The sequence below is a fragment of the Gopherus evgoodei genome, chromosome 1 (genome assembly GCF_007399415.2).
Source record: "Gopherus evgoodei ecotype Sinaloan lineage chromosome 1, rGopEvg1_v1.p, whole genome shotgun sequence".
Taxonomy (NCBI): Eukaryota; Metazoa; Chordata; order Testudines; family Testudinidae; genus Gopherus; species Gopherus evgoodei.
In genome coordinates this window covers 189,205,078-189,493,435 of record NC_044322.1, presented here as the reverse complement: position 1 = coordinate 189,493,435, position 288,358 = coordinate 189,205,078, and the positions used below count along the sequence as shown (strand labels likewise).

The following is a 288,358-nucleotide window of genomic DNA, read 5'->3' as shown; positions in this document are numbered from 1 at the left end:
CTCCCCCCTCTGCCGTTGCCCCCCCGCTCCCCTAGTGCAACTGGAGGAGCCGGAACCCCCCTCTGCGTTGGTGCCCTGCACCAATCCCACCCGTAGTCCTTGCTTGCTCCCTACGCCCCTTTAGCCTTCCCCTTCTGGCGCCCTCCTCCCCTGCCTGTAGCCTAGCGGGGAGGGGTGGCCGCCTCCTCTCCTTCCCCTCCCCTCGCTGTTTGTCCCCCTCCCCGCTCTCGTTATGGCGGGGGACGCGGCGGGGGAGACCCCTCGCGATGCTCCCACTACCCCTCCTCCACCTGCCCCCGTGTCCACTGCCCAAGCCTCTACCTCAACCGCCGCTGCCGATCCACCTACCACCGCCCCTGCTGGGGCACCGGCGGCGGCGAGTACTGGGGAGACCTCCGTTGCTGCCACGTCTCTTGCCCCTTCTGATTCGGGGGGAGCCCCCCCAGCCGGTGGGAAGGGTCGGGGTGGGAAGAAGGGTAAGGGCCCCGCTAGAAAGGCCAGGCCCTCCATGGCGGAGACTGCCCCCGTTGCCGCAGCCCCACTACCGGCTGCGGCGTCCCTCCCCGCTGTTCCCTCCACCAACTCTGCAGGTGTCCCTCCCCCGGCCCCCAGGGCTTACGCCCAGGTGGCGGCGGCCCCCCCGCCTGCCGCTGCTCCTCCGCCCGCTGCTTCTGCCACCATCTACAGCGGCCGGGGCCCCTTTCCCACTTTGACCAGGAAGCACGGCGTCCGTTGCCTCCTGGTGCCCGCCTCGCCCCACGTGGAGACCTACGTGCGGGCGTTGGCCAGGGTAGTGGGGCCCACGGCCATCGTGGCGGCCTCCAAAATGTACGGGAAGGTGGTCTTCTTCCTGGCATCGGAGGCTGCCGCCCAGGAGGCGGTAGAGACGGGCCTGGCGGTGGGGGGCGTGTTCGTCCCCCTGGAGCCGTTAGAAGACCTGGGGGTCCGCTTGATCTTGACCTCCGTCCCTCCCTTCCTGCCCAATGCCGCCCTGCTGCCCGCCCTTTCTGCCCTGGGACGCCCCATCTCTGTCATCAGCCCTCTCCCCTTGGGCTGCAAGGACCCCGCCCTCCGTCATGTTCTCTCGTTCCGCCGGCAAGTGCAGCTTCAACTGCCGCCGGCGGCGCGTGGCGGAGAGGCGCTCGAGGGGTCCTTTCTGGTCCCTTACCAGGGAGCCCACTACCGGGTGCATTACTCGACGGGGGAGGCCCGGTGCTACCTCTGCCGGGCGATGGGGCACGTCCGGAGGGACTGTCCCTTGGCCCAGCACGGAGGAGTGTCCGGGACCCCCGAGCCCCGGCAAGGCGCCAGCCCTGTCATCGCCGGTGCCCCTGGCTGCCCAGCACCCGAAGCTGCCCCTCCTCCTCCTTCTCGATCCACCTCTGTGGAGGAGGGTGTGGCGGGGCTACCGCCGGACGTGGGAGAGGGCTCATCCCAGGGGGAATCCTCTCTGGTTTCTGCTGTCCCACCACTGCCTCCCCGAGTCCCTGAGCCATTGCCCTTGCCCCCCGAGCCAACCCCTGTTAGCCGGCCCCCGGATGATGCCATGGAGGGCTGGTCCTTAGTGCAGGGGAAGCGGGGCAAGCGGAAGACTCGAGTTTCTTTACATCCTTCGGATTCGGAAGCCCCCCGGAAGAGCAGGAAGGGGGGCACCGATGACGAGTCTTCTGCCTTGCCCCCTGATGACTCCCGTTGTGTGGAGCTGGCTGGGGATGCTGTGGCAGCACCGGAAGGTAACACCGCCCCTCCTCCGGGGTCCCTTCCCGTGGAAGCCCCCGAGGGAGCCTCTCTCGCCCCCTTCCCACTTGACACCTCTGAGAGCGCCGCGGTGGGTATTGCCTCGGGTGCTGGCAGGGAGGGCCCTGGGGTGGTGGACTGTGATCTCCCTCCCATCTACGCAGAAATCGAGGCCCTGGGTTTGACCCCGGTCACGCAGGGGGAGGACGACCCTCTGCCGGCGGGCCTCGATCTGGGCGACCTCGCTACATCCCCCCTGTCCCCGGGTTCCCTTCCCCTACCCGCTGTTTCTGCTCCCACCTCTGAGGGTCCCCTGGAATCTTCCCTCGACTCGGCTGTGGGTGGCACTCTGTTGACGGCCGCCGAGCCCCTTGGAGCGATGGCCAGTGCCTCGCTGCCGGGACCCGCTTCCCAGGGGGTGTCCCTCTTGGGTGTGGAGGACCCGCCCTCCTTCCCCAGCGGGGACCCCATTGACCACCATCTCTCTCTGAATGCCGAGGCTGCCGCACGTGCCACAGTGGCTGAGCCCGGCATCGTTAGGGGTCCCCTGCCCACTTCCCAGATCCTTGAGCCTGGCCGGGAGGAGCCACCTTCCGGCGTCTCACCTATGGGGGCTCCGGATCCTGCCTCTACCTCCTTCCCGGATTCTCTCCCTGTTCCCCGCCCTACTCCTGTTGGCTCTGTCCTTGTCCCCCGCACTTCCTGTGATGCCAGTGCCGCCCCTGGCAATCCTTCCCAGGGAGCGGGTTCACTAGTTCTTTCCTGTCCCGACCCCCCAGGGGCTGCTGTTCCCCTTCCACCGCCCCTTCTTGATTCTGGGAGCGGGGCGGGTCGTGTGGCGTCGGTCCATCTGCTGCCACGTTGGGGATCTGCCCCCTGCCTACCCGCCTCAGTGGGCCACGGGGTTGTGACGTGGGCCCCACTGGGGGCCAGTCATCGATCAGTGACCCCACCCCCCCATGCGCTGAGGGAGGAGCTGCGGGAGTTCCTCGAGGACGTCCGTGGCTCCCGGAACAAAGTCCATCTTGCGCTCCAGCGGTGGGGGGATTTTCATCAGGTCCTCCGGGCCGCAAGGGCCCTCATGGGGGAGGGTAAGAGGACCGGGAAGCAGACCGCCGCGGCCTACCGGCGGGTCCGTGTCTTCCGTGACTCCTTACTCACCTTCGGGGTTGGTCACGGATTGCTGCACGGCCTGCCGGAGGCCGTGGGCGTGTCTGCCAGCGAGGATCACCCCCAGCTCTCCTCATGGCGCCGATCGTCCTTGCCACCTTAAACACCCGAGGCTGTAGGATGGGTCTCCGCAGGAGCCAGGTGCTCTCCTTCCTCCGGGAGGGGGGGTACTCTGTGGTTTTCCTGCAGGAGACCCATACGGATCCTGCCGCTGAAGCTAGCTGGCGGCTGGAGTGGGGGGACGGGGCCTACTTTAGCCACTTCTCTGTCTGCGCGGCTGGAGTGGCGACCCTGTTCTCCCCCGACCTACGGCCCAAGGTGCTAGGGGTCGCGGAGGCTGTGCCGGGTTGCCTGCTGCACCTCCGGGTCCGTGTGGAGGGGCTTGTGGTTAATCTCGTCAACGTTTACGCCCCGACATCGGCCCCGGAGAGGCTACGTTTTTATCAGCAGGCGTCCGCCTTCCGTGGCTCCCTGGATCCTCGTGAGTGCCTGGTCCTGGGAGGGGATTTTAACACCACTCTCGAGGAACGGGACCGCTCGGGGACCGAGCAGTGCCCGGCGGCTGCGGACGTCCTCCGGGAGATTGTCGACCGCCACTCCCTGGTGGACGTCTGGCGCGACCACCACCCGGACGACATCTCGACGTTCACCTTCGTCCGGGTGGAGGCCCATCGGTCGTGCCACTCCCGGCTGGACCGTATTTACCTGTCACGTTTCCACCTTTCACGGGCCCACTCCTCCAGCGTTCGGCCGGCCCCCTTTTCGGATCACCACCTTGCCACCGTGACGGCCTCTCTCTGCGCGGAGAGGCCGGGGCCGGCCTATTGGCACTTTAATAATAGTTTGCTGGAGGATGCGGGCTTTGTGGCGTCCTTCCGGGAGTTCTGGCTGGCCTGGCGAGGGCAGAGGCACGCCTTTTCCTCGGCGCGGCGGTGGTGGGATTTGGGGAAGGTGCGAGCCCGGCTCTTCTGCCGGGACTACACTCGGGGTGCCAGCCGACGGAGGGATGCGGCGATAGGGCAGTTGGAGCGGGAGGTCTTGGAGCTGGAGAGGCGTCTGGCCGTCAACCCCGAGGATCCATCCCTCTGCGGAGCATGCCGGGAGAAGCGGGAGGAGCTCCGAGCCCTCGAAGACCATCGGGCCCGGGGTGCTTTTGTTCGATCCCGCATCCACCTCCTTCGGGAGATGGATCACGGCTCCCGCTTCTTCTACGCCCTGGAGAAAAGGAGGGGGGCCAAGAAGCACGTCACCTGCCTCCTGGCGGAGGACGGCACCCCCCTCACGGATCCAGCGGAGATGTGCCAGAGGGCCAGGGCCTTCTACGCCACTCTTTTCTCCCCGGATCCGACCGATCCTAACGCTTGCAGAGTGCTCTGGGACGGGCTCCCGACGGTCAGCACGGGCGACCGGGACCGGCTAGAGCTGCCTCTCACTCTGGCCGAGTTCTCGGAGGCCCTCCGTCACATGCCCACCAATAAATCTCCGGGCTTGGACGGGCTGACCATGGAGTTCTACTGCGTGTTCTGGGACGTCCTCGGCCCAGGCTTGGTCACCGTCTGGGCCGAGGCTTTGCAGAGCGGGGTCCTCCCTCTCTCGTGCAGGCGAGCCGTGCTGGCCTTATTGCCGAAGAGGGGGGACCTCCGCGACTTACGGAATTGGCGTCCCGTCTCGCTCCTCAGCACGGACTACAAAATTGTTGCGAAGGCCATCTCGATGCGGCTAGGGTCCGTGCTGGCGGACGTGGTCCATCCAGACCAGACCTACACCGTCCCGGGCCGCACCATTTTTGATAACTTGTCTCTGGTCCGGGACCTTCTGGAATTGGGGTGTAGGGATGGTCTGTCGTTCGCCCTCTTGTCCCTGGATCAGGAGAAGGCGTTCGACCGGATGGATCACGGGTATCTCCTGGGCACTCTGCGAGCGTTCGGCTTCGGACCCCTGTTTGTGGGTTTTCTCCAGGTGCTGTACGCTTCTGCGGAGTGTCTGGTCAGGCTCAACTGGACCCTGACCGAGCCGGTCAGCTTCGGGCGGGGAGTGCGGCAGGGGTGCCCCCTCTCGGGCCAGCTGTACACTCTGGCGATCGAGCCCTTCCTCTGTCTCCTCCGCAAGAGGTTGACGGGGTTGGTGCTTCGGGAGCTGGGGCTGCGGCTGGTCCTGTCGGCATACGCTGACGATGTGCTCCTCGTGGTCCAGGACCCGGGCGACTTGGCGTGGGTGGAGGCTTGCCAGGCTGTGTACTCGGCGGCCTCCTCCGCCCGGGTCAACTGGGTCAAGAGCTCTGGCCTGGTGGTCGAGGACGGGTGGCAGGCGAGCTCCCTCCCACCTGCGCTTCAGGCCATCAGGTGGAGCGCGGGTCCGCTGCTCTATCTCGGCGTTTACCTTTCTGCCACGCATCCGTCTCCGCCGGAGAACTGGCAGGATTTGCAGGGCAGGGTGACGGAGCGGCTCCGGAAATGGACAGGACTACTCCGGTGCCTCTCCCTTCGGGGGAGGGCGCTAGTGCTTAATCAACTGGTCCTGTCCATGCTCTGGTACCGACTCAACACCCTGGTCCCGGCCCCGGGTTTCCTGGCCAACCTCCGGACTGTGATTCTGGAGTTCTTTTGGCCAGGGACGCACTGGGTCTCTGCAGGGGTCCTCCACCTGCCCCTGGAGGAGGGGGGACAGGGCCTGAAGTGCTTACACGCTCAGGTCCATGTCTTCCGCCTCCAGGCCCTGCAGAGGCTCCTGTTTGGTGCGGGTAGTCCGGCGTGGAGCGTATTGGCGCACGCCTTCCTCCGCCGCTTTCGAGGGCTCCGATACGACCGGCAGCTCTTTTACCTCCATCCGAGAGGTCTTCCGCGAGACCTCTCCGGGCTGCCGGTCTTCTACCAAGACCTCCTCCGGACCTGGAAGCTCTTTTCAACGACCAGGTCCGTGGCGGCCACCGTGGGGGTTGACCTCCTCGCGGAGCCCCTGCTACACAATCCCCAGCTTCGTGTGCAGGTGGCGGAGTCCCCCACGGTGTGCCAGAGGTTGGTCTCGGCGGGAGTCACCAGGGTCGGAGACCTCCTGGACTACGACCGGGGAGACTGGCTGGATCCCCTGATGCTCGCTCAGCGCATGGGGCTCTCCAGACCTCGTACTCCCCAGCGCGTACTTCAGGAGGTGAAGGCCGCTTTACTGCCCGCTGCTCGGGCTTACCTCGACCGGGTCCTGCGAGAGGGCACGCCCCGCCCACCCTCCACCCCAGGCCCCGTGGACATTTTTATCGGGCCCCTGCCCCATGGACCCAATCGGCCCCCTCACCCTTTCACTGCCAGCCGGCTGCATGATCTACAGCCGGTTTTGTTCCAGACCGCGCCACGGAAACATCTGTACTCGCTCGTGCTCCATACCCTTCACTACCTCACCCTCGCATCCCGCCCCGATACCAAATGGCGGGACCTCCTGCCGCCTCTCGAGGGTGAGGAGCCCCGGTGGGCCAGCTTGTACTCTGCCCTGGTCCCGAGGCCCGCCGGGGATATCAGTTGGAGGCTCCTTCACGGAGCCGTGAGCACGGGCGTGTACTTGGCGCGGTTCACATCTGTCCCTAGCACCTGCCCTTTCTGTGGTGAGAAGGAGACCTTGGCGCACGTTTATTTGGAGTGTGCCAGGTTGCAGCCCCTGTTCCGGCTCCTCCTGAATATTTTCCTGCGTTTTTGGTTGCACTTTTCCCCTCACCTTTTTATCTACACGCTCCCCATCCATGGCCCCACGAAGTCGCGGGATCTCCTTCTCAACCTCCTCTTGGCCCTGGCCAAACTGACCATCTACAACACCAGGGAGAGGAGGTTGGCCGACGGGATTTCCTGCGACTGTAGGGCCTATTTCCGTTCCTCCGTCTGCTCACGCATCCGGGCAGAGTTCCTCTGGGCGGCGTCCACTGGCTCCCTTGACGTCTTTGAGGAGCAGTGGGCGTTGTCCGGGGTTCTCTGCTCGGTGTCCCCATCGGGTTCCCTTCGTTTAGCCCTATGACCTCACTCCCGATCCTATTTTTTTCATTAGTTGTCCCCCGTAATTATTTGGTGTCCCAGACCTGTGGGTCCTCCCCTTAGGCTGGGGGGAGGCCCTTTAGAAGTGGGCGGGCTTCGCCCGCCCACCCCCGCTGGATGCCAATAGGACCAGTATGTTTGCCCCCTCCCAGACTCCTGCACCCCACTGGCCTGTGTCTGTCACATATCCCTCCCCCCTGCTCAACACCAAGGGGTTGGGCAGCTTGGGATGCCAGACAGTGCACATGTGACAAGCCATCAGCATTGCCGTGACAGCTCCCTGCTCTGTGTTGCACACGGAACTGGAAAGGTTGGAAGGATAAGAACCACCTGGTTACCCTTGTATTCCTCTCCTTGTTCCCCTGCATCCATTGAAGAGGGGCATGGTCGATCACGAGGACAAATCTGGTCTGAGCAAGTAGTAACGCAATGCTTCCATGGCCCATTTTACGGCGAGGCACTCTCTCTCCACCACTGCATATTTTTGTTCCCTCGGAAGGAGTTTCCTACTGAGGTAGAGAATCAGGTGTTCCTCCTCCCTGATCATCTGTGATAGAAAGGCCCCCAACCCTACTTCCCATGCATCCGTCTGCAGGTTAAATTCCTTGGTGAAATCAGGGGCTATCAGTACAGGGTTACTGCAGAGGGCGGTCCTTAGGTCTGTGAATGCTTCCTCTGCTGTGTCAGACCATCTTATCAGATCAGGTCCACAGGCTTTTACTAGGTCTGTCAGGGGGCTTGCCCTTGTGGCAAAGTGGGGGATAAATCGTCGGTAACACTCCACTACACCTAAGAATGCCCGGACTTGTTTCTAACGACATGGTCGGGGCCAATTTTGGATGGCTTCCAACTTGTTCACTTGAGGTTTTACCAGACGTTTTCCCACAATGTAGCCAAGATATTTGGTCTCCGTAAACCCCACGGCGCACTTGGCAGGGTTTGCTGTAAGGCCAGCTTGCCTGAAAGTATCAAGGACTGCTTCCACCTTCTCTAGGTGGGTTTCCCAGTCTGGGGTATGAATGACCACATCGTCCAAGTAGGCAGCAGCATAACTGTTATGAGGGCGTAATAGCTTGTCCATGAGGCGCTGGAAAGTAGCTGAGGCCCTATGTAGTCCAAAAGGGAGGACAGTATATTGAAAAAGATCCTCTGGTGTAGAGAAACAGTCTTTTCCTTTGCGTCTTCAGCAAGGGGAATCTGCCAGTACCCCTTTGTCAAGTCTAGGGTAGTCAAGTACTGGGCATTCCCCAGACGGTCCACTAGCTCATCTATGCGAGGTATGGAGTATGCATCAAACCTAGATACTTCGTTTAGTCACCAGAAGTTGTTGCAAAACCTTGTGGTGCCATCAGGTTTGGGCACCATCACAATTGGGCTGGACCACTGACTGTGGGATTCTTCGATGATCCCCAACTCCAGCATTTTTTTTACTTCTGCTTTTATTTCCTCCCTTTTGGCTGCTGGTACCCGATAGGGCCTCATTGTTATTCTGGCCCCAGGGTTCGTGACGATGTGGTGATATGCCTCGGTTGTTCGACCTGGTTTTGTCGAAAACACATCTTGGTTCCAGAAGATCATCTCAGACACCTCATTCTTCTGGTCTGGTGTTAAATCGAGAGACACTCTCACCTGTTTGGAAGGCTTGTTTTCCTGGCTTAGGTCTTTTTGGACAGTTATGCATGCCTCTTGTGCATGCCAGGGTTTCAGAAGGTTGATATGATAAATCTGTTCTTGTTTTCAGCGTCCTGGCTGCCGCACCTTGTAGGTTACTTCCCCCACGGGTTCAACCACCTCATAGGGCCCCTGCCATTGGGCCAGAAGCTTGCTTTCTGCTGTAGGTACCAACACCATCACCCAATCCCCTGGTTGGAACTGTCGGACTTTTGCCTGGCGATTGTAATGGGTTCTCTGGGCCTCTTGTGCCTTTTCCCAATGTTCCTGTACAACAGGGGTGACCCGGGCTATCCGGTCTCGCATCTGTATTACATGTTCTATTACATTCCTCCCCTCATTGGGTTCCTCTTCCCAAATCTCTTTGGCGATATCTAGTATGCCACGGGGGTAACGCCCGTATAATAACTCAAAGGGGGAAAACCCAGTTGAGGCCTGAGGTACCTCCCGGATAGCGAACATAAGATAGGGTAGTAGGGTGTCCCAATCCTTCCCATCCCGACTTACCATCTTCTGTATCATAGCCTTGAGGGTTCGGTTAAACCTTTCTACCAACCCATCAGTCTGCGGATGATAGACTGAAGTTCTCAGGGTATGTATATGAAGCAGCATACAGAGGTCCTTCATTAGCTTTGACATAAATGGGGTTCCTTGGTCTGTTAATATCTACTTTGGTAGCCCCACTTGGGCAAAGATCCCCACCAGCTCTTTGGCTATTGTTTTAAAGGCTGTGTTCCACGGGGGGATGGCTTCTGGGTAGCAAGTAGCATAGTCCAAAACAAGAAGTATGTATTGGTAGCCCTAAGCCGTCTTCTCCAGGGGTCCCACTAGGTCCATGGCTATATGCTCAAAGGGGACCTCTATGATGGGAAGGGGTACTAAAGTTGCCCTCAGGTGGGGATGGGGACGGGGACTGTGCAGCTGACACTCCGGGCAGGACGCACAGTACCTCCGCACTTCTTCATGTACTCTGGGCCAGAAGAACCATCATAGAATTCATGCCAGGGTCTTCTCTACCCCCAAGTGCCACCCAAAAAGATGACTATGAGCAAGACTTAATACAGCGTTCTGGTGTTTTTGAGGTACGAGGATCTGCTGTACCTTCTGCCCCTGTACTGGTGCAACCCGGTATAAGAGATTCTTCTTCATTATGAAGTAGGGTCCTGGTCCCTGGGTTTTCCCTTCCACGGGGACCCCATCTATTTCAGTCACCTTCTTCCTAATGTTGTCATACCTTGGGTCTTCAGCCTGGTCTCATCCAAAATTTCCTCTCCCTAGTGCCCGAGAACTAGGGGCCCAATCTCTGTTGCCTCTACTGGTTCAGAAGCATTAGGGTCGGGGTCAGACTCAGGTGCTTCTCGCTCCTGGGTGGCCTCCTTTTCAGCTGCTTGTGTCCGCCTACCTATGAGAGCGACCCTCTGGCTTTGAGTCTATTTGGTTTCCCAAGGTCTTAGCTGCCCTCCTTTCCCTTTTTGACTTTCTACCCTGTCTGGGTATGGAAAATAAATCTGGGGATATTTCAGAGAAGACTGGGGGTTGACAGTCTACTGTGGATGCCTCACTAATTTCAGGGTTCCCCTCTTTCTCCAATCCTCCTGCTGGGAGTAAGTCCCTCCCTATGAGCACCCGGTATGAGAGTTTAGGAACTACACCTGCTGCTACCTCAGTAGTGTTCCCCTGAATCTCAATTTTTACTGGGATGGTGGGGTAATAACCAACTGTCCCATGGACACATGTTATCCCTGTAGGCTTAGCCCTTAGCAGCTGATTACACTTCACAAGCTTCCCCGAGACAAGTGTGATAGCACTCCCCGAATCAACCAGTGCCGTAGTCTCTAACCCATTTAGCTTTACTGATTTTGTGTACATATGTGCGGTTAGTGATACCCCCACAAGGTGGATTAGGGAGCATGGGTCTGTCCAGTTCCCCAGGTTACACTGCATAGGCTACTCCACATTGGGACACTGTGAAGCTACATGTCCCCACTCTCCACAGGCATAACGTCTGTATGGGGCCCTAGGCATTCCCCGGTCTCTTGGTTTGGGCAGTCTAACATCACGATCCTCTTCTCCCTCAGTGCTCCCACTCTTCGTGGCTTCTCGTGGGCCTTCAGTCCCTCTCTTTTTCCACCTGTGATCTCCTGGTTTCCCAGTCACCTGAGCTCTAGGGCTTGGTGCTGCTAGTTTAACCTGGGGTGTCTCTTCCTTAACTGGTCGGGTCAGCTGCCTTGCTGTCCTTCGCCTCTCAACCAGTGCAACAACCTCATCATAGGTGGAGGGTTCGTTCTGGCTTACCCAGGCACGAAGGTCTAGTGGTAGTCCCCTCATGTATTGGTCAATGACCAGAACCTCTAGTATCTCTTCTGGACTCTGGGACTCCGTTCGCAACCACTTTCATGCGAGATGGATGAGGTCACACAATTGGGACCGCGGGGTTTTGTATTCCTGGTACCTCCACTCGTGATACCGCTGGGCCCGCACTGCAGTTGTTACCACAGATCTGGCCAGGATCTCTGCTTTCAGCTGGGGGTAGTCTGCTGCAGCCTCTTCAGGCAGATCATGGTAGGCCTTCTGGGCCTCCCTACACAGGAATGGGGCAAGGATGCCAGATCACTGATCTCAAGGCCAGGCCTCCCGTAGGGCTGTCCTCTCAAAGGCCAGGAGGTATGCCTCTACATCATCCTCCCATGTCATTTTCTGCAGCCAGTGGCTGGCCCGTATGATCTGCATCCCATCATGGCCACGGTTCAGCTCTATAAGGGTCTTTACCTGGTTTACCAGTTCCTGCAACATAGCTCGGTCTTGAGAAGCCTGGTCCATCAGCAGGTGATTAGTCTCTTGCTGCAGCTGCACTGCCTCCTGTTGGGCAGCTGCCTGGACATGGGTAGCCTCTTGCTGGGCCGCCACAGCTTGTATCAATGCCCACACTAAGTCATCCATTGTGGTGAAAAAAAAATAAACCCTCTATCTTTTATTTTTTTTTAAACACCCTCCTTCTTCTGCTGTGCTGTGCACACCAAATTCCACCCCTGACACCAGTTGTAACAAAGTTCCTCCTCTACCTTGGTGGGTCCTGCACTTATTGGCAGACTTGCTCACCTCACTGATCTTCCCCACAGTCTCAGTCAACTTCTCCTGTGTCTGATCAGGAGTGGGGAGGTTTGGGGGGGAACCCAGGCCCGCCCTCTACTCCGGGTTCCAGCCCAGGGCCCTGTGGATTGCAGCTGTCTATAGTGCCTCCTGTAACAGCTGCATGACAGCTACAACTCCCTGGGCTACTTCCCCATGGCCTCCTCCAAACACCTTCTTTATCCTCACCACAGGACCTTCCTCCTGGTGTCTGATAACGCTTGTACTCCTTAGCCCTCCAGCAGCACACCCTCTCACTCTCAGCTCCTCACACCTTTTGCTTCCAGCTCCTCACACACACTCTCTCTCCTCTGGCTCCCTCTCACCTGACTGGAGTGAGCTCCTTTTTAAACCCAGGTGCCCTGATTAGCCTGCCTTCATTGGCTGCAAGTGTTCTAATCAGCCTGTCTACCTTAATTGGTTCTAGCAGGTTCCTGATTACTCTAGTGCAGCCCCTGCTCTGGTCACTCAGGGAACAGAAAACTACTCATCCAGTGACCAGTATATTTGCCCCCTCCCAGACTCCTGCACCCCACTGGCCTGGGTTTGTCATAGTAGGTTGAGAAAGTTGGAGAAAGGTTTCAGAGAGATATTAATAAGTTAAAAGAATGAATGGCATAAGAAGTAAAATCAATCTGTTCTTACAGTAAATGATAAAGTTGAAAGTTCTAATTTAGGAAAAGTGACCATTTTAGCCTAATTCCAAAAAGTAGTGATACAAATCAAATTAAAGTTTTGTGACCAAATAAAGTATGTCTGCTGAAGAAAACTGTGAGCTCTTACATGACTGGTAAGAATATAAAGATGACGTAGTGGATGAAAATTTCAGTATACAGGAACTCAAAGCTATAGATAAAAGTAAAAATACAGCCCCCAGATAAAGATAGCACATGTAATGCAATGCTTCAGCAGCTACCGGAAGGGAGTTTGAGTTGTATTGAAATTATATCATAATATGTGGGGGGAATGTACTACCACCAGCAGAATGGAAGCAAGTGATGGTTACACCAACAGGAGAACCTGGCAAATTATGTGCAAGATCTGATGCATGTAGATCTTTTGCCCTTACATCGTGTATGGACAAAATTATGAAAAGAATGATAAATGAGAGATTAAAGCATGCTTGGGAACAAATGAAATTGTAAACTATGTACAGAGTGGTTTCAGGAAAGGAAGATGCACAGCTGATCATATTAAAAGATTAGAAACAGAAATACAAAAAGGCCCAGAACATGTGGAAGAGAGATTTTTTGATAGCTGTCTTTTTGGACACTGATAAAGCTTTTGACATGTTAAGGTGAGAAAGCTTTCTGTATAAACTAACCATAGTTGGAATAAGAGGAAAAATATTCTGGTGGACAAGAGACTTTTTAAGTGATTAAAAACATACAAGTCAGGGTGGGGGCGGCTTTGTCATATATTTATAAACTTACTCATGGCACTCCATAAGGGAGTGTTATCAGCCCATTAACATTTTGATTAATGGTCTCTGGGAGAGTGTACAGATAGAAGTAGGTTTTGCTCTAGTTGTGGATGTCTGTGCTATATGGGCCAAACATGCAAGATTTAAGATACCTGTGTCGAGAACCAAGCAGGTGCTCAAGAGGATTTTAGAATGGGGAGGTACTTGAGGATTTACGTTCTCACTTGCTAAAACAAAGAGAATGATCTTCACAAAAAGGAAGATTGGGGAAGAATGGAACCTATATCTCTATACAAAAAAAATACAGGTAGCTCAAAATTTTACATTCTTAGCAGTTATGTTTGATGATAAACTAACTTGGAAGGATCATATAGACCAACATTTCTTAACGACTAGTCCATGGAGTGGTGCTGATCCCTGAGATGTCCCTGACACAGTTTAGGAAAGCAAGCTGGTCCCTGCTATCAAAAAGCTTGAGAAACATTGATATAGATAATATCAAGACCACCTATAAAGATAGGATGCATGTACTTAAGTATTGCTAGGAACAACTAGAGTGCAGATAAGAATATGTTGCTCATGCTGTATAGGGCACTAATAAGACCAGTTATAGATTATGGATGCCAAGTTTTTAATTCAGCTTTTAAATCAACACTTAAAAAATGAGAACCCAAGCTCTGCGATTCACATCTAGTGTGAGTATTATGGGGGTGAGATCTGAGTTACTACAGAGAATTCTTTCCTGGATGCTGGCTGGTGAGCCTTGCCCACATGCTCAGGGTTTAGCTGATTGCAGTGGCAGATTAATGATTTTGCCACCCCTAGGCCCTGAAATAATTGCCACTCCTGGCCCCACATTAACTTGTTTTAGTTTTCTATTAATGTTTAGGATTCTGGCGAGTGTGTTTACTAAATGGCATCGCACTGTCATTGGTGGTTTGAATACGCGCTGTGATTGGTAGAATCGCGGCATCACTGATACCGTGATTTCAAAAATGCTGCTATTACTGTATAAATTTGCCGCCCCTGCAAATTTGCCACCCTAGGCCTAGGCCTTGTTGGCCTAGGCGATAATACGCTGCTGGCTGATTGCCATATTTGGGGTTGGGAAGGAATTTTCCTCCAGGGCAGATTGGCAGAGGCCCTGGAGGTTTTTCGCCTTCCTCTGCAGCATGAGGTCACTTGCTGGAGGATTCTCTGCACCTTGAGGTCTTTAAACCACAATTTAAGGACTTCAACAACTCAGGCATAGGTTAGGGGTTTGTTACAGGAGTGGGCGGGTGAGATTCTGTGGCCTGCATTGTGCAGGAGGTCAGATTAGATGACCATAATGGTCCCTTCTGACCTTAAGTCTGTGAATCTATGAATCTATTACAAGTGCTGCAGGTAGCAACTGGAGAAATGCCAATAAACTAAAGAATGAGATTGTTTAGATTTAGTTTTTGAGCTAAGGTTAATGGAAATAGTGAAGATAAGGGTACTAAACAAATATATGTCAACTGTTGAAAATTAAGTAGACAAGAAGTAACTGGGCGCCGCAAATGCTTACATGCTAATAGAGCCTGTCAAGGTTCCTTCCCCACTCTGAACTCTGGGGTACAGATGTGGGGACCCACATGAAAGATGCCCTAAGCTTATTTTTACCAGCTTAGGTTAAAAACTTCCCCAAGGCACAAATTCCTTCCTTGCCTTCGTGTCGCTGCCACCACCAAGTGATTTAAACAAACACTCAGGGAGGGCCACTTGGGGGGATATTTGCAGAAAGTAGGGCTCCAAGTCCCTACACCCCCTTTCCTGAGGAGGCTTGAGAATAATATCCTCACCAATTGGTACAGGTGAACACAGACCCAAACCCTTGGATCTTAAGAACAATGAAAAATCAATCAGGTTCTTAAAAGAAGAATTTTAATTAAAGAAAAGGTAAAAGAATCACCTCTGTAAAATCAGGATGGTAATACTTTACAGAATAACAAAAGACTCAAGAACACAGAGGATTTCCCCTGTAGGCAAAACTTAAAGTTACAAAAATAGGGATAAACCTCCCTCTTAGCACAGGAAAAATTCACAAGCTAAAACAAAAGATAACCTAACGCATTTCTTTCCTATTGCTTACTATTTCTGCAATACTAGATGCTTAGTTCAGATACGCTTAAGGAGATGTAATTTCCCTGTCCTGTTTCCCGGCTGTCTCCGAGAGACACAAACAGAAAAACTTCCCCCACAAATTTGAAAGCATCTTCTCCCCTTATTGGTCCTTTTGGTCAGGTGCCACTCAGGTTCTCTGAGCTTCTTAACCCTTTACAGGTAAAAGAGGAATTAACCCTTTACAGGGTAAAGAGGGATTTTATGCTACCCTTTGCTGTATGTTTATGACAGGGCCAAAGGTGAGTAAAAGACTTGGGTGAAAATACTTAGTCATTGGAAATCAAACTATAGTTTGATGATTGTCTCTCCAGTTGTGGATTTGGAATGATACAGGAAGAGCAGGACCATCAGATATGGTGACAAAGGTTTATGAGTTTATAAATGGCAAATGAAGTCAGGATTGCTAAATCTATGCTGACTGCTCTAGAGATCACAACAGAGTGGGAATGGCCTTTCATATCCCTGAATTTGGAATTAAGATCTATCAAACTATCCAATTTTGTGGACATTCTGACTGCTGGTTTGATGAGCATGGTGTTGGCACTGACTTGGATAAGAGATGTACATCCAACTATGACCGCTATCCTATCTGACTCTTGATTGAGTATAACAGCAATTAGAAACAGAGCCTCAGAGAGCAGGAATGACTTAATCAATGAAACATTATTTTTCACTATGTGTGTGTGGATTCCAGCACATATCAGAAATGAATGACAATGAATTGGCAGATATAGCAGTGAAAAATACCTCATAGATAAGGAGGTTGACATAAAGATGTCTTGGAGTCAAGTTTGATTAAGAGAGAACATGAGAAGGAATGGCAAGAACTGGACCAAGGAGGAAAAAAGAGCAAAGGTTCTATGAAATATGTCTTAAACTTGAGGATAATGGTATGCTTAATAGCTATGATAGAAGAAGCGAAGTACCCATATGTAGAGGGATAACAGGTCACTGTGACCAGAATGGGGATTCATATTTACTAAACAAGCACAAAGAGGGGTTGTGCAACACATGCAAAGTCCAAGAAACAGTTGAGTATCTGCTGGGGCAATGATGCCTCAAGGAGGCGGTGGTGGTGGGAATGGTCTGAAAGGATGGATGAGAATGCTGGGAAAGCTAGGTACCATTTTAAAAAAAAGCATTACTGTGGCACTTTGTACCTCAAAGCACCACCTTGGAACCCCCATATTCACCACTGTCATGTATTTATGATATGTTTTGTACAAAGTATGCCATGTAAGATATAGGAAAGGTCATGAGCTGCTGAAACCAATTGTTCTGTCGAAATATGTATATCATTAGTGTGTATGAAGTTATGAGATTTTTGTGGTATGGCTGTTATGGAAAAATGTTGTAAAGTTGAGAGTCATCCCTTGCTAGTTCTTCAGTGGCAACAAAGGAGGTGATCCGCACCCGGGCAGGCATTAAATGACCATTAATCAGCAGGGGAGTTATAGACAAGGGATTTATAATGCCGTAAGAGAAGCACCACACAATGGGGATTGCTCAACCCTGTGACTCAGCAAGGCCTGCCAGGCATGCCTGGGCTAGTTTCTTTCCAGGGGCATAGACTAAGAATATAAAATAAGTGACAGTGTCATCATGATTTTGCCTTTCTCCTCCCACACCTGTGCTGGAAGCAACAAGAAAGCTGGGAAGACAGACTTGAAGTGAGGAGACTAGACCCAGGCTTTAAGGGGAAGCCTGTATAGTACGGACTATATTTTACCTGCAACCACCAGTGAGGTGAGAGAAACTGCTTGATCCAAACATTGCATTTAGTTTGGGATCAGTGCACATCTTGGGCAACTGAAGACCCCGGCTTCTGGACTTACAATGCATCCAGGATATGCACCAATAACTAATACAAGTCTTCTTGTGGCTTGTTGCTATGGTAAAGGTAAGTTAGAAAGGGATGCCAACTTAAATCATATTTTAAAACAAATTTTATGGGTCTATTACTTGTAATATCTAAGATTACTAAGATCAGAAAGGGGGGAAAAAACTCTTTATTGTTACTTTCTACTTTGACAACTCTCTCGCTATGGTCAGTTTCACAGTTTTTCCCTGTGTAGAATCAGTTTCCTGAACAGGAAAAGTAGTGGTACAACTACAAACTGGCAATGGGTTGGGGCTAGAACCTCAAGAATTTTAATTTGTTTTTGAAATTGACTAGATTTTGTGTCCCTTTAAGTCATGTAAACTTGGGAAGGCAGAAGCTTCATGTCTCACTGCACCCTGGAGGTGTACAAAGGCCACATTTGCATAACTTCTGAATTCTCTAACTCATTTGCTTTGAGTCTTTCCTTCCTCCCCTTTTCACTTACCCAGCTGCATTTGGTAATGAACATTAAAAAGTCACTAGAAGTAACCCAGCTGCCTTAGTCAGCTCACAGAGAGAATGACTTTGTAGCTCGTCTCAGTCACTCCATTAATTGCACATAATAAGGCATATAATGACAGAAGGATGGTTGATGAGCCATATCTGAAATAGCAAGGGCTTGCCAAGAGCTACATTTTCTTTATCAAGCAAGAACTTGCAGAGTCCTGACAGTGCAGAGGAGAATGGAACCATGAGTAGTACAGTTATCTATCTCCGCAGCATTTGCTGGTCCATAAGCCATTGGTGATAAAACTGTGGCCCATGAGATCCTAGGCCCTGGCCTGCAGGGTGGTCAAGCTGCTCTGACCATGATAGAACACAGTATGTTGGCATGATGAAGGTGGCCACAACCTGCTCCATTTTCTATATGCTAATTGCAGCCCTACTCCTGGCAGTTTGCTAATGTGGTCCTTGGTTGGACAAAGTGGGGATACTCTTGCCATGCAGTCGGACCCACAGTGGTGACTGAGGGACTCAAATGACAGGGGATATAGAGGCTTCCATCCCCAGCAAATCTCCTACTTTTGGCTATTCGCAAACCTATTCTCCAGGGGCTTGATCAAGTCCATTGGATTCACTGGAAAGACAGACAGACAGACACACACACACCTTAACTTCAACAGGTTTTGGATCAAGCCTCAGGGGGATGGTGTTTGTGGCCTGCCCTAAGCAAGCTGGTGTGAGCCAAAAATGGGCAGAGGGTGAGGTGTCTAAGCAGATTGCAATCTCCCTCTCTGCCATCAGTAGGAGCAAGAGGGATCATTGTTCAAGAGAGCAGACTCTGCTGAGCCAAGAGCAGGGAGTGCAGGTAATGAGTATGAGGGCAAGCAGATGGCGCTCGCCATAAAGGCAGAGCTTCACATGCAACAATTTCATTCCCTAGTTCATAAGGAAGCTGTTCCCATAGCAGCACTTCATCCGACACTCCCAATGCCTGCTCTGCAATACTGCTATCCCCACACTGATTTGCCAGCAGAACTCCATAGGGCACCATTTCAAAGTGCTGAATCATAGGGTGACCAGACAGCAAGTGTGAAAAATCAGGACAGGGGCTGGGGGGTAATAGGTGCCTATATCAGACAAAGCCCCAAATATCAGGACTGTCCCTATAAAATCAGGACATCTGGTCACCCTACTGAGTCATGGTTTAGCTGTGCAGGCCCCACAGATTTTAATGTGGGAGAGATGGATAAAACCCAAGGTCTGCTTTGAAAAATTTATCCTTTGGAGTTATTCAGAAGGCTGGAACAGTTCCTGTGTGCAGAGGAACAGCTGGTGGGTGTCTGCAAAGGCAGCTTTTTGCTGCCTTAAGAACTTTTAATGCAGCAGGGGTGGCCAAAAGATGGGAAGATCTTAAACTGTGTACTCCGAATACCTTATTAGCCCTTGGGAGAACAGACACACCTCATCCCACAAGGCCTATGGCCAAGCAATTGTCAGTTTCTGTAAGTCACTCTGTGACAGTGTGTGAGTGGCTGATTCACCACTCCCTGCACTTGGCAAGTGTCCCCACATGACCCAAACTGAGGAGATAATTGGTTAAGGATGGATTAACTAATTCGCAAGGTGATTCATTGCTTCAGCTGTGGATAGTTAAAGACAAAGGAAGAAGGAGAGGAAGGACAGAAGGAAAGGCCAGAGAAGCCCAGGATCTCAGGGAGGGTCTCTCTCCCCCTGTGCCTAGGGAGAAGGTAAAGGGCCTATGCTGTGGGGGAACAAAGATTTTTATAGCACACTGTAAATAAATTAAGCACATGGTGGTGGTGAACCTATGCAGGAATGTGTGAGGACTGTTTGCAACAAGGAATTTAGGGTAAGGGACTCCTGTGGGAACAGTTAGCCTGGTAATTCTGTCCAGTGGATAAGTGGCTGGACATTGCAGGAAATGCTCTGAGGACTTGGGGATTGGTGTGTGCCTATTGCTAACCTGTACAGAGAAAGCAAGGCCTGAAAAGCAGTGCTCATGATTCCAGAGACTGGTGGTTTCAGGGAACTGATGTGCAGCAGGCCAAGAACACCCCTGCAAGCTAAAGGCAGGGAGCGGTGAGGTACCTCTCAACCATAGGTGCTCTTGGGTAGTGTCTCACTGGCTTTTCCCTTGCTTTGCTGTCAGAGCCTAGGCAACTCTTTTAACTTCTTCACCATACCCACTGTAAAGGAAGATGACAATGCTTTGCTGCCTTTGGGAGCACCTTGAGAGCAATGGAGAAGAAATACTACATAAGCACTGATGATGATGATGATGCAGGTGTCATTGAGATAAATGTAGATGCCTTTTCAGCATCCTGTCAAACAGGCACACCCATTCACCTGTCAGAGGATCTGGAATAAGATCTATAATACCAGCAATCACTTGGCTGAACTAACACTGGTAAATGTTCTGTCTTCATCAAATAGGTAGCTACACAATATTTTATGCTTTTGTAACCTCTTTGAATACGTATCATTCTTCTTCCCAGCAACTCTGTGCTTTGTAAAGGAGGGCAAATCTTTATCCATTGTATGAGGGAGGGGGGCTGAAGCCCAGACCAGTTAGGTGATTTACCTAGTGATCACACAGGAAGCCACTCTGAGAAGTCCAAGTATTCTAGTGCCCAGTCCTGTGCTCTTCCTGGTGGACCACAATCCATCTTGAAGCAGTGTCACAAACTACAGAACACTGCTGAAATTCAGCCAGTTCTAGGGAGGAGGGCTGCACTCAGGCAGACCCTGTATTGCACACAAGTGGGAAGAAGAGGGAAGCTTTGGTTTGGATAGAGATACTGTGGCAAACCCCTACTCTTATGAAAAGTTCTCTGGGATCTTTATTTGATCACAGAGGACCTAGTTTTTTTTTTTTTTTTTAGAGTATCCATTAAAAGAACCATATAGAGTGACTTGCATGCAATTGAAGTTATGGTGACAGAAAAGAATCAGCACTACAGGCATTCAAATCTGTGCTTCTGGGAGGTATTTGAAACTTAGGCCACTAAGCTATAGATAGAGTAGACACAATAGCTGAGGAGATACAAGCAACTGAGAAATACAGTGGAGACAGCAGAGAGGTAGGTGGATGAGGGAGAATAGTTGACCCAAATGTTGCTCTGTTGGTGCCCTATTTGCTCTTCCATCTTGATGCTCCCTTTGTCCCCTTCTCCAACACGCAGCTCTGAGCCTTATCTTTGTGGCCTCTTGTGTATAAAATGACTTGATGCTCTTCCTTGAAATTCCTCTGCAAACCACTGCTTTCATCCCGTCCTCTATCAATAGCTTCATCTCCAGATTTTGTCCCCAAGTGTTAATAGATTCATTTGTAAAACATGCACTTAGGACTCCACTTTGTATCTCCTGACCTTCCCTTGTTGTACCCCTGCTCATCCCATACCCATTCCCTTCCTCACAAGGTGTTTATAGTCATCCCTTACTATTTATTCCTAATCCTGCTAAATGCTGAGTACCTGCACAAGGATGCTAATAACTCTGTTTCCATAGAAGTCAATGGAAGTTGAAAGTGCTCAGCATCCTGTAAGATCTGGCCCTTAGAGTGTAAATTCTGTGGGACAGGGACCTGCCCTCTGTCTGTAAATTACTACATGCAATTACGGTGTTGCAGACTGTTCAGCAGTTCTCCTGAACAGAATGAAAAGAAAGAGACATACCATCCTACGTGAACAACAATCTGGATTTAGACAAGGGAGATTGTGCAAAGACACTATTTTCACCCTGAGGCAGGTTACTGAGAACATGATTGAATTCCAAGGCAGTCTTGCCATCATTTTGTGGATTTTCAAAAGGCATTTGATAGTGTAAACAGAGAAACAATGTGGAAAATTGTGAAACAATATGGAATTCCAACAAAATTAATTATCATTATGAAGGTATTCTACACCAACTCAAAATGGTGAACTAAAATGGAAAATTGATTGAGTAAGCCATTCAGCATCAAGACAGGTGTAAGGCAGGGATGCGTCCTGTCTCCTTTTTTTTGTTTATGCTAGTCATTGAGTATGGATTAAAACAATGCGACAGTGATACATATAGCCTAAAATGAAACAATTCAAAGCTATTTGATCTAGACTTCGCTGACGACATCGCTCTTATCAGTGAAGATGCCAAAGGACTACAGAAATGCACAAACCGAGTAAAAGAAGTAATGGAAAAGATAGGTTTGAGATACAATGCAAAGAAATGTAAAGTCATGTTAATGGGGACTATGGGGACAGAATCAAAATTGAAGAGGAGAAACTGGAGAAGGTGGACAATTTTACGTTTCTTGGAAGTCCCATCAGCCAAGATGGTACTAGTTCCGAGGAAATAAGAAGAAGAATTGGGAAGGCAAATGCTGCTTTTGGAAGACTCAAAAACATCTCCTTCAAGACAAAATTGGATGTGTACAAAGCAATTGTTATTTCCATCACAACATATAGCAGTGAGACATGGCAACTTACCAAGAAAGATGCACAAAAGCTGGATGCATTTCATCACAAATGTCTGAGAAGAATATTAGGAATAACATATAGAGATAGGAAGACAAATGAAGAAGTCAGAAAAATTATTGTTATGCTCAAATACATTTGTTAGTCTCTAAGGTGCCACAAGTACTCCTGTTCTTTTTGCAAAAAAATTACTGGACAAGGCACCCTCTCACAAATAATCTACAAAAGAAGACATCAGTGGCTGGGACATATGCTGAGAATGGAAAAAGAATGCTTACCAAATACTGCCCTTGAATGGAAGCTAGAAAATGCAAGAAGAAAGAGAGGAAGACCGCAAATAACATGGAAATGAACAGTTCTGAATGAAGTCAAGCACCTCAACATGAAAGGGGAAGATTTGGAGAAAAGGGCAGTTGACAGACAAGGATGGCAAATGTGGGTAGCCCAATGTGCAGCAAAGCACGGGATGGACTAAGGTCTCAGGTAAGAAATAATAACCCTGGTAGATTTAGACCAGCAAAACAAATGCCAAAATGCAAACTATAGCCTGTATGTGCAGCAGGGAGGATATGCCAGACACAATGTTAAATCAGTCACACTGGAGAAAGAAACCAAAAGGATACAGGACTTGGAAGAAAAAAGGAGACTGGAGACCATTAATATCCATCTGTGCAGTCAGTCCCCAGGGCATGTCCTAGGAGGACCTTGCCACCAAAGCAGCTGTCTGGGGAGCAGAGTCATCTCAATAAATCTGCCAGATGGTGCTGGGTACTTTTGGAATCGGTCTCCTAACTCAGCTCTGCAACTGTTCCACACTGGCCGCTTGATGCCCTGAGGCACATGGGCCGGTGGAGGGCTCCCTAGCTTGCCCTCGAATCCCATGTTTTGAGCTCCAGGCTCGGAGCATGTGTGACTCCTTGTTACCATAATGGAAGGATTATACGCATGCTGTTTAAACTGCTGCTCCTCCCCTTCCTCTGAAGGAACACACCTGAGCTGCATGTGTGAGCTGCATTGGCACTGAACTTGGCATCTCCTACGCATCGGTGCTGGAACCTGGGCTGCTGCCACACCCCTTGGCTGGAAGTTGTGTCCATCCAATATAGGGTTTACAGTTGGATTCAATGGCTCTCAGCACCCCGACTATACAAATTGTTCCAGCACCACCGCTCCTGTGGGTATACAAGGACCTGCTGAGAGTTATAGAGTCCATCTGTCTGCAATGAGCTAAGCAGCAGCTGTGCTGCTCTTGTAGGAAAGAGCTCGTATTGCCTTTTCTCTCTGGCTTGTATGTTTTTTTGTCATTTAAACACTTAATGGTCATGGAGATAAAGTAGCGCATAGAGCATAGCAGTGTGTGAGGCCCTGCCAAAGTATTTGTTTTACAGCTTTTAACTTCATTTTACTCTCCTTTGTCTATAAACTTTTTGAGAAGTTTGGAAAATTGTCTTCCTCCAAATGGCTCCAGCTGTCTCGCTCCCCCTTACGCAGGCCCCCTGGCTGCTTTTCTCACATGGTCCCTATTTCTCAAAAATCTCATTTGATTTTCATTCCTGAGAATGCATGGAGCTGAAATTAACAAATGTGAACTGATTTTTATTAACAACTTCCTGTCACATCTCACCTAATATTTCCCCCAGGCAGTCTGTAGTCATGTTCCGAAGTGCTCCGATGATGGGATGTGTATGTTTTATAGTAGCTGCTGCCGCAGAAGCAACAGGTGTGCTTTAAAACCTTTGTGTTTTGTACAATCTAACATAAGGGCTATATGTCTATATATAGAATTTTTCTTTGGTTTCTTTATGTAATTGGCTAAAATCCAGCCCAGGCAATTTCTAACTGGACAATGGTGGTGGTGTAATGGGGTCAGGTTTCCTCCACCTAGTTCCTAGTGAAAAAGCATCCTCAATCCAAAAAACACCACCCTGCTTACTTGGTGACTGTATGTGCAAAGGGGCCCAGGACAAAATAGGCAACAGGTGGAACTCAGTTCTCACCCCTAGAGATCTGTCCATGTCCCGTTGTGAGCTCCAAGTAATCCAAACCCAGGATGCTAGGGAGGGTCTAGCAGTTGGTTTTTACAAAATGTTTAATCCCATCTCTTAAGAAGCTTTGTCAGCATAAGAGAGATAGAAAGTGTGACTACTCAGGCTTGTCTGCTATTTCATACTGAAGGCTCAGTTATGACACACTGATCTGGAGCCACACTGTGAGGAAGGTAGGGTGACCAGACAGCAAGTGCGAAAAATTGGGATAGGGATGAGGGGTAATAGGCGCTTATATAAGAAAAAGCCCTGACTATCAGGACTGTCACTATAAAGTCAGGACATCTGACCCTAGAGGAGGATAAAGAAGCCTCCTGCCCAAGTAGTGCTGTCTGGAGGTGTTACTCTTGGTGGTAGAGAAGCAGATGTAGCATCTCTAGCCCTAAGTGCTCTCAGCAGTAAGGTGTGCTCCCCCAGCTTCACAGCTGGAAAAGAGAGAGCACTTTCTCTCCCTAGGGCAGACCTTTAGCCAACTTTCTAATATGCTAGATCTCAACCTTTTCCATACCCCTTTCCCCCAGGCTAGCCGAGATCCCTACCACTTACCAACAGAGGGTGTTCACAGCCCCCTGATATCTGAAATTCCTTTTGTGACAGTGACCACCGCTTTCAGTGCTCATGGAGCTCAAGCAGGTACATTCCAGCTGCCACCAGGCCAGGGCTGTTGAAGGGGCTCGCCACATCCTCTCCCCCAGTAGGCATCAATAATTTGGCTAGAGTCACTCCCTTCTCTTGAAGGGAAAGGCTGATGTGATAACCTCTGGCACTGCCTAACCCATGCAAACTTTTTTTTTTTTTTTTAAGGATTTGATTCTTGCTTTGCAGAGACTCTGTTCTCCAGGGCTCTGAAAAGTCTAAGGCAAAACTAAGCATATACAAGGCACCTTGGAGATTACAGATAATCATATCAGGGCTTGTACTTTTTCAGTGGTTTGTGAGTGCAGGTCATCAAGCAGCAGAACTCACCAGGCCTGTTCCATGGATTCCACACCAAACTCACTGCCATGCCAGGGTGGGATAGGGCTAGAGAGCTTCAGTAACAGGGTTACTGACTCCTGATTAGCTTACTAGTTTCACTTACTAGTTCCATCAGCTGTGGCTGCAATGCATCTGATTAGTGACTTGTACATGTTGCTCATTGACTGGAAGCCCCTGGAGGCTAAAAGCCCTAATACATGTGAGCATAATGAGCACAAATGGTAAAGGGTGTGGGGGGTTTAGGAGCAGAAGGTCCCGATTGTTATCCCTGATGCCATATGTATGTGTTCTGATGACTTTGTCTGGCTATATAAAGCCCTCAATGTGCTGCTTTGTCCAATCCAGCTTTGAAATGTCCCAAGTGATAAGGCTATCACCACTTCCCTTGGGAGCGTATTTCACAGCATAAGAGATCTCACTGTGAGGTCTCATTGCATTGCTCCTAGTCATAGGCACTCTGACCAGCAGGTCTAAATCCTCTCACTCTTGGTTTTTATCCTCCATTTGGGAAGGGAAGGCAAAAACTGTTTCACAGGAAGTGAAACACCAAAGCATCAAGCATTAGTCACACTCTTCTATAGGGGATTCATGTGACTCATTACAGAAGGGTAATGGGATGTGATTGAGTGAGGATGAGTTACATCCACAGGGGTACAAGACACAGATGTTGGCATCCCGCCTTTGGAATCCTCAATAAGCGTCTTTGTCATTCCTCCTCCCAACAACAGTCTGTTGTGCTAATAGCTGCCCCTGGGCCTGCGCACCATGTTTCGACTTTCATCTTCTCCCCTTGCTATCAACACACCCCAGACACACAGGACTGGGACACAGCTTTTGTGCCCAGCACTGAATGCAATCTACAGCCAGACCATCGCAAGCTCTGCTGTCACAAGCTGCGCTGGGTCACCCAAGGTGCATCAAGCTCTAGCTCAAGCAGGAACGTGGACAGTTATTTTTAGCACCATAGCACGAGTCTGAATCTGTAGACTCAGGCTCTGAGACTTGCTCCTATGTGGTTTGCTGGCTTGCTGTGTAGGCATATTCCAAGATATCAATACAAACTAAACCCCTGGATCTGAACATCTGAATGTTATGGAAGTTCAGATCCAAACTCTAAAGTTAAGGCCCATTTCTATAGGCACAGATTCTACAGCACTAGATTCAATGTAGACAGATCTCTACTGTATCAGGTTGCTATAGGAAGCAGTGTTAATTCAAAGGTAGCACTCTTACCTCTAGATCAAAACAGGATCAATTTTAGCATTCTAGTGCTAAAGACCACTCTGTGGTTGGAAATGTCATCCTTCAGATGGGAGGTAAAACTGAAGTCCTGACAATCTGTGGTACTGAAAGATGCACTTTCTCAACAGGAAGTGTGGTGATGTTGGTGGCCTGATTCCAACTGGGACAATTCTATCCTGCCTCTGTATGTGCCTCTGTAATTTAATTTAGATGCAGTGTTCTTCCTAATTTATGTCCTAAATGGTGGTTGCTTGGCACTATCTAGTAGTTAAACACTAAGGCCTGTGTTTTTTGGAGGAGCAGTTCACAAAGTCAATCCTCCCTGGTGTCCGTGAGGTTTATGCACACACAGCATGGGAAATAGTTGATGAACATCAAATCCATGCAGTTTTAAGGTGAGGAATAGAAGTAGATGATAAATAGGCAGTGTGTAGCAGCCATGGAATTGCTAGAGCAACTGACTGTTTAGCCTGGCGGAAAAATTCACTCGTGTGTGTGTGTGTGTGTGTGTGCACGCGCGCGCATGTGCTGGGATGTCTTCTTACACTATATAATTGTCTAAAGGGGATGACACAAACCAAGATTTGGTAAGAGACCTTCTCAGACCCCAGGACTATGGGCCTGCAAGTGTGAATGACTGGGAGTTAGCATTTGGTTTTTAAACAGTCATACACATCTGCTCCCTTGAGTCACATCTGCTCAACCCTAATACAGTAACAAGAAGTGAGACAAAATGCTAGAAAATGTACTGCAGGGAACAATGTTGCTCTGACAGGAAGATGAAACTTCAGTTCCCTTGCTAACAATGTAAAGATTTGACTTTTGCTAGCCCTACAGAGCCAATGTGGCTGCGGGAGGGGGAGATGAGCTCTCTCCTGCCTCACATATCACCAGCGGCAGCTCCAGACACCAGCGCTCCAAGCACATGCCTGGGGCAGCAAGCCACGGGGGGCGCCCTGCCAGTTTCTGCGAGGTCAGCAGTCAGGCAGTCTTCTGCAGCTTGCCTGTGGGAGGTCCGCCGGTCCCACGGCTTTGGCAATAATTCGGCGGCGGGGTACGCCGAAGCTGCGGGACCAGTGAACCTCCTGCAGGCAAGCTGCCAAAGGCTGCCTGACTGCTGCCCTCGCAGGGACCAGCAGGGTGCCCCCATGGCTTGGGGTGGCAAAAAGCTAGAGCCTCCCCTGCACATCACCCAAGTGTGAGTTGAGTTCAAGTTATCCAGTTGTGCTCACTTTTCAGACAATAAGTGCACTTTAATGTTCAGATTAATTACAAGGAAGGTCTTATTTTCCCAGAGATGCACTGAAATTTGAAATTACCTTCTGAAATAAGCAATGAAAGAGGTCTATGGATGAGTTTAAGAAAAGGATTAAGGTTCATCTAACTCATAATGGACCTGAGCAATCACTGATGAAAATGAGATTCACCTGCTAGAGGTACTAGTGCGGGCTGGATGGCTTTACTCCATCCTTAATAGTTCTAGATCTTTTCAGCACACTTCCACTCCTCCTCAGCCGAGCATGTAGACACTAGAACTGGATGGATGCAGTATTCCAGTATCAATCTCGCCAATACATTATAAATGGAGGTAAAATAGCCTCCCTACTCATTACTCCCGTTTATTATATCCGCAGATGTAATTAGCTCTTTTTGCCGCAACATCATACAGGGAGCTCATGTTCAATTGCTTGTCCAGTATAGGATCCTCTATGACCCCTAGATCCTTTTCAGAATCACTGTTTTCCAGGACACAGTCTCCCATTCTGTAGGCATAGTCTGCGTTCCTTTTTCTTAGATGTCTAACTTTGCATTTCCCCATGTAAAATACATATTGTTTAAAAAGGCCCAGTTTACCAAGTGATCCAGACCGCTTTGTGTGACTGCCCTAGCCTCATCGTTTATCATGTTGACAAGCTTTATGTCGTCTGTAAACTTTATCAGCAGTGATTTTATATTTACTTCCAGATAACTATGAAAATGTTGTGTAGTTTCAGGGCATATATGGATCGTGCTGGTGGTGAGAGCTGGGCTAAGAAGCCATTCTAGAAAGGCCCCAAGGATGAAGATTCCCTCAACATGGAGGTGGTGCCTTCAGGAAGTATTTCCTGCCTGACCCCACTGCCACCAGTCCTCTTGCCCCAGAGATGGTTCATTTCGCCTCCATCAGTTTATAATCATGTGCGCTGATAAATAGTAAGAGACAGGAGTTGGTCACAGACAAATCATCCTAAATTAACCTCATCTCCTCCTTAGATAGGATAACGAGCTTAGAGGATAAATTCTCCTCTAGTCGAGTTTGCTGCTGGCCACCTCATAAATTATCAAAACCATCCCTCCCCTCTGAGTATCAGGCCTGGTTGCAGCTAAACAAGGCTTGGAGCTACTTTGACAGACTCTCCCCCAGCCTAGTGTAAATCTTCATCTGCTTGGATTCCACTACTCCCCAGCCCATTGCTATCTTCCCCTGGATAGACTCTGTCTTCTTGCTCTCACCTCACCCATCAGCTGTACTCAAGGCTGCTGCTTGCTATTCTGTCTCCCTGCTCCAGCCACAGAGCCTGGATCACAAGGCTCCTGCCTAATCACCTCTGCTGACTCTCCAGCTATATAATGCTTCTTAAAATAGGCCTGTCCAGTGCTGCCTGTAACCAGTGAGTTACCAAGTCGTTCCCTCCACGCTGGCTCTTGCTGGGCACTAAGGAAATGTGCAGAGATATATCCGTGTGCCATGAGACTTCTACTGTGTTCATAAACATGGCAGGAACCCTGGATATTAAACACATGTATGAATGTCCTTAAGTTGCTGTCCAGAGCCAGCTCTGCACTCACAAATTGTTTCATGTGTCACTGAGATGCAGCTGCCTCTGGGTGGAAACCTGGCAGCTGTTCAACAATGCATTAGCATACAGCCATGTTTATAAACAGGAATAAGGAAGGGTGGTCTTGTGGTTAAGGCCTTGGACTGGAATTCAGATGATCTAGGTCTGGTTCCTGGCTCTGTCACCAACTTCCTGTGTAACTTAAGCACATTGCAATAATCTATGCCTTAGTTTCCCTTTCTGTAAAATGGGGGTGGTTTGACTTTTGGATTGCAAACTCTTCAGGGCAGGAACTAACTCTTGTGGCTATGTGCACAATGCATAGCACAATGGCTGGGCCCCAATCTCAGGAATTACTGTAATACAAACAGCAGTTTAGACACGTGCCACTGGTACTTTCCTTATTCACTGGCCCTTCCCCACTCTATTCATGCAACGTTTCCATGCTCTGCTAGTTGACAGTTGTACAGAATAAGCACAAGCCATGGAAGTCATACCTCCTATTATGTTGTCTAATTATCTTCCACTGAAGCATTGTGCTATCCGAGTGCCTTGCAGAGTTATGTAAACCCAGCTGGGTAGGCTAAACATAGATTCTGTCGCTGATTTTTATCCGACCTTTCCAAGAATAGGCAGGGATTTTTGGTGTCTGTTTGAGGGAGTAGGGATCACTCTTTAACAGAGGGGAGGACATGGCAAACAGCTGGGTATTACCTATCATTATGATAACAATAAGGTTTAGGGTCTGTCTTGATTCATATGGAAAGGAGTTGCACAGGCTGTGGGCTATTCTCTGCAAGTTCAGTTTCCTGCTTGTCTCATTCTAGTCCTTGGTAGGTCCATTGTTCCTTAGTAAAGCAGCCACTGTTGTAGATCTTAAGTCCTGGAGGGAAATGTGTTTATCCCAGGCTCTATCTACACCAGGGATTATTTTTTTTCTCAAAAATGTTCGTACTGTGTCTAACAGCAGTAGACATCCTGATGTCTACTGAGACCCTTCCAAGTGAGGGGTCATGTAGGCTTCTGTAAAACAGTGTCAACAGCCAGGGGCCTTCTACTTTAGGGGCCTAATTTGCAAATGTAAAGCTATGCCTTCTTGGTGTGGAATACTGTCTCTCTCTAATGGTGGGTCGGCCAACTAGAGCTGGATGAGCCTGCTGCTTAAGAGTTGGTTCTTTTAGCTCATGCAGCAGAGGCTCATCCATTAAGATCCATGAGTCTCGGGTTCAGTCCCCACAGCAGATGACTCCCCGCCCTCCTGGCGCATCAGTGTTACATTAACACTAGTGGAGCTGAACTGGTGCTAGCAACACTAGGACATTTTCAATTTCCCCAGTGTAGACAGGCCCAGAGCGAATGTAAGACTAACCCACTGAAGGCTTCAAGAATCAAGACCTCTCAACCTTTTCTTCATCTGGTATCAAATGGCGCACCAGCATAGAGATCAGAGCTCTAGAGGGATGAGCTCATGGCAAACTGTGTTGCTTAGTATTTGAGCAGCTGTGTGCTGCACCAGCTGGAGTTGTTTTCAGTGCTTGGAGTTCCATTCCCAGGTAGGCTTTGTTTTGTGGATAGCTGTGGGGAAGCCCGTGTCTTTCAGGGAAAGGTGAGAAAACACTATTTTAGCAGCTGTTGTTAATTGGGGTCCAGTATCAATGAGGAGTCTGGGAAGATCCAGAGGCAGCAGGAAATGCTGCAGATTCCAAATTCTGGGGCAGTATGGTGTAGAGTTCATGCTTTTTGGAAACACTCTGACAAATGAATCAATTTTGGCTGCATCAGCCTGGCCCTAGGATGAGTCTGTGGACTCCACCTTGGCTGGTTATGGCCCAGTCAGGCTGAGTCAGCAGTAGCAAATTTCTCTTGATCTCACCACCATTATGCAATGTGTTTGGAAATTGTCCATTGCTGATGTCAACATCACTTGAAAGTAAATGAGAAAGAGAGAGGGCTAAATTGCTGGGATCTTCACTGCTGTTCAGCAAACCTGATTGCTTTTGCCCATTTTTGACCCAGGAGAACCAGTATGGTCAGTTTGTCAGTACCTGATGCTTTCCCTGATGATCTGAAATCTGGACTACTGTGAAGAGTTCAGTTGCGCTTTGCGGTCTTAGTAAAGATAAAGCTGTTTTTCCCCACAGAAGAGTTCAGCAGACTGCTGAGAGCTCAGTAAAACTCCTACACAGAAATACTTACCTAATGAAGCTATTGCTGCAGAAATCCTGGAGGTGACGCTAGAAAATTGTGGCTTCTACACCCAAGAAAAGTGATTTTAAAAAGTCACAACTTGGACTATAAGATAATTTTGTCCCTTAGAATCTAAAGTGGCCTCTGACAGATGTGATTACACCTTTGGGTGCCCAACTTGAGACACCTTGGGCTTTATTTTTAAAGGTGCTGAGCATCCACGACTCCAGATGAACTCAACAGGTGCTGTGGGTGTTTAGACACATAGGGCCTGATTTTTCAGAGGCGCTGAAGTTGAAGCTACACCACCATCAAATGGGAGTGCTGCAGTGGTTAATCAGATTGCTGAATTCAGAATTGTCTGCTCCAGATATGATTCCCTTTCAGGCACTGGGCCTGGTGCTCTGGCAGTGTAAAAAGTCCTTAGTGTAAATGAGAATTGGGACCTCAGTTTTCTATTGTGCCATATCATTGTGCAGCAGCACATGTTAAAATAGCTTTGGTGCTTTCCCATTATTGAGTAGCAGTCACATCTTTCACAGTTAAGCATGGTGGCATCAAATTGACCCTTTGTCAATCTCTGCCAAATGGCCAAAGTCTGAATAGCAAACTTGAAGGGTGAAATCAACAAAATTTAAAACAAAACAGCTAGTTTTGGAGTTCTTTTAAAAAGTCAAACTTGCCCATGGTTTATCCTGAAGATCTGCTAAGGTGCATGACCTGGGCCTGGATTCAGCCGATACTGGAAAGACTTAAATCTTCTACAAACTCTAACACTTCGGAGGAACCATTTACAACAGGATAGTGACCCCTAACATGGTTGAAACACTTTGGTGCTGCAGTGTAGACTGGCTGAATCCTTTGCTAGAGTCCTGGAGACCTGACTTTCTAGAGGGACTGAATGGTACAGCTCTCACTGACTCATTTGGAGTTGGGGGTGCTCAGCAGTTATGAAAATGAGACCATCATTATGCCTTTGTTTGGGGGGGGGGAAGTGGATGTGTAGGGGAGACGCTTAACAGGTCCATACCCCTATTTAATGAAACTTTCAAACTGGCACTTCAACAGTAGAGATTGGGATCATGGTGTTTTTCACTGAAATTGCAGGAAACTTGCAATTCAGTGTTGGTTTGATTCAAAACCAGGTAAAACTTCAGTTCTAGCTGGGGCTTGCTTTCAGTTAGGCCCAGATCAAAATGCAGGAGGTTGAGAACCCATATGGATCAGAAATGACATTTGGGCAAATCTCTGCTAAATGATTGTTGGAGATTCCCCATGCTCTGTGAACTGACTTTTCAACCCCAGAGGTGACAAGGTACAATGGCAGGACAATGCTTATTTGGAAGCCCTCGCTCCTGCTGCCCATGTGATGCCTCCTCTGTGACTCAACAGGGTGCTCTTCTAGATGCTTTTCACTTGCAGTTTAACAGGAAAAAATCAATAATTCCCTAAAGGAAATACTTTTTAAAAATTGCAGCATATGGGTTTTCTAACACGTAGCTAAAAAGCATGGCACCTGCTATTTATCTCCCCCTGGGGCATGAATATTGAGGCTTAATTTTTAAAATGTAACATTTTAAGGAGATCCCCCTACTTGAGTTTATTATTTGGATTTGCAGTATCATCCAAAATGTGTTAGGCACTTTCCAAGCACAGAGGAAGAACTTGTTCCTGCCACAAGAAGCATACAATCTATCTCTGAAAATAAACACAACTCAAGCAAATCTGAACCGAACTGATTTTCTTTTTCTGTTGCCTGTCTAGGGATTGCTAATGCCTCCAAACAGTGAGTTCTCCCAATAGTTCAAATGGACAACTATCTGACCCTGCTGCGCATCTAGGCAGCATTATCTTTGCAATAACCTAGTCTGGTACCTAAAATAGGCTCAAAGGAGTTTTGCTTCTGATGGTTCATGGTATAGATTGTTGAATGTGGTTGGGCAGATCTCAGCTTGTAGTGATCGCCTCCCTCTACAGAGCAGATCTCACTTTCCCAAAGCTTGTGTGTGTGTGTGTGTGTGCGCGCGCGCGCGCCCGTTCTTTGGTGTGTTTGCCCCAGGCTTACATAGATCACTGAGGCTTTCAGTTGCAAGGGTCAGATTGATTGATTGTTTCTTTGTTTTCAACAGAAGGAACAAATTTGACGCTTTCAAGTGCTCCCTGGGCAGCAGGTAAAGAATGTTTATGGGTGCACGTTAGAGATGATTGACCTTGCCTGGGAGAATCCATTCTGTCCTTGCAAGATGCTGATCTTTTATCTCTGCGTGTAACAGGCACTTGCCTTCAAGGCCCTTCACAAGTGAGCTGCTCCCTATTTATCTGTCCCAGTCTCTTACCACATTGCCCCTCCTGCCCTGTCTGCTTGGCCAGTGGTGCCAGCCTTAGCTACCTGATTCTCCTACAACCATTTCTTGCTGTCTCTTACATAGAGAACACCTCACTGGACTAGACTATAAGGCTCTCCACCCCAATCTCCACCGCTGCTGTGTGCCTACTTAGTTAATGGAAAGGGAAGCACAGCCATCTCCATGAGGAACTTATGTCTCCTGGAGCTCCACCTCCTCCTATCTTCTCACTAACTGAAGAAACTAGGACTCATGATGCAAAAGAATCTGAAGAAGGAACAGGGGCTGGCACCTGGCTATGCTGGTGCTGCCAGTCTTTCTTACCTTTTGGAGGGAGGAGTAACAGTTCTTGCTTAATGGAAAAAGAAGAGGTGTCCCAGCTGGGAGTCACCTTTGCAGGAAGCTATCCCACCCACCACTTCTGCTGCCTCCCCACCACTGCAAATGGGAGAGGGGACGGAAACCTCCCACCCATCCCTACCCCTCCAAACCAAATGATACATGCATGTAGCATATAATCTCTTTTTAAATGTCTTTGCATCTTCTCAAGTACAGGAAATTGTTTGGGGTACTTCAGAAATTTCCACAGAAGTTCATGGATCTACAGAAGACTCCCCATTTGTGTGTTATTTTACATCAGTTCAGGTTCTCCATTCTGGGAGAAATGGAAGTGGGAAGGGCCAGGGCTGAGTGAGCCCCATGTACTGTCTACACACAATTGTTTTCCTACCTACAGGCATTTTTATGGCTATGACCTCACTTCTGGTGCATTGCTGCTCATCCCTCATTCTCTTCCACATGCAATGTCCTGTCTCCACAAGACGATGTAATGCTGCATTAACACATGTCAAAACTTATGACAACAACCAACAAAGTTTCAGAGTGGTCTCTGTGTTAGTCTGCATCGGCAAAAACAATGAGGAGTTCTTGTGGCACCTTAGAGACTAACAAATTTATTTGGGCATAAGCCCACGACAGCTTATGCACAAATAAATGTCTTAAGTCTCTAAGGTGCTACAAGGACTCCTCGTTGTTTTAGCCAACATAGTTGGTAACCTCTCCTGAGCTACTTCAATCACTGGATGCCCAACAGAAATTAGCCAGCTAATAATGGCTGGTTGTCACAGGCAAAACAAAAACAACCCCTGTCTGCCCTCATCTCCCAGTGTTCTTCAGTGATTCAGTACCATCCCGTTCTGCATGTGCTTAGCAAATGTAGCCACATAAGCTTGTTCCTGATAAATTTGTCCTTTCTCCTCCTTTGTCTCACTCGTTTAATTTTATCTTCAATTAGATAGTGAGATCTTTGGGGCAGGAGTCATATTTTACTTTGTATTTGTACATCGCCTAACACAATGGGGCCTCGATCCCAGCATAGGGCCATCGGGAACTGTCACAATAGAAATAGTAGTCATTAATAATAATATAGGGCCACTAATATTCCAAATCATTGCTTAGACTAAAACGGTGGGGTATGGATTTTGGCCAAAACTGTGGGCTGTTGCAGAATGATTCATTACCTTATTTTGTTTTCATCTGTCAGCTGAACTCTGATTTCGAGCACTCTGTGTCGTTCTCACAGCTGGGGGAATTTCCTGCCCTTTGTCTGCTTGTTTTATTTCAATCTAGGCTAAAATCAATACACTTAAATAAAACAATTGCGATTGGGCTGTGTGTACCTCCTGCTGTGTTGTGGCAGGAACTGAAGATGAGTGACCAAAGATTAGCTAAGTCATTTTCTTCTTAAGTAAATTTACTGCTGATGAAACATACCAGATTGACAGTCATGGAGACTGAATTTCTGTAGTTAATCACAGCATGCGAAGCTGCAGGACTAGCAGCCCAAAGCCCAGACCACGCGGTGATCATGTGGCTCAGCCCTGACCCTGCAGCAACAATCTGGAGGAAGATGGCAGAGAGTTCGGACACTGATTCCTCAGCTGAGACTGTCAACGAGGGAGGTGGTTAGTCTCTGCTCTGGTGGTTGTTTTCTGACATGTGCGGGTGTCTACTGGGCAGTGCGTAATTTGTGCCGGAGCTTGCCAGGGCTGAGCCCCGGCACCTCTGGACTTGGCAGTTCATAGCCCTGGCACCTCTGGGCTTGCTGCATCCGTTATGAATGTAAAAAAAAATTGCTTGTGCCCTCGCACCTCTTTCATGGCAAATTAAGCACTGCCACCAGGTAATAGATTGAGACCACCCGCTCAGCTCCATCAGCCCCACTGGACAGCCATTAGATGAGTGACTTTTATATTGGCCCTAGAGAGGGTTGAAAGCAATGACCTCGAGATGAGAGGTCTGTGTCCCATACACCTGCTTTTCCCCAAGCCATCCATTTGCCCAAGTTAAATCACCTTAGTGGGGGAGGGGATTGCCATCATTTTTGTGAGAGTCAAAGATGCTGATCTGAATGCCAGGCACTTGGAAGAAGAGGCGGACTAGCCTGTGCCAGCTTTCCTCCTCCTTAATGGGATTCTGCAGTTCAGTAGAGTTAAACCTGCATGCAGAGCCTTCCCATCAGAGTCCAAGGGAATGGAAGCCACATGGGGACCACTCAGTCTTTAAAGCACTTCCTAGGTGCTAGGGGCACAGCTGCTTTTCCTTCACAGGCATTCCTTAGTTCTGTTTCTCTTTAAACTGCTGTACAAATACATGCACAAAAGCTCCATACTGCAAGAGTTCTCCACCCTGCAAAGTGTGGGGGAGGTGGTGGAGGGGGATGTAGGTACAGCTCCTAGGGCACTCTCTCCTTGGGTTGGTGGAAAGGGTCGCTGTGAGGTGACCTGAGGCACTCCCTTCCTGTCCTCCAACAGTCCTTATTCCACTCAGTCCAGGGAGCACTGGACTGGGAGTTAGGTACATAAATACCTTTGCAGATCTGGGCCCAAGAGACTAGAAGGATTGCTGCAGAGAGGTTCACAGCTTTCACAGGTCCATCTGTCCCTGTGCCCTAGAGATCAAAGAACAGAGGGTTTGGTACAGAGCAACACCAGGTACTCTCTGTCCCTTTCCTTGGGCTCAGAGCACTGTCTTCCATGGCACTCTCAGTTCAGGGAGGGAGACAGCTCCTTGCAGAGTGATGTGAATCCCTCCTTTCCTTTCCTGGGCAAAGAGCTCAACATTTCTGCATCCTCCTTAGTTCGAGAAAAAGAAACAGTAATCTGGGACCTGCAAGAGGTAGCATGCACTGCTGTTGATAGATGGCCAAAAACACCATCCGAAAGCAGTTCCTTCCTAACTGGCCACCTCTTCATTCTCCTGCCTGAATAATTCAATGTTCTCACAGTACAGTATTTGTGATGTCACAATTGGGGCTTGTTGGAAATTTTCCGCAACTTTTTAATGGAAAATTGGTTTTTTTGACGCATGCATACACATTTTGTAGGTGTCTGCTTTCCTCTAACTTTTTTTTTTCATTAGTTTTCACCAGCTTGCTGCATTTTTTTTTTTAAACTGGAAAGTCAAAATTTTGGCACAGGAAAATTTTCCAACCAACTCTAGTCACAATTCATTACGGTAGGAGCAAATATGATGCATCTGTGACATGACAGTTCAGCAGGGAAGAAGTATGATGCCACAATCCAGTGTGGTGTTTCCCTGACAAGAAGGAATTGTGATGCCCTGGACTTGAGAGTAGGGTTGCCAATTTTGGTTGGACATATTCCTGGAGGTTTCATCACCAGACATAATCTTTTAATTAAAGCTTAATCTTTAATTACAGAGACTCCAGGACAGTCCTGGAGGGTTGGCAACTTTACTTGAGAGTGATGTGGCTCATGATGTCATTTCCTCACTCTGGAAGTGTGGTTGTCATACTGTGGCTGTGATGTCAGAGTTCATCATCATGGATGTGATGTCAGAAACTCTGGATTTTGTCATCACTCAATCTCTTGGGACTAACTTGTGATATTCATCCTCATCCTTACTATGCAAGTAGTCCCATTAGTTTCAGCAGGACTGTCCTGAATCATAGTATCACAATCCAGGCCCTAGGCTAGAGGATGCAACTGAGTGGAAACAGACTGTTTACACACAGATACCTTAGCAGTCAGCAGCACCAGGAAAGGAAATGCAGAAAAAGACATGACAGTTACATAGGGGTTTCATAAAATATTAGATGGAGAGACGTTTGCAGGAGTGTAGCAGCACCGCTCTCCTTTTGGCTGTCAGATTCCAACACAAAGATGCCAGTAGCTTAACAAGCTACCTCTGGAGTGGCCGAGGTGAACCCCCTGCAATAAAGGAGGGGATGGTGATGCCTTTGGGTGACCAGGTGAATATTATGCTGCAGAAAGGTTCCAGGCTGACAATCCCGCATGTAGAATCTTCCTAATGTGTCTCTCCCCAGACCTGTACCAAACCACTGGTGAGGGATAGAGATGGGGGAATTCAGTCTCCATGACCCCTTTCTTAGCATTTCTGCTGAGACTTCCAAGGAGGGAGATAATTAGGGCCTTAGTCTCATTTACACTATGACCCTTTTACATGGCAATGGAAAGGGGCCATCAGGTGGGTGTGCACAGCCATTCACGCACTCAAAGGCCCCTTTTACACAGCCAGAGCAGTGTGTGTGTAATGTGATGATTTATCACACACATCATGTTGCCTGGAGCAGAGAGGAGGGGAGAGTCTGTTGCCCCCACCAGAAAGTCTTCCCCCCACAGGGAAGGAATACAAAATCTGGGGTGAAATCCATTCTGTGCTCTTCCATTTCACTAGAGTTCCTGCTGCCTATGGGCAATAGCTTCAGTGCACCCCTGACCTGACCGAGATCATGCCTCATCCATCCCCTGCCTGTGCAGCCATGCACACGCCTGTGCTGGAGCTCAGCAGCATGGTGATAAGAGAATTCATCTAACTTGGGTTGAGTTAATAAATTAAAATGCAGAGACTTAATCCCTGCTGCTAAATTGGAATGTAATTCAGCTTATGACCATGGCCCAATCCATGTGAGTTACAGTCACTTTAAATACCACCAGCACTGGCCTGGATTTCACATTCTCCCAGGCAACTCTAAAAATGGGAAACACTGCAACAGGTGAGCTTAGAGGAAGCTGAGCCGGGAGAGAGGTGGGTTTTTCTCCCTGCTCAGACTGCTCAGATAGTGTTAAAATCTGCTGAAGGGATGCATGGAATTTAGCAGCTCAACATCTATATGGCTCAGGCGAGGATTTATCCTCCAGCGAGGGGGATGCTGCTGGTAAACCCGCCATGCTTTTATCTTTAATTTAGACTGTTTATCCCAAGAGGTTCCCTCAAGCTTTAAAATAAATGTTAGAGAGCTTTGTTTGCCTTGCAGCATCTGGTTTCTGTAAGACACATGTATGGTTCCAAGCAGCAGTGGCATTAGGCGGGGCAGACTGCCTGTGCTTTGTCTCACTGGTTGCTTTAGAGGTTGTGGTTGTGGAGTCCAGTAGCAGCAGCAGAGTTCACCTCCTGCTACCGACCTGGAAAACTCCCCAGGGAAGTCTGCTTTGCTTTCATGAAGATGGTTTGGTGTAGAGGGTGAATTCCAGGGCCTGACTGAATCAGGAAGCAGGTTGGATCCTCCTCCTGGCATTGAACTGGAAAGTCCCCAGGGGAAATTTGACTTTGTTTTGGGGGCCTGAAAAGTGACTGAATTCAAGGGATGTGAAATACTCCATTGGTAAGGGAGAGTAGACCAGTTTTAGGGAAAACAAGACCCTTCCTCCAAACCTTTACATGTATCCGGATCCAAAGAAACCTAGAATTGTCAGGAGGGTTCTGAGATTTTTAGGTCACTTTTATGTTGTGTTTTGGGTTGGTGGGTTTTTTTGGGCAGGGAGGGTCAGGCCACGGCTTGGTTTTTGTATTGTTTTTCCATTTTCACTGATGCCCTGGCACATGGTTGGAAGATGATGCTAGACAAATTCAGACTTGTTATGAGGTATGAGGTTTTAACAGTGAGAGTATTTTAATGTCTGGAACAATTTATAAAGGGTCATGGTAGATTCACCAGTTCTGCAATTTTAAAATTGAGATTGAATATTTTTCTAAGGGCTAGGCACTAGTTCAAACAGGCATTGTTTTGGGGAAGTTCTCTGGCCTGTGCTATGCAGGAGGGCAGACTAAATGATCACAGGGATCCCTTCTGGCCTTAAACTCTATGAATCCTTGTTCCAGAACCTGGAGCGGTGAAATGCTATTTCAAAAGACGAGGTCTTATGGGAATATCTCTACCTTGAGCAGAAAAAGAAACTGTAGAAATCACTGAGACTGATCTGGAGCTATGTCAATTAATGTCTGCTGGGGATCTGGCCCTGAATTTCTAGCTGTCAGGCCTCTGCTCAGACTTGTGTAACCCACTTCTTCCCTGGGCTGGCAGAAGCTTCTGTGGATGTCAAGTCTTAGCACAAACAGGCTTTTATTCTGACTGGGGTCTCTGAACTCTACCTCAATAAGTCCAGCTCTCTGTATCGAGCATGGAAGAGTCTATCCTCTGTTACATGCTCTCTCTGATTTATACAAGGCTGTGAATTCTAGATTTCCAGAGGCTCTACCTGGAGCTGCTCCATCCCATGCTCCCCTAGCTTTAACTGGAATGGCAAAGAAATTGCCTTTGGGTCCCTGGCTGCTGTAGGGATTTTTTTAATGTGTCTGCACTAGGGATGATTGACTTTGGGGTATTGGTAGAGCAATCTGAGAGAGAGGGGGGTTTTTAAGACCGGAATAGCAAAGAGTGTGGCTGGTCAGAATTGAGGTATATTGGCAGGGCTGTGGTGAAGGAATAGCGCAGGAGTGAAGCCTCTTATTTTAATGAGCATACAATATTGGAGGGAAAAAAGAATGGCTGGGAGTAGAATCAGGCATGAAATAGGGAGGGCCACCTCTACTGGGGAGGGCTGTCTATACAGGTGAACTAGGCGTTCGACTAAGGTGCTAAATTAAATGGGGTGCCAAATTTGAGGGAAAAAATCAAATTTAAAAAAATGAAAAAGATTAAAACAAATACAAATAAAATAACGAAGATGTCATTATTTCAATTCCTGTGCGTGTATGGAGGTAATATGAATTATAATTAATTTCTCTACAGTTCTGAGAATTTATTAATATGTCAAATCTATTTACTGCAAAAATACACCTCTACCTCAATATAACGCTGTCCTTGGCAGCCAAAAAATCTTACCGGGTTATAGGTGAAACCGCGGTTATAGGTGAACTTGCTTTGATCTACCGGTGTGCGCAGCCCTGCCCCCCCGGAGCACTGCTTTACCATGTTATATCTAAATTCGTGTTATATCGGGTCATGTTATATTGAGGTAGAGGTGTAAATAATATTTTAGCCAAAAAAAATTTTCAATTTGTGATGTAGGGTCAAGATGACCCACTCCGCAATTTTGATAAGCAATAACTCAGCCACAATGAAACACATCTGCCAGCGGCAAGAGCTCCAACGCTAGTGACACCTAACTCAAATATACATCAAGGTTGCGTAGCCTGAAATTCATGTAGAGGAGCGATATCGCGAGTTGATACATGTCAAATGGTCATTTTAACACAGGTTGCAGGTAGATGGTTAAGAATTGAGTGAATTCTGTGGAAAATTGCGTTTCTTGGTGCCAAAGAATAAAGAATAACATCTTTCAGCATTATAAATCCAAAATGTGAGTATCTTTAAACATTATTAAATGTTGGTGTTATTATTGGGCGGTGTAATTATGAACTATTCTTTGTTATAACTGGTTCACATGTAATAAATAAGGTCTATAAAAGAAAAGTAACACTTAATAGACGAGGAAAGTGATGTCACACTCAAAGCGGGTAACCATGAGGAAGGGGATTACTCTCCAAACAACCAGTGTCGGGTTATAACGTTAAAAAAGGTCACTTTGTTTCAATGTAAACACTGTAACTGCCTGTTCCCATACATAAGTGAGTGTGTGTTACTAATCATTGAACCTTTAAGCAGTGAAAAGACACATTGGGATGGCTGTAATGTGGTTTAAATCACCAACCATATGGTGCGTCAGACATCTTTAATGCTATAATGCTTGCAGTTGGGAGCACAGTACATAACAATATTCAGATGCCCCATGGCAGAAAGAGGAAAAAGAAAACCCTCAGGAGCTGAGTATCGTAAACTAAATGCTGAGAAGGAAAAGGACCAAGCAGAACAGCAGGGATCCTTCCTGAAATATCTTCTCTTTAATCCAAATAAAGACGGAAGCAGTTCCCAGCATCCAGATGAAGGAATTTTACTTGGAGAGGAGGTTAACTCACATCCGCATGGAATCAGTTTGGAACATCAAGATGAAGGTATATTACTTCAAGAGGAGGGTAGCTCGCATCCACAAAAAAAGAAGTTTGGAAACTCAAGATGATGGAAACTTACTTCTAGATGAAGGCAGCTCACAGCATCTGACTGATATGGAAGTGGAGAAAATTTATTCACCTTCAGAGAGACATGCAGAAATTGAAGTAAATGAAGTAGAAGGAAGAAAGGATGAGGAAGTTACAGTATGGGGACCCAGCTTCATGGCCGAGATGTGATGACAGTGTGTGGCAAATTCTCATGGAACATGGACTCCGAACAAGTTCATGAATTTCCCTTCCCTAAGGATGGAAATAAAAGAAAATTCTCTGCTTAGCATTACAAGAGGAAACTCATTAATAGGGAAGAAATTCATCGAAACTGGTTATAATATTTAGTGTCAAAGGACTGTGTTTTGCTTTTGCTGCAAGTTTAGAAATCAAGCAATTGGTTCATCACTTACTGAAAATGGTTTGAAGGACTGGAAAAACATCTCTTCAATTCTCTCTTCACATGCTAGAAGTACGGAACATTTGGAATGTTTTCAAAATCGGAAAGAACTTGAATTATGATTGAAAAAAGGAAAAACTATCAATGAAGAAAATTCACGTGTGATCAAGGAAAAAGAAGAATATTGCCAACAGATATTAGAGCATCTGATTGCTTTAGTGAGAGTTCTCGGTGGGCAAAATTTAGCATTCCACAGCCGCGAAAGAAATGAAAAATTATACACTCGGGGTAATGGAAACTTTTTAAAATTTGTTGGAATATGTAGCCTTTTTTGATCCAATCATGGAAGAGCATCTACATAAAATAACTGATCAAGAAATACAGATTTATTACTTAGGAAAAAATATGTAGAATGAAGTGATTCAAATCCTAGCAAATGCCATTAAAAAGAAAATTGTAGAAGCTGCCCATTCTGCAAAATACTTTTCAATAATACTGGATTGTACACCAGATGTGAGTCATGTTGAACAAATGATGATGATCATTCATTTTGTGGCTATGGAAAAGTCTGCAGATGAAGATTAATGTTGAAGTGCTCATAAAGGAACGTTTTTGGGGTTTCATACCATTGAAGGAGACAGCTGGAGCATTTATGACTGAAACTATTCTACAAGAGCTTGAAACAAAGTCATTATCTGTTGAAAACTTACATGGCCAAGGCTATGATAATGGGAGTAATACAAAGGGTAAAGACAATAGTGTGCAAAGGAGAATGATGGAAATCAATCCTAGGGCCTCTTTTCTTCAGTGCGCATTCTCTGAATTTGGTTGTCAATGATGCTGCTAGATGCTATTTGGGGGCAAGCAGTCTCTTTGAACCGGTGCAATGTGTTTTTCTCAAGCTCAATATGCCATTGGGAGATTCTGACTCGCCATGTGAATTTTCTAACTGGGAAACCACTTAGTCAGACATGAGAGAGTCACACTGATGTTTTGAAGCCTCTTCGCTATGAACTTGAAAACATTTATGATGCCTAATTTAAATTTTCAAAAATATCTTTACTGGATCATCTGGCAATACAGCACGTTCAGATGCAGAAGCTCTTGCAAATGGCCTTTCCAAGTTTAAATTTGTGACTTCATTCATTTTGTGGTATAATATCCTTTTTGAGATTAACCTCACTAGTAAGCAGCTTCAGAAAAAGAACTTGAACATACATTCTGCTATTCAAAAACTACAGTAAACTAAAAATATTCTGGAGGAATTCAGAAGTGATGAAGGGTTTGAAAGAATACTGGTAGATTCTCTCGAGCATGCTGAAGAAATAGACTTTCTGACAGAATTTGAACCAGAGCCAGTTGACATTCAGCAAAAGAAAGAGCAGTTTTTGAATGAAGGATGAGACACACCCATTCAGAACCCAAAACAAAGGTTCAAAGTGAATTTCTACTTCTCGGTTGACGAAAGATTTCAACAGATGCAGCAGCTAGAGTCAGGTTAATGTTCACTGAAGAGTTTTCTTATTTCTTTCTATATTGGATGTGGTGGTAATGGCAGTTAAAGCAGGCTAGCATAATGGATGATTTTGGATTTGTAATAATAAAAATTATAATTAATGTTTTAATGCATTTTTATTTGAAATTGGACTGAAATATCATCTAGCTGTCATGTACAAATCTATTCTGAAAAATTTGTGTCTCTATTTTATCTGATCTTTGAAACATTGGTTGGACAGATGGACAGATGGACAAACCAAATAATTAAGCCTCTATTTAAAAAAAAAAAAAAAAAAGCTTAAAAAACATAAAAAGGTGCAAAATGTTCCCCAGTTTACCAAACACCTCAGCCTAGATCTGCCCTTGGGGTTTGGTGGTGGGGGGCACCGATTGCATGTTCACCTAGGGCTGCTGCTGGCCACTACTGCTTACAGACAGAGAAGCAGGGCAAGGTTACTCCTAAAGCAAAGAAGGGGCATCTCTCTGGTTTAATAACTGGCAGTCCCACATGGCTGCCTTCCCTAGAGAAGACCTGTGAAAGCAAGGAGAGCTTTCTGTGGTAAGCAGTGTTGCGGCCCAAGGAGGAGAACTGAAAAAGCACCTCCTCTAGTGATGGCACTTCCCTTTTTGGTCAGGTGTCCCTGCTTAGCCAGTCGGCCTCAGCTGCTGCTCTCTGCCTTATTTTCTGCTGCGCAGCTCAAGTTTCAGTGTCCTCTCAAGAGACAGGCCCTCAGCTCCCTGTAGCTCTTTTCTGCGCCTGCTCCAACTTAAATTCATCTGTCATGAACATGGGTGACTAGAGTTGTACGCAGCATTCCAGCTGAGGTCTCACCAGTGTCAAGTATGATGGCATTGTTTCTTTGGTAATAGGGGCCATATAGGTTGTATAAAGTGAGACATTTCCATAGTAGCTGAGCGAGCGCCTCCCAGTTTTTAATGTATTTATCCTCACAACACCCCTCTGAGGTGAGGCAGTGCTGTTATCTCCATGTTACAGATATGGACCTGCCCAAGGGCACACAGGGAATTGAACTTGGGTATCCCAAGTCCTAGGCAAGTGCCTTAAGAGAGGAAGGATGAAGTCCGGAGGTTAAGTGACCTATCTAATGCCACACAGCAAATTAGTGACTACTGACTCCTAGACAACTCCTACCTAACATTGTGTGAAACAGCCGTGGCAGGAAGGTAACTGGAGGCTCGGTCGTAGAATAGGGCTCCACCTCTGTCTCACATCCTCCAAAGCTTTAGTGCCTAGGAAGGGACTCTGAGGAATGCTCTCTTCTCCTTCTGAAGGTCTAGGGCAGGGGTGGCCAACCTGTGGTTCTGGAGCTGCATGCGGCTCTTCAGAGGTTAATATGCGGCTCCTTGCATAGACACTGACTCTGAGGCTGGAGCTACAGATGCTAACTTTCCAATGTGCTGTAGGGAGCTCACTGCTCAACCCTCTGCTCTGTCCCAAGTCCTTCCACCCCTTCCCCCAAGGCCCAGGCCCTGCCCCTGCCCCTTCCCCTGAGCCTGCCATGTTCTCACCCCTCCCCGCTTCCCACCAGAGCCTCCTGCACACTGCAAAACAGCTGATTGCGGTGGGCGGGAGGCACGGAGAGGAAGAGTAAGAGCTGATTGGCAGGGCTGTGGGTGGGTGAGAGGTGCTGGAGGCTGGAGCGGGATAGCGGATAGGGGGCTGCTGGCATATTACTGTGGCTCTTTGACAATGTTCATTGGTAAATTCTGGCTCTTTTTCAGGCTCAGGTTGGCCACCCCAGGTCTAGGGCTATAGATGCTTTGCAGTATCACCGGAGCAAACATTGACACCTTCATAAGAGGTTAAGAGCAGAAGGGTGCACCGCTTTGGAGAGCTGCCCAGCCCAGTGAGAATAGGCTAATGTTGTTATGGTCCCTGAGCCAAGGTCCTGTGAAACCCCATCTGCTGGGTAGTGTCTCCAAGTTGGCATATGATTACTCAACCTCCAGGCCCTCTATAGGAAACCAATCAATCCATGGCCTTCTCATATGAGTCATCAGTGAGGGTTGTAGATCCAAACGGGCCTGTGTGGGAGTACTGATCTCTCTAGGGACCAAGTGGTGAACCTAGGGATCAAATGGAGTAGGCCTCAGGACCTTACAGTCAATGAATAAATCAAACTGTTGGTTAAACTGAATCCGTTCCTCTTTCTTAAGCTGTGAGGTTGTGGGATGCAGTGTTAAGAACCCCTCTTTCAAATGTGCCTTGTGAGCAGTGAGAGGAGGGTGTGGATGGAAGGGGTGTATGCTCCAATCAAGGAAGGAGGGGGAAGCAGATGCTGAGAATCTTAAATTTAACCCACTTGGCCATCTAGATAAGAACTGGCAGCAGCAACTGGTTACACATGCTGATGATGGCAGAATCCGCTTTCTATGAGTCTGTAATATTCCTAGCACTAGGTCACTCCTCTGCCTTAAACACCACAGGTGTGCCCACACACCCTAATGAGATAGTGCCATCCTGCAACGCCAGCACAATCAGATTTCCCTTCCCCATGGACGATTAGATCCCAGCCCCGTGATCATCCATGCAGCCACGTAGAAACCCCAGGCCTGTTTGCATCTCCCAAAGTTCTCAGTCCTCCCAGGAGATGGTGATATCTAACTTGGCATGAAACATTTTCTCTTATGAGGGGATACTGTTTGTGCTGAAAGTTAATGCCCCTTCCTAATGCTTTCCAGAGAATGCCAAGGGCTGCACATGCCATTGGCAGAGCCCCAGGCAATTAATTCTTTATGATATTGCTATGAGTACCCAAAGCGTTCAGGATGGAGAACAACCTACAGAGATGGAAGGACAGATATTTGCTGCTGCACTTATCAGGCTGCCCACTTTCAAGGCTTCTCCTTCCTTAGAGATTCGAAAGTGAAGCATTTTCTTTAGCTCGTTGTTGCAAGAAGAAATGTTAAATAAAATCATCAAGCCACCCACCAGGATAGGAGATTATAGACCAGAGCCAGGTGGATCAATAGTATAGACTGTGTGATGTGAAAGTCCCAATATGAAGCTATAAATCAATCCCCACCTCGCACGCTGTATGTAATAGGTGGTTATAATTATAAACCAAGGCCTTTGCGTGCTCCAGTGGGGGATTATAACCTGCTCCCCGCTAATGGACTAGAACTCTATGGTCTCAAGCATGTAGCGATTCTGGCCCCAACTGCAGCTCCTTTTATGCTGACAGAACTGATGTAAAGAGACTGCAGAGCAAGGGGAAGTGGCCCCCTGGGAGGATATCTCCTGCATGACACAGAACTGGCCAAACAGCTCTGTGCTTCCCCCCTCACAACCCTTAATGTAGGGATATGGGGCAGAGCCAGAGCAGCTACTGAGCTTCTGCCATTTTTGTCTGCAAGAATGGCTGTTGGGTGAGTCCTTTCATCAGGGTTCGTACTGGTTCCTGGCCAGCCCCAGAGTAGGTGGGGCACAAAGGGGACAGACACCAGCCTTTATTCCACTCTTTCTATCTTAGCTTGACTGCAGTCCAGGATTGTGGCAAATAACCTGGACCACTCTCATGTTTCTGGAGAGGAGGTTGTAAACTGGGACCTCTGTACAGCTTGGTAGGGGATTATAAACCACTGTCCCATTTGCTGCTCGAAGGCACTGAAATCATTAGCAAACCAAGACCTGGTACACCCCGCTCCACAACAATCCAGAGTGCCCCCTGCCTCAGTGAGAGATTGGTAGCCTACCTCCCCCGCCCATTGTCACATCACACACACCCTAAGAGCAGCTTCAAAATCAGCGTCCCTGCAAGCCCCACTAAGCTCCAGGCTGGGTCCCTGTACTGTGACAGGAGCCATCTTCTGGTAAAGCTCCTAACAAATCTAATTTGAAGTAACCAAATCATTCTGTCAGAGTGGAAGCCTGTCTTGCAAGCTGAGGCTGTATTTGAAGTACAAAGGCAATGTAAGTTTTGCTGAGGAGCATCCCCAGAGACAAATGCTTCCTGAATTATTAAAAGCAGCACTGATAAATCCTTGTTAATAAGACTCACTCACTTATCCAGCCAGCAGGCAGACCGGTAATACCCCTTCTGCTCACAGCTCCAAACTGTGCTTCCTGCATCTGCCAGCGAGTGAAAGAGTCCCAATATTGTACTGTCAGATCTGGCTACTTCCCCTAAAATCTGCTAGCTGCCTGCCAGGTACATGCACAGTCCAGTATCTCACCAGCTAATCATGGAAATCCAGCTCTGGTTTTGCCAGTGATCTTGGCAAATAAAAATAAAATGCTACCTTAATAAAGAGGCGATCAAAGGAGCAGAGAAATGATATTGAGAAAAAGACTTACTAGTTGACATCTAGTCTGCTCCCCAGTTCAGGACAGTTCTCTACAGCACTTTCTGTAATCCAGTTTTACATGTCCTAAGCAGTGGGGCTTCACCCTTTATCTTGGCCTTGGGAGATTATTCCATAGCCTAATAAATCTCATGGTTAGGAAATTCTTCTTAATATTCCTCTTCCATGTTCTGTTACTTGATTTTATCCCATTAGTGCTATCCCCATGGACCATTCTATACCATTCCTCTCCCTCCTTGGCCTTTACATCTTTAAGATGCTTGTAGGCTGGGATCCCATGTCATTTAGCCAAAATGTATACATTTAGTTCTTTTCATCTCAGCCAAATCAAACCCTTCTCTCAGTTCTCCAATGTATTAACATCACTCTGACAATGTGATACACAGACTGTGGGTGGTACCCTATGTACATTCAGAAAGGGATGATCAACCTGTATTCTGTGATATGAAGCCCAAAATTCTACTGACTCTTGTGTTACCACATTGCATTACATGCTCCTTTCCAATTTGCTGTCCACTATCACCCTAGGTTTACTTAAGCATTACTGTTTTCCAAAGGCCTGATTCTCCACTGTCTTGTGTAATCATTTACATCTGTGCAAAGTGCTCCCATGCGGATTCGGTACCATTTTTTACACCCACTTTGCCCTGGTATGAGTGCTACACAGGGCATAAGAGGGGGGAGAATCAAGCACATTCAATAACTATTTTGGGTTATTCTTCCCCAGAACACTAGGGTGGGGTTTATTTTTCACTTCTCGAAGTGGAATCACATTTTGTTATTTATATTACTGTTTGTCTCCCTGGCATTAGCGTCTTCCCCACCTAGTAAAATACTGAGTTACTGCAAAAACTCCAAGAGCATAGTTTTGTTACCTTTTGGCTTCATTAGATGGCACTGCAAAGTTGTTTTGCTTTGGGTTAGTGACAATGGGACTCACCCAAATGTTAAAGGTAGTTATGTTTGTGATGGCACTGTTTTACACAACATGGCTTTGTTACCCTAATGTTCTAGTTCTCTAGTTCTCAATCTGTTGACAGGTTTGCATGTTCTGAGCACAAATGAACTAAAGAGGATTTCTGTGCAAGCGCAGCATAAAAGAAATCCTGCAAGGACCGGAATGACTGTTCAACAGCCCACTAGAGGCCAGGTCTACACTACAGCCTTATATTGGTATAATTATGTCACATCCTTGAGCAACATAGTTATACCAATTTAACCCCCCACATAGACAGCACTATTGTACTGCCCCTCGGGAATTATCTACGCTGAGCGGACAAGCTCTCCCAGTGTGGTAGTATCTTCACTAAAGCGCTACGTCAAGACAAGCCCAGAGTAATTTGAGCGTTTAAAGAGAGGTTCCTGGACACCTCCCTAGCAGTCTGCGGAGTAGAAACATGTTGATTTTACAGAAATGGGATAGTGGGGTGCTGGGAGAGGAAATGGGCCATGAACAGATCTCTCGGTGACCCACAACACAAAACAAAGTAAGAGACCCTCTCATATAAAGGATCTAGGGTTTGGGGCTGAGGGGAGTTAAAGATTCAGCCAGGAATTCTAGAAGAGTCAAGATACAATTTTAGGCAGGCTGACCTATGCAACCGGATCTCTGAACAAACACATTCATTGCTCCCTCTTCAAGGTATTTGGGTAGATTAAAACAAGATGAAACCTACCACTAATCCCAGTGACACCCCATTAAATATCTCCCCTAATATAACGCCTTGCTAATCATCATGATTCTGGCCTTAGGGTCATTCAGCCAGTTTTTTTAATCAGTGTAACAGTTCTCATTGAAAATCCACTTTAAATAAATTTCTCAAGGGCTGTTTCATTAGCAAAAGTGTGCTGTAGGGACTAGGGCATTGGACTAGGAGGTAGGCATGCTGACTAATTCCCAGTTGTGTGACCGTGGCGGGGTGGTCACCTGCTCCAGCCGTAAAGGGCTGTGGCTGGGAGCAAGCAGTTCCCAGGCTGATTGGGGAAGCAGGCTTAGCTGTGGCCTTGTCCCAGTCAGGACTTGGCTGGCCCTTGTAAGAGGGCAGTGGGCCAGGAACAGGGTCACTCTCTCTCTGCCTCTAGAGAGAGAAGGGCCTGGCTGCTTAGGAGCTCACAGGGTACCCAGAGTGGAGCAGGGCTAGGGGGAAGGTCAGAGGAGTTGGGGAGCTCTGGTCTGGAAAACCCCAGGCTGCAGGCCTTGATAAAGGCTAGAAGGGGTACTGGGGTTGCAGAGGGCAGCCCAAGGGTAGGCACAGGCAGCAGGTCCAAACCCCCTTGCCTGTGATGAGTGGCTTGTACACTGCAGTCTGCTTCAGTGAACGGGGCCTAGATGGTGAGTGTCAGTAGCCCACAACTGAGGTGAGGTGGGGATAGTGGGAGCAGGTTCCCCTGGGTGGGGAGACCCAGAAATTGTGAGGGTATTGGCAGGGGGCATCCCCCAAGAGAAAGGGGCACCAGGGTCTGGGAGGGACATGGGGGCCAGCGAAAGGTGAGACACCAGCTGGCAGATGGTGCTCTGGAGGCTGGTGAGCTAATTCCCCGGGAGGCCGGCAGGAGGCGCCACAGAGGTGAGCATTGCCCTGTTACAGTGACCTTTGGCAAGTCTCTTCACCTGTCTCTGCCCTTCTCACTGCTGCCCCTATGCAATGCATATCTTGTCTGTTTAGACTCCAAATGCTTCAGGGTAGGGACTGTCCCTTACTATGCATTTGTATTGGTGACCTGTGTAATGAGGCCATATTTCAGATTATAGTTATCAAATGTTTGGCCATGCTTTCAAGTAGGTGGTGAAATGGCTCAGGTGTTCTCTGACTCCTCCACACAGTAGGTTGTCGGAATGGGCTTTGAGCAACCTTAGCTAGCAGGAACCTGGATGTAGGGCTGGTGGAGACGGGGATCAGAATCCTTCGGAGGAGCTGAAGTGGGAGCAAAGGCTCTAACTTGGAGTGGGAAGAAGGAGCTGGGGGTGAGGGAAGCTGGAAATGGGAAAGTTGTTGTGGGTAGCTATGACAAGACACAGGGCCATGATGTGCAGTGTGACATGGCTGAATTCCAGGCAATGCATGTACCCTACAACTTGAAGCGGGGGACGAGATCATACTAAGAACAACAAGCCAGAGTGATTTGCTGTGCACTGCCACTGCTGGGAATATAGTCCACTTCCTTACCCCAACTCTCCTTGCTCCGCTGTCTTCCTAAGGTGCAGCTGAGTGTCAGGCTTCTCTGCTGTGCCAGCCCACAGTACTAAGCAAAAACAGGTTAGTTTTCACCCTCAGCATTTAGAGTGAGAGACTGAACCATGTTATCAGCTCAAGAGCCAGCTCTGCTGCCCCTCTGAGAGAGGTGGCATCTTGGCTGGAGAGGTGATAAGTCATTTTCATGAGTATATCGATTGGCTTGCCACGATTCGACTGTCTCACCCGGGATGGACCTGATCCTACTGTAGAAGCAAACCTGGCAGTGACGGTCTCAGGGCCCCATTTTCAATTCATGCTACTATTTCTGAAGGGAATATTTATGGAGCACCGAGGTAACCCATGGCAACCATCTGCTAAACTGCAATTCATGCTGCCTGGGCTGATTATGAAGGTGGAGTGGGGGAGAGGTTGCGGGGGACGGTGAGGGGACCTGGCAAACGTTGGAGGGAGACACAGTCAGCGTCTTCTAGCCACTCTGCATCCCATTCAATGGGATAATTTGTAGCCAGCAGCTCACTGTTTCTTTGTTCACAATTTGCCTCTAAATATAGATCCGTTTTTAAAAGGGAAGGTGGCAGCACATTTCCTCCCAGCCCTTCTGATTGTGTATCCCACTCTGTCATGAGGGGATTTTTCTGTGTGGAGTTGAGCAGAATGCATTGTGCAGACACAGTCTGCTCTGCAGTGCCCACGTTGCACCTCCTCCATCCTGCTTCTGTCAGGGCCGCCCAGAGGATTCAGAGGGCCTGGGGCAAAGCAATTTTGGGGGCCCCTTCCATAAAAAAGTTGCAATATTATAGAATACTATATTCTTGTGGGGGCCCCTGTGGGGCCCGGGGCCTGGGGCAAATTGCCCCACTTGCCCCTCCTCTGGGTGGCCCTGCCACCTGTTCCCTGCCTAGCCCCAAAGGGCAGGCTCAGGGGCATAGAGAGCTCAGCATGTTGATAATGAGATTCAGAGCCTTCCCACCCAGGTCAGTGACTACAAGTCCTTTCCGGTGAGATCCATTTGTGTGCTGTTGGCCTGCGTGAAGGGAGTCTGGGATCTCTCTGCAGTACCCAGTAGACCAATGTTCACATAAAAAATAAAACATTGCCATTATTTATCCCTCTTAAAGCCCATCTAGATTAGGATACACTGTGTTTTTTAGGGGAGATAACAGGTTCCACCTAGGGGTCACGTCCACTGGCTACCATATTAAAATACAACTCGTGCTGTCTATGCTAGGGCTAGAAAACCCACCTTTGATCCTAGTCTAGACACACTCTTGTTGTGGAAGCTTCAGCAAGAGAGTTCAGGACTGACTAGGCAATGAAGACTGAACTCCCTTATCCCTAGGCCTGGTCATTGTCAGGTCAGGGTTGAGGCATATTTGGGAGCCAGTGTAGGGAAGCCTGGCTTGCCACTTCCTATACTGTACCTGTTCTGCAGATAAATAGGAGCTTTCATCTCCATGGCAATGGATCCAACATTTCCGTACAGTGGTGGTTAAAATACTGCTGTTGTCTCTGTTCCCATCCTTCCCCCACCTGCTGAGTGGCAAACCCTTCTCTTGCATTACCCCTATCTCTTGGCTCTCCAGATCCCATCTCTCTCTCTCCTTGCCTTTTCTCACCACTATCACAAATGCTCCCTGATCTTGCCTCCAGCCCTCAGTTAATTTCTCTGAAATTTGGCTGTTGCACTCTTCTCTCCGTCTCAGTTCTACCATCTCTGTAGAAAAGCCTGCCTTTGCTGTGATGTACCCTACAGACCTCTGCAAGTATAGACGATAGTCAGCTGGGAAGCCTTATAACACTCTTAGATATACAATGTTAAACACCAATTAACTGACGTGCATGGTACCATCAGAACCACCCAAGGTCATTACCACATAGAATATCCTGCCAATATCCTCCTTCCATCCCAGACCAGTGTTGGTTGCTTCCCAGGAAGGTGACCAACAACAACCAACTATTAACACCTCTGGCCAAGTGAATGTTTGAGTATGTGGGAATTTCCTTCCTGATCCTTCCAGTGATAAATCTACACCCTCACTATTATTCAGCACTACCATTCTATGCAAGATACCAAAGAAGACACCATCCCTGCCCCAAGTTGGTACTGCAGAAATAGACTAAGATCAAACCCAGAAATTCATTGGGATGCTCAGAGGATGATTCTACCTTTGCACCTCCATTTTAAAATGCTAAGTAATGAAGCAGTGACCATGTCTGAGGTAGGTTTGGCATGTTGGGACCTCACAGCAGCTGTCACTTTCAAGGAGGGATCTGAATAAAGAGACGGTAGCTACAGGCTGTGCTGGGGAAGGAGAAGGAGTCCCAGACAATAGGGGATAGCATGAAGAAGTCCTGAAAAATCATAAATTGACTGGATTACCTTTACCCTGCCAGACTACAAACATTAATGCTCCTGATGTTAACCAACTGCAGCTAGGACCTTCTGCGGCACCTCATGCTACCCAATGAACTTCAGACCTTCTCCCCTGTCTGCCATCCCTAGGATGTCAACTGTCCTACTCTTTTCTTGGTACCTGGAGGACTACCCTCTACCACGAAACTCAAAGTTTTGCTCTATACCCTCCTTGTAATCTCTGGAGCCACATGACCCTGTTTGCAGCAGCTGTCAGATATCATTCAACTGAAATATTACCAGCATGCAGGTGCATGCATCCGATGAAGTGGGTATTCACCCACAAAAGCTCATGCTCCAATACGTCTGTTAGTCTATAAGGTGCCACACAACTCTTTGCTACTTTTACAGATCCAGACTAACACGGTTACCCCTCTGATACTTGATTACCAGCATGATGAGTTTATAGAAAGTACTTAAGTAGATTACAAGGGGAGAGGTCATTAAATGCAGTGGGACCCTACTTAACTGAATACCTGTTAGAGGGATAGACTTCGTGTAGGAATGACCTTCCTCTTGCAGGCTGAACCAGGGTGGCAGCATGAGACAGCACTTCTCCTTCAGAGGAATTCAGGCTAAAGTTAAATAGGAGCATCTGTGAGGAGTATAGGAAGGAATCAAGAATATTCAGGTGTCAGTTATGACTAGTACTACAAAGACTGTTTGCTAAATGAAGAAAGCAGAAAGCTAAAATAATAGCCAGGGCTAGTGCTGTGTCCTGTCTGGCTAGAGCACTTTGATGGCTAATATGCTTTTAGTTGCTATTACAAAGCCTTGATTCTGGAGCTGCACAGCCTTGGGTGACTTCCTACAGGTAGAAATCTAAGTGACGTGCTAATGTTTTTAGTGATTCTTAAAAGGGAAAAACAGCAGTTCCTTTTCCATACCAGGACACTCCCCACTCCTCCATTTACACATCCATTTAGCAGGATGGGAAGGGCAGAATCTTTGAAATCCTCTGATATCATTTGTGACCCTCTTGGAGAGGTTTGAGACCCCCAAGTTGAGAACCTATGGGGTAAAGGATTTCTACAATCTTTTTTGCTTTTTGCTTTAAAAAGTACCCACAGCACATAATTAGACGGTAGTGCTCATTGCCACATGCAGTCATTGAGGTAAAGAATTTAGCAAGATTCAAAGAGGAATTGGACTTTTATATGGATATCAAGAATATTCAGAATTTATAATAGTTAATGCTAACAAAGCTTTTGGAAGGGATAAAAAGTCTCATGCTTCAGGGTTTAATTCAGTTTCTAGCTATTAGGGTTTAGGATGAAATCGTTGTACGGGGCAGATTATCCCTCATCTGCCTATTATGGGATTTCTTGCATCTTCCTGTGATACATCTGATGCTGACTGGAGATAGGGAATTGGACTAGATGGACCATGGATCTGATCCAGTGTGGCAATTTCTATGTTCCTACTGTGACGGGTTTGGTCACAGAGACCCCCTTGGGATTGTCACCTGATGTGCTGAGACTACTTCTGAGCCCATTTTCTCTACCACTTTGGGCCTTCAGAACCCTGTGCTGTTGAGCCAGACACACCAGTCTGATCCAGCACAGACCCAGGATCTGAACCATGTGCCCCAAAGCTGAAAACTTAACTGAAAATAGCTTAGGAAGTGCTCCTGTCTCCAGCACCCAGACACCCAGCTCCCAGTGGGATCCAGACCCCAAATAAATCTGTTCTACTCTGTATAAAGCTTTATATAGGGTAAAGTCAAAAATTGTCTGCCCTCTCTAACACTGATAGAGAGAGATGCACAGTTGTTTGCTCCCAGAGGTATTAATTACTTACTCTGGGTTAGTTAATAAGCACAAGTGATTTTATTAAGTATAAAAAGTAGGATTCAAGTGGTTCCAAGTAATAACAGACAGAACAAAGTAAGTTACCAAGCAAAATGAAACAAAACATGCAAGTCTAAGCCTAATCCATTAAGAAAAAGATTACAGATAAAGTCTCACCCTCAGAGATGCTCCAATAAGCTTCTTTCACAGACTGGACTCTTTCCTTGTCTAGGCCCAATCCTTTCCCCAGTACAGTTCTTGTTAGCTCCAGCTCAGGTGGTAACTAGGGGATTTCTCGTGACTGGAACACCCTTTGTTCTGTTCCATCCCCTTATATAGCTTTGGCACAAGGTGGGAATCTTTTGTCTCTCTGGGTCCTTACCCCTCATTCTAAATGGAAAAGCACCAAGTTTAAGATGGATTCCAGTACCAGGTGACATGGTCACATGCACTGTGAGAACCCAAGCCTTCATTCTTTCTGGCCTGACTCACAGGAAGGCGTGCAAGTAAACAGAGCCATTTACAACCAATTGTCCTAGTTCATGGGAGTCATCGAGATTTCCAAACCACCATTAGTGGCCCATGCTTTGCATAACTACAATAGAACCTCAGAGTTATATTCCATATTTCTAGTTTCAGATACAAGAGTGATACATTTATACAAATAGGATGACCACACTCAGTAGATTATAAACTTTATAATGATACCTTACAAGAAACCTGTTGCATGAAGCATATTCCAGTTACATTATATTCACACTCATTAGCATATTTTCATAAAATCATATGGAGTGCAACGTCACACTTACACTCCACATTTTGGCCCTGCTTCTCATCTCACTTGCACCAGTTTTATATTGCATTGACCTCTGCTCCTGATTTTCACATATGTAAGTGAGCTGTGTTATCTTCTTTACCCTCTGTTTGTTTCCTCTGCACTTGAACCTGGATTTGGATCAGGGAGGTAATCGTTAGTGAGTTGCTTCACTGAAGTCTGGTCAGATTAAATGGAGTGAAGCAAATGATGTGAACTAAATTCCTGAATTCAGTGTGCAGTTCTATTGGTCTAGGGTGTGCAGTTAGCTACTTCTTCTCTGAGCGATGACTTCTGACCACTGTCCTCCTCCTACGTCTGCATCTCCCAGTGCAGTCACCCTGCACTGCTTGTCTTCCTGTCTACTCCATCTGTTCCTGACCAGCCAGCATTTTATTTCGAGATGCACATCCTGATTCTTGGGTCCGAGTGAGCTGTGCTCAACAAGTGGAGAGATTCTGATATCACCTCCATGGCTTCCTGATTCAGGGGCCATTGCGGCTGCCAGTGTAAGTCGGAGCAACCAAAAGACCTTGGGGTTGCTTTCAATTATGCCCATTTGCCCACAGTTCCAAGCGGCCATTCTGAACACCATGAATTGTTGCCGTACCCCTATTCCCCAGTCAACAGGGGATGTGAGAGGCTGGGGTGTAGACCCATCACAGCTCTGTGCCACTCGTACATTTCCCTTATGTTGGTATTGATGTACAAACAGAACAAAAGGACAGTCTGTCCCCCAAGGTGTTTACAGTCAATCTAAGCCATACCAGGGAGTTCCTGGGTAGTCCATTAAGATGGCTTTTAGGCCCCTGTGTGGAGACTGAGTGGTGCAAGAAAAATGTAATAGACTCAAGAATTGGGCCCTCAGGGTGATATATTATTACTGTCTGACACCTGCGTTCATTAAACAGCGGCATTCCCTCCTCACAAGTCCTGATTTTGAGTTCCAACGAGATGACACTTTATCCCCGTGACTGCCTTGCCAGGCTGGTGCTATGCCCCCCTAGCCCCATAAGATTTTCCTGCTCTGATTATTTAAATCCTGTCCATGTCTGAGGATACTGATTTCTCTTCCCCTGAGAGGCTGGATTCCATCTTAGTAACACACAAGAGAAGAAAGCTGTTTATACCATCATAGACAGTGAGGGGAGGAGGCAGATCAATGCTGGGGCCCTGGGGACCCCTAGAGCTTCCTGTTAAGGGTGTTAGTGAAAAATAAATGAATAAAACTACTCATACTGGCATTCCCTTTTCACAGCATAGGACAACTACCTCTGGGTTCCTCCTGTGCACACTGTCTGGCCACGTCTGCTGTACCAAAACTGGCTTGGGGAAAGAATGCTGGAGATCCTCTAGTGTTCAGACATCTCTTAGGTGTGCAAAACCCTTTCTTGTTCCAAAGGGCTGGTCACCCTGAGATTTATCATAAGGAGATTTGGGGTTTTAACTTCCTGAAACTCCAAGGGAAGCTTGGAGGGAGGGGACATTGGAGCTGGTGGCTTCCTGTGACATCCGTGGACTGTGCCCCCTTCATCCCTAGTACAAAGCCTTGATTCTCTGTTATGACATGGCTTCTTTTTGACATTCTGGTGCCACAAAGGGGCTACAAAGCCAATTTAGCTAGCTATCTGGGAATTCCATCAGCACAGGGAGAATCCCTAGGTGGCATAGGGTCAGCATTGTAGCTTTATGCTACCCCCTCACGACCCTTGGTGTTAGGAGTTCAGCTAAGGGAGAGGTTGAGTAGTGGCAGAGCCTATGCAATTCAGTTGTTCCTGGTTCCCATAACCGTCTTTCGGAGCTATGGATAGCTGACTGTATGTCAGAGCAGCCCGGAGGTTGCTCTAACTTACACTTGGGACTGACCTAGCTCCAGAACCAGTTGAATTGTCCTGCCGATCTACCTTAGCCAGAGAATCTGGGCTTGCATGTGCAACTTTCTTCCACCTCTCAACTTGCCCCACCCTGCTCTGCTAACAAGCTTGGGTGCAGCAGGGACTATGCCCAGAGCTGGCATGTGCTTTACTGGAAACTGTTTCATGACTGGAGATGGAGGAGAGGGGAGCCTGCAGTATGTCCTAGCCAGGGCCACCATAAAGGATGAAGATGTCCTGATTCTCCACAGGGCTCTAGTATTAGTTGTGAAGAGCTCTTGGTCAGTACGAAGCCGTTCATACTCCACTGTGCTGGAGCAAGGGTACTAAAGTCCAGCCTGTCCCTGGCAAGGTCCCGATTCTCAAGGGTTTCCCTGTGGTTTGGCGGCAGTATTGAAGCTAGCTCTGCATTGGCTGTGTGGTGTAGAAAGCCAGATGGATTGAAATAAATGTCTGTGTTGCAAACTCCTGGGAAGTAAAACCACCAAGAACTGCACATCTTCCCAAATGGTCTACTGGGACAGTAGCAGCTTTCACAGCTGGGGTAGCAGTTAGCTGAAGCAGAAGGCTTGTTTTATGACTCTCTAATTTCCATTATTGGGCTGTTTTAACTGCACAGCTTGGTCCATCAGTGTTATAGATGTAATAAGGCAAAATATCAAGCAGCAGCAGGGGGCAGTGAGTTTACTTCTCCTTTAAATGGTACTGAAGTGAGTAATCCATCCCCAGACCAATCCTGCTGGATGGACTGGACCGATTACGTAGGCCAGGACTATATCTAAGCATAACCACTATTACTTCACCTAACCCAAACAAGGGTTCCTGTTGTTGAATTTTGGAATGTGTATTCTACCAGTCACAGCTGCAGTTGCTGTAGTGAAGGTTGCAAATCAGTTTTGATTTTATCCCTGTGTTTTTACTCACTCGTAGCTTTCTCAATTCTCCTTGGTGGCTTAAATTTCCCATGCATGGGCTCTATGGAAAGGCAACAATTTCTGGAAAGCCAATTGTGTTCAGTCTTTTCTGACTGATGAGATGGTGAGAAACAACCCCAGACCACTTTCTCTTGTGACTAACCTTTGTTTCCTCCCCCCCTCTCCGTAAATAGCTCAAAAATACATTCTGAGTTTGGATGTTGGCATTTGGGTTGAGCTCATCTCTATTATTTAGTGAATAAGAGAAATAGCATTTCAGCCAATGGGAAAGCTGATTACTCTGCTTTTATGAATATACTATTTTAAAAAGTACCCTCTGCTGGACAATCTGGTGTGTAACTGGCTCAGGCAACCAATCAACCTGTTATTTAATCCAACTGGAATGCACACAATAAGGTAAGCACCTGCCACCACTATTGCACATGCATCTAGCTGATAAAATGATGTTAGCACTATTATTGTAATGGAGAAAGTTGTTGGGTCAGAATGCATCATAGGATCAGCGTCTGCTCTTTTGCAAACAACTATTAACACTTGGCCTGTGTGTTGCTGTAGCAGCAGGAGACCATTATCCTGTGACAAGTCTCCAGTATACTGATACAATCTTCTAATGGTATGCTATATGACAGGTAATTATTATAGTCATAACAATAGCAGCGAAAGTTGTCTTTAGTCTGTGCTCGTATCCAGTTTCTTTGAAGGGTTCAGTGCCTGGGGATGTCTGAAGTCTGTCTTGCACCTGCATGAAGCCACACACCCTGAAAAAGCACCATCTGGTACAAAATGTAACAGTCTGTCTGCTCAGAAGCACTGGCCATTGTGAACATGGCATCCCAGTGCTCCGCTATCTGCACAGACTTGTCACTGGCCACCGGGATCAGTTCAAAGCCCCTCATGGAACTGGCCATAGCTATCCAAGTGGTCATCTCTCCATCACCAGCCGTGACTTCCCATGACAACCACATTTCACTGGATAATGAAACCACAGCAGCTGCGTTTAGACTAAAATTTACTCCTGCAAGAAATTAGACTGACCCTGGACCGCACCACACTCAGAACTCCATGTAGAAGTCTTCTGCTTGACTTAACTTTCCCTCAGCAATTTCTTCACACATAGAGACATGCCACACTCCCACTCACTCTCGCACAAACAAACTTACAGAAACACCCACTATGAACTGCTTGAGCTCATTCTCTTACAGGCTGAGATAGAAGGAAAAAAAAGAGATTATGGTTATTTGTAAATACTTGGGAAGGGCTCATACTATGGTGGAGGGGCCATGGGAGTATCTAGCTAGTACAGGAGGAGGGTGAGATCTTCTTCCCCATTCAGGGCTCTGAACTGCTGCTGTATCTTAAATATGAGCTAGAGTTAAAGCCCAGTGAAGTCAATGGAAATAAAACCATTATCTGGCTACATGTGCAGCTGCCATTTTCTGCGTGTAGTGATGTGCCCAACATATTTGAGATCAGGGATTGGAGCTTTCAGGCTCATCCTGAAACCTCATGTTGGGGAATGCATAGCACAGAGGCTTGATAATAGATAAACAGGCTTTCCACTCCAGGTAGCTAATTCATATTCTGACAGAAATGACTAAAAGAAGTTTCCATGGGGTGACTGAGTGATAGTCTATGTCAAAAGTATTGATGGTTCTCTATGTAGTTCAAAATGGACAGATGTCCCCATCACCAAAACCACCATTACAAACTGGTGATAACTGGTCCCGTTGTTGTCCCTCTCACCTGAAAGGCCAATGACTGAATGGGCCTGGATGATAAACTAACTTTTCATCTTTACAGGCTCTCTTCCAAGGGCAATGTGAAGGAAACTTATACTGCTGTTTCTCCTACAGAAACAGAAGACTGCAGGCTCCAGGGCTGTCAGTCCAGCACCATTCTATTTAATTCAGAAGAAAATAAAAGGGCTGTATTTCTAGATAATGCTACTCCCTCTTCACAGATGTGTTGGAGAGGCTTAATTAATGTTTGCACAGTACTTTGAGATCCTCTGACCAAAGGCAGAGAAGTGCTAAGTATTAATTCTAAATGTGTCTTTGCCCACAAGTTTTCCCAGACACATCTCTATTACTCACAGTAACTTTATAAATGAGAACTGGGTACCAGCAATGTCCATCCAAATATCCTCCAGCCTGACTTCACAGCAGCGGTGTCTATGAAGTTGGAGTCATCCTGCGTCCCTTCTCCCTTCGACACTACATAATGCAAACTTCTTCACTAAAATTTGTCGTAACTTCACATTATGCAGATTTGTTTCTGCAAATAGAGATATTAAACTTGTCTGCATCCTGAATCTTTCCCACTGGGGAAGGAGGATAAAACTTGGAGCTGTCAACTCAGGGACCAGTCACAGTGTCTGACAGCGCTACCGAAATGACTAAATTACATTCATAGCAGCATAAAGTATGAAATGAGTTACAGTTATTTATACAAGGGGTGCAGAGAAGCCTCACCTTATAATACAAAAGCAATCAGCTTATTTGTTCCTTGTCTTCCTGTCTATGTAGGATCTTCTTCCTCTCTCCACACACTAGGTTCCATTATCTTGGTATCTGAGGGTACCTCAAAATTATGAAGTGTGCACATATAATTTCCTGTTTCTCAATCCCTCTTCCTTGCATTCTGCACAGGCATTTGTTCTTATTGGTGGTGACAGTGATTGGGCTATTATAGGAAAGGTTAATTTGTAGGATGAGGCTTTGTATTCTGCTCTGTGAAGCTGAGGTTCATGGTCCACCTCATCTGTTCTGGGAGTGAAATGAGTTCCAGATCCACTAGCCAATCACCAAGATTCATTGGCCAATCTTCTGCACACACAAGTTGCATTTTGGAGCTTGACAGTTCCATTGTTCTAGTGAGGCTTCGCTGTCATTGAGGTCATGTTCACATAGGATGATGTGATTCCCCAGGTAACTTGTATCTGCCCATATCATGCTTTGAAGATGAGACCAAACCATTGACTTTGACCTAGTATTCAGTTGGAAGCCAGTGAAGATAATGCAGCATCAAGGTGATATACTTTTGGTGGCTTGTGTTGCAAGCAGATAAGTTGCTGCATGCTGAACCAACTGTAGCTTTTAAAAACAAATAGCGTCAGTTTTATTCCTAGATACAGAGCATTACAATAACAAAGACTGGAGGTGTAAAATGTGTGGATCATGATGGTCAAGGTTATAACAAATTCAAAAGGGTGTAGTCATCTTGTCGTCCATAGAGGGAAAAGAGGCACAGGGTTTTTTGGAAGGGTGTGGGGTTGCGTTTCTTTCCCCCAGTCAGGGCTATTTGGGCACCCAGAAACAGTGAAAGATCAGGAGAACGCTGATGCTGAAGACTATTTGAATATTCTGAGGGCAGATCCCCTTCTTGAAAGATGATGCTGTGGATCTAGACTGTTCTCAGTGGTGGCAGATGACAGAACAAGGAGTAATGGTCTCAAGTTGCACTGGGGGAGGTCTAGGTTGGATATTAGGAAAAAAACTTTTTCGCTAGGAGGAGTGGTGAAGCACTGGAATGGGTTACCTAGGGAGGTGGTAGAATCTCCTTCCTTAGAGGTTTTTTAAGGTCAGGCTTGACAAAGCCCTGTCTGGGATGATTTAGTTGGTGCTTGGTCCTTCTTTGAGCAGGGAGTTGGACTAGATGAACTCCTGATGTCTCTTCCAACCCTGATATTCTATCATTCTATGATATGTAGGGAGAAAGTTTCTGCATTCTACCAGCTTCATGCAGTGATATTTCCTTTCTTTCTTTTGCTTTCTTCCTTGTGTCCCAGTCATCCTGTGATCTTTTTAAAAAAGCTAAGGGCTTTGGTCTTTGAAAATTCTAAATGTAGGTTAATAAAAGGACTGGATGGCTCAGGAGGTTGGGCATAGGATATGGAGCTTTTCAGTTCTAATTCACAAAAGCTAGTCTGGACTAGGGCGTCTGAAAGTTACCACCATCTGGAATAAAAACCTATCTGTATTTCCCCTGCAGGATTAAATATCCATGCCAGGATGGTGTGGAGTTCATGAGGAGAATGTTCAATATAACCTTGTTGGGAAATAACTTTGGACTCATTAATCATCCTCCTGAAATTTGATGGGTCTCAGTCCAGTGCCAAGAGGACAGGTTTCCATATCACAAAAAACACCTCTGAAGTTCAGAGTAATTGCCCCATGCCAAGCCATGTCAAAAGTGGGGCCAAGGACTGACTGGACCATAGATAGTGAGTATCTTTCTCACCTCTAGAGTTGAGCACTCTAAAACAGGACTCAGATACACTGCCAAGGGATAGTACTGGGGAATTTTCCAACATCACTATTCTGTGATTAAATTCTTTAGTGTGGGCAGCCTGGCACTATCACCAGCTCTAACTTCACTTAAAAAAATGATAGTGATTAAATAAACACAACTATAATGGAAATCTTTACTCTGCCTATTACAAAGCACAATGGCCATGAAGGGAGCAATTATAAAATCTCAGGATTGTAGAAAGGGGAGAAATCATTCAAACTGTGCTGTTTGTTTTTGTATACCATTTATTTCCCTGGGGAAACTTAGCTAAGGGTATATCTATACTGCAATAAAACACCTGCGGCTGGCCCAAGTCAACTGACTGAGGCTCACAGGGCATGGGCTGTGGGGCTATAAAACTGCAGTGTAGATATTTGGGCTCAGGCTCTCTGGGACCGTCCCACAACCTGGGGAAATACGACTTTTAATTCACCACTGGTGGAAGCTTTAACAATGTTCTTGCAACTATAGTGCAGAAAGGGCTCAGGAATTTTTGTTTCCCTGTCCTCTAATCCTATATATAGCTCTGATGATCCTACCACCATCGGTCCGACTCCTGGCCCCAGACCCACCCCCAGCTGCAGCTCCAGCCTCTGCCCCTTTACCCCTGTCTGCATCCCCCTTACCCCCAGCTAGCCGCATCCCCGCTCCCAGCCCCAGCTCTGGGGGAGGGGGAGGTGCGGACAGAGGTAAGGGGGGGAGTGACCCTCAAAAGTTTGGGGACCACTTCTATGGAACCTTGCATTACCTTGCTGGCTGACTAGGCTGAGATGACAACTCCCTCTGGCTTGAATAGGTCATCACTGAAACACATCACCCCTGCTGACTAACTTCTACTCCAAGTCCATAAAGCATGCTGTCAGTATGCATACATTATTCCTTAAATACTACCTGTACATTCATCTCACAATGATTATGAGTCTTGTCAAGTAATGAGCTTTCTGTAGATACCATCCATGTAACTCTCTATGGATAGCAATCCTGTAAGAGGGGTCTGGAGTAGTGAGTTTGTGACAGAATTTCATTACCAATCTGCCTGGGCCTCAGCTGATCATGCTGGGCCACAGGATCTTTTCTGGGGAGGAGCTGATGAGGCACACCAAGTGTCTAAATTTTAAAACTTTATTAATAAAATACAGCAGAGAGTGCTGGGAACACTCCCACGTCACACAGGGGAAGAAAGAAAGAATTAGAGTCCCAAGCCCTAACCCACTTTCATACTCTCACACACGCTACCCGAGGCTGGCCAGGCCTGGGTGTAACATAAGAGGGGGAGAGGTGGACAGGAGCACTTGCCTTGGTCCCAGGTCATCCAGGGAATCTGCTGTAATCTCTGAATTGCTCCAGCTCTCGGGAGAGTTTTAAGTCCTGGATTCCTTTGGGAGTGTCGTCATCTAGGGCCCTCTGTGTCTGGTGCTCTTTGTACCAGTCCATACAGGTTTGCTGTCACCTTCCCTGTTTCCCAAAACATCCCGACTCTGGAGACTGTTTTCCCTTCTGTTGGCCTCCACTTTTGCTTTCACTGTTCTCATTGTTATCAATGCAACTCTGCATTTCATTCTCTTCTCATAGCCGGTTGCGGGGGTTGGGCTTCCCCACTTCTGTCTTGGCAGGTAGCAACTGGCTGTGGGTGGGAGTCAGCCTCTTATCTTCAGACTGAACTTGCTACCTACAGTGTTGAGTTAACCCCTTCTTCTTCTTTCCCCCCCCACATCCCCTTCAGCCTCTCGAACTGTGTAAGGAAACTTCCACTCGCCATTCACACACCTTTGACTCTCCCCAAAATGCTTTGCAATGCTTCCAGTGTTAGCAATATACAGTGTTGCTCTGCCTTTCCAGGGGATTCCCGAAGAGGAGAGGGCCATTGGATTGTGACAAGTTTGTCAGGTCTGAGGTGAGAGCTGTTTGCAAAGAACAGGGGACCCTTTGCCAAGGGGTCTCTGTATCACAGTTACAACAGGTGGAGCTGCACTGGTGGTGAATGAGGGGTTCCATTTTTGCCAGTGTGATACAGTCTACAGCAGAGGTGGGCAAACTACAGCCCCCAGGCCACATCCAGCCTGCGGGACCGTCCTGCCCGGCTCCCGAGCTCCTATCCAGGGAGGCTAGGCCCTGGCCCCTCCCCTGCTGTCCCCCCTCCCCCGCAGCCACACCAGCAGCATGGCTGGCTCCAGCCAGGTGGCGTGGCTGAGAGCTCCTGCTGCTCTGAGTGGCATGGTAAGGAGGGGGTGGTGGGTTAGATAAGGGGTAGGGGGTTCCAGGAGGCAGTCAGGGGACAGGGACCAGGGTGGGGCTGGATGGTGCAGAGGTTGGCGGGGCAGTCAAGGGACAGGGAATGGGGGGTTAGATAGGCGTGGGAGTCCCAGGGGTCCTGTCATGGGGTGGGGGTATGAATAGATGTTGGGGCACTCAGGGGACAGGGAGCAGGGGGGGTTGGATAGGGAGTGGAGTCCTTGGGGGGCCTGTTGGAGGCAGAGGTATGGATAGGGAACAGGGAGCAGGGAGGGTTGGATAGGAGGTGGGGTCCTGGGGGGGTGGTTTGGGGTGGGGGGTCCTGGCAGGGGGCAGATGGGGACAAGGAGCAGGGGGGGTTGAATGGGTCCAGGGTTCTGGTGGGGGCGGTCAGGGGGCAGGAAGTGGGAGAGGTGGATAGGGGGCGGAACCAAGGCTGTTGGAGGAGGCACAGCCTTCCATACCCAGCCTTCCATACAGTTTCACACCTTGATGTGGCCCTCAGGCCAAAAAGTATGCCCACTCCTGGTCTAAAGTCACAAGTAAGAAAGACATTCCATGTGGAAAAGACAGGCATGCTATTAACACAAACTGTGAAGGAAGCAGCTCCATGTCTGACAGGGAAAGAGGGGACCTTTCCTGCAGCTAAGGGTATGTCTCCCCAAGAGATTTTTAACTCTAGTTGATTGCTAGTTAACTTGTGTTCTCTAACACATTTGTACATGGTAGTCTGAATATTCCATCAACATCTGTGGCAGGACACCCATGTTTGTGGTTAACGCTAGGTATTTGTGGTGTCCAAACTAGCATGTACAAATGTGTTAGCTAACTCAAATTAATAGGCAATCAATTAATTAGTATTAAAAAGCTCTAGCAGAGACAAGCCTTCTAGAGATGGTGTATTACATTACAGGAAGAGGATGAGAAGATCTAGCCAAGAAAGACTGGCAAAGAAAAGGAAATGTTTATCAGCTAGTACCAGGCAGGTGAAAAACAGATGACACAGGAAGAGAAGCTACCTTGGGTGAAGGCAAGAGAACACTTCAGTGGTGGAGTGGGAGACCCAGATCTCCATATTCTCTGCCTTTCAAGACACAGAAGGAAGTTCTAGCTTATGTTGGATGATGGCCAGTCACTTATGATCATGGACAGAAAAGCCTGTATGGGGCACCCAGAGAACTCACTGGAACAAATTAAGTGGGATTATACAGAGAGAGAGTAGAATTTGGCCCAGTGTGTATAAATCTGGGGCTAAAGCCCAGCTCTACCTGTATCTGCAGCAAGGATCTGCACAGCCATGGGGAGGAATGTGAATCCTGCAGCCCTCCCCTCTGAGGCACTTGTGCAACAGCTACACAGCAGTACAACACACCTGCCTGCTTAGATGTAGAGTCTATCACACACACACCCCACACCCCATTCACATACATTGACGGTCATAATCAGGCCCTTATGCTGTGTCATCCTAGCAGGGGAAGAGGTGGAGTGACAAGGAGACAGAATGGGAGTGTGAGAAACTGATCTTAGCTCTGAAATAATGCTGTTGGGTACAGAGAAAGGATACACCGCTCAGGATCATTCAGAACTGGGAGCGAAACTGGCCAGCCAGTTCCATCTGAAAAAGGTGTAGATTGCTAGAGGAGAAGGAGCTAGGCCTGGGTTGTCAGGAAGGGGAAGTACTTGGTTTTTCAATTGCAGTCCAACCATTCTTACTAGCTAAACAAATCAACTGAGGTGGTGCTATGCATGTGCACACTTGCACTCACACAAGCACCTCCCCCAAAAGCAATCTAATCATTTATTAAACGTGTAGACGTCCGGCGTTGGGGCTCAGCCCTCTCAGGCGCAGCTGCGAGCCAGGGCGCCTTGCTACCAATGGCAAATAGGTCAGGGTTCAGACCCTTCAGCAGGGGCTGAGCAAACAAATAGTCTATAAGCCCACTAGAAAGGCCTCCTCAGGTCAGCGAGAGGGGGAGTCTGCCACCCTTGGCAGGGTGGCAGGGGGAATGCAGGCCTTCCCACTCCGCTGCGTTCCAGCCTGGTGTCCTAGCAGCGGCCAAGACTCACTGCTGTCAATGGGGATCCTGGCCGCAACACACTGACATTGGTTCAAGCTCTCCGGGAGCCAAACCAGGGTCGGCTACCCCAGGGCCACTTCCGACCTCCCCCTCTTTGGGTATCTGTGTCTCGCCAGCATCTTCTGGTGGGTCCCAGACCATGGGTTCCTCAGGATACCAGGCACCAGGGCCGGCACTTCCATTTAGGCGGCCTAGGCAGTCACCTAGGGCGGCAGGATTATTGGGGGGTGGCAGGCGGCGCCGGTGGACCTGCTGCAGTAGTGCCTGCGGAGGGTCCCCTGGTCCCACGGCTCCAGTGGACCTCTCGCAGGCATGGCTGTGGCAGCTCCACTGGAGCCGTGGACCAGCGGACCCTCTCTGTAGGCACGACTGCGGCAGGTCCACTGGAGCCGCGGGAGCAGCACACGGGGCGGTGAAATGGCCATGCGCCTAGGGCGCTAAAAACACTAGTGCCGGTCCTGCCCGGCATGGGGAAGCTCAGGCAGCTCCTCAGGATACCGGGCACGGGGAAGCTTGGCCACCCGCGTCTGTCCTCTTCGGCGGTCGGCCTCCCAGTGAGCGCTGGGGCTGGGTTTTTATACTTCTTGTCCCGCCCCTTGACTTCCAGGGGGTGGGAACTGGCAGCAGTGGCTCCGACCACTTTGGCTGCTGCAGTGGCTCAGCCCTCTCAGGTGCAGCTGCAAGCCAGGGCGCCTCGCTACATGGTCCCCACCTCAAGGCTGGCTCCCATGCAGTGGGGCCAGACCCTTCCGTACCCCCCAGGTGGGAAAGGAAGTCCGTGTTTGCGTGATCCTTCCCGGCCCTATGGCGAACAGTGAAGGCATTGGGCTGCAGTGCCAGGTACCATCGCTGCAGCCACGTTATGGTCCTTCATGCATGCCAACCACTGGAGGGCGACGTGGTCGGTGACCAAGGTGAACAGGGCCCCAAGGAGGTAGTACCGCAGGACATCACAGGCCCACTTCACCATGAGGGCTTCCTTTTCAACCACCGCATAGTTTTCCTCTCAGGGAAACAGCTTCCGGCTGATGTAGAGGACCGGATGCTCTTCCCCGTCCACCTCTTGGGAGAGGACAGCCCCGAGCCCCACCTCCGAGGCATCCGCCTTCAGGATGAATGGCTGGTCAAAATCAGGGCTATACAGGACAGGCTCACGGCAGAGACTTGCCTTAAGCGTTTGAAAGGCCTCGTCACAATCGGGGGTCCATTTCACTTGTTGCGGGCTGTCCTTGGTTAGGAGCCCCGTCAAGGGAGCGGCAATCACTGTGAACTGGGGAATGAACTGTCGAAAATACCCCGCTTGCCCCAAGAACTGACGGGTTTGGCGTTTTGTGGCTGGTAGGGGACAGGCTGCAACGGCCTGAACCATGCCCACTAAGGGTTTCACCTGTCCATTCCCGATGGTGTACCCCAGGTAGGTGGTTTCTTGCCAGCTGATGCGGCACTTCTTAGGGTTGGCTGTTAACCTGGCTGCCCGCAGGGACTTCAGGACGGCTGTGACCTGCTCTAAGTGGCTCTCCCAGTGGCGGCTGTGGATGACCATGTCGTCCAGATAGGCCACAGCGTAGGCCTGATGTGGTTGGAGGAGGCAGTCCATCAGGCGCTGGAATGTAGCCGGGGCCCCATGGAGGCCAAAGGGCATCCAGGTAAATTGATAGAGGCCCATAGGGGTGGCGAAGGCTGTCTTCTCTCTGGAAGCTGGATCCAGGGGGATCTGCAGTACCCCTTGCTTAAATTCAGGGTGGTGATATAATGGGCCTCTCCTAGCCGGGCCAACAGCTCATCTATCTGGGGCATGGGGTATGCATCGAATTTGGAGAGGGCATTGACGCACCTGAAGTCAATGCAGAATCATTGGGAGCCATCGGGCTTCGGGACCAGCACCACAGGGCTACGCCACTCGCTGTGCGAGGGTTCAGTCACCTCCAAGTCTAACATATTTCGTATCTCCTTGTCAACGATACGCCTCCTATGATAGGGCAGAGGCCGGATCGCACCCCACACCACCACTCCAGGCTCCGTCTGAATCCTATGGTGTACCAGTGTGATGTATCCCAGTTGAGCTGTGAAAGTGCGGGAGAAGGCTTGTAGGAGGCACCGGGTTTGCTTAAGCTGTGCCTCCGTCAGTGTCGCCCCAAGATGGGGCCCCTCCAGGTCCTTGATGTAGGTTATCTGGGGTCCTAGCTCAGGCTCTGGTGGGTAGAGGTTAATCAAAAGACCTTCTCGTTCCCTCCAGGGCTTGAGAAGGTTAATGTGGTATCGCTGTAGCTTCTTTTGCTGGTCGCGCTGGTTGATCTCATAGGTGACTGGGCCTACTTTTCTCACCACCTCATACGGTTCTTGCCACCGAGCCAGGAGCTTGGACTCGGAGGGAAGAAGGAGAAGGACCCAGTCGCTGGGTTGAAAGTCCCAGGTCTGTGCGTCCCGATTATAGCTCTGGGCCTGTGTTTCTTGGGCGGCTTTCAAATTCTCTTGGGCCAGGGCCCCCGCCTGTCTAAGTCGCTCCTGCAGCTGGATCACGTACTTCAAAAGGCCTTGGGCAGGGGATGAGGTTTGCTCCCAGGTTTCCCACATTAGGTCCAAGAGGCCCCGGGGCCAGTGGCCGTACAGCAGTTCAAAGGGTGAAAATTTGGTCGACGATTGGGGGACCTCTCATACCGCTAAAAACAAGAGTGGGAGTAGCTGGTCCCGTCGGCGGAGGTCCTGCTGGGGGAATCTGTGCAGCATGTCCTTTAGGGTCCAACTGAACCTTTCAACCAATCCATCAGTCTGGGGGCGATATACCGATGTCTGCTGCTGCTTGATCCCCAGGAGGTCACACACTTGGCCTAGTAATCGCGAGGTAAAATTGGTCCCCTGGTCTGTGAGGATCTCCCAGGGCAGGCCGACGAGGGCCAAGATCTTCACCACCTCGCTTGCGATAGTGCGGGCTGTGATGTTTCACAGGGGAATCGCCTCAGGGAACCAGGTGGCATAGTCCAGCACGACCAGGATGTACTGAAACCCTGCAATGCTCTTGGGGAGAGGCCCTACTAGACCTATAGCCACGCGCTCGAAGGGGGTCTCAATTACAGGCATGGGCACTAGGGGCGCCTTGGGAGTTCTTGCTGGGGCGGCCAGCTGGCACTCGGGGCAGGAGTTGCAGTAGCGTTTTACTTCCTGATATATACCCGGCCAAAAGAAGTGCCTCAGTATCCGGGCCAGTGTCTTTTTGTGGTCTAGGTGTCCGGCTGCTGGGACTTCGTGGGCCAGCTTCAAGACTGCCCGCCGATGACATTGAGGCACAAGGAGCTGGGTCTGGGGCTCCCCGGTGTGTGGGTCCCTCTCGACCCGATACAGGAGTTCTCGTCTCAGCTCAAAATGCGGCCACTGTGCCGCCTGGTCGGGATTGAGGATGGTTCCATCCACGGTGGCCAGTTGTTCGTATGCCGGCTTGAGTGTAGGGTCGGCCTTTTGGTCTCTGCAAAAATCCGTGGGGGCTGAGGGATCCTCCACCGCTCCCGGGGAGATGTCCCCCAACCCTCCTGGCCAGTCGGCAAGGTCAAGTGCTTCCGGCTTGTCTTCCTCGGCTCCTGGGGTCTCCCCTTCCAAGGCTGGCATGGGCTCCGGGCCCTCCCCTGTGTGGCGGCGTAGGACTGCGGGAAAGTCGGGCCAGTCCTGGCTCAGGATCACCAGATATGCCAGCTGCGGTGCTAGCCCCACCACCATCAAGCGGGTGACCCCGTCAATTGTCAGTTGGGTGCGGGTGCTGGGGTAAGGTCGGATGTCCCCGTGGATGCATTGTAGCCGTATTTTTCCCAGACGGGCATCCACTGGTGGACCCAAGCGTTGCCAGATCAACATCTGTCCAAAGCCCGAGTTGAGGAGGGCCGTCTTGGGGTATCCCTTAACCATCACGGGCACGGTGATCTTGGCGGCCTGGGATCGACGGGCACAGGCTTCCCCTGAACAGACCTGGCCAAAGGTGCTCTCGAGTCGGGGGCAGTCCCGCTGTAGATGTCCATACTCCCCGCAGGAAAAACAGGGCTCCAGGTCCACTCATCCGGACCCCAGCTGGGCCCTGGAGTTGTCCCCTGGAGGGTTCTGGCCCCCCCCCCCACGCCATTGGAGTTGGGGTCCAAGCGGGTCGCCCGGGAGCTGTCGTGGTACGGGAACGGGCCTCCGCCCCCCGATATGCAACTCGTCCATCAGCCCAGGAGAGTGCCGTCTTCTTCTCAGAGCTAGGGCGCTCTGCCCCCGGTGGGGCTGCTCGAACTGCCAGGCCCATCAGTACTTCAGCCACGAGGAAGTCCTCCATCTGTGAAATGGCAGTGGCCAGGGTCGCAGGCCGATGGTGGAGGACCCAAGCCCTTCCCCGCGGAGGAAGGATGTGGGTGAATTGTTCAAGCACCACTTACTCCGTTATCTCCTCTGCCGTTTGGCGTTCTGGCTGCAACCAGCACATGCAGGTCTCGCGGAGTTCCTGGGCCACCATACGGGGCCGGGCCCCGATGGGGTAGGCCAGGCTTCTAAATCGCTGTCGGAACGTTTCTGGACTCACATCTAGGGCGTCTAGGACCGCGGCCTTCACTTGGTCGTAATCCTGGGCTGCCTCCGCAGACAGGCCTCGATAGACTGCCTGAGCGGTTCCTGTCAGGTATGAGGCGAGGATGGCACCCCGCTGGTCGCGGGCCCACCCTGCAACGACCGCCATCTGCTCGAATGTGACGAGGAAGGCTTCAGGGTCGTCGCCGGGGCCCACCTTCATCAGCCAGATCAGGGGACTGGGCTGCGGGGCCCCATTCGTGCCCCCTGGCTGGGGCTGCTCTGGGGCGGACCGAGCCGCCGCGAGCTGCTGGATGCATTGGCGGTGGAACTCCTGATGTTGGGCGATCAGCTCTTGGAGCAGTTGGTGCTGCTGGGTTCCCAGCTGCTCGACCAGTTGCTGTTGCTTTGGAGGTGAGCGGCCTGCTGCTGCTGCCGCGACTGGGCCGCCTGCTGTCACTCTTGATTCTCGGTCACGAGGGCAAGAAGCTGCGACAGATCCATCTCCCGGGCGGGGACTTTCTCTCCCCCAGCCCCCTTCTCACCGGAGTTGAGAGCTCGCACCTACATCCTGGGCGGAACTTCTCAGAGAAGGCACCATGTGTAGACGTCCAGCGTTGGGGCTCGGCCCTCTCAGGTGCAGCTGCGAGCCAGGGCGCCTAGCTACTGACGGCAAATAGGTCAGGGTTCAGACCCTTCAGCAGGGGTTGAACAAACAAATAGTCTATAAGCCCAGGCCTTGGGTCAGGGCGGGGCACTAAGCAATTCAGGGTTCAGACCCTTCAGCAGGGGTTGAACAAACAAATAGTCTATAAGCCCAGGCCTTGGGTCAGGGCGGGGCACTAAGCAAAGTCTATAAGCCCACTAGAAAGGCCTCCTCAGGCCAGCGAGAGGGGGAGTCTGCCACCCTTGGCAGGGTGGCAGGGGGAACGCAGGCCCTCCCACTCCGCTGCGTTCCAGCCCGGGGCCCTAGCAGCGGCCAAGACTCACTGCTGTCAGTGGGGATCCTGGCCGCAACACACTGACATTGGTTCAGGCTCTCTGGGAGCCAAACCAGGTCGGCTACCTCTGGGCCACTTCCGATCTCCCCCTCTCCGGGTACCTGCATCTTGCTGGCGTCTTCCGGTGGGTCCCAGACCATGGGTTCCTCAGGATACCAGGCACGGGGAAGCTCAGGCAGCTCCTCAGGGTACCGGGCACGGGGAAGCTCAGGCCAGGCGGGAGCTCAGCCACCCGCTTCTGTCCTCTTCGGCGACCGGCCTCCCAGTGAGCACCAGGTCTGGGCTTTTATACTTCCTGTCCCACCCCTTGACTTCCGGGGTGTGGGAACTGGCGGCAGTGGCTCCGCCCACTTTGCCAGCTGCAGTGGCTTGGCCCTCTCAGGTGCAGCTGCGAGCCAGGGCGCCTCGCTACAAAACGCCAACTCAGAGTGCAACAAAGAGTTCTGTGGCACCTTATAGAGTAACAGATGTATTGTAGCATGAGCTTTCCTGGGTGAATACCCACTTCATCAGACGCAAGTAATGGAAATTTCCAGAGGCAGGTATAAATATGCAGGCCAGATAACGAGGTTAGTTCAATCAGGGAGGCTGAGGCCTTGTTCTGGTAGTTGAGGTGTGAACACCAAGGGAGGAGAAACTGGTTTTGTAGTTGGCAAGCCATTCACAGTCTTTGTTTAATCCTGAGCTGAGGGTGTCAAATTTGCAAATGAACTGAAGTTCAGCAATTTCTCTTTGAAGTCTGGTCCTGAAGTTTTTTTGCTGTAGGATGGCTACCTTAAAATTTGCTCTTCTGTGGCCAGGAAGATTGAAGTGTTCTCCTACAGGTTTTTGTGTATTGCCATTCAGAGAGTTATGCCTACCTAGCTACCTGCTGATTTCTCTGGAACCATCATCTTGTTAGTTACAACTTGTGGAGGGATTACACCTTCCCTTCTCCCTCAAACAAGAGAGCACTTCCCAGAGATGCTGTATGAAATAGAGGATTAACATTAGGAGATCTGTAATGTTTGTCATAACAGCACTAATTGTAATGAATCACACTTGGAGTCCTGTTGATCCTGTATTTTCAAAGAGATGCTGGTTCTTGATCCATTTATTAACATTAATTAGCACGGAGACTTGTTTCACTTACCCATTTATTTGGCTGAACTGCGTTATCCTCATGTAACCCTCTGAAAAGACCCAAACAATCTTTTATGACTGGCATAAAATAATTAGCTAGTAATTAGAAACACACATCTCAAATTAGTTAAATATTTATGTCAGACTTTTTCCATATTGGCTGCCAGCCCTCAGTTGGGGGTCACAGTGCAACTAAGGGAGGACATGAGAAAGATTTCACAGATGTGCTGCAAGCTTGGAATTATACATTTCCATGAGAATGTTTGGTGTCTTACAGATGTCAGGGAGGAATGTTTGCCTTTGTTCTCCAGATCTAAATCATTCACTCTAATTTTGATTTGTGCTGCATAATGAATTGGTCAGACTCCGTTTCTGACTAATATTTTTTGGTCAATCAGAGTTTCCCACTGTGAAACAGTTACAAGTGAAGAAATAATGAAGAGGGATGCAGAGGGTCTGAAGGCATGGTTTGTATCTTCTGAGCCTAATTCTTCTCCAACTGAAGTCAAGGGCAAACTCCCATTGCCTTCAATGGGAAGAATACTGGGACCGCTGTTTTTAATAGTGCATATCCTCTGTGTAGCTTTGATACCTTGCGTGATGTCAGTGACCTTGAGCTTGTGCCCCTGCTACCTATTTTAGAGGGTATCTTCTCATTCTCCTGCTGCCACTAAGCAATACTGGTAAGTGTTTGGTATTGCACCACATGGGTTGCTGGGCAGGAAAGTGCTCTAAATGTAGTCATGGTGAAGAGATCCACTACACTATTGCTGTCAGGCAGAACAGTGAGCTGACATCGCATACTTGTATCATTAGTGTCAATGCCACCAGATGCTCCACTAGAAAAGTAGGGAGCTGGAAAGCCAATTTTAATGCTAAGGCCATACGCATATTTTGCCCCCAGGTCACAAAAGGATCAGTAAGTGTTATTGCTGGCACGTTCCACTTCTGAGGCCCAGATAATTCATTAAAACTCAGAAATGATTGAGTTCTGTTTGTTGGATATACGATTCCAGCAAATCTGTGGCACTAAAAAAATCACCCATTTGTCTGAATGTCCACCATACTATGTGCATAAAAATAACACCTCCGATATAATAGATCCAATCAAAGACATTGTTGCAGCCTTAACAAAATATACCTTTCCAATGCTATGTTGAGTATGACCTTCAACTCCTGATAGTCTAGGAGGTGTTTGCATCTGACTGTTCATAAAGTCAGAACATCCAAATTATCTGTATTAACTTAACCACATAATTATATTTTGCTAATCAGTGTAGTATCTAGGAACCAAATACAGGAACTTCTAACTTCAGTGTGCTTCTGGTCATACTCTGTTCTCTGATCCACCCTTGGTACAGCTGTAGTTCTGTAGGGTTTTTCCCCCTTCTGAGAGATGTTTGGGGGCGTGGGAGGGAGAGGATTCATAGTTATATAAATACAAGATATTTATTTCCTCTAGCTAGAGGAGAGCTAGCACACTTTATCTTCACACAGGTACCAGAGTGCAGGCTGCCTCGTCTAAAGAATGTAAGTAAAATGAATGGACTCAACAGTGTTCTCAGTGATATGAATGCATCAACTCAAGAAATACATGAATTAATACTGTATGGTCTGAATGTTTGGGTCTTGAGAAAGGGCAGTGACTAGTACTTTTTCTATTTCATCTGCAGCCATTCTATTTCTGCCAACGAACTCATCTGATTTCACAAGCAAGCAGATGCAGGATTAGGCTCTAGACGAATGAAAGGACTTCCAAGGAATACACGGGTGCTTCTGGAAGTTAGTTGTTACTCTAGTATGCAGTTCCCAGTGTTGTGCTGCAGGTACTGTCTTTTGGATGAGATATAAAAACACCGTTCTGACTTCTTGTGGTCATTAAAAATTTCCTGGTGTTCTGTCTAAATTCCAAATCGGTGAATTACATTCTGCCTCTCTTTAATTCCACAGGTAGTTTCAGCTGGATATAGTATCTTCACTTCCAGTTCTGCACCACTGTGTAGTGCTGCTATTAAACTGCCACAATGTTCAACCCCAGAGTTGGCTGTTATTGTAATGGTAGAAGTGATTTGAACAGTCTCTGGATGAAAGTTGCTATATAAATACAAGATATTTATTTCCCCCAGAGCTAGAGGAGAGCCATCATATACTTAATCTTCTCACAGGTACAAGCAAGGAGTGTAGATGTGACACTACCATAATTCAGTTGGTTCCTCCTGGGAGATGGCTGTAAATACAGTAGCTTTAACTCATTGTATCTAATATAGATGTAAAAGATGATAAGAAACAAAATGTAACTTGCATCCATAGTTAATGGAAAAGTGAAGGAAGTGAGATAAGTCAACAACATGGAAATGAGGAACACAGTGGTAGCATAGCAGTTAATCCCAAAGGGCAAGCCCTAAACACAAGAACCAGTTTCTATCTTTGGATACACACATGCAGGGCTCCCGGTAACTTCTTCATGCATTCAAGGGCAGAATTGCCCCATGCTTTGCATAAGAATGTGAAAACCACTGAAGGGGGAAGAAGGGGGCTTGGAGGGGCACGTAGTCAAGGCCAAGAGGCCAAATGTGATCAAAAAGTATAGTTCTTTCATGCCAACTGTATCACCTTGGGGACTAGGCTTGCCCTCTATAGTATATTCATCAGTATTTTGTCCAGTCAGTCTCGTTTTAAATGTTCCAAGTGATGGAGCACCAGGATGAGTAGCCAGTGATGAGGAAAACACACAGGAAGGGCTGTTCCAGATGGCAAAAGCTGCAGAAGAGAATACTTGCCCATTAGTAGTGGCTGGGTAGGAGAAAGGATAGAAAGGAGCAAAGCCCAGGAAGGGAAATGAGGAAGATATCTGCTGTTCCACCACTCTGTGAATCCCTAGAAAGTATAAATTACAGTATAAGTGCTGGATTAGCCACACTGACGAGAATATAAGATGCCAGTGGTCTTTTTATGCCACTCTCGTAACATAAAATGGCCTTAAAGTGAGTGGAAATGTTCCCCTGAAAGTACCCTATGTGCAGACAGCCAGGGAAGAACTGGTGTATAAAGGCTCCACATTGGCTCTGTTCCCAGCCACTGGCATATGGAGTGGCTCAGGGGTATGACAGGAGTGCACACTGTGCTATGGCTGCTCTCCGATTTCCAGAGCCTAGAGCAGACCATGGGATACACAGCATAAATTAGAACAGCCCTGAGGCTGGCTTAATTTACACTGAGGTATGGCCTCGTCCCTGCATGGCTCCTCAATCCCTATCCCAAGCTCATGGATGGAATGGACAAGAGAATCACGCCCAAGGTATTGAACGAAGAGTTTGGAGGATGGTTTCATTGGGGCTTACATTTTCCTTTAGCTTCTGAGCTGATTCTTTTTCCATTGTGTTGCAACAAATTGAAAGCAAGCAACCTGCTAAGACAGAACACCAAAAGGGAAGGAAATAGCTCTAAAGTCTGTAAGGAGAGACGGAATCTGCTTTTTTCAATATAGAGAGAGTAACACCTGGAGCTCTAGTTTCTGAGAGTGAAGGAAGCTAGTGAGGCTGCTGGGAGCAAAGTGAAGCAGGCATCATTGCATGGTGGTGATCTACTTTCAAATTATACCAGAAAAACCTATTAAATATATAACCTCAGTCCCCAGGAAATGTCTGAAGAGGTTTATTTATGTAGAAAAAGCTACATCTTATAAATATAGATAAAGGGCTTCTTTTTTCTTCATCTTTCTTGGATTTCCTGTAAAGAAAAATTTATTCTTACCGTACTTTCCTTCTGGGGGTGTCTAACCAGCTATGCTGCTTTCTGTCAGAAAGGGCTGTCTTGTCTGTACTGCAAATGGGAAAATTCTATGCCATGTGTCTTTCTTAATACTCATCTTGCTACTCTCAGGCTACATCATGATCTAGGCCTGATCCTGCCAAGACTTATGCACGTGCTTAACTGTAAGCATACGAATAGTATCAGTGAACTCTTTGGGACTACTCATGTGGTTAAAGGTAAACGTGTGTATGTCTTTGCAGGATCAGGTCCTTAGTTAGGGGTTGTTTCTGAACAGGCTGTTAGAAATTATAAACAGGTTGGGAGAAGGGGAGATGTGAATCGTGCTCTTTTAGGCCATTTCTGTCAATTTTCCTTTTTTCTCTCAAAACAGAAGGTTTCATTTAAAGAAAAATGTTATTTTAAAACTTTTCCAACTCCAAGGAAAGTTCTGATTATAAATGTAAAGGCCTATCCCCTGTCAGAAGATGATTATAATGTGACGATACTTTGACCATGATGTTATAATATGGTTTTGTCTTGATATTCTAAGCAGGATCAAACTAGGTTAGAACCTTGTTACAAAATTATACTTCTGCCCTGATCTGTATAGGGCTGTAGCATAGTTCTGTGACGTGTTGGCAGAAAGTGTATGTTGGTTACACCTGAGTAAATTTTCCGCTTATTTTCTGACACAGAAATACCAAGAATAGCAAGTCTGCTTTTTCCTGGTTTTACTGAAGTACTTCTTAGAATTCATGGAGTAAGCACCTTCTCAGACTTTAATTGAAGACTGATTTGAGTTCTTGTGCAATTAATGAAAATGTGATACCTTCTCTTTTGACAAATCAGAGATGTGAATGCTCTTTAAACATCATATTAGGTATTATTTTACCCACTTTAGAGATGGGTAAACTGAGGCATGGAGAGTCTAATATCTAAGCCAATATCAAAAAACAAGTCAGTGGCAAAACTGGATTTAGAATCCAGGAATCCTGACATCCTGTTGTCACTAGCCAATACCGCTTCCAATCTCATTGTGGTGTTCCTTATTGTTATCTCAGGAATTAGGCACGAGATGAAATGTTTTGTTCAATTCTATCTGCACTACCGCAATGCAAGACTATTTTGAATTGTTTTTCTTCAAATGAGGTTAAAGGGTATTTGCAAAAACTTCTCAAAATAAGTTAGTGCTTCCCAGCTATAGAGCCAGAAGCCATTTTAGGGTGGCAGCTCCCCATCCCTCCTTCTGAAAACCAAGCTCTGTCAAAATTCATCTGTCAAACAGAACTAGAAAGTGAATCTGGCATATGGTTGTACTGAAACATGGGTTAAAAATTGTGTTGTGTGCACGCAAATCATACAACCCAGTTTCAAGCCATATTTAACTGTGAGTGGGAGTATCTGGATTGCTATCGGTGATAGATGGCAAATGTAGTTGGCTCACATTGGTAGTGAATGAAAGCTGTAACCTTCTGATGGCTGTGAAGCAGCTTCTGTGAAAGGAGCTTTGAGTCTTAGGCCTGGATCCATAAAGGGACTTAGGCGTTCTAATGCCTAACTTGTAGGCAGGGCCGTCTCCAGGCACCAGCCCAGCAAACAGTTGCTTGAGGCTGCCAAGGGGAAAGGGTGGCATGTCCAGCTCTTCGGCAGCAGGAAGGAAGAAATTGGTGCGGTGGAGCTGCTTCCTGATCATGATCGTGGCTTTTTTTTTCTCCCCCCACCACTTGGGGCGGCAAAAACCCTGGAGCTGGCCCTGCTTGTAGGCACCTTGAAAAATCACCACAAACCCTGAGAAAGGTACCTAAGAACATAGGGTTGCCAACCCTCCAGGATGTCATGTGATGAAACCTCCAGGAATACATCCAACCAAAACTGGCAGCCCTTCCTATACGCCATATTGGGGGAGAGAGGTACCTGAGACTGGAATCCACAAAACCTAGCATAGCTCCCCACCTAACCTACTCTTGCTTAGGTGCCTTCCCAACTCCATACACAATTTGACAAGGAGGTGGTGGCAGCAATGGCCTCCCATATGGCCTTTAGCCCAACAGTTAAGGTACTTACTGAGAACTGGAGACCCCAGTTCAATTTCTTCCTCTGCCCGATGAGAAGATATTTGAACAGAGGTTTCCATTTCCCACATGAGTGCCCTAGTCACTGGGATGCTCTGATGTGATTCTTGCTTAAGGTGACCAGATGTCCTGATTTTATAGGGACAGTCCCGATATTCGGGCTTTGTCTTATATAGGTGCCTATTACCCTCCACCCCCATCCCAATTTTTCACACTTGCTATCTGGTCATCCTAGTCTTGCTAGTTGACGTTGTTCCACATCGTATTAAATATGAATTGTGGCCAGAGAAAGGGAGCGGGAATCACTTTATAGCCCAGTGGTTAGAGCACTCAGCTGAAAAGGAATTTGAACAGGGGTTCCTCATGTCTCTTCATCTGGGAGAGGGAGAGGGATTCGAAGCAGGATCTCTCACTTTTCAGGTGAGTACCCCAATCACTGGACTAAAGGTTATAAGAGAGGTCACTGCCTCCTCCTTCCCTCCAGCCATTTTGCATGTGTTAGCTGTGCTCTGAGCATGCCTACCAGATCAAGCCCACAAGTGAGATAGGTGTTGCCCTGCCTATCTTCACCTGGTTTGAGGATCCAGCTGGGTCTTAGGCTTGTGATAGGCATCTGGGTACCTCCCTGAGGGAGCAGTGTGCATGCCCAGAGGCAGAAACCTAGGTGTCTAGAGGACTTTTACTGCACAAATATAGGAACTGAGTGAATTAAGGCAACTACAGAATTAGGAGGCAGCTGAGCAGAGGTTTTGGGGCTCACAGTATGCCTAAATTTGGGATTTATGTGTCTTAGTCTCTTTGTAACTGGACTTCAGTCCTGATTCTCCACTACCCTGGCCCCTCGTGTAGTCACTGTGCTAAGTGTATGTAAAATGGCTCTGACTTGGTAGCACTTTTCACAGGTTGGTGTGAATGACAACATGAGGAGCCAGGCAGAGGAGAATCAGACTTGAGGTGTCTGTGTCCCAAATCACCACCTCAGCTGACATTAATTGTCAACTTGCTAGTAGCCTCAGCGGAGACGGTATGGACTGAGTGAGCCTTAGAGAATAAACTTCCCTTTCACCCCATCCACAGTGGTCCTTCCACCTTAGAGGAAGGAGAATGCATGGGAAGGGCAATGTGATAAGGAATCTTTGTGCTGAGTGTGTTCTGTGAGTAAATACAGGGCTTTGTTCTCCAGAACGACTTCTCACCAGCACAGAATTAATGGGAAAAATATATACATCTGCTTTGTAAGGACTGGGCTAAACTGCTCAGCAGTAAAAGACTTGATAGCAATATGCATGTTATCATTAGGTTTCAGAGCTAACACCTCTGTTTTAGTAAATGGGAACAGCTCACACCTCTCGCTGAGCTATTGGATTTTTGCAGACATGGAAACATAGCTCTGCATCAGCTCCCATTCAGAAGGGTTTTTTTTTTTTTTCAAAAAGACTAGAACCTTTTTTTTTTTAATGAAAGCTTAGGCTTAGGAGCAAGAGATGGAATCTGTGACAAAACACAGAAAACTCATAGGGTCTCTTTTTCGATTCTCAGGAGACTGCATTGTTACCTGTGCTGATGAGCTCTGCCTGGTCACCTGTGCTGGTGAGCTCTCCACGCTGACCAAACAGGAAATGAAATTCAAAAGTTCACGGGGCTTTTCCTGTCTACCTGGCCAGTGCATCCCAGTTCAGATGGCTTTCCAGAGCGGTCACAATGGTGCACTGTGGGATACCGTCCAGAGGCCAATACCGTCGAATTGCGGCCACACTAACCCTAATCCGACATGGCAATACCAATTTGCGCGCTACTCCTCTCGTCGGGGAGGAGTACAGAAATCGGTTTTAAGAGCCCTTTATATCGATATAAAGGGCTTTGTTGTGTGGACGGGTGCAGGGTTAAATCGGTTTAACTCTGCTAGATTCGGTATAAACGTGTAGTGTAGACCAGGCCATAGATGCATTTGGGTTATGCTTTTTCTCTCACTGTTTCATCTTTCACTTCTGTCTTGCTATCTAATGCTGAAAGGAGTCTGATGAAATTTAAACAGACATTTGCCAGGTAGTGAAGGTTTTGTTTTTGTTCTTCTGACGTAAAATCTGAGCACGCAGCACAACCTGTTTAAAGTTGTGAGCCAGACAGGCACTGGGTTTTTCTGCTACTCAGTAAGTGACTCATTGTTTCTGACTCTTCTGCTTCTGTGTTCTCTCAAAGGAGGCAACAGGTTTTGTGCATCAGTGCTGCAGCCAGGTATTCCAGATTAGTGCAGCGTTATCTCAAATTCTGCTGTTTTTCATCAGGATGATTCATCAGTAGCCTGTTTAAGCATGCCAGTGCTGATCTTAGGATAGTGAAACAGGCAGGCCTGCTAAGAAACATACACACACACAACAAGATGCAGACAAAAGTCCTATCTGTATAACCAAATGTATATATATTATTTTCTCCATTAAGTTGTGTGCTGGTAAGAAGTTGTTCTGGAAAGCTAAACCCTCTGTTTATCCATAGGACCAAGACATATCACCTTGGCAGTAAGGAAGGAGAGTATCTATCTATCTATCGCATCTCCCTGGCAGATTAGTCCACTCAAACCCTGGATCCTACTGGGTTAGCACTTTAAAAATTGTAATAAATAAACCTTTGTGTTATTCTAATTCCTTTCATGCTTAAGGAATCGAAAGTGCAATCTGAGCTACACACAAGTACCATCTTATCTGCCTCTGGGGTAAAACTCAAAAGTTACATAACAGGTTAATATGGAAAGTGGAGACTATTGTATCCACTTGCAACTGTAGGGAGAACTTAAGGAGACAGAATCTGGGCAGGACATTTTGGTTAACTATCCCATCCTGTGAAAAGTGCCTTCAGAGACTTTGGTTTTACATCTCACATGAAATATGGCACTTGTTCAGTACTGACCAACAGGTGGGAGCACCAGCCATTGATTAGCACTTCCCATGTCACTTAGGAATACCTGGAGGTCTCCCATCTATGTGATACTTCTCAGGGATACCCAGGGTTGTGTGAGGCACCTCACCACCACTTGCCTTTAGTATGAGGAAGCCTTGTCTGTGCCTGCCACAGCTCAGGTCCCTGATTCCATCAGCCACAGGCAGCACAAGCACTCCCCTCTAGGCCTCACAGGCACCACTGTCACTCTACAGGTTAGCAATAGGCACACTTCAACACTCAGGCCCTCCAAGTGTCTCCCTGGAGTACCCAGCCCCTGTTCCAGTGAACACTCACAGTATTCATCCATTTACTGCTTCCAAAGAAACAGTATTCCCCATCTTCCCAATTCCCCTGCAGATCACTGCTCCGCTTCACACACAGCACTTACAGATATTTATAGTGAAATCACATATAAGTTTATTTAACAAAGCATAGAGACTCAATAGTAGCAATTAGAAGAGGTAGAAGCAAAGGGTTACATATTAAATAAAATCACAAAGCAAATTCTAGATCCTAGACTTAATTAACAAGATACTCTTATGTCTGTCTAAGCGTTACTCAACAAAAATCTTTGCACCGATTTACAGCCAGGCTGGCTATGACCCTCTTTCATAATATAGGCATGCTGAGGTAAAGGATTTCAGCGTGTCTCTTTGCTGTCCAGACCAACCCTTTGTCTTTATTCAAAAACAGGACATTCCTTTGCTGTACGTTTCTTCCTGTAGATTTCCTCTCTTGTAGATTTTGCAGTTTCACAATTTACACCCAGCTCAGTATACAAATAGACATACAGTGTGAGGCTAATGGGACATGCCCCCATTCCACTGACAGCAAGTCTAACAAGTGTCCCTGTGCCCAGGCAGTACCTGAAGAGCATGGTCTCCTAGGAGAATGGGGAGCTTAAAAAGGTGAAGCTGGCCACAGATTGGGGGAAAAGTTTACTCAAGAAGAGAGGCTGCTAGAGAGCCCAGCCCAAGGCAATGACTAGTCTTCCCTCTCCCCCACACCCCACTCCCCGCCCCTGATTAGGGCAGACAGATATTGCAGCCCTGAGAGGGGCTCTGGATGTCTGCTGTCAGTCAGTGCCCTGTAGCTGGACCTGAGGAGCAGTGTCAGGGACTGGAGGTAATTAGACTTAGAAAGGACCCTGGAAGGGAGCTCCACTCCTGCAGGGAACCAAGAGCTTACCCAGAAATAGGGTTGCCAGAGAGGACCAAGGGGCAAGAGACTTAGAGATGACGCCTCATCCCAGGCTGAGAGCTGGCCAACTACAGAGGCATATGATCCACGAATGGCCAGACAAGGCGATAGATGTCAGTTACCTCCTGCCTCGAAGGAGTCTCCAAGGCATTAAGAGCATAATTTTCAGTATAGATACATAACTTCTTAAATATGACCTTCACATACATTTTGTAACGATTATGCTGATGAATGGGCAACTGTCTCTCAGGAGATACCTCAGCCATTGATAAACTATTGTAAAGCTATCTGACCCAGAGGATCCCTGTACAATCCTATGCACCCTGTGTCCTCTGCCAGGTGGTATCAAGGAGTCTCTGGATCACACTCACTACCTGTTTAGAGTTTGACTTCTGACTGGCGGAATGCGTAGTCAGGTGGGAGGTTGGTTGAAGAGAAGACACTAGCATTAATTGCTCAAGCAGCCAGCTGAGCCTGAAAATGCTTAGGCTTCTGGAAACCTCTAGTTCACAGTAGCAGAGGCTTAACACAGGCATTTATTCACATATTATCTTTCCATAACATTAGTTTAGCCATTCCTGTGCTAGTAGTGTGATAGCCTTCCTTGCAACCAATTCACAAGCGTAGGTAGAGTATGGCTGTGAGCATGGGAATGATCCGGGGTTTGCACATCCAGTGACACACTTTCCTGTCAAGCAACGGTTAAAAGAAGTTCTGCAAAAGGATTTAGCTGCCTTATTGTGTGGTACTGACAGATGCCCTGAAAATCTGAAAACATTGTTTTATCTTACAATAGTTTCCCTCCCACACACTCCGTCAGTTTGATCCTCTGTTGTGTGGACCAAACTTCTTTGGCATCAACTACGCTGCTGGGGCATCATCTCAGTGCATGCATCTGCCACAGGTTGGCATACTGACCCCAGGGCACACACTAGGCATAAATAAACCTGAACACTTGGACTAATTACAGATGTCAGCTTTCCTGCAATGACAGCATCACTGTTCAAGCCACAGCAGTTAGGGTTATGTCTTGGTTCCCATTACAACCTCTCACTCCCATTTTAAATGGACTTGAACCTTGGCCATAAAAAAATCTCACGGGGTGAAACTAATGTGTAGAAGTTCTCAGCTTAAGAAAAGTCTGTGAATGCTTAAGCAAGAAGTTTGGCCACTCTTCAGTAGCAGGTAGCATAGTAGATCATATCACCCACGTTTTTTGGGAGGATCTCTCTTTTCCATACTGTGAACACTCCCCGCTACCATGTAGCTGTGACCGCTCCTCAGGTTTAGCAATGTGGAAAGAAAAAGCAGAGTGGCTGTGATCCACTGATACCTTTTTGTGACCACCTGGTTGAGAACTTCTGAGTCAGAATAATTTCATACATTCTTAATCTTGCCACTTCTGCTGATTCACTGTGGGTATGGCTTCAGAGCAAAAAACATCCTCAGCAGTGAGTCTCAGAGCCTGGGTCAACTGACTCAAGCTCACATATGGGGCTAAAGATGTAGACGTTTGGGCTTGGGCTGGAGCCTGGGCTCCGAGACCCACCCTACTCACTGGTTTTCAGAGTGTGGGCCTTGCACAATAGAATAACATTTCCAAAAGTGGTCTCTCATGCTGGATGATGCAATTTTTGGTTGCCTGATTTAGAGTACTTATGGTATGGTAAATTGGACACACAAAAACCAAGGCACCCTGAATCAGTGGCATTTATAAAAAATGTGAGTCTTAATCTTTCTGGCACAGATTCAGTTTTGCTGTAAGAGGAAGCAATTTGGTTGATTTCAAGTAGAGCCAAATTTGGCCCCCTTTGTCTGTTTCCCCTCCTGTAAAATAAGGATAATAGTACTTACTTCACATTGTTCTCTGGATTGTTGTGAGGATAATATAACGGGCCTGGTTCTCAGTTATACTGTGGCCCCCATTGCACCTTTGGTGACTTAAAGGGGTGGAAGTAGTGTAAGGGCTTTATGACTATGCATTGTGCTATGGCCATTCTGTGCTTCTCTCCCTCTATAAAGGGAGGTGATGTGTAAGTTTGAGCAGCTCCGAGGCTATTCTAATTTACACCAGGGCTGGGCAGGATTTTGCCTGCTCCAGGATATATGGACAACAGAGCTGGTTTAAGGCCACCTTTGCTCCCTCTCCATTCTGTAACAAGTACAGGAACAGAGTAACTGATGATAATTGGATTCAAGGTTTGTAAAGCACTTTGAAGATGAAATGGCTAAGTAATGTAATTATTATGCCAGAACATAGACGAGATGCATTCAGACGTCTTATCTCAGGACTAGATAGCAGTCTGACATTCTTCTTTCCCTCCATCTGTGGAACACAGGGCCGGCTCCAGGGTTTTTGCTGCCCCAAGTGGCGGGGAAAAAAAAAAAAAGCTGCGATCAGCAGCAGTTCCATCGCGGCGCTTTCCTCTTCAGCGGCAATTCGGTGGCAGGTCCTTCCTCCAAGACAGACCAAGGGACCGGCCGCTGAATTGCCCCCCAAAAGTCCGACATGCCATTCCTTACCCTTGTCCACCCCAAGCACCTGCTTGCTGAGCTGGTGCCTGGAGCCAGCCCTGGAGGAACGCAGGAGGCCTGTGTGTGTAGGAAGAGTAGAATATCAGAGCTGAGATCCACCATGTGTACGCAAGAGGGGATCTCCTGACATCATTGTATAACCCTCTGTGCCTCAGCAAAGTGGCAGATCTTTCTAAGGGCGGGAATAGATTCCTATCTGAGCGGGAGTTCTGGGACATGGTGGGTGTCTCGCTAACATTCTAGGAGTGACATGGCTACAACTACACTGCATACATCACTGAATTTCTGTGTCACTTAGCTCTGCTTTCCTCTGGCAAAGGATGCTGTTTCAGGGAAAACTAGTGGAAGGTGTTTTATTTAAACATAGCCACTCTTTCGAGGGATCCCTGGTAACAGAGCCACTGCTAATAGTCCTAATCCAAGCAGCAACTGCTTTGTCTCATTTCCTTTTCCTGCACAAAGGCTTGGGGGAGCCTGATGCTGAACTCTGCTGAATTGTCTCACAGGTACAATCCCGTTCATTAGGGAAGACATGGGAATTGGTTGGAATAGCTGATTCAGTGCCACAGTTGCTTTTCAGGGGACTGCAGTGAGCTGGATCATTCCCTCTCTCATGCCAGGGGTCCACCAGCACTGTCTCATTTCTGCCTGCTGAGGGCAGAGATGTAGACATGTGGGAAGATCTGGTGAGCAAAATAAAAAGCAGTTCTGAGCAGTGCACCAGCAGTGGCAGAGTGAATCCCCACCTTGTGGGCAGCAGCGTGGGTACCATCAGAGGGACACCCACCAGCCTCCAGCTAATATGGCAACCCCACAACCAAACCATGCAACCAGGTGGTATGAACAAAGTGGTCTGGCAGTTCCTGAAGAAAAGGTAAGTGAATATGGATACGTGGATCTCTGCAGAGCTCCACACAGCCCAGTGCTGGCCTGGCACATTGCACTGACCTGGGGCTTGAGGATATTTTGCCTATGTATGTATTTATTTAAGTCATCATGTAAGTTATGTGAATAAACCATGCCTACAAATATATTTCCGTAGGCAGAGATGTGGCCTAGTTGTCACAGCCCAGAATGTAGCAGTAGGAATCATTGGGTTGTAATCTAGCTGCTGCTTCTTAGTATATGCACAACAGGCCTCAGGCACATGACCAAGATTCATCATCAAATTTAATCTGCTGATTGGATCATTAGCTTCTCCAGACCAGGCCAAGTACTGACGGGGAGTGCACCGTGAATGCTGACCCATGACCCCCGTAATCTAGCTGTAACATCAAATCTCTCTACAGCTTTGGGGAAGTCAATTGACCATTCTTGGCCTCAGTTTCCCCATTTATGAAATGGAGATAATACTCTTGCTATCCTCACAGAATATTTGTTATTAATATTTTTTTATTATTTTTTTTACATTTTTTAAATTTAAGTAAAGCGATCTGAAAGTGAAAAGAGCTATTATGAATGCGAAGCTATTTTTACTATTGGGGTCAAGGAGGAGAACCAAGCACAGAGATAGTGAAACTTTTGAAACATAGGTTCCCATTAATAGTCTTTTGCACACAGTGCTTATTATAACCTAATTTGACTAAAATAGGATTAATCTTATAATGCTGTAATGTCATTTGCATGGTCCCTTTATGTATACTAATGTTACTATGCATTAATGTAATACCTTGAAAGAGCTTTGAGAAAAGGAGGATGTGAAAGCTCAGTGAATCTCTGGTATTTTGCAGTGCACACAATTTTATGCTTCTTTAGACTTCATCTGGTGTCAGGGCCAGCTCTAGGCACCAGCACTCCAAGCATGTGCTTGGGGCAGCACTTTCCAAGGGGCGGCACTCCGGCTCCTTTTTTTTTTTTCTTGGGGCCCAAAAAGCCAGCCCCAGCGGAGGTAAGCTACAGTGGTGGGCGGTGCGGGGAGGGCTGCAGGAAGTAACCTTGGGGGAAGCGGCAGAGGAACTGTTCCCCTCCCTAGGTCACCTCCGTTCCACTGCCACCTGCTCCCCCAAGCACGCTGCCGCTCTGCTTCTCCCCCATCCCTCCCAGGCTTGCCACACGAATCAACTGTTTTGCAGCAAGCCTGGGAGGGAAGGGGGAGAAGCAGAGCAGCAGCGGCGCGCTCAGGGGAGCAGGTGGAGTGGAGGTGAGCTGCGGCGGCGGGGGGCGCAGGGAGGGCTGCAGGAAGTAACTCTGGGGGGGCAGAGGAACCGCTCCCCCCTCAGCTCACCTCCGCCTCCTACCCCGAGTATGCTGCCGCTCCACTTCTCCCCCCTCTCTCCCAAGCTTGCCTGGGAGGAAGGAGTAGGAGGGGAAATGCGGTGTGCCCGGGGGAGGAGGGGGAGCCAGGGATTTGAGGAAGGGGCTGGAATGGGGTGGGGAAGGGGCTGAGTTGGGGCGGGGCTGAGCGGCTGAGTGGGGGGCAGGGAAATTATTTTACTTGGGGAGGTAAAAAACATGGAGCTGGCCCTTTCTGGTGTATATCAATATGGATCTCTACATAGTGAGAATACTCCCAAACCTATCTTAAGGTGCATAGCAGCATGATCTAGTACAGTGGTTCCCAAACTTGTTCCGCTGCTTGTGCGGGGAAAGCCCTTGGCGGGCCAGGCTGGTTTGTGTACCTGCCACATCCTCAGGTTTGACTGAGTGCAGCTCCCAGTGGCTGCGGTTCGCTGTTCCAGGCCAATGGGAGCTGCTGGAAGTGGCACGGGCCGAGGGACATACTGGCCGCATGCTGGACCCCCACTTCCCAGTGTGTGTCTAGCAGTTGTGGGTTTGTAAACAGTGCCCTTGTGCTAGGCTGAGCGGGGGCCACTCCCGCTGCACTGCACCTCATTGCCCCCAACTGGCTCCTTGCTCTGCGGACCACGCCCCATCACATGCCCTATTTCCCAAATGGGGGCCCACAAATATGTTTGGCACTGGGCCCACAAAAAGTTAATCCTGCCCCTTTGGAGACACCTTGATACAATCAAACTCTTAATCCCTAAATTTATAGATTCATAGACTTTAAGACCAGAAGGAACCATTGTGATCATCTAATCTGTGTAGTGTGGGACGACACATATCTGGCAATTTGGCCTTAATAACAAGTATCCAAATCACTTCCCATCCAAGCTGTCTTGATGCCAGATTGCCAGGCACCAATATGTCACAGGGCCATGCTGCCATAACAATAAACATCACAGGGGATGGAACAAGGCCTGCCTTTGTCCCACGAAGACAAAAAGTTTCAGCCTTGATTGTACATACAATCATCACGTGCATGCACAGGTGCTGCAGCCCCCGACTTGAAGTGGTTTCCATCGTATGCAGGGTTTACAGTTTAGTTCAATGGCTCTAAGCACTCCCATTATACAAACTGTTCCTGTACCCCTGCTTGCATGAGTAACAAATAAGCAATAAGGATTTAAAGGAGCCTTAGGAGGGGGAAGCTTCGCTAGCTCTCCAGACCACAGAGCTTGATCTACAGCCTTACGAACTGGAACCAGAGTATCTCAGCCTGGCTGTAATATGAGCCGGCTCTAAAGTGACCAAACAGCAAGTGTGAAAAATGAAAACAGGGGTAGGGGGAACTAGATGGCTATATAAGAAAAAGCTCCCAATATCAGGACTGTCCATATAAAGTCGGGACATCTGGTCATCCTAGCTGGCCCCCGGTTCAAAAAGCAAATGCTGCTGTGTCCAGTTTAACCCTTTGCAGCCTCCCTCCCTCCTGGAGGAGGGCACCCCACCCCTTCCTGCTTCCCCGGGAGCAGGCGCGGCCCCGGGCGGGGCCTCGAGGCCAGCTTGCCCGGGGTAGAGGTGAGGAAGGGAGTGGAGGGGCAGGGCGGGGAGCGGGAGGCCCATGGGGCAGAGGGCGGAGCGCAGGGCGGAGTTTGCCGGCGCAGAGGAAGCGCGTGCCTGCCCCTAGCTTTTTGAGCGGAGAATGGAAGCCAGGCGGTGCGGGCTGGAGGGCGCGGGGCAGGTAGGTTACCCAGGGGGCGGGTGAGCGAGCGGGGAACTGGGGCTCCTGGGACCGATGTGCAGAGGGAGCCCGGACACCTGGAGCCGGGGCGGGGAGGCGCCGTGCGCGGCTGGAGCCGGGCTGCTGTGTGTGGCGGTGCCCGGGGTGCGCCGGCTGCGGGCTCTGCCAGGGCAGGTGGAGCGCTCCCCTGGACCCTCCTCCGCGGGGGACGGGCCGCCCGGCTCGCCCGCTGCTGCAGCCCGCCCCGGGCCAGCGGAGCCGGCAGGGGCTGGCTGCTGCTGCTCGCCCCCTTGAGCCAGGGGGCGCCCCTCAGAGCGCCCCGTCTGAGGCGCCTTCTCCCGTTGCATTAGCCCCGCTGGAGACCCGGACAGCCGCCAGGGTGAGACAATAGCGGGCTGGGCTCGCGGCGCGGGCATCGTGTCTGCCCAGCCCTGGGGCTCGGTTCGCCGGAGCGCTGCCCTCCGCGGGCGCCCGGCTGGGCTGGGGGGCGAGGGGGGCAGGAGGCTGCCTCTCACGCCTTGGTAACTTTGCTCTCAGGGGGAGCGGAAAGCAGCGAGGAGCTGAACGAGGAACCGAGCCCAGGCGGAGCGGGAGCAGCTGCGGAGGGGGAAGGATCCCGGCTCCGGTTGCACTGTCAGAGGCAGCGCACCGTCAGGCAGAGCCCAGCCCAGCCCAGCCCCGCTGGCGGGTGGAGGAGATCGGGACACCGCTCACGCTCATCCCTTCCCAGGGAAGAAAACAGCTGGAGAAGCAAAGACACCGACCCGGACGCTCTCTTGTCATGTAGCAGCCAGGCTTGGGCGCCCGAGGTTTTGAACCCCCATTATATCTTCAGCTGCGGGGCCGGGAACTGACTCTTGGGAACTATTCTGGAGGCACATTTTCGCTGGGAGGAGGATCTAGCATTACCAGACTGAGCAGATGAAAGGATTTCTCTTACTCTTTTTTCTCTCCTCTTCCCTGGAGCACTAATCTAAAAGGAAAGGACACGCAGCCACTGGTGAAACTGGACCTGGAAAAAAAAATCAAAGTAGACATTGAGACACAGTGTGTGTCAGCATCTGGAAAGGCAGTAGCATCAATTTGGGAACATAATTTAGCATTTGAGGACGTTTTCACGCCTCCCACTAAGCCCTTTCCTCACTTTATTTTTCCCTTCTTCCCCCACCCCACCTCCTTCTCTCCACCCCCCTTCCCCTTCCCCAATACTCTATTCTGTACTTCCACTCCCAACAAAATATTTTTCTGGAAATATAAGCCAATTGGTGTCTGACAGCTGAAGATAAAAGAATAGGTGAGGGAGGAAGGGAAGGAGAGCTGCCCCTTTATCTTCACTCTCTTACAAAGATGAGGTGCCCTCTGCAAGAGCTGACATCTCTTCTATTGCTGGGTAAGTGGCTGCCTATCTATATCAATAGTCTATTAAAAGTTTGACGGACCATTTCTCTTTCTAGTAATGCATTTTATATGGAATATGACTGTATCACACCCATTCAGTTTCCAGATAGATTCCAAGTGTCAGATAATACCCTGTGCTCTTCCAAAAGAAATGCAGTAGCAACTGCTATTGCTGGAATTGGAAGGAGAAAAATACCTAAGGTCTTTTCAACACTGAACAGATTCATTATATTATTTACTCATATTACCATAGCACCCAGGAATCCTTGTCGTGGGTGAGGACCCCATGGGGCTAGGCATTGTACAAACACACAACAGGAAGGTGTTCCCTGATGCCTGTGTACTGGGATCCATTCAGAACTTGCAAACTGTGCATGAGAAGGGAAACTATTAATGGTCCTTCTCTGTTGTGCCTACAGCTGTACCGTTTCTGGCTCTGAACTTTGCTTGTCAGATTTCACAAGCTGATTTGAGCCTGGTCAATACTGGACTGAGATACCTTCATGGAAACTTAAGTTTTGGTGAATCAGTAAGGTGGCACTTACTTCTCTTAGTAAGTACAGAAGGGATGTCTTGGCTGTGTTGCTGGATGTAAAAAACATAAAAGCAAAGTCCTCCTCACCTATGGTTCTTATTAATGTAAAGTAATCTCTATTTTTACAAAAGTAGAGGTGGCTTCCTGGTTAAACTTCAACTTGTGTAAGTATACTCTGTCTCCCTGAATTCTTCCTACCATTCCAATTGGGTACAGTGTTCTTCAATTCCTGCCTTAAAGTGTCTTTTAGAAGTGGTGTGTGCAGTTGAACAGCTGTTGTGTTCCATCCCACAAGTGACTGTCTCAGCTCAGTGGATGAATGTACATAGTCTTGTAAAGTGCTTTGGGATCTTTCTGGCAGACAGATGCTGTAGCATGCAAGACCTCTTTACAATTTCAAGAATGGCTGAATACAAGTTAGTTGCAACATCCCATGTGTCTTTGTGATGGCCCATATATCTAACCTAGTGTTACCAAAATGCATTTTGAGTAAACTGGTATCTTTGTGAAAACACAGACTCTGTTTCCACACTAGAAAAATGTGTGAATGGAGATATTTTGCAATGGTGGAAGCGTCCTTTGCTCTTACAGAAGTGAGGATTTTCAGTTAATTTCTAAGCTACTAGAGGAAAAGAAGCAGAGCTAGCAGCATCTTTTGTGTCTAGTCATAAGAACTGGCAAAGAAAGTGCAGGATAGCTTCGAAACAACACTTGTAGAAGCAGGGCTGTGCAAGTCAAGCACATCTCCGATTTCATGTTTCTCACGCTATCTTCCCTTTGCCGGAAGAGAGAGAGAGATGAACCTTTGGACTGTTTTTTGGATAGGGTTCAAACTTTGAAAAACAATGGTGGTTTCTCCTCCTCCTCACTCTCTGGAAAAACACTTAGAAACCAAGGTTGTCCTGGATTACTCTGCTGTATAATTTACAAACTGAATCTATTGTATTCTGATAGTCAACATGAATGAATTGAAACTGCTTATTGAGTTACCTTTACATGCCTGAATACTAAATCCACTTGGATTAAGAACAATATTGTTCTTGATAACCTTTTCCTAATAAGGAGTGAATGGGTGCCTGTCTATTCTTCCTTCAAAGTTGATACTAAACTGATGCCCCAGGATAGCAGTAGGGGGCATTATGTTGCTAGAGGAGCTGTCTTTCGGATCATATATAAAACACAGATCTTGACAACTCTTCTCATATATAAGAGTTTTGATGTTCTCTTCAGTGCCCTGGCTGAATTCCAGCTTGGTAATTACTTTCTGTTAACATGAATTATGTTTTATACTTCTCCAATTAAAACTGGATCCAATGTTCTTAATTTTCTGTCAGTGTTGTGTAGAAAAGCTGCCAAGGTATCAAACAGCTGCTGCCTTCTATCTCAGAAGGGCTATTTTTCAATGGTATGCATCAGAATCGTATGTGCATGTCTAGTTTTGTAAAGCATTTTGGTATCTTTCTGTGTGCAAGTAGGGGCATACATGTAAGATGTTCCTTTTTTAAAAAAAATACAGTTAGAGGGGGGAATTGGCTAGTCCCATTTTGGCATGCATCACTAGAGTTTAGGTTCTCAGATTCTTTAAACTGTTTGCATGATATTTGCTGAACTGGTGTTTTTTAACAGCACCTGATCTGACAGTGCCTTGAAGGCTTCTGCTCTGTCTGAAAGCCCTAGGCTACTCAAAAATTCTTTAGGGCAGTGTTTCTGAAAGCTAGAGACTTGATTTGCCTTGCTAAGGAGGAGGGTGGGGAGTCAAAAGCCTTATCTTGTTTTATAACCTAAATCTTCTGATTGGCTTTCCAAATAAGGATTCAGTGTGATTTTTTTTTTTATTTTGTTTTTAGTGCTATAATATATAGTGCTGATACTATGGTGATACGTTCACTAAAAAGGAGTGTAGTTCATATTGCTCTACTATTTGTAAACCCATTAGAATGTAAAAAGAGAGGTGATTATGATAAAAGCTGAAGACAACTTAGCTAGTTTATACTTGATTTACTATTTTATATTAACAAATTCAGAATAACTCCACAGAACAAAGGATTGAAAACCCACAGCTGGCATGTGGGTGTCACGCTCTGAGATAGTTGCTGCTTTTTTCTTTTACTGCAGTATTTCAGTTTCAAGGCTTTAATCATGTGGCACTTCATCGCATTGAGTATAAAATGGGGGACCAGAGCAAGTATTGTAAATAATCCCCATGCAGTAATAAGATTATTAATACCTCTGCCAGGCAGTACTAATCTTGTATGTAGTTATGAGATTTACCTGCAAAATCTTATACTATTACATTATAGACATAAATATATAGGAAACATAATACAATAGGGGTCTACAGAATGCGAAACTCATTCTCACTGGTCTATGAATAGGTTTTTTTTTTCCTACTTACGTTTGACTTTCTGCAGTATCAACAATGCCACCTGTGAGTGAACACAAAGAGCTGTAAATTGCACAGAGAGCTGTAAACATTAGATGTGTATATATCCCTACATGCATCTGGATATGTACATATACATATCTTCTCTTCATTCATACATAATAAGGGGTGATTTTTGATTCTTAGAGGGGAGTGGAGCCACAGAAAGGTCCTGAAACTTCAGATCAGTAGTTCTCAAACTCTTTTTTTTCTTTCTTTCATGGACTACTTGAAAATTGCTGAGGGTCTCAGACTACTTAATGATCTTCCCAAATGTTGTTTGTACCGTTAGCTAACTATTGTTCAATTGAATAAAAGCACTGTATAGAAAAAAATAATTTTTTTGTTCTACAAATAAAAGCACACCACTCATATTTTAATATCAGTAGTCTTGCCTTTCTAATGTGATGGATGTGCCCTCTCTCCCCCGCTGTGGGAGTTCCCAATCTGGGGCGGGGCAGCAGGGGCAGCTCCAGGCACCAGCACACCAAGCGCGTGCCTGGGGCAGCAAGCCACGGGGGGGCACTCTGCCAGTCGCTGCAAGGGCGGCAGGCAGGTTGCCTTTGGCGGCATGCCTGCAGAGGGTCCACTGGTCCGCCAAATCCGCGGGACTGGGGACCTCCCACAGGCAAGCCACCGAAGGCAGCCTGCCTGCCGTGCTTGAGATAGCAAAATACTTAGAGCTGCCCCTGCTGGGAAGGATGGGGGTCTCCCCTGCCGTGGCAGTCCCTGAGCTGGGGCTGGGAAGGACGGGGACCTCTCCCCTACCACAGCAGCCATAGATCTGAGGCCGGGAAGGGGGGACCGTCTTTCCCTGGCAGCCACAGCCCTGGAACTGGGGAAAGTTGCCTTTTTCTCCGGCCACTGCAGCCTGCACACCCCAAATTCCCCCTCACCCCCTCTTCTCACCCAACTGCCCCCTACCACCTCCTCCAAGGCCACCACCTCACATGTGCGTCTTCGCCAGGGTCCAGTCACCTAATTAGTGGAGCCATGCCTGCGCGGCTCCACTAGTTTGGTGGAGGCCCTTCATTCTCTCATGTGTGGCTGCCCAGGTATGCACCTTAGAGTGATCTATCCACGGACCACCTCAATGGAGCTCACGGGCCACAGTTTGAGAACCTCTGCTTCAGATCATTGTAAATAGCATGCTGCAATATAACAAACAATGATAATGCCAAGAGGACTCGCAGGATAATATTGGATGGTTGCTCATCTGCCTTAAAGGCCCTTTTATAGAGCAGGCTTCTTTTCTGTCATTCCTTTAGACTGTTGGGTTTGCATAGCACCAGAATGCTCTTGACACTGCACTCTTCTCTTTCAACTGAGCTGGCTAGCTGGGATTGCTTGATTGAGAGTGGGGCTTGGGGGAGAACTAGGTAGCTGAAAGTAAATCTAGACAGGACATAAGTGGGCTCTCTCTGGTTAGTGAAAGCAACCAGAGAAAATAGCAGAGGTGGTGTTCATCCACTTCTTGTTATCAAAGCTTGCAGTCTAAGAATTTTGACAGTCACTGTTGCTAACTAGACATCCAGAAGCAGATGAGTCTATGAGCTTGCTCTTTGCATTTGTGAGTGGCCCCAAAACTGTGACTGCTCTTAGATACTGATTTTGCCACAGTCACTTGTGCCTCTGTCACCTCCAGACTGGATTACTGCAGTGCACTCTGCATTGGTTTATACTGCTTGGGGTTCAGCTAATAAAGGCTGTGGGTACCTATTTGGAACTTTTCAGAGGCAAGGTCTACACTACGAACGTACATGGGTATGTAACTTTAGCACCCTTGTGGCCAAGATGGAGTCCGCTCTGCAGGCAGCTCTGGCCAAGAGAAGGCACATGCAGGAATGCAACAGGAAAGATTTCTTTTACCCCAGGGGCATTTGTTTTAAACCCCCCAGAGTGAACACCCACAGGAAAAGTACAATAGATATAAGAAAGGGAGATATTTATTTACAGAGGGATGAGAGAAGAAAAACAACAAGGGGAAATATAGGGGGAGCAGTCAAACAGGGCTGCATCCAAGCCAAGGCCCCACAGGCCCAGTGGTAGTACAATTTGAAAGGGCAGATACCGAGCAATGTGTCTGCACACAGAGTTCAGAAGTCCTGAGCAAAGTTTCAATTTGGCAGTCAGTCTTGGGTGCTCATGGTTATTTTTAACGCCAATAAATTTTTTCCAACAAACCCCTCCGGTGCCCTCTTCTGCTGCTCTCTGCAAAGCCCCACAGAGCAGCCACCTCGCCACTTAACTAGCTAGCAGTCTCACTCCTTGTTCCCAATGCAGAGTCACAAATCCCAGTACTTACAGCCCCATGCAGCTCTGGGCAGCCATGATACTGGGTCCAGTTTGCATCAAGGGCCTGTCCTTCTCGGATGATTCCTCCCTGGCACAGTGCTGCTCCTGTCCTGGGGTGTCCCCAGTCGGCCATCCAGTCCTTCCCAGGCTTCAGGCAGGTTCTCTGCTGCTTCACTTTGCGAGGACCTGCCTGCTGCAGCCCTTCTCTCTGGAGCTCCAGAGCCACACCCTGGAGTTTCCCTCCTTTCTCTTACTGCTTCCCCTCACCTTTTAGGAAAAAAATTTAAAGGGGCCATGCTTTCTAAACTCCAAAAGGGTAACAGGTATAACTACATTGCTCGTTGGTGTGAAAAATCTACACCCTGAAGGATGTAGTTAGATCAGCCTAACTTGCTGTGTAGACAGCCCTATGTTGACAAGAGGGCTTCTCCCTTTAACATAACTACTGCCTCTCATGGAGGTGGAATTAACTGCGCCAACAGAAGCTCTCCCATCAGTGTAGTCATGTCTTCAGTGAAGCGCTACAGCAGCACAGCTGCAGAGATTTAAGTGTAGACCTGCCCTCAGTGAACGTATTATACTAGTGCCCTGTGAACAGCATCAGCTGCCAGTTTGTTTCCAAGGGCAGATGAAGTCCTTGTATCTATAGTGCTTTTTTATGATCCGAGTCCTTATTTCTCTTGGAAGCTGATTGTGTTATACCTTGGTAGTTGAGGTACCTGCATTGACCATTTCTTGCATGCATTTTGGGTAAAAGGACTTCTACTATGAAATCTAATCTCCTTCTCCCTTTGTCTTTGTGAAATTTGTTGAACTTAAAAGCATGTTGCATAGCCTACTTATTTGCTAAGCTTTTAATGCAGAGGGCTTTGGTTTTTGCAGGTTGGACATTTAGTTGACATTGTGTCAGGTTAGCTTTCTTTATTAAATCACATTTTATTGTAAATTGTTCATGTACCTAGAACACTTTTGACAGATGTATTATATAAATTTTAAGGTTGAATAAATAATAATGCAAGGGATGTGTGGGGAATATAGAGCTTGTGTGTTCTGGGAGGGAGAGAATTCATTCCATGCCTGAAAAGTTTCTGAATGTTTGGATGGGGGAAGAGGGAGAATTTTCCTGGCCCTCCTCTCCTGCATGTACAGAATAAATCACAGAATCTGTATAAATAGTTGCCCTGGAGATAGATGACAAAAGCTAGTAGTAAGCTAATGAAGTGCAACTCTCTTGGATGCATTGATATGACACGAACCATGCTATACCCTGAATGAGTGACGTTAGCTGGATGAGTAATTTCTAATCTGCAAATTCTTTCTCAATAACTTCTTGATACAGAAAGCTGTCTGGGAGGAAGGGGAAAGCGTTCCAGACTCAACTGTTTTGATGTGATTGACTTGCCTGTTTGCATCAAGGGCATTTAGGCCCTCAAGTCATTGTCTGGAATGAATTGCAATGCATATGACTGCCCCTGGCTTTTAAAATGCTGAATATGCCTTTGTTAGCACAAACCTGTTAGGTTTGTTTTGACATTGGCATTTTCTCTATCTCTCTCTTTCTCCATACAATGCTCTTGAGGCATAGGTCTTTGGTTAAATGTTTGGAGATATTAGGTGTTTGATTCATAGAATCTAAAATTCATTTTGCAGCTGCAGTGAATGGTTGAGAATGGTTTCTGAGTCCCAGTATTCCTTCAGTAAGAGTGCCATGGCCAGATGTGATGGGTATTCCTGAGTTCTTTTGTGTGTCTTGGGAAGATGTGAAGGTCTCTGGGGTGAGTTCATGGGGGATGAGTTTGTGGAGTTTCTCTTGCAGTTGTTAGGGGAAGGATTTGATGATATCCATAAATTCCTGGGTTAATTGTGGTGTGGGGTGTTATTTGAGTTCCTCATAGTAGGTGGTGGTGGAGAGTTGTCGGTTGGCCTCATTAATGTAGTTATCAAGGTTGAGGACTACAGTGGTGCCCTTTTTTGTCCACTGGTTTGGTCAATATCTGGTGGTTAGATTTCAGTGACTGTGTAGCGGTCCTAGCAGCAGTAAAGAGATACCATTCACAAACCACTCACCTCACAAAGGGCCAGCTTCCTCAAGGATGGAACCAACTTTCTCCACAAACTCTACAACATTAACAACTTCCTGCTGAACACCAGCCTTGCCACCACCATGAATGTCACTTCCCTATATACCAACATGCCTCATAATGATGACATAGCTGCCTGCCTCAAATATCTATAAGACAATGGACAACTCTCAGATATCCATGCTAAACACATAGCCAAACTCATCCATTTCATCCTCACCCATAACAATTTTACATTCAACAACAAACACGTTGTCCAAACTATGGGAATAGCCATGGATACTAGCGTGCCTCCCCAATATATCAACCTCTTCATGAACCACCTTGAAGAAAATATTCTGGACAAATGCACCCCAAACCAATGGTGTACCTGAGATACATTGATATTTTCATCCTCTGGATGAGCAACCTAAACTCTTTCATGGGTTTCCACCACAATTTCAACAACCACCCACATCCATTAAACTCCCTCTGGAATGCTTCCCACAGTAGCATCAACTTCCTGGACATCACAATTAGCTTCAGCAATGGAACCCTATAGACAACTATATACAAAAAACCCATGCATCACCCACCTACCTGCATAGATCCAGTAACCCCCAGCACACCAAGAAATCAGTTATCTGCAGCCAGGCAACCATACCACAGAAAATGCTCTAAGGAGAAAGTCCAGGTTATATACTGTAAAACGCACTCAAATCTGCTCTCACAAACAAGGACACCCCATCGAGAAGTAGACCACATCATGGAACAGGCCACCCAAATACCCTGAGAGAACATGCTTCAATACAAAAATAAGTCCCACAGTTGTCACCTGCCACCCCACAGTGGAACCTGTATGGGGTATCATCAAATAGCTACAACCCATATTTGATGGAGACCTCATCCTTAAAAATCTTTCCTGAACCCCTTCTTCTAGCCTTCAAACAACCCCCCAACCTCTCCAAGCGCTTCATCATTGGAAGCAAACTCCCCACAGACCAAGACAGCCCAACTCAAAGGGGCACCAGGCACCGCCAGAACAACAGATGCGGAACCTGCAGACATATTTCCACTGCTACAATGATCTACACCCACTGCAACACACCTTTCGAGATCCATGGGTCCTACAAATACTCATCACAACATGTGGTGTGCCTCATCCAGTGCACTACATGCCCCAACAACTACTACTATGTGGGTGAAACCAGACAATTGCTACACTCTCAAATGAGCTCAAACAGTAAAATGATAAAAGGCAGCAATACTCTGTCACCTGTGGGTGAACACTTTTTTTTTCACAAAGCTATCACTCTGTTTCTGACCTATCAGTCGTTATCCTTAGAAGAAACCTGTACAACACTTTGAAAAGAGGAGCCAGGGAGCTTAAATTCTTAACTTTGCTAGACACTAAAAATCATGGTCTTAATAAAGACACTGGATTTATGGCTTATTACAACACTGTACCCCAACAACACCTGTTTTAGTCCTATAAGTGTGTTACTAGGTCACTTTACCTTGAATGGTCACTTAGTTAGAATATGTGCTATCTGTTTGATCTTGTATTTAGCTGTGACACTCTTAGTACCTTTCCCAAACCTGAAGACAAGCTCTATATAGCTTGAAAACTTCTCTCTCTCTCCAACAGAAGTTGGTCCAATTAAAGGTATTACCTCACCCACCTTGTTTCTCTGTCTCTGTCCTGTCGCTAACCTTACCAAGCACTCCATTTCCGTCAATACACAGAGACCATGTTTCAGAATGATGGATGTGAGCATGTTTTCGTCTTTAGAAGGTTTAATTGGAACAACACGATGACATAAAAGGAATTTTTCTTTCTAGTTATGAAAATATAACTTCAGTAATAATCCAAAAGAAATTGAAAATACTGTTTCAGTCAAATGATGATAAAAGCCCTTTCACGACATGAGTTACCACATTGCGCCTTGGCACTGTGGCACATTGGAAAAGTCACTGTGATTCCTCTTCCTTGCCTAGAGGCAATGAAATGACTTAAGAACTGATCAGTGTTTGGTAATCTTAGCTTTAGTCGCTTTAACAGAGGCTGTTCTGTTTTTTTTTAATCCCCCTTTTCGAACCCATTGTCTATACCTTCTTCAGTTTTTTTTTTTTTCAATTCGAATCTGTGGCTCGTGTTTCTGTGATGTTTCCAGGTGCACCACTGTCTTGGAGGTAGGTGGGAGAGTGGAGGGCAGCAGAGGATGTAGGGGAGTCTTGCTGAGATGTGTTGGATAGGTTGTAGAATGCTAAATAAAAGAAGCTGGGTGGTTAAACAAAAAGGGGAAGAGTGGTGGGAGGGGAAAAGGTGGGGTCTCAAGAACTTTCAGCAACTAGGTGTTGGCTCATTAAAAGACCTGGGTCTGCTGGTAAAGGCTTGTGTTTAAGGTCATGAAATAGACTCTGGGTATGAGAGAAATGAATTGTAGGAATTCATATCTATTCTCTCAATCATTCCAGAGCAATGTACTCCAGCTAAGTGATTCCCTCCCCTGCCCCTTCCCCCCCAAAAAAACAAAAAACCTAGCTAATGAGCTTTCAATTCTATTTGGGGTTTGAAAAATCACACAATACTTTTTCAGTCTCTCATATCACCAACAATAGAGATTCTGCAATCAGGTATGAGTTGAAACTTCTGAAATGCAAGGCAGAATAGACTCTAGTCAGGGTAGAGAAGTGAACTCTTTATCACTAAAGGCAGCACATATGTTACAAAGAGACTTCCAGGACAGATATGTGGAGCAAGATTGGAGCTGTTGTGTGTGTGTGTGTGTGGCAGGCTTCATTCTAATGACGTAGGGTGTGAGAACAGTTTGTTCTTGGGACAAGTCTTGATCTTTCCATGCAGTAGCATCACCAGACTGGGGAGGAAACTGGTCTGACTCTTCCTCGTCCCTCCAATGCTCAAGGCCCTACAGAACGTAAATCTAGACCCTGGATAAAAGCTAGTACACTTCATTTTGCAAGAGTCAATAGCTTGTTTCATTGCAGGAAATGTCCTGCTTTGGAAAACCATACTGCTTGAACCAGGCACTAATGTTAACTGAGGAAAAGGACTTGGAAATGTTACCCGGTACCTGCTAGCCCAAGGAGTAGGGCTATACGCCAAACCAAAAATGTCCCTTCTCTTCCAATCCCCACATCCATGCCTGGTCTCTTACAGGTTTGGTGCCCCCTCGCTTGGTCCCAATACAATTCAGCCCGGAGAAGATGGGCACGCCTGTACTTAGTGCTGTCTTCCAGCAAACATATGCACTCGACCAGTGCTAGGCCCCTAACCAATTAATGTCTGGAAACTACATCCCCTCAATAAGTCAATCTACACTGGCCCCCAGTAAGCAGGATCCTCTGCGGAGGCTGAAGTTGTGCCACCTTCTAATGTGGGATCCTAGCTTGGCCCCAAAACGGGGAGCAGCAGGAGTCCCCAGCCAGCCTGATGACCAGAGACAAAAATCTCTGTCCCGCCCCATCACCCCACCCCCTCAGAGGCATGCAGCCCTCTGCTGGGGTAACAGGGTAGTGTTGTAGGGTTGGGGAAGACAAACCCCATATGTGAAGAGCCTTCCTCAAGTGTTGGCACCCCCTTCTCATTGACCCCCTGCTCAACGGGTGGGAGTGGCAGCTATCTGCAACACCTTACTCTCAGCAACAGCAGCAGCAGCTGCCAGTCGTCCTCTGCCTCTTCAATGGTGGTGACATCTATGTTCTGTCCTTTCTCTAATGGTGGAGGCAGTGGCACTGGAGCTGTCACTGCAGACTCAGGCAGACATCCCTGCATCAGTTATGTATTGCTCACGTTTGGAAAGCTCTCATTTTGCACCGACAAGGGTTAGAGACTTAGTTTTTAAAAAAAAATAAGTGAAAGCATAGGTACTGCAGAAGCCGGTGGCCCTTGCCCGGGTGAGTGGCCAACTGCATTTTTCATGCCCTTCTGAGAACTAAGCTGTTAACACTTCAGTGTGTGGCTCTCACTGAAACGTCTAGCTGCGTGTCTGTTGCAGTTTTTCTCCCATGTTTGCATTGTGGACTGCATTTTAATAAAATATCTCATGGACCGTATTGGTTTCCTTGCCATCTTCTCCCTCCCCCCATCCCTATAAATCCATGGGGCATCTCCTCTCCTAATTATGATTCCATTTACAATTATGCACCATTCTTATAGTAACTATGGCAGTTGCTTAGCAGGAAAAATATTTATTAGGTAGGTATCTGAGTATATTTAGCTCTCCTTGCAACAGTAAGTGTTTCTTTCAGAAGAAATAGTGTTTTCTTTTTCTGCTTTCTCATTACTTCATCCCTCTCTCCTGCCCTTTATGTTCCTGTCTCTCACCCTTTACACTTCTCTGCCATCTGCTTCTTTTTCACCTCTTGGTTAGCCTGCCCTGTCCGACTGTTTCTCTGGAGATTTCTCTCCTTTTCTCTTGTGCAGCGTTAGTCCGTGGTGGAGGCTGGCTCCTTGTCACCTCTTACAGGTGCCAAAACTCTTTGCAGCTTGGACACCTATAGAAGCAGCTGGAAACAAGGAGCAGCCAGCACCATGCAACCTGCCAGCTCGCCCACTGGCTGCCAGTGGTCTGCGGACAACATCTGAGAACATAAGGTTGCCAATTTTGGTTGGATGTATTCCTGCAGGTTTCATCAGATGACATCTTTTTAATTAAAAAAAAAAAAAATCTTTAGTTCCTGGAGACTCCAGGACTGTCCTGGAAGGGTTGGCAACCCTAGTGTAACCTGTGTGCCTGAAAGGTTGTCCAGTGATCGGAGGGGTGTGTGTGTGTGTGTGTGAGGACTCCTGGGTTTTATTCCTTGCTCTGCTTGACCTTAGGCAAGTCACTTCACGTGTTTCCGTTTCCTTAAAATAGGGATAGTGCCTTACAGACTTAATGATTACGGGTGCTTTGGGATTTTTGAATGAGAGGTGCCATGTAAGTGTGAAGTATTTGTATTATTGTCAGGGTTGATATTTTGCCTTCTCTTGTAAAATACACTCTTTAAAGGGTTAGATAGTGTGTGGATGGGGTGTGGGCTAGAGGTGGGGTGAGGGAGGCTCTTGTACTCTGATTTTTCTTGTTTTCTAATTCCAGCTGTGAAACTGATCTTACTTCCTGCTTCCTAGTCTGGGGTGCGTAACACTAATTCAATGCAAAGGTGCTTCTCTGTATATGTGGTGTAGCCCTGTCCTTCCCACACCCCTATACGGGAATAGCTCATATACAGCAGTGTGGTGCTTTAATCTGTAGTTCATGTGGAGCTATTATCATTGATCTCATCCTTCTCTGCATCGCTGGCCTATATGAAGCTGTTCTAATGTGTCAAATCAGTCTCGTGCCAGGGGCTGTGGGAGACTGTGCTAATCCAGAGTGTATAATAGCAGCATCATTTAAGGAAAGTCGCTGTACCCCTCACATCACTGACTTTTCTAATGTAAATAGACTGATGTTAAAAAAGCGAATCTAGGTGTTTAGTACTGTTGTAGTTGGTTGCCTTCTAGGTAATTGGCATTCAGCATCTGAGTTGGATATGCTGCAGAAATAACATGGGGAGAGAAGACCTCACAAGCATTGGCCTGCTAAACCCAGGGTTGTGAGTTCAATCCTTGAGGGGGCCACGTAGGAATCTGGGGCAAAATCAGTACTTGGTCCTGCTAGTGAAGGCAGGGGAGGGGGCTGGACTCAATGACCTTTTGGGGTCCCTTCCAGCTCTGAGATGTATAGATATAGATGTATATATTGGAAGTTGGAAGGAAGAACTGGGGAGAAGGAGCAGTAACACGGAGGGGGAAACCTAGCAAAAGGTGACATTCCCCTAAGGAGAGAACTTGTCCACATAATGTGCTTCTCCATTCAAGTACTTGAGGTGCTACATGAACATACACAAAAAAGATATAACCTATCAAAAGCAGAGGTGGGATTTTTGGGGGGAAAAGCAGGGAAGGAGTGTGCTGATGGAAGCATATGTTTCACACCCAAGGCTCAGGTGGAGTATAGACTAACTCCCTTGCCTACAGGCTTAGTGGATGCACCCTTTCCCCTCTCTCTTTGGATAGTCCTTGCTGACACACAGTGTGAGAGCACAAAAATTTAACCCCAGATTTCTAACCTTAAAGTTTTCCTCTTGTTTTTCGCTCTTCGTTCTGTTCAGTCTTTCACCCAATTTCTTGTTCTCCTCCCTTCCCACATTTCTCTCCCTTGCCTTGTATTTCTCACAGGTCCTTTCCCATAAAATCTTTCCTCGAGTCCCCTCCTGTCTTCAGTGACTGTAGAAAGATGCTGGATGCTATGTTTGGGAATAAGTTGACTCCTGCAGAGAGGAATCTTTTTCTTCAAGGTCTCTTCCCCGAGTAGCCACTAGCCAGACAGAGCAAAGAGACTCTCAAACTTGCTGGCACAAGCCCAGGCAAAATTTCCCTTGAAACAAGGGCAGCCCAGAAAGCCATTGTCTTTGTTTATTTAGTGCCCAAAGTATACATGGTGTTCTAGATATCTCCAGAGACAGGTCCCTACCCTAGCAAATTTTGTCTCTAGAGACAAAAGGGGAAAGAATGGAACTAGCCTTGCAAAATTTTATGAAAATTTCATCATTTCAGATACAAAACGACTCACCTGCCCTTTAGTTTGGTGTTGGTAAAAGTTCCCCTCCTCCCCAGCATCTTGTCCTGGCATGAGTTGGAAGGGTAGACTTTTTTGCAAGGCTGGATATAATGTAAATAGAGCGATTGGGAGGTGGCTTGGCATGTATGTTTAAAATTCTGTTCATATTAGAATGTAAACTAAGTCTGCTTTTTCCTGTTTGTTGTTTAACCCTTTCCTGTTTCTCTGATTAGCTTTTACTACCATGCCCCTTTCACTCTCACTCTTTTGAATCCTTCCCTTTCTTTATGTGGTGACCTCTCTTGCCTGCCTCCCAGATCACTCTTTTGACTGTCCTAGACTTTTTGCTCCTCCTAGAACCCCCAACCCCATTAGTGAAAAACTCAAGATGAATAGTTCTGCTGGTGTCTGTGGGCTTCTTAAAGTTCATTGATTTGTGCCACTGAAGACATGAATCTATGAAGGCTTCTCTAATGGCTTCCAGTGAGGATTCCCTTTGCTTGCTGGGGGAGCCTTGAATGGGACATCCTGATCATCTTTAAATGGCAGCTTGGAGTAGTGCAGAATTCCCCCTGAGGTATTTATATTTAGGGCCTTATCAAATTAATGGCCATGAAAAACACGTCACAGACTGTGAAATCTGGTCTCCCCCTGTGCAATCTGGTCTTTTGTGTGCTTTTAACCTATACTCTACAGATTTCAAGGAGGAGACCAGCATTTCTCAAATTGGGGTTTCTGACCCAAAAGGGAGTTGCAGGGTGGAGGTCACAGGGTTATATTGGAGGGTTGCAATAGCAATATTGCAAGAAAGTCGTTGTACCTTCTTCTGCCTTACTTCTGCACTGCTTCAGAGCTGGGTGGTGGAGAAGGGTGGCTGTTGGCCGGGCGTACAGCTGTAAAGGCAGTGCCCCGCTAGCAGCCACGCAGAAGTAAGGGTGTTATTACCATACCATGCCACCCTTACTTCTATGCTGCTGCATTCAGAGCTGGGCTGCCGGAGAGTGGTGGCTGCTGACTGAGGGCCCAGCTGTACAAGCAGCAGCACAGAAGGAAGGGTGGCAGGACCATACCATGCCATCCTTCCTTCTGTGCTGCTGCTGCTGGCAGCAGCTCTGCTTTCAGAGCTGGGCTCCTGGCCAAAAGCTTCCGCTCTGTAGCTGTCCAGCTCTGAAGGCAGCACCACCACCAGCAACAGTGCAGAAGTAAGGGTAGCAGAACTGCAGCCCCCACTACAATAACCTCGCGACCCTGCCCTCTTCCCCCCCAACTCTATTGGGTCAGGACCCCCTACAATTACAACACCAGAAAACTTCAGGTTGAAATAGCTGAAATCATGAAATTTAGGTTTTTAAAATTCTATGACCATGAAATTGACCAAAATGGACCATGAATTTGATAGGGCCCTAGTTATATTGATCTCAAGTCTTGTAGCTAAACTTTTTTTTTATTTTTTTTATTTTTGGCTAAACTTAAATTTGGGCCCAATTTGTCTAGACAGCATACCTTTTGGCTCTTATTTTACATTGCACAAGTAGCAGAGGTAACCATGATAGAGTAGATTGCAGGAATCTGCGTGTGTAAACAGAAGGGTTGGTGGGAGGAGTGTTGGTAGGGAAGGCAGAAGCATGCGGAGTTAAGTGGAATGATCTATTGGAGGATGGAGTAAAGGTCAAGGGCAGTAAAGTAAGGTTTTTATTAGTACTTTCACACACTCAATGGTTCTGCTCACAGGTTACAAAGTACTGTTATTGATTTTCTCTTGCACACACAGTGCTTTCACGTCTTGCCTTTCCTAGTCCCCCCAAATTGTATTCTGGCATGTGAATGGAGCTTGGCAAGTTACCAACATCAACCCTATTAGCTGATCTCATCAAAGCTGTAGCAACCACAGTCTGTAAATATGTCACCTTGAGGAGAAGAAACAGCTGTTATATATACACACACCTCTACCCCGTTATAATGCTGTCTTCGGGAGCAAAAAAAACGCATTATATCAAACTTGCTTTGATCTGCCGGAGTGCGCAGCTCCACCTCCCCGGAGCACTGCTTTACCACATTGTATCTGAATTTGTATTATATCGGGGTAGAGGGGTGTGTGTGTGTGTGTGTGTGTGTGTGTGTGTGTGTGTGTGTGTGTGTGTAATATATATTAAACAGTCTAGGAATCTTACAATCCCTTGAATAAAGAAGCACCTCTGATTACTTTTAAGAACTACAACAGCATATATAAAGTTTTGCAGCTCAGAGACTAGTTTTCCTCCTTTAGTTCAAGGACAGTTTTGTTGGACAGATACACTTAAAGCAGAACTATCTTTCACCAGAGATGAAAATGCTGACACGAGACTTCCTGGTCTCTGGTGTCAGGGCAGGCACAAGAGGCATGTTACTAAGCAGTTTGCACTTTTGATAGAGATTGGGTTTGAGAACTATCAATGTATAGGACTAAAGAGTCAGGAATTCCTGGATTGGATGGGATGGGAGCCAGTTTCTTCTAGGAGTGGCCCTCACCTGATGCATTATAAGGTAAGAGACCTAGTACACGGTCAATTGTGCAATGCTGGATGTTGTGGCAGAGGGGAAGGGAAGTAATTCCCTCCTGGTCCTTGGGGGCAATCAGCTGATTCCCTTTGAAACATGAGGCTAGAAGAGTGCCAGTCCCGCTATGCTTTTATTTGTCAAGTTCTCCCCTTTCCAAGAACTCCTTCCCCTGAGGGCTTTCAGCTCATATGCCATATAACCAAAGAATAATGATTAGCTGCCAGGAAGAATGAGTGCCCATCTCTGCTAAATATTTGTTACTCAATAGGCCACAACTGCTTAGTCAGTTGATACCCCTGCCATACTGCATTTTAACCAGATCCAGGCCAAGCGTGCAACTTAAACCCCACAAATGCAGTGGTCACCAAACTGGGGGGCACCCCCCCCAGGGCATGGAGGAATGTTTGGGGGGGCGGGGCATGGCAGGGCGCAGGCCAGCCCCTACAGGAGACAGGAAGGGAGCACCATCCAGCACCACTCTGCCATCATCTCTACTCCGGCCCTCACACGCCCCAGCTGCAGCGCCCGACTGTGGCTCCTGGGGGAAGGGGGTCAGACCAGGTAAGGGAGGGGTGCAGACAAAAAAGTTGGGGGACCACTGCTGTAATGTATGAGATGCATAATGGACAGTAGCTGCCTAATAACTGGGGTGACCATACATGCCATCTTGGCTGGAACAGTCCCTTTTTTAAGTCCTGTCCCGGTCACTCCCATTTTTTGGCAAAAGTGGGCATTTGTCCTGTTTGCTCAGTTAGCAAGAGCAAATGGGACAAGTGCCCACTTTTGTCAACAAAGTGGGATGTGGAGCAGTGTGTAGGGGGTGAGTGGCAATGCTAGCCCCGGGGGAGGGGGGGGTAGGAGAAGCAGGACTCAAGCAAGCAGCTTATACCAGCCTCATGCGGTGGGGAAGGGAGGGCTTGGAAGAGCGGCTCGGGCTAGCCCTGCACAGGGCAGGGAAGAGCTTGGACTAGCCCCACACAGTGTCCTGTTTTCCCTTTGGGAAATATGGTCACGCTATTAATAACAGCGCTACCATGCAGCATTTGGAAGGAATGTGTTCCAAGGCCTGATGTGCTCAGGCTGGGGAGTCTGCGGTAAGGGAAATTATCCCTGGAACACAACTACAGAGTTGTCATGAGAAGAAATTAAGGCAAGGAGGTCAGGCACATCACAGAGAGATAAAACAGCCATGAAACCTTCTGTTATCACAGAGGAGCTCTCTTAAGAGCTAGAATCTTTCTCCGTAGTGCAAGAAAATTCCTTACTGTCTTTTAAAGGGGAGACTAGAAATCTCCACTGGGAATGTGGAGTTAGGGGGAAGATAAAAAGTGAATAATAAAAGGAAAGCAAGAACAAATTTCCTAGGCAAAAATCAGCTCTCTAAGTGAACCAGTAGGTAACTACCTACCCTCGCGGCGGCACCTCCCCCCCGCCCCAAAAAAAAAAAGTGTTAGAGGGATGGGAGGAGGAATGGGGATTACCAATATGAATCATTTGTAGGGCACAAGAATCAAGGAGTAGCTCCCTCTTCCCCAACACACCCCATTCTTTCATCACAAATTTACCAAAGGTGAGGAAAGCATGCTCTTACCCCATCCCCATATATTTTCAAAGAGCTTTCAAGCCAGGACTGCAGAAGCTGCACAATCACCAAAGATAGCCAAGCCTGGAACAAACAGCTGTAAGAACTAAAACTGAAGCCGCTGCTCCACGCCAAGAGGGGCAGTAGCCTTTCCCCCTCATTTGGTGTTGTGTGGAAGTGCAGAAACCCTTATGGTCACGTTTACCTTAATGGCCTAGGTTATGAGTTGCTGCCTCACTCCAATCTTGTTGAGAAGCGTAAGTCACCCAGAGACTGGTACCACTGTCAGTCTCTTATCAGGATAAGAACAGCAGGTCAGGACTGAGAGGCACTGGCAGGACTGAACACCAAGGGATGTTGCAGGAAAGACTGTGCATGTTAGCAGAGCAATATGTTGAGCCCAGGACCAGATTAACAGTGGTGTTGCTGTCAGGACTGAAGTGCACTGCCATAGCTATTTAGAGGGGGTGTTGTGCATTTTAAAGAAATAGAGGGGCAAGCAGAACGACCACCATAGCCAATAGAAACCCAGAAAAGTCCACTGCAAAATTCATGCACAAATATATATATCTTTAAATCCTGCTATGAAGGGAAATGCAATTCAGAACATAGGCTTCCATGCCGTGCTCGCTCTAGGAGATTTATACAATGTTTATTCATTTCAGCTTTTACTAAAATATTTGTTATGGTCTCCAGCCAGGCAACCAAGCAAACCATCTATAATTTCCTTTGACAACTTCTGCTTGCGCTGTTAACGGCAACACCAATTAGAGGCACTCGCATCCCAGAAACAGTCTTCTCCCCAAAACGAACACTAAGAAGCAAGAAGACTCCTGGAATAAAGTAGCCTCCCTGTTGCACTCACTTTGGTGGTGAGGAGCCCTGGGCACTGCACAAATATTGTGTGGGAAGGCTGGACTGTATTCTTTAAGGTGGTACACTCAGGGGAATATAGATAGGGGTTTCTATAGAAGCTTCTTATTGAGGCGCTTCAACAGCTGCCAGGAAGCCTTCCTCTCCCAAGGAAAGTTCAAAGCATTTGACATTTACAGCCATGACAAACAGGTTTTCTCTTGGAGGGAGGACTGTTCAGGCACAGGATCATCAGAGACAATTATGAAAATCTATGCAGATGTATAGAAAAGCCACATGCAAAAAGTGTATAGATGGTTGTAGGTTGCAGCTCAGAGAGGGTGAAGTGAACTTTGTAGGCCAGGTCACCGTTCACAGATCTAATGGCACAACACAACATCCAGTGGCTGGTGGGTCTGGCAGAACGTTTGTTCACTTTGCTGTCATCCTCCTTTCTTCCCGTATGGCTGCTTCTCCCACTGAGAGGCCAAGTCAGACTGGTGGGCAGAGTGGCATACTGCGCATGGGGTTCGAAATGAAGATGCCAGTGCAGGGTGTGTGCAGCGGCATTACTATGACTGAAGGAGAGCAGATGTCTGGAAAGGACTGGACTGGACCCCTCTGATCTTGGCAACTTGTCAATGGATTGTCACTGGAAGGTGGCAGCAGCTTCTGGAAGAGAAGCCTGCTTTGTGCATGTTTTCCCCCCTCCCTGGAAGAGTTACCAACAGCAGATTCAGCAGCCAAACTGCAGAGTTATGTTCCCAGCTGTGCCACAGACTTCCTGTGTGACCTTGGCCAGGTCACTTAAGCTTTCTGCTTCAATTTTTCCATCTATGAAATGTGGATAATACCTCACACCCGCCTTGTATGGGTGTCTGTGAGGATGTAATAGTGGGTTTTTTACATTCCACTAGTGTCAATTGTTGAACAGAGTTGCTATGGCAAGTCGAGTGTTGGGGGAAACATCTACCTCATGCATTCTTTTAGCACTCTTAGTCCTCTCCTTGGCTTTGTCTCCCTTCTAGGGGCGTGAAGCCCTTCTCTCTCCCCCTTCCTATCTTGTACTACTAACTTCTGGATTTGTCAACCTTGATAAGCGTGGGGAGTTTTTTGGTGTGGTGACTGTATCAGTTTAATGTGCGTCACTCAGTCGGCACTAAGGCATGTAATCAGTGTAAAGTCTCTGGAGCATAGATATTTACAGAGAACAACCTTCCTGACTTGCATCAAGCAAGAGTTTTATTCTCATTAGTGAATCCCTCTAGAGTCTGATAACTCAGGCATGTTGAAATCAGATAAATAGAAAAGCCTCTCTCTCTGCTAGCTACATAGCCCTTCCCTTAGCTCCTAATCAGTAGGGACTAGACTATACTAAGCAAGCCGCTGAAGATCAAAACTTGCGTATTCGTGATTTGATCAGGGAGTTTAGACAAGAGAACAATCAAAGTTTTGTTGTGGGGTTTCCCCCTTTGAATTTGGTTTTTAATTGATTGGGAAAGTGTCTTCCTTTAAAATGAAACAAAAACAACTGAAATCCATTTGCCATTTAATTGCATCTCCCATCTGCATAAAACAAGGAGTGTGCAGGAAGCATAATCCTGTGAATATCTCTGGAATCATGTGGAGAGACAGATCCTGCTCCTGTTGCAGCGAGAGGCAAAGTTCTCATTCACTTGTTTGGGAGTGGTTCAGAGGATAAATTGACTGACCTGGGCATGTGGGCATTATTTGCTTTCCCATAGTGCCTAGTAGTCTCGGTCATGGACCAGGACTCTGTTGTGGTAGGGTATATCTACACTTAAGCCACGACAACAGCACCGCTGCAGCGCTTCAGTGTAGATACTCTCTATGACAAGGGGAGGGGTTCTCCCGTTGGTGTAGGTAATCCGCTTCCCTGAGAGGTGGTAGCTAGGTCATTGGAAGAATTCTTCCCCTGACCTAGCGCTGTCTGCACTGGGCGTTAGGTAGGCATAGCTACATCTCTTAGAAGTGTAGGTTTTTCACACTATGCCAGTGTAGACCATCCACAGGCACTCTACAAACACTTAACAAAAAGATGGTGATTTATAATTGAAGTAATAAAACAAAGCAGGTAGATACAGACAGATAGGGGAGTACAAGGAAGTAATGAGAGAGTACTGGTCAGCATAATGGGCATAAATGTCTCTGCAGATCAGCAATGTCATAATTATCAGTGTTTCTTTGTAAGAGTTACTGCAAAGCAGAGCGGTGAGGAGGTATTTGAAGGTGGATAATGATGTAGTTTTGCAAATATCTTTGGGTAGTGCCTCTCACAAGTGTGTGTGAGAGCACTGGAGAAAGCATGAAGGTGTTTGAAAATTTAACAAGTGGGCAATGGAGGCCGATCAGATGTGAGCATCGACAGCTTGATAGAAAATGAGATGATAGGTGGGGTTGGGATTGACTGTGAAGGGCTTTGAAAGTGAAGACAAGTGGCTTATGTTTCATGCCATAGAGAAGGGAGATCCAGTGGAAGAATTCAAAGAGAGGGGTGACCTAGTCAAAGTGATGGACTCGGAGAATGATCTGTGCAGTAGCCCGGTGAATGGATATGAGTGGGGACATGAGTACATTTGTCAAAACCAAAGGGAAGGATGTAGCCATAATTGAGACAGGCATTCTAGCTGTGTTGAGGCATAGGACAGGCTGAATCAAAGGGTAAGTCTACACTATGGGATAATTCCGATTTTACATAAACCGGTTTTATAAAACAGATTGTATAAAGTAGAGTGCACGCTGCCACACTAAGCACATTAATTCGGCGGTGTGTGTCCATGGTCCGAGGCTAGTGTCGATTTCCGGAGCGTTGCACTGTGGGTAGCTATTCTGTAGCTATCCCATAGTTCCCGCAGTATCCCCCGCCCCTTAAAATTCTGGGTTGAGAGCCCAGTGGCTGATGGGGCAAAAAATCATTGTTGTGGGTGGTTCTGAGTAAATGTAGTCATTCCTTCCTTCCTCCAGGAAAGCAATGGCAGACAATCATTTCACGCCCTTTTTCCCTGGATTGCCCTGGCAGACGCCATAGCACGGCAACCATGGAGCCCGTTCAGCTTTTTTTTTTTTTTTTTTTTTACAGTCACCGTATGTGTACTGGATGCCGCGGACAGAGGCGATACTCCAGCGCTACACAGCAGCATTCATTTGCTTTTGCATGATAGCAGAGATGGTTATCAGTTGTTCTGTACCATCTGCTGCCAGTGTAATTTGGCAATGAGATGACGGTTATCTGTCCCTCTCTGCTGTCTGCTGCTATCATGGGTGCCCCTGGCTGAGATTGCCCGGGGGCGCAAAAGCAAAACTGGGAATGACTCCCCGAGTCAATCCCTCCTTTATGGTTTCTAAAAATAGTCAGTCCTGCCTAGAATATGGGGCAAGTGTACTAGAGAAGCAGTGTAACAGAGCGCACAGCTGCTCCGTGTCAGATCCCACAGAAATGATGAGCTACATGCCATTCACGGGGGGTGCCCCTGCAACAACCTCACCCGTTGCTTCCCTCCTCCCCCAACCTTCCTGGGCTACCGTGGCAGTGTCCCCCCATTTGTGTCATGAAGTTATAAAGAATGCAGGAATAACAAACAGTGACTTGTTAGTGAGATAAAATGAGGGGGAGGCAGCCTCCCGGTGCTATGACAGTCCAGGCAGGACATTAAGTGGTGCGGAGGAGAGGAGCCCAGCATGCCGCTGCTATGATAGTCCAGGCAGTACAGAATCTTTTCTTTACACCAGAAAGGGAGGGGGCTGATGGAGCTCAGCCCCCAGTTGCTATGATGAAGATGGTTACCAGCTGTTCTGTCTCCATCTACTGGGAATGACCAGGAATCATTCCTATTTTTACCCAGGTGCCCCTGAGGCCAGCCAGGGGTATTCAGCAATTTTCAAGCATGGGCTGATGGTGCAGACGGATAGCAGTCATATTGTACCGTCTGCCACCGGGGAGGGAAGAGGAGCGGCTACTGCTCTTCACTGCTGCAGCATCGCGTCTACCAGCAGCATTCAGTAGACATAGGGTGACATTGAAAAAAGTCAAACAATTTCTTTCCCTTTTCTTTCACGTGGTGGGGGGAGGGAGTAAATTGACGTGCTATGCCCTGAACCACGCTGGACAATGTGTTTGAACCTACAGGCATTGGGAGCTCCGCCAAGAATGCAAATACTTTTTGGAGACTGCTGGGGACTGTGGGATAGCTGGAGTCCTCAGTACCCCCTCCCTCCCTCCCTCCATGAGCGTCCATTTGAGTCTCTGGCTTCCCGTTACGCTTGTCACGCAGCACTGTGTAGCCTGTAGATTTTTTTTTCAAACGTTTTGGCATTTCGTCTTCTGTAACGGAGCTCTGATAGAACAGATTTGTTTCCCCATACAGCAATCAGATCCAGTACTTCCCGTACGGTCCATGCTGGAGCTCTTTTTGGATTTGGGACTGCATTGCCACCCGTGCTGATCAGAGCTCCATGCTGGGCAAACAGGAAATGAAAATCAAAATTTCGCGGGGCTTTTCCTGTTTACCTGGCCACTGCATCCGAGTTGAGATTGCTGTCCAGAGCAGTCACAGTGGTGCACTGTGGAATACCGCCCAGAGGCCAATACCGTCGATTTGCGGCCACACTAACCCTAATCCGATATGGTAATATCAATTTTAGCGCTACTCCTCTCGTCGGGGAGGAGTACAGAAACTGATTTAAAGAGCCCTTTATATCGCTATAAAGGGCCTCGTAGTGTGGACGGGTACAGCATTAAATCAGTTTAACGCTGCTAAAATCGGTTTAAACGCCTAGTGTAGACCAGGCCTTAGAGATCTTGTATAGAAAGAAATCAGCAAGATTTAGATATAGCCTGGATGTGAGGACCTAGCGAGAGACTGAGTTGAAGATGATGCCCTGTTTACAGGCTTCAGTGATAGGCAGGATGGTAGTGTAGTCTACAGTGATTGAAAAAGGAGGCAATGGGAAGGACTTGGGAGGGGGTGATGGGGGGTGAGGGGGAGAATTTAGGAGCTCTGTTTTAGCCATGTTTAGCTTGAACTGGTGGCTAGACATCTATGATATGTCCAAGAGAAGCCTGAGATTTTAGCTTAGACAAAAGGAGACAGGTGTAGAGGAAACAGGTAGATCTGTGAGTCCCAAGCATAGAGCTGTTTGAATTTGTGTTTGTGGATGAGATTTCCCAGAGATAAGGTATAGCAGAGGGAGAGAGAAGGGTTGCTTCTGGAGGCTGATGGGTGCTGGGCCATATGCCTGGAGTAGTGCAGCAGAGGCCTACAAATCAATCTCTTAATTTCTCCAGAATCTGAATGTCAGGCAGAGGCAGCAGCTCCTATTACAATCAGGGAGAACCCCATAAGCAGTCATGTTGCTAAATTCTCAGAAAAGTTGCCCTTTCACTTTTAATCCTGGAAACTCCTACAGTAAAGGCCATTTAGCAATGCGGGGCATGTACCCATTCTCTGTGTGCCCAGCTTATCTGTGCCTTAGCAAAACATAAGTAACAGCTGTGAGAGAGGTTACCCCATAGGGCTATCTTCACATCTCATTTTTTTCTTTATTCTTGGGTAATATTATTTGAATGTGAGGTAAAACTATGGGTCTTGGTATATACCTTCTTTTCCAAATTGTCAGTACACTGGCTACTTAAATGTAAACCCCTCTGCATTTCTTGAGCCTTTCCTCCTAGCAAAGAAAGCAGAGGTCTGCATTTGTATAATGCGAAATAGGAGCCATGCTTGTCTAGCAATGATCTCTATAAATCTCTCTAATAATACGGGCTAATAAATCATGCTGCATTCTGCAAGGAGCCAAGGTCTTGTGGTATCTCTGGACTCATCTTAATTAACAATAGGAGGCAGTAGCAGTGGGGGTGAGAAATAGCTCTAGACCTATTTCAGGCACAATCTCTGTGTGTAAGTGGACTCTGAATCACGTAGGGTAGCGTAGAAGGGAAAATCTTGTTGAATCTTTCCCCAGGGAGATGAAACTCTAGAACAGAGACAAAGGCTAGAAGCAATTGTTTAGTTACTTCACTTTAAGGATTCAGTTGAAATGGAACTCCTCTGCCAATGTCAGGCTGTCTCTTTGGCTAAGCTATTGTGGACTTTCATTGTTTACTGTTGCTGGTATTTTGTTTATTGTTTTTACCCATAACCCCTAGAGCAAGGTTGGAGAAATGTGCCTCTAGTACCTCTGCTTCTGGCTATCTGGATTGACTTGTGGAATTGTGGTGTGTCCTAGAAGAGTGCTCCCACTGTGAACCCCTTTGGCGATGGTGGGGAAGGCATCCACTTTGTCTTGGCTTTGCCTTGTCACTGTCTCGTAAATTGGAAGATCCCATTCTGGTGGCCCCGGGGTGGTTGAGATAGCGTTTCTCTTTCCTGTCAATGGGAGTCTGAGCGACTATTTGTGGGTGCAGTGCATGGGTGAGTGGTGGGCATGGGAAAAGCTACCTTGGTTTCTGGAATTTGCTGCAGAAATACAAATTTTATTAAAGCTAATGTTAAAATTATATAATACACAGGTTGAGAAAAGTGTGCATCTGGGTATAATGCTAGATTATCGACAAATACAAGTTTTGTTTTTAAGTCATGATACATATAGTACATTATCAGCAATAACCCAAATTTAAGTGAATAAATTTAAGAATACAGTTTAAATATTAGTATCCAAGTATTCAGGTACATCACTCATGAAAAGTTGTACAGAGACTTGGTTATGGAAAGCAAAATATATCAGAATGACGATTGTCCCTCAGTAATTTAGAATTAGATTGTATTTTCTAAATGGACAACCTATCCTATCAGGGAAGTATTTCAGTTACTTTCCTTTCTGGGCTTCTCATCGGAAATACTACAACTCAAGTTAAACTTGGAAGAAATTGACATTATTTTGCAGAACAGCACACAGTGCTACACATCTTGTTTATTCTTGCAGACTTGCTTATGCACAGAGACAGGAACAGGTTGCAGAATTGGAGGTGACAATACAGCCAGCCTAGATTAGGACCTTAACTCTGAGGCTTTACTGTACTAATACCTCAGGAATGGAGGTTGCTTGTAACTCTGAAATGTTTGTAACTCTGGGCATAACGCTATGGTGGTTCTTTTAAAAGTTACAACTGAATGAAAAATTCTGCTTTCCCTTTATATTTTAGTAGTTTTATGTTTAACACAGTAATATACTGTATTTGTCTTGTTTTTGTTGTTGTTTTCTGTTTGGCTCTGCTGCTGTCTGTGTACATCTGTTTCCAAATGAGGGGTGTGGTTGACTGGTCAGTTTGTGACTCTGCTGTTTGTAATTCTGAGGCTCTACTATATCAGTTCTCTGTTTACCTTTATAAATTGGTTCTTGTCGTTAGTCGAATAAATGTTATCCTAAAGCTGAAATATGGCATGTGACCAGAAGTGGAAAGGATGATTCCCAGAGAATCCTGGGCAGGGGGGACAACAACAAAAAAACCAGATTGCCGTCAACATTGCTTTCAAGTGTTTGAAACAAGAAAGATACAGTCAAAATGACTGCCACAAAGACTGCTGTGATTCTGTAAAATGAAACTCGCTCATCGCCCTTAAAAACCCATGGGAAATGCTGAAATAACTTGAGAGGTTCAAATAGCAGTTTTGAGCAGTATGAAAGTTGGAAGGGCTAGTAAAATGGAAGAAGAGCAAAAAAATTGCACTGTTTGTGACAGTAGCTATTGCTGAAGCACTGAGTGTATACAGTGCACTTCATATTTAAGGTTTGGGAGGTGAGTAAGAATTAAATGTTATAATGAATAAAATCTTGAGGATTGTGTCCTGAGCTGGGATATCTAATTGATGAGAAATCTCTTCCAGGTGAAGATGTAGAAAGGAGAGGAAACAATAGAGGAATCTCACAGTTCTAAAACTTTAAAAAGCCTATCTTGTGGCTTTGGAATATGAAATCTCTCTCATTTAAAGAGCAAATAGTTTTGGGATGCGGCAATTCAAAAGTACATAAAAGGCTACTCTCGAACATGGACTGGACATTTGAAAAGGCAATATCCATATGCCAAGCCAATGAACAAACAAATGCAAATAAAAGCCATAGAGAGCGTCACAGAGCACATAACTTCTAAACACCATAGTTAACAGAAAATAAAAAGATGACAGAGGTGGTAAAAACACGAAACCAATAATAACAGCATAGCAACTGTCATGAGTAGAGAAAGAGGAACCAACAGACTGGATTTGCTGTTCAGCAGTTGTGGAGGGTATAACGGGCATAGGACGAACCTGCCTCCCTATAATGAGCAGAACAGGAACATTTCAATTTCAGTTTCCTCAGGAACAAGGTGTTTGAGATGTCAGGAACCAAATTCTTCAATATATTACATATATCAACAATGTTTTGGTAGACTTCCCATCACCCAGAAAACTCCAAGACTTGCACCTTTAATATACTAGTTAGTAAATACTGCTTCCTTAGTCTTGCTTTCAGAATATGGTCGGCATCAAGAATATTTCACTGCACAATGCCCCACATGCTGAACAGTGTCTCCTGAGTGAAAGTGTGCACTGATATACCTGGAATACTCTAGGTAGGCCCTCCTATTTAACATCAGGGGTGACTGCAGAGCATGCTGCAAAATGCAAGAAGCAACCTGAAAATGAACAAGGCCAAGTGTCAAACAACTGATATTATCTACTGAAGAGGAAAATTGACCATAAATTGAATAATGTTGTGAGATGGAGGCAATACAGAACAGGTAGGACTCCCCTTCCCACAAAAAATCAGAGGCTGTAGGGCACGTTGAATTATGTTTATAAATTTCGTACCCAACTATCCAGCTCTAACAACTTTGCCTAAAGAAAAAACCCTCACCCCTCTCTCTCTCACACAGCATGGACCACAGCATCAGAGTTCAAGGATTTGAAGCACATACTGACATTGGCAGTGGTGTTGCAATTTTTTGACCCACTAAAAAATCAAGTTCTCCACAGGTGCTTCGAAAGCAGGTCTGGGAGCTGTACTCCTAGAGATGAAAGATTGAACATATGCTGCAAAAGCTATGATAGCAGAGAATATATGCATAAATTATTAGATCTGCTAGACTTGGCATATAGTTAAATACTAAGTATTACAAGTTTTTTCTGTGGTCCATAGTTTCAAAGCTCAAGCTTTGACTACAGTACCCAAGAACGGACACAATGACGGCTTTGGAAAGAACAAACATAGGCTATGGGTACAGCTACACTACAATAAAAGATCTGCAGTAACGAATCTCAGAGCCCAGGTCAATTGACTTGAGCTTGTGGGGCTAAAACTGCAGTATAGATCAGTGGCTCTCATCCTTTCCAGACTACTGTATCTAAGGTGACCAGATGTCCTGATTTTATAGGGACAGTTCCAATTTTGGGGTCTCTTTCTTATATAGACTCCTTTTAACACCCCCCCTCCCGATTTTTCACATTTGCTGTCTGGTCACCCTAACTGTATCCCAGTCAGGAGCCTGAATTGTCTTGTGTACCCCCAAGTTTCACCTCACTTAAAAACTTCTTGCTTACAAAATCAGACATAAAAATACAAAAAGTATCACAGCAACTGTTACTGAAAAATTGCTTATTTTTACCATATAATTATATTCCAATTGATTGATTATATTTTTTATAAAATACTTACATTTCAGTGTATAGCATATAGAGCAGTATGAACAAGTCATATGAAATTTTAGATTATATTGACTTCACTAGTGCTTTTTATGTAGCCTGTTGTAAAACTACGTAAATATCTAGATGAGTTGATGTACTTACGGAAGACTTCTGCATACCCTAAGGAGTACACATGTCCCTGGTTGAGAACCAGTGGTGTAAATGTTGAGGCTTGGGCTGGAGCCTGAACCTGGACATCTACACAGCAATTTCATAGCTCTGCAGTCCGAGCCCAAGCCAGCTGATCTGTGCTGCAGGTCTTTTATTGCAATGTAGATGTACCCTTAGGCCAGTGGTGGGCCACATGCGGCCCATTAGGGCAGTCTGATTGCAGGCCGTGAGACATTTTACTGATGTTGACCATTTGCAGACATGGCCCTCTGCAGCCCCCAGTGGCTGCAGTTCACCATTCCCGGCCAATGGGAGCTACAGGAAGCGGCAGGCTGCAGGTTCGTTCCAGTCTGGATGTCACTTTGTAACTTCAGATGTGCTGTCAGAACTTATGCTCTGCTTGATGATGCACAGCCAGATCTGAGGCAAGCAGAAACAGCCAAGTGGATTGATTTTTAAAACAAAACAATTTAAATCACAGATTTTAAATCACTGATTTTAATTTAAACAAGCAGAAAAATAAATTGGCAATTTTAATCATGTTTTGTGTTTGTACTTTATTTTCCTAAAGAAACGATGATTCTTGTTGGTTAGTAACCATTAAAACACGTTGATTTACAATTAAATATAATAGTCACACTCAGTTTAATACTTCATTTTCCTAACCAGAAAGATGCACAATATCAACGCACATTTATTCAGATTCTTAATTTTTACATTTCTTATATAAGAAAATGGTGAATGATGTAGTTCTTACCAGGTTAACATTTTATTTGGACTTGTCACAGTTATATGGATAAAAATGCAATTTAAAATGCACAAAAACAGTAGTTCAAATGTTTAAAATTTTGTTTAAATGTGCTAGATACATAATCTTGAATTTTTTTTTTCTGATCAAAACATGGGTTGCATTTAAAACTAATTTATTAAACTAAAGAAGTATTATCTGTAGTTAGTGAATTGTGATTGTTTCTGGTCACCACGTCCGTCAAGATTTTAGAACTAGTAGATCACGTCCTCTCCCCTAATTTCTAGTCATAAATTGGAAGCGGAAAGCAAGCTTTCCTGCTGTTTTCAACACCTAACTGGTTTCTCAGCTTTGAACTGAATTAGTTGAATGAACTGAAATGAAGAAAATAGTCTCTCTGCACCTGCAGAAGAGGCTACTGATGTTGAAAGCTGGTTTAGCATTTCAGCAAACACAGGTTCCAGGTGCTTAACCAGTGACTTGAATCACTGAACTGCTGGAACTTTCTTTAAAACCTGGCAGCAAACATACTGCTTAGTATACTTTTTTGTATTTAATTTTTAATGATTATAAGAAGTTTAGGCCTTGACAATTGTAAATTTAATTTTAAATAGGTTTATTTTTTAAATAAACCTGTATTTAATTTAATTTTAAAAAGTTATTTTAAATAAAAATTTTAAAAAACAAAGCATTTTTATCCACTCTAGTAATGGCACATGTAAACATGATAGAAGCACAATGTTACAGTATTGTCAGGAACATGGAATGAGTTGGGAAGAGGAAACATTCAAGACACAAGGAGTAATACAAGTTGTAAGTAAAGGCTGGGCAAATCCATGCTTTCCATCTGCATGTTCCTAATATAAACATAAGCTGTCAATGAACTGCTGTTGTGCAGCTTTCCCACAGTGATAAGGGTCATGTTGGAAAGACTTTATGAAGGGCATCTTGACATAACTAAGTATTAAAAATAGATTGCCTGTTCTGGCTTCTGATTAAGTGGTTGTGATGAGCATGTGTGAAACCTATCTAAAGTAGAGAGATGTACAGTGGGAAGTATCTAATGCCACATGAACAGAGTCAGAATTGATGTTTGTCCTGGACTACTTTAGCAACTTTATTCCAAAAATTAGAAATTCTTCTAGAAAGAGTGCCCATACACAGGCTCTGAGCCTTCTGCCACTTATTAAAAATTACAAAGCCAAAATGTATTACATCAGCACACTCCTTCTACTAAGCCTCAGCACGTTCTTGAATATTACCTATCTTCTACATTAGCTATTACCTCTGTCCACCTACCTCTCATCAAAGGCCAGATGAAATGTACAGGCCCTTCAGTGTATTCTGAAAGTTGCCAAATCTGGACTATTTTGGACCAGGGTCAAGAGGGCATTCCAGAGCTCTGAGGTTCTTTCAGAAAATGTCCTACCAGTAGCACCTCCCCACCACCCATTATATTTTCATCAGCACATCCCCGACCACAGCAGTTGCAATGTATAGGGGGGAGAGGGATGGTCTCTTGGGTAGTATGATCTTAGGCCATTTAGGGCTTTATGGGTTAAAACCAAAAGTAAAGACTATTGAAGGCAGGTCAGGATCAACTGTGATCAAATACATTAAATCCACAGTTACATGTCAGGAAAATTCAAGGACTAACATACAATAGGCTGCAGTTCAAGAACAAATTCCTATAAAATTTACAAATTTTAACACGTGTAATCCTACTAACCCTCAAGCAAATGGATTAGGAGAATGTGAAATCCATATAGTGAAAGACTTGCTCATAAAAGCTGTTGTCTCAAGAGATGATCGGACTTACCACTATACAACTACTGAGCAACAACATCACAATATGGAAACTCGACAGTGGAACGTCTGTATAACAGACATGCATACTTTCTTACCAGATCTGAGAAACAATGAAAGGATGACAAGCAACTCTGATCTTGGCAGAGATTAGATGTGTCAAAATGAATACATAACTATAACAGAAGCACAAGGCCTTTGCCACAGTTGGAATTTGGCAAGCCAGTCACAGGCTAGAACACACTATAGTGATTAAAAAAATGTCGCTTCTTTCATATTTATGGATCACAAAGTGGAAACATTTTTGTAAAGGATTCATAAACATCTGCTGTGAAAATGAGCAACTAGCAGAGATGAGTGAATTGAGAGGAGTTGAATTGGAAGAACAAAGAACTTAATGGGTTGATCCTGTTTTGCAAGGCCATGCTTTGATATTTCCATGCTGATTATTATTAAGCATCCCTGACAGCTTCTCTATGTAGCCATCATTAGTTAGCTTATCTCTAAGGAGGAATTTGAATGAGAAGTTAATGGCCTCTAGGATCAGTTCCGGGAGGGTATTCCATGTATGGAGAGTGGCCTGGAAAAAAGTGGTGTGACTGTGGTAGGAGCAGACAAATAGGGATATTGAGCTGGAAATTAATGATAAAACAGAGAGAGGCAATGCAATTAAAAAACAAGGGCAGAAAAGTAGAAGAGGGGCAGAGTTGTCCTGCAGGTGGTTCAGTCTTTCTTTTGATTAAATTAACTGTCTTGGCATGACAAAATACAAATGGTGCCATCAAGTATAATCAAGTATCTGACTAGAATAATGCTGATGGAGTTTTGTACCAGGTGTTCATTTTTATGGCATTGTCTTTGCAACCTGCCACCAGATTAATGTTTTTTGAGGCGGTTCCTGCTGTGTATTTCACTTATCCCAAAATTGTGCTCAAGCCTCATTTTCATTTTTGTCTTAATTGGAGGTTCATCAGAATTGCAGATGCAGGATTGCTACAGAGGTTTGTCTCCATTCTGGTATTGTCCTGCAACAGTAGTAGGGCTCCCATATAACACAATTCAGTATTTTGCAGAGAAAAGAAGATGGCTGTTTTGTGGTGGATTTGTATGTGAATGGAGAAGATTGGTTCTTGCAAGCCCAGAATTAGTCATTCTAGAAGCCAAGATTTTTAAATCTGACCTGGAATTCTTTCCCCTTTCATACAAATGGGATGAAGAAGCTGCTCCAGGCTGCAGCCTCAGGCTTTGCATTCTGACAGACACTGGGCAGGGATCAACAGTCCCTTGGGAAAGATTGTCTAATTGTTCCCCGTGTAGTGCTTACTTATGGGTGATTTTCACTGCTCAAAAAATCTGCCTTTGTAAACCTCTGAGTAATTCATGCATGTGAGCTATCCTGAAATTAAAAAAAAAGAATAATAAAGACCAGTTAACGTTAGTTTTACTGTGTGGTGAATTTACCTCAATGTCAGCTCTAGACAGGGATATTGTGCTGATCTAGGTGAGTTTACCTCATGGTAAAACTCAGGTGCCTGGTGCTCGCTGTGTCTTTTTACTTCAGGATAGCTCACATACATGAGTAACCCCCAGGTGTAAACACTCTTTTAAAAAAAAAAAAAAAAAAAGTGAAGACAAGTTCTTCATGAGCCTTTCTTTGCGCATTTATTTGCATGAGTAGGAGCACAAACCGCTTTTGCTGGGGACAAAACAAGCCAGCTTTTTCTCTGATCCTTCGTTTCCCACGCAACACCCTCAACAATGTGGCTTGTTGTGTGATTTCCCCACACTGACCCTGTCATAGTATAATTCCCAAATCTGAACCTTAGCGTCCAAAATATGGGTACTAGCATGAATTTCTCTAAGCTTAATTACCAGCTTAGATTCTGTAGTGCTGCCACCAATCAGGAATTTCAGGGCCTGATACCCTCTGGTTCCCCCAAACCCTGCGCTGGGGACCCCCAAGACCCAGATTCCTTGAGTCTCAAAACAAAGGGGAATAAACCATTTCCCTTCCCCCTCCTTTCTTTCTCCCAGCTCCTTCCCGCCCTGGGTACACTAGGAGACCACCGTGATTCAATTCCTTGAATCCCCACCCGAAAGGAATGTTCCCTTCCCCCTCCCTTCTTCCCCGCAGAGAGATACAGAGATAAATGCAGAGAGCGGTTTTTCTTCCCTCCTCCCTTTCCTTTCTCCCACCAATTCCCTGGTGAGTGCAGACTCCCTTCCCTAGAGTCTTACAAACAGGGCCGTAGCAACAAAGAACGTGGCCCCCTCCGAACATATGTCCGGGGCCCCTTACAATGCAGAAACTGGAATGCGGTATATATTTTATACAATATACAGGGTTCATATTATGTATACATAGGCCTACAGTGTACATGTATTCCGTATTTATGCAAAGCGCTTCTCTTGAGCCTTGTTCTCTGCAAATTGGTTAATCAATGCGTCATATCCAGAGATCTGGCAATCTTGTTTTCGATTGAGATAACTGCAAGCGCAGAAAGCCTGTCATCTGTCATGGTTGAGCGTAGGATATTCTTGATCAGTTTCATTCTGCTGAAGCTCCTTTCAGCACCAGCGACAGTAACTGGTGTGGTCAGAAGAATTCTGATGCAAATGCAAAGATTCGGATATATCTCCTGAAGGCTGTTCTTGTATATGTACGTTAAAAAATTGTTTGCCGTGACAAGTCCTCTCTCTTTCTCGATGACATAAATAAAACGATTCAATTCCATTATGAGTTCGTTGGCATCAATGTCTCCCATTTTTCTTTCAAAATTTTTGCTGTGATTCTCCAGTTCATTTTCTCTGTGACACTGCTTCAGGCTGTTAGCATTGTACAGAAATCCAAACAACTTATACCAGTCCACGAGTTGGTCAAATTGCGACGAAACAGAAGATATGGCCTGATCAGTGAGAACAAGAAAGAACTGCGATTTGAATTTTTCTTCGACAGAAAGATGACTCGAATCATCAGCACATTCATAATCAAACATTCTCTTCTTACGTCGCACCCTGGTTTCTGGAAACAGCTGCTCAATACCCATATGCTCTGCTATTTCACGTGCATTTGTGACCACAGAGTTATATCCTGTATTTCGATAGTCTTCCAAAAACTTCATTGTAGCACCGACTTCTGCCTGCAGTACGTCAATTGACACATCTGATGACAGAATTAATTTGCTAGTTTTATTGATGTGAAATAGTATATCGTACCACGTGTACACAATCAGAATAAAAGGCCACGTAGTAACATGGTCTGAAAGCGCACTGGCTTCTGTTGCTGTATTGCCATCTTTCTTTTCGAGCGCATATTCTCGCAAAGATGACAAAGCATTGCACAGTTCTTCAAGGTGATAACGCAATGGCTTCACAGCATCAATTCTCGACTCCCAACGAGTGTCCGATAACCCTTTAACAGATATTGGCATATGTTCTTGAAGTATATCCCAACATGAAGATGAAGAAGAAAAGATAACGTATATTCTGTTAATCAGACCGAAAAAGTCAACGGCATGTTTTGATGACTTTGCCGTGTCTGAGATCACAAGATTCCAAGTGTGAGCTCCACATGGTACATACAAGGCACGGTCATTTTATTTCTAGCATGCGGGCTTGAACTCCTTTATTCTTTCCTCTCATATTTGCGCCATTATCATAAGCTTGGCCTCTCATGTCAGCAATGTCTAGTCCTAAGTTGTTTGCCTTTTCAAGAAACGCTTCCAATAAGCCCTCACCAGTTGTATCATGAACATTAAGAAAACCAACAAACGCTTCACGAATATTGACACCATCTTCACCGTTGCATTCAACAAAGCGTAACACCACAGACATCTGTTCTTCATGTGATACGTCGGGAGTACAGTCCAAAATAACTGAATAATATTTTGCTTTTTTAAGCTGCGCTATGTTGGCCTCTTGAATGTTACTGGCAACAAGTTGAATCAGCTCGTTTTGGATCTGTGGACTGAGGTACTGAACATGTGTGTCTGCCTTCTTAATCCTCTGTAAAAGTTTGCTGAGGACAGTATCGTACTTTGCAAGCAATTCAAACAGTCCCAAAAAGTTGCCATTCGAAGGATCGCCGAGTTTTTCATTACTTCCTCGAAATGCCAAGTATTCTTTCGGACAGGAAAATAACGACATCAACCATGCGTTTGACAACATTTCTCCAGAAATCTTTCTTTCAGTAATATGCAATTCAAGTTGGTCAATAGATGTACGGTTTACTATGCCTGACCAAAGGTCAAACCATTTCACCATACAGTCTTGATGACCTTTGCCTGTTTCATGCTGCTGAAGTCTTTTTGACAGTGCTTTCCAAGCAGATGTTCCGCGACGTAGCGGTATGTCGCCAGTGCCAAATAATTTACAACAAAAACAAAAAATGGCATCTTTCTGAACTGAGTACATTAACCATGAAAGTCTTATTTTCTTGCCATTTGCCATGGTTCGATAGAAATGAGTACTTGTGAAACTCCGTCTTTCCTCGTTAAATGGAAATTCGTAACTTTCATTCTGCTGCGGTGGGCCACGTGCAACAATGTCACACACTTGCCCGTCCGATATTATAGACGGCCAATCTCCTGGATCATCAGTCAGTGGTTCAGATTCAGATACTTCTTTCCCGGCAGCAGCTGGAATATCTGTCACAGTTTGTTTGGTAGAACAACTGGCTTCACCTTCAACCTCACTTGAAGCACTTCTGGATACTTCTGGATACAATTCGTCGCTGCTAGCGCTGTCCGTTTCATGTGCCTGTACCTGTACGTTGGATTGCAGCGCAAAATACGTTGACAACTTTGGAATTTTCTCAAGTTCCTTCTCGGCATCTTTTGCTGCCTTTCGTTTACTAGCTCCGCTCTTATACATTCTCTTAGACATCACAAAGCACGCTTCTGCATTGGAAACGATAAACTAAACAACTAAATTAATAACATTTATCCGCCGACCGCCATTGTGAACGCAAATACACATTCTTTGAATGGGTCCAATTAAAATTAGAAACTGACCGACAGACAACTGATGTAGCCAATAGCATTATGATGTATCATAATGACTTCACGGTTTTGTCAGTAAAACCAACATGGATTGTGCAATAGCGTCAATAAATGTCACTTACCTAGTTATACCTTACATTTTTTTTTGCCACTTTTAGGGGCCCCCTTCCTTGTGGGGCCCCCTCCGGTCGGAGGGTATGGAGGGCGCTCGCTATGCCGCTGCTTACAAAAGATAACCCAAAAAAATCAATTAGGTTCTAAAAAGAGGAAAACTTTAATAAAGAACGAAAAAACATAAAAATTGTCTCTGTAATCAAGATGGTAAATATACAGGCTTTTTAGCTTATAGACAATAGAAAAAAAGCTTTCTCCAGCAGAAACACAATTTAAGCTACTTCCAGCAAGTACACATCTGCAAATAAAGAAAAACAAGTTAAAAGACTGACCGCCTTGGTACTTACTTACTATTCTCAATAGATAAGAGACTGTAGCAGGGAGATTGGCAGAAACCTGGTTGCACCTCCAGTCCTGTCCAGGACCCAGAGAGAACAACGCACAAACCCAAAACCCCCAAACAAAGGCTTCCCTCCACCCAGATTTGAAAGTATCTTGTTTCCTGATTGGTCCTCTGGTCAGGTGTTTGGGTCCCTGTTTGTTAACCCTTTACAGGTAAAAGAGACATTAACCCTTAACTATCTGTTTATAACAGACCCATTAATTTTTTGCTGGCTGGGGGAGGGATAATGTTGTTGTGGGGGAGGGGCACTAAGTAAGAACCATATAAAGAAATCATGGACTCTGCAAACAGATTTTTCTAACACCAATAAGTATTTCCTGCCTTTTCCCCAGGGTTGCCTTTTCCTCCTCTTCAGCCTATATTGTTATCTTTATTTTTTCTTCCAGATCTCTTACAGTCTGTGGCACTGGGAGCAGTAAAGCCAGAGGAGCCTGTGGGGTTTTGTTGTAGTTTGCCTTGAGACAAAGCCCTGAGTGGTTGGTGAGGGTGGCAGAGTGGATCTAATGGGCTGGTGCTGGGGGTTGGCTGCTGTGCCATTCTTTCCTGTATGAGAGTTCCTGAATGAATCTCAGCTCTGAAGGGGAAGAGCGGTAGTCATCGTAGGTTATTTACTTGGCTCTAGCACCTGCTGTTGGGTAATGTGAGCCCAGGGCATCTTTTAGGCATTGCAAATCTGTGTTTAGTTTAACTGCTTTTTAGCTCTCATGTCTTAATTGTCTTAATTACTGGAGAATTCCTGCCAGGGCCTGTGGTCTGCTGCAGATGCCAATCTGTTGTTGCTAAATCTGATATATACACTTTCTTCTTCCCCTGCCTACACATAGGCACACACTTACAATTTAATGCTGTTTGTATAGGGGAATAGCCTATCAAATGGCCGTAATACAGATCATAAAATCCCATGTTTCAACACTGAACTTCTTAAGCTGTCTGAGTGGAAATTGTTTCTGTTGTTAGCTTAGACCAGTGAAGACCAGCTGCCCAAACCTCTTTTTATTTTATTTTATTTTTTAAAGCACTACATTGTTTCCTCTAGCTCTTCTTTACCAGTCCTGGTATTGTCCGTAAAATATACTGGATTTGCAATTAAATGCCAGCTGTACCAATGAAATATCAGCCACATACCAATCCTGACTGTTCCATATGCTTTCTAGAAAAACTCCCTCTGTGAGCTTGCAAAGGGGTCTACAACCCCCCCCCCCCACTGAGCAGAAGCAGAAGAGGGGGAGAGGAACCTCTCCAGCCTACACACACAACTGCCAATCACGAAGGCAGGCACCCCCAGCTGCAACCAATGGGGGATACAATACTTCTTATAAAAGGAGAGAAGGAAGAGGAGGCAGAAAGTTCTGGGACAGCGAAGGGGCAACACCCCTGCACCAAGTTACCTCCTGAAACACAGCCAAAAAGACTAGAGCAAACCCCTAGGCCTAATTAGAGGCCAGGGCCCAAAACTGTCCTGACCAGGGACTAACCAAAGGAAGACAGTCAGGGGCAGTAGAGATCCCTCGAAAGACTACATCAGAGACCGGTGACAGCGTGGTACCTGAAATGGGATTTTATGCAGCAGACCATCCCTGCAGAGAAGGGAAGCAAAAAACCAAAACCACACACACAAAACCCCAACTCCCCCTGCCCTCCCCCCTTTTCTTTTCTTTCTCCCCTGTAAATGCCACAGAACTAGGAGGGGAATCAGCACCTGCAATGGCTGGCAGACTCTCAAACCCAACAACAATAGTGGCAACAACAGCTGTTCGAACAGATGGCAGCCCACAGTTGTTATGAGTAGCAGGGCTAGTAGCAGCCGCTACCCCTCAGATTCCCACCCCTGTGGGAAATGCCTCCCCCTTCATTCAAGGAAACGCTTCAGCCCTGGTGATTCCTAAGGTGACAGATGATGACCCAGAATCATTCCTAGTAACTTTTGAGAGGGTAGCTACAGCTTCACACTGGCCGCAGGCTCACTCCACTCCTCATGAAGAAGCCCAAGCTGCATATTGGGGACTCATCAACATAGTAGGCCAAGACTAGTGAAGGCAGCCATATTAGAGAGGTTAGGCCTAGACAAAGAAGCCTACTGTTAGCATTTTTGCTATGAGTACTTCCCCCCTCGCCAAAGCATGACCCCGGGTGCTCATCCAAAGGCTTAAGGACTTCTGTGGGCATTGGTTAAACCCAGAGACCCAAACGGGACCCCAGACAGCTGAACTCATAGTCCTCAAACAATTTATTCAGATCCTTCCACTCGCTGGCCAGGACTGGGTTTGTAGGCACTGGCTGGGAACCCTAGCTGAGGCCACTCACCTCATGGAGGACTAAATGGCTGTGTAAGTCATTCGGAGACCTGCTATGGAGGAAATGATGACTCCAGATACACCAGGGAAGGAGATGGGCTGGAGACCCAAAAGTGCTGGTCTCTCTTGGATAAATGCCAAGAAAGCCCATGCAGCTAGCTAGTCAATGGATAGCATAAGGGATAGGGGTGCACCTCAGGGCCAAGGGGTAAGATTTCCCCACTACAACAGATCCACACCCTTAAACACCCCACTGACTCCTTGTTCCAAACCTGCACAGGAGTGAAGAACACACCCAGAGAGAAGATGACACAGCCACTAGAAAACAAAGGACCGACAGAATAACCTGTTGTTCCTGTGGACAACAGGGGCATCAATTTTCGAGACTGCCCTTCTGGGGAGTGTAACTTCGGGCAGGTGTGGACTGGGGAGGAAAAGCCCAGAGCAATTCACAATCCCAGTTGAAGTAGAGGGAGAACAGGCTATAACCATCATAGATGTGGTGTCTGACCAGACGTTCGTCCCAGAATGGATATCCCAGAGTGGATACCCGAGAAGATCCCTATTAAATGTATTCATGGCGATGTTTTACGGTATCCCTCCAGGACAATAAGATTGACTGACTGACTGGGCACCAAGAACCAGATGAAGGTACATGTGTCTGCAGACCTACCTTATCCCGTGATATTAGGCCAAGACTGGCCATATTTCCCCAAGCTCTTGCAGAAGCTTCCCTAAGCCCAGAAGCTCAAGGAAGAGACCCTAGAAGAGGTGTTAAGTGTCCTTTTTCCCCTTTAAGGACCTTGACCTCACCTACAGTGGTGCAGGGGATGACCTGTGAAGAAGTATTTGTAGAGACTCCTTCCCTTCAGAACCTAGAATAGAAACCAAGATTCCTGAGCCCCCACATTCATATGCCAATGGATTTCACAAATACTTGCTAACAGACACTGTCATTCTCTTCTAGTGCTGGTCCACAGGTGATAATGGCCTACTACTGCTAGCAGTTACTTCTCTAGTTCAGGTGGCAGAGGTCTGTGCTATGGATCTAAAGTTCCCAGTTTTGCTGAGGACCCATGTGGGGGTCAAAAGCTTTACACACAATAAACTTGTTTTTCAATTTGTTTAAAACAAACCGACCAATCTAGAAAATTACATTTTAAAACAAATAGAACCAACAAATGCACTGCATTAAAATAACTTTATAATAAAGTGATGCATTCCTAAGAAATTAGGAAGTGCCAGAATTAGGCTGCCTGGGCCACACTAGTTTTCTCCCGTTGTGCGTATGCATTATGATACCGTTTTTAATTACATGGTCACATTGGTTTTTTTTCCTGCAAGACTTTTGTTTGGTGTTGCAATCTTTAATATAATATGTAATATAGAACTTGACATTTAATTCTTCATGTCAAAGGGCATAGCTCCCATTGTGTGTGCAAATTCCTCAGACTCCACAGGGCAGGGAATTGGGGTATTGTTATCATTGGCAACAGTGTAACCTGTGCTATGGCACCATTGGGATGGAGATACTGGCATGACTAGCAGCACAGGAGCCTGTGTGTCTGCTTTTCCTGACCTCATTCCTTTCTTCCTCTTAAATCACATTATTTTATAAAGAGGAAAAAGAAACATAATTTGGAGCAGCAGTGAGCTGAGCCCAAGTTAATAGTTTGAATTGCACTCCATCTGTTCAGCTGCATGGCCTGATGGATATGCTGAGCCATTTTTCACAATTTGTTTTAGAGCTGGTAAGAACAATCTCTTCTGGATTCGTTCCAAGGTTTCTGCTGGGAAAACTTCATATCTGGACTCTGCTGCCCTCAAGGAGGAGAGGGCTTGAGTCAATAATCCTCAGACGGCAAACTGCCTCTTTCACTTGCAGTGGTTAGTTTGTGGAAAGATTAAATTCCCCTCTGGAATTCAGCATCATCATTATTATCCATTTTTAAAATAAAATAATAATAACATTTGCAAATATGGTTATGCTGGGCTGCTTTAAATCGGCTTATTGCTGTTTTATGATCACAAGTAAACAGTAACAGGAGCCAGGGTGATTGACCTCGCCATGTGTACGTACTGCTGGTAACGCAATAACTGTTGAGTACCCACTATGACTGGCAAACCCCAGAACCTTGGATGTAGATGCAAACAAACCAGATTTCAGTAATTTTGGAGCTCTTGAACACTGGCCCATTGAGAGCTGTGCTATCCATATGCTGGGGCTGCCAGATCATAAATAATTGGTATAAAATGTAGCAGGTTGCATTCATCCTCTCTATTCTCAACAGTGGTACAGCCTGCAGAGATCACATGTCCCACCATGCACTCCTCCATCTTGATCCAAGCAGCGAGGGGTGACTAGCCCCAGTGTATGTGTCTCATTGTGCTAAATGCTGTTATTTCTTCTCCCCATGTCTGTCCGTCCTCTCCCCTCCCTGGACACTGCCGAGATGAAAAAGCAATGCTAAAAATATCCCTCACCTATATAAACACCTTAGATGTTTAAAACCAAAATTTTAAAATCATTATCCTAGCTTTTCGCCTCTGATGATGTTGTTAGTTTTTGGTTTTGACCCCATTTGAACGGTGACCCTGGCATGATCCATTTCACTTTCCGATCTGGTTTCTTATTGAGCTAGCACAGTAGTCTTGTGTCTGGGTTCTTAGCACTGCAGGAAAAGGTCTTAGTCCAACATAAAGCTTCTTTTAACGGATCTCTTAAAATGCTTTACTTTTGGTCAGCAACTGTGAAGCAGCTAGGAGGATGCATTGGCAAAGGCCAAAGCATTTTGATTCAGACTCTCAAACAATTTTCATATCAATAGCGATTTACAGAGTGCAGGCATAAGAAAATTGCTAACTGGGGTGGGACATTGAGTGCTGTCCAGTGATTGGGCTGTCAAGGCGCCCGGATTCTACTCAGAGCTCAGCTCCTGGCTTCCTTTTTGATCTTGGGCAAATGACTCATCATCTATGTGCCCTTCTAGTAACTAGGTTAACCATCCCCTAAGGCTGTCATGAAAACTGAATGGTATCTAAGTGAAAGGGGTGTGTATGTGTATGGTATTAATTTGCTAAATAGCAAAGTCTGTGGACTACTTTTTTAATTTTTTTGGAGTAACTTTTTGCCCTTCCTCTTTTACAGGCATGGCCTTGGCACAGCGTCAGGTCACTGTTCAGGAAGGCCCTCTATACCGTACTGAGGGCTCCCACATCACCATCTGGTGCAAGGTCACTGGCTACCAGGGTCCCTCAGAGCAGAATTTCCAGTGGTCCATTTACCTGCCATCTGCCCTAGAGCGGGAAGTGCAGATTATCAGCACCATGGATCCTTCCTTCCCTTACGCCATCTACACCCAGCGTGTGCGGAGTGGGGAGATCTACGTAGAGAGGGTACAGGGGGACTCTGTCCTGCTGCACATCATGGAGCTCCAGGACCGGGACGCTGGCGAGTACGAGTGCCACACACCCACCACCGACGAGAGGTACTTTGGGAGTTACAGCGCCAAGATGAAACTGATGGGTAAGGTGTTTGCTTTATCTCGATCATCTGGAACCCGGATCGCTAAGTATTGGCTTCATCCTGGGTTAACTGTGCTAGAATGTATTAAGCCCCTTGTGTGGTATGTCCCATACATGCTGTGTCCCAAAATGCTTGACTAAGGAAAAAGTACAAGAGAAGAGAATGTGTGTATAGTATAAATTATATGAAACAATGGTGTAAAGACAGCATAAGAGAATAAATTAAGACTCCAGTAATAAGACTTAATAAGAGGAGAGAAACCAAGAAGTGTAGGCAAGGGAGAAAAGCATTTCAAATCTTGGCTGAAAGCAGAACATAGAATTGATTTGTGTGCAGAAAATAGGAAGCCTGTTCCAGATGACAGTACAAAGAAGAGAGCTTTCATGCCGAAGGGGGCAAAACTGTGTGGCAGGGAAGAGAGAAATCCAGTGCTAGATAAGCATAAAGACAATCACAGGCAAGGTTCATGAGGCCTGAAACAAAGGGGAAATGTTGAAATGGATCCTGAAATGAACAAGGAGTGGGATGAGCTTCCTGTGGTGAGGGTGATGAGGTTGTCTTTTCCTTTGTACTAGACAAATCAGAAAGAGCTGCTTTGTTTTGGCATTTTCCTAGCACCTTTCAGAGAAAGGATCTCTGAGTTGTTTTCAAACTTTAATTAAAGCCTCTGCACATCTCTGTCAGGTTTAGGTCAGTGGTATCCCAATTTAACAAATGAGGGAGCTCAGGCATAGACATTATGCCTTGCCTGAGGTGTCTCAGTGAATCTTAAACAGAGCTGGGAACAGACTCCAGAATGCCTGACTCCAAGTGCCATGCCATAATCAGCTCACTATGCTCCCCCCTTTTAGAATAGGTGAGTGGAATAACAACTAGGGGGTTGCTGTGGGTAGAGATTTGATCTACTCTTACCCACCCTGGGTATGTCAGAATATGCACGGCTTTGTGGTTGGAGCAGGTGGTGCGACGTCCTCTGCTAAAGAGCATGAGCCTAGAAGCAAGGACACAGGTGTTCTCCCTCTGACTCTGCCCTGTGACTGTGTGTGAGGCACTTTAAATTCTGTGCATCAGTCTTCCCATCTGTAAAATGAAGATAATAGTGACTTAACTTGCAGGACCGTACAGATCAGTTAATATACATCAAGTGCTTATTGACATCCTGGGACAAAAAGTGCTGTAGCATGGCAAAGCATTGCTGCTTATTCACCCTATAGCTGAATGTGCAGAGTTTGGCATTTTAGAGGACTTCATCCTTAGAAAAAACCAACTTGGGATTGATATTTTGGGGAAATAATATAATAATATAATAGTTACATATTCTACTTGTCAGAGATCATGCAACAGTGCTTTGACTGGGCTTTTCTCTCTCCTTACAAACTTAAATTTTTGGAGGAAAGTGTTCAAAGGTGTTTTCTGGGGAATCGTTGCAAATCAATCTCTTTGGACAGTGCTGTCTTCTATGTTTTCTGTGCATGTCTTTCCTCATTTCCTTAATGTCTAAGGAGCAGTTGTAAATAACCAAAATCTTATATGAAAATAAGTACATCTTCCCTGGTATTTATTCCCTCACAAGAAGTCACATTCATCTCCCTGTGACATATTTGTGACATCTCAGTTGTCACCATGTAAAACAGAGGGTTCTGACCTCCGGTGGGGATATAAATAGCAGGAGCAGATGGACTCCTAAGAAACATAGATCTTGGTTTTTAATACAAACTGTCTCTAGAAGCTGAAGTAACAAGGGAAGAGAAATGCAGAAAATAGACTGGTTTCTAAATCATTTTGTCTCCCTCTCCCAACTCTGAGCAATCACTAGCTCGTGTGAAGGCTTTTAACCCTTTAGGATTATGGATGTTAACCTGGAGTTTAACAACTTTAATTCCTGAATTATTTTAAGCATTCATGAATGGGGTGAAGATGGTGGATAGGGGAGGGGACAGTGATTGTGGGGGTGAGAAATATCAGAGGTTTCTGAGTCTGGAGTAGGAGAGCTAGGTGGAGGAGCAGAGCGATCCATGGAGTGGAAGAAGAAATTTTGAGTAGCTGCATGACTCGTGCATCTGAAATGGTGATGGAAGCAGAAAGCTGCTGGTAGGGAAGAGGGGAGTTATCTCTTGGAGAAAGCGGAGAGCTGCACACGGGGAGCACTGTAAGCTTTTGAACTAGCAAACTCTTTCTAGCAGGCCAGTCTAATGGTGTGCTGGGGTTAGGGATGACCACCTTGTGGATTGGCCAGTTTCTAAAGTTTGAAGGTGGCTAACTGGAGAAGCTGTGTCATGGAGACATGAGGCTATCTGGTCAAGGGGAGAGATCAGTAAGAGACTGCCAAGTGACTCCATGAAGGAAGACAAAGTCTGCTGTACTGTTGCATGGGTGTGGAGTGGGACACATTCTGCCTGTTGGGGTGGAAGAGAACCAGTTGCAAGTGGGTTATGAGAGTGGAAAGTAATCTCTTTGGAGGGGAAAGGATGGGGGTCTCCTAGATTGGGGCAGATGGTGAAGAACTAAGAGGTGACTTGGCTCCAGTCAGTCACTTAGGCCAAGTACCCCAGTCCTTGAACCGGGGCCCTCTTGCCCAGGGGGTTGGGTGTGTTGCAAGGGGGATCAGAGTTCAGGTTCTGCCTGGGATGAGGGCCTCCACTTGGTGGTTATGAGAGAGGGAAGGGATATGTTGTTGAAATACTTTGGACCTTGACAATGGCCAAGCAGGGTGAGAGATGGCCAGTTAAGAAGTTAATGATAGGGGACAAATAGGAGACAAAGCTTTCAAAGGCAACTGGGACTGCAAGTTGCTTTCCTACAGGAAAACGTGGCTTGCAATTGTTTTTTTATTTTTTGTGGCAGATGTGCACTAGCTTTGTAAAGTTGTCCCTTCCTCCAAGAGAAGCTGATATGACCTGCCTTGAAAATCCTAGATGTGTTGCCTGCCTGACTGCTTTTGACCTGGGGCTAACAAACATTGGCTGCTTCTCTCTGCCTTCCTTTTAAACACCACTAAACAGCAGTTGTATCCCATCCTGCCTTTTGGGGAAAACATGTTCAAATTTGCCCTGAGCTCCCTTCCTGAGGGAGGCAGTATGGGACTCGACTGCATGAATGGAGCCCAAGGAGGAAGCTGGCAAAGTAGCAGGTCATGTGGAGCATCAACTGTTTGTTCTGCTGAGTGGTTTTTCCACCTGAAATGCAATAGTCTCTCCTGGCATCTTGCAGAGCATTCTGTTAGCTAGCGTGAGAAATCCTCCTGTGAGTCAGGGCAGTGACTCCTTGTGGGTGAGTGGGGAATGCTTCCAGTTACTGGAGGGAGTGAGATTTGCAGCCAGGTTTCCTCCTCTTGGATTCTTGTTAGCACACATGTGTGTCCTCTGTTTCCTTTAACCCATGCAGGAGTAAAGCATATCCGTTCAAGAAGAGCTGCTGAGCCTTGAGTGAGTTACTGTTCTCATTTTCTCCAAAGTGGAACCAACCATTTTTCCTTTCATTACGTTATGAATTTTTAAATCCCTCATTAGGTTGAACAGCTCTTTTTGGTGGTAGAGAGGCCTGGTGAGAGAGAGAGAGAATAGAGATGCTAAAAATACCTATGTGGGACAGGTGGGGGTATGCAGGGGGGCATGGAGAGGTTTTAGAAACTGCATTGTCTGGACTTTTGGATCACAGTGCTATTGTGGTTGATAGTAAATGGTAACTGAACAATCTGTTCCTGTTAGTTACAAAAGGTGGCTCTGGGACCTGGCGATCAGGGAAGGCTCTCTGAACAGGTCTGAGGGCTCTGGAGCCATCTGTCTCTGAGGTCAGGTGGGATTCTAGTGCAGCCTGCCTCTGATAGCTGCTGTTTGACTCCTTGTCAGCACAGTGACGTCTTGCTGTGCTAATGTATCCTGTTCCTTTTGGCCACTGTTTGCACCCTGAGCTATTGTGGTGGTTGTTCTCTCCCACTCGGAACAGGTGCCTTGTGCTATGAAGCCAAGACACTTCAATCGCTAACTGTTGGACTGATTTGATATTTTTAAAGTTGCGTCACTCACGCTTGAAGGGTCACTCCTTCCCCCATTTAATAAAAATCATGACATTGTTTGTTTTATAGCTCAATACACAGCATGATGTGGGTTCCTCTGTGTGTATAGGGAATCTGGGTTTGGGCTGGATCCGCCCTCAGCTTTCCTTGGTATTTCCTGAAGCCCACAACATGAGGTGCTCCTAAAATGCCTTGAGATGTTTATCTTCAGGTGCTGTGAATTTATGAAAAACAGGCAGGCTGCAGCACGAGTCCCTAGTTCATAGAAGTTAAAGGTGGGAAAAGTTGGCACCTGTAGCTCCAGCCCTGGAGTCGGTGCCCATACAACGAGCCGCATATTAATTTTTGAAGAGCCGCATGTGGCTCTGGAGCCACAGGTTGGCCACCCCTGCCTTATAGCATAGGAGTTATGTGAACTCTTCTTGCCTTCATCCTCTAGTTTCATCCTGGTTTGTTTTTTTTGCTGCTCTGAAAGTGATGGAGCTGTAGGGGTATTCTGAAGATTGTGTCTTGGTTCTGACTTGAAAAACCAAAAGCAACTGAGCACAGTTGTCTCCAGTGTAGAATCTGCAATGCAAAGTCCCCAGGTACCTGACTAGTTCATGCTAAAGAGAGCTAAGACTGGGAGTGTTGGTGACTTCTCCTTCCTGGGAGGCTGAGCAAGTTTAGGTAAAAATTTAGCAGGGTTGGAATAGGGCTAACTACAATTTAGTGGCCCCCTCGTATGCTTTCTTAACCCAGTTATACCTGCCCAGCCAGTCCAGTGTAAGTAAGCGTAGCTCACCTTGTGCAGATTGGCGCGTAATCTATGTTCTGTGCGTGTTCCCCTGGCCAGCCAGCACCAAAGCCAATCCCTTTCTTCTTGCTGCTGGGACTTGATTAAGGAACTGTGGGGGATGAATCGCTTCAGCTGATGAAAATATATTTTAAAAATCTGTTTTTTTAATAATTTGTGCCTGCCCCATCTGGACTGAGACAGACCTGTGTATGGGGGCCTCAGGACTCAAATAAGAGGTGTGGTGTGGAGCAGGATTAAGGTGCATTGACTGAGCTGGGAATAGAGGGAAACACTTTTTTACATGTGCTTGCATTTTGCATGGATCTAGCATTTTCCTCTGTACTGAACACTAAAAATATCTGTAGTCAGTTTTAGACAGAAGGGAGTTGGCCCCTTTCCTTGGCTTGGCATGCAAGTTCTTCACACAGAGAGCAAAGTGAAAGTGGGGTAGTGATGGGAGGAATGTGTTGTGGCAGAGGAGAAAAAGGAAGAGAACATATCTGTCTATGGTGGATTTCTCTGATGGACATCCTCTATCTTGTTCCTCCTCCAAGAAGTTCAACCATGGACAATCTGTGCTCAAAGCAGAAGAAAAAAACGTGCCTCTCCCTTGTATTCCTGCTTCATATCTCCTGGCTTCTCATTAACATGTGGCTGAGCAATCACTATGCCCTAATGGGTCTTGTCACCTTGTGTACCTCTTATTTTATTCTGTCAGCTGGGGCACAGGTGGCTTCACTCCAGTGGGATTTAGAGCTTGGAGAGGACTGTAACACAGTCTCAGGGCCGGCTTTAGGAAATGCGGGGCCCAATTCGAACATTTTCGGCGGGGCCCTGGCAGGGATGACTTAAAAAAAAAAAAAAGTGGGAAAAATACCTTTCATTTCTGTCATGTATTATTTACTTTCCATAACTATATGAATAATAAAATTATATATTATATACATTGCATCGTATATGCTGTTGATTGGCTATTAATGACTGCCGTTTCACATATGTGGGTCCCCGCCACTCCCTGCGGGTGTGCACATGTGTTGGTCCCAGCTGCTCCCTGCCCCCCCTCATTGAAGCAGGTGTGCAGGGTTACTGCCCTGGAAACTTCAGGGCAGCAATGGACATGGGGCTGGCTGGAGGCAGGGCAGGGGGTGTGGGGCTGTTGGACACAGAGGGTGTGGGGCAGGCTTGTCATAACTCCTACTCAGATCTGAACCTTAGAGTTCAGAACATGAGAAGCTAGCATGAAACCTCCAAACTTAATTACCAGCTTGGATCTGATATGGCTGCCACCAGCCAGAATTCCAGTGTCTGGCTCACTCTGGTCTCCCCAAAACCTTCCCTGGGGAACCCCAAGACTCAGATGCCCTGAGTCTCACCACAAAGGGAAATAACCCACTTCCCTTCCCCCTCTTTACCTCCTCCCAGATTTCCCTGCCCTGGGTACTGCAGGATATTCCCTGCTTCAAGTCCTTGAAACACAAGTACCAAGAGATCAGTCTCTCTCTCCCCTCACCCAGAGGGTATGCAAAATCAGGCTTAGTAAATCTAACACAAAGAGATTTTCCCCCTCCCTTCGTTTCTTAGCCTTAACCAGTGAAAAACACTCAAACAGGTCTTAAAAAGAAAGCTTTATATAAAAAAGAAAGAAAAAGACATAAAATGGTCTCTGTATCAAGGTGACAATATACAGAGTCAATTGCTTAAAAGAAAAAATGAATAAACAGCCTTATCCAAAAAGAATACAATTTAAAACATTCCAGCAACTACACACATGTAAATACAAAAAAACAATATAAACCTATTGTCTTACTATCCTTGTACTTACAACTTGGAAACAGAAGATTAGAAAGCCTGGAGATTCCTGTGGTCACTCTGAGCCCAGAAAGAGAACAGACCAAGAACAAAAAACTCACACCCAAAACTTCTCTCCACCCAGATTTGAAAAAGTCTTGTTTCCTGATTGGTCCTCTGGTCAGGTGTTGTTTGTTACCCCTTTCCAGGTGAAAGAGACATTAACCCTTAGCTATCTGTTTATGACAAGGCTAGCTTCAGGCAGGGCTGCAGGGGGGTGCAGCAGCGGTTTGCAGGGCTGGAGACAGAGGAGTGCGGGACTGGCTGGCTTCAGGGAGTGGGGTGCAGCAGGGGTTGACTGGAGACAGGACGGGGTGCGGGCTGGGCAGGGTGTGCAGGGCTGGTGCGGGCCGCAGTGTGTGGGGGGCTGGCTGGCTTTGGGCAGGGCTGCAGGGGTGTGTGGCAGGGGTTGGCTGGAGACAGGGCAGGGGGTTTGGCGGGGCTGGCTGTGGGCACGGGGTGCAGAGCTGGCTGCAGGCAGGGGGTGCTGGACTGGTGTGGGCAAGTCAGGGGGTGCAGCAGAGGCAGCTGGAACCCCAGCCCTTTAAGTAGCCCCCAAACCCCCTTCTACCCCGCCCCGGACCTTTTAAATAGCCGCGGGAGCGCTGGGGAATGCATGGGGGAGGCGGGGCTCCGGTGGCTATTTAAAAGACCAGGGTGGCAGAGGCAGCTGGAGCTCCAGGCCCTTTGAATAGCCCCTGGAGCCCCTCTCTGCCCCAGGGCTCTGGGGGCTATTTAAAGGGCCCAGAGCTCCAGCCGGGGTCACGGGGCTTGCCATGCTCTGGCCAGAGCTCCAGATGGGAGAGCGGGGCTTGCTGCGCTCCAGCCGGAGCCGCCGGGCTTGCCGCTCTCCCAGCCGGAGCACCGCAAAGCCCCGCCGCCCCACTCTCCCAGCTGGAGCCCCGGCCGGAGCGCAGCAAGCCCCGCCGCCCTGGCTGGAGCTCTAGCTGAGAGAGTGGGGCCGTGCCGCACTCCCACCGGCGCAAAGGAGCGAGACCATGGAAGACCCAGGAGCAGACCACAGCCGGGGACCGGGGTAAGTTTAATAAATTAAAAAAAAAAAAAATTAAAAAGGTACCTAAGGCACAGGGCCCGCTTAGGCGCGGGGCCCGATTCCCCAGAATCGACCGAATCGGCCTAAAGCCGGCCCTGCACAGACTGGTAACGGGGGGGGGGGGGGGAAGCATGGTGTGCAATTGAGGACAGGAATGGTTCCTGCAGACTTTTTAAAAGCTTCCATTCCTCCAAGAATGGAGTTTTTCCCCAGTTTTCAGGGGAGAGGCAGATGCCTAGGAGGCAGTGCAATTGGCTCCAGCAAAATGAAACAAATATTGCTGAGCTTGTGACAATTAGCTATTTAAAGTGAGGGTTGTAAAATTGCATAAAATGAGACCTCAGCAAGGCTAACACAATGGAGGCTTTTTCCTCCAGCTCCCCCACCCCCCTGGGTTCACATGCATATTTTAGATAAGGGTGATTTTTCATTTTTTAAATAAATCCTTCAATACATCTGAAGATCCAAGCATTTAAGGGCTTGGCTACACTGGAGAGTTGCAGCGCTGGTGATGGGGTTACAGCGCTGCAACTCACTCTGTGTCCACACTTGCAAAGCACAGCCAGCGCTGCAACTCCCTGGCTGCAGCGCTGGCTGTACACCTGTTCTGCTTGGGGTGTAGCGATTCCAGCGCTGGTGATGCAGCGTTGATCATCAAGTGTGGCCACCAAAAGCGCTTTTATTGGCCTCCAGGCTTTTAGGAGGTATCCCAGCATACCTTTTCAGCCACTCTGCTCATCGTTTCGCACTCCACTGCCCTGGGCTCAGGTGACCAGCCCTTTAAATGCCCCGGGAATTTTAAAAATCCCCTTCCTGTTTGCTCAGCCAGGTGTGGAGTGCAATCAATCAATCAGCGACCATGCCTCCACGCCCCAAACGAGCCCCCGCATGGAACACTTCCGAGCTGCAGGACCTCATCAGTGTTTGCGGTGAGGATGCTGTGCAGTCACAGCTGCGCTCCAGCCGTAGAAATTATGATACCTATGGCCAGATATCATAGTCCTTGCTGCAAAGGGGCCATGAACGGGACGCGTTGCAGTGCAGGGTTAAAGTAAAGGAGCTGCGCAGTGCCTATTGCAAAGCCCATGAGGGAAACCGCCGCTCAGGAGCTGCCCCCACGACCTGCCGTTTTTACAATGAGCTGGATGCCATACTTGGGTGTGACCCCACTGCCAATCCGAGGACCACGATGGAGAGTTCAGAGCAGGGAGAAGTGGGGGAGGGTGTAGAGGAAGCTGATAGTGAGGCTACTAGGGTGGAGGGAGACACCCCGGAGTCCCAGGAGGCATGCAGCCAGGAGCTCTTCTCAAGCCAGGAGGAGGCTAGCCAGTCGCAGCAGCTGGAACTTGTTGGTGAGGAAGAAGCAGAGGAGCGGGTTTCTGGTAAGCAGCTTTTATTTTAAGGATGGAAATGTTTGGGGGGGGGGTATGGCTGCATGCATGCATGCATGCCTAGATGTGGAATAGCCCATTGATTTGGTCTGTCACGTCTCTGTAATCGGCCTCAGTAATCTCTTCAAAAGTTTCAGCCAGAGCATGGGCAATGTGCTTGCACAAGTTTATAGGGAGAGCCACCGTGGTCCTTGTCCCAGTCAGGCTAACGCGTCCGCGCCACTGTGACGCGAGGGGTGGGGGGACCATGGTTGCACACAGGCAAGCTGCATAGGGACCAGGGTGGAATCCACATTGCTGTAGAAGACCCTCCCTCTCTTCCCAGGTAACACGCAACAGTGATATATCTGGCAGTAGAAAATCCTGTTGAAAATGTAGGGATAGTGTTCAGTGCAGGTCCCCCCCAGCTGCTCTCTGCTTTCCCCAATGCACAGAAACCCCAGTGAGTCCTGACTCAAGCAGCTCCCCTTCCCAGGTGAGTCGCAGCAGAAACACTCACCCCATTACTCACCATGTGTTCGCTGCTGTGGCCTCTCTGTGCTATGTTTGCTATGTGTAAATGATGCTACAAATAGTCTACAAACTCCTTCACTGTGATAATAAACAATGCAGCCTCTGTATTAAATGTTTCTATTTCTGTTTTTTTTCAGTGTCCTTGAATCCTCTGGCCCTATCACAGCCTGCTGAAAAATTACAGAACTTGAGGTGTAAACCAAGGAAAAGCAAAGAAGATTTGGTGAAAGCAGTTATGAATCAGTATACCAGAGAGAGTAAGAGGCTGCAGGACTGGAGAGAGAAAATGCATCAGTGGAGGGAAACACAAAGCAGGAGAAAGGAATTGGCTACCAAGAAAAGCACAAAGCAGCTGATAAGCCTCCTGGCGCGCCAAATGGACTGTATGCAGTCTCTCGTAGCCATGCAGGCAGATCAGTACCGAGCTAACCTCCCCCCCCCCAAAAGCTCTCTCCCTTGTGCCCAAGCATTTGCTCAAAACACCTTTCTCCAGCAGCCTGGTTCTCACCACCACCAGCTGCCCCCAACACCTGTATGTTCACCTACCAGCCCTGAGAACTACGACCCTTACCCTATGCACTCAACCCCCATCACCATGCAGCATATTAATCCTGAAGTGCATCAGGCATTTCACAGCAATCCAGGCAGGACATATTCAAACCTCTGAATGTACAGTTCACCACCCTACCCCCCTGCCCTTTTATGTACTGTATTTTGAATAAATGATTTCTTGGCTTTTAAAACAGTTTTTATTATTGCAGAAAGTGAAAAATACTGTACACCAAGGGAAAAACAGGCACTGCAAATCATTTTAACCACTGCACTTCACACCCGTGCAAGGCACAAAACATTACTGTTGGCTTTCAGCCTCAAATTGCTCCCTTAAGGCATCCCTAATCCTTGAAGCCCTGTGCTGGGCCTCTCTAGTAGCCCTGCTCTCTGGCTGTGCAAATTCAGCCTCTGGGTGTTGAACCTCGGAGGTCCATTCCTCACTGAATGTTTCACCCTTCCCTTCACAAATATTATGGAGGGTACAGCACGCGGATATAACAGCTGGGATGCTGCTTTCCCCCAAGTCTAGCTTCCCATATAGACACCTCCAGTGTCCCTTTAAACAGCCGAAAGCACACTCCACAGTCATTCTGCACCGGCTCAGCCTGTAGTTGAACTGGTCCTTGCTCCTGTCAAGCTTCCCTGTATACGGTTTCATGAGCCATGGCATTAAGGGGTAAGCGGGGTCTCCAAGGATCACAATGGGCATTTCGACGTCCCCTACTGTGATCTTGCGGTCTGGGAAAAAAGTCCCGGCCTGCAGCTTCCTGAACAGGGCACTGTTCCGAAAGATGCGTGCATCATGCACCTTTCCAGGCCATCCTGAGTAAATGTCAGTGAAACGCCCACGGTGATCCACAAGCACTTGGAGAACCACAGAGAAATACCCCTTCCGATTAATGAACTCGGATGCCAGGTGGGGTGGTTCCAGAATAGGAATATGCATCCCATCTATCGCCCCCCCACAGTTAGGGAAACCCATTTGTGCAAAGCCATCCAGAATGTCCTGCACGTTCCCCAGAGTTACGGTTCTTCTTAGCAGGATGTGATTAATGGCCCTGCAAACTTGCATCAACATGATTCCAACGGTCGACTTTCCCACTCCAAACTGGTTCGTGACTGATCGGTAGCTGTCTGGAGTTGCCAGCTTCCAGATTGCAATAGCCACCCGCTTCTCCACTGGCAGGGCAGCTCTCAATCTCGTGTCCTTGCGCCGCAGGGTGGGGGTGAGCTCCTCACACAATCCCATGAAAGTGGCTTCTCTCATCCGAAAGTTCTGCAGCCACTGCTCGTCATCCCAGACTTGCAGGACGATGTGATTCCACCACTCAGTGCTTGTCTCCCGAGCCCAAAGGCGGCGTTCCACTGTGCTGAGCACGTCCGTTACTGCCACAAGCAATTTAGTGTCTTGTGCGTCAAGCGAATCAATATCATCGTCTGACTCCTCACTGTCATTTTGCAGCTGAAGGAATAGCTCCACTGCCAAACGTGATGTGCTGGCAACATTCATCAGCAAGGTCCTCAGTCGCTCGGGCTCCATTTCTAACAGAAATCGCGCTGCAGACTCACAATGGTGCCAAACTACTGGGATCTGTAGCGATGCACCACGGGGCGTTGGGACAGGAAGCGGAATGACCCACACCCTTCCGTCCCCTTCCCACAGCACCAAAATGGGACGAGATGCACGCATCTTTCAGAACAGTGCCCTGTTCAGGAAGCTGCAGGCCGGGACTTTTTTCCCAGACCGCAAGATCACAGTAGGGGACATCGAAATGCCCATTGTGATCCTCGGAGACCCCGCTTACCCCTTAATGCCATGGCTCTGTGGGATAGCTGACCACAGTGCACCACTCCCAACAGCGCTGCAAATGTGGCCACACTGCAGCACTGGTAGCTTTCAGTGTGGCCACACTGCAGCACTGTCCCTACACAGCTGTACGAACACAGCTGTAACTCCCAGCGCTGCACAAATGTAAGGGTATGGCTACACTTGAAATTTCAAAGCGCTGCCATGGCAGCGCTTTGAAGTGTGAGTGTGGTCAGAGCGCCAGCTCTCTCCCAGCGCTGCACGTAAACCACATCCTTTACAGGTGTAGCTTGCAGCGCTGATTACACTGAGGCTTTACAGCGCTGTATCTTGGAGCACTCAGGGGGGTGTTTTTTCACACCCCTGAGCGCGTAAGTTGCAGCACTGTAAAGCGCCAGTGTAGCTAAGCCCTAAGTGTAGCCATACCCTAAGGCTAAAGATGAATACTCAGATTGTACATCTAAAAATCTATGTAAGGATTTTTTAGAGATGTCATTTTATAATCTTCAGCAACACACTAATGAAATATTTTAAAGCAAATTTTAAAATAAGGTCCTGTAGACTAACATGTTCTGAGTAAATATTACAGTAAGAGTATGGCTACACTTGCACTTCAAAGCGCTGCCATGGCTCTCCCAGCGCTGCACGTACTCCACATCCTCTACGGGTGTAGCTTGCAGTGCTGGGAGCCGCGCTCCCAGCACTGCGGCACTGTTTACACTGAGGGTATGTCTACATCTACAATTTTGCAGCGCTGGTTGTTACAGCTGTATTAGTACAGCTGTATAGGGCCAGCGCTGCAGAGTGGCCACACTTACAGCAACCAGCGCTGCAAGTGGTGTTAGATGTGGCCACGCTGCAGCGCTGTTGCACACCACGGGGAAGGAGACCTGCTTGGAGGGGGGGGTCGGGGAACGCCAGAGCACACCGTGGGGAAGGAGACCTGCTTGGAGGGGGGGTCGGGGAACGCCAGAGCACACCGCGGGGAAGGAGACCTGCTTGGAGGGGGGGTCGGGGAACGCCAGAGCACACCGCGGGGAAGGAGACCTGCTTGGAGGGCAGTGGAGTTTGCTTAATTACCGGAGAGGCTTCCTCAGGTGTGCTGGGATACCTGCTTATTCCACGGAGGTCAACAAAAACGCTGGTGAGTGTCTACACCTGATGACCAGCGCTGGATCCTCTACACCCGAGGCACGACCGGGTGTACAGCCAGCGCCGCAAACAGGGAGTTGCAGCGCTGGTAATGCCCTGCAGGTGTGTACACATCCTAAGTTGCAGCACTGTAACCCCCTCACCAGCGCTGCAACTTTGTAGTGTAGACAAGGCCTCAGGCTTTAAAGCGCTGTATCTTGCAGCGCTCAGGGGTGTGTGTTTTTCACGCCCCTGAGCGTGAAAGTTGCTGCGCTGTAAAGCGCCAGTGTAGCCATGGCCTAATTCACAGCTGTTTTTGTCAGTAAATTCAGAAACTGACAGTATGTACCTGGGGGTTGGCAAATGCCTGTTAAATGGCTTCATTACCACTTGAATGGCTCTTTAACAGTTTCAGTGTTGTGCTAATAGGTCTGGCAAGCTAGAAGGCTTTTTCATTTTTAAGTACTAGATCCCCTCCAGAGGAAGACTCACCAGGCTGCAGCAGCCAGCTGTGGTAGGAGCCTCAGAAAGGGTCAGATTAGAACAGGGATAGAAAGAGATGGGCTGAGGAGGGTGGACACTAAAACCCAGGGGCTCCCCCAAATTTTCAGGTGCCCTACGCAACTGTGTATGCTGTGTATGCCTAAGGATGGCCCTGACTCCTGCCTCCCCAAGAAACTGTAGCTATGTTGGCAGGAGAAGATCTCCTGCTGACATAACGCTGTCCACACCGGTGCTTAGGTCAGTGTAATTTACGTTGCTCAGGGTGTGGATTTTTCACACCCCAGAGTGATGTGAGTTATACCGAAGTAATTTGTAGTATAGACAGAGCCTCCGTACAGAAGGGAAGAATGAGAGGATCCTAGACTTCAGTTTAACAGACTTTTTGGGGTGTCCTGAAGACTTCATTATTGACTATCCCAACACACCCAGGTGTGGTTCTTCCGGCAAAGCAGCCGATGGGTAACAGTCAGGTCCAGAATTACTTCTCATCAGGCTAGAATTTCTGCTTTCCAGGGGATAGTGAGCTCTCTAGGTCACTTTGCTCACTGGGCTACATCTGTTGCTCCACAGCAGTGTGGGTAGCTAGTCCCCTCAGAGTTGCAGCATCCTGTGCTCTCAAACTTCCTTATAATTGGTCTAATAAAATATCTACTGTAAGGTATCAGTTTACATGGCCCCTGTCATCCTGGTATTAGAGCTCTGGGAACTTTAATGCTTGCTCTCCTCTAGTCCTCGGAGTCTGTGTTTTTTCTTCTTCGTCTTCCTTTCCTTGTATCCATGCCAAGACCTTTTTGCAACCCTCCTTCCTTTACAGAATCATATTGTGTTTTAATAGTTTTGTAAATACATTTGACATGCCACCCTCATCTTTTGTTCCCCGTTCCTTCTGGGTCTAGAAAAGGTGAGAGGTGGCATACATCAAATGGGTTTATGTCTCAGCTGCAGTGGGTTCAGTTGTGAGAATCATCTCAGCAAATGAGGGCTCTTGGTCTGATTCTGGCACTTTGGTGGAGGAAGCTGGGGGACAGGGCTCTTGGGTTCCATTTCTGTCTCTGCCACTGACTTGCTATGTGAACTTGCTTAGGTAAATCACTTCTCATCTGCCACTGTTTCCTTATCAGTAAATTGGGGATAATGTTCTACAGGTGTGTTACAAGGACTTGAACTAAATGTTTGTAGAGTAGCTTTGGATCTTCAAATGAAAGGTGTTAGAAGAAGCAGAATATTAAGTTTCTGCTGTCCCTAATAAATCATATTGAACATAGATTAACTTCTTGTCCTACTTGCCTGTTTCCCAGTTTCTTGAAACTGTTGTATAACCACTTGAGAACATCTAATATTTTCTAAAATTATTAGGGCAATAGGAATTGGAACTGGATGCTTTAGAAGAGAATGCAAGAAACCCCAAAGTGGACAACAGTGGAATAACGTAACTCTAGAAAAGGATGTTTCCTCCTCGTCCTCATCATTTAGATGTCTGGTGCTCTGAAGCAAGAGGGTTTCACATCCCTTTCAAACTTAAAACAATTCCAGTTGCCATAACTAGATGTTCATTATCTATTGAAATGGCTGATCATTTCGAATCCTGCTAAGCTCTTGACTTGAATTATATCCTGCTGCAAAGAGTTCCGCAGATTAATTGTGCATCGTGTGTGGTTTTTTTAAAGTACTTCCTTTCAGTTTTACACTGAAAGGTATCTATTTCAGTTTAATATCCCTTTTGCTTTTTTTTTTTTTTTTTTTTATGAGAGGGCAAATAGGAGCATCTGACCTACCTTCTCTGCTCCATTCATTTTGTATATCTTTATCATGTCCCTATTATTCATCTCCTCTTTAAACAGTCCATTGTTGACCTTTTGTTGCAGTATGCCATCTGCTATTCTATCAGATTGGAATTACATACCTGGCTTCTTTATTATTGTAGGATTTGACATCCCTCCTCTACCCCAACATATACATAGGAAACTAAATAAGTTGAATGCCTCAGCTAGAACATGTTCCTAACAGCAAATAGTCTGGCACACCTTCTCCCCTCCACTGAAAGCAGGTGGTGGTGTGTGTGTCTGTGTGTGTAGGGGGATGGGGTTGGTGGTATGACCTCTTCAGTGTGAGGACCTCAGTTGTGGAACTAATCTATTTTTGTCCTTCTCCCCAACCCCAGTGAACCTGGAGATACAGTCCTCTACAGCACATTATAAAGTTCCATTTATTTTCCTGGACTCTTCCTGATGGGGGTAGGGCTAATTTTTATTTTAGCTAACATGTGGAGGAGGTTTTTAATGTTATGATCTTTGGATTTTTTTTTGAGTGCATCTCTGTACTACTTTAACACTTCTGTAGTAGTTAGGTGCATTTTTAGAAATTAATAAAAGATTTTCAGGTTACATTCCCCTCCAAACATAATTCAGTCTTTATAACAAGCCCTCTGCCGATTTGTACTTGTTTGATTTGTGATGCTTTTTATCTGACATGGGGAGGAAACTCAAAGCCCAAATGCTGGACCTGACTTTAACATGCAGGACTTCTGTCATGTTTCTTGCATGTTCAGTTTGGGTAGTGAAACCAGACCAGTGGGTCAGCTCAAACATACCTCTTTGATGCTAAAATAATCTCTTCAGCATGATGCTGTTTTCACAAGCATCAACTTGAACTCTGTCACTGCTTCCACTGATGCTTGACTTTTGCAAGCTGCTGATAGCTCCCTGCAGGTGTCCATGCTGCTAAGGGCCTGTTGGGAACATTGACTAGCTTTTTCTTTCATGCTCATCTGCCTTGCAAGTATCAGTTCAGAGGGACTGAACTGTCTGCTGGCCACAGCCTTGCACTGACCTTGGTTCTGGAGCAGAAGCAGTTGGTTCAGCCACCTTGCCTGCTCCCTTTGCTTTGCTGATTGAATCGTCCCTCTTTAATCTCTCATGCACCATGGCTCTGCATTTATCTCTTAATAGGAATCCTCATGTAATAAATGTTTTAGTGTATACAGTACCTTTTATGCACTAAAAGTTCCATGCTGCGCTTTGACACACTTCTGTTTGAAAGGTCAGAACACACTGCAGAACTGTGTGTGTATGTGTGTGCGCGCACTGGCAGGGTCCATGTAGCCACTTAGTGCAGGCCAAGCTAGTGTGCTGTACGTTCACACCCTGTCTTGCTGCATGCGAAGTCTCAGTGTCTAAGCCCTTAGATTGCTTAGAACCACAGCACTGATCCTTTTATCCTTCCTAGGTAGGTGAATTGAGTTCCGTACATTGGGGGGGCTCTTTCAGATGAAGCCCTGTTTGCTATTTGCAGGAAACTTTGGTGCAGCACTCTAACAGTTGTAAAGGTCTGTGAGACAGAAGATGTTGTTATATAAAAAGAGCAAGAGAGGATTGGAAAGACTGGGCTAGCAGGTGGTGGAGTGAGGTAGGTGCTAATGTTGAGATTGAGCAGAGTTCAAGTCTCTTTTTGTAGAGATATCTCCAGACAGAGGGAAATCATTTGAGTACCTTTTCTTGAACTTTCTGCAGCCATAGCTGCATTGCCAAAGGGCAGCAGAGAAGCATCCATCTCTTTTGCTTCTGTGTCTCCCTGTGACAGGTGCAGTAGGAGTTGATTGGTCAAAGCAGCTTGGCAACTCTTCTGTTGGGACCTGTTTTTTGACTTGCTGACAGACCCTGTTGGTGTTTCTGGCTGCTTTGCTGGAATAATGAGTGGCAGGGGAGAGCAGTTTCTCCGCTTCTGTACTTCAAAAGAGTCTCTCAGCATTAAATGGGGAAAGTGATAACTGTGAGTGCAGCTGCTAACATATGGCACCCGTCCCCTGCCGTAGCAATTGCTCAGTGAACTCAAAGTGAAATACAGTCCCTGCAGCTCCAGCCAGATGCAGCTCTGAGAAATCCTATAATGGAGCAGGCCATTATTCTATTACCAGCAAAAATTTCACGTTTCACATCTCCCATTTTCCTGCTGCCTCTCTTGGGGATGTTTTGCTACGTTTCTGCCTTCCTCCCACTCTTCTTTTTTTTTTAATTCATTTTCCCTCTAGGATTACTTCATTCTTTCTTCATCTCCAGTCTCTTAGGTTTGGTTTTTCAGCATCTGTCTGTCTGTCTGCTCTTTAGAGGCAGGGGCAGCTGTTTCTGCAGCTGATGCCAGTGCTATTCTTTGCCAGCTTTGATGCACAAAATAAGTCTGATCCCCTCCCCATGCGAAGGAAGAACCATGTCCCAGCATAGCAGGAGAAATTTAATGCCCATTGTAAAGCTAGCCTGCCTGTGTCTCTGCTTGTGTATACCTTTTGGTCACCAGTCAGTGTTCCCTCTCAATAGTGACTACAGTTTTGCTGCCTTTTTTTTTAAAGGGGCACCACAAACTCTAGAAATAGTTGCAGCAACAAATAATTCTAACCATTGATGCTGTTTGTACTGTTTCCACATCACTCAAACTTGGAGAACCAACTTAAATGGGTCATTTTCAACTCTTGGTTCTCAAGTCCTAGCCTAGGGCGGCTGTTGGGGTTTTTTTTTTTTTGTTTTTTTTCTACTTCACGGGGATGATGCTTTCTATCCAAAACATTGGCTGTTGTGTGAAAGTCAGAAGGTGGGGTTGGGGCAAAAGTTTTCTTGCTGTTTTGTATGGTAATCAAGAGACTTCTGCCCAAGGTTATTTGATTCAAGTACTCAAATGACTTTTCTAATTGCTGGTGATTTAGGGAGTGAGTGATAAGGTTGGTTTATGGGAAATTGTGGGATTTGTAATGGAGAAGAGCATAATCAAGAGGCTGAAGCAGTAACTTAAGAGCTCCTGGCTCTGCCACTGACATGCTATCACCTTGTGCAAGTCACTTAATATCTCTATGCCTCAATCTTCCCATCTGTAAAAGGGGGAATAATAAAGTGTATAAAAAGGAGAGGGTCTTTTTTGAGGCTTAAGTGTCTGTACATGCTGACACCTTTCACCAGTGGCATCTCTGAGACCTTTACGAAGTTTGAATGATTAATGCTCACAACGTTATTTCTCCTGTTTTGTCAAACAAGCCTGTGATGTTTTCTATAGATCCTGAAATACTGAACAAGTTGGGCTCTTCATATAGGAAGCGTATGATCCTAGGAGGGGAGATGTTCAGAAAGAAACCTAGACCTGAGTTAGTAATGAACTGCCTTGTGGTTTTGAGTGGCTGAGAGGAAACATTTTTCCATCTTGATACTGGGGCTGCCCAGTCAGCTTAGTCCTATAACAGTTTTACAATCTTTATCTGATATAGGTTTAAGAGGATTTCCCTGGGCATGGTGGATTATAATAAGTCGGCAAGCAGTCTCCAGCTGATATTCCTTCAGAAAGTATTTATTTTAAGTGGGTTTAACTGTATTTAATTTTTTTTTGCATTGGCTGTAAGTAAATTGTTTACACTATTAAAAAAATAGAATCTAGATAAAAATGAAGGTATTATGGCTTTCTAGATTGTTCTTAAGGGAGGGAAGAGGTATCTGGGGTAGACCAAAGAAAGCAAAGCAGCAATGTGGATAAATGTAACCTCATTCCACAAAACGCTGACTAGTAATACTGTCACCCTTCTGTTGATAAGTTGAAGGTATTGTGGAAGGGAGGATCTCAAGAAAAACTCAAGTGCTGCATAATGTTTCAGTAGGGGTGTCCCCTCCTATAATTCACTAGTGAACCAATGACCTAGCATAGTGTTAGAAGTGCTAAGCTGCTGCCAGGGCCGGCTCCAGGAACCAGCGCGCCAAGTGTATGCTTGGGGCGGCATGCCACGGGGGGCGCTCTTTCGGTTGCCGGGAGGGCGGCAGGCGGCTCTCGTGGACCTCCCGCAGGCATCCCTGCGGAGGGTCCGCTGCTCCTGCGGCTCTGGTGGAGCATCCACAGGCACGCCTGCAGGAGGTCCACCGGAGCCGCGGGACTGGCGAGCGGCAGAGCGCCCCTCACGGCGTGCCGCTGTGCTTGGGGCGGCGAAATGGCTAGAGCCGGCCCTGGCTGCTGCAGGTTCTGTCTTTTGATGAAGTGTGAAGCTGAAGTACTCTGGCCACTTAGAGGATTGTTAGTAATCACATGGTACATTTCTTAAGAGTAGGGTTTAACTGTGGTATCTTGGCCAAGTGCCATTTGATGTAATTACATTATTTTTTCCCCAAACTTCTCACTATGGCAGGGGTAGGCAACCTATGGCACGTATACCAAAGGCAGCATGCGAGCTGATTTTCAGTGGCACCCACACTGCCCGAGTCCTGGCCACCGGTCTGGGGAGTTCTGCATTTTAATTAAATTTTAAATGAAGCTTCTTCAACATTTTAAAAACCTTGTTTACTTTACATACAACAATAGTGTAGTTATATATTATAGACTTATAGAAAGAGACCTTCTAAAAAGGTAAAATGTATTACTGGTACACAAAACCTTAAATCAAAGTGAATCAATGAAGACTCGGCACACCACTTCTGAAAGGTTGCTGACCCCTGCACTATGGTATTCTTCACTTACATACCTTAGGGCTTGTCTACATCAGAAAGTTGCAGCGCTGGTGAGGGAGTTACAGCGCTGCAACTTAGGAGGTGTACACATCTGCAGGGCACCACCAGCGCTGCAACTCCCTGTTTGCAGCGCTGGCTGTACTCCCGTTTTGTCTCGGGTGTAGAGGATCCAGCGCTGGTGATCCAGCGCTGGTAATCAAGTATAGACACTTACCAGCGCTTTTCTTGACCTCCGTGGAATAAGCAGGTATCCCAGCATACCTGAGGAAGCCTCTGGTAATCAAACTGGTCTCCTTCCCCAGCTTGCTCTCGCGTTCCCGAACCCCGAGCAAGCAGGTCTCCTTCCCTGAGGTTTGCTGGGTGGTTCCGGGAACGCGAGAGCAAACCGCGGCGAAGCTGGTCTCCTTCCCCGGTTTGCTATCGCGTTCCCCGAACAAGCAGGTCTCCTTCCCTACGGTTTGCAGGGTGGTTCGGGGAACGCGAGAGCAAACCGCGGCGAAGCTGGTCTCCTTCCCCAGCTTGCTCTCTCGTTCCCCGAACCCCCGAGCAAGCAGGTCTCCTTCCCTGCGGTTTGCAGGGTGGTTCAGGGAACGCGAGAGCAAACCGGGAAAGGAGACCAGCTTCGCCGCGGTTTGCTCTCGCGTTCCCCGAACCACCCTGCAAACCGCAGGGAAGGAGATCTGCTTGCTCGGGGGTTCGGGGAACGAGAGAGCAAACCGGGAAAGGAGACCAGCTTCGCCGCGGTTTGCTCTCGCGTTCCCTGAACAAGCAGGTCTCCTTCCCTGCGGTTTTTGCAGGGTGGTTCGGGGAACGCGAGAGCAAACCGCGGCGAAGCTGGTCTCCTTTCCCGGTTTGCTCTCGCGTTCCCCGAACCCCCCTTGAAGCCACCCAACAGCGCTGCAGTGTGGCCACATCTAACACCACTTGTAGCGCTGGTTGCTGTAAGTGTGGCCACTCTGCAGCGCTGGCCCTATACAGCTGTACTAATACAGCTGTAACAACCAGTGCTGCAAAATTTTAGATGTAGACATGGCCTTAGTTTTATATATATATAAGGGTTCCCCCTTATTCTTCTACCCCAAACAGGTGTCATGACAGCTTAAAACTTCCATCTGAATTGGTCCTTAGAGACAGGCATGTTCTGTTTTAACAACCTGCTGAGGGGCATTCCCTTTTATATATATATATATATATATATATATAGTGACAAAGTTCCTCCTTTACCTTGGTGGGTCCTGCGCTTATTGGCGGATTTGCTCACCTCAGTGATCTTCCCCTCTGGTGGAACCCACAGTCTCAGTCAACTCCTCCTGTGTCTGATCAGGAGTTGCGATGTTTGGGGGGAATCTGGGCCCACCCTCTACTCCGAGTTCCAGCCCAGGGGCCTGTGGATTGCAGCTGTCTATAGTGCCTCCTGTAACTGCTGCATGACAGCTACAACTCCCTGGGCTACTTCCCCATGGCCTCCTCCAAACACCTTCTTTATCCTCACCACAGCACCTTCCTCCTGGTGTCTGATAATGCTTGATTGTCTGATAATTCCTCAATCCTCCAGCAGCACACCCTCTCAGTCTCAGCTCCTTGTGCCTCTTGCTCCCAGCTCCTCACACGCACTTCCTCTCCTCTGGCTCCTCCCCACCTGACTGGAGTGAGCTCCTTTTTAAACCCAGGTGCCCTGATTAGCCTGCCTTGATTGGCTGCAGGTGTTGTAATCAATGTAGCTATCTCCACTGGCTTCTAGAGGGATCTTAATTGGCTGAAGGTGCCTTGATTAACCTGGAGCAACTGCCATTTGGTTACCAAGGTACTAGGGATTTGTTTAGCCTGGGGCTAACATACCTGTTCCTCAGTACTTTACTGTAGCCATCTGGCCTTGCCCCATCACAATATATATAATGCACACACACACACAGAGGACATGAAAAAAATGGGTGTCGCCATACTAACTATAATGAGGGTAATCAAGTACGGTGGGCTAATAGCAGCAGGAGGAAAAAAAACCTTTATAGTGATAATCAGGATGGCCCATTTCCAACAGTTGACAAGAAGGTGTGAGTAACAGTAGGGGGGGGAAATTAGCTTGGGGAAATAGGTTTTACTTTGTGTAATGACCCATCTACTCCCAGTCGTTATTCAAGCCTAACTTAATGGTGTCAAGTATGCAAATTAATTCCAATTCCGCGGTTTCTCATTGGAGTCTGTTTCTGAAGTTTTTTTGTTAGAGTATTGTGACTTTGAGGTCTATAATCAAGTGACCATAGAAGTCACTTTTTCCCCCCTACTGTTACTCACACCTTCTTGTCAACTGTTCGACATGGGCCATCCTGATTATCACTACAAAGGTTTTTTTTCCTCCTGCTGATATTAGCCCGCTGTAACTGATTACCCTCATTATAGTTAGTATGGCGACACCCATTTTTTTCATGTCCTCTGTGTGTGTGTGTGTGTGTGTGTGTGTGTGTGTGTGTGTGTGTGTGTGTGTGTGTGTGTGTGCATATATATATATATTCCAACTGGTTTTTGAATGTTATAATTCTTGATGTCTGATTTGTGTCCATTTATTCTTTTACATAGAGACTGTCCGGTTTGGCCAACGTACATGGCAGAAGGGCATTGGTAGTTATGGAGGTGAACGAGCCTCTGATAATGTGGCTGATGTGATTAGGACCTCTGGTGTCCCCTGAATAGATATGTGGACAGAGTTGGCAACGGGCTTTGTTACAAGGATAGGTTCCTGGGTTAGTATTTTTGTTGTGTGGTTGCTGGTGAGTATTTGCTTCAGGTTGGGGAGCTGTCTGTAAGCGAGGACTGGCCTGTCTCCCAAGATCTGTGAGAGTGATGGATCATCCTTCAGGATAGGTTGCAGATCCTTGATGAGGAGCTGGAGAGGTTTTAGTTGGGGGCTGAAGGTGATGGCTTGTGGCGTTCTGTTACTTTCTTTGTTGGGCCTGTCCTCAGTTTGTTGTTCTGCGGTGTTACCATACACTGGAACAGCTGCCCTGCCACATTCCATCTTAGACATGGTTGCATTTCAGTGGTGCATTGTATATGTGTATGTGCATGCACATGTACATGTTGTAAAAGTGCTTTTGGATACTTCAGAACGCCTTTCATCTTGAAAGGTGATGGTACTCACTGTGGCTTTCATGCTACCTATACTGCCCACATGAAACAAAGGAAGGCAAGCCAGGCAGTCTTCAGAAAGTTGAAGGAAAGATTGTTCAAATGTATCTTTTTTTTTTTTTTTTTCAAACCATACAAAGGACGGTCCCTTGGTCTTTCTCTACTAAATTTGCTTCAACAGTGTTCCCAGGGTTTCTTATATTTCAGGATGTCTGAGGGCAAGAAGCCCAAAGCATGACCTTATTTATCTTTCAGATCTGTTTTCCAAGAGCACATAACTTGCTGTGTGTCTATAAGAAACAACTTCAAGTCTCTCCTGTCCTATTCTTCCTTCTCTTCTTCAATGTACTTCATTATAGAAAAATTGCCTTAGGGATGTGAGCAAACATAAATAACCTCTACTAGCTTAGCATGACTCTTCTGCTGTTCAGAACTGTTCTTGAACAATGACCTGCACACCCTTGACATAACACAGCAGTGTGGGTGCTTATCCCACAGTTCCTAGCACAGCTCCTTGAAGGTTAGCTAGCTTGCACAGGAGTACATGGATCTCATGAAGGAAGAGGCTAGCAAAGAGACATGAGCTATAGTTGCTGGAGGCTCAGAAGGCCCATAATATATGTCAGGAACTATTGAACCTGCGTGCCAGAGATGCCTATAGGCTGCAAAGTGCAGAGCCTTGAACAGAAGAGTCACCAGAAGGGGTGATGTGGGACATTTTGAGAAGACTGGGAGGACCCATTGCATCAGTGATGTAGCAACATTAGGGCTTCCAGGAATCGTTCAGGTTTACAACAATGCCACCTTGGGTCCATCTGCATACAACAGTTGCAAGACTTGGTCCAAACAAATGCTGTGGACTGGTGCTCGCAGTGCTTGTTTAACAAATAAAACTATGGAGGCATCACAAGTAATACCAGGGGCCACATGCTAGAGCAGTGGTGCATAAACTTTTTACAGTAGCGATCCCTTTACCATTCACAGAATTTGTTGTGCCCCCTCCAGTACTTGTAATCTGAAACTGTTTTGCCTTGTTTTTTTCCCCAAGGGCTCTACTCTTCAGTGGGACTGAGATCTTGCTACCATAATAGCCGGAGCAGGATAAAAATTCAACAAACACAGTGGGAGTGGATAGTATGGGATTGGGATTAAAAAAATGGTTCTCCTGTACCACAAACAATATGAATGCACCAGGCAGCAGCTGCCGCTCTTACTTCTGCACTGCTGCTGGCAGCGGTGCTGCCTTTAGATGTAGGCGTCCAGAGAGTGGCAGCTGCTGGCAGAAGCATTCATGTTGTCTGCAGAGTGGGAGGACTTTTTTTTTTTTTTTTTTTTTTTTTTAATAATCTCGCTCTTGCCCACAATACCCAGTCTATTTTAATCTCGCTATTATGGCAGCAGTACCTGCTGGATCCTCGTTTCTTCGTGTCCCCTCAGAGAATGCCTCTCACCCCAATTTGCACACCACTGCTCTAGTCAACCTGTCCAGTAGCAGAATTCCTCTGCATGTAGGTCTGGAGGAAGCAGCAGTTCCTTAGTGGGGCACTGGAAGTGAATTTGCATCTGAAGTAGTTGTCTCACTGGTGGGGATTTGCTGTTGGCTACGGTGGCTGAGAGGCGGAACATCCTCACCTGGGAACCACTTCCATGGGACCAGTTCTCCCTTCAGACAGTGGTTTGTGGGTGGGGTAATTTGTATCCAGGCATCACTATCCAAAGCTGGACTCTGTACCTGGTATAATTAAAGCAAGACTTCAAATAGGCTTGGCAAGGCCCATCCTCTGGGCTAGAATAGAGGGAGTGGGGTGATTACCTCCATGCTGTCTCTTGCCGTTTGGTTATCCCTTAAAGCGCACATGTATTAATGGGGTTGCCAAGGGCTAGCATTAGCCTTGCTGGGGCCCAGGGCTGAAGCCCAAGCCCCACTGCCCGGGACTGAAGCCCAAGGGCTTCAGTACTGAGTGTGTGCGTGGGAGTAGGGGCCTCAGGTTACGGGCCCCCCCGTCTGAGGCTGAAGTCCTTCGGTCCTTCCTCCTGGGGTCGTGTAGCAATTTTTGTTGTCAGAAGGGTGTTGCGATGCAGTGAAGTTTGAGAACCGCTGTACTAGTTTAGTTCATTTAGATGATTTCTACCTTATTTTTGTGGCCAGGTCAGACAGTGCAATGTCTTTCACCTCAGAGATGTGATGCTTGTCAGATGTCATCTACTTCAAGAGGATCCTCCCAAAGGTCCCATCTAACTCTTTCCAGGGTTTTGTGGTGGTCTATAATGGGATTGTAGCTAGACAAAGAATGAAATGAAAGGATGGATGGAACTTAAAAGCTCAAAGATGTGGTGTGGGGATTGAGTGGAACTTGGCAAGACACCATTGAGTCTCCTATCTCTTCCCAGGGCTTCTCCTGTCAAGTGAATTCACTGCTGATGAAAGGTAAGATGACCAGATGTCCCGATTTTTGGTTCTTTTTCTTATATAGGCTCCTATTACCCCCAACCCTCATCCCAATTTTTCACATGTGCTGTCTGGTCACCCTAGTGAAAGGTGCCAGTCTGAGGTTCCCTATCTAGCCAAGGAACAGGCAAGTGCAAGCTTCTCTTTGTCGCTATATCATTGACCACCTTTAGGGGTTCAAGAGGAGAGACAGTTTTCCATAGCCCATTCAGTCCTTGGGGCTTCCGTTAAGACTGCAACGAGCAAGCTGCGTAGTACCCATTACAGGGATGGCTTTTGATGTGATCACTTGTACACTAGGAGCCAGACTGAAATCTTCAAATGTTCTTTCATAATCTACTGCAGAAGTATCAATTATTACCTGCTTTTGGTCACTACTCACCTGTGTTTGATTTGAACCAGTGACCCTATCCCATCACCAGTCACTTGAGCCCCCCAGACAACCATTGCTTCTTAGCTGAAGTGACCAATGTGAGGGAAATAGTATGAGATACAGATGTACTAGAAAAGAGAACCACCTATTGAGTCACTTGTCATTCCCTGAAACTCCTTGGCAGGAGACCGGCAAGTAAAGCCAGGAGTACAAACCTATGCTGAACCTGATTAAGCGTAAGAAATCTGACTATCATATCCTGAGGTGATAATTGCTGCAGGCCGTTTACCTGGGAACTGTTTGCACTGTAGCAGCAGTAGCATTAGGATTTATCACTTAAACCTCATCACAATGTGCATTTTCTCCACTGAATGTAGCTCTTCTGCCATGTGCTCCTGTGAAAATCTCATTTAGTCATTAGACTGCAAATGGATTCCGCTGAGAGCCTCATCTCTCAAATATTTCTGCAAAAGTCTTTAACAGTCACATTACCAGCAACGTCTGTGTTGGCAAAGTAGGGACAAGGTATTCTGCACTTGGCCGTATCTCTCTCTCAGCCTTGAGACTCAGCATGTTTTTTTACTGAATGAGTGAATGTTGGTCAAGACCCCAGGGTTCCCCCTTATTCTTCTACCCCAAACAGGTGTCATGACAGCTTAAAACTTCCATCTGAATTGGTCCTTAGAGACAGGCATGTTCTGTTTTAACAACCTGCTGAGGGGCATTCCCTTCTAATTCCCCTGGGCACTGCAGTACCAGCACTGAATTGTGGAATTTCGATGCAGAACCAGAACTGATTTTTCCGCTTGTCAGTGGCATGATGGTCCCTGCCCAGTGGTTTGGTGTTCCACTCACAGAGAGCACTCACTGGAGTGTTTCCTGCTGTGCCTGATGCATGTGTATCAGTGCAATGAGTGTATGGTGCTTTTGTGACCTGCACTCTGCCAACATGCTCTATGCAGAGTGCCTGGCACCTCGGTGCTCAATGACCCTGGTCCGCAGGGAATGAGGAAGAGCAGCTTCACATACACCAGAAAACTACTGCTAGCTAATGTAAATGTACAGGGACCATACTTTTGTAGGAAGTCTAGCAGGCTCCCTGTTATCTTGCCAGCTGTTGCTGGGCCAGCAGCAGGAAGTCTGCACCATTTTTGTGGACTACATAAAAGCAGAGACTTTCATTCTTAGCGAATAAACATTTGTATTTTAGAGGAGGTTTGCATAGATTGTACCCTCATTCCTGCTGGTTGGATTTGTTTGTCTAGGAGCAACATCCCTTGAAACGCAATTACTCTTATTCCTTTGTCAACTCCAGTACCATGGAGTTAATCTTCTTGGCACCTGATTATTTGCTGCTCTGGGTGTGCACATGTGCTTCCCTGCTGCTTGTTTGAATTTCTCATTTTGTGTGCCTTAATCCCTTTCTAGAAGCCGTAGCCAGTTCCCTGATGCATCTCAGTGGCTTTGGGTTAACACCTGAGCCATGGTGAGAAACCACTGCGCCTTCAGTCTCCTGATAATCAGTATGCTGGTGGAGTGCGTGTGAGGCTCGAGATCCAGGTGTGTGTGTCTGTGTTTCAGAGAGTGGTCTGATGAATGAAATGCTTTATAAACAATATTAGAGCCTTGGATTCCCTCTGTGAGGTAGATGAATATCATTACCCCCAGTCTATGAGTGGAGAAGCAGAGGGATAGAAGTGGTGACTTGCAGAATCACACAGCAATGACAATGACAGATAGGAATAAAGCCCCAGAATTCTTGCTTGTTTCCCTGCTCTAACCAAAAGGCCATGTTTTTCTCCCCCTTTTGTATAAAGATGCTGTTAGGATTTCATTTCCTCCTTGTGTGTCAGTTTTTAGAAAATGGTGGTCATTAGAATAGCTGGCACATGACTGCCACACCTAGAGCTCCTCACTTTATCCTGATGTTAGGGTGCCAGCTTTTAGCCTGGCTTTCCAAAAAATGTTTAGGTTTGGTACTTGTATAGAAAGTGCTGCTATCTCTTTATAGCAAGCATAGGTGCAGATCTCTACAGATGCCTTCTAGCTTTTCCCCCCACCATTTAGGTGCCTGTGCTTTGCTGTTCCAGTAAATTCAGCTGTTTGGGCTTCAAGCTTTTCGAAGACTGATTTCATCTTGTCTTCTGTCCGCTGCATCCCACTTAAGACCTCTAATTGTAAAGCCAGTTCAGAGTGCAACTATTTGCCTTCCTTTTATATCCCTCTTGTTCTGCTAAATCGTCCTGGTGGTGATTCTCAGCCCCCCCACTCCTGGCCCAGTGAAAAGTTATCTGTGGGATGGGATTTTTTCCTGGTGCTTTTGTCAGTGTGTAATTAGCTGGTGCTTCCAGCAAAGTGTTGCTCCCGGGAGATTCTCCCTCTGACGTTAGCAGCAGACGGTGACTAAAACAAAGAGACAGCTCGACATGTTCGCTTTGTACATTTCGTACTCCTTGCTGCTGTTGTGAGCACAAAGGGATCACAGATGTGGAATAAATGGGAGCACTTTGAATGAGCAGCACCATAATCTTCCCCTTTCCCCCTCACTCTTCCCTCCCTCCATCCCCGGTCCCTTTGCAGACATTAGTTTGATTAAAATTGCATGAGCGACGCTGGTGTGTATTTTTTTTTCCTCTTTAACAAGAGAATATTTTGAGATTTGATGAGGTGACTCTTTTCTAAGGAAAGGAAGTGGGGAAAGGGATTCAAATTGTTTTAAAAACTCTCCCTATGTATGGGTTACAGTCTCTGCCATAGGGCTAGCAATACCTGCTTTTCCTATAGGCGTGCTACAAATAGACAGTCCCTTGTGGCATGGTACCATGCTAACTGCCAGCAGCATACCACCTAGTCAGGATGGAGTGAAATTTTGATTTGGTTACAAAATAAAACTTGCTTACACTCTGGCTTCTAGGAACATCCAAAGGATATGGCAGGTGTGCTTGTTCCTCTACAGTAATCTACACATCTTTTGTCCGGGGCTTCCTGGATTTGTAATGGAATCTAAACATTATAGACAAACGGCTACATTGGATTATAAAACTAAAAGTAAAAAATTCTTCTCTCCTGCTGTCTTTGCTTTGCAAAAACTGAAGTATTTGTCAGTGCTTAAGCAGCCTCCCATGCCCTCCTCTGATCCCTCCTGAATGTACAGCTCTTCCCATAATCGGAGGAAAACGTCCTATTTTCCCCTGCCCCCCGGTCCTGTTTCAGTCTCTGATGCTGAGGCACTGTTGTAGAATGGCTGCAGCAGCTCACTGGGAATCAGGAGATCTGGATTCTATTCCTGGCTCTGCCCCTGACTCACGGCTTGACCTTGGGTAAGTCCCTAACTTCTCTGCCTCTCTATACCCAATCTGTAAAATGCAAATAATACTTACTCCCCTCCTGTAGGGCTGAATTGAATTGATGTTTGCAATGTGCTCTGAGAGGATCTATGTATATGCAAAGTATTTTCCTCCAGCTTTGTTCCTCCCTAGCCATGGTATTTCTGTCAGGCTGGTCTGGTTCAAAGAGCCTGCCTTCCTGAGCCTCAGAGTTTTGGCCTGTGTATTGGGGAGCACAGAGAATGTTTATATGATTAGATGTCCCCAAGGTGCTCAGCCTCAGGAACTGTTAGGCATGCAGGGTTAATCTTTCCTTCCAGACTTGAACAGCAGGAATCCATTCGTAGTATGTACAATGGGGACCTGGGCAGCTGGGGCTGATAGTCTAGATGCCAGCTGGCTGCGGTGGAATAAGGCACCCTTAAAGCGTTGCAGCTTTGTGGAGCTGCCCTGCACTGTGCAGTGGCAGTAAGCACAACACACAGTGTGCTTGTCTCGTGGAATCAAAGGTGTTCTGCGACAGGACACAGCTCTCTCCTGGAAATGTGATGGGTCGATCTGCTCACAGGAACAGTTCAGGATCCTGGCAGGTGAGCCTGCTCAAGGCAGGTATCTAACAGTCCAGGCAGGTCTCTCTAAGGAGAGAGATTATCTGTCTAGCCCTATAGAACATCCTCATAGACTTTGGGGCAGAACATATTCCTCAGTGAGGGTCCGTTGGCAGTGAGGAAATAACTTGTTGCTAACAATGCTTGCCAGCAGCGGGTCCTCTTGGCCTCCCCGCAGCTGATGCTGAAAAGAGTTGTGTCCACGTTAACAGCATTACTGCTTTCAGGACTGCCTGGTAGAAGAGTGGGGGTTGGGGTAGCCGCTGGTGACAAGCATGAGTAGTTTTCCTAACAAACAGACTCCACGTAAGAGTTGCCACACAGAACAAGGAGACAAGCACTACTTGCTAGCATTAATCCAGCAGAGGATGACCATCAATCTACTTATAGCTGATGTCTGGTCTTGACTCAACCTGTGATAGTGGTCACCTCTGTGACTGGAGCGCCTTACGGCACAAAACAATGCACCTCCAAAGCTGGATGATTTGTGAAACTTAATGTGTCTGTAGAGCAGCGATGGGCATCCAACACCTGGGGCCTGTAGTAAATAGGAATGGCTGCTTTTGGACCAGTGGGTCAGACCTTGGCCAGCTGGTCCTGCACATCAAGTTTCAAGGTAATTTTTATACTTAACCTCTTTGGTAAACTGTGTCAGTTTATCAGAGTAGAACCCCATGGCTCTGCCAGCTGTCTCCCAGTTCAGTTGTGTGCACTCAACTGTAATAAAGCTTGACTTGATCTCCTGGCCACGGGCCGAAGTGAATGAGTGGCAAGCAGTGGTGGCCTAGTGGAGAAGTTCACTTGTAAGAACATAAGAATGTTCATACTGGGTCAGACCAAAGGTCCATCTAGCCCAATATCCTGTCTTCTGACAGTGGCCAATGTCAGGTGCCCCAGAGGGAATCAACAGAAGAAATCATCAAGTGATCCATCCCCTGTCGCCCATTCCCAGCTTCTGGCAAACAGAGGCTAGGGACACCACCCCGCCCATCCTGGCTAATAGCCACTGATGGACCTATCCTCCATGAATTTAGCTAGTGTGTTTTGTTTAAACCCTGTTGTAGTCTTGGCCTTCACAACATCCTCTGGCAAAGAGTTCCACAGGTTGACTGTGCATTGTGTGAAGAAATCTTTCTGTTTTGTTTTAAACCCGCTGCTTATTAATTTCATTTGGTGACCCCTAGTTCTTGTGTTTTATGAGAAGTAGTAAATAACACTTCCTTATCTACTTTCTCTACACCAGTCATGATTTTATAGACCTCTATCATATCCCCCCTTAGTCATCTCTTTTCCAAAATAAGGGTAGCTGGATGACAAGACTGAGTTTTAATGTTTGGACCATCCAATATCATGAGTAGTGACCCAAGCACAGATTTTGCTGGGCATTCTGGGTCAAATGATCCAGTAAACTGTGTTTTCATTTGAAATGTGTCCCTTTGCTGGTTGGGACAAGTGGAGTGCTGTTTGTCACGGTCTTCCTCACATGCTTTTGGCAGGCAGGTCCAGTATCCTGGTTGAAGGCAATGAGCACATCATGTCCTTCTTTGTGTGCCGGGAGATCTGGAATATGTGAAAGGATATGGGATTTTAGCTCAGTGCTGTGAATGTGCCCAGCCACTGTCACCCCCTGCTGCTGTTGTCTAGCTGTATAGAGCCTTGTGAGGTCTGCTAGTTTTGAAGACTGGAGCCATGTCTTCATTCAGTCTTGTCTCATTAGTGTATGCAGAGTTGCCGATATTTTCTCATAATTTGTGTCATGAGTATCATGATAGTTACTGTTTTCCTTTAAAGCTCCAGCTCCTGTAGGCAAGTGGATATGTGATGATTTCAGTAGTCTTCATTGTTAAAGAAAACATAAGTTTCTATCCCTAATGACTGTGGGGAAAGCTTCAAAATGTGACCCTACTGCATTCTAAAGTCCCAAAAGCAGTAAACAAGTAAAAGAACACCACATCTATTATTTTTATATAGTCTTGTGATTGGCTTTAAAAATCTCATGATTTTTGGTAAGCCTGACTCATGATATTGAAACATTTGGAGTTGGCAATACTATGTATGCTAGTTCATCAAAAGCAGTCCCATGCAACATCCTCTCCATGTTGCTTTGCTCTGTTTTCTCCCTGAATTTGTTGTAGAGAGAGACCAAACATCTAGCATGATATTTCGCCTCTTGTGCCACTCTGTCCCTTGTACTTAGTTTTGCAAGCAAGCTCTGGGCTTGCAGCTGAAGTGCACACTTGCAGACTTAACTATCGAGGCCAAGGGTAGAAGCATCATGGAGGCCTTCTGATGGTATGTTCATTTCACAAATAAAGCACGCTGCTTTTTCTGGAGATACTTTGGGTACGGCTACACTTGCAGCTGTACAGCGCTGTGAGTTAAAGCTGCCTTCGTACAGCTGAGTAGGGAAAGCGCTGCAGTGTGGCCACACTGACAGCTACCAGCGCACTGTTGTGGCCACATTTGCAGCACTTGCAGCAGCATTGGGAGCGGTGCATTATGGGCAGCTATCCCACAGCTATCCCACAGAGCACCTCTTCCCGTTCTGGCGCCATGGGTTGTGGGAGGGGAGCGGGAGGGGGCATTCTGGGTCCTGTCCCAATGCCCCGTGATGCATCGCTTTGCATCCCAGCAATCCCTGTGTTTCCGTCCACATTTGGCGCCATCTTTCAACGGTTTCTGTGCGTGCAATCTGTGTTCCGTTTCAGTCTGTGGGAATGGAGCCCGAACTGCTGAGGAGTATGCTGACTAGTCTCACCAGCATGTCACGTTTGGCAGTTGAGCTATTCCTTAAGATCCAAAGTGACGGTGAAGAGTACAACGATGATATCGAGTCGTGTAATGCATGTGACACAAAATTGCTTGTGGCATTCACAGACGTGCTCAGCAAAGTGGAACACTGCTTTTGGGCTTGGGAAACAAGCACTGAGTGATGGGATCACATTGTCCTGCAAGTCTGGGATGATGAGCAGTGGCTGCAGAACTTTCAGATGAGAAAAGCCACTTTCATGTGACTGTGTGAGTTGCTCGCCTCCACCCTGCAGTGCAAGGACACAAGATTGAGAGCTGCCCTGCCGGTGGAGAAGCAGGTGGCAATTGCAGTCTGGAAGCTGGCAACTTCAGACAGCTACCGATCAGTCGTGAACCAGTTTGGAGTGGGAAGGTCGACCGTTGGAATCATGTTGATGCAAGTTTGCAGGGCCATTAATCGCATCCTGCTCAGAAGAACCGTGACTCCAGGTAATGTGCAGGACATTGTGGATGTCCTAACTGTGGAGGGGCAATAGATGGGATGCATATTCCTATTCTGGCAGCACCCCACCTATCATCTGAGTACGTTAATCGGAAGGTGTATTTCTCTATGGTTCTCCAGGCGCTTGTGGATCACTGTGGGTGTTTCATTGACATTAACGCAGGCTGGCCCGGAAAGGTGCATGATGCACGCATCCTTCAGAACACTGGCCTGTTCAGGAAGCTATAGGCTGAGACTTTTTTCCCAGACCGGAAGATCACAATAGGGGAAGTCAAAATGCCCATTGTGATCCTTGGAGACATAGCTTGCCCGTTAAGGTCATGGCTTATGAAACTCTACACAGGAAGCCTTGACAGCAGCAAGGAACGGTTCAGCTACAGGCTAAGCCAGTGCCGAATGACTGTGGAGTGTGCTTTTGGCCGTTTAAAGGGCCGCTGGCGATCTCTGTATGGGAAGCTGAACTTGTCCAAACACAGCATCCCTGCAGTTATGTCCATTTGCTGTACCCTCCATAATGTTTTTTGAAGGGAAAGGTGAAAGCTTCAGTCAGGCATGGACCTCCGAGATTCAACACCTGGAGGCTGAATTTGCACAGCCAGAGAGCAGGGCTATTAGAGGGGCCCAGTACGGGAGTGAAGTGCAGTGGTTACAATGTTAGTAGGTATCTGTGTTTGCTAAGCTGATCTGCAGTGCCTGTTTCTTTCCTGGGCTAAGGTGTCTTTTACTTTATGCAATAATAAAGAAAGTTTTCAAAGCCAAAGAATCCATTTATTGAAAAGAAAATTCATGTATTGAAAAGAGACGCAGTTGCTTGGGAATCAGAAAGGGAAGGGGGTGGGGTGGGAAACAGTACAATCGCAGATTTGCGTATGTCCTGTCTGGAGTGCTGCGCAATGACTGCTGCACTTCAGGATGGCTATACTGCATGGTGATGGGGTTTGAGTGCAGAGGGTAAGGGTCGAAGTTTCAGGGCTGGGTGGTGAAGATACAGGTGTTGGAGGCAGCTGGTGGCGGTAAGAACCCGGATGTTGGGGAAAGTGGGCTGGATGTGAGATGGGGGCACAAGAGAGAGAGTTTTGGGACAAGGGCTGCAGGGAGGCGGGCAGTAGTGCTCTGCCTGCATGGCTACGAGTGGCTGGATAGAGTCCGCTTGGCGCTCTGTGATGCTTATCAGCCAATCCGTGCTTTGCTGCTGGTGCTTTGTGCTTCGCTGCCGGTGCACTGCATTTTCCTGGTGGAACCTACTTTTTCTGTCCCTCCACTCCTGTGCTTTTTGATTCTCTTTAAGAGATTGATGCATCACTTCTTGCAGCATCTCTTCTTTGCTTTTTCACAGCCTCTTCCTGAGTTTTTGCAGTCTCTCAGCCGGTGATAACACAGACTGTTTAGATCTCAAGGTTGCATCTGTAAAGGCAAAATGCAACACTTAACAGAGACAGCATTGTTTATACCAGACAGAGTGATGATTCCCCCGCATTTAAGGAGGGGGCACGCAGTCTACACAATAGCATAATTTTCCCATCCCAAAGAGTGCACAGGAGCCCCAAAATGATGAGTAAGGGGGACTGATTGTTTCATGACTGTACTGTCCTCTGGGTTTCTGTGCCTTCGGGAGAGCCAACAGTTGCAGGGGGCACCTACATTGAACACTGTCCCAACATTTTCCACAGGAGTTTGTCCTGGAAGATATCTCGCTGCTGAGGGTGACCTGTAGCTTGCCTGTGTGCATCAATGGTCCCTCCACCCCTCATGGCACAGTGGCACGGACATGTTAGCCTGACTGGGACAAGGACCACAGTGGCTCTCCCAAGAAACCTGCGCAAGTGCATTTTCCATGTTCTGGGTGAGACTTTCAAAGAGATTACCGAGGCCGATTACCGCGATGTGATAGACCACATCAATGCGCTATTCCACATCTAAGCATGCCTGCAGCCCTAACCCTCCTCTCCCAAAGAGCCTGCACCAAAAAAATTCCATCCCGGAAAAAGAAAAAAAAGCTGCTTACCGGGAACCTGCTCTTCTGTTTGTCCTCCACCAAGTACCAGCTGCTGCGACTGGCTACCTTCTTCCTGGCTTGAGAAGAGCTCCTGACTGCATGCCTCCAGAGATTCTGGGATGTCTCCCACCACCCCAGCATCCTCACTCCCACCTTCCTTCTCCTCCCCTTGCTCTGAAGTGTCCATGGTGGTGCTCATAGTGGAGGTGGGGTCACCCCCAAGTATTGCGTTCAGCTCTTTATAGAAACGGCAGGTCGTGGGGTCAGCGCCAGAGTGGCGGTTTGCCTCGCGGGCTTTGTGGTAGGCATTCTGCAGCTCCTTCACTTTAATCCTGCACTACAGCGCATCCCGGTAATGGTCCCTTTTTGTCACGGCCCTTGATATCTGCCCAAAGGCATCATAATTCCTACGGCTGGAGTGCAGCTGGGACTGAACAGCTTTCCCCCCCAAAACACTGATGAGGTCCAGCAACTCACCATTGCTCCATACTGGGGCTCGCTTGGCGTGTGGAGACATGGTCACCTGGAAAGATTCACTGATAGCATTCCACGCCTGGCTGAGCAAACAAGAGGGTTTTTAAAATTCCCGGGGAGTATAAAGGGCGGGTCTGATGGTTGGTCACCTGAGGCCAGGGCAGTAGAGTTCGAACTGATGACCAGAGTGGCTAGAACAGGCACTGGGATGCTGCTGAATACTTCTGAAGGGCAATCAGAGCACATTGGGCAGCAACACTGGCGCCGCAGCGCAGCAGCGCAATAATTTTTATTCCTCTCAGGGAGGTGGAGTACCAGCAGCGCTGTAGCCACAGAGATACAGCTTTGTACGTGCCTTGCCAGTGTGGACGAGGAGTGAGGTACAGCACTGTGGGCGGCTTTATTGTGCTATAACTCACAAGTGTAGCCAAGGCCTTTGTATTGGTCACTTTTACATGTGTGTATTTCCTCTTTAGTTCATCGGGATTATCCACAGTTTTCTCAGTTCTTTTTTCCCCTCAGCCCTTTGAAGTTTGGTCCTGTTAAACTTCATGTAGCAGGATTTGTGCCAAGGTCCATTGTTCTTGTTGTGATGCTTGCAGGCCTTGTGATGCATCTGCTGGCGCTTGCCCAGGCTGCAGGCATTATCTAAGAACTGACAGACTCATAGCTGGACAGTGGACCAGATCACCTTCATTAGTTTTGCTCAGAATATGTATTAGTCTTATAAGAATGTATATAGTGTTCAGACTCTCTGAAATGCTTGTAAGTTGCTGCATGCATGAATCTCGCTTGTAATGTCTGTAATTCCATGCAATAACAAACTATAAGTTTTTCTTTATAACTTTTTGAGAATGTTTGCTCTGAATTTGTGAACCCAGGCAAGAGAATCATTCGCTATTCCTCCTTCACTTATTCAGAAGGACTATCAGAATCAGCTGGGCCATTAAGGAACATCGCAATACAAAGGGTTGGTTAATGGCCTTATCATAGCGCCTTGGAAATGCTATGTGCAAGGAAACTATGTGGACTTGGAAGCAGAATGAAGGGAATAAAACAAAGTCACAGGAAAATTTTCCATCTCTTTCGTCGCTGTTTGAACTCTGATAGGGCCAGAGGTTCTAAACTGAGGCAGAGATCCCCAGAGGTTACCCCTGGGTTTGCCCTGAAAGACCCTTTGAATTGACAGATCACTGCAACTCTTATGATTTACATGGTAACTCATTTGTATGTGTTTGCGTGCTCTAACCTGCAAACAACTCTCATATTGTTGTCTCCTAGTTAATAAACGGTTAGGTAGTTTATTACTGGATTGGATACGGATGTTGTCTTTGGTGTAAGATTTAGGGTACCAGTGGTCTGGGGTGACTCCTCTGTTGGGACCAGAAACAACCTGAATATTTATTTTGTGATTTTTATTTTTATTTTTTTGATGAAAGTGACCATTTATGACTAAGCCCAGTTTGTCTGGGTTGCAAGATAGTGGAGAGTCTTGACGGACTAACTGTGACTCCATGGTAAGACAGATGCACGGGTCAGGAGTTCACATTTGTTACTGACTTGGTGAAATCTAATGAAAGAACATAGCACCAATGGGGGCAGTGTCTGCCCTGTTTTTGACAGTCTGCCCTGAGGTAGGCACTCATAGTTGTGAGCCACTCAGAACAAATGTCCTGCTATCTGAAGTCTTTTCAATACCATCACCATCCTCTAATCTACATATGTCTGAGTATGGGAAGTCAGCTGACTGAGCCGTCTGATATTTTCTGCTAGAGTTAGATAGCCGGATCCAGCATTATTACCCAGTCACCAAGCAGCTGTCACTTATCCAAAGTAGCATCTGAAAGAAAAAAAGAGAGATGTGATTAAATTCTGCCAAGGCCACATTAACAGTGTGTTAGTGCAAAATGTGTCCTTACACCAATTTTAGGGTCTCATTGAAGCAGAACCAAAATACATCCCATATATGTCTAAGTGTAAAACAACATTACTTGCTGATTACACTGGTCTACAATTTTTGAGAAGTCGTCTGCTTCAGAGAGAAAATGTGATATTTATTATGTATTTTGATGTGCTGAATTCAAATATGACAATTAAAACAACTGATTGGCTACTGTTTCTAAGATATTTAAGTTTTTACATTTTATGTCTATGTATATTGTGTAGATAGTAGAGTTTTAATCATAAATTGTAAACCTAGGTCTTTTCATGTGTTTATGGTTGCTTTACATGATAATATTTCACCTGTCCTGTTTATGTAACACTTTAAAAATCAGCAAAAGGGTTATATAAATAAAATGTATTATGAAACAAAAGGCAAAAAACTATTCTGTACATAGTTTAGTCCTATTCAGTGTCTACTCGGCGCTTCTTGGCTTGTCTCTTGTATTCATTAAATGGAGCATCTCTTGTCACTGTCCAGCAATAGTCTGCAAGCATTGATGGGCTCCATTTGCCCTGATAGCCTGCCAGGAGATTCCACTGCTGTAGTCTGGAGCCCAACAGCTCTGCCTTACTCTTGGGTAGTTCCAAATCCCTGACAAGGTCATTCAGTTCACCTTGTGTTATGAGGTATGGTTCAGAGGAGGAGGAGGAGAGAAAATGTGGGTCCTGTGACATTGATGGTTCAGGACCAGAAGTTTCATCCTCTTCCTCTTCCTCGTCTGATTCAAGTGAGAATGATACTGGTGCATCAGGAACCGGCAGTCCTTCTCCGTGGGGTACTGGGCGTATAGCTGATGGAATGTTTGGATAATGCACAGTCCACTTTTTCTTCTTTGAGACACCTTTCCCAACTGGAGGCACCATGCAGAAGTAACAATTGCTGCTATGATTTGTTGGCTCGCTCCAAATCATTGGCACTGCAAAAGGTATAGATTTCCTTTTCCTGTTCAACCACTGGCGAAGATTTGTTGCCCAAGTGTTGCAGCATATGTGTGGTGCCCACCTCCTGTCCTGATCTCCAATTTTGCAGCCAAAATAAAGGTGATAGGCTTTCTTAACCATAGTGGTTATACTGCGCTTTTGTGATGCAAAAGTCACTTCACCAAGTTATCTGTACTGTTCATACTTCTCACTTTGGCTAAACAGAAATGTGTCCCTTTGCAAAATCAAACACTGACAAATAAGAGAGCATGACACTGTATGATTTCTAGAGCTGATATAGGGCAATTTGTTCAGCAGAGTGATGTAAGCTTCCTTATGATTGCATCATCCATGACGTCTAGGAATAACACGATGCAATTCATATCATGTATGACGCAATACCAGCTTCAGATTGCATCATTCACTGTTTTGCCTAAAAAGCAAGTACTGTCCAAACTGTCATAGATTTATTCATAGATCCAGTCAAAGATGTATTTTAGTCATTTCTGGTTTAAATTGAGATCCCTTCCCTTTATAACTCACTTATCCTCTACCATTCCCAAGTCAAGGGTCGTATATACTGACCCAATAGCATATCTTGAAAACTAGAGCCAATCAACAATTTTAAGCATCATTTTCGTTCTCAGTGACCCAGAATTAGTAAAGTTGGACTACATTTATTTCAGAAGCATTTTGGCTGTAGAGCAGTGTTATGACAATGTTGTTAAAATGTCTGCCACACCCAACATGGCATGAGTTGGCGATTGGCCTCATATCTGAATCTTTATTAGGTCATGCCCTAAGACTATGCCAAATTTCCTGCTTCTATCTCCCCCACATCTGATTAGCTAACTAGGCCAAGTACTGGAAGTGCTGGGGGACAAGAAAAGGAATGAAAGGGGTTAGAGATGGAAGGGATAGTGGGAGAGATTAGAGCAGAGAGAGCAAAAGGAAATTGTTGAAGGTAAAAATAATTGTAAGGGGGCGTGAGAAGAATCACAGAAGTAAGAAAGAGAAACATCTTGACGAAAGGGGAATGAAGAAAGAAACCTCTTACTAAAAGTTCATTTGTCCTTATTCTCCAATTGGGACATGGGAAACGCTAGGAAAAAAAGAGGCATCAAGATAGAAGGAAAAGTAAAGAATAGGAAAAGAAGGGAAATGAATGGGTGGGTTTTTGTGTAGAAGGTGACTTGATAACCACTTCTAGAATTTAATGGTGAATTGGGTGTTCTAGAATGCACACAGAAAACTATCACTGAATTTTTTGCTAGCTTTGGAAGGATCTCTCCAGAGCTGAATTCTTTTGGCTGATATAAATTACCTTTTCTTTTTGTAAAGCTGACAGGTATGAATGTGTCCCTCCTTTGCTAGTCTGCCCAGTTGTGAGTTCGGGATTCAGCGCTTCCTCTCTAATAATGCTGGCATGTATGTAGTCCTTTACAGATATTAAATAGAGCATCCTCTGTGATATAGAAAAGTAAGGTTTTGTTGTTGTTTTGTTTAATTTTATTTTATAGGTAGGAAAACCCAAGAGGCAGAGGTTAAGTGACTTGTGCAAGGCCATACAGCAAATTAGGCCTGGTCTACACTACGTGTTTAAACCGAATTTAGCAGTGTTAAACCGATTTAACCCTGCATCCGTCCACACAACGAAGCCCTTTATATCGATATAAAGGGCTCTTTAAACCAATTTCTGTACTCCTCCCCGATGAGGGGAGTAGCGCTCAAATCAGTATTGCCATGTCGGATTAGGGTTAGTGTGGCCACAAATTGACTGTATTGGCCTTCGGGCGGTATCCCACAGTGCACCATTGTGACTGCTCTGGAAAGCAATCTGGAGTCTGATGCACTGGCCAGGTAGAGAGGAAAAGCCCCATGAACTTTTGAATTTAATTTCCTGTTTGCCCAGCGTGGAGCTCTGATCAGCACGGGTGGCGATGCAGTCCCAAATCCAAAAAGAGCTCCAGCATGGACCGTACGGGAGATACTGGATCTGATTGCTGTATGGAGAGACAAATCTGTTTTATCAGAGCTCCATTACAGATGACCTCCAGGCTATGATACAGAGTCCACAGCACAGTGCTGCGTGACAAGCGTAACGGAAAGCCAAAGAATCAAATGGATGCTCATGGAGGGAGGGAGGGGGTACTGAGGACTCCAGCTATCCCACAGTCCCCGCAGTCTCCGAAAAGCATTTGCATTCTTGGCTGAGCTCCCAGTGCCTGAAGGGTCAAAAACATTTTCCTGGGTGTTTCAGGGTATATGTCGTCAATTTACACCCTTCTTCCCCCCCCCAAAAGAAAAGGGGGGAAAAAACGTTTCTCGCCTTTTTTCAGTGTCACCCTATGTCTACTGCATGCTGCTGGTATACGGGGTGCTGCAGCGCTGAACACCAGCATCCCCTTCCCGGTGGCAGACAGTACAATATGACTGCCATCCATCATCATCATCAGCTCGTGAGTGCTCCTGGCTGGCCTCGGTGAGGTCGGCCGGGGTGCTTGGGTAAAAATGGGAATGACTCAGCTGGTAACCGTCCTCATCATTGCAACTGGAGGCTGAGCTCCATCAGCTCCCCCCTTCATGTCTAAAGAAAAGATTCTGTACTGCCTGGACTATCATAGCAGCGGGAGGCTGCGCTCCTCTCCCCCCCCACACCCTTTAATGTCCTGCTTGGACTATCATAGCAGCTGGAGGCTTCCTCCCCCTCATTTTATCTCACTAAAAAGTCAGTATTTCTTATACTTGCATTCTTTATTACTTCATCACACAAATGAGGGGACACTGCCACGGTAGCACAGGAAGGTTAGGGGAGGAGGGAAGCAACGGGTGGGGTTGTTGCAGGGGTACCCCCTAGAATGGCATGCAGCTCATCATTTCTGTGGGATCTCTGGGGCTCTGACACGGAGCGGCTGTGCTCTCTGGTTCTTTAGTATACTTGTCACATATTCTAGGCAGGACTGACTCTATTTTTAGACAAAACATAAAAAAGGGAATGACCTGGGGAGTCATTCCCATTTTTGTCCATGCACCCCCGGCCGACCTCAGCGAGGCCAGCCAGGAGCACCCATGACATCAGCAGACGATACAAAAAGACTGATAACCGTCATCTCATCGCCGATTTACAATGGCAGATGGTGCAATAGGGATGGTAACCATCTCTGCTACCTTGCAAAGGCAAATGAATGCTGCTGTGTAGCACTGCAGTACCGCCTCTGTCAGTAGCATCCAGTACACATATGGTGACAGTGACAAGGCAAAACGGGCTCCATGGTTGCCATGCTATGGCATCTGCCAGGGCAATCCAGGGAAAAAGGGCGCGAAATGATTGTCTGCCGTTACTTTCACGGAGGAAGGATTGAGTGATGACATTTACCCAGAATCACCCGTGACACTGTTTTTGCATTGGGATCTCAACCCAGAATTCCAATGAGCGGGGGAGATGGCGGGAACTATGAGATAGCTACCCACAGTGCAATGCTCTGGAAATCGACGCTAGCCTCGGTAGGTGGACGCACACCGCCGAATTAATGTGCTTAGTGTGGCCACGTGCACTCGACTTTATACAATCTGTTTTACAAAACCGGTTTATGTAAAATCGGAATAATCCCGTAGTGCAGACATATCCTTAGTTTCAATTCTGGCTCGATCTCCTCCTTTAGCCCATAGCCAGTGCTGCCTTCCAAATTGCACAAGCACTGAAAACTCTCTAAAATAGAGCAATTTCTGCACTCTTTTCAAGTGCTTTAGAATGCATATTATGACAAAGTCCATCCTGCTTTGTATATTTCAGAGGGAGGGGGCATGTGGATTTCAGAGCATGGTGTAAGATGTCTTGTCTCAACTGCAGGGTTATACTGATACTGAGAACACCACATTTCTTCATCTGAAAGGTCTGGGTGCAGTGAGATTATCTGGGCTCTCTTCAGCAGCTGGAGCCAGGTAGACCTTCTGCTCCTTAAGCGTGCAGCCTCGGGAATTCAGTGTAGGGGACAGAATTGTGGCAGAGTTTCTTGGTAGCACATAACTGCTGTGGAAGGGGACAGCAGATTAATAATTTATGTTGAGAGGCTGGGTACAAGGTACAGTGTCTTTCACTCCTAAATTGCCAGATCCAATCCAGGCCTAGGCAAGTAGAGAGAGACAGCATTTCACTGACCGACATGAAACAGACAGCTGTCTGGGACCTTCAGCACTAATTGACTCATTATTGGCTGTCTTAGCAGAGTGGTGAGGGACTGACTAGTCCAAACTCCCCTCACACCTGGCAGGGCAGCGACATATTAACAAGGCCGTGTTTGGGGTCCGTGCTGCGGCTACAGAGCTGTCACTTTGGCAGCACTATTCACCAATATCACGTTCATTGTGTTAGAGAGAGAGAGTGGCAACTCTGAATAGTTGCCCCCCAGTAGCAGCTATTGGATTTTGAGAGAAGGATAAACTTCAAGGTCCTGTGATACTGAATTAGTCCCTGGGAAGTGTTGTGCACTAAGCAGCTCTGTGCCTGTCTAGTAGGTATTTTCAAGGGGGTCCAGTGCTCCAGCCTTATTTGAAAATCCCAGCATAAATGTACGAGACTGTTGTGTTCAGACCAGGGCTGGATTAAGAGACCATCTGGCATAATGAATGCTTCGTGCAGACAACAAATCCTCGGCAGCTCCTTCCTTATCTGGGAAAAATTGAATCACAAAGACTGGTTGCTCGCTTGTGATCTTATTCTTAAATAAATAAGAGCTGGGAGACAACTATGCCAATGAAGGGAATTTTCAAGATGGTCATTACGTTTTAGCTCTAATTAGATAACAAGGGGCATATCCAGCCTGGTGTAGCTCCGTCATCTTCAGAAGAGTTGCACTAGGAATGACCTGGGCCCTGTATGTTTTTAAAGCATATTGCTGCCATATCTCCTCCCCAAACAGATCTCGTTGTATTTGTTCTCCAGCCCATTGACAGTTCCCAGGCTGTGTGTAGTGGCTGGTCTGTCCCCTGCTCCCAGCTTAATGGAAGCAGATGGAAGCATAGCTTCTCCATCCTGAGAATGTGGCCATGTGCCTGCATATTGGGTGGGGTCCCATACGCTTGGCAATCCTGAACATATGAGGAAGCTTTTAAAAAAATAAAAATAAAAAAAAACCTACGTCATATCCATGTGGCTGTCAGTTTATTCTGGTTCTCAAGCTGCTTTGAGAGGTTTATTAATATAAAACACTGAGATCACAACTGCTTCCACCTCCACTTTATACCTTTCAATGTTCTTACTTAGAAACAAACAATTTCCTTTAAAAACAAGGGTAAGGAATTACTCCAGTTGCAGTCAAACATGGCAATAAATGTGAATGTAGCACTAGTGAATGTGCCAAACTGGTAGGCCTGGGGACTGAAGTCTCCTATCTTATCCCCAGACCAAGTAAAGCATGGACAGTGGCAATGCAAGCTTCCCCCACCTTGCCTACTGATGTGCCTTCTCACCTCTGTCCAGAGGGAATTTTTTCGGAAGAAACAATCTTTCTGGCCCACTTAACTCCGACCTCATTATTTAGGAGGCTAACAAGGCAAGAAGTGGTTAGATACCACTGTGATGGGTTCCCCCTGGGGTGCGACCTGGAACTGGAGTACCCCTGAGCCCTCTGACCCACCAGCCTGTGCTCCCTCTCTCACTAGGCTGGCATGACAAGCTGCAGACTCACTCCTGGTCCTACACTTCCAGCGCTCACACAGATAGGGACACACCCAAATGCAGTTACATGCAGTTACATGCAGGCTTTCTGACCAGCAGCTGCATGAACCAACAATAGAGAGGCTACCAACAAAGGTAAACCCCAGCTCAACAGGCATGCACCCCAGAGCTGTACCATCCCGCTCTGATCAAAACCCCACCAGTATGAATTTATTATCCAATTTGCCTCCTCATAAATGTGGAGAGGAAATGCTACAGCCCCTGAGCCAAGATTCCCAAGCACTTCACTCCAAACTCACTGGTTTAGATTAAAACATAAAATAAATTTATTAATTATATAAAGATAGATTTAAGTGACAGCAACCAGATCAAAGCAGATTACCTAGTAAATAAACAAAAACGCAAACTAAGCCTAAAATACTAGAAAGATACAATCTAAATTAGCAAATTCTCACCCTGGCTGATAACACAAGCAGGTTGCAGATTCTTAAGGCACAAGCAGCACTTGCTTTGGAGCTTGGAATCCCCAGGTTTTCATACATGGACTAGAAATCCCTTTAGCCTGGGTCCAGCACTTTGCCCAGTTCAGGAGTCCTCTTATGTAGGGAGTGAAGAACCACAGATGATGTCAATCCCTGCCTTATATAGCTTTAACATATGGCAGGAACCCTTTTGTCCCAAACTTAATTTGGAAAAACAATGTCATCCCAAGATGGAGTCCAGAGTCATGTGGCCTGGTCACATGCCCTTGCATACCTTGATGAGTCTTTGCTGCCATTATTTACAGGCTGTCTGGAATGTTTTCAGGAAAGTTAAGTTCTTCCAGGGTCCATTGTCTTTGCTGATGGGCCATCAGAACTCTCTAGCTTCTTCATTGTTGTATCAGAAAGGCTAGTTGTGGGTGTCTCCCAGAGTAAGCATGATTGAAATATAGATATAGTCACGATCTCTAACTTTTAGATACAAAAATTATACTTGCATACAAATAGGATAATCATATTCAACAAATATAACTTTTCCAATGATACCTCACATGACCTATCTTGTACAAAATGTAGCATGATTATGCAATAATCAAATCATAATATAACTGTGAAGAATATGGGGTGCAGTGTCAAACCATTTCTACCACTGCAGAAATTTAATAGATAATAGCAGACACTTGTCCTTCTCCCAGGAATTGCATTGAGTTTACCCAAACTCATTTCATGTAGCCACTGAATGGATTTGAAGTGATGACCTAAAAGTGAGAGAGTGATTCATTTTAAAAAATGAAGTAAATTAACCAATAAAAAAATTCTACAAGAAACTGGAGCAGGTCAGGTCTTGTGATGCAGTGAGGCTTAGGCCTTCTTTACACCATTTTAACAAAAGTCTTTTTTCAAAGTGACTTTAAACTGTTGCAGACTTCTTGATGGACACAACTGGAATATAAGCAATGTAACATTATTTGATAAATGATATAAGCCAGTCATAAACTACTTTAAGTGTCCACATCAGGCTAAATAAAATTACCTTAAAAGCATGTTTTCATTAAACCAGTGCTAGTGTTGTGCATACACCAGCCTTTAGAGAATCCAGAACATCTGTGGCATGTGAGATGTTAAAATACTGAAATAAGCCCTCAGGTGATCAGCAAAGAATTTCTAAGAAAAATGGGTTTGTGCTCTCTGTCTTTCTGTGATGAAAAGGGGATTGAAAGTTCTTTAAGAGGTGTGGGGTTTTTCTGCTTGTTCTTTACAGTAGTAATAGTACCCAGAAGGGCAAGTCTGGCTTTGCTGGAAGATTTGTTTAGGGTATCAGATGTATACTGGGAATCGTCTCACATCTCAGTTGAAAGAGTTGGGAATGTTCAGTCTCTAACAAAGGTCTTTTTCCCAAGTGTGTGTTAGTAAGTTTTGATAAAAACAAGCAAAGACTACTACATTCTAACAGTCTGACTAAAACTCTCTTCCTCTTATTGATTCCTCTACTCAGGCTCTTGTGATGTCATAATTCCACTAGTTCTTCAGGCCCCCTTGAGTCTGCTAGGGCAGAAAAGAACCTGAATTTCTAATGCATTTAAAAGAAAAAAAGGTTTGGAAAAAACTCAATCTTTCATGTCTCTTTTATACAACAGAAAGTGGGAAAAGACACACTCCCATTTCTTCCCCCCCCCTCCGTTTGAAGGTCGCTATTAAGGAAGTGTAACTGTAATGTAAGGCCTAAAATTTGATTTGCCTTTCATTGTCATTTAAAGTTCCAGTAGTGCATATGGGGTAAAACAATGGAATGTGAGAGCTGGAAATGTACTGTACATGCCTCAGTATAAATACTCCCAATCCTGACCAGTACACTATGGTAATATGAATACTAAATAACTGAGGTTTTTTTTGTGGGGGGGGGGGCGAGGAGGGGAGGACTGTCTACAGAACAGGTGGAATTGTACGTCTCTAAGACTGTATTCACATGTCAGCCGATTTCCAAGTATAAAGTGACCCTATATGTGAGCATATAGGCTGCGTCTTCCTTCCTTTAAGCAGTGGCTGCATTAGCCTTTTTAACCCCACCAAAACTTACTAGAGTTGGTTCCCCCAGTTCAACTCCATTGTTTTGGGAGCCCAACTGTAGACAGAGATCCATGCAGCCCCTGCCATTTTAAACATGTTACTCAGCTCTGCTCAGAGAAGAGACTGTGAATATCCTTCCATTTCAGAGTATGCCCACATGTTGCTGGGAGCCTTCTGGTATCTCTGACAGCTCTCAACCAGCTAGCATGAGTACGTGGACATGAGCAGGGAATCACACCCCTCGCTCGTAGTGTAGATGTAGCCTGAGCAGGACCTTAGGGTTAGGGGGAAGAACTTCTCAGGACAGTCTGAGTCACAGGGTATGGCTACACTTGCAGCTGTACAGCGCTAGGAGTTAAAGCTGTCTTCGTACAGCTGTGTAGGGGAAGCGCTGCAGTGTGGCCACACTGACAGCTACCAGTGCTACAGAGTGGCCACATTTGCAGCATTTGCAGCGGTGCTGGGAGTGATGCACTGTGGGCAGCTATCCCAGTGTTCAAGTGGCTGCAACATGCTTTTCAAAAGAGGAGGGTGGGGTGGAGTGTGACAGGGAGCGTGGGGGAGAAAGAGAGAGTGGATTTTTGGAGCTGACACTGTGTCAGCTCCCTGCCTTGCAAGTTCCGAACCCCTCCCTGACCCCTCTCTCATTCACTAAATGCAAATAGCCCTCTTCGTTTTTAACTCACAGACCAAATAAGCAGCTGCTCTGAAGCGAACCCCCCCCCCCGCCGTGCTGCTTCTCTCCTCAGGCAAACACTAGCTGTGGATGTGCCAAAGGGATCCCCCTGCCTGCCTCTGCTCGAGCAAACAGTAGCTGTGTTTGTTTTTTAGATAAGCAGCTCCGGGAGCCCTGAGTTCACAAAACAAACAGAGGCATCACAACAAAACAAAGAGTGTTATCTTTACTTAGAAGAATTATGGGAAGCTTTCTGAGGTCAGTTACAGCGTAGTAAGATTAATCACTGTTTACACTGCAGTGCTGTTCTCTTTATTCCTCTCGTCGAGGTGGAGTACATGCAGCGCTGTAGCTAGGGAGATACATTGCTGTATGTGCCTTGCCAGTGTGGATGGGGAGTGAGTTACAGCACTGTAAAGCCACCACCAGCACCGTAACTCTCAAGTGTAGCCAAGGCCACAGCCTTTTGTGTCAAGAGAACTGCCTCTGGAAATCGATACAGGAAGTCTCCAGCTTGGTGACTTATTAGTGACTTTGAGTGATCGTCTCCTTAGAGAAGGCAGTGTGTGCCAGTGCTTCAAGCTGCAGCAGGGGCAAATGGCTGGAGACTATTAATTATTTAATATGTGGCAGGTGAGTATCACACCAACAGTTTTAATAGCACTTTCCCAACAAACAATGGCAACTGTGAAGTGCAAGTAGAAATAGCGGTGTCTGGCCACAGTAGTACAGATCGCAGCAGCAGGGGCACAGCTGAGCCATGCTGAGTACATACCCTATCGTTTCAAGTACTGTCTATGCTACTTTGGCTGCACTGTCATTTATACTTGCAGGAGCTCTTGGTGTGCACAGGCAGGGGAATCACACCCCTAGCTCGCAGTGTAGACATAGCCGCGGTCAGTACAGACTGAGGCTGGGAACGAGCCTTCTGTCAGCATCCTAATATGCTCTGCATCTACATTAGGTTTCAGCCATAGATCTTGGACTTAACTGGCATCTGTAAAGCTTATAAGCTTAGTGCAGTAGTTGGGAAGGGGAAACTGAGGCACAGAGTAGTTACAACTTAACCAAGGTCCTATAGAGCAGGGATTCTCAAACTAGGGGTCATGACCCTTCAGGGAATCACAAGGTTATGATGTGGGGGGTCATGAGCAGTCAGCTTCCACCACAAATCCCGCTTCGCCTCCAGTATTTATAATGGTGTTAAATAAAAATTAAGTGTTTTTAATTTATATGTGGGGGGTTGCACTCCAAGTCTTGCTGTGTGAAAAGGGTCACCAGGACGCATGTTTGAGAACCACTGCTAGAGAGAGTCAACAACGGAGCTGGGAGTGAAACACACGCGTCCTGAATCTCCCAAAACATTAATCACTCTCAGGGCTTGAAACATTTACCAGCTGTATGTTAACCAGAGTGCCAACTACCAGCCAGAGACCAATGCACAGGATGGAGGTGTGGGGGGCATAGGCAAGAAGCAGTGCCCTGGCAAGCAGCTGGGATTCCCATTAGTGTGCCTTCCCTAAGTACTCCTTAGGAGACCCACCACAGTGCGGTTTGACTTTTTAATCTGGGAAGTGTCTAATAAATTTGACGTTTCCAGGCACCTCTGACTGCTGAAAAGAAGTTTCCTCTCTTCCATCCGAGAGCCTTCTGGCTTCTCAGAATTGAGGAGGGTGCACAAGTGTTTCCATTACGCTCTGCCTACCCCAGATTCCTGGCTGCCATGGTGAAGGAGAGACTGCTACTGCGCACGCGCGCACACACACACGTCTGGTTGCTATCATCAGTTAAAACTCCAGTCTTTTGATGCTGATGCTGCTCTGAGCTTTCTCAAGAAGCAGTAATGGACTGGAATGTTTGATGCTTGTCAATTTTACTGTTGACCCCCGCATTCTGGATAGCATATCTGAAGCTGACAGAATTCTGGTCCTTTTGTGCTCTGATGCAACTTTGAAATGAGCAGCAGCAGAAGCAACTGGAATTGTCTGCAGACTCAGGAAGATGTTGCATCAGTGACGTACGGTTTGTATTCTGAAGGCTTTTAAAAAAAACAAAACTTGGATTCTGCAGTAGCCGATGTTGGTGAACAGAGTAGCTCTAACAACATATAAATCTTTCTATTTGCCAGTATGTGAGTGGCATCACTTTAATAACATTTTTACAAATAAATTAAAGGAATAAATACTTTCACTTATGACTGATTTTAAGAGTTTTTCTAATCTGGAATGTGTTTTTAGCACTTTTGAAATATATACAACAGGTACTAGAAGGCAAGCTCCAGAAGGTATGTATTCTGCATCTGAACAGGTCTGCATGCATCCTGGCTCTCCAGGTCCGTAGTAGACCTACCATTCTACAGCATTTTGCAAGTGACTGAAGCATTTGGCTTTTACATCTAACTCAATAATATATAAAGCTTTAACTCTCATGCATATGAGCACCTCTCCTGCTGACCCTTTTGGATGGCCATGTTTGCAAGGAGCTTTTATCTTTCCACTGTTCTGCTGCCTTAATCAAGGCACTCATTTCCTTTGGTGAGCGGGAGACCAGGGAGGAAGGGACAAGTGGATGGACAAGTGACAAATGCTAGAACAGCAGAGTCAATATTTTTCTAAAATTGATGCAGCACTTGAGTATAACAACATATTACAGGATGACTATGAGCCGCCAATGTGATATGGCCATTAAAAAAGCTAATGCAGTTTTAGGATGCATCAGGCGAGGTATTTCCAGCAAAGATAAGGAGGTGTTAGTACTGCTATATAAGGTACTGGTGAGACCCCATCTGGAATACTGTGTGCAGTTCTGGTCTCCCATGTTTAAGAAGGATGAATTCAAACTGGAACAGGTTCAGAGATGGGCTACTAGGATGATCTGAGGAATGGAAAACCTGCCTTATGAAAGGAGACTCAAAGAGCTTGGCTTGTTTAGCCTAGCCAAAAGAAGGCTGAGGAGGGATATGCTTGCTCTTTATAAATATATCAGAAGGATTAATATTAGGGAGGGAGAGGAATTATTTAAGCTTAGTACCAATGTAGACACAAGAACGAATGGGTATAAACTGGACACTAGGAAGTTTAGACCTGAAATTAGACGAAGGTTTCTAACCATTAGAGATCATAGAGATCTGCTTTTACAGATCCAGACTAACACGGCTACCCTCTGATACTTAACCATTAGAGGAGTGAAGTTCTGGAACAGCCTTCCAAGGGGAGTAGTGGGGGCAAAAGACATATCTGGCTTTAAGACTAAGCTTGATAAATTTATGGAAGGGATGGTATGATGGGATAGCTTAATTTTGGCAATTGATCTTTGATTATCAGCAGATAAGTATGCCCAGTGGTCTGTGATGGGATGTTAGATGGGATGGGATCTGAGTTACTGCAGAGAATTCTTTCCTGAGTGCTGGCTGGTGAGTCTTGCCCACATGCTCAGGGTTTAGCTGATTGCCATATTTGGGGTCGGGAAGGAATTTTCCTCCGGGGCAGATTGGCAGAGGCCCTGGAGGTTTTTCGCCTTCCTCTGCAGCGTGGGGCGTGGGGCCCTTGCTGGTGGATTCTCTGCAGCTTGAGGTCTTCAAACCACAATTTGAAGACTTCAGTAACTCGGACATAGGTTAGGGGTTTGTTATAGAAGTGGATGGGTAAGGTTCTGTGGCCTGCTTTGTGCAGGAGGTCAGGCTAGATGATCATATTGGTCCCTTCTGACCCTAAAGTCTATGAGTCTATGAACTCGGTTGGGTTATCTGTGGATAAACCAAGCATCAGTATGCGTTTACTTAAATTCAGTGAAGAGCTGGATGCGGGATAAGAATGAAGCGTGTTTCTTATGTTAAATATTTGTACTATGTCATCTTCCCCCCATAAAAACAGCTGCCAGGCTACTCCAGCATCCCTGGGTCTGGTGAGGAAGACTTCACTATAGGCATATTCCACTGATTTGGCAAGAACTCACTGAAAAGAGCATTTAAGAATTTTTTCTGATTCCTAATACAAAAAAAATTAAATCTTGAAACACATTAGTGGGTCCTGGCTAAGCTTTGAGCTTGCTGTTGAGGGGGCTGTCATCCAGTATGACTTTCTGAAGAGCTACTACTTTACAAGCAGTGACAAAACAGATTGTTTCACATGCCTGTCTCAGTCATTCCAAACCCCTGTGACTGAGATCCATCTGTTTTCCCATCGGACAACCATCCCATTGTTTGCAATCTTTAACAAACTCATGAAGGGAGCAGCTTCTTTCCTTAGTCTTCTAAATTAAGAAATTAATACCAGTATGTCTGTGAAACAGTTGACAAAACATCAGAATTGGTGTGGCTCAAACCTTGTGGGCTGTACCCTTTGCAAAGAAAACAAGTTGATGATGGAAGCCTGTTCCTTGGGATTATATCCAATTAGCTCAAGAAAGGTCGGAATGAAAGTCACACCTCAGAGAGAGACGGAAGTATTCTTTGGAACAGCCAGAGTATACATGAAGGCTGCCCAGTAGGCTCTCAACAACCTATCCATTAAAAAAATCGACCAGCTGTGAACTGCAAACTTGCTACCTGTAAGAATGCAGCAAGATTAGGGATTTCAAGTACTGAGCATTTTGTATGTCGAAAAATGAGTGTGAAGAACTTCACCAAGAGTATGGCTGTTATCAGTTGGTCAGGGAAGGTGAAATCCTGGAAGAACAACAGAAAGAAGCTCATGAAAATATATTTGTCCCGATGGACATTACCTGGTTACATCTGCTGACACTAGTTTGGTCTGGTGCTGTTATTTGAGAATCTGTGTCAGATTGCTGTACTTATCCTAATTCTTTAATGCTGTAGCGCAGCATGTGCGCGTTATGATTGAGAAAGCCCAAACTCCATTCTGAGAGAGCCATGGAGTCATCTCTGACTTTTCCCTTTGCTCATTGCAGTGAAGTTTGCTCAAAGCAACAATTTTGAGCTGCCAAAATCGGCACCGACGGAACAGAACAAAAAAGAAAACCTGTCAACAAGCACTGACCTTGCCATTCAGAAAATGGTATGTTGCATTGTGAAGACATACGGTCATGGAATCCTATGTTACAAACCATTTTTAAGGTTTAAACAAAACTATTCGTGGAAGTAAAATACTTTCTAAATGCCCAGTACATGTGTGTGTTTCAGTTTTAAAGATTTTTGCCATCACTTTCACGTTACCCACCCTTAGCTGATATTTGAAAGACAAACAGGTTCAGGTTCAACTCTGTTCTTCTCTCCCCTCCTTGGCCTGGCAGAACTCCAGCTGCCTTTCATGAGCTCTGTTGATGCTGGTTCTTGCTCGCTCCCCAGTCTTTGCCAAAGACGTAGCGGCGCATAGTAAATTCCAAAGGACTCTAGTCTTGTGTGAACAATAGAAAAGTAGTTTTGTGATGCTGCTTGTGGCGCATGGCCGGTGCAACCATTTAGGCGACCTAGGCGGTTGCCTAGGGCACTCGGATTTTGGGGAGCGCCATTTTCTTCGGCAGCGACCGTGGCGGCAGGATCTTCGGCCGCCCCGGTCACCGCTGGCATTTAGGTGGAGGGAGCTGGGGCAGGAGAGTGTGGGGAGGGCCGCCTGCAGCAAGTACGGGAGATGGGGGGTGGCACGCAGGGGAACTCCCTACCCTAGCTCACCCCTGCTCCGCCTCCTCCCCGAGCACGTCATGGCTGCTTCACTTCTCGCACCGCAAGCCTGAGAGGCAGAAGAAGTGAAGCAGCGACGGCGTGCTCAGGGTGCTTGTGCGCAGAGCAGGGGTGAGCTGGGGCGGGCGGGTGCCTCAGGGCGGAGGGTGGGGGGTGGGGAGCTGCCGCAAGGGGGACGCCGCGAGAGGGGGCAAGGTGGAAGTTCCACCTAGGGCGTGAAATCTCCTTGCACTGGCCTTGTTGTGGAGGCATTATGGGTCAGTGGATAGGGCCTTGAATTTTGACACTGGAGACATGGGTTCGCTTCCCAGCTCTGCCACTGAGCTGTGTAGTGACATGGGGCAAGCACCTTCCCCTTTTTTGTATCTGTTTCCCTCTCATCTTTTTTTTGTCTGTTGTCAAATTACAACAAAACATTTAGATGCAGCCTCTGTATCTGTTCAGCACCTACCATGATTGGTCTCTGATCTCAGTTGGAGTCTCAGGGTGCTGCTGTAATACAAATAATCAGTAATAATAATGCTCATAAAAGTCTGTATCGCAAGCTTGGCTCTCCCTTCAGTTTTTGAGGCAAAATTGCTATTATGCCCTATAGATTCATAGGTTGTTAAGGCCAAAAGGAGCCATTAGATCATCTTGTCCAGTGTTTCTCAAATGGTGGTTGTGACCCTCAAGGGCTCACATAAGGTAATAAGGGGTGACAGTTTGTGAGACGTTGACAATTTTATTATGTTTATTCTAAAACATAAGAATCTCGCTTCCCCACTCCCTGTATACCCTTATCCTTCAAGGTCAAGCATTCTTGCAACCCCTTGAAATGCGCACACAAATTATATAGGCTTAACATTGTTATTGCTGAGACAGTTTTTACTTTTGCTTTCATAGCAAATGTAAGGGGGTTGCAAAAAATGTTTGCAGCAGATAAGGGGTTGTCAGCCTGAAAAGCTTGAGAAGCCCTGATCTAGTCTGACCTCCTGTATAACATGAGACCTAGAATTTCATCTAGTTATTCCTTTATTCAGGCCATGCCTGTCTAAGAGCTGTATATTAATTATTCCTACAGTGCACAAATGCAAAATGTGAAGCACAAAGGACTCTCTTTAAGGAGTTTTGGGAAGAGGGCTTATATGAAAAGCAGGTCTCTTCCTTTATTCTGGGGAAGAAACCATCTTTCCATAATGCAGTCAGCGTGAGAGATCATTATAACTCTTATGGTAGCAAACCCTTCCCTGGTCATTCAGCCTACTGTTTTTCTTGGCTAATTTAAATCTATCATACCCCTTTTAGGATTTGTTCTTGATGCTCTGTATGCCATTTCCCTTCTAAAAGACATGTGCATGCATCCTGACAGTAGGCTGGCTTCTATGCTGTCCTGCTGCAGAGGGTCTAGTTCACAGTTCAGTGCAGCTCAGGCCATGTCTACACTTACAGTTTTGCAGCGCTGGTAGTTACAGCTGTGTTCGTACAGCTGTGTAGGGCCAGCGCTGCAGTGTGGCCACACTGACAGCTACCAGTGCTGCAGTGTGGCCACATTTGCAGCACTTGCAGCGCTGTTGGGAGTGGTGCATTGTGGGCAGCTATCCCACAGAGCGCCTCGTCCCATTTTGGCTCTGTGGCTTGTGGGAAGGGGAAGGAAGTGTGCAAGTCTTTCCGCTTCCTGTTCCAACGCCCCGTGGTGCTTTGCTACACATTCCGAGCAGTTTGGCGGCATTGTGAGTCTGCAGCGCGATTTATGAGATTTTTGTTACAAATGGAGCCTGAGCTGCTGAGGACCTTGCTGATGAATGTTGCCAGCACATCACGCATGGCAGTGGAGCTATTCCTTCAGCTGCAAAGTGACAGTGAGGAGTCAGACGATGATATTGAAACGCCTGACGCTCAAGACACTCAATTGCTTGTGGCAGTAACAGACGTGCTTAGCACCGTGGAACGGCGCCTTTGGGCTCGGGAAACCAGCACTGAGTGGTGGGATCACGTCGTCCTGCAAGCATGGGATGACGAGCAGTGGCTGCAGAACTTTCGGATGAGAAAAGCCACTTTCATGGCACTGTGTGCTGAGCTCGCCCCTACCCTGCGGCGCAGGGACACGAGATTGAGAGCTGCCCTGCCAGTGGAGAAGCGGGTGGCTATTGCAATCTGGAAGCTGGCAACTCCAGACAGCTACCGATCGGTGGCGAACCAGTTTGGAGTGGGAAAGTCCACCGTTGGAATGGTGCTGATGCAAGTTTGCACAGCCATTAATCGCACCCTGCTAAGAAGAACTGTGACTCTGGGGAACGTGCAGGACATTGTGGATGGCTTTGCACAAATGGGTTTCCCTAACTGTGGAGGGGCAATAGATGGGACGCATATTCCTATTCTGTCCCCAGCCCACCTGGCATCAGAGTATGTTAATCGCAAGGGGTATTTCTCTGTGGTTCTGCAAGCGCTTGTGGATCACCGTGGGCATTTCACTGACATTTACTCAGGATGGCCTGGAAAGGTGCATGATGCACGCATCTTTCGGAACAGTGCCCTGTTCAGGAAGCTGAGGGCCGGGACTTTTTTCCCAGACCGCAAGATCACAGTAGGGGACGTCGAAATGCCCACTGTGATCCTTGGAGACCCCGCTTACCCCTTAATGCCATGGCTCATGAAACCGTATACAGGGAAGCTTGACAGGAGCAAGGACCGGTTCAACTACAGGCTGAGCCGGTGCAGAATGACTGTGGAGTGTGCTTTTGGCTGTTTGAAAGCCCGCTGGAGGTGTCTTTATGGGAAGCTAGATTTGGGGGAAAGCAGCATCTCCGCTATTATATCCGCGTGCTGTACCCTCCATAATATTTGTGAAGGGAAGGGTGAAAGATTCAGTGAGGAATGGACCTCCGAGGTTTGACGCCTAGAGGCTGAATTTGCACAGCCAGAGAGCAGGGCTACTAGAGAGGCCCAGGAAAAGGCTTCAAGGATTAGGGATGCCTTAAGGGAGCAATTTGATGCTGAGAGCCAACAGTAATGTTTGGTGCCTTTGCTGTGCTCCTTTCTACCTTGGGGTACAATATTTAGCACTTCCTGCAATAATAAAACGTATTGTAAAAGCCATAAAATCCTTTATTCAAAGTACAGTGCATAAAAGGCCAGGGGGGTTAGGGTAGTGGACTGTACATTCAGAGGTTTGAATATGTCCTATTTGGATTACTGTTCAATGTCTGCTGCACTTCAGGATTACTATGCTGCAGAGTAATGGGGGTGGAGTGCACAGGGTAAAAATTGTAGTTATCAGGGCTGGTAGGTGATCGTACAGGTGTTGGGGGCAGCTGAGGGTAATAAGAAACTGGCTGCTGGAGAAAGGTGTTTTGTGCAAATACTGGGGAACAAGAAAGAGAGCTTTGGGCGGGGTGTGGGTTACCACGGTACAGATCTGCCTGCATGGCTACGAGAGACTCGAAAGAGTCAGTTTGGCGAGCCAGGAGGCTTATCAGGTGCTTTGAGGTTTTTTTGGTAGCCAGTTCCTTTCTCCTGCTTTCTGTTTGCCTCCACTCATACATTTTCTCTCTCCATTCCTGCATCTTCCTACTTTCTCTGTTGTAGTGAATCATAACTGCTTTGAACAATTCTTCTTTTGATTTTCGCGGATTTTTTCTCAAGTTCTGCAAGCGACGTGAGGCCGGTGATCCGGCTGCATTAGTCAAGGTCACTAAAAAAAACATAGATAGAAACATGTAATACACAGAGGCTACATTGTTTATTATCACACAGTGAAGGAGTTTTTAGACTTTTTGTAGCATCCTTCCCACATACCTAACATAACACAGAGAGGCTAGGGAAGCGAAGGCATGGCGAACAATGGGGTGAGTGTTTCTGCCCCGACTGCATTGACCGATGGGTCACTGGGGTTTATCTGCACTAGGTACAGGAGGTAGCTGGTGTCCTGCACAGAGGACAGTAGTGAACAGGAAGGTGGCGAGCTGCTGGCGGGGGGGGCGGTCCGCGTAAATGCCGGCCTGCTGGTGAGGGGGGGGAAACGCACCACGGGGCTGGCTGCCTGCTGGAAAGGGGGGGTGGAGACCGGAGCGCACAGCAGGGCTGGCTGCCTGCTGGAAAGGAGGGGGGGGAAACTGGAGCGCATCGCGGGGCTGGCTGCCTGCTGGAAAGGGGGGGTGGAGACCGGAGCGCACCGCGGGGCTGGCTGCCTGCTGGAAAGGAGTGGGGGGAGACCGGAGCGCACCGCGGGGCTGGCTACGTGCTGGAAGGGGGTGGGGAGACCGGAGCACACCGCGGGGCTGGCTGCCTGCTGGAAAAGGTGGGGGGGAGACCAGAGCGCACCGTGGGGCTGGCTGCCTGCTGGAAAGGAGTGGGGGAGAGACCGGAGTGCGCCGCGGGGCTGGCTACGTACTGGAAGGGAGTGGGGAGACCAGAACGCACTGCAAGGCTGGGGGGGGACCGCGAACCTGGCGCCCTGCACTCAAGTATCCCTAAATTCTCAACAGGGTTTCCTACTGCCAGATATATCACTGCTGTGTGTTACCTGGGAAGAGAGGGAGGGTCTTCTACAGCAATGTGGATTCCGCCCTGACCCCTATGCAGCTTGCCTGTGTGCAGCCGTGGATCGGACGAGTTAGCCTGACCGGGACAAGGACCACGGTGGCTCTCCCTATAAACTTGCGAAAGCACATTGCCCACGCTCTGGCTGCAACTTTTCAAGAGATTACTGAGGCAGATTACAGAGACATGATAGAGCAAATCAATGGGCTATTCCACGTTTAGGCATGCATGCAGGCAGCCATAACCCCAACCGTTCTCTCCCAAAACATAAAATCTGCTTACCCCGAGCACGCTCCTCAGCTTCTTCCTCACCAGCAACTTCCAGCTGCTGCGACTGGCTAGCCTCCTCCTGGCTTGAGAAGAGCTCCTGGCTGCATGCCTACTGGGACTCCGGGGTGTCTCCCTCCACGCCAGTAGCCTCACTCTCTGCTTCCTCTACACCCTCCCCCACTTCTCCCTGCTCTGAACTCTCCATCGTGCTCCTAGGATTCGCAGTGGGGTCACACCCAAGTATGGCATCCAGCTCCTTGTAAAAACGGCAGGTTGTGGGGGCAGCTCCTGAGCGGAGATTTCCCTCACGGGCTTTGCAGTAAGCACTCCTCAGCTCTTTTATTTTGACCCTGCACTGCAACGCGTCCCGTTCATGGCCCCTTCTCAGCAAGGACTGTGATATCTGCCCATAGGTATCATAATTTCTCCGGCTGGCGCGCAGCTGTGCTTGCACAGCTTCCTCACCCCAAACACTGATGAGGTCCTGCAGCTCAGAACTGTTCCATGCTGGGGCTCATCTGGGGCATGGAGGCATCGTCGCTGATTGATTGATTGATTGCACTCCACACCTGGCTGAGCAAACAGGAAGGGGATTTTTAAAATTCCTGGGGCATTTAAAGGTGGAGTCAGCTGAGGCCAGGGCAGTGGAGTGTGCATGATTACCAGAGAGGCTTCTAAGGTATGCTGGGATACCTCCTTATACCCTGGAGGTCAATAAAAGCGCTGGTGGGCGTCCACACTTGCTGACCAGCGCTGGAATCCCTACACCCGAGGCTCAACCGGGTGTACAGCCAGCGCTGCAACCAGGGAGTTGCAGCGCTGGCCGTGCTTTGCAAGTGTGGCCACATCCTAAGTTGCAGCGCTGTAACCCCCTCACCAGCACTGCAACTCTCTAGTGTAGCCATGGCCTCAGAGGGGTTAAGTCAGTGGTTCTCAAAACTTTTGTACTGGTGACACATTTCACCAGCAAGCCTCTGAGTGCGACCCCCCACCCCCAAATAAATTAAAAACACTTTTTATATGACTTAACACCATTATATATGCTGGAGGCAAAGCAGGGCTTGAGGGTGGAGAATAACAGCTCACAGCCCCCTAGGTAATAGCTTTATGACCCCCTGAGAGGTTCCGACCCCCAGTTTGAGAACCCCTGGGTTAAGTGAATTTTACTTACACACCCCTACCTCTGCCATTGCCCCTCTCATAGGATTGTGTCCCCAGAGATGGGTGACACACCTGCCCTTTGACAATCTCTGCTTGCCAGGCATCTCTTATCATTTAGATGCTTCTGCCTCAGGGTTAATTCCTCAAATGTTTGTTTATTTTTGCTAGGCCAAAAAGAGATGATTCAGAGATTCCTCTGCCAATCCACATTCTCCCTTCGCCATGGCCCTTTCCCCAGATTTCTTTATTGGGTCACTTGAACTGCTGTGCCCAACTTAGACCCTTAATAACCAGACATGCTCTTTTTGTGCCCTTGGCATGGGTGCAGAAGGAAGGACAAGTGTTTTGTTTTGTCCTTTCCCCCTCTAGGAGACTCCTTATGGAATAATAGCTCCCTAAGCTGGGAAGAGGGGAGTGAGATGCTGCTGTGTTAAGTGAACTGGAAAAGCTCTGGCTCCTGTCGAGCATAAATGTTGCTTTTGACCACCTGCTTCCCAGCACCTGCTGCAGTATATGTCGGAGGCATTCAAGGGAAGTAGGGGAAAGCTTTGAATGCAGCCATCGCTCATCAGTGGGAGAAACCTCCCAGGAGCGCGCACATGGCTCTGTGTTGTCAGGGCATTAGTGCGCTGTGTGGTCATACTAATAGAGGAGAAGCCAGAGTATGAGCCAAATGCAGCTCATGGGGCATCCAGTGTAGCTTGTCACGTGATGGTAGTGTACAAATGCAGCTGATCAATTGCAAGTTTATATCTGGTGGAAGCTGAAACGAGTAGCTCCTGCCAGTCTGTCAGGGAAGATGTTAGGGCTTTGTGGGTTTATTTCCATATTAAAAACGCTTACACACAGCCCTTGGGCTTTGCATAAGCTGCCTGTCTGGTCTCTGAGTATCCCTGCCAGATAGCAATGGGTGTTCTGCTGGGATTACTAGCACTGCTCCAGAAGGGGGCACTGGCATTATCTAAATTTCTCTAGGAAGGTGTGCCTGCCATTCATGGATGTGGGAGAGAGAAGTGCCAACTATAAATTTTTCTTCCTTTTGTCTGTGTGATCTGTTTAGACTGAAAGCTCTTTAAGGGAGGGACTATTCCCTACTGTGTGTATTTATGGTGCCTGTCACAGGACCCAATAGGATTCTGGTTTTAGTTGGGGCCCCTAGGTGCCAGTGAGAATTTTGTTGATTGCTTATTGTTTCTCCACTGTCCTTGCTGCAAGCTCTCCTAGTCTAATATGTCAATGGATTGTAAAAAAGTGTATCCACATTCCATCCACCCAAGTGTTGGCAGGAATTGTTCTGACCTGCTGGTGGCAGGTGAGCATCTGTTATGTTACAGCATTGGACCGTTAACAGGTGAGTGCACAGCTCATGGGCCTGTCTTCAGCAAATAACCTTCTGATTTCTTGAGCTGGATCAGACTGTTCAATGCAGTCTCCTGTTGAATCCCCTGAGTGTAAGAAACAGTCTCTGACAGGCGTGTGGATCAGGTAGAGTGCGTGACTAAGGGATTGTGCATCATGTGAGGAGGAGTGCAGGTCTTGAGTCAAAGGCTGACCTAATTTTCTGTTTTAAAAAAATGTCACTGACTTGTCCTTTCCTCCTCTCTTTTTTCCTGTTTCCCTCCCTGCTGGCTGTATGAACTCATGCAGTTGCTTTGATGCATTTCTATTGAGGTAAACATTCCAATCAGTCATTAATGCACAAACAGCGATGCTATAGTAATCTGAGGATTTATCACTACTGCTGTGAAACAACTGTCATGCTGTCTCACTTAACTCTTCAATCCCCATTGCTCCTTGCCAGAAATTGAATAGGTAACGCCCTGCCCTTTAAATAAAAAATAAACTGCAGCATTATTTTACTGTTGCCATGGAATGTTGCAGTAACATGATTGTAAGTGGTAATGGTGGTTCCCCAATAGTGGAGTCCTTTTTTGCCATAATGAAGGATTTGGTAATGAATCCATAATTCAGCTGTTTCAGTTAGAGCCAAAGTTTAAACCAGGGGTCGGCAACCTATGGCATGCATGCCAATTTTTAATGGCACATGGCTGCCTGCTGGGACTCCGCATGCCGTTAAAAATCCTGCCGACGCGGCAGGCTGCAGGGTCCATGCGCCCGGGCCAGAGCGTCTGGCCGAGCGCAGCAAGCCACCGGCCTCTCCACTGCCTTCCCCTGGAGCCTTGCCATCGCGCACGCAGCGCTCTGGGGGCCGGGGCTGCACGCTTCCATGGGGCAGTGTTTGGGTCCGTGGGAAGGGAAAGACACTCCCCGCTCATCCGGAGCCCTGTTGTCTCGCACGCAGCGCTCTGAGGGGCGGGGCGGGGCTTCATGCGCATGCACGTGGCACCAAAGCTCCAGATAAATGAGGAGCCTCGTGGTAATGAGTCCGGGGCCGTGGGGGTTGGGTAACTGCCCAGGTAAGTGCCTCCACATCCAAACCTCCTGCCCCAACCCTGAGCCCCCTTCCTCATTCTAGCTCCTGGCCAGACCCTTCACCCCCAGCCCTGTGCTCGGTCCACTCCCACCCTCAGCTCAGTGCAGAGAGAGGAAGAGAATGGGCCAGAACCAGGGAGAAGGTAGGTAACCACTATATGTGGGCAGGGCCGGGACCCCAGACTGGCAGCGGGCTGAGCGGGTCTGGCAGCTGGGATCCCGGCTGGCAGGAGCCGGAGGATGGAACCCCTGAGTGGCAGTGGGCTGAGCCGCTCAGCCCACTGCTGGTCTGGGGTCCCAGCTGCTGGCCCCGCACAGCCTGCTGCCAGTCTGGGGTTCTGGCTGCCAAACCCTTCCCAGCTGGGGTCCTGGCTGCAGGCCCCACTCAGCCCACTGCTGGCCTTGGTGAACAGAACCCCAGACCAGCAGCAGGCTGAGTGGGCTGTTGGCGTAAGATCAAAATTTTAATTTAATTTTAAATGAAGCTTCTTAAACATTTTGAAAACCTTGTTTATTTTACAATACAACACTAGTTTAGTTATATTATATATAGACTTGTAGAGAGAGACCTTCTAAAAAACATTTAAAATGTATGACCGGCACACAAAACCTTAAATTAGAGTGAATAAATGAAGACTCGGCACACCACTTCTGAAAATTGCAGACCCCTCTTTTAAACCTTCCTTGCTAGGAATGAAAACAAAGTTTTTGACCATCACCAAAATTACACCACTTGCACTTAAAATAGAAGTTGAACTTTTTGTGAGCATTTGAAGTGAATCTACTGAGTTTTTGTGAGGGTGGAAGGTTCTTTTGCTTGGTTGGCTTGTTTTAAAAGCTGCATTGTTTTCCATTCAGACTTCTAAGAACTGTTTTGTAGCACTCTTCTGGCTCTATGCAAAACTCATGCATAAGGTTGGGCTTTTATGAACAAAATATTCCAAAACTCACCCCATTACTCCTCATTAACGTTTCCATCTCAGTCACAGAGAAAATGGCAGTCGTCGCACACGGATGGATAAAACTTTACTTACCAAAATTCAATCGTGAAATTTTACACGTAGGTCCTGGGGCCAGATAGGAGGGAGTTTTGCAAGAGATGGTACCAATTCAGGAGAGCTCCCAGGTCCAACAGCTTCGCAAGGTAGGCAGCTTAGCAGCACACAACCCCTCAGAAGTGAAGAAAGGGAGCTTCTGTCCTGAAAACCTCTCAGCAGGGCTTCCCTCTTGTGCACTATGGGAGACATGTGAAATGTAGAGCTCCTGTTCTTCTGGCCTTTGGAGGCCAGTGTGCTGAAGGGCAGCCTTGCTACTGCATACCTCCAAAATGCATGGGTACGGAATGTCAATCGAGCAAGCCTCTGCTGCACAGCACAGGGGAACTGATCGCTATAGAGAAAATTGTGCACCAAGCATGTACGTTTCCCTGTGCCAACCAGACTTCCGCTTTTCAGGGTTCCTTACTTATTAGAAGAAGGAAATCCTAGACAGAAAACTTGCACAGTTAGTTTTTTTAAGATGATAGTTCTTTAGTTTATGCATAAGGGATATATTCATTTCTTTGGCAAACTAAGGGCCAAAGGATCAAAATGATCACTTAAGGTAATTTACACAGATATTCTGTTATTTATGCATTCAGTTAATGATAATTCACCTTGAACACTCCAATAATCTTAAGTCTCCCACAAGACATACTTATGACTCTGCATTTATATCATTAATACTATGTTATGTAGTCCAACTTACACATATGTTAGTGATGGATGTACTGAAAGAGTTCCTAAATGTATTTGCTAGTCAAAGTTAGGGCTGTTGGGACCTGCAAGGTAAATTTTCACATGTCCTTATCATTCACTGAATCATGACTATAAGGCTAATAGAATATTTACATCCCTTAACGGGTCAATACAAATTTTTCATGCTTCGGGGTTCCATATGATAATTGTGTAGTTATTTAATCTGCTTGAGGGTTAATTGTCTCAATAGCCTAACTCCTAAAGTTAGGTTTGCATATGTGTAGGGAAATACACAATATTCACAATATATAATGTGATAGCTAGGATAAAATGAAATGTATCTGCATTCAGGTATTAAGCTAATTACCAGATTGGGGAGAAATTCTCCCTCCTATACCCCGTGGAATAGCATTGTAGAGAAGTGAGGGGTTTAAAAAAAAAATAGTGTCCAGTGTCAATGCTGTTAGAGAATACTAGGCTTGATGGCCTGGTGGTCTGCTTTGGTACAATGAGGAGGCTGGGTAGTCAGTTCAATGCACAATCGGTGGTTTTGGTGTGACTATTCTTACGTTGTATAATCCTACCATATTCTGTTGCGTTAGCTTTTTTTCAGTGTTTCCAGACTCTGGAAGACCAGATTGGGGAAGGAGGATTATGGCAGGGGTGGGCAAACTTTTTGGCCTAAGGGCCATATCTAGGTAGGGAAATTGTATGCAGGGTAGGGTTTGGGGTGTGGGAGAGGATGTGGTGTGCAGGAAGGGGCTCAGGGCAACGGGTTAGGGTGCAGGAGAGGTGCGGGGTGCAGCAGGGGGCTCAAGGCAGGTGGTTGGGGTGCAGAATGCAGGAGGGGGCTCAGGGCAGGAGTGCAGGGAGGAATGTGGCAGGGGGCTCAAGGCAGAGGATTAGCGAGCTCAGAACAGAGGGTTGGGGTGCGGGCTCTGGCCTGGCTCTGCTTATCTTGAGCAGCTCCAGGATGGCAGCGGCGTGCAACGGAGCTAAGGCAGGCTCCCTGCCTGCCCTGGCCCCATGCCGCTCCTGGAAGTAGCCAGCATGTCCTGCAGGGGCTCCAGGGTGTGGGGTAGGGTGTGCGGCTCCGCTGTGTGCCACCCTCGCCTGCAGGTGCCACCCCCGAAGCTCCCATTGGCTGCGGCTCCCCATTCCCGGCCAATGGGAGCTGCGGGGGGCAGTGCCTGGAGGCAAGGGCAGTGCGTGGATCCCTCTATTTCCCCCCCTCCCCAAGGCTGCAGGGACGTGGTGCCTGCCGCTTGCGGGAGCGGTGCAGGGCTAGGGCAGGCAGGGAGCCTGCCTTAGCCCTCTCTGTGCCATGGGCTGGCAATCCCACAGGCTGGATCGAGAGCCCTGACGGGCCAGATCTGGCCCACGTGCCATAGTTTGCCCTTGCCTGGATTATGGGGTTCTGAAGAGTAAGCTAAGTTGGGACTCATGTTGCATGTGAAGACAGTTTTACTTTAGTGTATCAGAAATAGGAACAATGCTTTCTTTTAACTGCCCAGCTTTTTCTGTTCCATCTTTTTTTAGTTGGGCTGTACTTTTAAAAACAAGCAAACAAACAAACCAAAAAAATCAATCCAGGTGCATGTCCCTGTAGAATGTTCTGCTCAATCTTGTCCACTCTCAGTGGGGACCTCTAGGGAGTTTATCGCATTCTCCATGTAAGCAGCTATGTTTTCCCCATTGCTGTAGGCAGTGCGTATGTCTTTTGATTGAGTAGGGAGGGGGAGCAGTAGTTTTGTCTGCTGTGCTGTAGCTGGTATAGACTGACGCAAACAACTAATTACCAGAAACCAGGGCTGAGAGGATTACAGTGCTAATCTAGGTATCTCTCTCTCCTCACTGTCCCTCCTTCATGTACCCAAGTCTTTGGATACTGTTGTCAAGGTTCCTTCCCCACTCTGAACTTTAGGGTACAGATATGAGGACCTGCATGGACACTTCTAAGCTTAATTACTAGCTTAGATCTGGTACACTCCCACCATCCAGAATTTTAGTGTCTGGAGCACTCTCTGTCCCCCCCAAAACTTTCCCCTCCCTGGGTTGCCTTGAGGGACTTCACCAATTCCCTGGTGAACACAGATCCAAACCCCTTGGATCTTAAAACAAGGAGAAATTAACCATCCCCCGTCCTTTCCCCTCACCAATCCCTTTGAATCTTTAAAACAAGGAAAAATCAATCAGGTTCTTAAAAAGAAAGCTTTTAATTAAAGAAAGAAAGGTAAAAATCATCTCTGTAAAATCAAGATGGAAAATACTTTACAAGATAATCAGATTCATATAGCTCAGAGGAACCCCCTCTAGCTTTAGGTTCAAAGTTACAGCAAACAGAGGTAAAATCCTTTCAGCAAAAAAGGAACATTTACAAGTTGAGAAAACAAAAATAAGACTAACACGCCTTGCCTGGCTATTGCTTACAAGTTTGAAACATGAGAGACTAATTCAGAAAGATTTGGACAACCTGGACTGACATCTGGTCCCTCTTAGTCCCAAGAGCGAACAACCCCCAAAACAAAGAGCACAAACAAAAGACTTCCCCCCACCAAGATTTGAAAGTATCTTGTCCCCCTATTGGTCCTCTGGTCAGGTGTCAGCCGGGTTTACTGAACTCCTTAACCCTTTACAGGTAAAAAAGACATTAACCCTTAACTATCTGTTTATGACAACTGTGTAGAATGGAAGTCAATACCATGGATGTATAGACTGTGTCTGAGAAAGGCAGGAGCAGGCAGCTGCATCTGATGTCTGCTGCTTACTTTGAGGTACTTCAAATGCCAGAGCCCTGTCTCCTCTGAACCTCTCTGCCATTATAAGGCAGCTACATCATCCCTCATGGCTCTCATTTTAGAGTGGTGAGGGCTGCTGAAGTCCATTAAGGCAAACTGTAAAGCTAGCTTCAGAGAAGAGGTAAGCACAGATTTCTGCACAGAATGCCCCCAGGAATAGTGTCCTTCCAATTATTCTCATACTATTGCAAACTCTTCTGATATCCATGATGTCCCAGAGTGTTGCACTGTGGGACATCTCTGGTGGTCACAGAAGGGTGAGCAGTTTTCGGGGGCTAAGAACTAAATGTTAAATCTTTGTACCAGTTGTATTATGCCGTGGTTAATAAAGTGACTCAGCCTATGTCTGTGCCCTCTAAATTGGTGTTTGGATTACAGTTCATCTTGAGCAGCTTGGTTGTGTCTTGCTAGCACAGCCTGAGAGATCGGGGGGAGGTTAGTAAATCTGAGATGGGATTGCTGTGGGACAGCAGGATGTAATGGGCCAGATGGGAACTGAACTCACATTAATTCCCTAGTATTCCTCAGGCAGAGAGTGGTTTCCAAGGAGTAGGGAAGGAGGGTTATGTTTTGGCTAAATAGTCCTTGCTTAGCTCTTAGCTAACTCAGACCCATCCATGCTATATGGAATATGCAGCCATGGACCTGGGATAGTGTCCTAGAGTACATACCACTTTTACACTGTTTGTCAAAGGTCTTGAAGTTTAGTAAAAACGTTAAGTAATTATGTTGCAGAAGACAGGAGGTGATGGTGGTTGTCAGTTTATTTGTATTACAGTAGCACCCATAGACCCCCAACTGAGATCAGGCCCCCAGTGTGCTAGGCACTGCATGCACACAGTAAGGAGAAGGTCCCTGCCCTGGACAGCAAAGTGTGGGAGGGAAAATGGAATTTGCAGAGAGGTGAAGGGAGTTGCCCACAGTCACCCACAGGAAATATGGGTTCGATACCTGGTTCTGCCTCTGACCTGCCTCCAAGTCCAGTGTCTTGTCCACCAACCCACTCTGCTTCTAGAGTTGCATTATCCTCATTTTACAGAGGGAGAAGTTGAGGTTTATTGATTTGCCTAAATCCGCAAAATGTTGGTGAATTCCCAGTTTCCCTCTGGTGTGCAGATCACATGGTCACACCTCTTTTGTAGATGACTTATCTTTTGTGGAGTCATGAGCGAATATGTGGAAGAATGGCCATTCTGGTGGCCATAGCTCTATCAGTACTGAGCCAATGTCTCAGCATGGGACGAGGGGTGCTGCTGCAGATGGGATTGGTAGCAAAATACATGATATTCTTCCCTTCTGAGATTAATATCCGAGAGATGCCATGGTCTTGTGATTTAAGCACAGGCAGTGGAGCCAGGAACTCGTAGGGAATCCCAGTTCTGCAACTAACTTGCTGTGAGACCTTAAACTAGTCTCTTAATCTCTCAGTAGCTCAGTTTCCTAGCTGTGAAATAGGGTTAATGTTTTATCCCACAGAGGGCTAATATTTACACTTCTGTGGAGTGTTTAGATGCTTTTGTGAATGAAGTTTGTTTCCAGATTTATTGGGAAGAGATAGATATTTTTATCCAAGTGCAAGAGAAGCTAAAGCATTTGTCTCGGCAGCACTCCTCATCTTTAAATTCGGGCAGAGGGGCTTTACCAGAATCTCTTGCCTACACAATTCTTGCAGAAATCTTGACACCACCTAGTGGCGGCTCCTATTATTACACTGGTTTTCAAACTTTTCCATAATATGGACTGTGTCTTTGAGAGTGCCTCAGGGACCAGCTCCCTTCCTCTCCGTGATTTATATACCTCCTGATGTTAACTACTGGCATGGAAAATATTAGGGAGCCCTGTATTTTTAGCTGTCTTGCTTTTTTTTCCAATAAAAAAATTGACACTGTCAACTCTAGCAATTCCAAGTATCTTTTGGCTCCAGAATGGCAGTAGGAGATCTCAATCAGTTTGATTAATCTCTTTGTCCATGCTCCTTTGTACACACTTCTCTGCTGCCTAGCCCCTCTTTCCTCTCTTGCCTGGTCCTTGTCCTCCCCCCTTGCACATGATTTTCTGCTTCCTTTCTCTCCTGGGCATGCTGCCCAGCCACCTGGTCTTGTATTCTCCCTGCTCCCCTTAATATGCTGCCAAGCTGCCTTGTCGCTGTGTCCTGCCTTTATTCCCTCACCATTGTTCCTCACTGCAGCATTCATGTTGGAATCAGGTCCATTGCTGTTCTGGCTTAATAAACAAAGGACGCCCATGGTCCTAGAAGTGCCATGTATTGTCCTTTTCTCACTGATGTTGAATGCAACAGTAGCTTCAAGTGTGGCTACTAATATAAAAGTTTAGCATCCGTCTTTTTTTACACACCACTTGTTGTTTTTTTTTCCAGTGGGAGATCTACTGTAGTGTATGGGGAGAGCATGACCCAAACTTTATAGGCCCAGCCCATGCACCCTAACTGAGTGTAATCTGGCTCACTTCGCAGATTGAGCGACTCCTGTATGTTAGGACTTTCAGTGGCTTTCACTAAGCCATGGTCCACACTACAAATTTGTCAGTATAAGCACGTCACTTAGGAATGTGGAAAATCCCCACCCCTAAGCAACATGTAGACAGCGCTGTGTGAACAGGAGGGCTTCTCCCATCAACATAGCTACTGCTTTGCAGGCAGGTGGGGGTCACACTGACTGCATCAGCGGGGATAGTGTCTTCTCTAAGCAGCTGCGTCGTAAGTGTAGACAAGCCCTCATAGGCAGGGAGTGGAACAGCAGTGTATTTAGCTGGTCAGGATTGAGGTGCATTGGCCAATTTGTATGGGGACTCAAGAATGTCATAATGGGGGGCATGCAGAGCCCTCAAAGCTCAGTGATGGATACGTTATAAATATGGAAATACCTAGGTAAAGGAAGGACCCGGGAAAGTGATGTCATGAGGTACTGCAGTGGTCATAGTTGGTGGAGAAGTGTCCTGTGCTTTTTTCTCCAAACCATTTCCACTTCTTGATATGTATCCCATGGAGGCCAGTGTAGCAAAGCTATCCTCCTTTGAGGCAACAGAGCAGGAAGGAGACTTGAGCAAGATGACAATCAGATTTAATGTATTTAATAATATAAAACAGTTACAAGAGAGGAACTGAGCTGCTCTGGAAATTTATTCAGATGGGTTTTAAATGAGAAATTTAAATCTCATCAGGAAAGTGTGGTGAATAAGTTAGTTGCTGCCTGTAATGGCCATTGCTGAGCTTAAAGGCAAAGGCAAGGGGAAACCGACTAATTCACTCTCAGACACCTGGGTAGGACAGGACTTGAAAAATCTGTTGCACGCCTGCTACCTAGTGGGCAGTGTGTGAGAAAATAATGGGAGATGGGGGAAGAGGGTCAGCATTGCTGCTGATATCCCGGGGCAGTGATCTGGTAAGAAAGGGATTTCTACCACAGTACTGTCCCTACTTTTGGGGACTCTATTTTCATAAGTCTCTGGCTAGTAAATAGTTAATGACTGTGGAAGCACCTCCCCTCTCCCTGCTGGACAGGAGAAGTTTTCTCTCCTTCACTTTCTCCACGTCCTTGCTAATCCCTCCCTTTTCTCATTATTTGAGTCCTCACCCACAAATAACTTCAGTGTCTGACTGGCTGCAACTCACACTATCGGCTGTAGAACTAGCCAGAGACGTGTTAATTTCACTCTGCTGGTACTTATGAAAGCTATGAGCAGCAGCAGAGTCATTGGTGCTGCCGATCTGTAGGCTCCAGAAGATAACTCTGTTACCACTCTGCCTTTTGTTCGTCTTTGATACTTTGCTTTTGCAGACAGTCTAGAAACTTTTCCCTTTTTAAAACAGGATCGTGTCAATTTGAAATAATCTGTTTCTAAAAAATGAATTCAAAAGTAGATGTAAGTACTAATACAGTACCCCTGCATTGCCCTACATGTTTTTGTGCTTTTGGGCTTGGCATTGGTGCCCCTTCAAATCCAGTGGTCTCCTCCCATCTCCATCCCCAACCCATGCCTTCGGCATAAAGGGAAAGGAGGGCAAGGGGAGGTGTGGGAGAACTTCTGTTAAGTAGCTAGAAGATGTGGGTTCTGTGCAAACAGATTTTTCTCTCTCAAGTTGGACTCTTTGCCTGTTTTGTTAATTATCTTTCCCTCTCCCTGGTTCTCCCTGTTTTTCCCTTTCATGGCTAATCTTTGTTGTAGAAATAAACAGTGGGGAAATGACTCCTATTTCTTAATGGGATACATGGCATTTATTTCCTGTCCATTTGCTAAATCAACTTGACATGTGTCTAATAGCATTATTGCCAATTCCCTGATGTCTGTCTGTCCAAGGAGGACACAGGCAATTGACTATTGTGTGGTTGCACTGCTGCCCTCAGAGGAGCCAGCGTCCTCTAAATGCGGTAACGCCATTTTGCTGAGGGAGTTAAAATGTGGACAGACCTAAATAAGGGAGAGAAGAACTGTCTCTTGACTTTTTTTGAGAGGGAAAATTGAAAGATCTTAAATATGTCTACTTGGCCAAACAATGACTTACAGGGGGCAAAGGTCCTAGCAATGACGTATAAATATTTTGAGAGGTGGAAGTGATTATTAAAGGTGGTCCAGAGGTATATGACAAAGAGTGAAGGCATGGAATTAAGAGGACAACGTAGGCTGCATCCGATAAGTGCCCTCGACAGTAAGTAGGATCTATTAAGCTATGCGACAGTAATCCAAGGGAAGTGATAGAAGGCCCCCCGTATGGTAGCTTGGGGGCATTTAGCAGAAGACTAAACGAAGCACCAGAAAATATGCTGTCGGTAACAATCTGCATGGGCTGAGGGCTTTGGGGAGGACTAGATGTGGCCTAATAGGGCTTTGCATCTCTAATGTCTGAGTCCACTGGAACTGTAAATAGAAACCTTCTTCGCAGTACTCATTTAAAGAATCCAGCCTTTAGTCGCTCCCTTGGCTCAGAGGTTTCTTAATGCTGCTACAGCTAAAGATTTGTTTTTTCTCATCTCCTCCCTGTCTTCATTCTCTTTATTGCAGTTATTCCAGACTCCTTGCGAGTGACCTCAGTTCCACAGACACTAAACAAAGTGGAGCGCGATTCTCTGGAGCTGAAATGTGAGGTGTCTAAGAGTACAGCTCAACACAGTCACCTCTCCGTCTCCTGGTACCGCCAGAAAGTGGGCGAGCCTCCAGTGGAGGTGATCTCCCTGAGCCGCGACTTTGTCCTGCGGGCGGGCAGCACCTACGCGCAGAGGCAGGCCACCGGCAATGTCCGCCTAGACAAGGTGGGAGAGACCACTTCCAGGCTCACCGTCTACAACCTCCAGCCATCAGACCAGGGCGAGTTCTACTGCGAGGCAGCGGAGTGGATCCAGGACCCTGACAAGTCCTGGTACGCCATGACCCGCAAGCGCTCTGAGGGCACCACCGTCAACATCCAAGCTACTGGTCGGTATCTGCAGGGTTTTCTTTCTCTTGGACAGGTATCAGGAGGAGCAGTGAGTGCTGCAATAAGGGAGAGAGCAGGGAATGTGTGAGAGTTCCACTTACAAGAGACTTCTCAGTATTGAGCAGGCCAGTGGGTGAGTAGCTCAGCCTTCCTTGCCTTGCTGCCTGTGTGTGCTGCTATCAGGCAAGTTTGGTTTGGCTACAGAAGAGTCTCCTTAAGAAAGTCATGAAAGCCCTCTTGCTAGAGTCATTCTTAACACTAGAGAGGAGAAAGCCATGGATGTTGTGGGCCTTGGCTACCTCAAAATCCAGCTCTCTCCCTGTGCTTTGTCACAGTGTGTTTAATCATCTGAGGTGATCTCGTTAACAGTTTCCTGGGAGGAACCTCAGGTGACCTGATGACCCTCTTGAGAATGTCCTGCCACTAAACAGCGTTGTTGCTGGTAGGAAGGACAAATGTCAATAGATGTGCTGTAATAGTGTTCCATTCCCTGCCACCCATTCCCAGCTTCAGGCAAACAGAGGCCTCCAAAAACAGGCCTCCTATCATGCTACATTTCCTACTGCAAGTGGCTAATCTCTTTGGCCTATGTCCTTGGAGTGTCCAGAGACCTCCCCCTCCCCGGGAGTGCACTCCTCTCACTAGTGAGGCTTGGGGTCTGCACCAGTGTTCCCTTCTTCAGGATTTCTCAGTTATAGAATATCCTAGTGTTGCAGGTGTTTGGTTTTCGACCGGAACGTCTGTCATAGTATAATTCCCAAATCTGGACCTTAGCGTCCAAATTTTGTGTACTAGCATGAATTCCCCTAAGCTTAATTACCAGCTTAGATCTGATAGGCTGCCACCAATCAGGACTTAGAGTAGAGCACCTGATAAACTCTAGTCTCCCCAAACCTTCCCTGGGGACCCCAAGACCCAAATTCCTTGAGTCTCACAACAAAGGGAAATAAACCATTGCCTCCCCCCTCTTTACCTCCTCCCAGATCTTTCCTGCCTGGGTACACTAGGAGATACCCTGCTTCAACTCCTTGAAACACAACACAGAGAGATCGGGTTTCTCTCCCCCTTCTCCCAGAGGCAATACAGATTCAAGTTCCGTGAATCTAACACAAAGAGGAAATTTACCTTTCCCTCCCTGCTCTCTTTCTCTTCTCCCCACCAATTCCCTGGTATATACAGACTAAGTTCCTTTGAGCCTTAACTAGGAGAAAAAAATCAAACAGGTCTTAAAAGCAAAACTTTTAATAAAAAGAAAGAAAAAAATAAAAGGTCTGTCTCTGCAATTTAGATAGTAAAAAGTTACAGGGTTTTTTATAGCTTATAGACAACAGAAAGAAGCTTTCTCCAGCAGAAACACAATTTAAGCTACTTCCAGCAAATACACATCTGCAAATAAGAAAAACAAATTAAAAGACTATAACCGCTTTTTTTTCTTACTCACAATTCTGAATAGATAAGAGACTGTAGCAGGGAGATTGGCAGAAACCTGGTTGCACCTCTAGTCCCGTCCAGGACCCAGAGAGAACAACGCACAAACCCAAAACCCCCAAACAAAGGCTTCCCTCCACCCAGATTTGAAAGTATCTTGTTTCCTGATTGGTCCTCTGGTCAGGTGTTTCAGGTCACTGTTTGTTAACCCTTTACAGGTGAAAGAGACATTAACCTTTAGCTATCTGTTTATGACAACGTCCAGTTGAAGAGAGACCCTCGTGGCTCCGGTCAGCACTGCTGACCGGGCCGGTAAAAGTCTGGTTGGTGGCACAGAGGGGCTATGGCAGGCTCCCTGCCTGCCCTGGCCCTGTACAGCTCCCAGAAACAGCAGCATGTCCCCTCTCCAGCTCCTAGGTCTAGGGGCAGCCAAGGGGCTATGCGTGCTGGACCCACTCCAAGTGCCAGCTCTCCACCTCCCATTGGCCGGGAACTGTGGCCAATGGGGGATGTGGGGATAGCGCCGGCAGATGGGGTAGCACGCAGAGCCATCTGGCCGCACCTCTGCATAGGAGCTAGAGAGGGGACATGCTGCTGCTTCCGGGAGCTGCCTGATATAAGTGTCGGCCAGACCCTGCACCCCCTCCCGTGTCCTAACCCCCTCTCCCCTGCTGTGATCCCAGTTTCTGAAAAACAGAACTAGTACTCACTTCAAAGGGGTGTCTGTACAGTTTTATATAAGGGGTCAGGGTAATTGAGAAAGTATATTTTGGAGTCATTCTTCTGACCATAACAGCACTTCTAATACAAAAACGCTGAGAAGAAATGAGCTATTCCTCCTCTCCCCTGCTCCTGGTTTGACTGTGTTTGCAGCTTTTGCACACCAAGCAGCTGGCTGCTTCTCCTCCTGAGAGTGAGATGAACTGTGTTCTCCCAGGCAGCAATTGCATGCACTGTACACCTCTGCTTAAGTACTGTGTTGACAGTGTGTTAATGGCAGAGGTAACAGAGAGGGATGCAGGGCATGAAAGCAGTGTACATGAGGGTGTGGGGGTGGGGCGCTGAGAAGTGGGTTAAAATGAAGCATGGAAGTGTCCTGCCGCCCAGTCTGGCTCTTGGGTGAGAGTCCCCTCCAAAGGTGCAGTGCTGCAGTGACACTGCTGCGCGTTGGTCTGTCTGTCTCCAGATAAGGAGTTCAGTGTCCGGTTGGATACAGAGAAGCGAACATACACAGTGGGTGAGCCTGTGGAGTTCCGGTGTATCTTGGAGGCACAGAACGTCCCAGAACGCTACTTCTCCATCTCGTGGGCCTTCAACAGCTCCCTGATAGCCAGCCTAGGACCCAACGCCGTGCCTGTCCTCAACAGTGACTTTGCCCAGCGCGAGGCGCTGGGGCAGCTCAAGGTAGCCAAGGAGAGCGACAATGTCTTTGTTCTAAAGATCTACCGCCTCCGCCTGGAGGACAGCGGCAAATACAACTGCCGAGTGACGGAGCGGGAGAAGACGGTGACAGGGGACTTCATTGATAAGGAGAGCAAGCGGCCGAAGAACACGCCCATCACGGTCTTGCCCCTCAGTAAGTAGAGATTGGCATGCTCCTGCATGGTGCTGTCTCTGTGTGCCCTCCCTTGCAAAGCAGACTGCCTGAGAAACTTAGCTTTGGTCACTTGGGGTGGGACCTCAACCGGAGAAGTTCATGCACAGTGAAGTTTTGTTTGGTGAGGCTTAGAAACCCAGCTAGAAAGATCTTCAAAGGCTGGGGAGGGAGGTATCCACTACTCAGGTTCTTAGGATGGAAAAATTGGTCCTTGCCTTGGTGTTTGCCCCAGGTTGTAGTTCTTTCTTTGATAGCAGAGAAGGGAGTTTGGGATCTTTGCTGGAAACCTTGTCTTTATTCTCCTACTCTTCCCATCTCCCAGCAGGAATATGGGAACTTTAAGGTGTTGCCCCATCTTAAAAGGCTGAATTGGGAGTTCTGCTGCTCCTAAACCAGCTCCCAGTTCATCCAGGAAGCAGCCCAGCCACTGGAAATATGTTAGTGCCTGCTGCTCAGATGCCCCTGCTTTAGGAGATCCCATCAGCTCCTCAGATCGGAGGGGATGTGCCCTGGGCCAAGAAACAGAAACAATTGCATCCTTCCCAAGCCACCGTTCGCTCTTTAGCACAAAGATCCAACTCTGTCACTGGATGCTTCACTCAGCCAGCCTAGTGAAAACATTCTTGTCTGACCCTGTTTGAACGCCTTGTTTGTGTTGAAGGGGGTGTGATAAATACAGAAAAGACAGGGCAAGAAGAGCTAGCCCTCTGATTCATTCATTTCCTTTGTCTTGCTCTTTCTCTCCAACTCAGATAACTTTGACAAGCCACACAAGTATCATCAAAGTTAACCCAACAATATATATTGAGCAAACAAAGGAGTAGCTGAAAAAGGCTTTTGTGTAATTTTTACCTCCCATTTATTAACCGTGTAGTGAGATGCAGCTTATTCTGAAGCCATTTGTCCTGAAGTACGGGTCAATTGTAGTCCTTTACTTTCTTAGCATAGACTCTCATTCATTTGGGATTAAAAATTACACTAGCCAGAAGTCCTGGATTGGACTGATGCCTAAAAAGTAGCACTTCTAGACTAGAACTGTAACAGATTACATGTGTGAGATTTCATAACCACCAGTGCTAGAAACAAACTAACAGGACTTAATGTTTTTTTCAAAGGTGCTAAGCATCTGCAACTCCCACAAAAAGCAGTGGGTGTACCAGCACTTGGCACCTGTGAAAATCAAGCCATACCTCTTTATATCTCTTGAAACTTCAGGATCCCACTTTTCTGATGGCATAAAGCATTGATAATGAGCTCTAGTAGTTTGTGAGAGAACGGCTGTGAAAACTGGGTAGGAATTGGAAATGGCAAGATGATGATCAGAATTCTGTGATTGTTGGAAATCAATGGATTGGAAACCTTTTCGCAGAACCGGAGTTACAGCACCAGTAGTAATACCCGTGCTTTCAGCACATTCCTCTTCTGCGGTCTTGTCCTGGACCTGTGATCAGAAGGCATTGTGACTCGGCCCAGGCAATAATGGGACAGATTTTCAAAGTTTGGCCCTCCTCTAGCTTAGACACACAAGTCCCTCAATAGCAAGTCACTGCCCATGTGCATGCTTTGGATATTTGCACACACACATTAGCCACACGCAGATCCAATGTGTGTGTGGTTTCATGCACCTAAGTTTGGAAGAACTCCTTCCCAAGTCTCTACCTTTCTTGAATATTGGCAAATGGATGAGTATAATCATCTCTTCCATGTGCACGTTTCTTTTCTGTCTCTTTAGAGACCAGCATCTCCGTGGAGATGACCAACAATGCCAGCAATGTCCTAGAGGGGGAGAGCCTGCGCTTTGGCTGCAATGTGCACTCGGGATTTGGGCCCCAAAGCCATCTCTCCGTCACCTGGCAACTTGTGGACAAGCAGAACAGGCGTAGTGATGTTGTGCGGCTGGATCGAGACGGCACGCTGCAGCCGGGTCCCTCTTACTCAGAACGTAGCAGCTATGGGGGCATCCAGATGGAGCAGGTGCGGCCTGGCTCCTTCACCCTTGAGATCTTCAACAGTGTCAAGGCAGATGAGGGCCACTATGAGTGCCATGTGACTGAGTGGACACGGACGCAAGATGGGGAGTGGCAGATGATTGGGGAGCGGCACGCTAGCATGCCCGTATCCATCACTGCTCTGGGTGAGTACCAGTGGCACTGTGGTGTCTGTGCAATGCTTTCCAGCACCTCACCCTCATGAGGTTTTGATTACAGCGAGTCAGGAGGTGGTCGCAGGCATTGCTGGCTTGTGCTGTGTGGCTACAGAGCTAAGAGTTAGAGGGATGGGCATGCTTCTGGTGGGGGAAGCTTGTTTCTGAGTGGGAATCAATGTACCTGTAGACAGCTTCGCTCTAGGAGTGCAGCAGGTCACATTACCCAGGAACTCCAGCGTGTGGCATTAGAGAGACAGGGTGGGAAATAGGCTGGTTAATGGCACTTCTGTAACACTTTGTGAACATTAAGCCTCCTGACTTCTTTGTGGACTAGGTAAATATTATCTCCATTCTCCAGATGAGGAAGGCGAAGTGCAGGGAGACTCTGAGCCTGACTCTCAGAAATTCTGAGCACCTACAACTCCATCAGATGTTGGCAGGAGCTGCCCTTTGCACATCTGAAAATCAGGCCCTCAGCGACTGGCCCAAGGCCACACAGTTGAGTCTATTAGCCAAGTGGGACTAGAACCCAGAAGTCCTGATTGCTGGTGCCCTGTTCTCACAACTAATCCCTCTGAGTGTTGACTAGAGTAAAAAACACACCAAGGGTATTTTGGCAACTGCATGGATGTACACTCTCACTGGTATTGTCTACATCTTGCTATACTAAGTGCCAGACCGGTGCCAAAAATGCCCTGCAGGTCTGAAGAACTAGTGACTGTTCTTGAAAGCCTGATAACCTGAAAAATGCCAGGGCTATAAACAATTGCTGTATGTAGTGATTGGAAAGTTGGGATGGATTCGCAGCTTTCCAGTGCAATACAGTATTAACGAAGACCTTTTAAATCATATCACATTTTGATTAGCATCTTGCTTTTCCCTCCTCCCCTTCAGTTTTGACCTGTTCTTAAGAGTTATTCTGTCTAGAGCTAGAAATCAATGCTTTCAATCTTATACAAGCTGGCAAGAATCCTGGGTAATAAAGCATTAAGGTCAGTTTCTCAGCTGGTGTAAATCAGCATAGCTGAGAATCAGCTGAAGATCTTAATTTTTATTTTGTGTAGTCTGGTGAATCTGGCAGCTAATTTCATGCCAGAATTGAAGAGTAGCGGGAATGGGATGCAGGGGGAAGTTAGCAAGATGGTAATTGGAATGACCTAGTTCTAAAATGTGAGTGTCACGTTCCTTAATTCATTCTACTTGTTGAAAGTTAGCTGTGTAAAACTTCCCAGTAGTTCCAGAAAATGCAATTAAAAATTAATAAATTGACCTTCCACAGCAGTTCCCTCTCCCAGAGAAATCTCAGATTGACAGGTCATAAATAGTTCCTATTTATATAACCAAGAGGTGCTACTACAGCCCAATAAAATTTGAAGGAGAAAATGTCCGACATCCTTTTGCTAAGTCTGATTTTTTTTCCCCCTCTTAATATTTGTGATGTGCTTTGTGATACTCGAATGGCATGTGCTAAAGAGGGTAGTGTTTTTTATTACTACAGCCAGAGACTAAAAGCCTCTGAACACATGAGGGTCCTGCCACTTTGCAGAGTGCTAGGGATCTTGGCCCCTGCAAGCCATTGGGGAATAGCTGTCCTCTGATGATGTGTACATGGGCAGAGTTGTGTTAAGGGTGCTCCTAGAGCTGGAATAGTAAGGAATGCTGCATATCGGAGCTAAGGGACCACAGGGAAAGCTGTGAGAAGTCCCAGAGCTTGAAATAGCATGTGTGCTGCAGGCCATTATTGAGGTGTTCTTGGTAGATCAATGTGGGGGAGAGGGGAAAAGCTTTCACAAAATCTGCTGAGAGAGAGATATTGTGGCGGGGGCAGTCTTCCCCCAGTTACTAAACAAGTCTCCTCTCTGCTTAGCAAGGATCATAGTTCCTTGATCCTAAGTCAGTGAACAAATCAAGTGTACTGCTTTCTACAGAGCCCTGGGCTCATTTATTGGATCAGGAACTGATGGGGGGAGAAAACATGGCACTGAAGGAAGCCCCACATCCCCGTCCCCACTTTTTGTATTTTGTCAGGGCAATTGGTTGCTGTAAAAGAAAGCTGTTTGCTTGTTAACTTGGATGTAATGTACACATGAGAGTTGAGAGCCTGAGAATGCAGATCTGGTTCCTGCATGGCAGTCGAGAAATCCTTTCGTAATACCCTTAGTCTAGGCAAAGGAGCATGTCTGCACTACAGCTGCCACGACAGCAGTGCAGCTGTGCTGTTGTAATGTAGACACTTCCTACATCAACGGAAGGGGTTTTCTGCCACCTCTCTGAAAGGTGATAGCTGAGCCAACGGCAAAATTCTTCTCTCAATGTAGCTGCATCTATTCTGGGGGCTAGGCCAATCTAACTATGGCTCACAATGTTTTTCACAACCCTTAGAGACCAAGTTTGGTCCATTTAATTTTTAAATACAGACCAAGCCTAATTTTACAAGACCAGATGACCTTGTAAAAATTAAATCAGCTTTCTACACCTTCAGTCTCTGGCACTAGGGTCTGACGTCTTGGCTATGCTCTGGACTGGGCCTGATATGTACTTCCCTGGGTAGGGTGGCTGCCACGCTTCATGTGGTGATGAGATGCAAAGATCTTGCAATGCGGGCAGCTCACTGGGCCTCTTCCTCTTCTCCTGGATAATCGTTAAACACATTTCTAAAAGCCTGAATCCCAAAGACTGACCTGTTTTTGCAGTAATTACATGGCCCGGAACCCTGCCATGGTGACGTCTTTTGATTATTAGGATTCCTGAGCCCAGTTGCTATAAGTGTGCAGAGATCTCAGTGGCTGCTCTGTGGCAAGGCTGGCATGTGGAATTTAATCTGCTCACTGCAATTAATGTCCCATCTGCCTACTATTGTTAATTAATGTCTGTTTAACCCGAAGGTCAGAAGGTACCATCTCCTGAGTAGTCTGAATGCAAGGACTATTCCCTCCTTTTGCTGCCTGGCCAGTTTTCCATGGGTTTGTAATCTGTCTTGATATTGCATTCAAGGCAAGGAAGAATTCTCTTTGGCAGTAATTTACAGAATTTAGTAGGCTGATAATCTATTCTCACATATCAGATATTTCTGCTTCGGTTGGATCCATGCATGGAACTGCATCATCAGAGCTACACTGAGGGCTTCATAAAATTTCTAAATTCTGAATTTACGACAGTTAATTAAGAATATATTGTCCTCACACCTTAATGTTGTGTTAGTTTTAAAACACCCTGAAGCAAAACAAAAATCTCTATAAAATGTAATCCAGAAAATATGTATTATATAAATTTATATACCCATCCACACACTATATATTTTATACAAATATAGCTGTAATTGAGAGACAATGAGAGACACTGCCTAGGTGACTGAGTCACATAAAGACTAAAACCAGAGTCCTCACTCTAACTCAGGGGTTCTCTATCCAAGGTTTTTATATTGGTGCTCAAATACTAGAGCAATGGGCACCTCTCAAGAGTATAAATGCCAACAAGGTGTCCCCTCTTTCCCCTCCCATCACCCCTTCAGTGCCACCAGGAGGTAGGCTTGGATTTGGGGGCAGGGAAAAAATTATGAATACAAAATTTTACTATTGCAGGAAAATCTGGTGGGTATTGAATCAAGCTCTGAATGCTGTGAGATTAATGGTCAAACTTTCATCCAGTTTCTACAGTTTAGGTCTGGCTGTTGTGAAGGTTCTCTGTGATTACCAGCTTCCTCCGTATTTGCTCGGTGTTCCAGTTCTTCTTCAGTACTTCGATAGTGTGGGCCAGTGGTCCTCAACCTATCTACCACTGTGGGCCACATATGCAGCTTCTCTGTGTGTTATGTGCGCCACAGCTACACAATATATTTACTACCTGTATGGCCATGAGGATGCCACATGGGCCACAGCTGTGTGCTGCTTGGTATGCAAGTGGACCATGTGTTAGAAGAGAGGTTCTCACAGATACCTCCCCTCCCATTCAGGGCTGCAGGAACCACCTCCCCTCCTGTTGGAAATGAAATACTATTCCTGTCGCACTGCAGCAGTGGCTTACCTGGAAAGTTTCTGTGGAGCAAGTACTGTATTTGAAGTGTTTTAGGTGCTTTTAAGGTAACTTAGTAAGGGGAAACAAAAAGCACCAGTAGCTTTCCAGGGAGTGTAATTGGAAAACCACTGCTGTAGCCATTTCTCATTCACAGCATTATGGCAAGCCTCATTTGACAGAGTTCTCCAAACTCTCTTCAGTCTCACTCATTTCTCTCTCATTCTGCAGAGGCTGGTTTTGCTGTCACAGCTATATCCCGAACCCCAGGAGTGACCTACAATGAATCATTTGACCTCCAGTGTATCATCAAGCCGCACTATCCATCCTGGGTCCCAGTGTCTGTGACATGGCGCTTCCAGCCAGCGGGCAGCACAGAATTCCATGACCTGGTCACCTTCACTCGGGATGGTGGGGTCCAGTGGGGAGACAGGTACATGGGCTTCCGGACCCGCACTGCCATTGAAAAAGCAGAGTTCAGCAACAACGTGCGCCTCAGCATCAGCCGGGCCAGTGACACTGAGGCCGGCAAGTACCAGTGTGTGGCCGAGTTGTGGCGGAAGAACTACAACAGCAGTTGGACACGACTGGCAGACAGAACCTCCAACCTGCTAGAGATCCGAGTCCTGCGGCCAGGTAAGAGCCCTGATGGTCAATGTCCTGGAGGATTAGAACTCATGAAAGTGACAGGACCCAAATTCTTCCCTCTTTCCTTCCCCAAAGGGCAGAGACAAGAACCTCCTAGCTCTAAACTCCTTTAACAACTATGTAATGGTACAGCTATGGCTGCCAGCAAGTACTACTAACATTACTGTCTCTTTACATGTATAAGAAAAAGCGCCTCAGAACTGCACGTTTTACATACTGTCGGTGTGTGTAATCCGGCCTTCCTCTCACTGCTACTCTTCCTCCCTCTGTTTGTTTGTTCCCACCTGTTGCATCTCGTATCTTACTCTAGTGCCGTGGTGCCCTGATCCTGGCTATTGTACTAATCATAGTCATGCTGTCAGACATTATGAATGTTATGTATACACACCCACCAAGACTTGTCTGCATGCACTTCTCAGTGAGTGATGTGCTGTAGCTTTTTCCGGTTACATGTTACATTTATAACCAAGCTCTGCTAGAGAGCAGGGCCAAGGTTTTCAGAAGTGATGATTGCTTTGGAAATACTTCAGTTTTGGGGTGCCAGCTTTACCTTGTCAAAAAGCAGCCTGATTTTCAGAAAGTGCTGGGCACCTGTCCTCTGAAAATCAGGCTCATTCATCTTGGCCACTCAGAATCACTAGTCACTTGTGAAAATCATGGCCCAGGTTCTTCTTGCACTGGAAATTTTTTTCCACTCATTCACCCTCTCCCGTAGACTCCTTTACAGCCAGATGCCTTGCTCTTGTGGGATTTTTTCCCTACTTCCTCCCCGACTCGCATGTTGCTATCCATGGAAGAGTCAGCAGACACTCTGCGGTATGAGAGTCTGCTTTTGCAGTGCCTTTGCCCTCATCTCCACTATCCCTCTCTCTGCTTGCAAGTAATTCCTTCCTTTTTTGTCTTGATTCCCATACTGTTATCCTGCCTTGTAGTAAGTGTCTTATTGTCAGGGGTGCTCCGGAGGTCAGGATGGGGACTCTAATCTTCTTAGTTCATTTTTCTGGGAAGCAAGTTTGATTGGAGATACTCCCTGAAGTAACACACCTCTCTGTAATGCAGCTGTGTGTGAGCGAATCCCTAGTAATGCCATCTGGGAAGAGAAATCCGTGTCACAGCACGCACAGGGGGAGATTCAAAGGCCAGCTAGAGGCCTTGCATGATGGAACCACCACCTCCTTACTGCTGCCCTCGAGCTCTAATAGTGCATTAATAGGGCGAATGAGATGTGTGCCTGTGATCTGTGCCGCACCCCATCTCCTAATTGAAGCTGGAACGCTGCTTGGCAAACATCCCCAGGCAAGTCGTAAGTCTGGTCTAACGAGCATTGTGTAATGTTTGTGGGTTTATGGCCCATAGGGGAATAAAGGGAAGGTTGGCGTGTCCCTTCTCTCCCATTTCCTCTTGCTGAGCTCCCAGTGTGACCTTGCATTCTCTTATACATTTCATTTCTGTGCCTCAGGCAGCCTCCAAGACACAAGCTGCCTCCTTAACCGCTGCCTGAAGCCACAGTTGTTTGTGTTGTGGTTCTGTTCGCTCTTACCAGCTAAATAGGGTCAGGTCTTGCTGGTTCTTTGGCTGGATGATCTCCAGAGAAAACCCAGGTGGGGCACGTGATTCAGTAGGTAGCCCTCTTCCTTCAGTCAGTTCTTAACCAATGTCTCACCCTGCTGCTAGTGAGACCTGCACTGCTGAGGTGCTGCTGGCTTTCAGGTAACAGTAAAACAGAGCCCTGGCTACTTATGTACAAGAGAGAGGGCATCAGTCACAGTGCTTGAACAGATTCTAACTCAAGTAAATAATTCTGTTTACCTAAATTCAACAGGATACCATCCTTTTTTTAATATAATGCCACTTTTTACTGAAGTCTTATATATGAGTCATGTGCAAATCTGACTAGTATGTATTTCCAAGATCCTTCGGCTTGTGCATTAATCTTGAACTTTAGTTTTCTGAGATCACAACATTCCAGCTCTGTATTTGTCCAACTGACCTTAAATTTAAAAATAAATAAATCCTATTTATCATTTCATGTCCTAAACTAAATGGCGGCTGCATTCCTCCCCAAAAGTGACTGTCTGCAGTAATGAGAGTTATGATCAATATATAAATAAGTCCCTCAAGTGTGTTGAGGTGAGGTGCTATAGAAAGGCAAGAGATCAGCAGAGTACACCTGAGGCAATACAGCTAAACGCTAGGCAATGTGCTGTTTGGATCTGGCTGCTGCTCAGGTCTTGGCAGACTCAGATAACTTGTGTGTGGCTGCAGTGCTAACCATTCATAAGCATGTGGCAATGTCAGGCAGTTTCTCCACTTTGAGATGTGGCTGTGGATGGCTCGCTACCATCAGGTCACGTATGGAGGAACAGCTTTTTTACAGCAGAGCTGCTTGGCCTAGTGCAATGCGTCTTAACCTTTCCGGACTACTGTACCCTTTCAGGAGGCTGATCTGTCTTGCCTACCCCTAAGTTTCACCTCACTTAAAAATGACTTGCTTACAAAATCAGACACAAAAATACAAAAGTGCCACAGCAGCTATTACTGAAAAATTGCTCACTTTTTCATTTTGTCTGTATGACATTTTAGTTTGTACTAACTTCGCTAGTGCCCTTTATGTAGCCTGTTGTAAAACTAGACTAATACCTTGATGAGTTAATATACCCACTGGAAGACCACTGCATGCTCCCAGGGGCACAGGAACCCCTGATTGAGGACCACTGGCCTAGTGGAAACAAACTTGAAGTGCAAAACCAGGATGGCTCAGAAGTTTAATAATGTGACATTGAAATTAATCTCCATGTCATCAGTTCAGTTCCAAGCCAGCTAGTCCACTAGTGACTAAAAGTGATCTCAGCTCAGTTCTTAGAAGCCAAGTGTCAACCACGCTAAACCACTGACAACTGGCCTTAATTTTACCATTCAGCGCAGTTTCAAAACACTTTCTAAACAGTTAATATGTGAGTCGGTAGATAAAGGATATAAAGGTATAATGGATGCTGTTTATCGATGCATGGAATCACTCCAGAAATGTTGGCCATGAAGTGAAGAATGCTGTATCCAACTGAAAATTCAGGAAGACAGCACTGGAGTTCTGTCTAATGTGGGTGATTAGTAGGAGTAGGAAAGTTAGCGTATAAAGGGACTGTGGTATCTTTAATGACCAAAGGAGGTCAGGATCTCACTTTTTGTTTCATTGGGGAGATGGGGATGTGTGTCTTATCCTAAAGATGATCCTACCAACAGCACTGGGGAACTGGTTTGTTGCTGGCAGAGGTAAAAATGCCAGCTGCTAAATCTGCAGTGCTCTGAATGTTCCTGGGATGGTGCCAGACCAGCTAGTGTCCAGGCCCAGCCCAGCTTCCTCATGAGAGCTAAGAAGATGAGGGAGGTTATCGCTTTGTGCAGTTGTCGCTTCCCAGATGCAAGACCTCTTCAGTGTGGCTTGCAGCAGCTGATGTATTTAAATAATGAAAGCAGAGTGCATGCATCCATGTGATACTCTACTATGGTCAGATGGTACCGTTTTCTCTTACATTAGCTTGATAGTCCAGTTCTTATTCCAGCTTTTTTGGTGCTTCCCTGACTTTATGTTGCAGGAATAATTGATTTTCGTGGACGGTTGTACAAATGGCAGCACGGGAATTTGAGCGTATCTCAGCTTCATTACAGAATGTTTCAACGAAATGTATGTCATGTGATTGGTAGGCAGCTGTCTGAAGTGGCCAAGAGATAACACACTGAGCTATCTACTGAGGTGAGGCCAATGCCTTTAAACACTAACCCACATCTCACTCTTTTTGGAAGGAACTAGCAATGCTTCAGAAACAATGCAGGCAGCTCTTGAGGGCGAGTTCAGGTGAGTGGGTGCAGATAATTGGCAGCATTAACAGACATCTGGAGGAGAGGCCTGCATACAGAGAGGTTGTGAAATTGGACCCAGAGGTAGCTATCCATGGCAACATAGGCACCGCCCTTTGCATGAAGACCCACAGCCACAAGGAGGCCAGGTATTGGTTTGGTATGGCTGCCCTCAAGAGAGGGACAGTAGTACAGATGTGTTGGCTGTGAGAGAGGTGGGCCGTATGGGAGATGGCCTGCTGGCTCTGTGTGAGAGAGTATGTGGAGGAGGTTGTTATCACTACAAGAAGAGTGTGATGCTAGTCTTCTGTTTGTGGCTGAGGGGTTGTCAGTGGCAGCAACAGTATTAAAGGGCTTGTACCGCCTCATGTTACTAAGGCCACGTCCAGACTAGGAATTAAAATCGATTTTAGATACGCAACTTCAGCTACGAGAATAACGTAGCTGAAGTCGAATTTCTAAAATCGAGGTACTCACCAGTCTGGACGGCGCTCGATCGATGTCCGCGGCTCTCCGTGTCGATTCCGGAACTCCGTTCGGATTGATGGAGTTCCGGAATCGATGTAAGCGCGCTCGGGGATCGATACACCGCGTCCAGACTAGACGCGATATATCGATCCCCGAGCAATCGATTTTAACCCGCCGATGCCGCGGGTTAGTCTGGACGAGCGCTAATTCTGCTTAGGCTAAGGGCTCTCCAGCTTGACTGGCACACCTGCACTATAGAGCAGCAGTTCTCAAACTTTTTAGCAACCCGAGGACACCCATTTTTATTTAATTTTTTTTGTGGACCCCCAAGCTCCCCCGCTCAGACCCTGCCTCCATTCCACCCCTTCCCCCAAAGCCCCTCACCCCACCTCTTCCCACTCCACTCCACCTGCCCCTCCTCTTCCCCACCTCTCCGCCCTGTCCGCTGAGCACACCTCCTCCCCTCTGTCCCAGCACCTCCTGCATACCGGGGAAGGATGTGCAGGAGGTGCTGGGAGGGAGGGGGAGGAATTGAAAGAGGGAAGGAGAGGAGTTGATCAGTGGGGCCCACGGAGCCCCTAGACTTGCAGACCCCAGTTTGAGAAACACTGCTCTAGGGTGCATTGCCAGGTAGAGTGGAAACTCATTAACTCATCTGTATGGGCTGCCTGCTTCTACAGGCCTATTGTGAGAGACTCAGGATGTTGTGCTACTTTCACTGGGCTGGGCTGGTTCAGTGCAATGACACAGCACAGGAAATCTTGTTCTGAGATCTAAAGCAACAGGAGGGTTGCACTCCCATGCATGCACTCTCTCCCAGTTGGCATATAGGCAAGTCAAGTGAGCAGGTTAAGACACTAAATATCCCTCTCCGAGAAGAGGAGGTCCTGTAATGTAATGCAGTCTCAGCACTGGCCTGTCACTGCAGACCAGAGTTCAGATCAGTCTGGTTCTGGCTCCTGTCAGAGACAGGACAGACCCACTGGGTGAATCCACTATGACAGTTGCTATGTTGCCAGTGATGGCAAACGCTCCACTCATTTCCTCACAGTTCTCAAGCCTCCCTTTGTTTTCCAGTGGCATGAGCCCACTGTACAATGGTTGGGAAAGAATAATAAAACAAGACAACTCAGGCTAGCTCCTTCCCCGAAGACAGCATGCAGCGCTCCTGCCAACTTGAAACAAGCCCTGACTGTGCACATGGGGATTTCTCTTCACTTGTGCCCTTCCTATGGGACTTTCTTCTTGTTACTGGCTCTCTCCTGCTATTGAAACGTGTGTTCTCTCTGTCCCAAAGGCAGGTCCCTTAAGGTATTCTCTCCCTGCTCCACTCCATCTTCTCCTTTATGCACTCACTTCCAGTGCCTCCGCCCCTTTCCAGCTGGAAGGAGGTGATGACTGATCCCCTCTGACAGCACTGCCAGGCTGGCCAGCAAGTGATCATTCAGGGCAGAGTCAGCCCTACAGAGCCCAGGCACCGTAGTTCTTTGTCACACTTGAATCTCTCTGGCTTGAGTGGGAGAGAGGAGTCTTAAGGTTCCTTGTGAACCCCAGTGACCCTCCTGCAGTTCCATGGCACTCAATGCAGGCTGAGGTATTGGCCCAGCTAGACTTGCTGAGGAGACGAGATGAGCGGAGCCCTACCCCATTCTGATCCCTCTTCTTTATGCGGCTTTGAAGGTGAAGTTTGTCAAGACCCAACCTCCTGCTTTCAGGAGCAGGAGAGAGCGGTGGATATACTTGTGGATGAGAGAGGAGATTCAGGACGGGTAAGGTGGAACTTGAGGGCAAGGCTAGTAGATGCAAGGAGATTCCTCTCCATTCCCATTGCTTTTTCAAACTGTGCCTCTTTCTGCCAAGTTTTTGGCAAAGGAAACTGTTGATTCAGAGTGCGACATTTCCGAGCAGCATGCAGATGCGACATGTCTATGGGATCAGACAAGGACAGCGGGTGATCTCTGTCAGTATGCAATGAGTGGCTGTGTTGCAGTCTGTACAGTCTAGGACATTTGAATATGACTCCTGGCAAGAAGGTTGTCAGAAGTCTTGTGGTGACATTAATTTGCCACAGTCCTCGTATGCATTAACACACTCACTTAACTTTCTCCTCTGCGGCTGAAGGATGAGTTCCTTTGGTTTTGAGAATATTGAGGACTTGAGTATTAGGAAGTTTTTTGTGCTACAGATCCATGCAAATTAGGGCTGTAGGTCGTAGCAATCCTACTAGCACTCCTGTCCTTAGTCGCACAAGTGCGTGTGCACACAGGGGGAAAGGCCCGCTGCTCTCCTCCTAGGAAGGGAAGTTCTGAGCCTGCACAGCAGCCAGGGTAAGAGCCCCTTCATCCAAAGGGAAGAAATGGGGGCCACTGGGAATTTTGGTCTGCCCAGGGGCATGTGAGTACATTAATGCATCCTGTGGGGACATCCAGGCTAGCAACTCTGAATTGTAGGAAGGCTGGCAAAGGCCACAGCGTTAACCAGGAACTTGTTTAAGAAGGAGGTTGGTTTGCAGAGGTGGCCAATGACTTCCCCTTCCTCTTATTTACACATCCTCTTCTTATCTGGTCCCAGCAAACATGAGCTCAAGAGACCTATGCCCTCCTGCACCCTCCCCTCACACCACTATGCTCGGACTGCTTGATGCCCATGGCTTTCATTTGACTCTACCAATATCTGGATGCCAGTGGTAGAAAACTCTTTGCTATCAATCCATCCTCTTCCTCTTACCACAGTGACCTTGCATAACAAAATGGACTAGGAAGCACAATTGCTCTTTATGTCCTGTGTACAGGGGTCATTGAAATTGAAAACAATTAACAGTGTCCTTTGCCTTCTGACAGACGCATGCCCCCTTTCACCACTGGATTGGACATGGAGACTGTGTAATACGTGTGGGCCATTAGCTTCTAATAGAAGTGCAGCAGCATCTGCTTCTGTGGATTGATTTTTACCGTCCTCTCTTGCCCTTCCCATTCCCCCTCCCACCTCCTGTACTCCTGTCTGTGCCTGTCTGTTTTTTCATGACTAATCTTGAAGCAGGCACATGGGGTGATTGAGCTCCTCCTCTATAAATTCCCCCTTTTGTTTGGGTTTTGACAGCAATGAATGTGGGAGGGGAAGGGGGGTGGAGGGAGATGATACCGCAGCAGTCTCCAGGAGTCCCTTTCGCAAGCCTGGCCCTGGCAGATTAATTGACCTGGGAGCTGTTGAGCAAACAAGAAAGCCAGGCTCTTCATTAGTGGCCAGGAGCTCTCAGGAGACTGCCCCATAAAGTTTAGTTTATTCGGAGCTGTCAGGATGAACCCGTCAATGGGTAGGGGAGGTTGCTGAGCTGAACTAAAGAAAAGGGAAGCTAGTCCATTAATGTTACTTTGAGAGCATGCTTCACAGTGATGAGCCATGCTTTGTCTTGGCAAGGATCCTGAGACTGGTACTGAGTACTCCCCACTGCTACTGTACTAATCGTTTGCCTTTCTATAGAGTATCTCGCAGAGACAATGTTTTCAGTGGGGGGAGGCACAATTTAAGGGTGTGGGGGGGGTCATGTAACTGCTCCATGCATCACTTCTGAGGATGAGTCAGCTTGTGTGATCTTATACCCAGCAATTAAACAAGAAATAGTAATTCGCTTGAGGACAAGCTTAATTCTCACTGTAGAACTTCACGTTAGTAGCTTATCATTGGTCCTTTGAGCTGAAAAAACAAGGCGCTTATATTTTATCAATACTTCTTAACGACTGTAAGCATCTACAGCTTTTATTTAAAACATTGCAGTAATGATTTCTGTTTAAATAGCCAATTATTTTCAAATGTGAAATAGAGTTTCCAGTTTAAATGCTGTAACTTTCCAAAGAATAAGTCACTTGCACATTTTTTTTTGCTTAAAGGATTAATTTTAGCTGAAGAATTGAAAGCCCTTAACTTGAACTGCGTTTCTGTCATAAGGAGCAGCCATAGAGCCAGGAGCACCAGGGCAGTGGCGAGCCAGCGCCTCAGGGGCCAGCGCCTCAGGGGGCCGCTCACAGCCACCAGGCTTTGCAGGCTGGGGCCAGCTTCAGGAGGCCCCTCGCCTGCCAGCACCAGAATCCTTTGGGGGAGAGGCAAGAGCGCATCAGGGATTCAACTCTAAGCTATGCTGCCCACTCTGCCTGGGGAGTGCATGGCTGTGCAGAGGCGGCCTGGCTTGGGGAGCAGGGCACGGAGGACTGCTGGGCAGCCAGCTAGCCAGCACCCCGGCTCCCACAGTGCAAAGAGCCAAGGGCCCAAGTGGGCCAGGCAGCTCTCACCAGCTTCTGATCCACCCACTCCTGGCAGGAGGTGACAGTTTTCAAACTGGGGGGTGTGCTCCCTTAGGAGGGTGCTTCTCCACAGATTGAAAACCTCTGTGCTAAATGGAAGGTAGAAACTGGGGTGGGGGGGTGGCGGGCACATGATCCCATGACCCCCTGCCCCCCTGCATGTTGCCTTCCATTAACATCAGGTCGCAACCCACTTTGGAGTCCTGACCCACAGTTTTAGAACCACTGATCTAAAGCCTTCTTACCATAACTGAGATCATGAGTGGATACAATCTTTATTCTGCTTCTTTGATCTTAAAGCAGTTTTACTCTGTCATTTTTAACTCATTTATTCTGAAAAGCTGTATGCAGCAGTGCACGTGCTTCAGCGGTGAAGGGATTAAAGGATGCTTTAGAAGACCCCTACTTCTGAATGCCATGGCACCAAACAGCAGGAAGGGGCTGATTAATGGTGACTGTAACTGCGATGTAGAATAGCCTTCTCTCTGCTGGTTGCTCAGGGCCTTGCTCCTTTCCCTTCATCACTGGAGTGATAAAACCTTCTGTCCTGCCACTGAGCTGCTACTTCTCTGTCACTTTCACATTTAACAACAAAATTAAGTGACTGAGCCTCTGTGCAGCCCACAACTGTGCTCTATCACAGCCCATTTGTAAGAGAACAAAACCAGTGGCCTTGCATTCTCTGTCAACAGTACAAGAGGTTCCCTTTTTTTCCATACCCCTCTTCTGCTGCAGCAGAGACACCCTCCAAGCCTGCAGATTTACTGATGGGAGTTGTACCTCCCATGCAGCTCACACATGCACCTTCCCTGCTCTGGCTCCCTTCTCCCTCCACAGATACTTCTCTTCTCCGTGGCCTAGGACACCCGACGCTCTATCCCCAGAATGATGCATCAAATCCTGTTTTCTGCACCCCTGCCCATCTCCCCTCTACTGGCATTCTCTCTCCCACTTACCTGTTGAGCCCTTTTTCCTCTTTGCCCTTTCTCTTCTACAGATGCTGCTGGTAGGATACGCTATAATCCACAGGGTTCACTTTGTGTTTATAGATACAGGCCCAAATTCTGCCTCCAGATATCTGTGCAGAGCCAGTGTGGTCAAGTGTCTAGGGCAGGGATTCTCAGACTTTTGTAGTGGTGACCCCTTTTACACAGTAAGCCTCTGAGTGCGACCCCCTTATACATTAAAAACAGGTTTTTTAATATATTTAACACCATTATAAATGCTGGAGACAAAGCGGGGTTTGGGGTGGAGGCTGACAGCTCGCGACCCCCATGTAATAACCTCGCGACCCCCTGAGGGGTCCCGACCCTCAGTTTGAGAACCCCTGGTTTAGGGCACTGGCCTGGGACTCTGGAGACCTTGTTTTATTCCTTCCTCTGGCCTGCTGGATGATGCAGACAAACTAGACTTCTCTGTCTCAATCAATTTCCCCATCTGTAAAATGGGGATAATGACTTATCTCCTTGGCGGAATACTTCGAGATCTGATCATGAAAAAGCATTGTAAGAGCCAGGATTAATAAAGTTATTTATAAGAATAATAGTGGGGGAGGGGCTTCCATTGATTTTAGTGGGAGTATAAAAAACACATTAGAAGTCTGAGAGCCAAAATTTTGTCCTTTAGTGTCTGGGAAGCATCTGGGATATTTTGTGAGTGAATCAGAGTTCTTGGGGCTAGAAGGTCTGTGTACTGGGTAACTTAAGTCCATGTCCTACTTGGCTTATTGCAGGAACTCTAGCTCATCTGGTGCTTCTCTGGCTAAGACTTAAGGATTTCTGGGGCTTGGGTTCTTCCTAGGGCTGTCAAGCGATTAAAGAAATTAATTGTGTTTAATTGCACAATAAAACAATAATAGAATACCATTTTGTTAAGTATTTGAGATGTTTTCTACATTTTTGAATATATTGATTTCAGTTGCAATACAGAATACACAGTGTACAGTGCTCACTTCATATTTATTTTTTATTACAAATATTTGCACTGTAAAAAACAAAAGAAATAGTATATTTCAATTCACCTCATACAGGGACTCTAATGCAATCTTTTTATCATGTAAGTTGAACGTACAAATGTAAAATGATGTAGAAAAAAAACCTGCATTCAAAAATAAAACAATGTAAAATTTTGGAGTCTACAAGTCTACTCAGTCCTACTTCAGCCAATCGCTCAGACAAACAAGTTTGGTTACAATTTGCAGGAGATGCTGCTGCCCGCTTCGTGCTTACAATGTCACCTCCAAACTGACAACAGGTGTTCACATGGCACTGTTGTGCCTGGCGTCACAAGATATTTACGTGCCAGATGCACTAAAGTTTCATATGCCCCTTCATGCTTCAACCATCATTCCAGAAGACGTGTCCATGCTGATGACGGGTTCTGCTCAATAACAATCCAAAGGAGAGCAGACCGACGCATGTTCATTTTGATCATCTGAGTCAGATGCCACCAACAGAAGGTTGATTTTCTTTTTTGGTGGTTTGGGTTCAGTAATTTCTGCATCTGAGTGTTACTCTTTTAAGACTTCTGAAAGTATGTTTCACACCTTCTCCCTCTCAGATTTTGGAAGGCACTTCAAATTCTTAAAGCTTGGGTTGGGCGCTGCAGCTATTTTTAGAAATCTCACATTGGTGCCAGCTTTGCGCTTTGTCAAATCTGCTGGAAATGTTCTTAAAACAACATGTGCTGGGTCATCATCCGAGACTGCTTTATAACATGAAATATATGGCAGAATGTGGTAAAACAGAACAGGAGACATACAATTCTCCCCCAAGGAGTTCAGTCACAAATTTAATTAACACATTATTTTTTTAACGAGCATAAATACCTTGCAATGCCAGCTACAACAGTGCCATGAGAACACCTGCTTTCACTTTCAGGTAATATTGTAAATAAGAAGCAGGCAGCATTATCTCCTGTGAATGTAAACAAACATTTCTCTTAGCAATTGGCTGAACGAGAAGTAGGACTGAGTGGACCTGTAGGCTCTAAAGTTTTACATTGTTTTGTTTTTGAGTGCAGTTACACAACAAAGAAATCTATATTTTGTAAATTATACTTTCATGATAAAGAGATTGAACTATGGTACTTGTATGAGGAGAATTGAAAAATACAATTTCCTTTATCATTTTTACAGTGCAAATATTTGTAATAAAAAATATTAATTAAGCACTGTACACTTGATTTCTGTTACAACACAGAATACAAATATATTTGAAAATGTAGAAAAACATCCAAAAATATTTAATAAATTTCTGTTGGTATTCTATTGTTTAATAGTTTGATTAATCGCGATTAATTTTTTTGAGTTAATCGCTTGAGTTAACTGCGATTAATTGACAGCCCTAGTTCTACCACTTAATCCAGAATTTGCTTCCTTTCTCAAATTGACTTTTTTTTTTTTTGGCTGCTATTTAAATTGATTTTTTCCTTTCTTAATTTAAAATCATTGTCTTTTCGTCTTATTGTTATCTAATGGGCAGTTTTTCTCCCTCCTGTCTACAGCATGTACATATGGAACCAGAATCATATCCCCCTGTGGCATCCTTCATTACCGACTGTGTATACTTAACTCCTCTAATCTCTTCTCGTGTTCCTTCCCTCCCTATGCTTTATCATCCTCATTTCTCCCCTGTCAGCACCCATATCACTTCTAAATTATTGTGCGCAAAATACTTGGCACTCTCCATTTTCAAAGTTTTTGACAGACATTAATCCTTAGAGCTCCCCACCCACTGTGAGGTAAAGTTCACATCCATTTTACAGATGAGGAAACTGAGCCACAGAGGTTGTGATTTATCCAGATGCCATGCATTAAAGCAGTGGCAGAACAGGAAATAGAATGTCTGAGTCCTAAGTCCCAGGCATTTGTTTTAAACATGAGGCAGGCTATAAGGTTTCCACTCACAAGCTGAATAGGATAACACCAGCTGTTACCTAACAATGCTGTGTAAAAGGAAAGAACTTTTTCTTCTTCAAGTGCTTGCTCATATCGATTCCAATTAGGTGTGCGCACGCCGCGTGCACGTTCGTCGGAAGATTTTTACCCTAGCAACACTCGGTGGGTCGGCTGGGCGCCCCCTGGCGTGGCGCCACTATGGCACCGAGTATATACCCCTGCCAACCCATCCGTTCCTCAGTTCCTTCTTACCGCCCATGTCGGTCGTTGGAACAGTGGAGCGCGGCTTAGCTGATCTCCACCTCCCTAGCTATTCACTCGTTCTAATACTTATTGTGTATATAGTTTATTCTCTATAGTTCTAGTTAATACTTTTAATACTTTTTTGTAAACATAGTTAGTGTATATATTTCAGAGTGTTGGGGATTAGTCCTTTCCCTCACCCGATGCCCAGGCCCATGCCTGGCTCACCGGGTTTCAAACCGTGCTCGGCTTGCCGCAGGCCGATGCCCACAGGAGACCCTCACGACTCCTATCTCAAGTGCTTGGGGGAATCCCACCTCACAGACAAGTGCCGGATCTGCAAATCCTTCAAGCCGCAGACAAAAAAGGAGCGGGACTTTCGCCTCAAGCAGCTCCTAATGGAGGCAGCCCTCATTCCTCCACCTTCGGCACTGGGCGCCGGTCAGTCCACCCTGGGGAGAAGTGCCTCGTCTGCACCGGAGTGCGCCGGCACCACGAAGACAGCCGGCACCGGCCCAGAAACCTGCCCGGCACCACTCCCTCTCCCCACGAGCCAAGAAGCTGAAAGTTCCTGCGGCTTCACTATCTGCATCGCAGTCTGAGCAGCAGCCTAATTCGAGCCACCCGGCACCAGTAGCTGCCGCGGCACCAACAATCTCAGCACTGTTGATTCCGGCCTCGCAAGGGCCGTCGAGTCCGGTGGCTGACAGCTCCCCGGCACACGCCTCAGTAAAGCTCATTGTTCCCACCATGCCAGAGACATTTTCTACGGCAAGGGAACTGATTGCATTAACGGAGCCCACCCTGCCTCAACCCCCGGCACTGCCGGTGCGGGTTATTCAATCAACAGGCAAGCCTGCCATGGTAAGACCATCATCGATCGGCACTGCCGAGAGGCACCACTCAAGATCGAGGTCCTGCCAGCGTTCTTGATCTTGGCACCGATCCCGTTCCCAACGCTGCTCGCAGTCCCGGTACCGATCTCCTTCTCAGTACCGGTTGTACTCGCGGCACCACTCGAGATCCCGCTCGCCGGCCCGATACTCTAGCCACCGATCCAGCTCCCGGCACCGTTCCCGCCGCAGCCGCTCTCATCATAGAGCTTCAAGATCCCGGTCGACCTCCCGGCACCGCGCTGGTCGCAGGTCCCGGTCCTACTCCTGGTACCAGTACGGAACCCAGTACCACTCTCCGATGCAGCACGGAGAACAGTTCGCTGGACGCAGGGCTCCTCCCCAAGCGGTCTCCGCTCCGCCATGGCCATCGCGGCATGCGTCTGTCTCATCGCACGCCAATAGTGCCTCCTATGGGGATTCGGACATACACACCAAGTTCTACATGAGGCTCCAGGTCCAGACCAAGGTCCTCAACAGTGGTCCTTTTGGACGCCTTGGGCATATCACCAGGCCCAAGGTGAACCCACAGTACCATCACGCTCCGTCCTGTCGGAACATCGTGCACCGGAGGCCACTGTTAGCCGCCCCCCTCCAGCGGGTACAAATGGATCTCCTTTGGCACCAGACCCTCAGATCCTCCCAGACCCTGACGTACCTCCTGACCACAAGTCCATACATGAGCCACTCGTCCCTGGTCTGTCATCTTCCTCTTCCCCAGATGAGGCGGTAGCTGGGACATCCTCATCGGGCCTGCCCCCTATTGACCTCCGAGCTCACCAGGACCTTCTGAGGCGAGTCCCCTTAAATATCAATCAACAGGTAGAGGAAGTCCCGGAGGTTGAAGACCCTGTGATAGACATCCTGTCGGCGGATGCCCCAACTCATGTGGCTTTACCATTCATCCGCTCCATACAAGCCAAAGCGGACACTATCTGGCAATCCCTGGCGTCTATCCCTCCCACGGCCAGAGGGGTGGAACAAAAGTACATGGTGCCCTCCAAGGAGTATGAGTACTTATATACCCACCCTCCTCCATGCTCTCTGGTGGTCCAATCCGTGAATGAGCGAGAACGCCATGGCCAGCAAGCCCCTGCCCCAAAATCAAGGGAGGCTAGACATATGGACCTGTTGGGACGTAAAGTCTACTCTGCAAGGGGCCTCCAACTCAGGGTGGTGAACCAACAGGCCCTGCTTAGCAGATATAATTATAATACCTGGCAGGTGGTGGGCAAGTTCACTGAACTGGTCCCACAGGACTCCTGCCAGGAATTCCAGGCCCTTCTGGAGGAAGGAACAAAAGTTGCACGGACCTCCCTCCAGGCCTCACTCGATGCTGCCTATTCAGCAGCCAGAACTGTGGCCTCCGGAATCACGAGACTGATATCGTGGCTGCAAGTGTCAGGTCTACCTCCTGAACTGCAGCACACCATCCAAGACCTGCCATTTGAAGGCCAGGGCCTCTTCTCTCAGAAAACGGACCCAAGGCTGCAGAGTCTCAAGAACAATCGGGTGATTATGCGTTCCCTCGGGATGCATACCCCACAGACCTAGCGAAGGTCCTTCCATAGCCAGTCTCAGCGCCCTTATCCCCCACCCAGGCCACAACAAGACTTTGGCAGAAGGCGCGGTCGTGGTAACCGCAGACAGCAGTCTGGACCCCAAGGGGACCACAATAATGGTCCCGCCAAACCAACAACGGGCCCCAAACCAAACTTTTGAAGGTGTGCCCAAGAGCAGAGCACCAGTCCTTCCCCAGGATCCTTTTCAGTTTTGCAACCGCCTTTCCTCCTTCCTCCCTGCGTGGACCCAATTAACCTCGGATCGTTGGGTCCTACGCATGGTAGAATTAGGATACCACCTCCAATTCATTTCGCCCCCTCCCCACCACACCCCTTCCCCGTCCCTCTTCAGGGACCCCTCTCACGAGCAATTCCTCTGGCAAGAGGTTCGAATGCTCCTCTCGATCGGAGCTATAGAGGAGGTACCGGAGGAATTAAGGGGCAAGGGTTTTTATTCCTGATATTTCCTAATCCCCAAGGCAAAAGGAGGCCTCTGGCCTATCCTGGACCTGCGAGGACTCAACATGTTCATGAAAAAGTTGAAGTTCCGCATGGTATCCCTGGGGACCATCATCCCATCCCTGGATCCCGGAGACTGGTACGCTGCCCTCGACATGAAGGACGCATATTTCCACATCGCCATTTACCCTCCGCACAGACGGTACCTACGGTTTATGGTGAACTGCCAACATTTTCAATTTGCGGTCCTTCTGTTTGGCCTCTCTACGGCCCCTCGCGTGTTCACGAAGTGTATGGCTGTACTGGCCGCCTCCCTCCATCGTCGTCGAATACATGTCTTTCCTTACCTAGATGACTGGCTTATTCGAAGGACCTCCAAGTCCCAAACACCAGGCACGTGGGCATCGTCAAGAACCTGTTCAGCCAATTAGGCCTGATGATCAATCTAGAAAAATCTACTCTGGTGCCCACACAAAGAATAGAGTTTATTGGGGTCATTCTAGACTCCAAACTCACAAGAGCCTGCTTACCACTACCCCGATTTCAGGCAATAGTTTCAATTATAAAAAGCCTCCAAGGCTTTCCGATGACCTCGGCTCGCAACTGTCTCACCTCGGTCACGTGGCCGCATGCACTTTTGTAACCAAACATGCCAAACTACGCCTGCGTCCCCTTCAAACCTGGCTCTCCTCAGTTTACCGCCTGGGCAGAGATGCCATAGACGTGGTGGTCACCATTCCTCAGAGCATTCTACACTCCCTCCACTGGTGGCTAACACCCTCCTGGGTGTGTGCAGGACTGCCTTCCATCCGATGCAGCCCTCAGTGTCCCTAACGACGGACGCGTCATCTCTTGGCTGAGGGGCTCACCTAGGCCATCTTCGCACGCAAGGCCTCTGGTCATCTCGAGAGCTGGCATTGCACATAAACGTCCGAGAGCTGAGGGCAGTCCACCTGGCGTGCCAGGCGTTCCAGCAACATCTGCAGGGTTGTTGTGTTTCAGTGCTTACGGACAACACAACAGCAATGCACTACATAAAGAAGCAGGGAGGGACTTGATCCTCCCCCCTTTGTCAGGAGGAGATCCAACTGTGGGAATTTTGCATAGTCCACTCAATAGACCTTGTGGCTTCTTTTCTCCCAGGGGTTCGGAACACTCTGGCAGATCAACTCAGCAGATCTTTTCTGTCTCACGAGTGGTCAATTCGTCCGGACATTGTACATTTTGTTTTCCGGAAGTGGGGCTTTCCCCACATAGACCTCTTCGCTTCTCGCAAAATCAGGAAATGCCAGAGGTTCTGCTCCTTCCAAGGTCTCGCCCCGGGCTCGATATCGGACGCCTTCCTAATCCCATGGAAGAGCCAGCTGCTTTACGCCTTTCTACCCTTCCCACTGGTGCACAAGATTCTCCTAAAGCTCTGCAGGGACAGGGCTCGCCTGATCCTGGTCGCCCCTTTGTGGCCCCGACAACACTGGTACACCACGTTGCTCGACCTCTTGATAGCCGACCCAATCTCCCTGCCTCTTCATCAAGATCTTATAACTTAAGACCACGGCAGGCTTCACCACCCAGACTTGCAATCCCTTCATCTCACAGCGTGGCTCCTGCATGGTTAACCCAATCGGAGTTACGCTGCTCTGCCCCAGTGCAAGAAGTACTCCTAGGTAGCAGAAAACCTTCCATTCGGTCTACATATGTGGCCAAGTGGAAGCAATTTTCCTGCTGGTGTCAAACACTGAATGCCACACCCACGGAGGTTCCCATCCTCACTATACTGGACTACCTCTGGTATCTTAAACAGCAAGGTCTCACCACCTCTTCATTGCGAGTGCACTTGGCGGCTATTTACTTTCCACCCAGGAGAAGGTAGTCACTCTGTCTTCTCCCACCCTGTGGTTTTGAGGTTCCTCGAGGGTCTGGAGCGTCTATACCCCCTAGTACGCCGCCCCGCCCCTTCCTGGGACCTCAACCTGGTCCTGACAAGGCTTATGTCTCCTCCATTCAAGCCATTGGCAACCTGGTCGCTCCTATATCTGTCATGGAAAACAGCCTTCCTTGTAGCAATCACGTCGGCTAGAAGAGTCTCTGAGCTTCGGGCTCTGATGGTGGACCCACCGTATACGGTGTTCCACAAAGACAAGGTGCAGTTGCATCCACATCCAGCGTTCCTCCCCAAAACAGTTTCAGCCTTCCATCTCAATCAAGACATATTCCTCCCAGTCTTCTTTCCTAAATCGCATGCATCCCGTCAGGAGCACCAGTTACATTCCCTCGACGTCCGTAGGGCGCTCACCTTTTATATTGACCAGACGAAGCCCTTCCGCAAAACGCCCCAACTTTTTGTGGCAGTGGCAGATCGGATGAAAGGCCTACCTGTCTCTTCTCAGAGGATTTCGTGCTGGGTAACGGCGTGCATCCGTACTTGCTATGATCTAGCTCATATTTCTCCGGGTCATATTACCGCACATTCTACCAGGGCTCAGGCCTCGTCGGCCGCCTTCTTAGCTCGAGTACCTATCCAGGAGATATGTCGAGCAGCTACTTGGTCTTCAGTGCACACCTTTGCTTCCCATTATGCCTTGGTGCAACAATCCAGAAATGATGCAGCCTTCGGCTCAGCAGTTCTGCATTCTGCAGTATCTCACTCCGACCCCACCGCCTAGGTAAGGCTTGGGATTCACCTACTTGGAATGGATATGAGCAAGCACTCGAAGAAGAAAAGACGGTTACTCACCTTTGTAACTGTTGTTCTTCAAGATGTGTTGCTCATATCCATTCCAAAACCTGCCCTCCTTCCCCACTGTCGGAGTATCTGGCAAGAAGGAACTGAGGAGCGGATGGGTCGGCAGGGGTATATACTCGGTGCCATAGCGGCGCCATGCCAGGTGGCGCCCAGCTGACCCACCGAGTGTTGCTAGGGTAAAAATCTTCCGACGAACGTGCATGCAGCGCGCGCACATCTACTTGGAATGGATATGAGCAACACATCTTGAAGAACAACAGTTACAAAGGTGAGTAACCGTCTTTTCCCTTGTCTTAGTATGCTCCCCCTATATATGCAATGCAGATTTGTAGTTGCTTTTTAATCACTGTGCCACATTGAATGTTCCCCTCTGTTACTCTCTTTTATTCTTCAGCACAGATGGTCAATGTACTTTCCACCCTTTCCTTCAGGTTGGTGCTGAACATCCTGGCAGTGTGACACCAGTTTCCAGTCTGCTTGAATATTGATTTAACACATTGCATCCCAATGTTTTCTACTGGGCTTATGTAGTTGGCAGTGTTGCAGGTGGCTTTACTCTCCACTCAGACAGCTACCTGCCATGCTAGGTTTGCAGGAGCAGGTAATTAGTAGACAATGGGTGTCTCTTCCCACGTCATAGCTTCAAAAGGCTGGGTTTGAAAGGAAAATTAACATTTTCCAATTCACAGGTATTGTCCCAAACAGTTCTTTGGAATTCCTAATACTTTCCAGAGATTGCTTTAGTCAGTCTTCTAGAGAAGTGACATACAATTCCACAATAATGCATACACAATTGCATTTTTTATTCAGTGGACCCAAAGGCATTAACTCTTATTAGTTAAAGCTTATCTTAATTCCATAAGGTTTTTCCAGGATATTGTCAATCTGTCAAAATAGGTACCTGTTTAGGCTCCCAAATCCATGTTTAAGTGCATAAAAATGAATCTGGAAGCATAATTTCAGGCACCCATTTAGAAAATAATATAGCAGGAAAGCAGGGTACCTGATTCAATGGACCTTTGGTTTGTTCCTGTGGTCCCATGTGTCCCCTTTTAGGATGACACTTTCCTGATAACTGTATTGTGGGAAGTTACATATTCGTAGTGTTTTGTTACATGTTCTAGATCAGGGATGGCCAACCTGTGGCTCCAGAGCTGCATGTAGCTCTTCAGAAGTTAGTATGTGGCTCCTTGTATAGGCACCGACTCTGGGGCTGGAGCTATTGGCACCAACTTTCCAGTGTGCCAGGGGGTGCTCACTGCTCAACCCCTGGCTCTGCCATGGGCCCTGCCCCCACTCCACCCCTTCCTGCTCTCTCCCCTGAGCCTGCCATGCCCCTGCTCCTCCCCCCTCTCCCCCAGAGCCTCCTGCACGCCACGAAACAGTTGACCGGGGAGTGAGGCGGAGGCACTGATTGGTGAGGCTGCCGGTGGATAGGAGGCACTGGGAGGGGAGCTGATGGAGGGCTGCTGTCATATTACTGTGGCTCTTTGGCAATGTACACTGGTAAATTTTGACTCCTTCTCAGGCTCAGGTTGGCCACTCCTGTTCTAGATGCCTGATTAAATGATTAACCAAGACAGCAAAATCAAGGAAACTTACTAGGATGGCAGAACTAGAAATCCTGCAGACTTATTAGGTGGAACCTCTAGGCCTGGTTTACACTCCAAAATAGGTCCACCTAGCTATGTTGCTCAGGGGTGTGAAAAATTTTGCACCCTGAGTGCCATAGTTAGGTTGACCCTAACCCCCAGTGTAGAAGCATCAACCTAGCTACTGCCTCTTGAGGAGGTGGATTACCTACATCAACGGGGGAAAAACCTTTCTATGGATGTAGGAAGTACCTGTGTTACAGTGACGTAGCTGCAGCTGTGCTGCTGAAGCATCTGTGTGGCACAGATATAGTCCTAGATCTCTCCACTCCTAAGCTATTCCTATAATGGTAAATTGCTTTTTTAATTGTGGGGAGGAGAATTCTCTAACCACTACCAAAATTCCAGCTTCTATTTGTCAGTCCATCTATAAGCCATGTAAAGCCACAAAAGAAGTTTCTGAATTGCATATATATTGGTGTGTGCAAATCAAATAACAATGTACACAAATCGGGTAGCCAGTTACCTGGTTTGTGTGTGTGCAATGCAAGCAGAGCCCCTGATCATTAATGACCTATCTCCAAAATTAAATAGGCAGGTGTGTGGGTGTGTAACTTGCTCTCTGTGCAGAGTTTAATTAAGTGTTTTTCTCTTTGTGCCAGTACTATTAATTTGAAACCTTTTTGATGGGGCATTGGTTAAATTGCTCAATATGAGTTTTACCTGCTGTGTCGGCTGCTTGCTACAGATTCTCTGTTCCAGCTTTTCTCTCTGCATATTTTAATTTACAAGTGATCAGTGAGCCATATATTATGTTCTGATGGCAGATACAGCTAGTGCTGGCAATCCTCTTCCATGGCCTTTATATTATGTTTATTTCATTTTTTGACATGATATGAAGGCTTCTGTTTTCAGTGGCTGAGGGTTAAATTATGTGCAGTTTTCAAACTATAATTGTCCTCAACTTTTAACATTTTTGTAACTAGTTTCCTCCAGGAAAGCTCAGCATTTATCTAATAAAGCCACTGCTTTTCAAAACTGGCCTGGGAACACAGAGATCAGGTAACTTCTCAGTCAGAGGGATTGGAACTTGGGGCCTTCTAGTTCCCAGTTTTTTCTGCTGATCAGCTGGACACATGGCCTCCTCCTTTGTGCCTCATTACACAGGGCTTTCAAAGAGGTGAGGGGAACTTTCTTGGTCACCCACTCTTACCTGTCCCCAGGCAGTGGCTGAAAGTTTTTACATTTGATATCTGTTCAATGACCTGTATGAAACGAGTTGGGGTCTTAGTCTATTTCCTAGTGGGACAGAAGTCCACATCATATGCAGCCTTGCTATAGCTGTTACTGCAAGCCTCTACCATGTAGCAATGGGAATCTCTTAAATATCTGTTCATTCTCCTATGGCAGGGCTGCAGTTGTGCAGAATCCCAGAGTGGTAGGGGAAGGTAGCAGGTCAGCCATTAATGGAGGCTTGATGAGCCTTTGGCTGAAATCTGCTGTCAGTCACAAAAGCATTTTCAGCCTTGACAAGTAAAGAAGAGGGCCTTCTGTAGCCCTTGAGTGCATCCTTCTGGCTGACTCAAGGGTGATACTCATGGGCTCCGGAAGGAGCTTCAGCAAACTTTCTCTGACTGGAAGGATGGTCCAAGACACTGGGATTCCAAGGGATGTGTGGCTGGGGTGAAACAGAGGGGAACTAGAGGGTGAATCCTGGAATACAAATAATGAACCCTTCCCCCAGTTTGTGATTGCTTTCAAAGTGACATTCACACTTAATGCAAGAAATTAGCTGTGGTCAAGAGAGCACTGATTCAGCAGGATTTTTCTGAGATGTGATGGGTTTTGGGGAGGAAGGAAGAGGATATATTCATTTTGCAGCAAAGATTGAGAAACATAGGAGTTTAAACTGTTATTGCCTAAACTGTCGTGGCATTAAAAATAATATTAATTAATTGACTTCTGGAAAATTGCCAGTGCTGAGATCGATGCTTACGCAGATGTTTGGGTAGCTGGGTTTTTGCTGTGGATTTAGGTGAGCTTGGTACATGTGGATGTAAGTATTAGGCTCATACTGGCTGTACTGAGCAGGCAGGAGGGTTGCAGAGTGTAACATGCTGCTGGAGGCAGGCACTGTTGTATGCGTCTGTCAGTCATTAATTCTCTCTCAGGGAAGTGGGATGGATCACAATTCTCCCCTGTCTATCCTATCCTAGGAGTGTTTCCCATGGCCATGGGAGTGCCACAGCTGTGCTGCTCTTGGGTCTCGCAGTTATTGTTTATGCTGCATATCCAGGAATGTTGTGTTGTGAGGAGAGGCATTATGAACTTGAAGGTTTAAGAAATGTTAGAGGTAAAGTGAATCAAGGAGCTATTGGAGAGACAGCCAATCCCAGCCATTCTGATTCAGCCAAGGCTATAGAGAGGGACCTCATAAAATGTATAGAGGAACCTAGGATGCTACTAGGTGAAAATGGAGGACCAATGCTATTCCATTGATAGAGGGGGCTATTCCTCCTTTGCAGCATAGTCTGGAGGGTGCCAGTCCCAATGCCTCTCAAGGAGAGAGAAGACTCATGGTGGAGAACAGTGGTGTTATTAGAGCGTATTACTGAACTACAGAGGGCTCTATCTGGGAGGCCGGGGGGGCGGGGGGGAGATCCATCTCTCTCTAGACAAGTGGTCACATCAGTGACATATCTGGATATCTAATTGTTTGTTTTGAAGACTGTGTATGCATCAGGGCAGAGGCAAAGATACGTGTGCTGTTTCTTGAAATCAGTAACAAGCAAGGCAGGAAGGAATGAGAGGAAAGCTCTAGGCAGAAGATGTTCAGTGAAGTGGACACAGAACAGCTCTTTCTGTCATTCTTTACCACTGTCCGATGACACTTACTTATTTATTCCTCATTTATCTGCTTGAGCTGGGTGACAGCTTATCACGTACCAGGACCTAGGCAATACTGGGCTTCTGCAAGAGCCTTTGATGTTACAGCAACAGGAGCTGTGGGCGCTTGGCATGTCTTAGGATCCAGTTCTGAGCATCTGAGTTGTCTCTGCACCAACTAGCTGCATGAGGAACGAAACTGGAATTAAAACAAATCATTGTTGCCCTATGGTTAAGGTCATGGAACTATAAGGTGTTTATCTTAGTGAGATCAGCATGTAGCGCAGCACACACTAAACCAACTCCTGTGTGGTAAGGAGAATGGTTTTGAAACTAGCATGGCTTGAAGTCCGAATGGCCAATCTGCTACCTTCAGTGGCTATTCTATCTGCATCGTGTTTGTGTTGGACGGCAGAATGGGCAGCAACTGAAAGCTCCTCGGGAAAGAGGCTGCCTTGCCTTACCTTTCCGTGGAGCTGTTCTCCCCAGTAATTCAATCGTGTCAGCCTGTTTGCAGGCAATAATTCATTGTTATAGGAACACTAGAGCAAAGTGACAAGTTAATAACGGCAGTAATAATAGCAGGCAAAGCCTAATGCTATTTCCTCTTCTCATGCTCTCATCGTCCCAGCCAGCCGCCCATGTTGGCTAATGCAATTTGCAGCATTGCTAATCCAGTTTCAGCAGGAATTGTGTTCTATTAAAAGAGAATAACAGTAGCAGGAGCTGTGCTGCCATATTCCTTGCATCTCTGGGGAGATGGCCCTAGTGTTGAAGTCTCTGTCTCTGCTTCATTGTGATTGTACTTAATGTTTAAACCCTTGGAGAACCTCTCCTGCTTCCTGGCCCCTCCCTTGTCCTGTAAGCGCCCTAACCTGACTACCCCTTCTGCTGTCATTTCTTTCCTTTACTGTCTCTTTTATCTATTCTTAATTGCCTTCTTCCCTGCCAGCTAATTCAGTGGACTTACATCCTCCTTACCCACTCATCTTCCTGCTGCCAGTCCTGAGTCAGGAACTGTCTAAGGTACTTATCTGGCCCCCACTACCATAATGCCCGAGTGCCTCATAAGGTAGGGAGGGACTGTTATTCCCATTTTACATACAGGAAACTGAGGTAGAGAGACAGGTGAGTGACTTGGCCCGAGCAGGGAACTGAACCCAGGGCTCACGAGTCCCAGGCTAGAGCCCGCTGAGCTGTCCTTCCTCTCTGGAGGAACTGACCAGGAGGAGGTGGATTCCAGTGGGAGTGCCTGTCTGCCACTAGTGAGGGGGGGAACAGGGCTTCCTTCAGGCAAGAGGCTCAGCCCACTCTGCAGGGTTCACCTTGGATGACACACAGCACCTGAGCAACTGCTCAGGACGGTGCTGCAGTTCTGGGAGCCCCACTGCTGCAGGAACTGAGACATAGATCATGTGTGACAGTCTTTTTGTGGAACCGGCTCAGTTGTCCTGTCCCTTAGCCAGGGAATCTTATCGGGAGGCAAGTCACAGCCCTGTTTTCCTTCCCACCCTTTCCAGCAGTCCACAGACTGTAAATCACCCTTTACAATCTGCGAGCCTAACACTCCAAGGGGACAGGCAGCTCCTAAACCCATCCTATTTGCAAGAATTAAATCTTGACCCTGTGGGGCATCAACTATGAGCTCATGCAATCACACTCCATTGGTGGATCGACCTTTTAGTAGCATATTGTGCACAAGCCCTCTGTTTTTGTTTCCCAGTCTACCCTCTCCCCCGCTCACCTCAAAACAGCCACATTCCATCAGAGGCTTTTAAAATTAGGGCACTCGCTGGGAAACTCAGTAATATTTCTTAAGTTCTCTCCAGGAGAGGCTGTTTCTGCAGAAGCTCTCCTCAAGGGTAACAGTCTTCAAAGTGAAACAAGGCAGCCCTTGACTCCTCTCCCCTCCCTGTGCAGATGAGCACTCTCTCTCCTGGGACTCCCTGAGCTGCCCTTGGCAGTACTTGCACATTTGTGGTGAATTTTCAGGAAGTGCAGCATTGCATTTCTTAGTTGATTTTCCCCTCCCCCCTCTTTAAAAGAGAACGCTCTGCCAGAAGCGTTCTCAGCCACGTTAATTAGTTTGGTTCCTAGAATTTTTGATAGAAGAGCAAAGCCTCCCATCTGTCCTCAGTGGGACTCTGGTGTTGATTTTTCTTGGGAGCTCTACAAGAGGAGAGTCTTAGACAGCCTTACAAAGAACAGCGCTGATAGGTCACCTTTATGGAGCATATTTATCAAAGTGCTTTACAAAGGTAGGTAACTTCTTATTTCTTAAGATAAGGAAACTGAGGCACAGAAATTAACTGACTGAACCAACACAGCGAGTCAGTAGGGGAAAAAAAAAGCTGCCAATTCAGTCCTTTTTCCAGCCTCCCTGCTGCAATTACTAGACTCATTGCCTCCTGAAACATACATTCCCTTTTGTATATTTGTGTTTATATGCATTACGTAGTGGCTTCAGCTGAAAAGAGAATGATTTCCATTTCTGTGGTGTGTACGTGCTGTACATCTGCAGCCATATCACCTTGTGTATGATCCTGAGGGTCAGGCCTGGTCATGCAGCTCTGAGGTGGGAGACTTTCAAGGAAAGTGCAGGATGAGTGCGGCAGGAAGTTATGCTGGTGACTGAGGGTTTGGCTACTCTTGCAGCCGTACACTGCCGGGGGAGTGCTCCCGCAGCAGCACTTTGAAGTGTGAGTGTGATCGCAGCGCCAGCGCTGGGAGAGAGCTCTCCCAGCGCTGCAGGTATTCCACCTCCCCGTGGGGATTAGCTTGCAGCGCTGGAAGCCGCAGTCCCAGCGCTGGGGCACTGTTTACACTGGCGCTTTGCAGCGCTGTAACTTGCTGCGCTATAAGAGGTGTTTTTTCATATCTCTGAGCGAGAAAGTTGCAGCGCTGTAAAGCGCCAGTGTAGCCAAGGATTCAGTAGATGATGCTCTTTCCTGTGAGTTGATGCTGAAGCAATGCCCCAGTATGGCAGTAATATAAGGGCACCATGGGGTTGGAGGAGTGTCTCTTGCATGAGCCATGAGCAATGCTGGCCTCTTGTGATTATCAACATTCCTCTACCATATTCTTCCCAAGAAGAGGGATGTTAAACCCTGGTGCCCTGCTGAAATTCCAGCTTGGGTAATTACCCATTTAACCTTCCTAAATTCCCTCTGCAGCTTCAATTGGATAAAGTTACATGTGTGTGTGGTGGGTGCGTGGTGTGTGTGGTGCTGCTTTGTGCTGTTAAATTGTGTTCCACCCCAGAGCTAAGTGGCTTGTGTTTGACAGAACACAGCCACGAGAAGTCAATTAAACACACACTTCATACACACTACACTGTTGTGCTTGGTCATTGGTGGTTAGGAAGCAATGCTCTCAGAACCAGATTTAACAATGATTGATTTTGAACGGTTTCATTGCCAGTGTACATGATGTGTTAGTGTTGTATCAACAGCCAGTAATAGTGCATGAAGTTACCATCCTCTTTACTTCCTTCCTCCCTCCAGGGAATCCAAGAGACACAGTGGAGACTGAATTATGGTTTGCAGTTTATCTGTACGATATCTTCACCAGAACACACACCTGTTTCCCAGGGCTCCCCGAGCAGATGTTTTGAGACCTATTAAGAGAGCTTTGGTCTCTTGACAGCTTAGCAGAGAATGTTGTGTAGCTGTGAGTCTCCACTTCACTGCTCCCACTGTCCATGATGTTCTGCAGTGCAGTACAGCAGCCACCCCCTCCACCCACACACAACACCCCTCAGAATAGCCCGGATAGGCTGCATTGTAGAACCTGGAATTGTAGAGCCAAATTGTAGAGAGAGAATTGTAGAGTCAAACTCTTTGCAGTCTTTCTGTTCAGGCCAATCTCACATTGAAGGGGTGGGGAGTTCTGCCCGATTAAGGGCTTGAGGTTTGGCTATGGAGGATACTGTGCCTAAGACTCCTGTTCTGTTGCCATAACCACATGAAAACTATCTCAGGCCAATACAACTACCGTGTCTCTCAAACGTATCTAAAGACGAACCGTAAAGCCACATAAGAAATAGCAAAGCCCAGATCTGTATTGAAACAATCTCCCTGCCCCTGTCTGACTGAGCCAGGACCCCAGAGTACTCTGTGCCACCACTTCTCTGTCATCTCTGTCAGCTATTGCAGAATTTAAACACTAGAAAAAGTATTTTAAGCCCTTCTGGGTACAAAAAGGGCCTTGCGAATGTTGCCTTATGCGCTGCTCTGGTGGTGGCTGACAGGAGTGGAGATGATTAGAGTAATTCTGCACCTGGTAACATAAGCATAATAAACCCCCAAAATACTTTGTTTTCTATCCAGGGTGTAGGGTGGAGGATTTATCATCCTGTGTCAGGGATAGCACCAGACTCCTCCTTCGCTCTCTACCTGATGGTGAAACTATTTGTCTGGCGCTTCAGACACACATCTCAAAGCATACCCTCCAGTCTGCAGTGTGTACGGCTTTTCGATTATGGGAGGGGAGTAAGAAACAGACCAGAGGCTTTGAAAACTAGGGCAATGGCTGGGAAACACTCCCAGGTGTTGAGGGAAGCAGGAACATCCACTCTCTGGGCTGCCCTGGTGCTCTGTAACGTCAGGGTGTACGTGTGTATGCTGAGAATCGCTATGTATTTTGGTCTGATTGCACTTTTGCCACATCAGTGGAATAAATCGTGTCCATGTGAGACATGGGTCTGTTGCCCAGAAGCACCAGGCTTAAAAATATCCCATCTTTGTCCTTCCAGCTCCCCTCCCCTTGAAATGCTATAATGTGGGGAAAAAATTAGGAGAGATTCTTTAAAATCTCTTTCCTATTTTTCATGTTTCTAAATATAGGTACAGTATATGCCCAGGGCATGTGTGTATAGATACTGTATGCCCCTAAAACACACACAGCATGTGCGTATAGTGCATTTTAATAGATATAAGCAAGCAACTTAACATATACAGTTGCTATAGCAACTGAGGTTTCCTTAGCAACAGTTTCAGAAAATAATCCCGTACCAATTAAAAATAAACTGTTGGAAAGGGGGTTTAAGGGGGAGAAATAGAGCTGCTGAGATTTGCCTTTCTTTTCTATTGGTTTTTATCCCAGGCACTGGAGGACTGGTTACGACTTGAAGTAACCTTTTCCCACCTAGAATGAGACAAGGAGGTGAAGGGGTCTCAGTGCAACCTGCTTGGTGAATTGGACTAGGTGGAACATAGCAGCATGAGCTTAAACCTCGCCATTAAGTCAGTCCGCAGAGAGGAAAGCTGGGGGCTATTCTGCCCACCCCCAGTGTGCCATTCCATAGCAGAGTTATCTAGTCTTTATTAGCTTACTGATTAAAGCCAAAGGCAGTACAGGCTCCAGGGGAACTTTTCTGTGCTACCAGGATGCATATCTTCAGATGTTGTCTTAGAGCAGAAAAGTGTCATTGTCATGGGATCCTCTTCCTTCCATTTGATGCTGTTTATATGTACCCTTCTCTCCCCCAGGCTCCTCCACACACACATTCGGCTCAGCTGACAGGGCAATTGAGACTATAGAATTCAGTGGTAGTTTGGTGAAGTAAAAAGTAATGCAAAACAGAGACCCATTGCCCCAGTGAGAAGAGACTGCATTGCATCTTAATAACTAGAACTTGTGGGACAGATCCTCAGTTGGTGTAAATCTGCAGCACTCCTTTGAAGCTGTGCTGACTTGCAGTCCTATATTTCTGTGGTGCCTCTTGTCCCCAGAATGCTTTGTAAACTGCAATAATAGATTTACAAACTGTGTACGCAATCCCTTCTCCCAGCACAAAAATGCTTCCGCTTCAGGAGTGAAACACAGCAGTGGTATTACCATGTACAGCAGTGCTGTACAGCAGTGCTACACAGCCATTCAGGAGAAGACATGCAGATCATCACTAGGCAACAAAAACTGCAGGTGAAATTTAGGTAAATATTGTAATTACTTGATTTGGACCTTGGTACCAGGGTTAGTTAAAACTCCAACTCTCAGGGCCATTAAAGAGCCAGTGGCACTTTTCACAAGCATCAGGAGCAGTATTTATAAATCTGATGGCATTTCCAGTAGCAAAGAGAACTGAATGCTGGGGAACCAGTTCAGTGCTGACTTAGAGGGAAAGATGCCACCTTCCAGAAGCACCAACACTCGCTCCCTGCAGTATCTGGAGGTCTCCTATCTGAGTACTTATGGGTCTGATCTTGTTTAGCTTGTGTGGTGTGATGAGATCCAGTAGTGTCCTCTGTGCTGAAACCTGGGGTAAATCCCTTCTAACTATGAGGTCTGGGTTCCCACATCCTCCTGACCAGAACTTACTTTATGCAAATCCATTTCCTCTGCCAGCACTTCTTGGGGAGGAACTGCCCCGCTTTCCTAGACCAGGGAAGAAGGGAAATGGACTGAGTCCAAGTTGCCCAGGCCTCGGCGTGTGTCTTCTCAGACCCTGCTCCTCACTTCAAATCGTCATCTAGGGCATACCAAATCCCAGACAACCCCAAAATTGCAGGAAGGGCAAATTCATACAACTGTAAATACATTGAACTACTTTGTTTGTGTTACAGTAGTTCCTAGGGGCACCAGTCCGGGGTTAAGGCCTATCGTATTAGACATAGCCCATGCACATACAGTAAAAAGACTGTGACACCATGATTCTTGTTTCAGCATAGAGAGAGGAGCAATGTTTTAAACCCATTGTCACCCTGTTCAGAGTGGGTCTAAACACAGTGGCTAAAATAGCAGTGGGTGCTGTGCCTTGCATACACAAGTGCAGCCGCCTTCACTACCACTTGGGGAGCTGACCTGGTGAAGGTAATGGTGGGAAGTTGAGAGAGTTGCAGTCTCTCTGATTTGCCCACGGTCAGACAGTAAGCATGTGGCAAAACTTGGTGCAGAACACCCGATTCCCTGCCATGGGCTCTGACTGCAAACCAGACTATGCTTCCCTCCTCTTCCATTCCAGCTGAGTGTCTGTTTCTCATGTTGCTCATGTTTTAATGTCCCTGTTTATCTGATATAGACCAAATAGCCTTTAAAAAGCTTTCAGTTCAGTAAGATGAACGGGGCGTGGCAGGGTACGTTCTATCTGAGGTGGTTTTCTAGGGGGCTGGGTCAGCAGCATGGAGGTTTGCACAGGAAGCGTTGGAAAAACAAGTGTTCATTTAACGAGTGCAGCCCTAGGGACGGAGAAATCTGAAGTCCCTGGAGAACGGATGATATCTGTGAATCTCCTGCTAGAATGGATGCCTTAATCCAGGATTCTTCTAAGGGGGCCTGAGGCAGCTGTGAAAAACCAAGCCTGTCGCTGAGAGAGCTGGGGGAAGGATTCAGGAGTTCACTGAGGTGAAGGAGGAAACTGGGAAGAAGATTTGATACAGGGCTCTCTAAATGCCTTTTGATCAAGGGTCCTATTTAGCCTTATGCAAGGAGATCATGGATGAGACTGCAGGTGGGGGGAGGGTTGTCTTTTTTTTTTTCTCTCCTCCCCCCCTGCCTGTGTTAATGACCTGCCACTTCTCATCCTCCCCTCTCCTTCCTCCTAGTGACCAAGCTACAGGTCAGCAAATCAAAGCGGAGCATCACCCTGGTGGAGAACAGGCCCATCCCACTGAACTGCTCCGTGAAATCGCAGACCAGCCCAGACTCTCACTTTGCTGTGCTGTGGTATGTCCACAAGCCAGCCGACGCCGATGGCAAGCTCATCCTGAAGACAACCCACAGCTCTGCTTTCGAGTATGGCACCTACGCCGAGGAGGAGGGGCTACGGGGGAGGCTGCAGTTCGAGCGGTCCTCCTCTGGCGGGCTCTTCAGCCTCACTGTCCAGCGAGCAGAGGTCCGTGACAGCGGCAGCTACTACTGCCATGTGGAGGAGTGGCTGCTCAGCCCTAACCACGCCTGGTACAAGCTGGCGGAGGAGGTGTCTGGGCGAACAGAGGTCACCGTCAAGCAGCCAGGTAACATGGACTCTCCCCAGCAGTTAACTTTGCCAAAGAACTGCAGCTGAACTAAATCTTGTCCGCACTCAAGTTTTGCCCAGTTGAGTTAAATCCTTCTCCCCTTCCTCCCTCTCCCCCGCTAAGCCTTTGTCCCCTAACTGGACCCAATCACACCTTCCTCACTTCACAGCCTGGGCCTTTGCCCCCAAACTGGAAGCCAGGCTTCTCTTCCCACTTTGCCAAACATCATCCCCCTGCTTGTTGTTGCTCTTGGAAAGTGCCTCCCCTCCCAGCCAGAGGGACTGGTAAGTCCCTCTGTTCCAGCTCCGGTGATGTGTGGTTAACAAGCGGCACAAGTGTTCCTGCATAAAGGTCATTCATTCCCCACTGGGCCTGGGCAGCTCCGGAGAGCTTGTTACATACATGCTGGGCTAGAGTCCGCAAAATCTCTCAGCCTTGCTCTGTCATGCTGAAGCTCAGAGCTGCTGTCACTCTTCCTGTTGTCCCCAGGAGCACCCGGGGCTTGCGCCTGTGTATCATGTTCACAGCCTGAGTCTGCTTTACTCTCATCTGTATCATCCGCATTCGTGATGTCTGTCTCCTCACTAAGCCATGTGGGGCTCTGCAGCTCTCCCTTCCATGAGGAAGTGACACAGGCCAGCCCCTCCAGGAAGCTTCTCCTTCAAATGGTGACGCTGTCCTCAAGGGCTGTTTTCCCTCTGCCTCCTTCCCCCCACACACAAACAAGGAAAACCCAAGGGGGTTCAGGAATGGAAGCAGACTGCTGGGATAAGGAATGTACCTGGAGATGAGCGTTAACGTTGTGTTTAAAGGGAGGAGGTCAAGAGCTCTGTATAGGGTATTACGCAGCCTGCCTGTTCCCACGGCAGGGCCTTGCACAGGAATAAGGAAGTGTGATTTTCGTCTCCATGCAGTCCTTTGAGAACTGGCTATTTTCCACATAGCTGGCACCTGGAAATGGAGTTTTGCAGGATACTGGATAAGAGGCACCATGCTGGGTTGGGGAATGTTTGCAGAAGTGGGGTGGGCAGTAGTCTTGCCTGGTACACGTCTTAACCTGATGTGTCTCCACAATTCCCTACCTCACACTGTCCATAGCCTGCACACTGCATGCAACCCCATCTCCCTACTGGTGTGTTTTGATTTAGCCGTCGAGTCATTAACCAGCAGAATGGACATTGGCATTGGGAGCACATGTCTGAAGGGTTAGGGAGAGAAGAAGCTGTATTGGGTCTGAGTGAGAACACAGTGGAAGGGGATCTGCCATGAAGAGGGAGGTGTGGACAGGCTGGGGCATTTTACATTGTGTTGAAAGTAGAGGATCGATGTGGGGGGGGGAGAGATGGGATCGGCAGCTCTCGTGGGGTGGATCTTTCTGGAAAAGGGGTTGAAGACGCCTTTAGTTATCGATGGCTTTGTCTTGACAAGGAAAAGTGGTCAAGTTGAGACTGGGCTTAGCTACACAGGATGGCTCTTCCTATGTCAATGTTAAGTAAGAATGTAACTCCTTCAGTGTAACTCCTGTTTGAGACCGTGTCCTGCCGCTGGAATGGCGACTAGTGACCTAATGAGAGGGGGCAGGCATGCGTGTGCCTGGCAGAGCTCTGCATGCAGGGCTTTTTCATATCCAGTTTGATTTTACTCTCTGCCAATATCCCGACGGGAGCGTGTCTCAGCTCTCTTGCACTCTGCATGAGAGATGAGTAATGAGTTTAATGAGGTGGGAAGCTGGCTGCCAGGGAGAGAGAAATCTGCTCTGCTGGTGATTTCCATGGCAGAGGATGTCACCGGCACAAATGGGAAATGGAGGTAATAAGGATGTACTGAATTAATCAGGGTCCTGCCCCTCTCTGCCAAAGCAGTCATCAACCATAAATATGCAGGGGAGGAGGGCTGTTTATATGTGGGGAGAGGGAGGCTCTTTAAAGGCTGACAGCTTCCCCCATCCATGTCTCATTCCAGAGACACATTATCGGGGCCTCCTCCTGGAGGAGGAACCTGCCTTGCCCAGACAGCTAGAGGACTCCAGCTTCCTCTTCATGTGAAGAGTACCCTGTGGGGTCACTGCAGCTGAGGAAGAATACCCTCTAGGGCTAGGGGAGGAGGAGGGAAGAGCTCATCTGGGAGGCAGGTCTGCAGAAGGATAATATCTTGCAGATGAGGGGTTCAGCTCATAGTACTTGACAGGTAAACAGTCCTTCAGCGTTTCAGCAGTCTCGGCCTAGGCAGGACAGAGCAGTTATCCTACAGCTGTAGTGCAGCCAGTCTCCAACCTCTAGGTCAAGTGTTGCCTTGTCTATTTACCCAGGCCATGAAACACCACAGACTCAAGTACATGGCCCAAGGGCCAATTGGTCACCAGACCCAGCTGTTCACAGCACGGATCCTCAGACTCTGGTCCAGAGATGTACAGATTTCAAAGGATGGTTGAGAGGGGTTACATGCCTGGAGACCTATGTGTGATGGGAGGAGGAGGGTTGTAACCTAGTATCAACTTTGCACCCCTAAACCTTATGCCACTAAGTGTTATATGAGACCCTTTAGCACCCATCTCTGTTCTGTCATGACAGAGCATCTACTGCACCAGGGAAGCTCAAACCCTGCCCTTTCTGAGGGTTTGCACTGGCAGCTTGCTAGGAGTCTGGGATACGCACATTATGTGCATGCACAGCTGATTGGAGACACCATTGGTCGCAATTAAGTTGTAGGTCAAGTGGAGGAGAAAATCCTAATCTAGTGACACCAGGTGTGACCCCTTCGGTTCCAGATAGTCTTGTTGGCACGTTCTGAATCCCCAGATCTTGTTAGAGGATTGCTTTGTCTCCAGTACCTCTATAACCTCCCACACCATGGGGATTGGGTGACTTTGTATTTATTTCACCTGAGAAATAAAGGGGCCCTAAGAAAATCGGGTGCCCAAATGCCATTGAATTTGAGAGGGATTCAAACTAACTTCCTTTGGCTCCTTTGAAAATCCTAGCCTTGTCTTTTTTACCACACCCAGAATTGTGTTAGATGGTTCACAGAACAAATAAGAAGCTCGGGGGAGCTAAGAGCCTGAGTTTAGATGTGAATGGGGAGGCACACACAGCTGGGAAGGGATTGGGGTGAGGAAGGACAGCGGTTGTTGCAGTCATGTCATTGTGCTATTTTTTTGGTCTCTGTTTTCTCCCTCCCAGACAATCGTCTGCAGGTGAACCAGACCCATAAGAACCTCACAGTTCTGGAGAACCAGTGGGTGACACTGGAGTGTGCAGTCACGAACCGGACCAGCCCTGCTTCGCAGCTTTCGGTGGAATGGTACGTGTCGAAATCTGGCCACCCAGAGAAAGAGGCAGTGGCACGGCTGAACCGCCAGGCCACTCTGCAGTACAGAGACCTGGCAACACTGAGTGACCTGAAGGGCAGGCTACATTTGGAAAGCCCTTCTCCAGGCCTGTACCTGCTCACCCTCCAGAATGTGATGGTGCAAGACAGCGGAGCCTATGAGTGCCGTGTCGAGGAGTGGCTCTTGGATCCCAGCAACCAATGGTACAAACGGGCAGAAGACCTCTCTGGGCTGACTACTGTCACCGTGAAACAGCCAGGTAACTGGATCCTCTGGGGCACATTCATCAGGCTCTGGGGCTGCATCAGAGGGGGAGAGAGAGAGACCCTTCCTCTCCCTCCCAAACTGTGAGGGTCCTAACCTGGCTTGCCAGGCCTCTCCTCACCCCCCTGAAACCAGAAATCTCCCACATAGTGAGAAACGGCGTACTTGACTATTCATTGTTATAATGGCACATTAACCATCTCAAAGCACTCCTCAAACATGACAGCCTGGCAGCCCCATCTCCAGCGGGCATGTGAAGGAGCCATATCTCACGCCATCCTGCGTGTTCATCCACCAGCTCAGGACTGATTTGGGCATGATGGGTAGGGAGGGAGGGGAATGGCTGCTGTGTGACTCTTTCGTGCCTGTTGCCAGCTCCCTCCTTGTTTCTCTGCTTTGTTCCCTCTCCCCATGGGCTGCAGCTGAGCTAGGGGAGCATGGCTGGCAGCAGCAACAGCTTGAGCTAACGTCTCTGTGTCCCTTTATTGCTACCATGCTAATCTGGAGGGAGAACACAGGTACCACAGACACAGCAGTCCTCTAATAGGATTTGGGGATTGGTTGTCTTCCTCCCTGATATTGCTGGAGGCCAATGAATTTTTTTAAAACACAAGCACCACCCTGACCCCGAGGTGCAGCCAGGGGATGAAGGTGGAGAGCGTGGAATTTATATCTAGATATTTTTTCATTTCAATCATTCCAATGACTTGCGCTGCATATATTTTACACGTTGTTAATGTTCTGGTTTAAAATGTGACCTCGTGTGATGTCGTGATCTATTTAAAGGGACCTTATGGTCTTGCATGTGCATCTGATGAGAGATAATTACATGGGTTGAAAGCCTCTTCAGGCATTCAGATCAGAGCTTTTATCCAAGCTGTTTAGCAAGATGGATCATCGCTGTTCTACAGATGGAGAAACTGGAGCACAGCAATATTGTGACCTGTCCAGTCTGGGAACAGAACTCCTGGCCCTCTTCCTGATGAAGGGGTTAGGAAGCAATTTCTCCTGTGAGGAGATTATTTCATAACTGCTCACGTTTGAGGCTTCTTGGACCTTCTTCTGAAGCACCTGGTGCTGGCTGCTGTCAGAGACAGGGTACTGAGCTAGATGGGCCACTGGTCTGATCTGCTATAGCAGTTTCTATGTTCCCTGCTGCTGCCAAATGCACGCTCGTGCTGTGTACAGCAAAGGGACAGTGGGAACAGAACCTTTCCAGAGCCTGTGCCTGCTCTGCAGGAGGTGTATATCTGAAGCCTTTCACTCACTACAAGAGCCCTTGGCTGGAAAGTGAAGCCAGACAAATTCAGACTGGAAATAAGACACACATTTTGAACGATGAGGATAATGAACGACTGACCAAGGGAGGTGGTGGATTCTCCATCCTCTGAAGTGTTTGAATCAAGACAGGATTTCTTTCCAATGAAATGCTCCTATTCAGCCAGAAATTATTGAGCTTGATGAAGGAATCACTGGTTGAAATTGTCTGGCCTGTGCTAGACAAAAGGTCAGACTAGACAATCATAATATTCCCTTCTGGATTTAAGCCCCTGGGAATACATTCATTGATTGTTTTTACACAGATCCCCGGGATATTTCATTGGGACTTCTCCCTGGGGATGTGCAATGCTGCTAGCATAATGTCAGGAGACTGGAAAGGTTGTAGCAGGGATGTAATTCCCTGTGGAGAGGGTTTATGCCCTACAGGGGGAAAATGCTCTCTCAGGGATTATGAAAACCATGTCCATGAAATCTTGGCTTGGGAAACTTTTCCAAATGAGCTGGCTTGAGCAGAAAGGTCCTAATGTCTCCAGGTGATTACAATGTAGATTACACATACTGTAACTAAGATTATATATAAATCTTCACTTGGGCTGAAACTTCCCAGACCTGATCTTAAGCCCTGAGATGAATGATTTAGCAAAGTGTAGAAGGAAATCCCTTCAGCCCCTTTTAAGCTGTGAAAGTGTGTGTTTGCATTGAATGGGTGGGGGAGATAGCAGAAGAGGATTACACTGATTTAGGTTTAAAGAAAAGCAACTTTTTTTGCTCATAAGTAACTAAAAAATGGCTGAACAAAAGCTCCAAACTTAGTGTGTCACTCATTCTTCCATGAAAAATAATCTTTGTTATGTTTTGGGAATCAGTAGTTGTGAGCAATCGGAAAATACTCACTGGGCATGGTCTGAAGTAATCTTGTAGGTAACTTGCAAAAAGGAGGAAAACTGGGTTTTTGCCCTTCCTGTATTTGCTGCTCTATGAGGAGGCCTGGATTTGCCTTGCTTGTGTTTATCTTAGAAATATCAAGACTCTCAAGGCATGTCTTCTCCATTTCCTCCTATGGCCTCCCTGAAGGACATGAACTCAAACGATTGACCTGTATCTGCAGTCTTATATCACCTGCATGAAGTTTCTTATATGGGAATTTCCTTAGGACCATCTCAAACACCTAAGAAATGCTAGAAAGGTGTCCTGTTCCTGCAAACCCTAAGAGCTCTGATCCAGCAATGCTTGAGAGGCCTGGAGGAGGGGATCCTGCTAGCTGCAAACACCACCTGCTGCCCTTTAGAGGGAAGTCCTGATGCTGCAGACCTCAGGTCCACAAAAAAAGAGTCCCACTTCTGTGAACTTCTTTAGACTCTTGGGATGGGGGCTCCACAGCTGTAGAGAGTTGTAGGAGAGCCACATTCCTATTGTCTACTTAACGTCTGCAGGAAGTGGGGCAAGGCAAATGCAGGTTCAGAAGACTTTGAGGGTTGATAGAATGAGGGGCGAAAAGTCCCTCCTACTTCAGCTACTCCCTATTGTCAATGAAGGGGATCACAGAGAGTGAAGACTTTCTTCCCTATTCCACCCCCTTGTCAGCCTTAGGCCTGGTCTACACTACAAACTTAGGTTTACATAAACCACGTTGGGTCGATTTAGTAATGTATGTGTCTACATTACTGAGTCCATTCCACCGACCTAAGTGGCCTGTAAAGTCAACTTCCGTACTCCAGCTCTGCGAGAGGCATAGCACTTGATTCAACATCCATGGGTCGACATGGGGATAGTGTAGACACTGCGTTGTGTAATTCGAATGAATTGGCCTCCAGGAGGTGTCCCACAGTGTTCCGCTGTGACTGCTCTGGAGAGCACTTTCAACTGCAGTGCACGTCAGCCAGGTACGCAGGAAACAGTCGCTCCCCTGTTAAAGCCCCGGGAACTTTTACATTTTCATTTCCTGTTTGATCAGCATAGAGCGCTCGTCAGCACAACTGATCATGAAGACCCGAGGTTGCAAACACGCTCCAGCATGGAGTACACAGGAGGTGGCGGATCTTATTGCTGTGTGGGAGAAGTGTCTGTGCAGGCAGAGTTCCTGTCCAGCAGAAGAAACATTGATATCTATGCCAAGATCTCACGGGGCATGGGGGAGAAGGGCTACACCAGCGACACGCAGCAGTGCTGCATGAAAATAAAGGAGCTTTGGCAAGCATACCAGAAGACAAGGGAGGTGAACAGTCATCTGGTTCTGCCCCAGAGACATGCTGCTTTCTGAGGAGCCACATATGATTCTCGGTGGCGACCCCACCACTACCCAAAACACTTTGTGGATACCTCCCAGGAGCCCTGAGTAACCTCAAGCAACAACGGAGAGGATGTTGTTGAGGAGGAGAATGTGAGGCAGGCAAGCGGAGGATCCATTCTCCCTGACAGCCAAGAACTGTTTTTAAACGTAGAGCCCATCCCTTCACAGACCTGTCAGCGGCAGAACGTAATGCCGGGCAAGGCACTTCTGGTGAGTACACATTTCCAATCAAACTGTAGGGGTGACATGCTATTATTTTTTAGGTTTAATCTGAACAAAAAGGTAGGTGTAGTGGGTATCGATCACCACTCCAGCTACGCAGGGGGTGCTCTCCATAAAAGATTGTTTATGTTCGCAGGGATGGCCCGGGAATCCTCCATGGAGATCTCTAGGAAGCTTTCAGGGAAGTACTCTGCAATCCTTCACAGAAGGTTTCTGGGAAGGGCTACCTTATTTCGTTCACCACAGTAGGACACTTTCCCACGGCACTCCAGTATTAACTGTGCTGGCATCATTGCAGCATAAGGACCAGATCTGTACCCAGACACTTGCAGCATCTGCTCCCTTACCACCTTTGTTACCCTCAGGAGAGTGATTGCATATGGTCACCTAGGGCAAATGGGGCAAGCTTTCAATGCTAGCCCCTAAACCGCAAACAATCCAACAAGTAATCTGCCCCCCATTTGGTGAAATCTGGGTCATACAACCACGCTTTGCCAACCGTACCCTGGTTGTGGTTGAAAGGGATCACCGCTTATTGCAACCAGTATTTTTAAAAGGGGGGGAGGGCCACTTCCTATTTGTCTGCTCCCCTCCAACCCAGTGCTGCTTTTGTAAAAAGCAAACTATTTGGGGGGAGGTTACACTGCGGCCTGTCCTCAAGCACCATCCAGGTTGCTAGGGGCAAGGGGGCTTTTCTCAAGTTCTAACGAGTGATCCCAAGGATGTCTTCACAAAAGCTGCAGCACAAGACCTCTCGCCCGTGCCTCGTGACCTTACTCACCATGGCTGGAGCAGCAAACCGACTCTTGCAGTAGCCAGTGGTTGTGATTATGTTGTGGTTTGCAGGGAAGTGCACTGAAGGGTGTTTTTTTATTTAAAAAAAAATTAACCTTGCACCAAAACAATACATGCACTGCCAATGCTACCCTTGTGCTTTGTCTTGCTTGCAGCTGAAACTTTGTCCATCGGCACATCTTCCACACTGGGACAGAGACTTTCCCAGATTAGAAGGCGGAAAAAGAAGACTCGGGAGGACATGTTCAATGAGTTAATGCGCGCGTTCGAGAGTGACAAGACAGAGTGCAGAGCATGGAGGTCTACGCTGTCTGAGAATCTGGACATGGACAGGGAGGACAGGCGAGCATGCAGGGAACAAGAGCGGGCCAAGCAGGAAGAGCTGCTGCGGATTATGAAGAAGCAATCAGACATGTTGAAGCATCTGGTTGAGGTTCAAGAAAGGCAGCTGGATGCCAGAGTCCCTCTGCAGCCTAAGATGAACCTGCTGCCATCATCGCCCAGTGCTACATCCTCCTCTCCGAAACGTCCTATGAGGCGGGGGAGGAAAGTTTGCTATGCCTTGCACTCAACACCAGGGGAGGGTACAAGGACCAGAAGGTGCCCATTCCCGCACCTTTGATTGTTATTGCAGTGCATCTGTAAACAAGCTGTCCTTGTTTCTCCCCCTACAGTGTTATCAGCCCTTTTGCCCTAGGTTATCTTACTTTTCTTTGCTGTCTCTGTGTGTTTGTGCACATAATAAAACTTAACAAATTGAGGAGAAAAGGCTCTTTATTCATTCAACACACAGTGGTTAGTGGGGGTGGAATTTACAGGGAGAAAATGCAATGAAGTGGACAGTTTGGTAAGGAACAACACAAATAAGTGTCACATTACTCTGGCTCATTGCTGAAACTGGTTTTCAAAGCCTCACAAAGACACAGCGCCCCTCAGTATGCTCTTCTTATTGCCCTGGTGTCTGGCTGCTCAAAATTGACTGCCAGGTGATCTGCCTAAACTCCCCACCCCACCAGAAACTTTTCCCACTTTGTTTTACAGATATTATGGTGCACAGAGCAGGCAGTAATAACAGTGGGGATATTTCTTTCACTGAGGTCTAACCTAGTTAGCAGCCTAACACCAGCGACCTTTTAAATGTCCAAAGGCACGTTCCACCACCATTCTGCACTTGCTCACCCTATGTCTGAACCAGTCCTTACTGCTGTCCAGGCTGCCTGTGTACGGCTTCATGAGCCGTGGGAGCAAGGGGTAGGCTGGGTCTGCCAGGATCATAACTGGCATTTCAACATCACCAATGGTTATTTTGCAGTCTGAAAAGAAAGTCCCTGCTTGCAGCTTTCTGAACAGCCTTGTGTTCCTAAAGATACGTGCGTCATGCACCTTTCCTGACCATCCCACGTTTGTTGGTGAAACGGCCCCTATGATCCACCAGCACTTGCAGCACCACTGAGAATTCCCCTTTATGTACTCTTCGGCAAGGTGGTCTGGTGCCAAAATGGGGATATGTGTTCCTTCTATCACCCCACTGCAGTTAGAGAATCCCATTGCAGCAAAACCATCCACTATGTCCTGCACGTTGCAGAGAGTCACTGCCCTTCTTAGCAGAAGTCTGTTCATGGCCCTGCAAAGTTGGATCACAACAGATCCCATAGTAGATTTATCTACTCCAAATTGATTCCCCACTGACCAGTAGCAGTCTGGCATTGCAAGCTTCCACAGAGCTATCGCCACTCACTTTTCAACTGTCAGAGCAGCTCTCATTTTGGTATTGCTGTGCTCCAGGGCAGGGAAAAGCTCTTCACACAGTTCCATGAAATTGGCCTTATGCATGTGAAAGTTCTGCAGCCACTGCTAGTCATCCCACAGGTACATTACCATACAGTCTCACAGGTCAGTGCTTGTTTCCTGGGCCCAGAAGTGGCAGTCCACTGTGTCAAGATGATGCGTGACTGTTGCCAGCAGTTGCGAATTTCTCCGCTGTATGTCTTCTTTCAGGGCTGCTTGCATGGTATCTCATTGTTCCATGCGGCGGCTCCTGCTTCGACTGAGCAAATACTGCAGGATAAGGCATGCTTTGTAATGCTCACAACAACAGTGTACAGCTGAGCGGGGTCCATGTTTATCATGCTATGGCATCTGCACAGGTAACCCAGACCTGCGAAAAAGGCTTGGTTTGTTTGCAACTGATTTCAGGGAGGGAGGGAGGTAAGTGCATCATGGAAGGCTAACATCCTATTCCTATAAACATCCGCGCAAATGTTTAATCCCATAAGGCATTGCAAGCCCAACCCAAAATTCCACTCAGCTACATGCATTGTGGGATAGCTACCCACAACGCAGTGCTCTGTGCATCAATGCAAGCCTGGCTAGTGAGGATGCACTTCACCGATGCAATGAGCATAGTGTGGACACGCAAGATCAACTTGCTTAAATTGGAGGTTCAATGTCTACTTGGCTTAACTTTGTAGTGTAGACATGGCCTTTAGGAATCTCAGAGCTTTCCCTGATCCCATGGACCTTCGGCTGCTCATCAGAGCTCTCTGCTGACCTTGGTAGGTTCCAGGAAGATCCCCACACAACCTGTAACAGGCTTCCCAACTAAATATGATCCAAAATTAGCCCCTGATCCCAGGAGCCAGCCAAAAAACCCTCCTGAGGTCTAGGCAGGAGCAGTGCTCCCTTGAATGGAACTTAGGTGGTCTACAGGGTAGAAAAGCTGAGTGGGGCTTACGGGTGTGTTTTGGCATAGGAAGAGATCAAAGGGGAAGTTCCCTGTTTCCTTTGAACCCACTGAGGTCTGCAGGAGGTAGAACCTCCTGCCAAGCTTTTGAGGATAAATTATTTTTCTATTGAAAAGATTCCCTTGTAGTTGGTTTCACTTTGAACTTAGTATGTTTAAAGAAAAGGGCTAGAAGCTGCATTCTTAAATCTTTAAATGGAAACTTAGATCTCCAGCAGCTCTATGAGGTGCTGTGGTAGGTTCTCGAGAGCCCACGTTCCCTGATGATGTTACTAAATCAAGTGTTAATTGCTCTTGAAATCTGATTTTAATCAACTAAATTTAGGTCCTGGGCCCTGGATCTCAGCTAGGGGAACTGGTCAAGCTAGGTTTATCCCTCCCCTTTGTTTGCTGCAAAGTGGCACCCAAAAAAAAAACAACCCCCACCCAGAAAACCACAACCCTGAGAATCTTGGAACTGTGTTTAACACTACTCTTTTAGGGGATCATCATGATTAAGGAACCCATTGTCCAGTTCACTTTGTGCTTTTTCAGAAAAAATTAACCTTGGCCCCAGATCAGACTTAACAGTACTGAGGCCAATATAGATGGCTTTCGTAAATTTTAATGCTGAGGAGAAAAAAATCAGGCTTATAATGTAAGTTGATTTGGAACATTAGTGATGGAGCAGTATTGTTCGTTAATATACGCAATGTGAGTGACTATAGGAGCACTGTAATTTTTGGAGTTCCATATTTTTATATGCATCTAAATTAATTACACTGATGTAACAGTTTTTCCATGTGACTGTATATGCACATGCACACCTCTTCCTGGAAGGTTGCTGTCAGGGTCTGTCTGGATAGCACAAACAAGGCCTAACTGTGCTGTAGGAAAGTTCCCATTTCAACCCTCTGATCAAGGTGGAGCATTGTTCGTGGGGTATGTTTGCACAGGATGGCCACAAATGGTACAGTGGCCATGGATAGGCTGGTTTACTCTGTGGGCAGTGCTTCAGCCACCCCCAACATGACTGTGCATTTGGGCTGGAAAGGGATAGTTATTTCAGACAGTGTTTGTTCTGTTTTTCTCTCCACTTTCATTAATGAATGTCTCCGAACTGTCAGATCCCACCTTGCAGGTAGATACTACCATCTCCAACCTCACGGTGCTGGAAAAGGAGTCCTTCCCTCTGGACTGCAGCATTCTGTCACGCTCCAGCCAAGAGTCCCGCTTCACTGTAACCTGGTACAACCAGAGAATGAAAGAGGGAGGAGGCCGGGTTAGCTATGGCATGGAGGAAGAGGAGGAGAGGGAGGCCCTGCTAAGCGTGGGCCTGGATGCAGTGTTTGGCCAGGAGGCAGGTCGTTTTGAAGGCAGATTGCGTTTCCAGAGGCTCTCCTCTGTGCTCTACCGACTGACAGTGCTGCAGGCAGGTGCTGCTGATGCTGGTAACTACTCGTGCCGTGTGGAGGAGTGGCTGCCTGACCCCAAGAGGGTGTGGTACAGGCTGGCTGAGGAGGAGTCCGGCACCATCACTATTCACGTGCAAGACACAGGTGAGAAGATGTGAGATGGCTCCAACGGGGAGGTGGGGCAGTGGCCACTGGGGAGACTGAGGCATGGGACTGTGCGGAGAAGTGGATGTTAATGTATCTAAGCGACCGTTCTCCCCAGGCCCTACAACCTTCCTGGCATCATGCTAAGGGACTAATAATGGAACCTTTCACCTCTGCCATAGACTGAGATGTGGAGTGACCCAAAGTCATTCTCTTCTGGTGTCCCCTATGTCGTGAGTTGGTGGGTTTTAACCTAGTTCCTGGGGACTCATTTCCACCTTTGACACCAGTGGCCCGCTTTGTTGGCAAACAAGGCAGAGAGGCCAAGGATTGAATGGGCCATGGAGACTGAATAGTCCTGTCCTGCTTTGAAGAGGCTCCTTCAGGTTAGGGGTGAGGCAGTCAAGGCAACCGTGCTGTTGAAATGGCTCATGCTGTGCCTTTCCGGTGGGTAAGGAGGGGCTTGTTCATCAGAGTGCCCAACCCTGGTGCCTTTCACCAGCACTGTATTCCCTGACAACCAAAAAAGACAGAAACACGATAAAAAGTCAGGTAGTGCTGGAGCTTGGGAGCATAATATCTGTCACTGACCCACATGACCCTTCCTGCATCCCTGAGAAGTAACAGCCAGAAGCAATGAATTGAGGTGGCTGGCTTTGTGACATGGGCTAATGTCTCTAGGCGTGTAGGATGAGACACTTGCTCAAACTCTAGTGACCAAGGCGCTCCCAGTGGAGACAAGCTACTGTCTGTACATCAGCATGAAATCCAACATCCTAAGGGTCAGCTGCACAGCGGGAGGCTGCACTGTCTATAGAGGAGACACTTATGCCTGACTGACTTGCCAGGAACTTTTGAGGAGCTTGACACACATGCTGCTTTCTTCTCTTCTATTCTGAGACCCCTTGTGTGTGCTAGGCTGAACTGTCCAGCATTTCCAATTTTCTTTCCCAATGCACAGGGTGAGACGGTGCAAACTGGCTTTGGATGCAAGTCCTGTGGATTTTGCAGTGCTTAGAGCTGCAGACAGCTCTCTTGTCACCCCTGGCATTTCAGGTGGACAGGGGGGAGGCCCTTTGAGCATGCCAGCTATCCTTTCTGGTTTCCCTGCTGGCTTTCCTAGCTAGGGCCCATTTTGGAGTTGAGGATGGGGAATCTCAGTTCGAGCTATCCCTGTCTTTTGGAATATGCAATGCAATGAGGCACCATGGACACGCCCACTGAAGATCTGGGAATGGATTGCAGAGGTGGAAGCATGAGTGAGGCTGGATATTAGGCACTCACGCTAGGGAGCCACTCTGTCCTTTCTGTTCCCGGTGGAGTGGGAAGTAAAAAAGGTGCTACTTGACTTCTGAAGGTGGTAGGTGGGAAGGTGTGTGTCGCTGAGACCAAGATCTGAAGATATCATGTCTCTCTCTTCAAATAAGGGACTTAAATGCATGTGTATGGTGCGGAGGGAGAATTAAGATGTGGCTGCACTGCTCTTTGAAGTCGGTCTCCCTTCCCCAACCCTCTATTTACCCCTGAGGAGGATTGCTGTCACCTGGGCATGGAGTACATGGGATATAAATATACCAACAAATATCTAATGTGGGTAAATCACCCCCTCATGCACCAAATCATTTGGCTCAATCAGAGCTAAGAATATCAGGCTAGAATATCAGCTATGAGCCAGTGGCATTGTGTGCTGTGGTGTGCCTGCACATTATTCCATCATCTCTCCCTGCCATGCAAGACAAAGCAGAGCACCCAGCCATGGGTGTGACTCTCATAGGAATCTCCATAAATAGGATTTTGTATTGCATTGGAGCACTGTCCCTTTAAACAGAAACTTCTTCCAAAATAGGTGGTAGAGTGGGATCTGAGCCCTATCTGGAAGGTAGATGCATGCAGCCTTTGGGATTGGAGCTGGAGAGAGCAGAGCTACCACTGTCCCCTTTCAGCCAAACCCCATCATCCACAAACTCAGAGGCTCTTTATATTACGCTAGCTTGGTGCGAGTCCTCCTGATGAAAGTTGCAGGCTTCAGCTACTTTATTCAGAACAGAATAAAAGGTGATATTGAGATGATATTGCTTTGTGATGCTGAGTCTTGCAACGTTTGGTGTTTTTATTAAAGCCCCAGAACCCAGAGTTGTGGCGTTAGATGAGAATCTGAACTTTCATTTAAAAAGAAAAAAAAAAAAGTTTCTAGGTTTGAATGGTTGCACATCAGGAGTAAAATATGGCCTGACCCCTTCTCTCAAGTACAGAGATGAATATGAGTCTAACATAAAGGAATAAGTGTCAGGCAAGGAAAACAAGCCCCCTCCAGCTGACATTTACTGCAACGAAAGAGCACCTTTGTGGGGAGGGAGAGATTTGAAAATCCACTCTGACCTTGATGCCTTCCCATCTCCACACTAGTCTGTTATCACTGTCCCTTTGGCAGTTCTCTGGCTAATGCTGGTAATGGCCAAGATTCATTGCTCCATGTTTTTTTCTTTCCTTTGTCTCTGCTTTCAGGCTCCACCCTGCAGTCCATCATCTGCTCCAACGATGCCCTCTTCTACTTCGTGTTCTTCTACCCCTTCCCCATCTTCGGCATCCTGATCATCACCATCCTACTGGTGCGATTCAAGAGCAGGAACTCCAGCAAGAACTCAGAGGGCAAAAATGGGGTCCCTTTGCTGTGGATCAAAGAGCCTCACCTCAACTACTCTCCCACCTGCCTGGAGCCACCCGTCCTCAGCATCCACCCGGGAACTATAGACTAAAGGGGGGAGGCTGAGACTGACCCACAGAGAGAGAGACAAAGGCAAAAACACACCTGGAACCCAAAGGAATGGAGAGGTTTTGATGGTCTTGTTTAGTTTGTTTCAGCATCTGTTCAACTCCACAACTGAGCCCTTCAGAGTTCCCCAACTGTGGGATTGGAGAGTCTGAGTCTTCCTCAAGCACCTCTGATGACAAAACTAGTCCAGAGATGGATGGACAGTCCACGTGCTTGCTGTACATAATGGATTTTCCTCTTGGGTTCATTGTGTTCTCATCAGTAGTTGTCCTTTGGGCTGTGCTTTTGTTACCCAAAGACTGTCGTCTTCCCTTCCCCGTCGCACCAAGAGCAGTTCCAAAAGCAGTTTCGTTCGATGCTCTGGTCTGGGTGTCCTGGGGCTCTTTTTGGAGTAAAAGTATTCATTTCCTGAAATCAATTTTGTTTGCCCCTCCTTGGGACTTCATGTTGTAGTGAACAAAATATTTCCCCAAGGTGAACTGAGCCAGCTGCTCACTACTCTGAAGTGAACAGGACCCGAACTGCGCTTTGAGAGCAGCTGGGTTTCGGCGAGGTTCGTCTCAAAGATGAGGCTAGTTCAGCTACTTCCGCATCCCAAATGTTTCTCCTTTCTTTGAGGATTTAGCATGTGTGCGGCGCTTCATTTGGTGGATGTCGTCTTGCCCTTGGACAGGATTGGACACTCAGGCAACTTGCAGTCAGGACTAAAGCAGCCTGGTTTGGTCCAAAGGACTTTTTGTGCCTGGGGCACATGGGACGCTCTGGCCCTGCCACTAGCAAGGAGAAGACTCCCCAGATAGCCCAGCTTACCAGGGACAAAAGCCTCCCCCACCTGGTTTTACTAAACCGTGCTGCCATTCTCTCAGAGGTGGCAGGGTTGAGGCTGGGCTGCCTGTGAGCTCGTCACGTGGGGCCAAACAGCTGGATCCAACCTCGTCAACTTGACCAAATAATGACTTTAGGAAGTGAGGAGAGGGAGGCTCCATTGACTGGGATTCATTATATTTGAATGGTTCTGCAAGGGTGGTATGTTACAGCCACACACTGGGCAATGGGAGTGTGGAATTAATGACCAGGTTTCATTTTGTTTTCAAGGACTTGCACTAATTACCAATGTAAGTTGAAACCAGGCAAAGAGGCTGCCGGAGGGATTTGCTCCCTGGGTGCTATTATGCCCACTGGAAAGAAACAAATCCTCTCTCCCTTCTCTTGTGTGTTTTTGTGCCGTTTTCTGTTATTTTGGTTTATTTCTCTAGGAGAACAACCCTTTTCCCCGCAACCCCCCAAAGTTACCTGATCTTCATTGTAAGCAAGTGCTGGGACAGTAAGTGCTGTTCTTTCCGTGAAAGATACAGCAGTTAAAAACCAAATGGGGGCTCTGTATAATTGGAACACCAGTAAGCCAAGTACCCCAGCACATCTGGTGTAGGAAATGGCATCCTCTGACACCTCCTTGGCGTATGTCAGGGGGAAGGAGTGGAGTGATGGCCTAAAATGACCTTTCAGTGTCTTCCTTGATGTCTTCCTGGCAAACCTGGCCGTTATTTGTCTTTTGTGGAGTGGCTAAATCCAAGTGGGGATATACCACACGTCCTGTTTCCCCATCCCCATGTGTCTGTGGGGGGCCATTCCCGCAGCCTCTGCCCTCTCCAAGCCAATAGGACCTTCCTTCCTCAAGAGAGAAGGAGCTGGCAGGTCCATGACAGAGCAGCCCTGCTCGGAGAATTCTGCAGGGCCAGTAGGTTAAACCATGATGCTGTAATGTTTCAGTGCAGGTGAAGAGCCCCTGCAGAAATCTAAACAATGTAGAAGCTCTCCATAGATGGAGGAGAGGGGGCGTGTGTCTATACTACATACATGTGCATAAAAGTCTCACTCCACTGGAGGGAGAGTCCACCTAACGTTAGTTTTAAGACATCCCTTTCCTTATGAGGAAGAAACTTGCTGTGTCTCCCTCCATCAAATTGTTACTGCTTAGCAGCCCCTCTGTATGTATAATATTGCTCTCTAATATGCACTCAGACACTCCTCTTCCTTGGATATCCAGAGGGTCTGCTCAGAAGGGAGGATTGAAAAGAGAGTGGAAATGAAGAACCAACCAAAAAAACCCAAACAGCAGCCCCAAAGCCAGTGGGTATTGTTTTATAAATGTAAAATCTCCTGTAGATACTGCTTCAGGGCAGGAAGTGCAACTCATTTCAGTTTTAAAAGGAAAAAAAAGACATCAACAGGAGCCTTTCCTGCCGTAAGAGAATATTGCTCCTCAGCTTTGCACTGAAAATCTGCTGTATTGACCCAGTAGCCTCTACATCTCTCTCCATCCTTTCTGACTAGCATTGCTTCTCTCTTTCCATGGAAAGCTGTTCCACAGTGACCTCCGGTGGCCAGAAACATTCCCTTCCACGGCTTGGCTCTCTTAAGCAGATGCATTCCTGAGGGCCATTAGATGGGATTTCCCTCTAAGCAACATTCGTGGTTACACAATTTACCTGGAATATGACTTATCAGTTGTGCTGGCAACATATTGCCCAGCCTCACTTTTTTTTTTATAAACTAGGCTCTTTCTGCAACAACTTTTATCATGAAGTTTTTCAAACAACTTTTTCTCTGCTTTAACTTTCTGTAATGAGCCAAGAAGCAAAGAGAAAAACCCATCCATGCATGATGTGGAAAACTGTTCGAGATTTTTTTTTTTAAAAGAGCTTTGTACTATGTTGCACTAAACATGTTTTATACAACACACCTGAGAGCTGTAGTAAACTGTGTTGAAATCGTGATGAATGTTTGTTGCTGGTTTTGTGTGATATGGGTTTTCAATGTGCTTTATTTTCTCATGCATGCACACATACGCATACACTGCCAGCCAAGAGGGAGCTTCCGAATGGCATCTGAGCTGTGTCAAATCGAGATGTCATCAGGCCTTTGGATTCTAACCGTGTGCTTGGCAGTTTGGTGAGGAAAGTATGTAATAAGCAACCAGGAGGGTGGCAGCTATAATGGGGTCAGAGGAAAGGCTAATGTTGACTTCCGAGAACTTTCTAGAGTTGCTCACTTCTAGGTGAGTTCTGGCTTTAGGTTTTCTGCTGACAGCTATGCTCTCATTCTGGGTCCCAGGGTGCAGAGCCACTGTGATGTGGCAGAATAACTTGCCCTGTCTTGCTCAGAGAGCTGGCTAATACAGAGGTTGCCTTAGAACACACCCTTACAGATCTCATCAAAGTTCAAAACAGGAAGGAGCCAGCCATTTCTTGGGCCTTGTGTTCCTGGTTCTGTGTTTGTGTGCAGTCTCAGAAAGAACATGGGTGGCATCTCAGTACTAAAACCATTTTTATTGACTGTGCAAGAATCTGGCCAACCTTTTGTAAAACTTCTTTGTCAGCACCTCCATTCTGTGGCTGGTGAAACTGAAGCACCCATTTAAGGATTACATTTTCAGGAGTTTGCACGAATACAAATTCCTCTTCCCTCAGCCCACCACATTTCCTTAAATGGACCCAAGCAGGAGAGGGGAGTGCATGGAATGTTCTAAAACAGGGACTGAGTATCTGCAGAAGGAAGGCCGTGCACAGATGGGCAGGTGTATGCGCAGAGCCATGGGGATAGATTCCCATGGGTTGGGTCTCCCACTGCAGCTCAAAAGAGGTGGCAACTGAAATGTAGGGGGAGTAGTCTGTGGGATAAACAGCGATGCTGAATGTGTAGCAGAAAATCATGTGGGAGTTCTATGCTGGGCAGTACTCAGACTGCACAATGTGGCCTGGAGACCTGCTTACTCCTGGAACACTGTGGACGTGCCCATTGAGATCTACACTGAGGTCCTGGTGCAGCTGCTTTCCCCTAAAACACTCAGGACTAGAGACCTTTTTTTAATTTAAAAAAAAAGGGGGGGCTTTTGTCAGAAATGACGGCTTCTGCCACTAAATAAATAAATGAATTCACGTTGATTGAGATGTTTCGGTTTTCAACTAAGCTTGTTTTTAAATTTCATTTTGTTGGCAGAAACACTCATTTTCTTTGTTTTTTACACTGAAACAAAGGGGGTTTAGGTTGGGAGGTTAGAATGTAACACAACTTACATTTTTTTGTATAAAAAAACAACAAAAAACACAAGTTATAACAAAACTTTTTCTTAGAAAATGGTCATGAAATACTAGCTTTTTCCAGCCAGACCTGCTCACATCTCCTGAGGTTCTTTGGCAGGGGGAGTTGGGGCACTGAGGTCCAGGTTGCCTAGCTGCTGAATGTATGCTTTCCACCTGTGCATGTGTTTAACCCCCACCCACTATGTAACTGGGATAAAGCATCTCTCAGAAGACAGAGGCTTCCCCCATACATCCCTGGCTCATGACTTCTCTTGTCATTCTCTTTTCCCAGTGATAGTAGCCCCTTGCTTTCTTTTGGGATGGGGAGGCTAAGGGTACATCCACACTACCTGCCAGATCGGTGGGTAGCAATTGATCTATCAGGGATCGATTTATCGCATCTCGTCTAGACGTGATAAATCAGTCCCCGAACGCGCTCCCATCGACTCCAGAACTCCACCAGGGCAAGAGACGGAAGGGGAGTCAATGGGGGCGCCACGGCCATCGATCCTGCGCCGTGAGGATGGGAGGTAAGTCGAAATAAGATACGTCGACTTCAGCTACGCTATTCCCATAGCTGAAGTTGTGTATCTTACATCGACCCCCATCCCCCCCAGTGTAGACCAGGCCTAAGGGTAAATTATTTTGATGAGTAAATGCAAACGCAAACTTGCAAGGCTTCTGGATCCATGGACCAAGTGCACTACTAAAGTTTTCCTCAGCAGTTACCTTGAGGACTCGGGAGAGGAGGGAATATGTACTAAGATATGTTGCTCTTGGGGTACTAGTTTAGTCTTGTTTGGGAGGTAGGAAACAGTTATCCAAGTCTGAATTTGATAAATGGGCAGATGCATTCTTCCATGACTGCTATAGCGATGGGAGCCCAGACTTGTGCAGGGGTGGGAACATCTGCACTATCCTTACAAAAACAAAACACCTCAGCTCTGAGTTTATACTCTGTGTCACTTCAGCACAGTTCCTTAATAAACAATGTTGTGCGGCCTTCACTTTCCTAACACTATCTGTCCATCTTCTCCTTGCCTTCACCTTTGTCCTTTTGGGCACAGTGGTCCTGTCTCATCAAAGCCAGCACAAAAGCTCTTGGTGTTACTTTGCAGCACTTTGAGGGAACAATAAATGTACCCTCCGTGACCTGAGCACTGGGTTTGGTCAGGGATGAATACAACAACTTCCTTCCTTCTCCCTCATGTGAGAACAAAGGACAAAACGGAACACCAATAAACAGTTTAATATGAGAAATATGTGCTTTATCTTCCATTTGCCAAATCTATGCTTTTATTTAATTATAGGCAGAGCACTAAAAACCAGAGGTCACCCCAGGCAAAAGCTAAAGAACTGCAAGTCTCTTTTCCATCTTATTTGGAAACTTGTTCATACGCTTCCAGCATTTCCTGGATATCTGCTGCAAATTCATCAAAAGGCACAATGTCAAACTCTGATGTGGAGAAGCAGCAGCTATCTTCTATTCATTTGCAAATCTAGACTGTTTCATATAGAACAGAATTGTTTGGCATTATCAGATTACATTTTGTAGTAATTTTATTGTTTTGTAAAGGATCTTAAATAGGATAAACGATGATCAGCTTGAAAGCTGCCATCTTGGGAGTAAGACACACAGAATTCAGCTGTTTGCACAGAAAAGCAAGAAACTTTCAAAGGCGTTATCAGCAGTTACATAAAATTTCAAGAAAAGAACATCTTTCAGCAGCTCTAAAGGTCTTGACGCTTAATTGGGATATGGTAGCAAGCGCCATTTCCTAGTTCTAATACTTCGTCTAACAGGATCTCATTATGAAGAAAGGTGCAAATTCTCTCCCTAATGTTACCATTCACTTAAGGTAATTCTAAGCCTATATGTGGATTTGACTTCCCCCTTAACAGCAGTAGGCAAGAGAGAACACTGACATTTTTATTTAATCATAAAATGTCTTGAAATTCTGCAACTGGTTAGACACACTGTGAAATTAGGTTTTAAACAGATGCCAAATGACCGTTCTTAAAGCAGAAAAATGCATCTCCCCACACTAAAGATGTGAAAATCCACCTTCACGCTTCACACTAATTGATCCTTAGGACCAAAGGTTGAAAGGGTCCTACAGACTGTATTCCCCTCTCAGCTGTCGAGGTGCTCACTAAGTGTCTGGGGTGAGTGCACTGGGATGTGAGAGAAGGGAAGACTGGCACTAGCACTCTGTGCTGGTTCTGTTCTGTGGAGGAATATAAAATTTCACTCAAACTCAACCCAGTACCAAATTTTTATACTATTACTAACAAAATCCAAACCTGGCTGACCATGCATTGCTCTTTGGTGCTTTTTTTTTTTTTTTTTTTGCCATTGCTAGGAGAAAAGACTGAGTGAACACAGCTGCTATGCCAGCTTTCCCCCTCACTTTCATCCTTAATCCTGTTATTCAACTTCTAAATAGGGGCTAGACAGACTGCTGAAGCACAAGCATTTCCTGGGTAGATCAGGAGCTATAGGTAGATGGGCAGTAAAGTGCAGTCCAAGATCAATCTAACCCTCCCCTCGCCCTGCAAGCTATACAACAAACTTCGTAAAGTTTAGTTTTGTCTTGTGAATTCTAGAACCACCTCTCTGCTTGGAGTTGGACTACCCCTCTGGCTGGCTGACCTCATACAAGGCCTTAGCTATTTTCTCCAGCCGCTCTCTGTATTCCAGTTCTCTGTAAAGGGATACATTTACTCCTTTGAAGCCATACCTGGCCCCCCACCAGCACGCGGCAATGGCCGCTGTAGAATCGGAGTCCCCACCGTGGAAAAAAGCCCGGTGAGCGAGCTCTGTCCAGGAGTTCCCAGCGCCAAGTATAGCATCGTAGGCAATCATTGGAGCATCGTGCCCACTGCTGCCGCCCCAGCCAGAGTAGCTCAGGGAGACATAGAATTCATCTCGCTCTTTCACACCATACACGGGAGGGAAGGTAGGAACAGATACTCCATCTGAAATTCCCCTGGACTCCAGGTATCTTTTCCACTGTTCTTCAAAGTAGGACCTACAAAACAGGAGAGAAAAGTAAGCAAAAGTCCGAGGGCAGCAGTAAGCAGCACTTTTGTTAAATAGATGGACACCACAGCTGTTAGCAAAAAACACGAGAGAGAGAACTCAGCCCCACTGTTAAACCAAACAGCAAACCTCTCCTGTCTAACTGGAAACATTAGCAGCACGAATCACGATACAAAGGCTATGAGAGGATGAGAATCATAAAGGGAGGAACACTTAAGCGTTTGTCTCTTCCGTCCAGGAGAGGGCAATAGAGCACTGACAAGGACAAATAACCCATTACATTGCAAGGGATTCAAAGTGACAGAAAGTAAGTAGAGAGAACCAAAATCCTGCATTCAGAGATCTCCACAAATTGTGTGTGAATGGATTCAGAGTCCAAACCAGGATCCAGATCAGAATATTTTAGCTGTCTGCCCCAAGCCCTAATGTGCTGGGGGAAAGAAATCAACATCTGAAACTCGGGGGGTCTTTCACAATGTGTATCTGTACTTCCCACGTCAGCCCCAGCTCTAAAAATAAATTTGCCTGCTGCCTCAGAACTGCTTTCTTCCAAGCTGAGGTAACCTATTAGTGATGAAAGAGAGAGCTCAACACCCCCATCCCCTTTCCGAATTACTGATGAGCCAATCCTGATTACTGTCAATTTGGAATTTGCCAGTTTACGCAACCAAATTTCAGCCTACAGTTTGTTTGAAGTGTCCACTCAAGAATTTATTGGTGGTATGTGATTGGCCACAGTAGTAGTCATGGTATCTCTCCTCCATAGTTGGATGACAAATATTACAGGAAATTTCTGAATAACGAATAATTATTGGTGTTAAAAATTGCATGCAACTCTTGAAAATTTCACACGGTTTTTTCACAAATGGTTGTCAGCCATCTGAATAGCCAGTGAATGACTCCACAAAGACTAGTGAACCAAACGTGCTGTTTCTTAGTCACAAATGTTCACAAATCACTTTAGTATTCAATGAGCTGTTGTTGAAGATCATCCTCAACTGATGTAAATCTGCATCGCTTCAGCTGAGGAACTGACCCCAAGTGTGTTTTTAAGCTAATTAGGAATAAACAAACTAGCTTGGATAAAGTTAAAATCCACTTCCTCCTCCCAAAGCCACCTCTTTTTTAGAAAGAACCTTGTTAGATTCTGAAAAGCATGAATAATTCCCTCCCTCTCTGTTTCAATCACCTCCACACTCCCTAGCTCTGTCTGACATCAGCAGTACAGTTTGAACAGAGAGGCTGTTGTGCAAAATGTCCAGTGGAAAGCTCATGGAGAAGCATGTTCTCTCATAAGATTTGCAGACTCTACGTTTGGTTTTGGCAAAGAAACATCAGAACCCTTGAGTACTTGTCTTGCATTGAGCTGGGCTCGGATCTATTTAAGATGCTCCATATTTAGTGTAACAGCCCCAATCTCTAGTCATTCAGGCTTTAGGGAGGAAGGATGGTCTTGTAGCTGAGATACAGGGAGTTAGGTTCTCTCTTTGGCCCCATTAGAGAACTGAAGTGTGGTGGAGGGCACCTTGCTTAATCCCCTCTTTCTCCATCTGTAAAGTCACATTCATAGCATTTAAGGCCAGAAGTGACCACCAAACCATCTAGCCTGATCTGTATCTCTCAGGCCCCCAGCACCTGCACACTAACACTAGGGACAGCAATACTTCCCTCCCTCACCGAGGGGTTTAGAAACATTAGTTCGTTAGGGTGTGTAAAGCACTTTCATAACCTTCCAACAAGACTGCAGGGAGGCCTGAACACGCAGGAGTGGGCAATGCAGAGGAAAGCTGTGGGATGGGGTAGAAACCTTTCCTATCCTAGGGCCTGATTCTAATTGACACAAAGGCAGTGTAAAGGGGCCATGAAGTGAACCCTCCTTGTTGGGATCATGAAACGGACTCATTTCAAAGAACGGTGTTGAGACCCCATGGCTGAGGTTGCTGAATGCCTTGCATTTGATAGTCTGGAGAGACTGGTAACCAGCCATTCGCCTACAAATTCCAGTCATCTCACCAGCAGAACCCAGCCTGGCTCACCAGTGCTTCAGGTTCTCCTTCACAAAGTAGCCGTACTTCTGGATGTAGACTTTAGCCTGTGGCAGCACTTCCATCAGTCCCTTCCCCCACTCGTGAGGGGGCTTGCGATTCACAGCATAGGCGGTAAAGAGAGCAGAAGCCAGGGATCCTAGATAGCCAGTTGGATGATGATGGGTCATTCGACCGCTCTCGATGCTGACTTGAATCAAGCTGTCCAACTGCTCAGGATGACAGAATCTCAGCCCAATGCACATGGACCGCATGGCAGCCCCGCATCCTCCCTCATGCTTGTTAAACGGAATCCTCCAGCCATCTGGTTGGTCTGGCTGCAGGCCCAGTGCGTTTTGAACGCAGGTAGAACCTGTGCAGGAAGGAAACAGACTAATAAAGGGAAGCCGTGATCAATAGGCCAGAATGTTCATTTAGAATGAGGAATGGTGAAGGCCAGAGGATAAGCAGGGAAGGGAAGGGAAGGGGCTTTCCCGTATACCTTTCCTAATTTCATGTCAAAGCCTAATTTGACTTTCTTACTTATGTGTCTCGACTTCCCTTGACTTCAACTGCTGAAACAACTTGTATAATCCCAAACCAAACTCACTCACACTATCCTTAATTTATAAAAAGTATGAAAAAGCTTCAGAAAACCCCCATGAGAGAGAGAAAGAGAAAGTAATATATAAGACAGCATCAAAGTCTCAGTACTTGTCAAGGCCAACAAAATAAAACAAATTTGTCATTTCCAGGCCAAACTTAGTGTGTGAAAGCAAAGAACTAATTTAAAAAAGTTAAACAATCTTTTTGATTTCCCCATCACCCCCAGACTCTGTCTCTCAACAGATTTTGTCAGACAACTCCTAAAAACTTGTTCTCTGGCAAAGGAGCATATATGTAACATATTTCAAATAGCTTGACTGAAGTTTTGAACATGTAAGATAAGGGTAAAAAATCAGTCTTGTAACAGAAAGCTAGCTACAGCTGTAACTACAGAGAGACTCTCTCTCTTAACCACCTAGGACAGTGGCAAAAACTGTCAATATGCCTGAAATAAGGTATGTCAGTCCATACTTTGTTACCTAAGCAGAGATGGCCTAATTTTCAAAGCTGTTAAGCACCTGCAGTTTCCTTTGGCTTACCTGGAGTCATGAGTGTTCATCAGTTTAGGTCCAAAGAATATTTATAGCCTAACAACTGCAAAGTTTCCATGAATTGTATAAATCATCCGTGGTTAATTTCATGTCTCCATTTACCCATTCCACAAGCATCCAGATATTCCCCTGGAATGTTTGCAACCCAAACTTTCCAGCATTGTACTAGTGTGGGAAAATTATTAAGTAAAACTGGCTAAACTGTGATTGCTGTACTTTCATTGTCCAGCTGAGAAAAAATGCAGAAAATTAAAGAGCAGAACTAGTCCAAAGGGATTTAGATTTTAATAAACTAAAGGTGTTACCGATAAAGATCATTGTGGTTTTAAAAAATATTTGATGTGGCTTATCTCTTTTCTTGTGCTTAATTTTATATCCCATCTGTGTAAATTTTGTAACCTTAACACTGCATATTTATTTTTGTGTATATGTGTATGCACAAGATGTATACTGCACACCAAAAGCTACAGTAGAACCTCTGAGTTACAAACACTACAGGAATGGAGGTGGTTCATAACTCTGAACAAAACGTTATGACTGTTTTTTCAAAAGTTTACAACTGAACATTGACTTAATACTGCTTTGAAACTTTACTGTGCAGAAGAAAAATGTTGCGTTCCCTTAATTCTTTAGTAGTTTACATTTAACATAGTACTGTACTGTATTAGCTTTCCCTCCTCCCCTGCTGCTGCCTGATAGTGTGATTCCGGTTCCAAATCAGGGGTGTGATTGACTGATTGGTCAGTTCGTAATTCTGAGTTTCTACTGCATGTTAAAAGAATGTTAAGGATGCAAAGCCAAGTACTGAAAAGTTAGGAAATGCCAGCATTAAAGTTGCCCATGAAACCTTACTTTGGCCCCCTTGTGCATATACAATATCATACTATCTTTAATTACATGGTCACTACAGCTGCCTGGACATTGGAATTCCGCAGGACATTACCAAAACAAACAACCAAAAAACCCAACCCTACTAGTTCTGTATCAGAATGAAAAGCTGAAATTTCCCATGGAACAGAAATTCCAAAAATGTCACTGATCATGTTGAAATATTTTATTTCGCTTGTATTATTTATATCCAGCCAATTTACCAGCCAGTTTTTTTCCCAGCCCTGAGCAGTTTGTCCCAATCTACTTCCTCCATTGCCTCTCCCCAATCCAGCTCTTTTCCACTCTGCATTTGGATCAGGCTGCTTCTCCTCCACACTGCCAGGATGCCGGTGGGGCAGGGATGGGGAGGCATTGAGAGCCCAGGACAAAAAGGCTTCCTGCTCTCAGGTCTGGTGCCAGGCCCTATAGTGGCCCCCCAGCAGGGACAGTCACATCCTGTTTAGTCCCTTCCACCCTGGGCTGGAGCATGCTCAATGCAGATACAATCTTCAGGGAATTTAGCTGCCAAACTCTACAACGTCTTTACTGAGCATATGTAAAAGTGAGATATTTTTCCCTCCAAAGGCTTATAACTGGGCCATATGTGGGCATATTTTTCACAGAAATTGCAAAGGCACATCCCTGACATAAAGGTCACCTCCCTGCCAAATTTCAAGTCCCGGATCCAAACATGGAGGTGCTATAACTTCTCAAAGAAACTGTTGTAGGAATATTAGCAAAACAACGTCTTTTTCCTAACCTTGTTCTTGGAAATGGCAGAACCGTTTTATTTTAAACTTTCCAGAAAAATCAGTCCGATGCAGACAACTCACATGGAAAATTTCAGCCTGAACACTTAGTTTGGTAAAGTTATAAGCAACTAAAAACAGGGGCACTCTCTGGTAGCCTTAATTAAAGAGGGAATGAGATAGAGAAAATTAGACAGAGGAAGTAAACATTGTTTTGTATGGTACAGATACAATTTCAGAAGGATTACCTGGAGCTCTGCCATCCATGTCATCCATACAGTCCTTGTAGTGCTTTGCTATAAGGGAATAGAGCTCTGGAAAACTTGGTTGTTTCCCAGCAGCTACCAGAGCTTCAGCTGTAGCCAAGTGCATCACTGTGTCATCGCTGACTTTCCAGCCTGCTATACTGATGTTTCCCAGCCCCCCCAATTGTGCAAGCTGCCTGTGAATCTCCTGGCCATTCTGCAGGAACTCCCATTTTCTATTGCAATAGCCCAGGGTATCACCAACTGCACTCAGCACCATGGCTGCCACGTAGTTCTCAATCAGACCTGAACTCATGCTGTGTCTCAGGGTGGCTCCACTTCCGTGGACTCTGAAAAGAAAACAAGTATTATTAGCTTGGTAGGGTGCTTCATTGTGTATCTGGTCAAGCAAGAGCCACTCTCATAAAGTCTTAAGAGCTGGAACGTTCAGCTTTTCTGCACCAGTATTTGCACACTTTGCCTCACAATCCGTATAGTTAGTTTAGCTTCTCAGTAGGGAATGGCCTGTGGGTGTTCTACTGGGAAACAAATATAAATTCTAACCCTATCCTGAACCAAGAGTAGATCCCACACCAGCGTTCTCTCAAGCTTTAGGCCTAGGCCTATACCAGGGGTAGGCAACCTATGGCACATGTGCTGAAGGCAGCACATGAGCTGATTTTCAGTGGCACTCACACTGCCTGGGTCCTGGCCACCGGCCTGGGGGGTTCTGCATTTTAAATGAAGCTTCTTAAATATTTTAAAAGCCTTATTTACTTTACATACAACAACAGTTCAGTTATATATTATAGACTTATAGAAAGAGACCTTCTAAAAATATTAAAATGTATTACTGGCACGCAAAACCTTAAATTAGAGTGAACAAATGAAGACTCGGCACACCACTTCTGAAAGGTTGCCGACCTTTGGGCTATACCATGTTTCTCTCAGGATCTGACAAAATACACATTCCCAACTATATTCAGCTGCTGCCATCCTGGCCAGGTAAATTACAGATGCAATTGAGAATAAAGTTATTTGTAAGTATATAAAATTTAGATTGTTTGTTTGGTTTTTTTTTTTTTCTAAAGTGTGTTCCATATAACACCCTCAGCTTGGTTGGCTAGTTGGTTTTGTATTAAATCTGTACTTAAATAAAGCTAACCAAACATTTCTTTATTAAAAAACCAGCCAACATCTATCCCCCTGCAGGATTTGCCACCTTGTTATAGTAGCATTTTGATAAATGCTTAAGAGCCGTAACATGAAATTGTTTGGTCTGTTTTCATTGAGAAAAATGCACAAAGAAAACCATATCAAAAGTGAAAGGTTAACTTATTAATCAATTGCTATAGATTAAGAAAGTGATGTAAAACAACAATGAAGTCCAGTTGCACTCTGAAGAGTAATTATAGTGGCAATGCCAGCAATGCCCAAGAGTTAAGATTATATTACATCTTCCATTTAAAGACCAACGTTTCTAAGTCTTCTAAAATTGACATGCTTAGTAGGAGTCCTTTGAAATTTGGTGTGCCTCGAGAGAGTGCAGGGTAGGGGCTATGAAGACTGAGGACCTGAAAAAATAACCATTTTTCAAAAAGTTTCTATCTGTGGTTGGTTTTTGTGGTGGTGTTGATGAGGATGGGGCTTTTTGCACAGAGCTAGAGATAAAACTATTGATGTGAGGCGGTTCAAAATGGTCTCAATCTGTCCAGTTTTACCCAAGATAATGGGGAAACCCACTAAATCTTTGGGGGATACAGACTGAGGACGGGATTTGAGAAAATGGACATTGTTTACAGTGCACACCCACCAATACAGAAAAATGACCAGAGTGTTTCCTTTCCTTCCAGTTTATAGGCTTTAAAGGCTGATGCTTGTAAGTGCTTTAAAATCCCAACGGTTACTCAGATTGCTTTGAAATTTGGGGCACAGGCTAGTGTTAGTGATCCATACTTGGGATCTTTTGACCAAGGGGTTGCCAAGTTACAGCCCTCCCCTTCTAAAACTGATTTCCTTCTGCCTTGTACTGTTCAACTGAGAGGTACTAATGACTGGATGAATCACAGATCTCATTGAGACTAAGAGCTGTGAATTCACCCTTCAATTAACATAACTAAGAGTAAGTTAATCATAAACCCCCACCTAAAACAAAAGGTTTGGACTGAGTGGCTACAATTTGAGAGTCATGGGTAGCAGATTTTGGGGGTGGAGAGGAGGTGGAGTTAGTGCAACAGTGCCCTCTCCCTGGCCAAGTGGGACGTGGCACTGGATCATGCAGATTAGCAGGACTCTACCAATTCCTAGTGCCCAGGAATCTGAAAGACCCCTCTGTCCTCAAGGCCATCAAGGAGTTGGTACGGGATCCCCGCTCACCACTGCACTAGGTTCCAGCTCAGGGCCCTCAAGCTAGACAAGCAGGATCAGTGTTCATTGACTCAGGAAGGAGCTCAGGGCACTTTTAGGATATAAATATTCAGGCCTGTTTGCAAAGGCCTATAACCTTAATAATTTGGGTGCATTTTTATCATTTAGCTAGTTACAGGGGTATAAAAGAGAATTAAAATTACTGTTTGGTGGTGTAAGCGCCTTTTTACTGTGACAGTCTGAGGCCCTGTTTTTAGGCTAAGTCTTTGGCTAAGCAGCAGAGGCAGCATAAACTGGGAAGCAAACAGCTGCATTCTTACATTTCAAACTAGTTACATTAAAATAAGGTGCTATTGATCTGTTAGGAACACATTCCTGTCCTGATATTCCTATCATCTCCAGAAAAAGGGAAGAGCCTAGAAGATGTAAAAGGAAACTTAGTTTGATAGCATCCTGTCTGGCAAGAGCTCACTTATCAATAACTGGGATGTGAAATCCACATTTCTGTATTCTTTTATTACTGTACTGTCTGGTTTTGTAATTGTTTTTGTCTGCTGTATAAGTAATTTTGTTGGGTGTAAACCAATTAAGGTGGTGGGATATAATTGGTTAAATAATTATGTTACAATGTGTTAGGACTGGTTAGTTAAATTTTAGTAAAATGATTGGTTAAGGTATAGCTAAGCAAAACTAAGTTTTACTATATAGTGTGCAGTCAATCAGGAAGTAAGGAGAGGAATGGGAACGGAATGGGGGTGGGGGAATTGGCATCATGTTTTGCTAAGGGGAGGAATGGGAACAGGGACACAGGAAAGGCTCTGTGGTGTCAGAGCTGGGAAGGGGGACACTGAGGAAAGAAACTGGAATCATGCTTGCTGGAAGTTCACCCCAATAAACATCGAATTGTTTGCACCTTCGGACTTCGGGTATTGTTGCTCTCTGTTCCTGCGAGAAGGACCAGGGAAGTAAAAGGGTAAAAAAATAAGCCCCCTAACAGGCACCATCAACCTTCCCCCAGGCCTCTGCAGGCTCTTTAGCCTGTTGGTCTGTTCCATCCTTCCTGGGGTATTGTCACTTGGTAGCTCTCTAGCAGTTTGCTGACAGCAATTCCTTTCACCAGTCTGCTCACTCTTCTTTTAGCCACCCCACCCCTCTGCTTCCCAGCCCTTTTATCCTCCAAGCTGCTGTGAGGCTGCTAATCAGCAGTGCCTGGATTAACCCCTTGGTTGTTGCAGCATGGGGTACATTCTCCCACTGTCATGGAGTGTGAGGAATTAAACATATGAATGCTTCCTGGGAGGGATGGGCATTAAGGGGCAGAGCAGAGGGGGAAGAGTGGGTTGGGACTGCAGCAAGGGAAGAAGGATAGCTGGAAATGCGTAATACAGGAGGGAGGAGAGGTTGGGGGTGCAGTTGAGGGAGGTGTGGGGGTTAGGGGAATTGGAGGGTCGGGATACTGGCTTGTTGGGATGAGTGGCATGGGACTAGGGGAGAATACCGATGGGTACCTGTCAGCCCCACATTCTTCCCTTCCATGTGTGTGTTCCCAAATCTGAAGGGCTCTTGCCCTGGGGAGGGGGAGCTGAGCCCCACCTTTTCCCCTCATGAGCTGAGGTGTGGGAGGCCCTGTTGCTTTGGGGGTACCTGAATCCCTCTCACTGCCCCCTCTGTGAGTGCTAGGATCTAATGGAGCGAGTGTTCATCCAACTTTTTCCATTTTTGTCCTTTAATAGCATTAGATGGATTCGTGTGGGTGAAGGTGCATGGGTTGCAAAAGCAGGTGAAAGGTTTAAACATTTCAGCAATTGTGGGGTTGGCAGAGTAAAGGTATGTGTGATAACAGAGCATATTAGAGCATTGCTGATAGAGGGCAGAGTTAAGGTTGCATGGACAACCTTAATTCTACATTTCCTGGTTTTTAGAAGTTTGACTTTTGCTCCACTTAGCATTCAGCAAGGGGATGACATGCCACCAAGCAGCACTAACTCTGCCTAAATGTAGGTTTTTTGCCATTCAGTTTTATAGAAATCACCTTATTGCTTCGCTCTACCCTGTGTGTGTATTCAGAGTTGGATCTGTTAGTTTAGTGACAACCCCTTTCTTTTTGCTGCATTTCACTTCTGCGATCCCTGCAGAACCAGCCCAGTTGAGAGTGTGAGCTGACTCCTATTCCTTTGTGTACATCAGGCCTTTGCATACTTAGTTCCAATCAGTTGCACAGGTGCAACATCACTGAAGATGCTTAAACGCAATAAGAGGACAAGTAGGAAAACTTACAGATGGAGCATAGAGGCTGCATCTGTGCCAGGAATTTTAGACAAGTCTCCCATTGCAGGTCAAGCATTGGCTAGAGCAGTAGTGTAAACAGGGCCCAGGGGTTTTAACCAGCCTGTTGCCTAGATCTACCCTGAGCATGGTCAAACAATTCTTTGCTTAAAACACCAGTGGTCTGTCTGCACTAGTGCTCCAAGCCTTGGTATAATTTAATACCAATTTAGGGGAAAATTTACCTAAGACAGTCTATGATCAAGGACAGCGAAGTTAGGCGATTTGGCAGAAATCACACAGGAAGTCAGCATCAGATCAGCTTCTGTGAGTTAGTCATTCTAAGTGAGTCAAGGGATTTTTAGAAACTTGGTTTTAGATTTATTACAAAAAAAATCCCACCTCAAGCCTTAGGTGCTTTAACACAACATGAAACCCACAATCCATCCAAAACTAGAGAACCAGGATAGGCCAAACTTAGGGGAAGATTTAAAGGTCAGAACATGGTCAGCAATATGCAGCACAGTCACATCGCCTTAGGCTTTTTTGAATATAAAGGTTTAAAAAAAAATCACAGGTTCAAACATAAGTGGAATCTCACCCAAACTGTGCTGGCTTGCGTATTTTCAATTACTGGAACCTTGCACCAATGGCAATACTTTTCCTTGGCCAATTGTTTGATGATACTGTCATGCCTTTCTCTATTGGAAGGAGCACAAGATCACTCAACCGTGTCTATGACAGTGTTGAACACACATAATTTTTGACACATCTTAATGTGCTCATTTCACATTCAGCGCTAGGCACTCCAATGAGTAGGGTGAGAGTCAACACAATATTTTCATTTCTGGTAAAAACATCAACGGGATAACTTGACACTATGAAATTCAAGTAGCTCTGGACTCCAAGGGACAAACTGAATACCTCTGTGTCCTTTGTTTTTCAAGATGAATAATTTTACAATCTTGTAAACCAAGTCTAAAGAAAAATGAGTATTTCCCCATGAGTTTAAGAACTTTCTCCTTTGACTCTGCCAAAGTTATATTTTTTTAAGTCACCTGGGATAGATAAAACCAAATCAAGCAGCTACCTCTTGAATTCCCTCACACCGAGATTTTAGTTCACCCATCATATCCAAGACCTCAAAGTATTTCCTTCGATGGTTCTCATTTGCTTTTAACACATAATTGTGTACAAATGCATCATACACGCAGAGTACACATCTCTTCCTGTGGCTTGGATAGTTTGTATTTTCATAACCTGTTGCTTCCCACCTGGTCTGAGATTTTTACTATTTTCCTCATAATTTTTTTCAGATCTGAGATTGCTGTGCTAATTCACTGTGTTGGAGGACTTGGATCAGGTCAATTGTCTTTGACCAGAAGATTCCAGAGACTGCAGCCATGATAACAAAGATCCTATGCCACCATAACATACTGAGGTAGAAGAGCCAATCCATCAGACATGTTGCTTTTTGCTCAATGTATGTCCTCACTACTCCTGCATTCAGCCACAGTTTCATTTTCTTGGCATTCAATAATACTCTAAAAAATTTACTATAGTTGCCTCAGTGGCTTTCATTTGAGCTGCCCATCTAGTCTTGCAGAATGCTGTTACATGTAAGGGTCTCCTTCATTCTTCAGAAGCCTGTGCAATTTCAGCTGCTGTATCAATCCTGTCAGCTACTTCGGGGGCCTTAAGTGCATCATCAAGTTCCTCTTCTCTTTGTAAAACTGTACTCTCTCAAGCAACAGTTTGAAGATAAAGATTATTTTTAGACTTAATCATTAGTTTTTCCACACTGATGGCTAGTCTGTGAAATATTTATGTATTTCCTGCAAAGCTGTGAAGAAAATTTTTCTTCAGGTCTGGACTAGCCATATCTTCAGAAGCATGAACCAAAACTAGGTTAATTTGATGTGCTAGGCAATGGATATATGGCACACACACTTTGCCTCCCTTGCCTGAAAGATATTCTCTCTTTTTTCCCTTGCACTCCTCCACGAGGTCCAGCCATAACACTGGCCCCAACATATCCCTGTCATAAGAACATAAGCACACCCATACTGGGTCAGACCAAAGGTCCATCTAGTTCAGTATTCTGTCTTCCGACAGTGGCAAGTGCCAGGTGCCCCAGAGGGAACGAACAGAACAGGTAAACATCAAGTGATCCATCCCTGTCACCCATTCCCAGCTTCTGGCAAACGGCTGCTAGGGATACCATCCCTGTCCATCCTGGCTAATAGCCATTCATGGATCTATCCTCCGTGAACTTAACTAGTTACTTTTTGAACCCTGTCCAGACATGTAATTGGGGTCTGATCCAATACTTGTCAAATAAAACTTCAGTTAACTTGTCACACATGGATGCAGCATCTGCCTCGCTTATTGCCACAAATGCTCTTTTATATCTACTTTTCCTTTGATATGATCAATATTAAAAAAATGAAGCCATTTGATCGACATGTTTGCATCTGCAACAACAGTAAAAAACAAAACTTAGCTTCTTTGCAGCTAGTAAGTATGTGCTTCCTGGTTTCTGAAGCAAAAAGACGTATGTTCATCTGTAATTTTCTTGCTCAAGTATTTGATTCTCTTGGCATCATTGATATGTCTGGCAAAGTTTGTATTAAGTCAGGCAAGTAGCTTCATGATAATTAACTAAATACCACAACAGATGCTCTCCAACACTTCACAGAAGCCATGAAAAGGGGGACCTAAATTAGCTAAAGTTTTGACTATGTCATGCAATATTTTTAGTACTTCTTGCAACTTCCTAATATTTCAGATGCTAGTTTATCAAAACATGCATTGATACTTGTGAAGGGTCAAAACTATAAAGCTGCCACATGTGACTGCAGAAGTTGTTTGGTCCTCCCATGAACAGCCATTAACTTTAGCATATTCTTCCCATCATTGAAACCGGTCACCCATGTTGATTTTTGAGCTTCTGTATCCCCAAACAAGCACCAGATGTGACAGTATGTGTAATCGGAAAGATATGAGCATGCTAAGCCACTTGACATGCAAATCTTCATGCAGTGCTTTTATCATGCTGTAAAATGAAGATGGAAAAATGGCAGCTTGTAGGAAAAACTGAAACTCTCTGTTTGGCATATCACACACAGTGGGCAGACAAGGACCAATCTGTATCAAGCATACGCAGTTGCTCCGGTGATAAAACTGAATCGTGAAAGTGATTTATCAGATGGGAACTTCAAACCCTATTCTAGCAGGAAGCCTGCTTTGACCTGCTCCATTGTTTACCTGCTTTTCCACTGAGCTTTTGGTTTTGCTCCTTTCAAGTTCTTCTACGGGGTCTTTGGTTTTACAATCATCTATGGGATTTTGGGCTATGTTGGATTGTAGCTGATCTACAGGCAGTGGCGGATTAACACATGCCCAGGGGCCCTGGCCAATTCGTGAGCCCCCGCAGGAGCGCCAGAACCTGTGTAGAAGTGGGAGGGGGGCGCCACTGTCACTGGAACTGTCCCTGTCCTCCTCTTCCCTCCCTTAGGCCCTGCCCCCTGGCCAGGACAGAAGCTGGAGCCGACAGTGGTAAGAGCTGCCAAGGGAGCTCAGGCCACTGTGGGGTGCCCGAGACCCTGCACCGAGCAGGGGGCCAGAGTGTCCAAGAGCAGTCCCCAGCCTGTATCCCCACCCACCGGGGCACGCCGCTGCTGGTGGGACCATGGGGCAGGGGCTCTGGTCCAGCCTCCTGCCCCCTCCCCAGGGCCTGCAGACATGCTCTGCGGGGAAAGGAGGCCCTGAGTTGGCCTGGAAGGAGGGAGGGAGCCCTGGGAAGGTCACACGTAGCAAGGAGCTGGGCAGAGAGCTCCTCCAGCCTCCGTGGCTGCTGCACTCTACCCAGTGCCTGCGCCCGGCTCCTTCTGCCAGCCTGCCCCCACTGCTGCCTCCTGGCCTTTATGCCCAAGGCAGCAACCATATGCGGCATTACTCCTCCTGTCGCCTCTGGCCTGAGGCTTGCAGTTTGGGGGGCAACACTCCTTCACCTCCCCTAAACTACACCCATGCAGCCACCACTTTGTGCCTGCCTGAGGCTTCTACACCTATGTTAAAAAAAGGGGAGGCATGGCCCTCTCAATTAAAAGGGGGGGGGAGATGCCCCCTACTTCCCCTGATTCTGGACACCCTGGGCCCCCAGGGTGTGGGGGGCCCAAATGTTCTTTGTGCACAGGGCCCCAATAAATCTTAATCCGCCTCTGAACGGGAGCATGCCCAGTGGCTGCAAGCCTGGCAGGATGGGGAAACTCCTGCTAGTATCAGCCAGTGCTGGGCAGCTGCAATGCTGTGGGATTTGCAAAGGCATTGCGTGACAAGCGGGGGTGGGTCCCCTGGGTCTCCTTTAAAGCTGGGGGCTGATGGCCAGGATGCAGGTATTAGCCACAGCACAATCCATCTAATTGCAACAGCTTGAGGCAGCGAGATGTAGGGTGACCAGAGGTCCCAATTTTGGAGTCTTTCTTTTATAGGCTCCTATCACACCCCATCCTGATTTTTCACACTTCCTGTCTGGTCACCCTAAGCGAAAGAGAGAGCCCCTTGCCATGGAGACTCAGCTCCTTGTTAGAGGAAGGCCCCAGAATCCAGCAGGGCAGGCAGAGGACTAGCGGGTGCAGCTGTAGGTTGCAGATCCTGAGAACTGTGGAGCAAGTGCTCTGAAGAAGTAAGAAGTGCTCAGCATTGGGTGGAAGGCGGGAGTGCTATTTTTTTCCCCCGGTTCCTCCATCCATCCCTAAATGTCAGGACGCGGATAACCATTAGAAATGGCCCCCTGCCTGTGCCTTTCGCGAGCGATGGCTGCCCACAGCTAGCCTCAGCGTCTATCGCTTGTTTACAAACTACCTGCAGGCCAGGGGCGCTCTGGCGCCAGCAGAGACGGGCATGCAGCAGCTACCTCTTATGTCCCGTTGTAAGAAACGCTGCAAAGAACGGGGTTAAAAGGGAGGAATTACTTGCACTTCTGCAGCCGAGCCCTCGTGCGGAACCGGACTGTTCCTTCTTCCGGCAGCTTCTCCGTTTGATTTGCAGATGAAGCAGCCAATCCTTTGTCAGCAACCGCTTCTGAAGGCAGCAGCTGACCGCTGTTGTAGCTGAGACTTAGTTTACCAGAGGGAGAGGAGCAGCTGACAGGGTGTTGGCTGGAAATGCGCGTCTGTCTCCGCATAAAGCATCTGGTAAACTGGTGTGCGGGAGGCAAATTCCATTAGGGGGAGTCTCTTCCCTAGTGCTACTTGTAACTTCCTAGCTGGGTGGAAGGATGTTTTCTTAGTGAGCGTTTGGAGTAACATTAAGGACTCGATGAATTTGAGATAAGGGAGGAAGTCTGCCCGGAGCACTGATGATGACTTCAGTATACAGCACACACAACAGGATTGCCCAGATGACTTCAGTATAAGCCACGTAGAACAGGGGATTGCCCAGGCAGTAATACCAAGGGTGAATGTTGCGAGGGCAGTACTTATAGTGGTGTGCTCATAATTTTATAGATTTTAAAACTCAGGCTGAATGCACCCAACAGTGATACTTCCCTCTGCTCCCGGCTTTCTTGAACAGCAAACAGAAGGTGTGGTTTGAGATGTGCAGCTCCACAGCCTCCACTAAACTAAAAGACAGAGCATAGTGGCCTTCAGCAGTGATTAAAATGGTGTGACAAAAGTGGTGGGTCTATGAAGCTGGGAGCAGCAGCTTTGCTACAACAGCGGGTAAAGTGCACCCTTCAGTGCCCAGCTTGATTTTAAAAAACATTGCTTGGGCTGGGTCTGCGACCCTTTGCAATTCCTCTTCCTTTCCAGACACTGGGAAGGAATTATGAGGTTTGTATGTTGAATGTAATCTTAGAGAAAGAGACCTGGGCTGTCTCTTTTTGATTCATCTATCCAAAGGACAGCTAGGTCTAGAGCTATAGAACAGTGAAATCCCCCATCCAGACAAGTGCAGTAATAGGCAGTTCTCCATCTTGCAAAGACAGACTGGGTTCTACCAGGGTGTCTTCATGTCAAGGCAGGTCAGTCTGGTTTTAACTGGTGCCAACTGACACTAGCCTTTTCCTGTAGCTGAATTGCTTTCAAAGCAGCTGCAGCAAGGGAGATTTAGGTTAGATACCAGGAAAATTTTCTAACTCTGAGGATGGTTAAATTCTGGAATAGGCTTCCAAGGGAGGCTGGGGAAGTCCTGTCAAGAACCAGTTGGACAAACAGCTGTCAGAGATGGTCTAGGTTTAGTTGGTCCTGCCTCAGTGCAGGGGGCTGGACTAGATGACTTCTCAGAGGCCCTTCCAGCCTAGCATTTCTATGCTTCTCTTCTACTTTTGAAAACATCAAAGAAATTGCTACCAATCTGTCCTGTACAACTGACCAGCTCACTGACCAGCATGAGCAGGAGCATAAGCCTGTTTGGCGGCAGGGACAGCTGTTTGTACAGCACCCAGCACACTGGGGTCTTAATCCATGACAGGCTCACCTATGTGCTTCTGTAATAATAAATAATAACATATTAGCACCAATAGTGATTGGCTATTGGAAAGTAATTCACTTCAACCACACACCTGAGCAGGTTGGATATCTCTCGTTCGCAACTGAGAAACTGAGGCACAAAGAGCATGAAAAGACTTGCTGATTGTGGTTTCAGCAACAGGTTCCACTGATCCCTGAAGTTCTGGTGAAAATGATCTAGTTACTAGTGTAGATGGGGCAAAACTGTTTAAAACACTGTTAAGAAAAGTGTGGTGTCAGACTAGTGGTGTCAGTAGGTGTGACTCATGCTTCCTATAACAATATTATAAATGACTTTGTCTTGCTTATGTTATCACTAAATTACTCTCAACAGCATTGGTACTATCAGGAGGCATCAGGTGCAGTTTAGAGTGACCACTGATAGTAATCAATCCCTTCTTTGAATAGAGGAGGCCACGGTTATATCTTTGTCTAGGTTTGTCCCAAGTCACACTGTGAGTCAGCGTCAGAACTGGGATTGGAATACAGGTTTCCTGACTCCCGGTCTTGTGGTTAAAGCACAAGACTAAGTGGTAATCATGGTCATCCTTTAGCTTGGATACAGCTCTTCACACATCTCATCAGGAGACAGATTAGCATATCTCCCCAAAGCAGAAGTTGCGTATCCATATGGGTGAGCAGATACCATGGCTTCAGGGATTCCCAGTGGAAGGCTGACATAATAGGACAATTTAAAATGAAACTGAGCTTGCAGCTGGAATAATTTTGCCCTGGGTTCTTGGTAGCAAAGCAATTCAGGAAACTTGCAATCTGTACTGGTACATAGAGGTTTTAAAACTGGCATTTCGGCACTTCAGGTGGGGATTAACGGCAATGACTGAAAGACTTTGGCAGCTGTGACTTTTTTAAAATGGGGCAGTACATATTAATCTTAACACGTGCACTGTATTATGCATCCCATCACCCTCTCCTGGATGTTCCTTCCTCCTTCCCCCTTGTGTCTGTGGTCTACTTCCCTTACCTATGTTGCCATACTCTGCTTAGCTCTTTGGGGCAGGGGCCATGCCTTTATTCACTCTATAGAAAGCGCTGTGCAAACCAGATGGTGTGATATTCTGCCCATGGTACATGATAACTTGGTTTACAAATACTGCTGGACTCCCAGGCAAGGGTAGTAAAATATTGTTGGGGAAGTGTGGGAAAGAAGTAACTTGTAGTAGATCATCTTTGGGCAATGTGCATAACTAGGGGAATCCTGTCTGCCCAGTGACCATATTGTCCCTTGTTCCATCTGCAGGGTTTGTCCCTGCCTTTGCCCAGGAGCAGCCTTTGGGAGTGTCCTTTTCTGACATGCCTTTCTCTTCCCCCCAAGCTGCTGCAGAGCCTAAAAACTCCAGGAAACAAAGCTCCCTTAGATGGAAGAGGCTGGGCCAACGAAACTCTCTCCTCCATCCTCACCAACTCTCAAGCCTGACTGGAAGTGCTGTGGTGCTGAGATCACAGAGCAGTGTGTCATTTAGCACCAGTGCCTTTTTCTTTCTTTCTTTCTTTCTTTTTTTTTTTTTTGGACATTTATCCACTGTGACCTGGGCTGAGACCACCAACTGGATCTGCCTGGTCTCCAGTGCTTACCTGAAGGCTTCATCTTTCCTTCCAGTCTCTGGTTTTCTGCAGCACCCATGTGCTGCTAGCGTTTCTGAACAGCCATTATATGGTGAGCGCTCTCCACCACGATGCTGAGCTGAGCTGTGCTGAGGTCAGTATCCTTGGAGAAGAGGCTCTGTCTCTTGTTACCTGCAGGCCATTCAGTGCCTCTGGGCTTTGGCTTTGTCTTGTTTTTTAAAATTGTGGCTCCATGTACAGTGCCATTATCATCATCTGTGAGAGGTTTTATAATTAGTCTATAAATAGCTACCTTAGATGATGATGATGATTGATTCAATCTATGGAGGCTGGTGAATGGGCAAAAGAGGGAGGGAAATAGGGGTATAAGGCCAGGTTCAGGTGCAATGGGGTTGGACATGACCCAGGGCTGAGGGGTTCTGCCTGATTGTACAAATAAAGGGCCAGTAAGACTCCTTCATCATCCATTGGTCATTTATGCCAAGAGAGCCTAGATTCACATGAGACAATATCAGCACCTATAACATTTAAAAATCCCCTGCCTGTCTTAGAGAATGCAGTGGTGGCTTTGGGCAGCAGCCCTGGGGAATTTCAGGGCAATTGAGAATTCAGCAGTGGATCTGAGCAGAGTCCCTGGGGAATTTTGGGGCAACTAAGAATGCAGGGTTGGACATGTTCCCTGGGGAATTTCAAGGTAACTGAGAGTGCTGCACAGGGGCCAGGCATCTGCCCCCTGGGACTTCAGTGGTTTAATGTTGACTGCACACTTGAAGATGTGCTGCTTGTCTGTGCATCTCTGTTTGTTGGGTTTTTAGAGGCATCTGGCACACTATGTGTCACCACCACCAGAAGCATCAGTGGGAGAAGAAGTCGCCTGTATTGCAACAGAGGTGCTGGTGCCCACTGCCATTATTTTTAGATGATCATTAGTTTTAGATGAGCAGTTCTGTAAGTGTGATCAAGCTGGTGTGTTACTTAAAAGGAAATAGTCTTTTCTCTTCAAACACACCCCATACTTGAGCTGCTGCATCAGCTGGAGGGAAGGAAATCCAGACTCACTTAGAGCTGCTTTAATTCCACCAGTGTCCAAGTTGGTGTCATTTGCATGCTAAAGAGCTGGAAGGCTGGGAGCTACTTTAACTTGTACCTTTCCTGGATCTCAAGCATCCAAGTA

At 46.9% G+C, this 288,358-nt stretch overlaps 2 protein-coding genes across 8 annotated transcripts; one reads left to right on the top strand and one right to left on the bottom strand.

The window, feature by feature from the left end:
- The first annotated feature begins 90,923 nt into the window (after positions 1–90,923).
- On the top strand, positions 90,924–265,169 carry IGSF3 (immunoglobulin superfamily member 3). Of its 3 annotated transcripts, none has more exons than XM_030580747.1 (11): positions 90,924–90,978; positions 91,516–92,368; positions 134,573–134,950; positions 205,956–206,366; positions 208,982–209,371; positions 211,125–211,526; positions 215,781–216,185; positions 246,636–247,046; positions 250,229–250,636; positions 259,079–259,510; positions 262,016–265,169. In XM_030580747.1, the coding sequence occupies exons 2-11, from the start codon at positions 92,326–92,328 to the stop codon at positions 262,264–262,266; spliced, it is 3,531 nt and encodes a 1,176-aa protein (XP_030436607.1). In that variant the 5' UTR covers positions 90,924–90,978; positions 91,516–92,325; the 3' UTR covers positions 262,267–265,169. The 3 variants fall into 3 exon arrangements, with proteins under 3 accessions (XP_030436607.1, XP_030436624.1, XP_030436615.1); XM_030580755.1 differs by lacking the exon at positions 90,924–90,978 and adding an exon at positions 91,343–91,357; XM_030580764.1 differs by lacking the exons at positions 259,079–259,510; positions 262,016–265,169 and adding an exon at positions 255,385–255,976.
- Positions 265,170–267,598: 2,429 nt separating this feature from the next.
- Positions 267,599–284,293, bottom strand: ADPRH (ADP-ribosylarginine hydrolase). Of its 5 annotated transcripts, none has more exons than XM_030580718.1 (5): positions 284,062–284,141; positions 279,687–279,786; positions 274,457–274,803; positions 271,445–271,805; positions 267,599–269,397 (listed from the first exon to the last, which is right to left on the bottom strand). In XM_030580718.1, exons 3-5 carry the CDS (start codon positions 274,767–274,769, stop codon positions 268,998–269,000), a joined length of 1,074 nt encoding a protein of 357 aa, XP_030436578.1. In that variant the 5' UTR covers positions 274,770–274,803; positions 279,687–279,786; positions 284,062–284,141; the 3' UTR covers positions 267,599–268,997. The 5 variants fall into 5 exon arrangements, with proteins under 5 accessions (XP_030436578.1, XP_030436596.1, XP_030436557.1 ...); XM_030580736.1 differs by lacking the exon at positions 284,062–284,141 and adding an exon at positions 283,952–284,020; XM_030580697.1 differs by lacking the exon at positions 279,687–279,786 and having other exon boundaries at positions 284,062–284,293.
- Between the last annotated feature and the right edge of the window lie 4,065 nt (positions 284,294–288,358).

Bases quoted from the DNA above. Each gene is read 5' to 3' on its own strand.
- IGSF3 (XM_030580747.1), top strand. From the start codon at position 92,326: ATGAGGTGCCCTCTGCAAGAGCTGACATCTCTTCTATTGCTGG. The intron at 211,527-215,780 runs GTGAGTACCAGT...CTCATTCTGCAG, and splicing joins CGTATCCATCACTGCTCTGG to AGGCTGGTTTTGCTGTCACA. The intron at 216,186-246,635 runs GTAAGAGCCCTG...CCTTCCTCCTAG, and splicing joins GATCCGAGTCCTGCGGCCAG to TGACCAAGCTACAGGTCAGC.
- ADPRH (XM_030580697.1), bottom strand. From the start codon at position 284,273: ATGCGGAGACAGACGCGCATTTCCAGCCAACACCCTGTCAGCTGCTCC. The intron at 274,804-284,061 runs GTAATTCCTCCC...TTTTCTTTTCAG, and splicing joins GCTCGGCTGCAGAAGTGCAA to AGTCCACGGAAGTGGAGCCA. The intron at 271,806-274,456 runs GTAATCCTTCTG...CTTCCTGCACAG, and splicing joins CATGGATGGCAGAGCTCCAG to GTTCTACCTGCGTTCAAAAC.